The 288,358-nt window shown below is 43.7% G+C and overlaps 3 protein-coding genes and 1 long non-coding RNA gene across 8 annotated transcripts; 3 read left to right on the top strand and 1 right to left on the bottom strand.

Moving 5' to 3' along the window:
• The first annotated feature begins 18,246 nt into the window (after positions 1–18,246).
• Positions 18,247–71,012, top strand: GPR149 (G protein-coupled receptor 149). The gene is made up of 4 exons (XM_084842048.1): positions 18,247–19,711; positions 24,377–24,569; positions 30,907–31,361; positions 69,827–71,012. Exons 1-4 carry the CDS (start codon positions 18,746–18,748, stop codon positions 70,397–70,399), a joined length of 2,187 nt encoding a protein of 728 aa, XP_084698174.1. The 5' UTR covers positions 18,247–18,745; the 3' UTR covers positions 70,400–71,012.
• A 15,666-nt stretch (positions 71,013–86,678) lies between these two features.
• Positions 86,679–127,130, top strand: DHX36 (DEAH-box helicase 36). Of its 4 annotated transcripts, none has more exons than XM_084847308.1 (25): positions 86,679–87,014; positions 90,076–90,194; positions 91,116–91,332; positions 92,218–92,256; positions 93,897–94,067; positions 94,165–94,244; positions 99,804–99,878; positions 100,052–100,218; positions 101,225–101,306; positions 101,491–101,631; positions 101,884–101,986; positions 103,839–103,926; positions 105,775–105,830; positions 107,179–107,243; positions 108,213–108,356; positions 110,028–110,145; positions 113,408–113,506; positions 115,087–115,260; positions 115,489–115,575; positions 116,267–116,350; positions 116,449–116,548; positions 116,636–116,726; positions 118,673–118,793; positions 119,975–120,127; positions 121,285–127,130. In XM_084847308.1, the coding sequence occupies exons 1-25, from the start codon at positions 86,814–86,816 to the stop codon at positions 121,468–121,470; spliced, it is 2,961 nt and encodes a 986-aa protein (XP_084703434.1). In that variant the 5' UTR covers positions 86,679–86,813; the 3' UTR covers positions 121,471–127,130. The 4 variants fall into 4 exon arrangements, with proteins under 4 accessions (XP_084703434.1, XP_084703432.1, XP_084703435.1 ...); XM_084847306.1 differs by having other exon boundaries at positions 93,897–94,071; positions 94,169–94,244; XM_084847309.1 differs by lacking the exon at positions 118,673–118,793.
• An 11,747-nt stretch (positions 127,131–138,877) lies between these two features.
• On the bottom strand, positions 138,878–234,106 carry ARHGEF26 (Rho guanine nucleotide exchange factor 26). Of its 2 annotated transcripts, none has more exons than XM_084847304.1 (15): positions 233,787–234,059; positions 231,063–232,168; positions 225,020–225,059; positions 217,712–217,857; positions 207,521–207,577; positions 201,440–201,600; positions 181,723–181,875; positions 180,152–180,281; positions 177,720–177,794; positions 165,148–165,237; positions 162,388–162,542; positions 149,888–150,097; positions 142,116–142,183; positions 141,283–141,387; positions 138,878–139,263 (listed from the first exon to the last, which is right to left on the bottom strand). In XM_084847304.1, the coding sequence occupies exons 2-15, from the start codon at positions 232,122–232,124 to the stop codon at positions 139,121–139,123; spliced, it is 2,595 nt and encodes an 864-aa protein (XP_084703430.1). In that variant the 5' UTR covers positions 232,125–232,168; positions 233,787–234,059; the 3' UTR covers positions 138,878–139,120. The 2 variants fall into 2 exon arrangements, with proteins under 2 accessions (XP_084703430.1, XP_084703431.1); XM_084847305.1 differs by having other exon boundaries at positions 138,884–139,263; positions 231,063–232,173; positions 233,787–234,106.
• A 30,103-nt stretch (positions 234,107–264,209) lies between these two features.
• On the top strand, positions 264,210–274,093 carry LOC146351449 (uncharacterized). The gene is made up of 3 exons (XR_014788899.1): positions 264,210–264,444; positions 265,378–265,448; positions 272,302–274,093. It is a non-coding gene; the product is annotated as an uncharacterized LOC146351449 (long non-coding RNA).
• The last annotated feature ends 14,265 nt before the right edge of the window (positions 274,094–288,358 follow it).

Genomic DNA, 288,358 nt, shown 5'->3' with positions numbered 1-288,358 from the left:
AAATGGGGACCAACTGTTCCAACGTAGGGCATAGGTACTCTGCTGCTCATATCTAGTTGCTAACAGTAGAGTTGTTAAGTTGTAAAAGAGGAATAAAGCTTTGAAAAGAATCCCTTTGTCTGTGTCTGGACTTGGCTACTGGATTAGACTGAGAGAGGCCTCCAAGGAGCCCTTGACACATTAGCCCTCCTCCAGTCATCTGGCACTTCACCTGTCCTCCATGATTTCTCAAAGAGAATAGACAGCGGTTCTGAGAGTTCTTCTGCCAGTTCCTTTATTAATCTAGGGTGGAGTTCATCTGGCCCTGGAGATTTGAACTCATTCAAAGTAATTAGGTGTTCCCTGACCATCTGCCTATCGATCTCAAGCTGCAATCCTGCCCCTTCAGCCTGTACTTTGCCTTTGCCAGGGGGGTCATAGATCCTCTTTTGGGAGAAGACTGAGCCAAAGTAGGAATTGAGCACCTCTGCCTTTTCTTTGTCATCTGTTATTGTTTTGCCATCCTTATTTAATAGCTGAACAACCATTTCTTTCCTCTGCCTTTTACTATGCACGTAGCTGAAGAAAGCCTTTTTGTTGCTTTTAGCATCCCTCGCCAACCTCAGCCCGTTCTCAGCTTTAGCCTTCCTGATGCCATCCCTGCAATTCTGTGCTACCTGCCTATACTCTTCCTTTGTTACTTGGCCTTCTTTCCACTTCCTATATGTGTCCTTTTTTGTTTTCAGGTCATCTCTAAGCTTGTTGTGATGCCACATTGGCTTCTTCTGTTGTCTTCCACCTTTCCTTCTTGTTGGAATTGTTTGTAATTGTGCTTTGAGAATTTCCTTTTTTAAAAGCTCCCACCCATCTTGGACTTCTTTTCTCATTAGCGTCACTTGCCATGGGACCTTACTGATCATTGTTCTGAGTTTATTAAAATCAGCTTTCCTAAAATCCGGGATACGTGTTTGACTACACTCGGCTTTTGCTCCCTTAGAGCCAAGAACTCAAGTACAACATGGTCACTTTCCCCCAGAGTCCTGGATGTAGCTCATGGAAAAGCAGCCTGTCCGGGCCAGCTCACCCACACCCAATAAAATACAGCACTGCCACTAGCACCCCACCTGACCATCTTGTGCGGCAGGGTCAGCCCTACCATTAGGCAGAATGAGGCAGTGACCTCAGGTGGCAGATGCTGGGAGGTGGCAGTAAGGTATTGGAGAAGAGAGCTGTAGGCCATGTGGCCTGCTCTGTGCCCCCCGTAAGCTAGCCTGCATCCTTCAGCTGTAGTGGAGGAGGATGTCCCATTGCCAGTGTGGAAGAATGATTCAACTACCAGTCCAGTCAGCTTTTGTACATGGATGGGAGGGCACTCCATCTTGTCTTTTGCCTCAGGCAGCAAAATGTCTTAGGCCGGCCGTGCTGTGTGGGTACAACTGGTCATGCTGCTGCTGATGTTTGTACTCCTAACTTCGCCCCATCTCATGTCTCCTTGTGGCAGTGCGGCAGGTACACTGCTGCTTCTAGTAATGCCACTGCTGTCTCACTTCCTTATGACGGCATAGCTGTGTATTGGGCACTTCATGCATCCAGACGTTAAGAGTGTGTGCACATAGATACTCTTAAACTTCTTGTTCTTTTAGCATAGCCCAAATCCACTTTCATTGGGCTGGATTCAAACTGAGTCATACTTATAACAGACCCATTAAAATCAATGGCACTTCAGTTAGTCATGGCTAACTGAAGTCCCATTGATTTCAATGGGTCAGCTGTAAGTATGACTAAATCTGGACCCAACCTATTGTTCCTATGAGCCATAAAAACATAAGGGGGGGGCGGGCAGAGGAGATCATGCCTTCCCTTAAATATTAACAACTGATTTTCACTAGGATCTTGTAAGGATTAATCATAGTAAAGCACAATAATTCTGTACCCTCAAGGGAATGGTGCATCGACCCCGGCAGGCCCATTCATTCTGCCACAAGGACAAGAAGTATGTGGCAGAGCAAAAGGAGTAAGAGCTGCTTTAGCAATGGAAGAGAGCTATTGCCTCCAGGCCCTGCTTGTGGGCTTCTTGGAAGCAGCTAGTTGGCCATCATGGAAACATAGGGAGCTGCCTGATACTGAGACAGACCCTTGGTCCATCTAGCCCAGTATTGTCAACACTGACTGGCAACCACTTTCCAGGGTTTCAGGAAGGAGTTTTTCCAGCCCTACCTGGAGATGCTGGGGATTGAACCTGGGACCTTCTGTGTATAAAGCAGGCACTCTGCCACTGAGCCATGGCACCCTTTAGCAAGATGCTGGACTAGATAGACCACCAGTCTGGTCCAGCAGGGATCTTCTATGCCCTTATTGCACAAGCTACTATATTTATGGAGCAGCTCATTTGATGAGGCCAAAAATGCTTCTGATTCAAGCTATTTTCCTTTGATTCAGGCAATCTGGGAGGTGAGAACCTTTCTACATCACAGTACTGACTATCACCGCAGAGCAGATAAGAAGGAGAAATACATAAGACCTATACAAGGTAATTCGTGAAACCTGAAGGCTGAGATCTGTGCACACTTACTTGTAAGTAAACCCTATTGTTCTTAGCAAACACACACAGGAGGAATGGAAGTGATAAATCCAATTTCATTTGTTGATTGCAAATAATTAATGGCTGCTGAACATTCTGATCCTTCACATGCACACTTAAACTGAGGCAGGCTTTCTACGTGACAGATACCCTTCTGTGAAATGGCAGGAGAATGCAGCTGGCTCCCTTAAAGAGACAGTTTTCTGCAGTGCAGATGGAAATCAAGCCATAAATTATATGTCCATGTGCTGTTCATTGTTTGGCACAGATGCTGTGCTAACGACAACAGCTTGAATGGCTCTAAAGAGCACATATTAGCATCATAGGGTGAAGGCCTAGAATGTTGACTGTCTTACATACAAGTAAATTGCTGCTTTCCTACTTCTCCAAGGTGATGATGCACTGCCTATTTACTATTCTAGGCAAATGGGATACATTTTTTAAAAATGTAGCTTGCAGTGTACAGATTTTAATAAAAACAGGACTAATAAGGCTGAAAGCATTTAAAGGGATTTGCACTGTTATATATGAGTTCCTCTCTTTGTGAAACCCAGTGGTACAGTAAACAAGGCAAACAGTTACAAAAGGGAAGGAACTTCCTTCAGTAGAAATCCCCTTGCTAATTGCCAACCGTTATGCTTCTGGCATGGAGGGTGATTTTTCTATAGTACTACTGTTGTGCATGACTATGATTAATTCGCACCATCTCCTTGTGAAAATAAGTTGTTAATATTTAGGTTTAATAGGCTGGGAATAGAGGCTGGGAGGTCTCACCAAATGAAACTCTTCTTATGAGCAAGTCAACACAGGATGGGTGGCTCACACCCTCGCCCTGCCTCATATCTGCAGGCAACATATTGCTTGATGAGGGCAGGATCTTTCTGTACCCACTACACAGGTCACTGTTTGATCCAGGGATGGGATGACAGGTCAGTAGCCCAGATCATAGTCTGAAGCACTGTCAGCTCCAGGGTTTTATTTGGCGTCCTTGGGGCAAGACACCCACAATGGGCCCCCTCCTTCAGTGGGTCTACCTTCTCACTGCCATTGTCACCAGCTGCTATTGCTCCTCATCCTCTCTCTCCTTGTTGCTAGTGCTTGCTAACTTGACAGGCAGAGAGCCAGGGAGCAAGTAGGCAGGGGCATCTCCTGTTCCCCCTCCTCACCACCACCAGTGTCTGGTCCAGAGCAAGAAGCAAGTGAACAAGCAGGTTGCAATGATGAAGAGGAGGAGCAAGTTCAGGGGTATTATGTCAGTAGGCCCCTGCTAGGGTGTGGGCCCTTGGCAGCTGCCCAAGCATGTCTACCTTGACACCAGCCCTGATGTGACACAATGGAGCACCTGCAGAAGCTACGCAGGTTTGGATCTGATCACAATGGGAGACATGTGGAAGCTCTTTTTTCACTACCTTGAATTCCATGATGGAAGAAAGGTAGGCTATAAAATGGGTGAATAAATAAAGAGGTACAGCCCTGATTGAACTGATTGTAAAACCATACAGTCAGAGCAAGGAGAATTAATTGAGCACTTCCCAATCTAAGTCTCTGTGCTGTTGGGACCAGCAGAAAGTATATCAGGACTCAAGGTTGGGAGAAGAGGTAGTAAAGTTGTAACAAAGAAGGGGTTAAAATGGTTACATACTTTGTGGACTGTCCCTCATCCAGGGGACTGCAATAGTTTCCCCCTATTTGATCCATTCCCTGACCCTTTTTCTTCCTACCCTATTGTCAGCCCACCCACACTTCAGAAGAACTCTACTGCGTGCTTGCTAGAGCTGTCATCACAGAGAGTACTTTAATTTGATTAGCCCTGACAGTCTGGTCTGAAATATCTAAAAACACCACTCACTTTTCCCCCTTGAAATGTTTTTTCTTGCTCCATTTTGCATCATCGTGTTTTGAAAGGCAGCCCACCTATCTGTTTTTTGAAAATGTCTGAAAATTCATAGAATCATAGGATCATAGAACAGTAGGGTTGGAAGGGGCCTACAAGACCATCGAGTCCAACCCTCTGCTCAATGCAGGAACTCAAGTCAGAGCAGCCCCAACAGATGGCTGTCCATCTTGAATGCCTCAAGTGTGGGAGAGCCCACCACCTCCCTAGGTCATTGGTTCCATTGTCGTTGTCAGGGTGGAAACTGAGCCCAGAGAGCCTCAGAGCAGTTCGGATTCTGAGGAGGAACAGCTATCCATGGGAGAGGGACCAGCTCATCCCTCACAGGCTCAGCACCTGGCAGAGATTCCTCCTGCCAGCATTCCAGAGATAGAGAGCAACCCAGGTAGTGAGGGAAGGGGGGAGGGGGGCTTCTAAGACGCTTGACGCAGATGGAAAGAGCGACGAGAGATGGAGGGTGCGGAAAGGAGGCGTAGCGCCCATTTGGTGCGCAAGCAACGGCTGCCTCCCATGGACCCAAGGGAAAGAGGGAGGATCTCTCCCTAGCCCATAAGTTCTGGGTTTTCAAGTGACTCTCTTTCAAATGGGGATCAACTGACTACTTGAAACTTAGGCTACCCTGTTGCTTGCTTTAGTCGCTGGTGATTAGCATCTGAAAGAGTCATTAAGTTGTAAAAGGATTAAAGCTTTGAAAAGAAATCCTTTCGTCTGTGTCTTGAGTTGGCTATTGGAAATCTATTGGGAGAAGATGCCAGAGCGCTCCTGACAGTTGTATTGCTCTAATAGTCAGGAAGTTTTTCCTGATATTCAGCTGGAATCTGGCTTCCTGTAACTTGAGCCCATTATTCTGTGTCCTGCACTCTGGGATGATCGAGAAGAGATCCTGGCCTTCCTCCCTGGGACAACCTTTCAAGTACTTGAAGAGCGCTTCCATATCTCCCCTCAGTCTTCTCTTCTCAAGGCTAAACATGCCCAGTTCTTTCAGTCCCTCCTCATAGGGCTTTGTTTCCAGTCCCCTGATCATCTTTGTTGCCCTCCTCTGAACCCTCTCCAGCTTGTCTGCATCCTTCTTAAAGTGTGGTGCCCAGAACTGGACACAGTACTCCAGATGAGGCCTAACCAGTGCTGAGTAGAGGGGAACTAGTACTTCCCGGGATTTGGAAGCTATGCTTCTATTACTGCAGCCCAAAAGAGCATTTGTCTTTTTTGCAGCCACATTACATGGTTGGCTCGTATTCAGCTTGTAATCGACAACAGTTCCAAGATCCTTCTCACTTGTAGTGTTGTTGAGCCACATATCCCCCATCTTGTAACTGCATTTGGTTTCTTTTTCCTAGGTGCAGAACTTGGCATTTATCCCTATTCAATGTCATTCTGTTGTTTTCTGCCCAGCGCTCCAGTCTATCAAGATCACTTTGAATTTTGTTTCTGTCTTCCAAAGTATTAGCTATCCCACCCAATTTTGTGTCATCTGCAAATTTGATCAGCATTCCCTGCACCTCCTCATCCAAGTCTTTCATAAAAATGTTGAGGAGCACTGGGCCCAGGACTGAGCCCTGTGGTACCCCACTCGTTACCTGTCCCCAGTTTGAGAAGGTCCCACTGATAAGCACTCTTTGAGTCTGATTCTGTAGCCAACTGTGGATCCACCGGATCGTTGTTTCATCTAGCCCACTTTGAGCTAGTTTGCTCATCAGGATATCATGGGGCACTTTGTCAAAAGCTTTGCTGAAGTCAAGGTATATTATGTCCACAGCATTCCCACAGTCCACAAGGGAGGTTACCTGATCCAAAAATGAGATCAGATTCATCTGGCAGGATTTGTTCTTGACAAATCCATGTTGGCTTCGAGTAATCACTGCATTGTTTTCAAGGTGCTTCCAGATGGATTGCTTTATCATCTGCTCCAGAATTTTCCCAGGGATTGATGTCAGACTGACTGGTCTGTAGTTCCCAGGTTCCTCCTTTTTACCCTTTTTGAAAATAGGGACATTAGCCCTCCTCCAGTCATCTGGCACTTCACCCGTCCTCCATGATTTCTCAAAGATAATACAGTGGTTCTGAGATCTCTTCTGCCAGTTCCTTTATGACTCTAGGGTGGAGTTCATCTGGCCCTGGATGAACTCATTCAAAGTAATTAACTCTTCCTTGTCCATATGCCTATCGATCTCAAGCTGCAATCCTGCTCCATCAACCTGCTCCATCGCCTTTGCCAGGAGGGTCATAGACCCTCTTTTGGGAGAAGACTGAGCCAAAGTAGGAATTGAGCACCTCTGCCTTTTCATTGTCATCTGTTATCATTTTGCCATCCTTATTTAATAGCTGAACAACCATTTCTTTTCCTCTGTCTGTTACTATACACGTAGCTGAAGAAAGCTTTTTTGTTGCTTTTAGCATCTCTCACTTACCTAAGCTCATTCTTAGCTTTTATCCTTCCTGACACCATCCCTGCAATTCTGTGCTACCTTCATGTACTCTTCCTTTGTAGCTTGGCCTTCCTTCCACTTCCTATATGTGTCCTTTTTTGTTTTCAGGTCATCTCTAAGCTTTTTGTGAAGCCACATTGGCTTCTTCTGTTGTCTTCCACCTTTTTTCTTGTTGGAATTGTTTGTAATTGTGCCTCTGGTCTCCTCTCGTTTAGACTACTGTAATGTGCTCTACGTGGGGTTACCCTTGAAGATGGTTCAGAAGCTGCAGCTGGTACAGAACGCGGCGGCTCACCGGATTAAAGGCAGCCGCCGGCGAGATCACATCACTCCAGTGCTGAAGGAGTTGCACTGGTTACCAGTTGTTTTCTGGGCCAAATTCAAGGTGTTGGTTTTGACCTTTAAAACCCTATATGGTTCCAGCCCAGCCTATCTTAAGGAGCGCCTCCAGAAGCACCAGACAGGCCGCTTAACAAGATCAGCCTCGGATGGCCTTCTCTCTGTCCCATCAGCCAGGACAGCTAGACTGGTGGGGATGAAGGAGAGGGCCTTTTCTGTGGTGGCCCCCACTCTGTGGAACTCCCTCCCCAGGGAATTCCACCATGTCCCCTCTTTAATGAGCTTCCGTCGTGCATTAAAAACGTGGTTGTTCAGGCAGACATTAGAAAATGTTTTTACTGTAGAATTTTATTGTTTTAAACTGTTTTACTGTATGTTGTACATCGCCCAGAGTGGCTGGGTGACCAGCCAGATGGGCAATTAATAAATTTAATAATAATAATAATAATAGTAATAATAATAATAATTTAGAATTTCCTTTTTTAAAAACTCCCACCCATCTTGACCTCCTTTCCTCCTTAGAGTCGCTTGCCATGGGACCTTACTGATCATTGTTCTGAGTTTATTAAAATCAACTTTCCTAAAATCCAGGCTACAGGTTTGGCTACTTCTTCAGCAACTAGGTGATCTCTTAAACACATTTTCTTATTAATGCTGAATAATTCTGTTTTCTCCCATAAGAACATTCACCAAAAGAATCCCCCTTTCGGAATGAATAGCTCCTTCCTGTTTATTATCTTAAGTTATATTATTTAGTAATAAAATGCTAACATACTTCTAAATACCTTGATTTGTTCTTTTCATTATGCTTGCTAGCAAAGCCAAATGTCTGCTGCCTAACTCCCCAATATAAATGTAACAAATATCTCACCATTATCCTAGCATCAATGTTTAAAACCATGGTAAAGCACATCAGGGTTCATAAACCCAAGAATGTATGAAACAGGAGAGCTACTGTCTGCTTTCATTCCAAAAGAAAAAGACACAGTGCAGCAAATGCTGTGCCAATTCTTTCCTGAAATCTATATAGAAATACTGATACTAAATAAATAATCAAAGACTTGCTGGAAAGGTAAGATTCCCCGGGTGACACATTCTGCGTTTGTTTTCAAATTCTCTGTTTGCTCAGTGCTGAATCATGGAATACTCACATCCCCAACTTGTTTGAAATGTACTAAGCTACAAATGATTTACTGAATTCGTTGAAGGCCGTGTCCAAGTCTAGTTGGGGTGACCAGGTGTCCTACTTTATAGAGGACAGTCCTCTGTTTTAAAAGGTCAGAAGACAGCCTTCTATCTGAAGGCATCTTCTATTTGAAGGGTTCTCCAGCCAGCGCCCAATTTAAAGGTGAAGAACATAAGAAGGGAGTGTGGAGGCCTTGAAGTTGCCCATCAATAGTTAGCTCTGTCTGGACAGCAGACGGAACAGGCAGACAAGTCATCTTGTCACAGTCTTCCTGATTATGGTGAGATGTATTGTATTTCTATTGAAATGATAACAATTATTTCTAATTTGCAACTATACGTATATATCAGCACATGCAAATGTTATGAGAACTGTGCTCTCTTTTGTCCTCTTTTTGGGGAATATGTTCTTTCTATTTCTGCATTGTGTAAGTAGTCACGCTAGATATAGTTACCGTGGTTCCTTGAACAGGATCTGTGCCCTCTGAATCATCTTGCAGAAGAAATTATTAGCATTTTAATCTTTCTTGCTATGGTGTCAAATGATCAAAAAATCCATCTGTTTGATTTTGTTCTCTGTGTCAGCCAGTAACCCTGGGTTCGAGGACCCTGAAGGATACACTGTCTGCCCCAGTTCTGTACATGTAGAACGTCTCTTTCTATAAAATTATCCCAACTGGAATAAATGTTCTGACAACATTTGACAGCAAGAAAGAAGTGTTCATATTCTAGTTCATACACAGAAATGCACTGGCAGACTCTTATCACATGAAAATATATAAGCTGCAGGTTCCAAATTGTGTGAATGTCCCGCCTTGATCAAGCTCAAGACAGGTCACAGGTCTGGTCAAGTTCTAATACAAGGCAACAAAGATGAAAAGGATCAGAGGTAGAAGACATGGGCACAGGGTGGGCACAGGGCCAGCCCAATAAATTAGGCTCCCTGAGGTAAAGCAGCAAATGGTGCCTCCCCACAGTCAAGGTGCAAAGTGTCAAGGGCTCCTTGGAGGGCTCTCTCAGTCTAATCCAGTAGCCAAGTCCAGACACAGACAAAGGAGTTCCTTTCAAAGCTTTATTCTTCTTTTACAACTTAACAGCTATACCGTTTGCAACTAGATCAGAGCAGCACAGTACCTATGCCCTAAGTTTGAACAGTTGGTCCCCGTTTGAAAGGGAATTACTGGCAGACCCCTGAACTTAAGGACTAGGGAGAGTCCCTCCCCTTTTCCCTTGGATCCTCTGGGCGCAGCTGTTGTCTGCGCGCCAACCGGGCACTACGCCTCTTTTCCGCGCCCTCCATCTGGCGCCGCTCTCTGCATCTGCGTCACGCATCCACCAAGTCTGCTATCTGTGCTCGGTCATTCCCTGGACTGCTAATTAAACTAGGAATGCTGGTGGGAGGAATCTCCGTCAGCTGTTGGTCCTGGGAAAGAGGAGCGCACTCCTCTCCCAGGAGCAACTGCTCTTCCTCAGAATCAGAACTACTCTGGGATTCTATGGGCTCAGTGTCCACCCTGACACAAAGTACCCAAGGCCACCCAAGTTATTTTGGCACTGGAGCAGAAGATCCAACAAGCACTTATCTCCTTCCATGCCAGTAAAACACAATAACGATAAATCAAATAACAATTTCATGACACCCAAAATCAGTTGCCTGAGGTGGCTGCCTCACTCTGCCTGATGGCCGGCCCATGAGAATGTTATGGTGGCCAGGAGTCCTACTTTACAGAGGACAGTCCTCTGTTTGAAGAAATGTCCAGTCCAGTCTGGTTTAAAGTCAAAGAACCAGAAGGAGGGCAAACACAGGCCTTGAAATAGCCCATCAACCATTAACACCTGGACAGTAGACTGAACAGGCACACCGGTCACCTAGGCAAGATTAACATCTCATGTCATAGTGATACAATCCCATCATGGTGACGCTATATCCCTCTTGCACATGTCTACACTATAGCACATACAATGACATCTGTTGTGGTATTTTGGATAATACAGAATCAAAAGCAGGAAATAACACTAGAAAAGTGTCATATGGAACGTGTGATGTGCCCCATCAGTTATCAGTGCACTTCAATACTGATAAAAACCATGAAGAACATAAGAACATAAGGACAGCCATGCTTGATCAGACCTAGGGTCTATTTAGTCCAGCATTCTGTTCACACTAGTGTAGATCTAGCCCTGGTCAGCCTTTTCCACTATGTTGAGATGTCTTGTATTTCTATTTAAATTATTTCTCAATCTACATTTCTACATACAAATTAGAATATGTAACTTTTATGCAAATTGTCCTCTTCTGTCTCCTTTGTGGGTGATGGACTTCCTCTTTTTTGGCAATGCGTAAGTGGCCATCCTACATCAGATTCTACAAGACATGAGTGAGTTGCTCAGGCAAAGGAGTCGAGTTGTATATGGACATTATAAGGTACATCCCTACTAGATTGTGGGGTCAGTGGACAGTGTTCAGGCTAGAACTACACCCCAGAGGATATTCTGGATCTACTGTGAAGGTTTGGCCCTAGCCTTGGGCAGAGTGAGGCAACTGCCTCAGACAACAGATGGGGAGAGGGGGCAACAGTGGCAGACCTTGGCTGTTCCTTCTGTCCTCCCCCAACCATTCCCTTCTGTTGGTGGACAGAACTGTGTGCACCACATGGCCAATCCTGCACCCCTGTCCCATTGCCATTATTCAAATGCAAGTGCAGTCAGCATCCGTACATGGAATAGTACAGATGATTTCAGGCAGCAAAATATCTTGGGCCAAATATCTTGGACCTTCATCTGCCTGGTTTGCTGAGAGACAAGAGGGCTGGTGGCTCAGAAAGTAAGATGCCCCAAACTGGCTGATAGGTGCCCTGGGTTGAAATTTACCCTGCTCCACCTCCCATGTCTTACAGTGAATAGAAATGTCTACATCTACAGCTGTACTCAGGACTGGCATCAAAAGTAGGTACGGTCAGGCACCTGCCAAGGGCCCACACCCCAGCAGGGTCCCATTGACAAGAGCCCCCCTAGATATGCTCGTCTTCTTCACCACTGCAACCTGTTTGTTCACCTCCCTCTTGCTCTGGCCCAGGCAACAGTGATGGTGAGAAGGGGGAGCAGTAGATGCCAATGCCTGCTTGCTCACTGGTTCTCTGCCTGTCAAGCAAGCAAGAGGCAGCAATGCTGAGAAAGAGGAGGAGCAATAGCAGCTGGAAACAATGGCAGTGAGAAGGTAACTGTCAGGATCGCCCTAGCTGCCTCCTTAAGTCCCCTCCAACAGCCAACTCACGACACAGACGAAAGGGATTCTTTCCAAGGCTTTATTCCTTTACAACTTAATGACTCTTTCAGATGCTAATCACTAGTGACTAAACAAGGAAACACACTGGGGTAGTTAGCAGAGTAGCCTAAGCTCCAGGTAAGGCAGTTGGTCCCCATTTGAAGGAGAAGAGCGGGAAAACTGAACTTATGGGCTATGGAGAGGTCCTCCCTCTTACCTGGGGTTCCTCAGGACATGACCGTTGTTTTAGCGCTAAGCGGGCAGAGTGCCGCCTCTTGGCACCCTCCATCAGGCGCCGCTCCCTCCGTCTCCGCCGAGCATCCAGCAAGATCTCATCCCCTGCTCTCTCACTGCCAGGGTCACTATCTCTCTCAGGAATGCAGGTGGGAGGAATCTCTCCCTGCCGCTGTGCCTGTGAGAGATGAGCGAGCTCCTCTCCCATGGGTGGTTGGTCCTCCTCAGGATCAAAACTACTCTGGGGCTCTATGGGCTCAGTATCCACCCTGACATCAACTCACTGAGGGGGAGGGCCCATTGAGGGTGCCTTGCCCAAGGGCCCTCAAAAAGCTGGAGCTCACACTGACTCTACTCACTGGGCAGAGTCTCAGGGTGTCTAATGGGCTCCTTTAACTTAGGAACACAGGAAGCTGCCTTATACTGGGTCAGACCATTGGTCCATCTAGTCCAGCATTGTCAGCTCTGACTGGCAGAGGTCTCTGGGGTTTCAGGTAGGGTGCCCAGTGTGTGGTGCATGGTTCCTCTTCTTCCCGCGAGCTCCCATTTTGCACAGAAATCACGAGTAAGCTACTTTCATAAATTGTGATTTCCACAAAACGGCAGCCATAAATAGCACCATTTACGCAAAATTACACCTGTAATTACACAGGTGCAATTTTGTGTAAATGGTGTTATTTATTGCCGCCATTTTGCAGAAGTCATGATTTATGTAAGTAGCTTACTTGCGATTTCTACACAAAATGGTGCTCGTGGGTAAGCAGGGATCCCTGCACTTGCCCGACTCTGCACATGCCAAGTTGGGCAAGCACAGGGATCCATGGACTGGCAGCCAGGGTCCAAGCTGGCAAGAAATTGCTGAGCTCGAGCCCCAACCGGATATCCTCCAACATCCCTAGTTTCAGGCAGGGGTTTTTCCAGCCCTACCTGCAGATGCTGGGGATTGGACTGGGACCTTCTGCATGCAAAGCAGGGGCTCTACAAAGGACCTTCTACAAAGGACCTCCTACAAAGGACCTTCTGTATGCAAAGCAAGTGCTCTACTACAGCTTCAGGGGGAAAAGCTGGGTAGGTCAAAAGTTATCAAATATTAAGATATTAAAGAATGATATTAAAGGCAAAACTGAAGTACTTTGGCCACATAATGAGAAGACAGGACACCCTGGAGAAGATGCTGATGCTAGGGAAAGTGGAAGGCCAAAGGAAGAGGGGCCGACCAAGGGCAAGATGGATGGATGATATTCTGGAGGTGACGGACTCGACCTTGGCTTGGGGGAGCTGGGGTGGTGACAGCCGGCAAAAAGCTCTGGCATGGGCTGGTCCATGAAGTCACAAAGAGTCGGAAGCGACTGACCGAATAGACAACAACAGGTCGAAAGAACCTCTGATACCCCTGCAATTTTCCTCCAGGGCCTGCCATGCTGCAGACAGAAAAGAGAGTTAAAGTTGTGAGCTGAGCACTGCAGGAAGAAATTGGGCAGGGATGGGGACTCTGCAGTCACCTTGGGTTGGACCACTTTGCTTTCTCTTGCTCTCTACTTGCAACACACCATCGTCTGCATTCCTACAGTGTGGATCTGCAAGGGGAGTGGGGGTTCATGCAGGCAGGATGGTACTTTGAGGCAGGCACTGGACATGACACCCTTTGAATCCTTTTTAAGCTGGGGGCTTCTGTGAAGCGTTTGGCCAAACATGATGTGGATTACAATAAGCCCAAATTCCTTTTGAGGTATTGATCCACTTTGTCAGGCAGAACTATAGAAGCCTGAAAGCTGCTCACAATTGAGCAGAAGCAGCCTGCTGCCATGCACTGGAAGCCCATAACTGAGTTGCTGGTGGGGGAGAAGAAGAATGTGCCACGTTCTGCACCAGCCTGCAGCTCTGACTGCCTCCAGCCTGTGCTTTCAGCTTATCTTTTGGATCACCAAGGCATTCTTGAAAGATATCACATTTATTCTTATCAAAAGACATGCTCTGCTCCAAGATGACTGGATTTCATCAGGTGTGTCAGGAGTGTTTCTGAGTGCAGGGAATTGGATAGCAGTTCAGATTCTGAAGGAGAACCATCAGATATGGGGAAGATGTTTTCCCAGGCTAGTCCAGATATGAGTAGTCCTGCTTCTCAGGTTACAAACATCTAGATGGCTGAGCATGAGGGTCCCTCCTCACACACACACCCAATGAAAGGCAGCAAACAGGAGGAGGCGGGGTTTGGGGAAGATGACCTAATAGATGGTAGGAGCAGACGCAGAGCAAAGAGAGAAAAGGCAGGGGCGGAACTTAGACGGTCTACCCAATTGGTCTTGCATGAAAAGCTGTGCTTAGAGGCCTCATGAGAAGAGAGAGACCTTCCCCCCTTAAGTTAGGCTAGCCACACTGTCTCCATCTTCAAATGGCGGGCAACTCTCATAAATCCCATTTGAATTCCCTGAAGGCATTCCTTTGTAGATGGAGAGTCTCTGAGAATTTGCATCTGTATGACCCTGTGAAGTAATGGATTAAAAGCTATAGACTAAAGCCTCTCATCTGTGTATGTTCAGGCATTGAAGTAAAGTGGGGGCTAAGGGAATCCTGACAGTGTGACTGTAGGATGGAAGCATACATAAAGGGATCACTGCTGGATTGCTTCTCTGCTGGCTTTACTTACCAGCTTGTGTGGAGAGTCAGGATGGATGAGAATTTCATCTCAGTTCAGTTTTAGAACCATAGAATAGTAGGGTTGGAAGGGGCCTACAAGACCATCACGTCCAACCCCCTGCTCAACGCAAGAACCCAAGTCAGAGCATCCCTGACAGTTGGCTGTCCAGCCTCATCTTGAATGCCTCCAGTGTGGGACAGCCCACCACCTCCCTAGGTAATGGGTTCCATTGTCGTATTGCTCTAACAGTCAGGAGGTTTTTCCTGATGTTCAGCCAGAATCTGGCTTCCTGTAACTGGAGCCCATTATTCCGTGTCCTGCACTCTGGGATGATTGAGAAGAGATCCTGGCTTTCCTCCCTGGGACAACCTTTCAAGTACTTGAAGAGCGCTTCCATATCTCCCCTCAGTCTTCTCTTCTCAGGGCTAAACATGCCCATTTCTTTCAGTCTCTTCTCATAGGGCTTTGTTTCCAGTCCCCTGATCATCTTTGTTGCCCTCCTCTGAACCCTCTCCAGTTTGTCTGCATCCTTTTAAAGTGCGGTGCCCAGAACTGGTCACAGTACTCCAGATGAGGCCTAACCAGTGCTGCATAGAGGGGAACTAGTACAAAATGGAATGTGAGAGGATGCAAACTGAGAGGTTTGCCCATCCCTAGCTCAAAGGTGACCCTAGCGAGGCAGCCACCCCAGGAAGTGGATTTTGAATACTGTTGGAGTTGACAGGGTGAGAGACAGGGCATGCATTGGGGGTTGTCATCACTGCAGTGGTACAGCTAGGCTGGACCTCAAGGCCAAAGTCCAGGGCCTGCAGCCTGGAGTTCCCAAATGACCACCCAAAGAGTGGTAGGTGATGGGGACAGTGGCAAACTGGCCCAGCATTGCCATCTGGGCCAGCATGGGCATGCTGGGGCTGATGCTGGTTGCTGTGGCATGTTTTCTTCTTTCTACCTTTTAAAAAAACACACCATTTTTATAGTCAGGGAGCGGCCAGTCAGGCAGGTTCATGGTTACAGGTGCTCATTTAATTATTTTCACTTTAAACATAGATTATCCTTTTCTAATATACAACAGACTGATGCGTCTTCCCAATCAACATGTCGAGCATTCAGGGCAGCAGAAGCCAACTCCGTGTTATTCCTGTAGTCATGATGGTGCTATGATTTAAGTTTAAAATAGGAACCTGCATGTGCTGAGAATATTTCTTTAAAAAACAACCAAGGGCTGGCAAACAGTTTTGGGTTGTTTGCTCTAACATATCAGGAATGGAGAAATACCTCTAAATGGCCGGGGGGGGGGGGGGAGAGAGAGAGTTGTTCGTTGTGTGCTGTGCAACTGAAATAATACAAGTGGTCATCTAAAGCGCCCCCCCCCCCCAAGTCCAGGGTCCAAAGTTAACTAGCTGCAGCACTGGATGGGATGCCAGAGTCAGGGAGACACCGATGTTCAGGTAAATGTCCCAGATCATGGTCTGAGGGCACATGATGGAGAACTTGCAGAAGCTAGGCATGTTTGGATCTGGTCAGTATCTGGATGGGAGACACGTGTTCCCATTCAGGTTCACCACCTTGAGTTCCATGATGGCTGAGAGTTGTTGTTTTTTTTACAATCAAGGTTGGAAAACAGCTTTTGTTTTTTTGCTGTAACGTATCAGGAATGTAGAAACAGTTGTAAAGGTGGTGGAAGGCGGAGAAATGTCTGTTGTGAGCTTCACAGCTGAACGCGTGGCTATCTAAAGGGAAGGGCCCCATAAGAACATCTGGTCCAGGGTCCTAGCTGCACCACTGGGCCCCTGCTGAACTCCTAGCTGGACTCAAAGTCTCTGGACTCTGTTCCTTCTCCTCTTGCCTTTGTTGCCTGTTCACCTGCCCTCTCCAAGTGAACAAGCCAGTGTGGTGTAGTGGTGAGAGTGTTGGACTGGGAGCCGGGAGATCCGGGTTCTAGGTCCCACTCGGCCATAGAAGCTCACTGGGTGACTTTGGGCCAGTCACAGACTCTCAGCCCAGCCTACCTCACAGGGTTGTTGTTGTGAGGCTAAAATGGAGAGGAGGAGGAGGAGGATTATGTATGCCGCCATGGGTTCCTTAAAGAGGAAAAAAGGATGGATATAAATGTAATAGATAGATAGATAGATAGATGATAGATAGATAGATAGATAGATAGATAGATAGATAGATAGCTCCAACAGGTGTGAAGGGAAAGAGCAGCTGCCTCTGCGTGCCTTGTCCTCCTTTTCTGGGCTGTGGTGCAGGTTGAGTGCAAAGCCCAGGGTATGAACATGGGGCAGCAGCAGTAGCAGTGATGAGAAGAAGGGGGCGCTACTCAAGGTGGGGCATCTGGCCCCAAGCCAGGAGCCAACATTAAGAGAGAGGGCAGTATAGAAATATTTAAAATAAATCAATATCCTGGGACTTACTGCTGACTAAACATGCCTGGGAACGTACTGTAAGTATGCTTAGTATTACAGCCTAAGGGTAAATGGAAGCAAACAGCTCAGATGTTGAGTAACGAGCTGAAGTGGGATTGCTAATTTGCTTTCTGCCAGCAATAGGGAACATGGGGCTCTCCAGGTGTTTTTGGACTACAACTTCCATCACCCCTTGCTATTGACTATGCTGGTGGCTAGGGCTGATGGAAGCTGCAGTCCCCGCAAAAAATCTAGAGGGCCCTACGTTGCCCACCTCTGCTTTATGGGTCATAGGCATTTTAACATGTTAGTATCACTGTGTTTAGTGGGGCTTATCCCCAGATACATGGCCCTCCATATGTGGTTGGATTGCAACTCCCGTCATCCCCTGCCATTGGCTATGACCTGCACATTCCACACCCTACTTTATGGCTTGATCCAAAGCATTGTTACATGACCGTTATGCTAAATGGGGGGCTTACACATAAGGACATAGGAACATAAGAAGAACCCTGGTGGATCAGACCAAGGGTCCATCTAGTCCAGCATTCTGTTCACACCGTGGCCAGCCAGCTGCCCACGGGAAACCCACAAGCAGGACACGAGTGCAAGAGCACCCTCCCACCCATGTTCCCCAGCAACTGGTGTACACAGGCACACTGCCTCTGAAACTGGAGGTAGCATATAGCCATCAGGACCAGTAGCCATTGATAGGCTTCTCCTCCATGAATTTGTCTAACCCCCTTTTAAAGCCATCCGAATTGGTGGCCATCATCTTATGGTAGCGAAAGTCCCAAACTGACACTCCCAATTTTTTACTCCCAAATCAACATGTTACTTTATGTATTTTGCCCGAAAATGGGGGCTTCCAATGCAGCCATGGATGTACCCCAAACTAAGGACTTTGGTGTGGTAAGGGCACATCAGCAGCTGCCCTGCGGGCGGTGGCAGGAGCGCTCTCCTGTTCCCTCTGTCCTGTTTATTCAAAGGTCTGTGTGGCTTCTCTCCTCTCTGTGGTCAGAGTTACAGCGAAGGTGACAGGAATGAGCACGCTTAAGCTGGCTGTAGGCACTGGGCAGCCGCGGAGCAGCCCAGGGCTCAGAAGGGAAGACATTTGTGGCTTACAGCAGGTCTCGCTGTTTGCATTGGACTGAAGTGTCAGCATCGGAGGTGTGGCTTAGCAAGGGCACTCGTTCTTGCTTCTGATCTGAGAGCAGCTCTGTCGGGAAAAGACGCTTACTCCCCCCCTCTCTTCTACTATCCTGCTTCCATCTGACTCCTCCCTCCTGCAGCTCTGAACAGAGCACACCGAACCAAAGAGCTTCTGATTTCCTCCCCCACCCCTCTGCTAGTTCCTTTTCAGCTGCCAGCGTGAGACCAATATTCTGCTCTCTTTCCACTATGGCACACGTTTTCTGGCATCGGCTGAAAGCATTGGACTTTAAGAGCCACACTTGATCACCTCAGAGGATTATAAAGGACCAGGACAAACAAACGGAACAAGAAAAGGAGAAATTGCTTTATTTTTTCCTAGATGGGCGTCCTTTGCTCTCTGGTACTTAAGATGCATGCTTCCTTTTTAACAATGTGTTCTTTTTTCAAGTGAGAGCTTTGCTGGGCATACTCGAGTGCATCTTGAGCAGGTATCCAGGAAGGGGACACCTAATGCAGTCCGAAAATAAACTTGGTAGAGAAGAAGATCAGGAATCCGCTGTGGAGTTAACAATCTTGTCATCAGATGAGAACTCACAGAAGCAGTGAGAAGGCAAAAGAATAGCCACCCTCCCATCCCAACGACGATGTCAGTCACTCATAGCAATGCATCGTTCAATGGGACGACGAGCCACCTGAACCAGGGAATTATGGAGATACCCAAAGATCAGAAATCTTTGAACCTCTTCCTTTTTTGTTTGACTTTTATCATTATGCTCGCAGCCCTCCTGGGCAGCATTTATTCGCTGGTGTCTCTGCTGAGGATGCAGAACAAAAGTACCATTTCCATGCTCATGACTTCATTGACGGTGGACGACCTCATCAGTGTGGTGCCGGTGATGATCTTCATGCTCAAGCTCTGGTCAAATGAGATGCTTCCCCCGACCTTGTGCACGGCTTCGGCATTGCTGTACTTATTCCAGGGCTTTTCGAGCAACCTGATGGGCTCTCTTGTAGTTTCTTATAACTTCTACAGCCTCAGCAAAGTGGGTAGCAGCCACGGGGCCACTAAGAGGCCAGTGAGCATGACCTGGGCTGTTCTCACCATTTGGATGGTCAGTCTGCTGATCTGCATTTTGCCTCTGTGTGGCTGGGGTACCTATGCTTCCACCTCCTGGGGATGCCTTACAGACTGCAGCAGTTCTTACATCTTATTTCTCTTTGTAATCTATTCACTGTGTTTCTGTCTCCTTGCTGTGCTCTCCATCCCTCTCATTTATCAATTACTGTGCTCGGACGAACAGCACCATCCCTATGATGATTACCATCAAATCGCTCGAGGATATTTGTCGCCAGGGTCACCTCCCATTGGTCGTCACACACCATCCCTCTCTCCAGAAGACACTGTGAATAAAGCCTTGAAGCATTTCCATGATGCTTGTCAGAACTCTGACCCAAGAGTCAGGCAAAGTCCAGCTCACTGCAGTAGACTGGACCACTATGACACACAAAGCGAGCCGTGCAACAGCCGAAACATCACTGTGGAATTTGCTCAGAAGCGCTTCTCGCTGATTCTGGCTCTGACAAAAGTCATCCTTTGGCTCCCAATGATGGTAAAAACAAATCCAGTTTCTTTCTCTGTGTGTAAAATTCCAGTTAGGATAGGAAGTGCCTGATGAGATTTAGCATATGGGCCACGATACCCACAGCAAATGAGGCAGTATTTTCTGTGTAACTTGAGAACTTGCATGCTGCATTTAAAATTCCAGTTAGTAGTCCACACAAAAGTTACTGTCTCTTTGGCTTTGTATCTTTTTGTTCTGTTAGACCATCACCATTCTAGTAGACCATCTACTAGGAATTCATTGGATTCCCCACCAATGAATAATTGCAGACATCCTTGAAATTTCAATCAAATCTGTGTTTTCGGTACACTGGCAAATCCAGTGATCAGGAATTCCTAGTTATCCAAGTTCACTGTGTTCACAAGACCCTGTGACAGTGTATCCTTGCAGAAATGACTAGGCTTTAAATTGCACATTCTGAGAATCCAGATTTGGGTGAACAGATTTGTACTACTACATATGTTTTCATGGTCATTGACTGACATAGCCAGACATAATCAAGGCTGTGGTTAATTACTTTGTGGCTCTGGTGTTATGCTGGTATACGCATTCTACAGGTATGTACTGCCAACTGATTCAAAGAATGAAACTGGCTGAAATGGTGGGCCAAGGGCTTCTGTTCCAAGCAACTGGACAGGCACCAGGTTGACCACGTGAGATTATTTGGAGCATCTGCCAAAGATTCTTTTTCTTGGCTGCAAGGTATACCTTTGGTTGGTGAGTTGCCTGTGGCTAGCTACAAAACTAGAATGTATTGCAGAATCGAAGGAGCATGTTTGCTTATGATTTTGTCAGTCATGAGCATTACTGAGAACTGCCTTAATGCATCTGCTGGGGCAGAAGGCAGATCAGGCAAAGTTTGCACGAGACCTTTGGCCGTGCACATGTCTTGTCTCGCATTCATTGCCATCTAGCACTTGTCAGTCCCACTCTTGCCTTGGACTAAGAGTGTGCTGGCTTGAAATCTCCCTTTTCTTTTTCAGATCCCTTCCCAAAACTCACCTTTGATATGAAGTCTTTGCATTAACTCTGACCCACAGCTGTGACTATGGCTGCAATCCCGAGCACACTTTCCTGAGCATAAGCCCCATTAAACAGTAGGATTTATTTCTGAGTAGACACGCACAGGATTGCAATGTAAGCACATATAACTTTACTTGCTCACATCCTTTCCATGCTACTGTTCACTTGCCGGTCCCTCCATCTCCCAGCATTATCTCAAATGGACTTTTATTAATAACTGAGGGTCAAAGCTACTTCTCTGTTTAGAGCTGAGACATCAATGTTCGTTGTTTCACTTGAAGCAACCGGCACTCCGAGAAACACAGATGGGAGTTGTATTAGTACATTTGCTTTTCTGCATCTGTCACAATTCAAAGTCACAAAGCTCAGCTGAGACAGATTCCAGAAGAACAGGAATGTTCGCAAACACTTTAGAGAGTAAAAGGCTTTCAATATAATGTGCTTTCTTTGGCAGCAGTCTAAGCCTGTCTGTGTGTACAAATGCACACACACACATACACACATTTCCACACCATCATTTTTTGTGCCATGCATTGTTTTAAAATGTATTTAAATATCTATCTATTTCTATATCTATATCTATATCTATTTCTACATCTATATCGTATGCGTGTAGAAAGTTATTGACAATGAAATAAAGGCTATAATAATGCTCAGGCATGTTCGATATGCCCTGGTCTGAATACAGTACACAGTGAAACAAGAGATCATAAAACGAAATCATGGAATATTTATTTAATTTTTATTTTATTTAAAACATTTCTATCCCACCCTATATCATTAAGATCTCAGGGTGGCATACAGATAAAATCAATTTAAACAATATAAAAATAAATAATTTAAACACCTAAAAACATATTAAACTATTAAACAAGCTAAAACCAGTTAAAATCTAAAACAATAAAAACAATGTGCTAGGGAATGCATTTAGCCCTCAAAGGCTTTGGTAAAAAGCCGCTTTTTTACTTGGCCCTGAAACGAGACCAATGTCTGTGCCAATTGGGCCTCCAAGGGGAGGGCATTCCACAACTGGGGTGCCACCGCAGAGAAGGCCCTCTCCCACATCCCACCATGGTGTATGCCTCGTACTGGTGGGATGCAGAGGAGGACCCTCCAACAGATCTCAGTTCTCGGGCAGGCATATATAGGGAGAGGCACTCCCTCAAAGATCCAGGTCCCAAGCCGCTTACGGCTTTAAATGTCATCACCAAAACCTTGAATTCCGACTGGAAGCATATTGACAGCCAGTGAAATTCCTTTAAAACCATGGTGTTATATGGTTTTTATGAGGTGTTCTGATCAGGAGTCTAGCTGCTGCAGTTTGCTAGCTGCAACTTCTGAGTCATCTTCAAGGGCAGCCCCACATAAAGTGCATTGCAGTAGTCTAATCGGGAAGTTACCAATGCGTACTACTGTGGCTAGGTTATCCCTGTCCAGGAAAGGCCGTAGCTGGTGGATCAGCTGAAGCTGGCCCCAAGTACTCCGGGCCATGGAGTCCACCTGGGGCTCCAGTGACAGGGATGGATCTAAGAGTATTCCCAAGCTACGCACCCACTCCTTCAAGGGGAGCGCAACCCCATCCAGGACAGATCGCTTACCCAATTCCCGGACATGGGAACCACCAATTCACAGAGCTTCTGTCTTGTCAGGATTTAGCTTCAGTTTATTGGCCCACATCCAGCCCATTACAGCCTCCTGGTCCAACACCTTCACCACCTCAGCTGACTCCGACGACAAGGAGAAATAGAGCTGAGTATCATCAGCGTACTGGTGACAGCCCACCCCCAAACTCCTAATGACCTCTCCTAACAGCTTCATATAGATGTTGAATAGCATGGGGGATAGAATAGAACCCTGTGGCACCCCACAGCTTAAAAGCCATGGGGTAGAACAGGAATCCCCGATACCAATCTCTGGAATCGGCCCTGCAGGTAGGAGCCGGACCACTGTAGCACAGTGCCCCCAACTCCCATCTTGCAGAGCCGATCCAGGAAGACGCCATGATCAATGGTGTCAAAAGCTGCTGAGAGATCCAGGAAGATCAATAGGGTAGCACTCCCCCTGTCTTTCACCCGGAGTAGGTCATCAGTCGGAGCAACCAAGGCCATTACAGTGTCGTACCCTGGCCTGAAACCAGACTGAAATGGGTCCAGATAATCAGTTTCCTCCAAGAACATTTGAAGCTGCCCAACAACCACATGCTCAAGTACCTTGCCCCAAAAGGGGATGTTGGCAATGGGGCAATAGTTCTCACACACCTCTGGGTCCAGGGAGGGCCTCTTCAGGAGAGGGTGCATGACAGCCTCTTACAAGGGAGCAGGAACCACCCCGTGACAGAGCGAAGCATTTGCCACTCCCTGGACCCACCTGGCCAATTCACCGCTGCTAGATCATATAAGCCAAGATGGGCAAGGGTCAGGCTTACATGTGGTGGGCCGGACTGATTCAAGCATCTTGCATCAGGCTGCAACAACTGAAACTGATCCCAGGAAACACAACCAGATGGAACATTGGACACCTCCCCAAACTATTCCATTACATTCAAGCCCTGAACGACACAAGCAAATGTGTTGATAAATACCATTTTCAGACCTCATAGTTCATTTGCCCTATTGAAGTTTTAAAACATTTTAATACAGGGCCACTTGACATGTTACATTTTTAGGCGTACACTTGTACGGTACAAAGAGTTTACTTTAAAGAGCGCAGGCATAACGTGCTTGCAAACCCACATCAGGAAGCTGTAAACCAATTTATCTCCCTGTTGAATGTACAGTCAGGAGCAAAACTGGGTTTGTTTCTGTTTATCTTGAGCAATAACTCACAGCAGCCATGTTGTGTGAATGAATGGACACCAAAGGCCATTCAACATGGGAACATGGAGAGCCAATGGGGAGCATTTGAGATTCCCTACCGACTCTGCAAATAGAGTTGCTCTTATATAAAGGTTATGTTGTTATTGTTGTTGTTGTAGAATATACATGATTAATAATAAGAAGAACAATAATAAATGTATATCCCTCCTTTTTATCCTCCAAGGAGGCTTACGTGGTCCTCCTCGTCCTCTCCACTGTATCCTCACAACAATCCTGTGAGGTAGGTTAAGCTGTGAGTCAGTGACTGGCCCAAAGCCATGCAGTGAGCTTCATGGCCAAGCTCTCCTGAGTCCCAGTCCAACACTCTAACCACTATACCACACTGGCTGTCATGCCAGCATGTATGCACATTCTCTTTCTGCTCCAGTTATAATAACTATATAATGTGATATATGAATGTGATGAAAAACAAAAACCAAATGTCATAAGCCCTATTCAGGTGATGGCAGCCTATGCATGAGTAGACATATAAGGTTGCAGCCCTATGCCCACTTAACTGGGAGTCAGTCCTTTTGAAATCAATAGGATTTACTTCTGTGTAGACATGTATAGGATTGTGTTGCATATCTGGCTGGATCGTGCCGTTATTTGCTAAGGTGCCAAAGTTCAGAGTAAGAGAAGACTATGCAAGTAATTCCGGGGGTGGGGGGGAATAACATTTCTGGTTGCTCTTTCTCAGCAAGGTTTATTATTATTTCTATTTGCAAGGCAACTGACTACTACTGAATTCCTTTGAAATCCCTCTGTCTTTCAGATCCAAATGGTTGTTCAACACACTGTTGGGTTTCAAAGTCTCTCCTTTGAGATATTCAGCTTTCTACTGACTTTGCTCGCGGTCACTGTCACCCCGGTGTTTGTCTTGTCAGAACACTGGAGCCACCTACCTTGCGGCTGTATCATCAACTGCCGAAGGAATGTCTACACTGTGTCCTCAGAAGAAAGCAAGAGTAAGTACTGACAAATGGTGGGGAAACAGGAAAAACACCCTGTAATGAATGGCCTGGAACAACTCTCTCTTTCTCACTGGTCAGCTTGTGTAGACCAGGGGTGGGCAACTTGGGGGGGGGGTGTCTAGGGCCCATTTTCAGACCACCTAAATGCTCCAATGGGCTACACTCTGTGGGGAACTGTGGGGTACCAGCATTTTTTTTTCTTCAAAAAATGGCTGGGTTAGCACTATGGAGTGCTAAATGGACCAACTTTAGCTTGGTAGTGGCTACAGAGTGCCATAGGTCAAATACATCTTTAAAACAAGCTAAATTTGGCCCGTGTAGCACTCTGTAGTGCTAACACAGCCATTTTTTGTTGTTGTTAAAACATTTTTATTTGGGGGGCCACAATGGGGGTGGCAGAGGAAATGAGGATTGCATGTGGTCTGCCGGCCATGTGTTGCTTACCTTCCCCAACCTGATGTCCTCCAACTGTTTTGAACTTCAGTTCCCATCAGCCCCAGCCAGAATGGCCAATAGTCAGGAATACTGGGAGTTGTAGACTAAAACATCCAGGAGGCTGGGGAAGTCTAGTGTAGAATAGGCCCAAGCTTAAAATGCTGTGTGTGGTGGTGTTTTATGGTCCTTTTCAGCAAGGTCTAAAGGTGCTTTTCTTCCCTTATGCGAGAGGCATGTTCACATGAGCACCACAGTGTATAAACCAGGAATCTATGGGTTTCACTCACGCCAATGTCCTTGATCCCTCAGGTGCATTCTGGGGCTATGGCAGTTTTGCCATGGTTAATACTTGATTTCACCTTTCCTGAACTACTTCTGTGGTCAACCAAATCAAACACAGCCTGTCAGTCATGTAGGGTGGCTCACTATTAATAAATAATGGTTTTGTTACCTGGCTAGGACTGCAAGGAAGATGGGGTGGCAAGTATTTGAGAGGCTACAATACAATATATGGCATTCAGCTTGGTGAAACATGGGTTGGGCAGGCCTATTTTCTGTTCACATCAACAGAAAACTCTGCCTCCTATTTTCTGAAAACTCAGAAAATAGGAGGCAGAAAAGAGGAAAATAAACTGCAAAGCAGTGCATAAATGCCCTTTGTAAATTGATGAAGAGTAGTTCTTATTCAAATATTACCCTGCTCTTTCTCCAAGGAATTCTGGGAAGCATACATGCTCCCCTCCCATGCCTCCTCTTTTATCTTATAACAACCCTATGAGGTAAATTAGACTGAGAGATGGTGACTGTCCCAAAAGGTCACCCAGTGAGCTTCATGGCTGAATAGGGATTAAAACCTGGTCTTGCAGGTCTGAGTGAGTCTATCACTTTATACCAGCTGTCCCCAACCTCCCCGCCGATGTGTTGGACTACAACTCCCATCATTCCCAGTCAGCACCACATTGGCCAGGTAGGCTGGGGGTAATGGGAACTGTAACCCAACACATCTGGAGGGTACCAGGTTGGGCAAAGCTGCTTTATATGCTAAAGAAACGTTTAGGCACAGATGAGATGAATGACTGTGGTACATTGCGAATAATGAGCAGAGGATTCACAACTCGGTGTGTGGTCTTCCTGTCTCTCACCAAACACTGGGCTTCTCTTCCAGACATTTATGACTAGGTGCCTAGATTTATATGTGAGTTTCTGAAGCATATTTCCAGATGCATTTTTGATTTTTCCCAATTCCATATGCATTTTTCCTCAGCAGCATATCCCTCTCAGTTTAATGGGGCTAAACTCTATCTTAATATGCATCAGATCACATCCCTTGGGTTTGGTCTCAACTAGTAGGAGCTTTTCCTTTGAATTTTTTTTTTTTTTTAACTTAGGATCAGGTCTTCATTTCTAAGGCATATTAGCACTACTTTATTTTAAAGTATTTTTATTCCACCTTTCAACCTTCAATTTCCAAGGTAACATAGAACATCACAGTAAAAAAGAAATCAGACACAAGTAACAACAAAGTAATAAATGAATAGAATAAAAGCAACACTCCCAGCAGATGAAAAGCTAAAAGTAGCAGCTTTACTAAAAACCAGTAAAAATCATTAACTCTCTGACATAGTGAAATCATTTTTCCTTGGCACCTAACCACCCTTGAGTTTGGTCCGAGGCAAATAGATAAGCCAAGGAAACTCCATAGCTGAGGCACTAATGCTCAAATGGGCCAACGCTGAATAGCCACTCACCTCACTTCTGAAGAGCAGAGCTGTCAATATAGATCTTGACAGCTGGTCATATGGGAGCAAGCAGTCCTTCATTAATTCATTTTATTAAATTTATATTCCACTTTTCCACCAAAAATGGCACTCAAGGCTGTTAGCAAGAGTAAGATGTTATGAAAAACAGTCTCAATTAAAATATAAACATGGATCAGTTGAATACACAATTAAAAACACAGCGATCAAAAGAAATAGACAGTACATATATACTGGGCCAAGGTAGCTAGGGGATTTGTAGCTCAAACTAGCCATTCAGACTGGGCTCAGAAACAAGCAGCAAAATGCCCCCTTCCTCTCACAGCCTCATGTCATTTGTAGGCTTTGAAAATGGGAGGATTTTGGCTGTTGGGGGTGGGGGTTGTAGATGGGGATGCAAAAGGACATTCTGTTATTCTTAGCTCCACTGAGCTGCTGGATACCATGGGCAAAATCCAATGTAATGCATACTTAGACTAGAACTATTGAAATAAATGTAACATAAGTTAGTCGTGCCTTACTTAAATACCATTCATTTCAGTGGGTTTACTCTAAGTAGGACTTATGTTGGATTTTGCCTCATGTTTAAACCCCAGAATTCTGCTACATCATGACATTGATCAAGGGTGCAGAACCTCAGGCCTACCAAATCTGATCCTCTGGGGCTCTCCAGGAGGCCATGCCCCTTCCTGTGCCCCCCCATTCCCCACCCCCAACCACTGGTTTTTGGTGGTGTCCCAGCTTTTGAGCAACTTGTCCCTTCTAAAAGATTGAAATGTCCCTCCAAAGGCTTAGTTACTGTAAGAGCTTTAAGGCGCAACTTTATGCACATTTAGACAGCATGCTGGGAGTTCTAGGACTTTTTTCTTTCTAAACATGCATAGGATTGCACCTTTAAACTACAATTCCTGGCTTTTTTTTTTTTTTTTTTTTTTGTATTTTGGTCCCATCCTCTTTGCATTCAGCCACGATCACCACTGAAATGTGACCTCTGAGAGCTTCTCCAAAATGAAATTTGTCCCTCAGGCCGAAAGAGCTTCTGCGCCCTTAACATAGATGCGACCATTGTGATGATTCCAAAGGGCGCTGGACAATGGGCAGGGTGGGTGATGTCCACATTTGTGGTCACTAATAAAAAGAATATTGCACCTCCACCCTCAGAATTCACCAACTCACCTTCCAAAAAATGTGGAAGGAGGGATGTCATTTCACCACCACCCCTTTTACCTTGTGCCTCCCCAAAAATACAGGCCAAGCTTTCAAATATCCAGAAGTTCACCCAAGTCCTAAAACAAACTGTTAACCAGTGAAAGTCTATAAATACTGGTGAAATATGCTAATGTTAGTTAACAGCAATTCAGAAAATAGCCTGGTGGCTGTATTCTAAACAAGGTGAAGATTCCAAACAGCCTTCACAGGCAGCCCCCATGGAGAACACGTTTTAGTTGTCATGGTTGTTACGAAAAATCCTTCCACTTCCCACCAGAGCAAAATGGATCTATGCTCTATACTCAGAGAGGCTTTTCTCTCTGAACAAAGACTGCCCCTCGATCCTTTGGAACCTGTTATCCCAACCGTGGGGTTTGCTGAGTGTCAAAAAACAATTTGCTACAGACACGGTGTGGCTCTGGCTCTGATACAATATTTACGGAGTGAAATATATGACAGATGGTAAGGCAAATATGATGCAATCATTTCAACCTGAACTCTCTTTTGTTTTGTTTATGCTAAAGGCTATTCTGCTTCCCCACCTGTAAACCAGAAGACTTACTATGAGTTCAAGATTCCATACAGAATTAAGTAACTTAAAATATGGATTGTGCCTCACTATCAATCCGGCATTAGAAATTCAGTCCCACCATTGGTTTGAAACCTTCTCTTTCTTTGAGCAGACTTGTGGGAAATTATATCTCAAACTCCTTACATTTCTAGCTGGCTCTATTCCATAGATGAGGACTGGCAAACAGTGGTTTAAAGCAGGGGGCAGGACCTCACGCCTGGGGTCCCAATCTGCACCTTTGCGGTCCCAATCCAGCCCTCTGAGACTCCCCAGAAGACCATGCCCTTCCCCCAACCACTGATCATTTGCTTGTTTCCAGCTTTTGTGCAGTTTTCCCCCATTCTAAAGGGTTGAAATGCTTTTTGATAGTAAGAGCTTTAAGGTAAAATTAGCTACAATTTTTGGAATTTCTGGGCCCACCTTTTTTGCCTTTGGCCTGCTTTCTTTTGCTTCCAGCCCTGCTAACCTCTGAAATGTGGCCTCCAAGAGCATCTCTGAAATGGAATTTGGCCCTCGGGCTGAAAGGGGTTCTGCACCCCTGGTTTAAAACCTTGACTCAAAGATGGTTTGCATTCATTATAGGGCTGCTTATGCACTCCTATATACTGCCAGTACACCAACCTCTCAAAATGTGGATGGTGCCATCAGCCTTGAGAACACCACTCAGTTTGTTTGAGAGCTGGGATCTAGTCCTTTCATTTCCCTTTTCCTATAATGGGGAGGAAAGGGGGTAAATGATGAGCATTACCAATGCTGATGCTACTAAGTCATAATAGCACAGTTGCCAATCCGAGGCCAGAAATTCATGGGAGTATGCTGGATCAAGCCCTGGCAACTGAACATATATGCTGCCACTCCATTTTGGTGCATGCTGCTCTTAATTCTGCAGGGAACTTTCCACATGCTCATTGCCCTTTCTAGATCAATCCACAATGCAAAAAAAAAAAAAAGTATTTAATTAAAATTAGATGAAAACATTTCAGACAGATGCTAACCCGCAAACCATCTGCTGATTTAAGCCACACACAAAAGAACACCAGCCAAAATAAGACTCAAATCGGAAACAGTAGGCAGTATCCAATGGTACTCCTACACAGAGTAGACCCATTGCTGTGAATGGGCCTAATCTAAGTAGGACTACCATTGGATACTGTGCATTGGGTTGGATCTAGACTAAGTTAGTTGCACTAACTTAGTTAAAATCAATGGGACTGAAGTCACAGCTAAGTTACTCTGGATCCAACCTAAGGTATGTAATTTGAATGTTATTTAGAGTGTATTCACATTTCATTCTCTTTACAAGCACACTACACTAGCACTTGGATCTAAGGGTTGGATCCAAAGTATGTTAGTTGAACCTAGTGCCTATTGAAATCAATTAGATATATTAGTTGACTTAGGCCTGTGCCCACTTACTTGGGAGTAAGCCTCATTGAACCCAGTGGGACTTATTTCTGAGTAGACATGCATAGGATGGAAAAGTTAGTCCCCATTGGAATCGATGGGAGTTATGTTAAGCTGTGATTAACTTTGTCCATTTGGGAGATAGCTACATCCATGCCCTCAGAACTTATTGAAGGGTGAGGTATAAATAAAATAGAACAGAATAAAGTAAATAAAGGTATATGTACAGGGATAAGTGAGCAACACATCTATACAAGTGATTCCTATTTCAGAGCATCATTTTCCTATACCAAATCCAAGTCAACAAGTTCAAGCCACTTTCTTCTATCATGATGAGGTCAAAATGTTTACTTGCAGTGTTGAATGTTACAGAGTTTCACATGCCGTGCTCTCTAGAAAAAGGAGATCAACACTGTTCCTAATATCTGGAAGGTCACTATGTTCTCTTCCTAAGAAAATGAGAACACTAATATTGGGTGATGCCAGACATACAAAGTATGGTGGAAGTGGTGTGAAAACACATCCAATGCATTCCAAGGCACACATTTATAGTGCAGAAAACATGAGTACAAAACCACTTCCACCACATTTAGGCTGCCGTCTTAAATCCACTTATCTGGGAGTGAGCAGTATTGAACTCAGTGGGACTTACTTCTGAGTAAACATGTTTAGGATTCACTTTTAGAATTTATATCCGTTTTCACTCTTGGAGAGTGTGTCTGCTTTCACCCATTCTAGGGCATCTATTTTCATCTGCCTTCCCCTATTCTCAGCATTGATGTTTAATCTTTGGGGACATTAGTTGCTTTTTTTAAAATGTTGTGATAAAGTGCACTAAGCTAACCAATTATCCCATTTTTGATGTCTTTTAAAATATATTTTCTAGTATCTGTCATTTACACTTCCTTCCTGCTTCTAGCTATTTTTAATGCAAACACTGGTTTCCTCTCTTTAGCCAAAAGAAGTGGCTTTGAATTCAATCTGTCATTTCAACAAGGTTATGGAATCTATAAGATATCCCATGACAACCGCCACAGTGATGATGGCAACTCGATTTCATACCACAGTTTGCTCAACTACAATGGCGAGAATACAAAAGAGACTGGAAAGGACAGCAGCAAAATTGAGTTCAGCACCATTTCCCTGGAGGACAGCTCCGTGCTTAAAGATACCGCCAAATGCAAAAAAACTGTGGGCACAGACACTAAACAAGACCACACTAAGGAGAAATTCATGGACTGCCTGCTTTCTGACAAAATAGGCACATATAAAAAAGAAGAGGTCAGAAATATTGAGAAGTGCACTTATTTTGAAGGGCAGGAAAGAAGGCTTTCTCAAGAGGAGGGCCGAAAGCCAGAACTGTCGGACTGGGAATGGTGCAGAAGCAAGTCGGAAAGGACCCCTCGACAGGTAAAGTGTTACTTAGTTATGAAATCTTCTGAAATGGTTTGTTTAGATGGTATTTCATACCTTACAATCTTTCTGGTTTGTACCTTATTTCTAAGGCCTCCAAGGCAAGTCTGGGAACAATCCAATCATCTCTGTCACTAAGATTTCTGCGAAACGCGCTCATGGCCTTAACTACAACACAGTCAAGCCAGTGTATTTATTTCACATTAATGGAATGCATCTGTATTTATTTTACAATAAAACAAAGCCCAAAGACTTTGGTTTACCCACATTTCAGGTAGCCTAGAGTGGTAAATATGTGTCGCCCTGGAGCCCATCATGACAGTCGGGACGCAAGTAGAGAAAGGCTGCTGTCTGTTTGCAGATGTTATCCTTAACAGCCATGGGAGGTAGGAGAAGGTGAAAAAATCCCTTTAAAAAATCAGCATCTCTTACACAGTCACTTAGCTTCCTTTCCATTTCTTGAGCATGAGTTTTGTCCACTCTGTTTCTTGCCATGGGTCATGAAGCAGAGGGTTGCACGTGTACTAGTTCTGGTTCCTTGACAGATGGGCTGGATGGATGGCCAGAGAACAGTAAGGTGTTGCACCCACTTCTTTGCAATGCATCACAGTTCTCTTGAGAGGTTCCTGCCACACTTTGGGCTATGTAGTTGAGTGTGCCCTGGACTGCCAGAATCTCCTTACTTCCATCCACTATTAGGGAGCAATCCTACGGACCCTAATCTGAAGGGCCATGGGATGTTTTGGATTCCCAGCTCTGGGGTCAGAGCACTCTGACCTCAGAGCTGGGAACTGGAGCTCCAACCCCCCTCTCCTCCTCACAGCCGGTGTGGAAAGAACCACACCCAGCTGCTCTCCGAGGTCAGGACTATGACCTCTGAGAAGGCGGTGTGTGGGAGGGGGAGGGGAGGAGACTGGGGAGACCAGGATATGAGCTATCCTGAGGCCTCCCTAGCCTCCTCTCCCCTCCAAAACACTCCAGCTGGATGGACAAAAAAGCTTGTCTCAAGAAATACAGAGTTGGAGGACAGGGAGGCAAAGATCACCTCTGCCACATTGCTCGCTGTACACTGGATAATCATAAGCCTCTGAGTTCACCAAAATTGGAGCCACCAGCCTCCACTGCATGCTGGTCTGGTTGACTTCTGGAATGGGAAATGGGAGTGGGCACCATTTTATCCTTTGCTCCCAGGCAGCAAATCAACTTGGGTTGGCTCCGTGGCTTAGTTTCTTCCATTTGACAAGAATACCCTTGTTCAGACTAACCTTTATTTGAATTACTTGATGATGCACTTAAATGCAGTTATGTTCTGAGTGAATTATGAGGTATTTGGTTTCACCACTGCAGCAGTTCATACATTGTGGCAGTCTTTTAAAGACAGAAAGAAATCTATTAGGAGGCCATCTTTCAGCTTTCTGTCCATAGCGGTAAGACCCTGGTGATTTTCTTAAACCTTATCCCCACCCAATTAATGGGAGGTTTCTGGCAGTGACTTTCTCACTGTACAAACTAATTGCTCCTCTTTAGGTGTTTTATTGTTTCTCCTGCTGTTCTAATTTACCTTGAGTGGGGAATGGAGTCACACTGAGTCTGACTGGACATTGTATTATTTTGTGCTCTGCTTAAAAATGTGATGTCCCAACTACTATCTCTCCTGTTTCTTGGCTCTTTTGTTCCATTTTCTATAAATATTAAGGCCAAACTGAAAGTATACATCTTGGAATTATGGGAGAGAGAATGAAAAGAAGCCTGAAATTGGGGGTAATTTAGGTGGGGACAGAATCATCCCAAAGGGTTCAGGAAGTGCTAAACTGTTACCGTTTGTGGAGAAGGCATCTTAGATTCTTTAGTAGCATCAGAGCTCTTCTTTTGTTATTACCATTGTATTTATATGCTGTCTTTCCATATAAGTTATGCTCAAAATACTTTACATCCCGGAATGGCAGAAACTCCAGCAATAAAACAAATAAATCCGCAAAACTACATCATAAGCCACAACAACTAAGAACAAGCTCATAGTACCATAAAGTAATAAATAATATAGGGTCAGATCCAACCTTAATCATACTTAGAGTTGGGCCATTGCAAACAATGGGACTTGTGTTATGAGTAATGCAAGTCCCGTTGATTTCAATGGGTCTGCTTTAAGTATTACTAGGTCAGGATCCAACCCATAATCAACATACTTGGTGGCTGACGGATGCCATTTTATTTCTCCAGAATTCCCTCAGTGCAGTGTCCAAGGCATTCTGAGGGAAAATGGCAGTTGCGAAAAAAGTAGAAAATGATGTAGTGTCATTTGGGAGGGGATGGAGGACAATTCCCCTCCCAAATGACACTACATCTAGGGCATTCTGGGGGGCAGAGGATGGCAGCTGCCAGGTGTAGGTTTGACTCTCCAATCCATAATTCTCCCCCCTCAAGACTCACCAAAATGTTCCCCATTTCACCAACCACAAATGGTGTGTCAAAATGGAGGTGGCATTTTGACTCAGTCCTAATACTAACCAACTTCCGAGTTTACTTTATTTAAAGTATGAATTTGACTGTGGCTCACAAAAGCTTATGTCACCCAAAATATTTTATGGTCTTGAACTTGCTGTAGGATTCTCTGTGGATTTTCTGTGAGTCATCAGTGAGGCCCAAGAGTTATACACAAACACTGTATATACCACCACTACAAAAGAACTGCTATAGAGGCCTTAGAATCCTAGAATAGTAGGGTTGGAAGGGCCCTACAAGAACATCGAGTCCAACCCCCTGCTCAATGCAGGAATCCAAGTCAGAGCATCCCCAACAAGTGGCTGTCCAGCCTCATCTTGAATGCCTCCAGTGTGGGAAAGCCCACCACCTCCCTAGGGAATTGGTTCCATTGTTGTATTGCTCTAACAGTCAGAAAGTTTTTCCTGATGTTCAGCCGGAATCTGGCTTCCTGTCACTTGAGCCCATTATTCCATGTCCTGCATTCTGGGATGATCGAGAAGAGATGCTGGCCTTCCTCTCTATGACAACCTTTCAAGTACTTGAAGAGCGCTATCATATCTCCTGTCAGTCTTCTCTTCTCAAGGCTAAACATGCCCAGATCTTTCAGTCTCTCTTCATAGGGCTTTGTTTCCAGTCCCCTGATCATCTTTGTTGCCCTCCTCTGAACCCTCTCCAGCTTGTCTGCATCCTTCTTAAAGTGCAGTCCCAAGAACTGGATGCAGTACTCAGATGAAGCCTAACCAGTGCTGAATAGAGGGAAACTAGTACTTCACAGGATTTGGAAGCTATGCTTCTATTAATGCAGCCCAAAAGAGCATTTGCCTTTTTTGCAGCCACATCACATGGTTCGCTCATATACAACTTGTGATTGACAACAATTCCAAGATCATTCTCTCTTGTAGTGTGGTTGAGCCATGTATCCCCCATCTTGTAACTGTGCATTTGGTTTCTTTCCCCTAGGTGCAGGACTTGGCATTTATCCCTATTAAATTTCATTCTGTTGTTTTTTGCCCAGTGCTCCAGTCTATCAAGACCACTTTGAATTTTGTTTCTGTCTTCCAAGGTATTAGCTATCCCGCCCAATTTTGTGTCATCTGCAAATTTGATCAGCATTCCCTGCACCTCCTCATCCAAGTCATTCATAAAAATGTTGAAGAGCACTGGGCCCAGGACTGAACCCTGCGGTACCCTGCTCGTTACCTCTCCCCAGTTTGAGAAGGTCCCACTGATAAGCACTCTTTGAGTCTGATTCTGTAGCCAACTGTGGATCCACGGGATCGTTGTTTCATCTAGCCCACTTTGAGCTAGTTTGCTCATCAGGATATCATGCGGCACTTTGTCGAAAGCTTTGCTAAAATCCAGGTATATTATGTCCACAGCATTCCCACAGTCCACAAGGGAGGTTACCAGATCCAAAAATGAGATCAGATTCATCTGGCAGGATTTGTTCTTGACAAATCCATGTTGGCTTCGAGTAATCACGGCATTGTTTTCAAGGTGCTTCCAGATGGATTGCTTTATCATGTGCTCCAGAATTTTCCCAGGGATTGATGTCAGACTGACTGGTCTGTAGTTCCCAGGTTCCTCCTTTTTACTCTTTTTGAAGATAGGGGCAACATTAGCCCTCCTCCAGTCACCTGGCACTTCTTCACCCGTCCTCCATGATTGCTCAAAGATAATAGACAGTGGTTCTGAGAGTTCTTCTGCCAGTTCCTGTATTACTCTAGGGTGGAGTTCATCTGGCCCTGGAGATTTGAACTCATTCAAAGTAATTAGGTGTTCCTTGACCATATGCCTATCGATCTCAAGCTGCAATCCTGCCCCTTCAGCCTGTACTTCACCTTTGCCAGGGGGCTCGTAGACCCTCTTTTGGGAGAAGACCGAGCCAAAGTAGGAATTGAGCACCTCTGCCTTTTCTTTGTCATCTGTTATTGTTTTGCCATCCTTATTTAATAGCTGAACAACCATTTCTTTCCTCTGTCTTTTACTATGCACGTAGCTGAAGAAAGCCTTTTTGTTGCTTTTAGCATCCCTTGCTAACCTCAGCTCATTCTCAGCTTTAGCCTTCCTGATGCCATCCCTGCAATTCTGTGCTACCTTCATGTACTCTTCCTTTGTTGCTTGGCCTTCTTTCCACTTCCTAAATGTGTACTTTTTTTGTTTTCAGGTCATCTCTAAGCTTGTTATGAAGCCACATTGGCTTCTTCTGTTGTCTTCCTCCTTCTTTTCTTGTTGGAATTGTTTGCAATTGTGCCTTGAGAGTTTCCTTTTTAAAAAATTCCCATCCATCTTGGACCCCTTTTCTTGTTAGAGTCACTTGCCATGAGACCTTACTTATCATTGTTCTGAGTTTATTAAAATCAGCTTTCCTAAAATCCAGGATACGGGTTTGGCTACACTCGGCTTTTGCTTCCTTTAGAACCATGAACTCAAGTATAACATAGTCGCTTCCCCCAGAGTTCCTGTAACTGCTACTTTACCCAGTACTTTACTTTAAGTCATCTCTGTTGGTTAGGATCAAGTCAAGGATAGTCTACCCTCTAGTTCCTTCGTCTACTTTCTGTAGGAGGAAGTTATCCACCACACAAATCAGGAATTTCCTGGAGGGGCCATGTTTTGCAGAATTTGTCTCCCAACAAATATCGGGGAAATTGAAGTCCCCCATCACTACTACATCATGCTTCCTTGAAACATTGGCTATTTGCTTTTTAAAATTTTCATCCTCGTCTTCTCCTTGATTGGGTGGCTGGTAGTAGACTCCGACCACCATGTTCCTTTTATTCTTTGCTGCATTTATTTTAACCCAGATGCCCTCAATGGGGCTACCAAGCTCATCCTCCTGTATTTCTGTGCAGAGATAAGTATTTTTGACATATAGTGCAACCCCACCTCCCCTTCTGTTCCTCCTGGCCTTCCTAGTCCCAAAGGACAAGTATATTCTCCAAGAAACTGAATTCAAGGCAGCGATTGGGTCTGAGACCCAAAGGTAAAGCCACATATTTCCCCCGCAAAAGCACAACAAAATACCCAGGGAAAACGTGCGGCGCAAACTCTGAAAAAAGCACACAGAGAGAGAAGCAGAAATACCCCACCCCCCAAAACAAACACAGATAGGCAACAGTATCCCCCCACACCTCCCCCCACAGGCAAAACCACTTCCATCCCCCAAAACAGACAATCACACACATGGAATGAGAAGCAAAACTATTCCTGCCCCCAAAAAACACAGAGGCAAAGCTATCCCCCAAAACAAATGCAGAGTGAAAAGAAGCAGCAAAACTATTTCCCCCAAACACACATACACACACAAAACTCTCCTTCCATAACAAACATACAGCGACGATGGGTGCAAAACTACCCCCAGAACACACATACAGGCAAAACTACCTCTTCCCCTAAACAAACAACACCCCCACACAAAACGCCAGACAAAATACCCTAGTTGCTGCTTCTCCCCAAGATGCTCCCCCTTTTCCTAGTCATCCAGGCTATATATCTGCCTTCATGTGAATGAAGTCAATGAAGAAAGTATGTCATACAGGCAGAGAATTAAGGGGGGCAGATAGGACTCCAGTTGCCAGTTAGTCCAGTACCAGTCACTCTCTGCTAACTAAAAGACCAATATGGGACCCTTGACACAGCCACAGCCTTGTGGTAGCCATTTTTCTATTATATAATCGTATATATGTGGGGCCTGGGTGTGACAATGCGACCACATGGTTAGGGCAAAAAATGTACATCTTTCCTGTGTGCTTTTGTCATGCAGACAAGTTTGGGAATTTGCCAATGTTTTCGGACAACGTGCGCTCCTGCTCGCATCCGTGTTCAGGGTTGTGAACAGAACAGTTTGCATGATTTGCAAGCATAAACAAAATTCTCATACATCCCTAGATGGCATCACCAAAAAATGGCTTCCAGGTAGCTGCAGCTGTATGTGGGAAGGGCACATACGTGTGTGAAGAATCCTTTCAACTTTCACTAGGTATTATGGAGGCAATAAGGACATTCAGATACATAATATGGGAGATGTTTTTTGTTTGTTCTTAATATGGTTACATATTTAAAAGTAGTAATGCAAATTTAAAATCCTGTCTGTACCCGACAAGGAAGAGAAACTGGAGTTCACCACACTGAGCAGAAATAGCATCTGCAATGCACTCAATGAATTCATGGATATTCTGCTGCTAAAAAATTAATGATTAAGAACTAAAGACCAAACAATTTCTGAGGATACATATTGGACTCAACTCTGTAAGAAAAGCCAATGTTTTTAAATCTATCCTTCATATAAATATTGTTTGCATTCCACTTTACACATATTAAGCTGGGAAAAGACATACCAGGGCACATATTCAAATGCAGGGATTCCGCTCGTGTCTATTATTCTCAATTTATTTAAGATTCTCCATCTGTATTGTCAGGAATTCCCAGGAGTGGGAGGTTGAGTCCCCTCTTTCCTTTTCTTGGCTCCCAGACTAACTTCTCCCCTCCCCACCCTTACCCACAGCTCAACTCATTATGGGACCTTCTACAGTCAAAGTCTATGCTCTGCTACTGAGCTATGGTCCCTCCACCCAACAGCATAAACCTATGCATGTTTTCTCAGAAGTAAATCCCACTGCATTCAATGGGCTTACTCCTAGGTAACACACATAAAACTGCAGCATAAGGATGTTGGAGAAATCTGCAATGGGATCAAATGAGTTCAGATTTCTATGAATCCAACCCACAGATTCCACAGCAGACCAGCTTTTCCCAAGTTGCAGGGATTCCATGAACTTGCAGACTGGTGAGATTTTTGCTTTCCAGAACTTTAAGCAAATTTTGTTGTAAAAAAAATATATGTGGAATTAAAAAACACCAGCTGAAAATGTGCATTTCCTCCATAGGCTAAAGCATGAAAATGCGCATTTGGGGGGGATTTGTGCATTTTCGCAAGTGTGAATTTTTGCAAGTGCAAATTCACATAAATCTGCAAGATTGGAAAAATCCAATTCTGCCAATGAGCGGACAACAAAATGAAAGGCACCTGAAATGCAGATGGAATGGATTTTACCAAATCCATACATCCCTATTGCAGCCTGAGAAACTCTTTGGATCCTGACCCAAACATGGTGATCTAGCAATGTGCTCAGCACAAGCAAGTTCACTTCAAATCATCACGTGCCCAGAATCGCTATGTCCAGCATATAATGCTATTCCTCAGTGGAAGAAAGAGGAAATAGTTTGCACACTTGCTGTGCAGAGATGGCCCAAGGTTCAATACCCAGCATCTCTACTTTGTTGTTCAATCTTTCAGTCATGGGGAGTACCTCTGATCGAAAATGTTTAGAACTACCACCAGTTGCCATAGCCAATAGATCAGGGGTGAAGAATCTTAGGCCTGGGGGCCAAATCCAGCCTATCTGTAGTTCCAGTCTCGTCCTCTGGAGTGTGCCAGATACAGTGGAAGCTGGTGGCTCCAATGTCATGGGGTGGTGAATCCACTCTGGCTTTCAGTCAGAACCACTCAGAACTCTGAAGAAGCTATCGAAGATGCTGAACCCTAATCCCAAAATAGGTTCAGCACCTTGTATAGCTGCTTTAGAGTTCTGACCAGTCCTGACTAAAACCCAGAGCAGATCCACTGCCCCACTGACATTGGAGCCACCAGCCTCCACTGGCCAGATGGTCACACCTTTTCCCCTAGTTACACCCCTTCCTTCCTGCTGCCAATCATTTTCCCTATTGTAAAAGGCTGAAATGCCTCTTCTGAGGGCCAAAACAGATGTTACTTCAAGTCCGTGTGTAGCAGCTATGTTGTCTTTTCTTTGTTACTCTAGAGTAGGCATTGGGGGCACCAATCCGGATTTTAAAAATCCCTCTACCACCCATGCCAGAGCCTTGATCCAGACTGGAGGCCCCGAGCCTACTGTACAGTAAAAACGAGGCAGGTGGGGAGATGTAGCTGCTCAACACACATGCAAAGTAATGTCTGTTTTGGCCCTAAGGCTTAGTTACTGGCTGTAAGAGCTTTAGGCTAAAATATTCTGGCAACTTGTCCTCACCCCTTTTGCCTTTGCCCCTACCCAACGCTGGAATGTGGCCCCCAAGAGCTTCTCCAAAATGGAAAGAAGTTCAACACCCCTGCAATAGATGAAACAATTCTTTTCTTTACTGAAAGAACTGGGCATGTTTAGCCTTGAGAAGAGAAGACTGAGGGGAGATATGGAAGTGCTCTTCAAGTACTTGAAAGGTTGTCGCAGAGGGGAAGGCCAGCATCTCTTCTCGATCATCCCAGAGTGCAGGACACGGAAGAATGGGCTCAAGTGACAGGAAGCCAGATTCCAGTTGAACATCAGGAGAAACTTCCTGAGTGTTAGAGCAATATGACAATGGAACCAATTCCCTAGGGAGGTGGTGGGCTCTCCCACACTGGAGGCATTCAAGACGAGGCTGGACAGCCATCTGTCGGGGATGCTCTGACTTGGATTCCTGCATTGAGCAGGGGGCTGGACTCGATGGCCTTGTAGGCCCCTTCCAACCCTACTATTCTATGATTCGTTGATTCTATGGACCAGTGGCCTGGCTCAGTATAAGGCAGTTTCATATGAATCCATAGAAACCTGTTCCCTTTGTTTTAAAGGCTGGCCTCAGCTGCAATTCAGTTCATCATGTAGAATCTAGATAAAACGTCTGGGGGTTAATACTACCATGACCATATGGGTAGGAGTCTCCAGACGTTTTGCAATGAGAATTCCCACCATCACACCCTGACGTTGTCCTCTCAAAATGGTGGACACTTGGCTTCCACCAGCAGCTGGTGCCGAGCATTTTATAGGAGCTACAACCTGCTGAGCACACAGCCAGCTTCTTTTGCCCTAGAGACAGAGGCTGTCATGTCCTAGTCAAACTTTTTCCCTACCTAGCTGACAGTACTTGTGTTCCCCCCTGCCTTGCCTTCCATCATTTTATTTTGGTGCGTTGTTGTTGTTGTTTTACTTCGGCATTCTCCAAATTGTAGCTCAGGGCACTGTTGTCATACCTTCATGCTCTGCTGGATCTAAAGTTCAAGGCTTCTGTCCACAAGGTCCATTTGCTTCCTGAATCCCATAGTAGCTGCCAGCCTGCCACAAATCTGACATTTGTTCTTTTGAACAAACGGGGCCGGCAAGGGGGGGGGAGCATTTTTTTTTTAAAAAAAAAAATCTTGCAAGTGCCAAAAGCAGAACTCACTGCTGTACCCTAGGGCTATGGCAAGACAGATGAACTGAGTACTTCAGGATTATTAATCACTGTTCTACTGCTCCAGTAAATTCCAAAGCTGGTGATGCTTCCCTTATAGCCGATGCCTAACAGTTTTCTGTGTTCACTTTTTGAGTAAGTGCTTGTTAGTGACACCCATAGAGGCTTTCAGTTACATGCAACAACTGGTTTTAGAACACCACTCAGATCAAAAGCACACCAATAGCAAGCTTTAGGGGTAAACTTATATCGGGGTAAATTTATATAGCTATTTTCAACGCAACACAGAAATTAAGAATATACTATGGTGTTAAAATAATATTTGCTTTTCTAGCCTGCATGCAAAAAAAGAGCTATTCACTAATTTCAGCAGCAGCAGCATCTGCTAAGTGTTCAAAGGGCATCACACATGAGTTGATATTGTGGTAATCTTTACAACAAGCCTGTAACAGGTCAGGATCAATGGCTACTAGTTATGATGGCTATGTGCTACCTCCAGTACCAGAGGCAGTGAGTCTATGTACACCAATACATATGTACCATGTACACCTTATGTACACCATTGTGCGTGTCTCCTTCTCCTTGCTGGGGCCTGGGAGGGAGAAAGAAACATTTGTGCATAGTGACCCACTGTGGCTTGGAGTCCATCAGGGGAAACCCATCAAGCCCCAAGAGGGCTGGATTTCCCTGTACTGGACATCCCTACCCTGGATTCTCCTCCCCCCCTACACACACACACACACACCTCTACTCTTTCCCCAGCAGTCCTCATATAGATTACTCTTTCTCTGCCATTAGCAGCAACAGAAGAGCAATCTACATCAGGATTGCTGGGATGTGTGTATGTCATCTGTGCTCATGTGTATCTGTGTGTGCATGTGTGTGCATGTCTCTGTGCTCATGTGCATGTGTGTCTCCCAAGCCAATATGACATTCAGCTCTCAAGGCTGAAGAGGTTGTGCACCCCTGCCCTAGTTTCTCAATGGCCCCATTTGGGCTCTATTTCTGTTGGTACTCACCACCTGAGTTCATCATTAGAGGAAGTTATTTTGCTGTTGGCCACCTCTGGAATGCAGCCCCCAAGAGCTTCTCCAAAATGGAATTGAACCCTGAGGCTGAAAGAGGTTGAACATCCATGGTCTATTCACTTCCATGCAGACTGGTTACACTTTTAAATGTTCAAAAGGTTTTTTAAAATGTACATTAACTAAGATCCAAATTAGATCAGGGGTTCCCGTCTTTGATGCTAACTCTTGTTTTTTCAGTCCCATCATCCACGGGCTGAGATAATAAACACATGACAGGCATGCCACTACAACACAGAGTCTCCCATTAATGTTGGCTCAACATTTTTTTTACAACACATTTTTTACTACACATCATGACAAAGAAGGATGTCAGTGTTTCCTCCTCTCTTCCACTCCATGTTATCCCTGTGTGAATAGAAGTAGGCAAAATCTCTGCTCTTCTCCCTAGAGAAAGAAAGGGGAAAAAAATAACCCCAGCAGTATGGTTCTCTTTTCATGGTTGTGCATGATGTGCAGATCCTCTGCTGGACAGGGAACTACAGGATGCAGTGCACACCACTGCTGCTGCTAGAACTTGCGCTTGACCAGTTGCATAAAATAGCAAAGGCAAGCCCTTGTTGGACCTGCTACATAAGAAGAGCCATGCTGGATCAGACCAAGGGTCCAGCTAGTCCAGCATTCTGTTCACACAGTGGCCAGTCAGCTGTCGACCAAGAACCCACAAGCAGGACATGAGCGCAACAGCACCCTCCCACCCATGTTCCCCAGCAACTACTGTGTACATAGGCTTACTGCTTTTGGTACTGGAGGTAGCACATAGCCATCAAGACTAGTAGCCAATAATATCCTTTTTCCTCCAGGAACTTGTCTAATCCCCTTTTGAAATCATCCAAATTGGTGATCACCACTACATCCTGTGGTAGCGAATTCTGTAGTTTAAACTATGTGCTGTGTAAAAACCCACTTCCTTTTACCTGTCCTGAATTTCCCACCAATCAGCTTCATGGGATGACCCCAGGTTCTAGTCTTTTGAGGGAGGGAGAAAACTGTCTCCCTATCCACATTTTCCACACCGTGCATAATTTTGTACACCTCTATCATGTCTCCCCTTACCCTCCTTCTTTCCAAGCTAAACAGTTCCAGCTGTTGTAACTAGGGATGGTGGAGAATTCCACCATGGACTCCAACGAGGCCAGATTCTTAGAATCCGCCCCCTCCCCGAGTCTGTGGCGGAACAGACCACTCATCTCCGCCACCCCGTGAAGTTCACGCTGGCCGGATCCTACCTGCCACCGGTTGGGTCCAGGTCCGTCCGTTAACCATGCTGCCACCCGCTGCCAGTCTGTGGACACAAATGGCGTCCGGCGTAGCGGATACCATTTGTGTCCGCAGACTGGCAGCGGACGGAAGCCTGGCAGCAGACGGATCCAGCTGGTGGCTCCGCAGACTCGCCACAGAGCGGAGTTGGCCGGGGAGGATTCTGGAGGGAGGAACAGATTGCCTCCCCCCCCCTGCAGACCCCCCAGTGGACTCAGGTGAGTGGGGTTCATACACCCTTAGTTGTAACATTCTCTAATCAGGGAGATGCTCCAGCACCTTGATTATTTTAGCTGCCCTTTTCTGCATTTTTTCCAGCTCTACAATATATATATATTTAGGTGTGGTGACCAGCACTGTACACAGCAGTATGGCTCTATGCCATATATTTGTATAGAGGCAGTATGATAATGGCAGTTTTACTCTAATCCTTTTCTAATTATGCCTAACATGGAGTTCGCCTTTTTTTTTTTTTTTTTTTTTTACAATGGCCACACACTAGGTTGACATTTTCATCGAGCTGTCCACCACAACCCCAAGATCTCTTTCTTGGATGGTCACCACTAGCTCAAAGCTACATGGGTATGGGGCCCACTGCCTTACCACTGTTCTTAACAGAATTGCCATTTACAGGTCACCCCCCAAAATGAGGACACCAATTTCTATATGCACATTTATATAATTTAATAATATATTAATTATATATTATAATACAATTTAATTTATATAGGTAGAAATTTAGGAATAAATACTATAATTGAAATACAAGACATCTCACCATAGTGGAGAAGACTAGGGATGTCATGGAAATCTGGGAAGAGGGTGGAGTCCAGCAGACATCCTCCTGCTCAGCCCCCAGGATGCCAGTCCACAGCCCCCTGTGTTTGTCTGACTCAGTGCACTGAGTGGGACACGCTCAGGGATCTCTGCTTACCCTCAAGCTACCATTTTGCGAAAAAAAATGTAGGTAAGGCTTTTACATAAATTGCCATTTTATGCAAAATTGCAGCCGTATATAGGCTATTTAAGCAAAACTGCAGGTTTACAGCCACAATGTTGCGTAAAATGGTGATTTATGGAAAAAGCTTACCAGCTTTTTTTTTTTTCTTGAAATGGTGGCTCGCTGGTGAATGGGACACCATGAACTCTTGCAATCTGGTGGCTCATGCGGTGCACTCGCCAGAGTCGGGCAAGAGGTGAGGATCTGGTAAAAAACGCGTGGGGCGGGCACGGGTATGTTCGTCTATCCCAAGTGAAGACTAATTAGGTGACCTGTGTGCCTCATGCTCTGTCTACTGTCCAGTACTAACTGCTGATGGGCAGTTTCAAGGCTCCTCCTTCTCTCCCTCCTTATGACGTTAAACCAAACTTGGACTGAACATCCCATCAAACAGAGGACACCTTCAAATAGAGGACTGTCATCTGACAGCACTCCAAAATAAAGGACTGTCCTCTGTAAGGTAGAACACCTGGTCACCCTTGTTCTTAGTTTGATGGACCACTGAAGGTCAAAGGGGTGAGGCCATTCTCAGTTTTCTATCCCTCTTCTTCTGGTTTCCAAATCCCGGAGCCAGCTCTCTAAATCCAGCCAAGGGGCTCACTCTGAACATACAGTTCTCAACACCGGATAGGGAATTGCACGTGCGATGCCAGAGAGATGGTCTGTGCACCCAGCCCTTCTCCTCCCTCTTCCTTCAGGGTCATCTTGAGCTAGCAAAATTGGCACTGTTACATGTGACTGACTCTCATTGTGGTCATTCAGCAGCATTTTCCTCTGATGGGGGAAACTCATTTTGTGAATATGCATTAGTCTAAATGGATTTGACTGGCCCTTGTTCTCCATTCCATAAGACTAGCTTTCTTCCACTGTGATTCTCATTCTTCATTGCATTAACATTAAGGAAGTGGAGAGGCTCAATCAGAAAGAGCCGTTGCTGAGATGCAGCTACTCACTGCGGTGCGGGAGGGGCAGTTAGTCTGTCTTTCACCATCTCTGAGATGTTTCAGTCTTCCGTGCTCATTTTCATAACACTTAATCTTCCATATATTCCTATTTAATCACAGCGCACTCAGATTACTTCAGAGTTGAGAAGAACCATACACAGCTCCCTCCTTTTTTGTGTATGGGGCAGATTTATACCAGTGACATATACACATATCTTGTTGCCACACACAGTAATCATGGAGAGTAAAACTATGCACATTTCGTCTCAGCTTGTAATGTATCCCGTTTACTTCTAGCTTTAAAATGGCACACTTGCTGCCCTATGACAATTTGCTCACAGTGTCATGGGTATGGATAAGGAAATTATGATCTTATGTATATATCTGCTTATTTTACAGTACTTTGTAGCCAATATTCTCTGACCCATGGGGATTCTGAGACAGCGAATCAAAAGTTGTTAAAAACAAAAATGGCTAAAGCTAATAAGACTAGATACAGCAAATAACAACAACAGAAAAACAGGAAAAGTAGTACTGCAGCACAACAATGCTATTTAAAAAAATTAACATGGGACACAAGATGGATCCTTGAATTACCCCATGGACCACTGGCTGTGGGGTTGGAACAGCAGTGTCCCAGCACCATTTTCTGGAATCTCACTTCCAGGAACAACTGGAGGACAGGTTGTTAAGCACAGTGCCTCCAGCCCATCCTGGTGAGGTGTCCTGGAAGAATACTAAGGCCAATAGTATCAAAAGCTTCTGAGAGGTCCAGGAGAATTAGTAGGGTCAGTCTGGATAAAACAGGCTTTTCCAAGAATGCAGGAGAATCTTCTGATTCATAGCTCTGGCACTGCTGGTATAAGCTGCCCACAGCATACAGATTACAATAACAAAAATGAGGACTTAGAATTCCTTTTCACTCCAGGATGTCTTCTTACAATGACAGAGAGCTCTCTATCCTTGAATCCTGGAAAATTAATGAGACTCCCTGTCTCAGTTTTCAAAGCCTTAACGACTTCATGGTGAGAATCAGTGATTCATTCCAGTTCTTCAAAACACACACAGGTATACACTGACTGGAATGCAAAAGAAAACAGAGGGCAAACCTTGACAGGAACATACCACAAGCACATGTAAGTCACAGAACAGATCTTCTCTGAAATGAACATTCAAGTGTCTGGGCAGGATAGAAGGAAGTGGTCTCTGGTGAAAAGGGAGAGGAAATCTTCTCCACCAGGCTACAAATACAGGTCAGGTGCGGGTGAGGGTATTAAATAGGCTTCTCCATGCTGGAAATAGCTGTACCTGTTCAATTTGGCCGCAGGCGGGTTACATTTTGTTCAGTTTGTTTATTGATAAGAACTTACCATCATTCGGTAGTGTCTTCATAAACAGGATGGAAAGAACTAAAATTTGAATGTGGGACAAAGAGAAACTGACAGATTCGTCCATACCTACAAATCACATGGCTTGTTGAAGGAGGAAGCAGATTGTGCTCTGTGCAAATATTTTAATTCGTGCCTTGCTTGTTTTTGTTTTTTTAAACAGGCCTCCTGCTTTCTTTATGAATCAAATTTTACACGTGCTTCATACTTTCAAAATTGCCTACCTCCACTCCAGAGAACAATTCTGTCAGCACACCTGCATGAGGGAAGTGACAGATGAACTGGGTATTCCAGGTCACATAGAGGCCCTGCTTGCATGATACCCTCCATCTATTGCACGAGCAGGGTTTCTGTACAATTGGACATTGGTGTCGAACACCCAGTTCAGGGTAGTTCACTCACACTGGTGGTAGTGATGAAGCCACTCTGCACGGGGGAATTTTGAATGTATGATCCAAGCTGTCCAAACTTGAATGTATGAACAAGCTGGCCATTTCCATGGTGGAAATGGGTGGGCAGAAAATAGAGCTCCAGATGTTTTGGACTTCAATTCCCAGCATTCCTGACCAGTGGCCATGCTGGCAGGGGCTTCTGGGAGTTGAAGTCCCAAACATCTGGAGATCAACCTTCTGCCCATCCCTGGTTTAACTCATCCTATGAAGTTATATGAGGTGTTATGAGTTGCATGGTTATATTTGAAGGATCACCTGGACTCACAGAAACCATAGCATGGTTGGCTGGGGAATGCTCGGAGTTGTAGGCCTTTTCTCTGTCTAAACATGCATAGGATTGTGCCCTTAACCAAGGACATACTGTCCCCTACTAATCTCACTACTACAGTGCAATTCTACACATGTCTACTCAGTAGTAAATCCTCTTGAATTCAACGTGACTTGTTCTTAAGTAAGTTGTATAGGCTTGCAGCTCTAGAACCACTTCATTATCTAAGCCAGTTACAGCCAGTTATATCTAATTCCTACTCCCCAACATTCACTTGTTAGATGACAAACAGGTGCTTTAGCTGAGCAGTTTTGCAATGCCCATTATAAAATTTCCTTTGTGGTGCAATTCATAACAAAACACTTATCACCCATTTTAATTTCTTATGTCATATGATTCCAAAGGCTAAAAGAAATGGCTTATTGTCTGTGTTTGTCCTCGATACAGAATACATAAGAATTGCAAAAGCAAAACAGGGTAGGGGGTGGGGGGGAGACCACCCATGAATACTGCTTAGAAACAATAACAGAAGAACAATATGAGCTCCAGACAAAGTAGTTTTCCATTGACTCACAAGCCTAGCATGAGGAGCTGTTCTGAAGTTCACTGCAGCATGTTAAATGAAGTGGCCCTTAATGCTTCAAGCCAGTATTTCAAGGTTTAAAAACAACTTTGCGTGAACTGGTGAAAAAAATATACAAGCCATACCCTTTAATATTTTTAGAGACAACATTCCATTTTAATTTTAAAGCATCTGCAAGAAAGCATTTAGCTCAAAGATTTCACTGAGCCAAAAAACAGTAGTTAGCAATGTCCACATCTGCTCAATTTATCATGCAATCATAGGATTGCTATTGACCGAAGGCCCCTATTCCACATCTTTTCCCAGATGGAAGGTACCTCAACACAAGGGAAGTTGTGGCAACCTTACATCAATTATTTGCTCATTTGCAGTGTTCTGGTGGTGTGCTAAATCTCTTACTTTCCACCTCAGAATTCCATGATACGTTGGTGCACTTTCCTACTCCCACCAGGAAGGTAATGTTTACATTAATTTCACATGGGATGCCGCTTGGGAGAAAGTTGTTTGTTGACCAGAGCAATTTATACAGTGACTAGACTGGCCATTCTATCATAGACTATCTAGTCCTTTTTCTCTTTGGTTGTCTGTCAAAGTACTGGCATGAAGGGAGAGAGTCATTAGGCTGCCTGAGCAGAGGGGCCATATTAGTTAAGGACAGATATCATGGAAACAGAAGGCAAAATTTCCATTTCAATACTACTTATGCCTGATGGGATATGTTTCCACAATGCAGTAAACACACACACCACATTTTGCTTAGTTGGGAGTGGGGATATGCCAAAAATCATCAGAAACAGCAAGCAACATTACACTTCATTTTCCACACCAATACCTAACAATATCATACAATTTAGATGTGGCTTAAGTCTCATTGAACTGAGTGCAGACATTCCAAAAAACTTACTTAAAAGCATTCTTACATAAAATTTGCATGAACGTTAGCTTAATCAAGTATGACTATCTTATTTGTGCATCTCCTCTCTTGGAGGGAGTATCCTCCCTTAATTTGGGGAGGGGCCATGGCTCAATATCTGAGCACCAGCTTTACATGAAGAAGATGGCAGATTCTGTCCCCAGCATCTCCTGGTAGGGCTGGAAAAACTCTTTAATGAAACTCTGGAGAGCCAGTGTCAGGCATAGTAGACCTGGCTTCCCCAACCTGGTTCCCTTCAGATGTGTTGCAGTTCAACTCTCAGCTGGGGATGCTAGGAATTGTAGTCCAACACAACTGGAGAGCACCAGGTTGGGGAAGGTTGCTGTAGACAATACTGAGCTGGATGGACCAACAGTCTGAATTGATATAAGGCAGCTTCCTATGTTCCTACTTCTGTAGAGGTCCTTTTAGCTCTTTTTCTAAACATTTCATTCTACTAATGTTACTGTGCTGACCATCACAGCATTTCCTTGCCTAAAAAGGCATTTAAATTGACTATTTACATATGGCATTTACATTGACCAATCTCTTATCACTGCATTTCTCAGAGAGTTTGAACTATTGTATTCTAAAGCCATACTTCCATGCTGTTGACCGTAGCTAGTGATCTCAGGTGGACGTGGCACTCCAGTGAGCCTATGACTTGAGGGCCTCTAACCTGGACCATTTCTATATTCCGCTTGTAGCCTGGATTGTGTTGGCTATAGGGATGGCGAATTTCTCCACGAATCTTTGGGAGGCCGAGCGCCGAGGCATTCGGCCCCCTGAAAGTGTTGGGGAAATTCTCCACCAGCCCCCCGCCCCGGGATGAGACTTACCATGGCCGAATGTAGGGGTGGACGAAAGTCACTTACCTTTTCTCGCAGCTTGTTCGCGGTGGGGGGGAGCGCTTCGCTGCTCCCCCCGTGAAGTTCAGGCCGGGGGGGGAGGCTTCCCTTCTCTCCCGGCCGAAATTCAGGCCAGGGGGGAGGCTTCCCTTCTCGCCCGGCCGAAATTCAGGCCGGGGAGGAGGCTTCCCGCCTCGCCCAGCCGCGAACACGAAAGTTAAAAAACAAAAAACAAAACGTCCCCTGATAGGCTACGTGACGATTCACGTAGCCTATCATGGCTAGATCTGGAAAGTCAGCTGTGATAGGCTACATGAATCGTCACGTAGCCTATCACGGGTGACTTTAAAAAAAAAAAACGCGTACGCGAATGGCGGCCCCCATAGGGAGCCGCCATTCGCGTTCCTTATTTAGTTGCTGTAGTCTACGTAAATGTTTACGTAGACTACGGCGAAAATAAGGGCAACGCAAATAGCGTTGCCCTTATTTTCGCCGTAGTCTACGTAAACATTTACGTAGACTACAGCCACCAAATAAGGAACGGGAATGGCGGCTCCCTATGGGGGCCGCCATTATCCGTACACACTTTTTTTTTTTTTTTTTAAAGTCACCCGGGATAGGCTACGTGACGATTCACGTAGGCTATCATGGCTGACTTTGCAAATCTAGCCATGATAGGCTACGTGAATCATCACGTAGCCTATCAGGGGACGTTTTGTTTTTTTTTTCTTTCATTGTAATGGTGGGGGCGGCAGCCAGACGAAAGACCGGCTGCCGCTCCCGCCCCGCTCGAACACCGGATGAACCGCCAGCCGGACCCGCCGCCGGGAGGGACATTCAGGGAAGGTAAGTCCCATCCCGGGGGGGGGCGGGGGGCGGAGGATTTCTCACCAAAACTTGTTTGGGGGGCCGAACACGTTGGCGCTCGGCCCCCCGAAGTTTCGGGGAGAAATTCTCCGCCATCCCTAGCCGAATGTCCCTCTCGGCGGTGGGTCCCGGCGGCGGTTCGGCGGTGGTTCGGCGGGGGCGGGGGCAGCGGCCGGTCTCCTGATCGGCTGCCGCCGCCGCCATTACAAAATAAAAAAGTAAAAACACACACACACACCCGTGATAGGCTACGTGACGATTTACGTAGCCTATCACAGCTAGATTTCCAAAGTCAGCCGTGATAGGCTACATAAATCGTCATGTAGCCTATCACGGGTGTCTTTGGGGGAAAAAAAAAAGCGTACGCAAATGGCGGCGGCCCATGGGTGCCACCATTTGTGTTCCTTATTTTGGCACGTCTAGTCTACGTAAAGATTTATGTAGACCACTACGGCGAAAATAAGGGCAACGCAAATAGTGTTCCCTTATTTTCACCGTAGTCTACGTAAATCTTTACGTAGACTAGACGTGCCAAAATAAGGAACGCAAATGGCGACGCCCATGGGCCACCACCATTTGCGTACACGCTTTTTTTTTCCCCCAGAGTCACCCGTGATAGGCTACGTGACGATTAACGTAGCCTATCATGGCTGACTTTGGAAATCTAGCCGTGATAGGCTACGTTAATCGTTACGTAGCCTATCACGGGGTGTGTGTGTTTTTCCACTTTTTCTTTTGTGGCCGGGGAGACGGGGAGCTTCTCCCCAGCCTGAGTTTTGGCCGGGCGAGGTGGGGCGCCTCCCCCCCCTCACCTGAACTTTGGGGGGAGAAGCGAAGCACCTCCCCCCCCACCGTGAAGCAAGCTGCGGGACAAGGTAAGTCCCTTTCGTACATCCCTAGTTGGCTGGAGCATTGGGCTCTGCCCCAGGGGCCGACTCAGATTGCCAGGAATTTTTAAACATTTAAAATCAAAAGCAAGTAACCCAAATGGGATTCCTGCACTTAAATTATCCCCCCTTTTTTTAGTGTACATGAGTTGAATACTGAGCCAAAGGCTGAAGTGACTAATATTACTGAGTACCCCTCTTCTATCCTGCTCCCCCCTCCCTCCCACAATTTATTTATTTATTTATTTATTTATTTATTTCTATACCACCCAATAGCCGAAGCTCACAAGCTTTTTCACCTCAAGACCATACCCACTTTTGAGGTAGCTGTATCTGTGACCATGGAGGGAGGCCATATCTTCTAGTGGGAGGCCCAAATATCAACTCCAACTACCACAAATGTCCTTTGGACCTGAACATGAGAAGAGCATGCTGGATCAGACCAAAGGTCTATCTAGTCCAGTGTTCTGTTTGTGGGAAGTCCACAACAGAACATGGATGCAATAGCATCCTCCTGCACATGTACCCTAGCAACCGGTATTGAGAAGTACGCTGCCTCTGAAACTGGGGGTTATATATAGCTATCATGACTAGTAGCCATTGATAGTCATAGAATCATAGAATAGCAGGGTGGGAAGGGGCCTACAAGACCATCGAGTCCAACCCCATGCTCATCAGGGATGTACGAAAGTCACTTATCTTTTCGACGGGGTGATTTGCGGTGGGGGGGGCACTCTGCACCTCTCCCCGAAATCCTAACTTGGCCGGCTCCGCTCTGCGGCAACTCCGCAAAGCTGCTGGCCGGGTGCATTCGCAGGCGCTGTGTGGAGCCTGCGGACGCAAATGGTGGCGGCTAAGGCAGTCGCCATTTGCATTCCTGTTTTTTGGCCGTGATAGGCTACGTAAATATTTATGTAGCCTATCACGGCAAAAAAACCAGGAAAGCAAATAGCGGCCGCTACGCCATTTGCGTTCCTGTTTTTTTTTGCCGTGATAGGCTACGTAAATATTTATGTAGCCTATCACGGCAAAAAACCAGGGGCGCAAATGGCAGCCGCTATGCCATTTGCGCCCCTGTCTTTCGCTGTGATAGGCTACGTAAATATTTACATAGCCTATCATGGCAAAAAAAGGGAACGCAAATGGCGGTGGCTTCAGCGGCCGCCATTTGCGTTCCCTTTTTTTGCCATGATAGGCTACATAAATACTTACGTAGCCTATCACGGCAAAAATAGGGAAGCGAATGCAAAGCAGTGTGAACAGTACCAGGTAAGTGTCCCGTTTTGCATGCCTTTTGAGGGGTGGGGGGCTTCCTTCTGCCAAGGATTTCGGGGGGCTGAATGCACTGGCATTCAGGCTCACCAAGATCTGTGGTGGAATTCTCTGACATCCCTATGCTCAATGCAGGAATCCAAGTCACAGCACCCCTGACAGAGGATGACTGTCCAGCCTCATCTTGAATGCCTCCAGTGGAGAGCCCACTACCTCCCTAGGTAATTGGTTCTATTGTCGTATTGCTCTAACAGACAGGACGTTTTTCATGATGTTCAGCCAGAATCAGAAGGTTTTTCATGATGTTCAGCCAGAATAGCCAATCCTCTAGTTCCTTCCTCTACATTTTGTAAGAGGAAGTTATCTGCCACACAAGTCAGGAATGTCCTGGAGGGGCCATGTTTTGCAGAATTTGTCACCCAACAAATATCGGGGAAATTGAAGTCCCCCATTACTACTACATCATGCTTCCTTGAAACATTGGCAATTTGCTTTTCAAAAGTTTCATCCTTGTCTTCTCCTTGATTGGGTAGCCAGTAGTAGACTCCAACCACCATGTTCCTTTTATTCTTTGCTCCATTTATTTTAACCCAGATGCTCTCGATGGGGCTACCAAGCTCATCCTCCTGTATTTCTGTGCAGAGATATGTATTTTTCACATATAGTGGAACCCCACCTCCCTTTCTGTTCCTCCTGTTCTTTTTGAGCAAATTATATGCTTCAATTGCTGTATTCCAATCATGAGAGTCATCCCACCAAGTCTCAGTTACACCTATCAAGTCGTAATTTCCCTCCTGTATTAAGAGTTCAAGTTCGTTTTGTTTATTTCCCATACTCTGGGCATTAGTATATAGATATTGAAGACCATGTGCTTCATGGTCTGGCTTTCTTCCTACATGTTTGTGAAGACTATTATTGGGCGCTATTAGAGCTGTTCTCTCTGTTGCGGTGCATGAGCCTTTGTCCATTGTTACCCCCAACTTTGTCTCCCTTCCCCATAGGATTCAGTTTAAAGACCTCCTGAGAAAGTTCTTCATGCTATGGCCAAACACATTCTTCCCAGCCTTTGTGAGGTGCAACCCATCCCTTGCCAACAGTCCATCCTCCAGGAAGTATAGCCCGTGGTCCCAGAATCCAAATCTTTCACGTCAGCACCACCTTCGTAACCAGTCATTCACGTGGAGTATTTTTCTTTCCCTTTCTATCCCTCTTCTAACTACTGGAAGGATGGATGAGAAAACTATCTGGGCCCCAAAGTTCTTGAGTTTCCTTCCCAAAGCTTCGAAGTCTGACGTGATCTCTTCGTAGCTCCGCTTGGCGGTATCATTTGTTCCCACATGGAAGAGAAGAAAGGGATACCTGTCAGTGGGCTTTATGAGTGCAGGCAACCCTTCAGTCACGTTTCTAATCCATCCTCCCGGGAGCATACCTGGCAAGTCCACGGGTCTTCTTGACATACTTGGGTTTCAATCCCACTCAGCAAGGAGTCTCCCACTATTCCTTCTCCTCTCTTCTTGTTGCTGTAAGCCTTGGTTTCATCGCCTCTGCTTGACTGACCTTCAGCCTCTTGCTCCCTCTCTTGTGGGATCATGTGGGATCCCCTGTCATTCTTTCTCTGCAAGCTGTCCTCCATTCTCATCCTCAAGTACCTGGAAACGGTTCCAAAGCTCCACTGCTTCCACTGCTGCAGAGTGGCATCTACTTCTTCTGCTCCTGTCACGCTTTTCCAAGGAGTATCCTCTACTGCATTTTTCCTCACCTCAGCATTTCCCACTTCTGCCTCAGCTTGCTGTTGCTCTTCAAGCTTCTGTTCTTCATGTTGCTACTGTAGTTCCACCATTCTGTCCAAGAACTCTTCGTGTTCTCTTATTCCCCAGAAGGTCGACAGTCGCTGCTCCAGTCCTCTTACTTTTTCTTCCAGGAGCGTGATCAACTTGCACTTGTTGCAGGTGTAAGCCATGTTGTTCTCAGGCAAGAAAACAAACACTGCACACACCTTGCAGGTCACCACCAGTGGGGAGTCTTGTCCTTCCATAGCCTCTTTTCCCTTTTTGTGTCTAACTTTCTGATTGTTATAGAATAGCCTGTGTCTGGTCCTCTACTCACTGGAGGTTAAAAACAGTCCCACTGGTATGGAAGTGTGTGTTACAAGAAAAATAAAGGGAAAAAAGTGTTTTGTTTTTTAAAAAAATCTTAGAGGCCTCCCCATTGGCCTCCCCTTCTGAACTCCCCTGGCCAACTCCTGTTTGCTCCTCCTGTTCTCTCATTCTGATTGCTCGCTCTCTGGGGAGCTTGCTTGCTTCTATAGTCCCTAGACCAGCTGGAGCAGCTTCCTCTGCTCTGCTCAGCTGAGCTGGGAGGCGGGAAACAGACTGAAACTTCCTGCCCACACAGCTGCTGGGAGTACTCAGGCCACCCCCCCGTCCCAATTCAGTAGTCTTGTCAGAGTTTCTCCTTGCCAGCAGAACTTATCATACAGGTGGTAGACTGGGAAATAGCATTAATAATTTTCACTTGATGAACAAGAATTTGTTCCTTGCAGTGAAGGCCCAAGTCAAGAGAAAGACAGGCAGACAGATGTAAAAAGAAGAAGCATGCTCAATATGATGAAGGATTTTGAAGAATTATATTTCTCACTGAGTAGCTTTTTCAGTTTATGTGAGCGAAATGGTTCCAGGATTCAAAGAGATGATAGTTGCTTCTTAACTAGTGCTTTTGCTGAACAGAGTAGGTATTACTACAGATATTTGTGTAGATGTGTTAGACTCAATCTAAACTCCCCTAATCTGTTAGGAGTAAGTCTGATGGCAGGTCTGATCTCAGAAGCTAAGCAGGGTCAGCCCGGGTTAGTACTTGGATGGGAGACTTCCTGGGAATCAGGCTTCCTGCACTGAGCAGGGGGTTGGACTCGATGATCTTGTACGCCCCTTCCAACCCTATGATTCTACATTTATGTCTATGTTAGGACCACTGAGAATTCCACACATTGCTTTAGGGCACAATCCTATGTGTGTTTAGACAGCGAAAAGGCCTAAAACTCCCAGCATTCCCCAGCCAGCATGGCTGGCTGAGGAATGCTGGGAGTTGTAGGCCTTTTCTCTGTCTAAGCATGCATAGGATTGCACCCTTAAGAAGCTGTGCCAATTTTTCTCTTAACTTACAAGCTCATCCGCCAACTGCTGCAAGCCAACTTCTTTCAAGAGACTCTGTTATGCACATAGAAGACTCTGTTATGCACATACACCTTTAGGCCCACAACAAATGGCAGGAAACATGATGGACTGAATGTTTTATCTCCTTCAGTGAGTTTTGCTGCTGGGAAGACATTGTGGTAAATACAGGTTGGGGTAAATAAGCCACAGCACAGCTCACCAGATTGTCAATAAAGATGTCAGAAAATGACACTTGCTCAGCTGATGTATAGACCTGGAAGCTGAACCAGCTCACTTCTCACACTATATCTGTAGGCAATACTCATTTGTTCAGTCAGTGCAGCATTTGCTACGAATGTGCTTCCAGTGTGGGGCTTACCTCCTATAATAGGTTCCTTCATTTCCCAGGAGGGCAGAATCCTGAGGCAACTGCTGTACCAAACAACCGCATTGAGAGGAAAATTCCATCACCCACGGCTTCTCCCATAATAAATCATTGCATTCCATTCTAAAACTGTCTGTATTCATTTCCCAAAATGCTTATCTTCCAGGATATTTTTTCCCCAGTATTCTTAATACTCTTTTAAAATTGGACACATGATTAGAAGCATTTGAAGGATAAAATAGGATAGAAACAGTGGAGGCTGGTGGATCCTAAGTCATTGGGGCAGTGAATCTGCTCTGGGTTTCAGTCAGAACCAGTCAGAACTCTAAAGGAGTTATCCAAAGTGTGGATGCCTGGAGTAGATTCACCACCCCACTGACATCAGAGCCATGAGCCTCCACTGGCTAGAAACTCTGAAAGCAAAGAATTCATTTGTGCAGCAGACAAACCCATGCAAATGTTAACAGGAGGTAAATTTAGCTTGTATGGCTTGTCTTTTGGAATGCCCCCGCTTTTCCTTTGAATGTGAATTTGCTTTCAAATATAAATGTGGACAGCTTGCCATTGTTCTGCTTGATCCCAGCTTTCCATCCCATTTTGGATGGCCTCTGATATTCCTGTCACTCCTCAAGCAGCTCTGGATTTATTGCAGGCTCTTTAGTGAAGACAGCACTTATGCTGTGTGTGTGTGTGTTCACGTTTTAGTCATTTGGAAGACTAACTCTTTATTGCAAGGGAGGCAGGAAACAGGAAACATTTTACATGCTTTCTAAAAATAAAGTTGTACTTTACATTCCTTCGACATTACTGGGAGGTCAAAATCATGTAGCTCAGCCTTCCCCAACCTGTCACCCTCCATATGTGTTGGACTACAACTCCCATCATCCACAGCCAATGGCTATGCCAGCTGGGACTAATAGGAGTTCTAGTCCAACACACTGGGCGGCCACCAAGTTGGGGAAGGCTGATATAGCTTATTACTGGCTTTATCTTATTTCCAGTGTGCTTACATTTGTGACTGGGTTTCTTTATGTGTCCATTTTTATCCATTAATGGGCAAGCACCTCTTTATGCATAGATGTATAATGATATTCATGTTGTTAGTCCTCCTTAGTTGCTTCTCCTACTCCCATCCCCACAGTCCTACTCACATGACATCTCTGCATTCAGTGAATGCATGGAGAGAGGGGCACAGGATAGTGGCCCCTACCTCTGCCTGCACTTTCACATGTTCAGCCAAAGGTCTGAACAGAGTCTATGCACATACACTTGTATGCACAATCAGGAATTCTGCCTTTTGGAGGTTTCCTGATTGCATGGAGAGAACCTTCATTCACAGAGCTTGACACACTCAAGCTCTACTCAAAACTTCACCTGCCACATGACTGGGGCAGCAGCCCTCACTTCATTTATCACGTTGCCTTCTTCTCTTCCATATTTCCCTCCCCCCCAAGGCCCACTTTCAATTGCTTTAACTAGACATTTCTGCTCTCAAAGCAGGTTCCCAATTCTATGCCCCATTTTGTAAACCCACAAAACATTCCAAAAGATAACCTGGGAGATAAATGAACTCAACAGATGCTCTTCTAGAAGATGCTGTTAATATTGGGAGCAAGTGAAAAATGACCATGACCTTAAAGGGTACCGCTGCTGAATTTGAAGTTCTCAATGCTCATATAGGGTTTTTCTACATGAGGCTTTAAACCTACCACTTTACCAAGGCTTCTGCTTCTGGATTCTCTGTGGGATAAAGATCTGCTCCTCTACACATTTATTCCCGGGATTTTTTTCCTTCTCTGCCTTTCTATACATTTCATTAAATAGCCTCTAGGTGGTGCTGTGGTATAGTGGAATTGCACAACTACACTAGGGTTTCATTCCACCTTTCTCTGATTTTTTTTTAAACCCACTAAAATGGTTGCGAAAAATGGGAGAGGCTCTGGAGGATGACGATGTTGTCTCAGCATCCATAACTATCGTGAGTGAAGAATCACGAGTGCGCAATAAAAGCCTTGTGTAGAAAGGCTCATATACTGTTATGTAACACACATATTCTCTTTCTCCTGCTGGCTGCTGTTGTCCAGTCAACAGCATCCAGCCAGATCACATGTGTCCTATTTCTTCTCCATCACCTGAAGTTTCAGTGGCTGTATATGACAGTCTGTGTTAGGCTGCAGAAGAGGAATTAAGGGGCAAAACTTGATATGCACAAGGGCATTGGGGTGTGCATGGCCCATCTCCACTTTGAGACCTCATGTGTTTCAAATAACTTGTGAATAGGGTTTAAATCTGCTTAGGAACTGGGACAGATGCCAAGCCACCTCTATAAGTTTCCAGATTCAAGGTCATAGTAATCACTGGCCAGCTAGAGTTGCAATAATATTTTAAGAACCCCTGCTGGCTTTCAGATTCTAGACCAGCATGACTAGATACAATAACTATAACCAATTTATGCACTGCAGATTAGAATTCTAATGCTAACATTGGCAGATGAGACTGGTGTAATATATTAAACTAGGATGGTGCTAAACTACCCAGACCTTGGAGGGGGCGGGGATCAGCGAATAAAAAGAGATTTTTCATTAGAAAAGAATTTCCCATTTAGAAAATCACTTCCTTCTCCCATACGCAAAAGCATAATTTCGCTGATGCATTTCAAGGCTTGCCATATAATCTCAAGTATCTTGCTCTGATCAAGAGCTAAATAAGCAGATTCTGCATTACTTTCTTTCGTCCTCCTCCTCCTTTTTTTAAATAGAAGAATATTTCTAATTATGTTTTTAAAGAAATAAATGTGTTGCATAATGTGTGGAAGAAGAAATATGAGCAATTGGTTTATGGAGTCTTAATGCTTCTTGAACTAATATTACAAATATGTTTTGCAGTATAATGTACATAGAGTAGAACCTGCTAAAGGAAAAAAGAATTATGCCTAAGGTATTTCAAATTAAGATGTGATGGTGGTGGGTGGTATCAGTTTCTATTTTTCCCCAAAAGAAGAGTTACTTTCTCTCCTACCTTTAGGTGTTTTCTTTTCGGATTTAATCATATCGTCCTTATAAGCAATATTTTTCTTCTACATTTGTAATAAAACAGTAAAGGCTGGTGGCTGATTCCGCTGGGGCTGTAAATCCGTTCTGGGTTTCGGTCAAAACCAGCCAGAACTCTAAAGGAGCTATCCAAGGTGCTTGCCCCTATTCCCAAAATAGGTTCAGTGCTTTGGATGGCCCCTTTAGAATTCTGGTTGGTTCTGAATGAAACCCAGAATGGATTTATAGCCCCACCAAAATCAGAGCCACCAGCCTCCACTGTAGTACAATGAAACCCCGTTCAGGTGTTTGGAAGCAGGGGGAACTGAATGTGGGAAGGGGCTTCCAATAATAACCCATTTCGCCCCTTCCTTTAGATGCTGAATTGCTGATGTGCACACTGGCCATGCCCAATGCACAAACGGCATCAGTCTGAAGGGGGTTTACGCACATATGGATGCACATGGTTGATCTGCTACATGTCCTCATGGAGGAAGCCCTACATGTATATATCAGGGGTGTGCACCAACCGCAAGGTTCAGTTTGGCCCCCAATTTGGCAAGTCAGAAAAAGAGCCCCATTCCACTCAGACTGATTTGGTCCCTGCCCACTTCGACTCAGGTCCAACTCTGAATCTCAGTTCAGAATGCCATATCTGAAGGTGGTGGTTGTGGAGCATACAGTGGCGGAGACAGAAGGACTTGAACATCCAAAATTTCCCAAGCAAACACCCAAAGATTACACACTCCCCGATCCCACAAATCCCACCAAAGCTGTTCCTGGCAAAGCAGACTGAACACTGGAAACCGCTACAATATAGACTGGTGCTGTTTTAAAAATAATATCCTGCAAGTCTTCATGGCTGGAAGAACTCCTCCTTCCTCGGTCAACACACAGCCTACAATGGTGGGAATAGTGGGAGGATCCTAATCCCTCCTGGCTCGCAGATTAGCTCAATAGAAGAGGAGTACTTGTTCAGAGAGCACCTGCTTTGCTGGCTGGTCATGGCAGGGGGAGGGGGACTGAGGAGTCCAAAAATATCACAAGAACAGAGCCAGATACCCTCAAATTGTTCAGCTGGACAATGGGGCCATATACATTTTGAGCATCTTCATCAAATCAGTGTAGCTCTCCAGGCTTCAAACTGGAAAGATTTTTATGTACCAGTTGTGCCTACCATTGGAGACCCAGTTTCTGGGGGTGAGAGCAGGCTTTTCATTTCTAACTGAGATGCTGAGTTACCTTAGACCCAGAGAGCTAGATTCAGAACATGGTAAGCTTATATATATATATATATATATATATATATATATATATATATATATTCATATTCAGCAGGCAGGCAGCCTCCAGAGTACAGGGGATAGGATCGCTGGGAGGATCCCCCCACTGCTCAGCAGTGGGGGAAAGGGAGCATGGTTGAATCCTGCTGCCAAGCTGCTGACAGAGCAGAGATCACTCTCTTCCTCCATGGCCAAGTTTGTTACACTTCTGTGCTGCATGGTGAGAAAGGGCATCCATGTAAAATTGCCTTAAACTGAGAGCCGGTGTATAGTGGTTAGTGTTGGACTAGAGAGACTCGAGTTCAAATCCCCACTCATCCATGGAGTTCAGGAGGTTGTTTTGGGCCAGACTAGTCTGCATCTCTTTCTCAGACTAGTCTACTTCACAGGGTAATTGTGAGGACAAAATGGAGGGAGGCATGTATGTCGTCCTGAGCACCTAGTAGGGAGGTTGGGATATAAATGTAATACATTTTAGAATTCACATCACTGGTTCATCTAGCCCAGGGGTGTAATTCCCATCAGCCTTAGCCAGCATAGCCAATGGTGAGGGATGATGGGAGTTGAAATCCAACAACATTTGGAGAATCACATATTCCCCACCCCTGTTTTGGTCCTGCATGACTGGTCTCACATGAATGGTCTTAGCCCTTCATCAGAAACAGTAGCAATGTGCAAGAAGCAACTGGATCCATCGTGATGACAGATCTCCCTTCTGTTCAGCAAGAATTCACTCTCATTGAAGAATCCCAAGAATGTTCTCTTGGCCTGTGAAAAACAGTCCTTTCTTCCAGAAATCTAATTAAACAAGCCTGAAGCCATCATCTCACCATGGACTCCATCTGTGTTACAGCAATCCATCTTCATTTATCTCATTTTTCCATGCACTTCAGATGTACTAAGTGGATTTTCAGGCAGAAGCTGTAGGCTGTGTGTGTGTGTGTGTGTGTGTGTGTGTGTGTGTATATATATATATATATATATATATATATATATATATATATTAACAGAAATGTAGACATGCAGAGACTGAGGCTGCTTCCAGACTGAAGGGCTTCTGGCACTACCAGTCAGAAGACACTGTGCCGTTGTTCCTCCTTAATGGATTTTTGTGGAAAGAAAAAATGGCGGGAGAAACAACGGGAAAACACGGGAGTGTGTTACACATGGAAGACAATGATGTCGGGACCCCATAGAATTCTGTGAAGGAGACAGGCAAGTGCATGGAAAGAGCCTTGTCTGGAAGCACCGTCAGTGCGGAGGAACCCACAGTGTTTGCAGCAGGAGCATTGAGAGCATGAGGTGGCTGCCTAGGGTGCCACAGCTCTGCCTAGAGGCAACCTCAGCGGCTGCCTGGGGCACAGCAGTGCACCCAGATCTCATACAGGCCATCTAGAACTGCATTTCGAAACTTCTTCACCACCTGGCTTGCCAAGCTCCGTTGTGAGACGATACTCTCCTTTCTGCCTTTTACAGACAATTCATTTTTACAAGCTATTCCATTCCTATGGAAAGGAATCTTAGGGATGTCAGAGAATTTCTCCACGAATCTCCAGGAGGCCAAATGCCAACGCATTCGGCCCCCCGAAATTGGTGAAGAAACGGTCCGCCCCCCCGCCACCCCCCCGGATGTGACTTACCTTCGGTGAATGTCCCTGGCGGCAGTGGCTCCTGGAGGCAGGGCGGCGGCGGGGCGGCAGCGGCGGCTGGTCTTCCGACTGGCTGCCGCCGCCGCCATTTCCAAGTAAAAAAACAACAACAACAAACGTGATAGGCTACATAAAGATTTACGTAGCCTATCATGGCTAGATTTTCAAAAAAACACCGTGATAGGCTACGTAAATCTTTACGTAGCCTATTATGGCTGACTTTTGGGGGGGGGAAGCGCGTACGCAAATGGCGGCGCCCATGGGCGCCGCCATTTGCGTACGTGCTTTCCCCCCCCCCCCAAAGTCAGCCGTGATAGGCTACATAAAGATTTACGTAGCTTATCACGGCTGACTGCAGGCCAGGGACGCAAACGGTGGCAGCTACGGCTGCCGCCATTTGCATCCCGGCAGGAGAAGAACTTTCGTGGCCGGAGAGGCAGGGCGCTCTCCCCCCGGCCAGAATTTCGGCGGGGAGGGACGGGGCGCCTCCTCCCGCCCAGAATTTTGGGGGGAGGGACAGAGCGCCTCCCCCCCACCGCGAAGCAAGCTGCGGGGCCAGGTAAGTGACTTTCGTCCATCACTAGAAAGGATAGAAGAAAATAGGCCCCAGTCACAGGATATGGGCTAAAAACACACAGGGGGGAAAGTCCTTGATGCTCCATTTTTTGCTGAGGGACCTTTTAAAGCAACCTGCATGTTCTGTCATTTCTATTCAGCGTGGAAGACTGGCTCTTAACATGCCTACCTGGCAATCAAAGAGGGGGCTTCCAGATGGGGGGCTCTTTGCAGGAACAATTGGGAGGCATGGCACAGGTGCTCTGTCCTTTTCACCATTCTCAGTTCAGGTGAAAAGGCAGAAGAACCTGTAAGAAAACACGGGAGGGTCACAAGTAGAAGACAACAGCATCTCGACACATGCACCCCCCCCCCATATGCTTCTGTGAATGAGGCAGAGCGATGGCATCATAAGAGCTTTGTCTGGAAGTGCCCATAGTCAGGGGTGTAGCAGTAAATGTTGAAGTGCAGGCAGTCATCATGACAAGTCCCCATGGCCACACCCTCAAGGAGAGTCCAAACATATCAACAGACCAGTCCTGGCAGTTTTCATCTCCATCAGGAGATGGCCTTTGGTAAAGCTAATGGGTCTTAATTGCCCATTCAAGGCTAAGCCACCGCAAAATGCTTTGCATCACAACAAGGAACAATATATTGTTGCTGGGAAAATTCATTCCCCAACCCAAGCCCGCCCCCAGCTCCGGTGAGGATTGCAGCTACGCTCAGGGGGAATGGGGAAGTCTGAGCAGGGTGGGTGGTAATGTCAGCATCCCCGCTAGTCAAAAAGCACCAGTGCTATGTCCCTGGGAGGAGCCCTGGCTCCAGTACAACACTGCCCACAGTCCATTCATTTGTCTAAAATAGCATCTTCTTTAACCAGCAGGCTGTGAGACTTTCCTGTTCAACCATGTATACGCTGGCTGTTCACGCAAGGTTTTTTTAATGGCTTGTTATTACTTATATTGTACACTGCCTGGAATCTCTTGTGACGAAGAGCAGTTCAGAAATATTTTCATTCAATCCATCCATCCATCCATCCATCCATACATCCATCCATGGCATGCCACTGGACATAAACCCTTACGGCACCATCCTATGCATGTTTAGACCGAAAAAAGTCCTACAACTCCCAGCATTCCCCAGCTAGCATGGCTGGCTGGGGGATGCTGGGAGTTGGAAGGCTTTTTTCATTCTAAACATGCATAGGATGGCACCCTTATTGGCATTACCAGATCCCTATTTGTTGGAACAGGTTCTGCTTCACTTAAGTCATCATCTGGGTAGGGAGGAGCAGGCAAAGCCCTACCAAATAGCCTTTCTGGTGCACATAATTAAGCATGTAGAGCAGACTTCCCCAACCTGGTGCCCTCGAGATGTTTTGGACTTCGACTCTCATCAGCCCCAGCCAGCATGGCCAATGGCCAGGAATGCTGGGGGTCCATTTCATTTCATCTCTTCCATTTATGAGTCGCCCTGTAGCTGAAGCTCTCAGGGTGACACAAATCATAAAAGCGAAAATAAAACCAATGATAAAATCACATAATAAAACACATGAAAAATATTGTTTTAAAAAGTGGCAACAGAAATCCAGCATTTAAAAGAGATAAATAATGGAGCAGCTAAAAATAAGATTATTTTAAAATGCAGCATTAAACTTATTCAAAATAAAGCAAGTGGCAGTTAAAATGCCTTTAAAAGGCCCAAGAGAATAAAAAGGGCTTTGCCTGGTGCCCAAAAGCCAACAAAGTAGGTGCCAGGTGAACCTCTCTAGGGAGAGCATTCCACAGTTTGGGAGCTACCATAGAAAAGTCCCGCTCACGAGTAGCCACCCATTGAAAGTCAGTGTGTGCATGTTTAGGGGGGACACTCAGAGCAGGAATGCTGGGAGTTGTAGGACAAAGCATCAGGAGAGTAGCAGACTGGGGAAGGGTCATATACAGAGGGTCCCTCTCTTGTCTCCTCCTAGCTTATTTATTTTATTTATTTACAACGTTTATATACCGCTCCACATCTAAACAGATTCTGGAGTGGTGAACAACAAAAGATAAATAGAGAAAAGAATAAAACACCATATTAAAAATTTGTTGCTTTTAAAAACAATGTAACAGTAAAAGCCGTGGCTGGTCAGTCAAGGAAGCCTTCCTGAAATAAAGATATTTTCAGGAGGCATCATAAACAACATAATGTTGGTGCCTGCCTGACCTCCAGAGGCAGGGAGTTCCATAGAAAGGGGGCCACTGCACTGAAGGCTCTTCTGTGGGTGGACTCCGGTCGGGCCATAGGTCCATGCAGAACCACCAGGAGCATGACATCTGATGACCTCAGTGACCAGGCAGGTTGAGATTGCCATTCCTAGCTTGCCATCCCTTCCTGTATTTCAAAACACCCAAGCCCCCCGCCCCCTCATAATAGCCTTTTAGGTGTCTACAGCACTGCTTCTAAGAGCCACAATCTGCACTGGGAAGCTGCAGGTAAAACACTTAGGCATCGCCCCCTAGAAATGCTGTGGGATACTGTGCCACTTTTGGATCAACCCACTCATTCCCCAAGGCCAAAATTCCCCAAGAGATTGTTGTACAATGAATCTCTCTACACTCCATGGCCACCTCATAAGGACATTAAATTCCATGGTCACCTCATACGTAAACTAAACACAAGAATCCCAAACCCAAACCATGAGAATTTCTCTGAAATGTCTTCTCCTTTGAATTTTGCGAAAGCAATTTATTTTCTATCAAATTGAATGAGAACGGTAAAAAAAAATTGTGGGAGAAATGTTCGGCACAGCACTAGTTGTAACTCTTGCTTCAACGAACAGTCGTCATTAGAGATATGTCAATTGAATTAACAGCACAGGTATCCAGCCTAGATCTGCTCTTTACAGGAACTTGCCCAAAGACCAAACAAGGCAAGAGAGAACAGCAGCAAGGAAAGACAGAGAGCCTTAGCCATGGTGTTTAACATCTTTATGAAGCCACTGGGTGAGATTGTCAGGTGATTTGGCATAAGGTATCAACATGCTGATGAATTTAGGGATGTATGAAAGTCACTTACCTTTTCGAAGGGTGACATTCGCAGTGGGGGGGAGGCGCTCCGTCCCTCCCCCCAAAATTCTGGCTGGGGGGGAGGCGCCCCATCCCTTCCCCCTGAAATTCTGGCCCGGGGGGAGGTGCTCTGTCCCTCCCCCCCCGAAATTCTGGCCAGAGGGGAGGCGCTCCGTCCCTCCCCCCCCCCGAATCCTGGCTGGCCGGCTCCGCAAATGGCGGCGGCCGTAGCCGCCGCCGTTTGCGTCCCTGCAGTCAGCCATGATAGGCTACGTAAATGTTTATGTAGCCTATCACGGCTGATTTAAAAGAAAAAAAAACACTCGTATGCAAATGGCGGCACCCATGGGCACCGCCATTTGCATTCCTTATTTTCGCCGTCTTAGTCTACGTAAATGTTTACGTAGACTAAGACGTGCCAAAATAAGGAACGCAAATGGCAGCGCCCATGGGCGCCGCCATTTGCGTATGCGCGGGGTTTTTTTCTTTTAAATCAGCCGTGATAGGCTACATAAACATTTACGTAGCCTATCACTTTTTTTTTTTTAAAACTGGAAATGGTGGTGGTGGCGGCGGCCGGTCGGAAGACCGGCTGCTGCAGCCACTGCCGCCACCGAACCGCCGCAGCCGCCACTGCCAGGAAGATTCACCCAAGGTAAGTCCCATCCTGGGGAGGGCGGGGGGGCAGACCGTTCCGCCACCGATTTCGGGGGGCCGAATGCGCTGGCATTCGTCCTCCCCGAGATTCATGACAAAATTCTCTGACATCCCTACTGATGATACTCAATTCTATTGCTCCTTGTCATCTCAGTCAGGTGAGGCTGTGCAGGTGCAGATCCTGTGTCTGGACTTAGGAATGGGGTTGGATGAGGGCAAATAAATTGAAGCTGCATCCCAACCAGATGGAGGTCCTGTGGGTAGGTGGTTCCCATGTCCAAGAATGGGGTGTGCAGTCTGGATTGCCCACCCTCCCCCTTTGTCGCTTGAGGCCTGGAGGAGTGCCTTTTGCCAGGTTCATTGGTTCACCAGCTACAAGTGCCAACTAGAAAGATAGTCTGGCTATGGTGGTCCATGCTCTGGTAACCTTCAGGTTGGATTACTACAATGTGTGATACATGGGGCTGCCCTTGAAGGCAGCCTGGAAGATTCAACTAGTGCAGAATGTGGCTACTAGATTTTTAACAGGTGCAGCCAAATGGCCTCACATTACACCAGTGGAGGCTGGTGGCTCTGACATCAGTGGGTGAATCTGCTCTAGGTTTCAGTCAGAATGGTGGTTTTGACTTTTAAAGCCGGAAACACTTTGGGGCTCAAATAGCTGAAGGAACAGCTCTCCCTATACCAGTCTGCTCATGATTTAAAATCTGCTGGGAAGGTTCTCCTCAAAGTACCTTCCACATACCAACATCCCTTTTTAACAAGAGAGAGTTCTCTGTTGTTACCTGTTTCTGGAACTCCCTCCCCACGGAAGTGTGACTGGCACCAACTTTTAACATATTTTTGGCACCTGGTAAAAGAATTGTTTGCTGAGGCATTTTAGCCAGCTGGTTCATCCTTTTGATTTTTATTGCCTTTTAGATTGCTTTATGAATGTATTCTGTTTGGTCTGGATTGTATTTTAATATTATATGTCCATTTTCGGCTCTTGTTTTGTACGCCACACAACTTCAATTTAACTAGGAGTGCACGAAAGCCACTTACCTGGTCTCGCAGCTTGCTTTGCGGTGGGGGGGAGGCGCTTCGCTGCTCCCCCCGAAGTTCAGGCCGGGGGGGGAGGCTTCCTGCCTCGCCCAGCCAAAATTCAGGCCGGGGAGGAGGTGCCTCACCTCGCCCGGCCGCAAAATAAAAAGTTTTTTAAAAAAACGCCTCCGTGATAGGCTACGTTAATCGTCACGTAGCCTATCACGGGTGACTTTAAAAAAAAAAAAGCGCATACGCAAATGGCGGCCCCCATAGGGAGCCGCCATTCGCGTTCCTTATTTGGTCGCTGTAGTCTACGTAAATCTTTACGTAGACTACGGTGAAAATAAGGGCAACGCAAATAGCATTGCCCTTATTTTCGCCGTAGTCTACGTAATCTTTACGTAGACTACAGTGACCAAATAAGGAACGTGAATGGCGGCTCCCTATGGGGGCCGCCATTAGCCGTACGCGCTATTTTTTTTTTTTTAAGTCACCCGTGATAGGCTACGTGACGATTTACGTAGCCTATCACGGCTGACTTTGCAAATCTAGCCGTGATAGGCTACGTTAATCGTCATGTAGCCTATCACGGGGGCGTTGTGTTTTTTTTTACTTTTATTGGAATGGCGGTGGTGGCAGCCGGTCAAAAGACCGGCTGCTGCCTCTGCCCCTGTCGAAGACCTGATGAACCGCCACCGGGACCCACCGCCGGGAGGGACATTCGGGAAAGGTAAGTCCCGTCCCGGGGGGGTGGTGCTGGGGGCGGGGGGGCGGAGAATTTCTCCCCGAAACTACTTCGGGGGGCCGAACACATTGGCACTCGGCCCCCCGAAGTTTTGGGGAGAAATTCTCCCCCATCCCTAAATTTAACAGCACAACAGCACAACTTAGAGAAAAGCCTGTGAGCCAGCAACTCACTGGGGAAACCTTTCCCTGTTCTGCTCTAACACTGCTTCTGATTAGCTCCAGAAAATCTTACAAGGTCTGGACAACAGGTACATAGACACAGGGATATAAGCTACCCTAAATATCCTCAAGCATGATTAACAATTTGGTCCCATTCCCCCCCCAATCCCTCATGGTAATGGTGCTGCAGCCTCAGATTGGTCCTAGGGATACATGAGAATTTTGTTTCAGTTAAAAAACAATAGAGAACATGCCTTGTTAGCAACCCTGAATCCAAATACAAATGCATTTTTCAGGCAAAGGTTGCATGGTCTTGAGATTGTGATCACATTTGCAAAATGTACCTTTTTAAAAAATTGCACTTTAAAATGTGCATTTTTAAAAAGATGCTTTCCCACTTTCTAATCAATGGGGGAAAGTGCACATTTCAGTGCTTACTTTAAAAATATGCATTTTTTGCCATCGAAAATGCACACTTTTCCCATCTGAAAATACCCCCACAACATTTGTGTTCGGGGATGAGAATGATGCAAACTGAGCATTGAGGTGGACATTGGAGAACCTCAATGAACTCAAGTATTGCTGGTACTCCCATTCCTACTTCACCCCCTTGATCTCTGGGACATGGTAAAGTGTACTCCCCACCCACCCACCCACCCAATGCTTGGGTCCTGAAAACAAACAACCACTGTTTGTTTAAAATGGAAGCAAAAGCTGATCTCCTCATGACTGCACCAGGGGAGAGGGGAGTGTGAAACCGATGACCCCAAGGCTCATCCATCTAATACTAAACCACAGTTTGGTGTTATGGCCAAACAAGGCCAATAAATTGGTGCATGGGACCTTTGCTTACCTGGAACAGTTGTTGGAGAACATCAAGGGCTTCCCTTTTTTCTCCCCCTGCCCCTTTGCTTTTCCTCTTCTTTTGTACTCCACTCTCTTTTATTTCTTCATTAACTTTTATTAACTGTGTTGTGTATGGTCTCTGCATCCTGGAGTTGGGGTGCTATTAGTGTAGATGGTCTTATAAGGGGGTGGGCTGGGAAAGGGACAGGTTGAATGCATTACACAAGATCTCCGATAACAGTTTGCCTATTATACTGTTATCATTCAAAATGAAGAACTGTGAATAAAAAAATGTATTTTCATACTGTTGATTAAATCCAAGGCAGCTAAGAGAGTGGAGAGTGTGCTAAGTGTGCAGCAATGAAAATAATAAATGAGGCATAATTGACTTGTTGACAACGGATTCTTGACTTGTGGAAACAACATAAAGTAATAGAAATGTTCTTTCTTTCCAGCGTTCAGGTGGTGCCTTAGCTATTCCTTTGTGTGCGTTTCAAGGGACCGTATCTCTCCATGCGCCCACAGGAAAAACTCTGTCTTTATCTACATATGAGGTAAGCACGGAAGGACAGAAAATTACACCCACTTCAAAGAAAATTGAAGTGTATCGCTCCAAGAGTGTGGGTCATGAGCCAAACCCAGAGGATTCTCCAACCACATTTGCTGACACAAGTGTGAAGATTCATTTAGAGGTGCTTGAAATTTGTGACAACGAAGAAGCCATGGACACAGTGTCCATCATCAGTAATATCAGCCAATCATCTACCCAAGTCCGGTCTCCATCTTTGCGTTATTCTCGGAAAGAAAATAGATTCGTCTCATGTGATTTAGGGGAAACGGCTTCCTATTCACTCTTCATACCGTCAAACAATCCTGACAGCGATATTAACATATCAATTCCTGATACCGTGGAAGCTCACAGGCAGAATAGTAAAAAGCAACATATGGAGAAAGAAGGTTATCAAGAAGAGATTCAAATGTTAAACAAAGAATACAGAAAAAGAGAAGACGATGGTGTCGGCCACTAAAAAACAAAACAAAAAGAATTTAATTGACAAGTCAGATCTGAATAATTTGGGTCTTCTGAGTGAAGATACGTCATTTGGGCATCAATTTTGCTTGGACACTGAATCAGTATTAAGGATACTGACACAACCATGGAAGAAAACATTTATGACAGAATGTAAGATATGACATGACAAAGGTTGCAGTCCTGCACATTGTTAAACAGTTGTTCCCTGGGAAGACAGTTGAAAGGCCATACGGTGATGGAGACCTCCATTCTCCACCTATGGAGAGGGAGATTCACTGCTGGAAGTCTCCCTGGTGTGGTGGCAGAAAGCTCCACTGCCATTGTTGTACCGACAATGGTGGGGCCAGAAACGGGGCATTTCAGGGGCGTTATGGGAGGCAGCAGATCAACAGAATCCTAAACTCCACCTTTCCCCTGACATGCCCCTGAAAGGTCCCCGTATTATTCCAGCCATTGAAATGGCAAAGTAAGTTTCCTCCCATTGGAGTCAATGGGGAAGAATGGTTAAAAGAAACCATTAAAACACCCCACACCTCCCAACCTGGCTACAGTGAGTCAGCAGAGCTTTATGGTTGAGTGGAAACTTATAAAAGAGTTGGTGGTCAAGCAACTTCCCGTCTGTGTGTTTCTTATTCTTAAAAAAGGTTTTAAAATTATTATTAACATCTTTAAGCATAAGATTTTTAAAATTATTCTTAGAGATACACAAAACCTGAACCTTTATTTTGATTTTTCTGCTTTGTGCTCCAGGATCTCAGATATCCACAGATACCCTCTGGGCTCTCAGATAGCCTTGTTTTCAGGAACAAAGGATTAGGGATAGGGAAAAAATATGTTCAGTTTGCAATTTAATTCAAATGAACCTATCTAATTCACACTTCCCAAACCAGTACACAAACTGAAACACAGTTATTCTTTGGTATACACTCCTCTGAATTTGGTGATTCGAGTTCTCGAATTCAAAACTGTGCACAAAATGCATATATTAAGGGGAAATATGCACAAAAATGCATATATTAGAGGAAATGTACAAAATGCATTATATGAGGGAAAATTGCTTGTAAAAATGCATACAATGCAAAAATGCATACAAAATGCATATATTAGGAGAAATCCACATAAAAATGCATACAAATTTGTGAGCAAACTCCTTTAGAAAATGCAAACTGATGCAGAAACAGGACAGAATAGACTTAAGAGTGAAAAAGTGAGAAACTGAAAGAAACCAAAATTGACATATTCATCCATCCCTACTAAGGACATAAATTGGATGCACACAGGATTGTGTATCAAAACGCAGATAAGTGTGCATTACTTTTAATGAGATTTAGAACCAAATGTGCATTTGGTCCTTTACTTTCAATGGGATGTGAATCCCCATTCTTAAATTCTTGCCTAGCTTGTGCAAGAGTTTACACATCAAGCCTCTATTCAAGAAGAAGGTGGGTTCAGATAGAATCATAGAATAGTAGGGTTGGAAGGGGCCTGTAAGACTGTAAGACCTGTAACCCCCTTGCTCAATGCAGGAATCCAGTGCCTGGAGGAGAAGGCACTCAAATGGCTACTAGTCAAAATGGCTACCTCCAGTATCAGAGTCAGTATGCCTATGTACACCAGTTGCTGGGGAACATGGGAGGGTGCTGTTGCACTCATGCCCTGCTTGTGGGTTCCCATGGGCAGCTGCTTGGCCACTGTGTGAACAGAATGCTGGACTAGATGGACCCTTGGTCCGATCCAGCATGACTCTTCATATGTTCCTATGTTGTGTTCTTAAGAGGGCTAATTGGGAACTACCACACCCAGCCCGATGCTTATAAGTTACCACCCCTAAATGTCCTATCCTAAGTGGTCAACTAGGTGGGTGTGGAATGGCAAGACCAAAAGGAGTCAGCAGAATGTGCTTCATTACTGGTGCTACCCTAATCTGTGCTAGGTCTTCTGCTGTAGTTCTACAAAACCCAGACCATTCATCACACAGCATGGAAAGAAAGCAAATTATACGTTCAGTTTAAATAGTTCTAAAACAATAGAACGACTATGTTGAATTTCTAGTTTTAATGAGCACCACTCAGACGCAATTTGACTTCATACTGTCATTAAATCTGAGTAGCCAAAATTTAAGTATCAACACCCTGTAAATATGGCCACTTACATTTTGGCATTTTGCATTGTTTTGCATTGCATTATACAAACTATAATAAAGGTTCAGCAACTTTTAGCACTTACTGCTATCTGATCCAAATACTGCAGTTTACCTGAGTTGCAGTTTGGGCTCTCCACGTATCACAAATTCAGCGCAATGTCAGTCCAACAACAGAACTGGTTCCATGATGCGTGTTCAGCACAGAGCCAGACAACGGGATGCTGAGTTGTTAATGGAAGGATCTTTGCTGTGTGAACCAAGACTAATTCATTCAACATACCCATATGTGCTCTAGTGTGCACATGGCACCTGTTTGTTTGAACAGAGTAGCTATTCACTTCAGTGAAGAGGACGCCACCCTACGTACATCCATATGTACACATTGAGTTACACTTTTCATTGAAATGAATGGGGAAACCATTGTGTGCAGAGGAGTCTTCATGGGAATCTTGAGAAACCCACAAGAGATACTGAAAATCACACGTAACAGAATCGGGTTACAAGTTATCCAAATGTTTAAAGTTGGAAAGCAAGATACCTCCAGAACATTTTGTTGGCAGGGACAGCAATGAATTCTTACCTTACCTGGGGTCGTTTTTTTAGACTTCATATCAAGAAGTGAACTTTTCATCCTGCCTGTGCTGCCTCACCCCAATCCAGCCTTCCCAAACCCGGCACCCTCCAGATGTGTTGGGATTACAGCTCCCATAATTCCTAGCCAGCACGGCCATTTGTCTGGGAATTTGGGAGTTGCAATCCCAACACATTCGGAGGGGACCAGGCTACCTTAGTCCCAAACTGATGGGAACCTGAATTCATACCCACAATGCTTCCACAAACTAATAGTAGGTCCTGATTTACAATTTGGGAATAGCTACTATAGTAAGTCTAGAAATGTACCAAATCTAGTGGTGCATATATTTTGGGTGACTTATTGAAAGGTTGGGACTGCTTCAAGCAACCTATTTCCACAGGGAAGCCACAGTGCAGTGACTACAAGAGTGATCACCTAGTGGGAAATATTTAGCTGCCTAAATCAAATAACCCTTAATCTGGTCATCCTCTTACAATGGCAACAGAAGACCTGCAGGTGGCTGCCTGTGATCCACCGGTGCTCAATTTTTAATCTGTGTTGAAGCCATCCATCTGTTAATCATGATGATTAGTTTATCTTTCATTCTTCCCTGATTTTCATCAACACAAAAGAGGATTTTCAATTAGGACGTGTTTTTTTTAACCCTTCGTATTATTGATTCAGAACACCTGTCATCTCGGTTTTGCAGCTGTTGTCACATGTTGGAGACAATGAATGCAGAGAGCATTTGGGCTGGGTGTGTAGGACAGGGGTGAAGCTGAAAGCCCCTGTTTGAAGGGCTGGAGCCTTGTGTGCCCCCTTTTCTTAAAGGCCTCCAGACTTCTCACCCCAGGCAGTGCTGCCTCTTTTGCTCCTGCTTTCCAACTGGGCTTATATGTCCTATTAATTTCTTAATGGGCTACAATCAGTGGTCAAAAGTGGGTGGAAAGGCACCCCACAGACCTGTAACCATCCCACTTCCTTTTTTCTCCTGCTTCTGGTCCTGGCCCTTGAAAGTAAAGACTTCTAAAATACTTATTAAAATTCTACCTCCCATCTCAGCTCGCTGCCTCTGAAAGCTAAGCGACTGTCTGTGACTGTTCAGGCATGTGCAAGCAATAAAGATAAGTGCTGCAATCACCAATATCTGTTCGCAGAAACAGACTCGGAGCCCCTGCAAAGCTTGCAATGGTCGTACTCATGTTCTCTTATTACAAGTTCTCCAAGGAACGACTATGGAGCATCTACAGATGGGATAGCTTTGACCACTACAAGGTATAATGATGTGAGGTAGGAGATAGTTAATGTAAAGTAGGAGCATGTCTGTGGATGTACAAAAGAAAGAAAGAATAACATTTTTTAGTTTGAATCGATGTGGAATATGAGCTATGGCGGAGTACAGAACTCCACCAAGGAATTTTGCTAGGTTTACTAGAACTCTTTCCCCCAACCCTTAGTATTTGCCCCAAGCAGGGACCTCCAAATTTGCCACTAAATGTTGCTTTAGGTGAAACATGGTTACAAATTAAGAGGGTTGTATCCAATGGAGTCTGTCTACCAGCAAAATGGTGGAATGGATTCCCCCTTCCCCATGTAGCTCCTGCAGAACCTGCAAATGGGCTCCAAAGGGTTGGAGGTCCCTCTGGATCAGATTTAGGAGGCGTGGGGGTGCAGGGAAGAGAAAGCCCTGTTGCATAAGTGAAAGTCCACTCACATGACATTGGATGAACTGTAGCTAAGGATGTCGGAGAAATCTGCAACAGAACCAAAGGAGTTTGGATTTTCATGAATCTGACCCGCAGATTCTTGCCCCCTGTTGGGTGGATTCCACAGATTTGTGGACCACTTTTTCTAACTTTCCTGAATTTTGCACAAATTGCATCGTAGAAAAATACATACATTTTTTTAAAAAAAAACCTTGGTCAAAAATGCCCATTTCCCCCATAAACTAAAGCATGAAAATATGTATGTGGGGGGAATTTGTGCATTTTCGTGTGTGCAAATTTGCGCAAAATTGGAAACAAAAAAACAAATCCCGATTCCAGCAATGTGTGGATGACAGAACAAAAGCTGCCTGATAATCCGCAAAATATAGACAGAACAGATTTTAAACAATCCCTAGATCCCTAGTTGTAGCTCAGTGCGTGGACGCTCCCCTCGAAAACAAAATCACCAGTCTCATCAAAAGTGTTTTTTTCCCCCACTGAAATTTCTTAGACTTTTCCTTCAAACAACACCTTCCAAACTCAGGTTGCAATGTACGTTTAGGCAAGACTTAGCACACAATCCTATGCATGTTTAGACAGAGAAAAGGCCTACAACCCCAGCATTCCCCAGGCAGCCATGCTGGCTGGGGAATGCTGGGAGTTGTAAGCCTTTTCTCTGTCTAAACATGCATAGGATTGCACCCTTAGTGGCAATCAGGGTTGTACTGACTCCTCACCCCCAAGAAATTTCACTTGTTTTAGTTCTCTCACTGGTCCTAAGATGTTTCTCCCGAGCAGGAACCTCCAAATTAACCTCCAAATGTCACATCAGGCAAATTTCAGTGGCATCTCCAGTCCCCATGGACATGGCACATGGTTTGCCAATAAAGGCAATGACACGATGTAATTAAATCCCCTGTAACCTCTTGGGCAAAATAATTCCTGATTATGAAGTGGCAGTGGTGCCATGAAAGGGATATTTTGGGCCCAAGGCATCAGAAATACTTAAACCATCTCTGCTTTTTGAGTCCTGTTCAACTGCTCTGTTTTTTAGGAAGTTCAATATTTTGTGTAGGAAACAATTTTACAGATGATATTTTAACACTGTTAGCTGTGTTTATCTTGGGTTAGACTTTAGATGATGCATTACAATATAACATTAAAGTGGTCCTCAACTCAGCCTATTGTCAAGTACTGTACTACTGTTCTATGATTGAAAGTGAATAAATTTCCTTTTATGCCAATTCTGTAAACAGCCTTCTGTTCAGTGTCTAAACTGGTTTGTTTCATTTCCAAACTCTTGGTAAAAATTTCAGAGTGGGATTAACAAGATGTTATTTATTTGTCAATCAAGACCAACTGGCACTATGCTCAAAGGAGACCCTCCCCCCCTTCCTGTATTAGTGAATATTAGAAATGGTGCACTGCTTATCATTTTTTAGAAATCCAGTTAGATTTAAATTTTTAAAAGCCCTTTAAATATCTAATGAGAAATGATTTTGTCCTTTTCCCCTTCAATTTTTTTCCCTCCTCTGTGACCTTTAATGTGCATCAGAAGACCACAGGCCTGACATTTGTGGGCAGAAGGATGGTTGTCAAAATGACCTTTTTGAAGGTGACTTCAAAGAGACGAGATCCATCCAGCCCTGTGCAGGGAAGAAATCCCGAGAAAACATAAAAAGCAGATTCATCTTGCACTTGAGCTTACCGGATGGCAGTCGTTTTAACTACTGAATAATGCATTTCATATCACATTGAAAATTGGGAACCTCAATATTCAGAACATTCTCTGCTGGTTGGATTCTTCCACCACCATGAGTTAAATTCCTATTTAGCTGGACTACAGAGCTTAGTAAAACATCAGCCCTTGGTTGCCTGGTACATTTGGTACCAGCTTCCTTGGTATTTGGTTTAGCTTCCTTGGTAAAGCTAAACTCCGTTGCCAGCAGGGCTGGTGATCCTATTGCTAATGTGTTTGCTTTTGCAACCTGTTTGATCACAAAGGCTTGGGTGGTTAACCTACCCACAAATATATAAAGTATGATGCACACCTATACTGTGTTAAAATTATTCCTGCTTAGTCCTGGTAACTAGGAACATACACTGAGTCAGAACATTGGTCCATCTAGCCTAGTATTGTCAACACTGACTGGCAGCAGCTCTCAAGGGTTTCAGCCAAGAGTATTTCCAAACCCTACTTGGAGATGCCATGGATTGAACATGGGACCTTCTACATGCAAAGCGTGTGCTCTACCACTGAGCTACAACCCCCTGAGCTACAAAAGGCATGGTGGCAAATTCCACCCAACTTAGTGGGACTTACTTCCATGTGAAGATGCTCAGGATCAGGTAGTAAGTACACCAACTGGTTGCTAGATTGCAGTTTGTGGCCCAGTATTATGGAATATGGAATAAAATCTGTTTCTCATTTTGAAGAACCTTTCAAGAAGCTGTATTTTCATCAGACTTCTAAAGCAGTCATTAATTCATAATGGTAGATTCCTCCCCAAGTATCGCCTAACAGGTTTTGTTGTTGTGCTAATGGATGATTTCCATAAACACCTTGTAGGGTTGCAGCATTTAGCAGAATAATGAATAAAAGATTACTGTGGAGTGATAAGCAGTTGTGAGCTTTCTGTTTCTTTGCCGTGCTGCAGAGACAATGCTCACAGGCCAAATAATAAATACATAAATCATATTTTAAAAACCTCTTTTCCAAACCCATAAGCAATGCTCCATCAACTAATTCCCGAAGCACATAACCAGTGTAGTAATTATACAATTCCTACCTGCTTTGCAAGACAGGTAACAAGGCATATTGTTATGTATACCCCAGTTTATGACGATATCGTAGGAATGGTTCACACAGACTAAAAATCATCGAGTGGCTATTTGCACATGTTAATAAGCCATTGCAGATAGTTTTCTATCACTTGATGTCATCTCAGATGCACATATTCGGCTGCAAGCAATCTTATAAAGACTAGTCAAGTGATGCGTAAGTGTGCCTGAACCAGTCCTCAGGGCTAGCGATTTCTATGTTACTTTTCGATGTGGTAACACCGCCCCCCCCCATGAGGTAACCACTTTGCTGAAAGATGCTGAACACTACAGTATGCCCTTGAATGCCAAACACCAGCTCTTGCCACACGAGAGCGCATTCAGATGAAATATTCACCATGACCAGTCCAGCCTCTTGCCAGTCACTCGCTCAGGTCTGCAGTGCAATACTTCCCCTTTCTATACAACAGAACTAGGTCCAATTTCACCCAAGAAGCGGCATGCCGATCTCTTCCACAGCCGCTGTGCTGCTGCACACAAGAAGAAATATCTGCAAGGCAGCAAACATGGCTGTGAAGAGGAACAGCTGGGAGTGTGGGACTTTCATATAAGATTTCCTCCCTATAGCAGACTGGGGTTGGGGTGGAGAACTCAGCAAGAAGAGAGCAATGGGAGGCCAGACCAGAGAAAGAAGAAGCCGGCTAACCTTACTTCCACTGATGCTGGATCCATCAGGCATCCCTCAGTGTTGGCTGTCATCCCTAAGAACTGCAGCACAAGAGACACCAAGAGGAATTGCCATTGGGGAAGGCAGTAGGGCTTAGAGGTGCCAACATTATATTCTATTTATTTATATCCTGCCTTTTTTCCTCTTGCAAGGAACCAAAGGCGGCTTACATAATCATCTTCTCCATTTCATTCTTACAACAACCCTGCGAGGTAGGTTGGGCTGAGAGTCAGTGACTGGCCCAAAGCCACCCAGCTTCATGGCCGAGTGGGGACTAGAACCCAGATCTCCCGCGTCCCAGTCCAACACTCTAACCACTACACCACACTGGCTCTCCAGTTCAAAATGCCCAGGCATTTTGACTACTGTTTTCAGCCAGTTGAATAGTTTTATTTACAGTAAGGACAATATTCCTATTTATTTATTTAAAATACTTGTATCCTGCCCTATACCATTAAGCTCTCAGGGTGACGTACAGATAAAATCAGTTTAAACAATATAAAACAATAAGTAATTTAAACAGCTAAAAATATATTAAACCATTAAACAAGCTAATACCAATTAAAATCTAAAACAATAAAACAGTTATAACAGTGTGCTGCTTTAGGAAATGCATTTAGCCCTCAAAGGCTTTGGTAAAAAGCCATGTTTTTACTTGGCGCCAAAATGAGCCCAAAGTCTGTGCCAACTGGGCCTCCAAGAGGAGGGCATTCCACAACCAGGGTGCCACAGCAGAGAAGGCCCTCTCCCACATCCCACCGTAGTGTATGTCTCGCAGTGGTGGGATGCAGAGGAGGACCCCTCCAACAACTCTCAGTCCTTGGGCAAGGATATATAGGGAGAGGTGCTCCCTCAAATATCGAGGTCCCAAGCCATTTAGGGCTTGATACCTGACTTTGAATTTGACAAATTTCAAAGTTAAGTGCATGTTGATTGAAGATGGATGATGTGTTCATTATTTTTAGGCTGGTTTACTTAATCCCAGAACCATGGACATCACTGTAAACTGATGGGAGGTAGAGTAGAATACAGATGTTAAATTAGTAGTAGTAGTAATTTTTGTTTCACTTTCCAAATGGTCAGAGCTTTTTACAGAAGTACTGAATTCAAGTGACACGGAGAATACACAGACTCACAAAATGTTTAAAGTTCAATTACATTTCAAATTCAGTCACTAAATTTCACGGTTTGCTGCATTTACTACTTGCCAATCCTGCTAGATGTTTAATTACATCAATGGGTCCTTGTACTTTCAAAAGGAGATTTGTGAAGTGTAATACTTTCACTAACTGCCTCTTCTGAATAATCAGTGGCCACATTGCCGTTAATCAATTTAAGAGATTAAGAAAGAGCAACATTACCATGGAAATGTAATTATGTTCCTATAACCACGCACTGCGTGATCATGAATGGAATCCAGCATTTGAAACTAAAGCCAACATTCGGTGACAGATTCTAGGGGGAAAAAAAGGGAATGGGAGACATTTTGGCTTTATGAAAATTGTCTCGAGAAAAGGACACTGTAATTTTGCTAGCTACTTGTGAACGTTTCCTGAGAATATCTTCAATTTACATAAGCGGAAGGGATGACATCAAAAATGCTGAAGGCGGATAGATAAGATGTGATGGTTACCTGGACAGCAAAAGGACAACTCGGTGCTCTTCAGCAGCTTCTCATACATGGTGAACAGACTTGGAAGACACCACCGAAGAAGGGGCTAATTAAGCGGCTGGGGCGATTTCCAGCATAACAAATTATGCGCCCCGCCCCCCAAAGCCATTCCACATGGGTCTATTCTGGTGGAGACCACACTGAATATCAGGGCAGCTTTAGGCCACACGACATGTCTCCAAGGGTGGTGTTACAGTCCCAGCACACTCCTTACTGGTACTTTGGGCATTACATGGAACGGGTTGCCACCCTAACTGCCAGTGTAAGCCTTTTGGCCTTCCATTACACAACAGCAGCAGGAACCTCCTGACTCCACCCAGATACAGCTAAGCTTAGTGACACTTAGGGAGCAATCCTACCGGGATAGGCAGCCGCCTCCAAACTCAGAGGCGTCTGCCTATCCAATGCAGGGCAGGAGAAGCGCGGAGGGGATCGTCCCCTCCACACTTCAGCCTCCCGGCCTTTGCAGCTAGACTGCCGATTTCAGCTGTCTAGCCGCGGGAAGGAGGAGCAGGGGAAGCGGCTGCCGGATGACACGTTGGATGTGTCGTACCTGCATTTCTGCCTTCCCTACCCCAGGAACGCCCCGTTTTCGCCACTCTGCACTCCTCTCCCGAGTGCGGAGCCATTCTGCACTGCCTATGAGGCAGTGCAAGGGGGGGGAGGTTGGTTCGTGGAAACCGACATATCCTATGGCCGTCTAGCTGCTGACTAGCAGCCATAGGATTGCACCCTTGGCGACTAAACTATATAATGACACTCTATCCATATTATGGCCATATCACACAATGGATAATGGCGGCTTTGAGCTTAACACTGGAAGATCAGGCTGTTTGTGTCTCAACGGAAGTATCCTATACTGCTGCTGTAGTCCTGCTCTTCCTTTTGCACCAGTGGGAGCAACCACTACAGCAACAGGGATTTTGTGGTTCTAGAAATAACCCCAGAAACTTTATTTTCCGGAACAAGAGAGGTCAGCGGAACTCCCTTCTGCAAGCTCCACTGACCTGCCCCATTCTGGAAATGAGTGTTTTCGCTCATTTCAGTTTGCTTACAGAATCCCTGTTTCACAAGCCACCATTCCTGCAAATGCACAGGAGAATAGGATACAGCCCCTAGTCTTTTTCTGTCTCTATGCATGTCTCTTAAGACCTTCTGTATCCAGGAAGGATGCGTGGGTTCTGAAAGTAAGGAGAGAAATACATGGCCAATGCATTCTATAGTGTCTGCTATCCCCTGTTTTCCCCATGAGGAAAGCAAATAATTTATTCCCAGCATTCAGCACAGTTATAAGAAAAGCAGAGAAAACCCTGGAAGAACTGGGAAAAAAAATTGTGTACTTTGCAAAAGTTCACAGAAGTGGACTATTCAGTCCCCTAGTTATTATTTGCAAGGCTGATTGGCGGCTTCCTTCTTCCCAAGTAGGGCCGGTGGATAATGTGTGAAGAACGAACCTGAGGGAGCAGCACCAAGAGACCACGTCAGGGAGAGCAATCCTACGGCCCCCAAAGAGCGTCTGGGGGGGACATAAGATTGTTTGGTTTCTGGGCTCTGTGGTCAGAAACAGGGCTCTGACCTCAGAGCCCAGAAACCATGCTCCCTGCCCCCTCCTCCTCATAGCCAGTGCAGTTCTGGCAATGTCTCTGTGCTCAGAAACAGAGTGTGGAGATGGGAAAAGGGGGCATTTCCGAGGATGGGGAGGTGACTGGGGCACTGGCCATATGATGTTTCCTATGGCGGCTCCAGACTCCTCCTTCCCCCGCCCGAAGTGCTGCTGCTAGACAGGTGAAATTGCCCATCTAGCAGAAATGCAGGCTGACGACGATCTTCATAGGATTATACCCTTAGTGAGTATAACTGTGTGTTTGTGTAGACCAGGGGTGCACAACTGTTTTGACCCCAAGGCCCACATGTGATGCTGGCTTGGGCATAGCTGCATGCTCATGCATGCACACCCATGCATGCAAACACCCCCCCCCCCCGCCAGTGATCCTGACACAGATTGCTCTTTCCTTGCTGCTAGCAGCAACAGAAAAAGAGCTATCTATATGAGGATCACTGCGGGCGGGGGAGTTGAGGGAAGGCATGGTACCATCTGCAGCAGTGACAATTCCACAGCAGTGGCGGCAGGTAGAGCACCCATGGGGGGACCATGCTGTCCACAGTCCGTAGGTTGTGCACCCCTGCTGTAGACACATTGCAAAATAGTTTAGAAACTTAAAATGCACGCACAGGGATGTTCCCTATCTTCCTGCACCGATATTATTTCTCAATTATATCCACTTTTACATCTGTTTAGATGGCTTGTAGGCTAGAAATGTAACCGTATTGAAACAAATAAGTATGATTTCCTAAAATAAAACTTCCTATATTGGCTGTTTCAGTTGAAGATAAAGAAGGCGGCAGGATTCTAGACAATAGGATATTACTACAGAGACTGTCAGTTTCTTTCTAATGCCCATCACCAATTTCTTCTGGGGGCGGGGTGGGGGTGAGGAACTGTTGGTGATATAGAGGCAGGGAAGTGAGACATTAGGAAAATATAACCAATGAAATGTGACACAGGGAAAAAGTGCAGAAGAGAAAACAAGGAACCTTGTGCAGCAAACATGATTCAAGAGTCACTTATGAGCATCATAAAGCCCAGCACAACAAAAGCATCAATAGCCATCAAAGCCTACCAATTCCATTAACCATTTCAGAAAAACTAACAAGACTAATACATCACAGGAATTAAAAAAAAGCTGGATGAGGCAGCAATTCACATGGCACATCCAGAACTCATGTTTTAGTTACACAGATGTACATTTAAAAACAAAAAAGGAAAAATCTTACACAGCCAGGAAGCTTAAAAATATTTGCAATTCAACGATCAGCCGGTAATTAGATTCAATTCACTGTTCATAAACAGACTCAGATATGCAGGCTTAAGACAAAATTCATTACATGGAAATGAATAATCGTAGCCAAGCCAACTGTTATGTTGATGCATTCCTACTTGCAAGAGTTGAAAAACCTCTTGCTATTTACGATGAGCCTGATGTGATTCCTGCATACACATGGCTTGGCCATTATTTTATCTTTAAAATAGTAAAGGTACATACTTAACATCTATTAGATATCCCTGAGCACATTTTAACCATCCTGTCATAGTCAAGTTGCTTTGCACATTACACAAATCTTGTATGGAATGCCCAGCTGAAAAGTCCCTACATGCAGGTCAGGTTGTTGAGTGTACATTTACTAGGATTTAGGGATGGATGATCACCCTCTCAGTTTTGCTGTCTCCCACGTTCAAAACTGGCCATCTTGTTTTCAGTTCTTTTCCTAACAATCCATAGTACTGAATATGTCTTTTTTTTGCCACCAGTGCACATTGATTGGGGGCCAAACTAGACATTATGTGGGGGTCCAGCTGTGGCATTGGCAGAGTCTAACCCTTTCCCAATACCACAACCCTGATCCAAATAGCCCCCCACCTATGAGCTGCTATTAGCTATGGAGGGGAAAGCATAGTCACACACCCCTGTGTAGGGCCACAATCCAAACTGTGCCCCTGCACATGCTTCAAGGATACAAAATGTATGTGGGGAGATCATGGATCCCTCATTAATACCTAATTTAGCCCTTAAAGTTTTCATTGAGCTATCCATCCTGATCCCCAAGATCTCTGTCCTAGTTAGTCACTGCCAATCAAGATCCCATCAGCAAATATGTGAAGTTGAAACAATAAAGGATGTCATAGGACGCCAAAGACTAACATATTTATTATGGCATAAGCTTTTATGGATTAGAGCAGGGGTCCCCAACCCCCAGGCCGCAGACCGGTACCGGTCCGTGGCCTGTTCGGAACCGGCCACAGCAGGGGTGTGGGAACCCCCCTTACTTTGGGTCCGCGGGGGGGAGGCGATCTGCCCCCCCCCCCGAATCCTCGCCAGCCCTGGCCGGCTCCGCCGGGGGTCTTTACGTAGCCGATTACTTGAAGAACAGGGACACAAATGGCGTCCGCTACGTGGATGCCATTTGTGTCCCAGTGGATGGCAGCTCCGTGGACTTAGAGTAGAGCCGGCTAAGACCGGCAAGGATTCCAGGCAGGGAGGATGGATCGCCTCCCCCACCCCCGCGGACCCAAGGTAAGGCAGGTTTCCACACCGCTACTGCGGCCTGGTCCCATCCCCCCTCCCCCCGGTCCATGGAAAAACTGTTTTGGGACCGCTGGACTAGAGTACACTTGAAATGTTTTGTCTCAGTCTGCTTCACTTCATATTTGGTCAGGGGAGGCTGGTGGCTCCTATTTCTGTGGGGCAGTACATCTGTTCTGGGTTTCAGTCAGGACTGACAGAAGAGCTCTCAGAACCGCTGTCTATTCTCTTTGAGAAATCATGGAGGACGGGTGAAGTGACAGATGACTGGAGGAGGGCTAATGGTCTCCCTATCTGCAAAAAGGGCAAAAAGGAGGAACCTGCGAACTACAGACCAGTGCTCTTCAACATTTTTTATTAATGACTTGGATGAGGTGGTGCAGGGAATGCTTATCAGATTTGTAGATGACACAAAATTGGGTGTGATAGCCAGTACCCTGGAAGACAGGAACAAACTTCAAAGTGATCTTGATAGACTGGAGCGTTGGGCAGAAAACAACAGAATGACATTTAATAGGGATAAATGCCAAGTTCTGTACCTAGGAAAAAGAAACTAAACAGCTACAAGATGGGGGATACTTGGCTCAACAAGCGAGAAGGATTTTGGAAATGTTGTAGCTCACAAGCTGACCATGAGCCAACAAAGTGATGCGGCTGCAAAAAAAGGCAAATGCTATTTGGGGCTGCATTAATAGAAGCATAGCTTCCAAATCCTGGGAAGTACTAGTTCCCCTCTACTCAGCACTGGTTAGGACTCATCTTGAGTACTGTGTCCAGTTTTGGGCACCGCACTTTAAGAACGCAGACAAACTGGGAAGGGTTCAGAGGAGGACAACAAAGATGATCAGGGACTGGATACAAAGGTCAGGATGTCTTCTCGATCATCCCAGAGTGCAGGACACAGAATAATGGGCTCAAGTTACAGGAAGCCAGATTCCGGCTGAACATCAGGAAAAACTTCCTGACTGTTAGAGCAATACGACAATGGAACCAATTACCTGGGGAGGTGGTGGGGTCTCCCACACTGGAGGCCTTCAAGACGAGGCTGGACAGCCATCTGTCAGGGATGCTCTGACCTGGATTCCTGCATTGAGCAGGGGGGTGGACTCGATGGTCTCATAGGCCTTCCAACCCTACTATTCTATGATTCTATGATGACTGGGCTGAAAGGTTGCAATTCTAAGAACATTTTTGTGGAAGTAAATGCAGTAAAAACAATGGAACTTATTTCTGAGTAAACTTGGTTAGTATTGAGCTGAAAACAGAACTTTTTTTCCCCCTTCAAAATACCACAAAGAATTTGTTTCTGAGTGGGATTGGAGGTGCAATCCTATGTCCCTTCCTGGAATAAACTTCATTAAGTTAACATTCAAAACCTGCAAATGCAAGAGGGTCAAACTACATGAGATATTAAATGCACCGTTCCATTTAACTTACACTTTTACAAATGTAGATAGAAACAGTTGGTGAAGATGACTGATAACTAAGATGACTGATAATCCCTGCTGAAATCCTGACAAAAATCCCTCCTCCAAAGTTTCCATTTTGGGGGAAGGAAAGCTCCTAATGACACTTATACCGCTTTCTTCCCAATACAAATAGCAGCTTTAGACAAGCAACGTTTTTCAGGAGTACAGCATGGGTGGAAATAGTTAAACTTCCCCTCCTACGATCCTAATAATTATCAGCCTTCTCTCCCAGCAGCAGCTAACTGCATTTTTAAAAAAAGTTTAATGCAAAGGCAGATTGAACAGCATATCTAGTTAGTCCCATTGCACTTTAAAGGCTAACAGATTTATTATAGCAAAGCTTCCGTAGACAAGAGACAACTTCATCAGATGCATACAGTGTGTTGCCATCACACAGGCGGGCACAGAGCAGAGATGGGGAAGGTGTGGGTCTACAGATGGTGTTGGGGCTGCAGCTCCCATCATCCTTCACCACAGCCAATGGTGAAGGATGATGGGAGCTGTAGTCCAAAATCTGGAGAGCCTCACATCCCCATGAAGGCCATGTGACACTGTGGGGCTCCTCGCATTTCACGGCTTTATAGACTCCCCATCGCGCATCATCCCCTCTCCCACTTCTCATACGCGTAACTGAGAGCAACACTTCACGCAGCAAATGAATTGGGCTCCGGTTGATGAAAGCTTATTCCACAGTAAGTCTTTAACTACCAACAGACTTCTTTCCCCCCACGTGCGCCTTTGCTCTGATAGCCTAACAATGACGCCGCCTCTCTCTGGGATCTGTCCGCATGGAGAAGGCCCGGGGCGTCCGCCGCGAGCAGGACTCGAACCGTGCACGTTGCTCGCGGAAGGCGGCCTCGCTAACCACTAGCCCGCAAAGGCAAACGCGGGCATGGAACGCCGACGAGCGACGAGCTTCGCGCAACGGCCACCGCGCGCCGCGCCCCCCACTCCATAAAAGCAGCGGGCGCGTGGGCGCCGCCCCCCTTCCCCTCCCTCTTAGGGGCGAGGGGAAGGGGGGGAAGCGCGGCGTCTCGGCCCATGTTTGCGCCTGCGCGCCAGTCTCGTGCGTTTCAGAGCGGAAGCGACTGGTCTGGGCCGGCTCGAGGCCGTCGCTGGTTCTGCTTCCGGCGCGCGTTGAGTCGGGCGGCGCAGCAGGTCTCCTCAGACCTCAGTCTCTGGAGCCGGTGACAGGATGAGTTACGAGCACCGTCGGGATTGGAGTCGCGGCGGCGGGCCCCGGGGCTCCCCGTCGTCGACGTCGTCCGCCTCCTCGTCCGGGGGCGGCAGAGGCGGCGGCCGGGGCCGACCGCCGCCTCACCTGAAGGGCCGCGAAATTGGCCTGTGGTACGCGCGGAGACAGGGCGAGAAGAGCAAAGAGACCGAGAGGCAGCAGGTGGGTGAGGAGAGGCCGCCACCCAACATTCCGGGCATTCCGTGGCCTTGTCACAGGGTCGTCACAGGCCGTGACTGAGCGCATGCTTTGCAGGGAGTCGCAACCGCTCCTGATTCTCTCATGAGTGTGTTGTTGGTCAGTCGTGTCCGACCATAGCACGCCAGGCCTTCCTGGCCTGCGCTCTCTCCCGGGGTGTGCTCAAGTCCATATTCATTGCATCACTGTGATACGTTCCATGGGGTTTTCTTGGCAAGAGTACTCGCCCATGCCTGTCCATTTTAGTTCGCTGGTTCCCAAGATGTCGATGTTCAGTCAAGTCATCTCATGTTTGACCACCTCCAGCTTACCTTGATTCATTGATCTGACATTCCAGGTTCCTGAACAATATTGTTCTTTACAGCATCGGACTTTCTTTTCGCCACCAGACACATCCACAGCTGAGTGTCCTTTCGGCTTTGGCCCAGCCGCTTCACTCTTTCTGGCGCTACTTGGAAATACCCTCTGCTCTTCCCCAGTAGTAGATTGGACACCTTCCGACCTGAGGGGCTTATCTTCTGGCGTCATCTCTTTTAGCCTTGTGATACGTTCCATGGGGTTTTCTTGGCAAGAATACTGGAGTGGGTTGCCATTTCCTTCTCCAGTGGACCGCATTTTGTCAGAACTCTCCGCCATGACCTGTCCGTCTTGGGTGGCCCTGCACGGCATAGCTTATGGCTTCACTGAGTTACGCAAGCCCCTTCGCCACAACAAGGCAGTGATCCATGAAGGGGCTCATGAGTATACCTTCAATGTAATACGTGTTTGGCTTACTCGCACTTGACATCGTAAGATAGCTCTATCATCTGAGGCCTATAAAAGGCAGTTTGTTTATTAAATTCCTCATAAAATAGCTTTCTCTAGGCATTTTGCGGTAATGATAAAAATACAAGTAAAACCACAAAATCAACAATATAAAACTAATAACTCTGCCAACACGGATAAAATACAATTTCACATTCCAGGGACTAGGAAAATATACCACACTGCAGGGTCTAAGGTCATAAAACTCAAAAATGCTAAAATGTTTAAAAATACTTAGCCTGGTGTCTGGTGAGCTTCCCTTGGGAGAGCATTCTAGAGCTGGGGGAGGAGGGCACTACCAAAATAGGCTTCTCTTGGTGCTATCCTCTGGATACTGGAGGAAGGGCTTCAGTGCAGTGTGTGCGTGTGAAGTTTTTATCCCCCACTTTCTCAGTATGTTGGAAAATGGCAAGGTGTCTCCATCCCTAGTCTTATTCTCACAACAACTCTGTGAAATCGGTGGTTACGCTGAACGATAGTGACAGGGCCAAGATGATTTAAGTGAATTTAATTCACTTAAATGGGGAGATTTGGGTGTATGTCTAATTCTGTAGCCACTGTATCTCCTCACATTCTATCAACATTTTAACTGAATGTATAGGAGAGCCTTTCCCAACCTGGTGCCTTCCAGGTGTTATGGGAGGTGCAGTACGAAACATGTCAGCAATGACCATGCTTGCTGGGACTGATGGGAGCTGAAGTCCAAAACATCTAGAGGTTTGGGGAAGGCTAGTATAGGAACAAGTTCTGCACTAGCATGGCTAAGGGTCACAATTACATGTACAGACCTATGTGCATGCAGCTATATGTATGTTTCCTTGCTTTCTGCTGAATATGCAGTGTTCAGGATAAGGGGCAGTGGGTGAGAGCTGTTTTCCCTTCCTGTGTTCTGTCATCGTGTGAATGGAACGTGAGAACAGGGCATCAGTTAGTCACATTTGTTCTTATTTCACAACTTCATGTTTGAATTTGAGCTTTTCTGTAGTTTTGTCATGAAAGCACTTGCTGCTCAGGATTAAGATATCTCTTTCACTTTTAAACTTAAAGGATGTTCCACATGTCTTTTTCCTAAGATTATGCTTGTGACTGGGTGGTAGCAAATGATGTGGATCCCTCTTTTATTTGGATGAGGTTTAAGGGGTCCTACTTCAAGCATCCATAGTTACTTGTGTTTTCTGTGGCTGCCAAGGTATACAGAACTCAAATTTGGTGTCGAAGTAATGATAGCCCTCATTTATCTCACATATATCTGAAAAAGACCTCGGTGAAAAGTTAAGAGCTGTATGTTTGGTGCGTGCTGGCAGGGGGCATGTGAAAGAAATCTAATACCTGGAGGGAGAAATCCTATTGGGATTGATGGTTGCCTCTGACCGCCTATGCAGTGCAGGGTGGGAGGAGTGGTGAGGAGCAGATCTCCTCCATGCTCCCTCCACCCTGCTTTCGACGCGGGACCTTGGAGCGCGGGAAGGGGCAGATGGAAAATACGTGGGAAGTGTCGTACCAGCACTTCCGACCTTCCTGGCCCGCCCCCCAGGAATGCTCCATTCCCACTGCTCCGCGCTGCTTTTCTGAGCTCAGGGCCTATCTGTGCTGCCTTTGAGGCGGCGCGGGAGGGGTTGGAGGTCACCTGTCCAGGAACCGACCAATTCTATGGCTGTCTAGCTGCTGACCATAGGATCTAGCGGCCATAGGATTGCACACTTAATCTGAAATGTCAGCTGTCAAGCAGGAGCACCTCTATGAATTTCTTTTGGAAGACGCTGAAGACTTTTCTCAATTTTGTACTGCAGCATTACTTGGAGAATACAGTGAAGAAAACAGAATTTTGTGGCACCTTAAAGATTAACACATTTTTATGATAAGTTTTGTGGACTAGAGTCTACTTAATCGGGTGTAAGGAGTACTGTCTTCAGTTGTCAGGTGTATATATATATATATACATGTGTGTAAAAAAAAAATTGTGAAGGTTAGAGGTAAATGGCAGTGGAATACAAACTGTCCAGTATGTGAGAATTCAGTTAGAGCTGAAATGTGTGTAAAATTACCCTTTGCAGCAGTTGTAATTGGTACTTCTCTAATAATTAAAATACTTAGTATTGCCCCTTTCATACTTCTGGATAGTATCGGTAATTGAGACAATTAAAACAATAGTATAATTAGATCTTGAACATGGAACATGTTGTATTTTGATTTTTTAATGTGGTTTTCTTTGTGCACATAGAGAGCTGTCGTGCGTATGGATGAGCGCAGGGAAGAACAGATTGTACAGTTGCTGAACACTGTCCAGAACAAAAATGAAAAAGAACAAGAAGCCATGTCTTGGTGGTCTGATGAAGAAGGGTAAGAAAACTGTTACGTGTTTCTAGTCTCAGGTCAAGTTATTTTTAGTAAATTAACAAATAAGTATTTCATTATAAACTAAACAAAGGGTAGTATAGTTTGCTTTGTGAAATCTTGAACATGTTGTGCTGTTTTTTGTTTTCATGCACTAGACAATACTTTGCATAGCGTTTCATTTGCCTCTTTGATATTTTTATTGAGCACCATATCATAAATGTATTTCTTTGGAAATATTGGCCACTGGAAAGAATAATGGCTGAAGTGATTAGTGAAATGTATTGAGACTGCTTATTTTTATTTCTGGAACAAGAATGAATGAACCTGGTGGCATCTTGGGTGGTACTCTTAGGAAGCTTACATCATAAAGTTTGAAATTGGGTGGTAATTAAAAATGACTAGCCCTGTGCACACCTGGGGATGCTGAAATCCAGCTGTGTAGTTGGTAGTTTATCCTGAATTAGTAGCAGTTTTCTCCAAGTGTGCTGCTGATTACGAAACTGCACCTGCCCCACCTTTCTGTTTGTGCTGTTATTGCAGTATTATTCTAGATGTCTGTGGTGGCTGAACTGGTGGGGGTATTTCTGTATTTGAGTTTACTAGGCCAGTAGCCCATTGAGATCTGCATAACTGAGAGTTCAGCAGTCATAGTGCTATATCTGTTGCCAGTTTTAGCTTTAAAGGGGCAAGGCATACTTGAGATCAGAAGGAGAATGACAGTGTGGTGTAGGAAGGAGAAAACACATGCAAGCAGAACAGTGAGATGGCAACTGTTATCTGAGTTGGTTTCAGGATCCACTGAATTTAGTATCATCTTAATCATAGCTTGGCCTAGAGTTGTTGTGAAAACTATAAATAACAAGTGTAGCTAATAAAAATGTGTCTTAGAGTTGGAAGACGTATGTTTAATCAAATTTGTTTCAGGTATACAAAGGAGGCGCCTGTAAAACCGAAGCCTGTCGTGGAGAAGCCTGTTGTGGAAAAGGCTCCTGAAAGAACTAAACCAATTCTTGAAAAAACATTCCTAGATCAAGACTCAGAGTATCTCTTACAAGAGAATAAGCCAGATATTGATTTAGACGAGCAGCTTAAAGAAGACTTGAAAAGGAAAAAATCTGATTCCAGATATATTGAGATGCAGGTACTGAGAACTTCTGAAGTGGAGGATATAGCTTTTATAAGGCGCCCAGATTTTTTTTTTTTTAATTGAACTACTTCATAAGCCAGTTGCATTTGAGGCTGCATTTTTACTAAACGAGACTTACTTCTGAATAAATGTGTATAGGATTACACAGTAAGAGAACTTAATTGTCCTGAAAAGCCTTTCAGGATTTTTCCTTAATAATAATTGTGTATACCCCTCAAAAGATGTTCGTATAACACCATTTGGCTAGAATTTATATTCTAAAAAGCAGAGCTGAACTGAGCTTTTATTTTGTATTTTATCTATTGGCTAAAACAACTGAGTACAATGCAATAAATTGTGATTTAAATCAAATTATTTCATTCAGTGGACAGCCCAGTCTTCTCGGCTGGCTGGCAAGATCTCTCTGTACCTGCCTCACATTTGGGGTATGAGGAAGAAACAAGTATTCTTCATCAGTAGTCCTTAATCCAATGCAAGGAAAGTTCATAGTGAGGCACAGGGACATATTAATAGCCTTCTTCTGTACAAGGGGCTAGGTTGGAGGGAAATGAAACAGGCAAAGGCTGATACAGTGCTAGATCCTCTCTCCTCTATATGTCTCTCTCACTTTGGTGGAAGAGGCATTAATACTGTTGTGTTCCAGCTGATCACATTGGTTTTCAAAATGTATGGTTTTCTTTAGGTATATATTACCAGGGAGTGCTTCTCACAGGCTTAGTAATATGGTGCTAAAAACTAGATCCTTACTAGATCTGTGCTTAAGCTTATCAAAGGTGATGCCAGGAAACTGTATGTTATAATTGTATGTAACTTATTAAACTAATTCTACTTGTCATGAAATACTGTAGTTTTAACATTGATTTTGAAATTTTTTTGCAGAGATTTCGTGAGAAACTGCCTTCTTATGGGATGAGGAAGGTAAATATATAGCTTGAAATTATGTGCTTTCATATTAAACACAGTTGGGCTACATAGGTTTAACATGAACTAGTACTAACCCAGATGAGCACTAAGATATGTAGGTAGGGTAGGGGATGGACCCTCAGCAATGAAACATTAAAGCTATATGACAGAAGATAATTTCTGAGAAGGAATGGAAGCGTAGTGGTATAGCATTGGATTAAATCAGTTAACGTGTTTAAATAAGAGTTGTCACCTGGTCTTCCTGTTATGAACCTACATTTAAAATATTACCTTTTTAGTTGGCAGTTTAACTTAAAGATGAAGATTGCAACCTAAAACTCATGAACAACTTAGATAGCTGTTTAGAATGTGCATGAAAATGGCTATGTGCTGTGTAGATGCTAGGCTTAATTTACAGAGCATTTGCATGGGGTTGGCTGGGGGAGAATCTGGCAGAATCTGTGATGGGCTCACGCCAGCCAGGGCTGAAGATTGGGAGGCATTGTCCCCCCTTCATTTTCCCCCCTGCTTTCTTACCTGTTTGTTCTCTTTAGTTTTTCCTTCCTATTGCTTCCAATGGGAGGGAAAATAACTATGCCACCTCCAGGACTGGTGCATCTGTCCTCCTTCGTTGGGATGGTGGTGTCAGGGGAATGGAACATGTGGATCCAAGGCCCCTGCTGCATCCCTTCCCCTCTGCTGTTGGAGCACTGTCATTGCGACACTATTCTCTGCAGAGGTTTCCACCACCTCAACAAGGATGCCTCCGAGACTGGACCACCTCATCTCTTTGTGGATCTCCTTCTCCATACGCAATATCCTATGGCCCCTGGAATGCCCTCTGAGGAACCATAGGATTACTCCTTAACCACTAATAAAATGTTTGGTGTCTTCCATCTCCATCTACAGTATGCTCTTCTGCCTAGGTGTCATTCTATCCATGCAGAACCAGCAGGGAAACAAGGTTTTATTATGTCAAATTCATATACTTAGCTTTAGAAATAGACTTGTTTATGAAATAGTTCTTTATATATTATTGCTTAGATCAGCCTTTCCCAGCCAGACTCAGAAGTTATGAGAGTTGTAGTCCAACTTATCTGACGGGCAATAGGATGGAGAAGGCTGACTTAAATAGCGTTACAAGCATTTCAGTGTATTGTTTTTAATAGTAAGGATGGGGAATAAAATGAATGCCTCTCACAAGAACTTCACAGCCATCCATGCTGGAGAGTTTGAGGCTAATTTCTGTCATTGTGTTAGGCTAACTCCATTTCTCATCAAGGCAGAGATTTTGGGTTAAGAGATTTGTAGTGGGAAGAGGGATATGTTTGCTTCTGCTTCTATCATAGAAATGTAATTTTAAAAATCATGTGTGTTTTTCCTGGAGATAGATGGAAGGGACAGATATACATGGGTATTCCCAGGCATAGAACTCCAGTATGAGTCAGAATGTGCAAACGTCTGTTGCTTCCATATCACTAACAACATTGGGTGAAATAGTAAATTACAAACAAGATTTGAAATATAGGACTTCTGTCTTCATTTAGATGGTTTTTTAAATATACTTCTAACGTTCAGTTCATAGAAGAATGAGTGCATGAAAGCATTTCTGCACGACAATGTGATAACTATATCATTCATTTTTTTAAAAATAGGAGCTTGTAAACCTCATAAACAGAAGTCGGGTAACTGTTATAAGTGGTGAGACTGGTTGCGGAAAGACAACCCAAGTTACTCAGTTCATTTTGGACGACCATATTGAGAGAGGGAAGGGTTCTTCCTGCAGAATTGTATGTACTCAGCCTAGGAGGATCAGCGCTATATCTGTAAGTGTCATTTAAATCCAGTCTTCAGTAAAGTAGTAACTGTGTTCATAAACAAATACAAATATTTTAACAAGGTACTAATTTCTTCAATGATAAGGTAGCAGAGAGAGTTGCAGTGGAAAGGGCTGAAGTATGCGGTAATGGCAAGAGCACTGGATATCAAATTCGTCTTGAAAGGTACATCATTATTGTTTTGGTAACTTTTATACGTTGAGGGAAATTTTAAAGAATGTCGAATGTGTGGAATACTTTTTATTCTAGAGTGGAAATGTTTATATTTAACTATTGTGAACCTCCTAGAGAGCTTTGGCTTTAGGGTGGGACAAAAATGTAATAAATGTTTTAATGCCTAGATTGACTATTGCTTTCCCTTGTAGTTGGCAGTGGCTTATGCTACTGCTGTTGCTAACCTGGGTGAAGTAGTATGAACAGTTGCTCAACAGATCGTCCTGAAACCTTTTAGACAGAACACGTAGTTTCACAGCTTTCAGTGGCTCCATTGATACTTTGTAATGGAGCACATCTTCCTAGCACCCCTACAGCTGTTGGATTTGGGGCATGGTACTCATGTTGAGGGGGCTGTTGTGCTGTTCTGGCTTAGGGAAAGGTCTGCTCTTTGCAGTAGTGCAGCAATGTAACTTAGTTGTTATGCTGTCAGGGAGGAAATGGTAACTCTCCTATGAACTGTTTCAGCAGAAATGCTCATGGGATAAGCCATTCTTATGACCTATCCTCATGAACGTGTATGCATACTCCCGTGTGTACATGTGTGTCTGACGAACCTGGAAATGTAGGGGTCTTTTACAGAGCTGTGATGCAAACACAGCAGACCATGCACTGCATTTCAACAAAATGGAATAAATAGTTCCAGATGTAGGAATTAACTAACTCTCTGACAAAGATTGCAAACAAATGACACAAGTTTTTTGTGCCATTAAATGCTTGGTAAAAAAGGAGGAGGTTTGGCTGGTGTTCCAACCCTTTAGCACTAAACGGGCATGCTCACAATGCGAGAGAGAGAAACGGAAATGGGGAATTAGGGTTTGCCAAATAAAGAGCAGGGAGGGTGCCAGGGAACTGGTGAGGCAGGGCTTGGAAGGCTTTATGCAGCAGGGGACTTGGTTTTGCAGTGGCGCATGGAGGGCCCCATAAGGAGTGGAATGGGAAAATACAGAAGAATATCAGGAGAAAGAGGAAAAATAAAGTCAGAGTAGCAATTTACTTTGATTCAGAATAAAGGGAATACAGAAGCTTTCACTTTCTAGTTGGCCACAAATACTTAAGAACTCAAAGGGCCCTGGCTGTACCCTAGTCCACAAGCTTTTGGTCCTGAACTCAAAATAGGGTAATTACCCTGGTGGTCAGGAAACAGCCACATGGCTGGAGCTCAAGGCTATGATGAGGCATCCACATAGCTGGCTAAACCAGAGCCAAACAATTCAGAAGGGAGAGAATGACCCTGAATAATATGAAGAAAATAACAAACACGAAGACAGACCAGGGAATTTGGGGAAGGAGGCAAGGAAGGCTACCTAAATAAAAACTGTTAGGAGCCAACGTAAGCATGCAGGTTGTGCCTCCACTATGCTCCATTAAATACACTGGGGTTTTAGCTTGGCAATGAAATAGAAAAACCCATTGAGCCTCAATTTCACAGCCCTCACAACAACATTGCTCCACTGTAAGACATAGTCATTCCATAGGTCAAAGGTGGCACGTTGCCAAGATACGCAGCTACACACACAAGCAAAAGTCCTCTCCTGTACCCCTTATGAGAAGGAACTGCACTGCCAGTGTACGTGAGCTACCTGCTGCGGTGGATGCGATTTCAGTGCCGCAATGGGCACTTCATCGGGGAGTGGATTTCTGTCTGGGTATACAAGGTGAAGCTTCTAACTGGGCATACCGTGCAACACAGTCTATCTGGCCTTTCAGTGCAATAAGATCGCATAAGCAAAGAGGAAAGTTCTGAGCCTAGAAAGGTAAGTTTGACCTCAGTAGGGAAGGAAGGATAGTGGTAGTATTAGAGTAATCAGGAATGCGTGCCCAGCAACCCTTGGAGAATCTCAGAGAGTGGTTGCACTGAGTTCCAAAACCTTACACCAGCATGCTCAATTATAGGGTTTCTTACATAGAATACAAAAAGAATTAAAGCTTTGGGATTGCAATTAGGCTGTGATTTAACAAAGTGAACAAAAACATTGTTCCTGAAAAGAACCTACATTTGTAGGTTGTTTCCGTGATGTCTGAACCTGGGCACCTGGGTTGTTCATGGGTTAAACAATGCCAAGGTAACTCAGGAACAAACCATGGGTTAATTAACCCATGAATTGCCACCGAATGCCACCATTACATCTGTACAGGGCTTTTGTCTCACTGAATATATTTTGCATGATTTTTACCTGTCAAGGAAATGTCTTTAAAATATTCCCATGTAGGGACTTTGTTATGACCAGCACCTGTGACAGTCTGAGGCTAACTGTACAATCCTATACATATTTCCCTAGAAATAAGTTCTTTTGAGCTTAGTGGGGGTTATTCCAAGGTGTAGGATTACTGTCTTAGTATGAGAATACAGGAAGATACAGTTTTGTCTTTTTCTTCCAGTGTTGCTCCTTTCTGCTTCATCTTCGGCCAACCTTCCCCTCACAAAAAACAAAATAGCAAACAAACAAAATGCCCATGACTGTAGATCAAAGCAAGGTTTGATAGTTACTGGGCTAAAAAAACCCAGTTTTTAAAATCTATTTTTGTGGATACTTTTTTGAAGTGTTGATTTGTATCCCCCCTGCTATTTATTTATTTATTAAATTTATTAATCGCCCATCTGGCTGGTCACCCAGCCACTCTGGGCGATGTAGAACAACAAAACAGTTAAAACAATAAAATTCCACATTAAAAACATCATAAAACATACCCTAATCAACCCCAAATGCCTGCCTGAACAACCATGTTTTTAATGCGCGGCGGAAGCTCATTAAAGAGGGGGCACAGCGGAGTTCCCTAGGGAGGGAGTTCCACAGAGTGGGGGCCACCACAGAGAAGACCCTCTCCCTCATCCTCACCAGCCTAGCTGTCCTGGCTGATGGGACAGAGAGAAGGCCATCCGAGGCTGATCTTGTTGAGCGGCCTGTCTGGTGTTGCTGGAGGTGCTCCTTAAGATAGGCTGGGCCGGAACCGCATAGGGTTTTAAAGGTCAAAACCAACACCTTGAATTTGTCCTGGAAAACAACTGGTAACCAGTGCAACTCCTTCAGCACTGGAGTGATGTGATCTCGCCAGCGGCTGCCTTTAATCAGGCGAGCCACCGCGTTCTGTACCAGCTGCAGCTTCCGAACCATCTTCAAGGGTAACCCCACGTAGAGCGCATTACAGTAGTCTAAACGAGAGGAGACCAGGGCATGTCCTACCAATGGGAGCAGATGGTCAGGAAGGAAGGGGCGCAGCCGCCGTATCAGATGGAGTTGGTACAATGCTGTCCGGCTCACAGCTGACACCTGAGCCTCCATGGACAGCTGGGAGTCTAAAATGACCCCCAGGCTGCGGACCCGGTCTTTCAAGGGTAGCCGTACCCCATTCAACACCAGATCAACATCCCCCAGCCTCCTCTTGTCTCCCACCAAAAGTACCTCGGCCTTGTCAGGGTTCAGCTTCAGCCTATTCCTCCCCATCCAGCCACTCACCATCTCCAGACATTTGGACAGGGATTCTACGGCCAACCTTGGTGAAGATTTGAATGAGAGGTAGAGCTGCGTGTCATCCGCGTATTGATGACACCGCACACCAAACCTCCTGATGATAGCCCCCAGTGGCTTCACATAGATGTTAAATAGCATTGGGGAGAGGATGGAACCCTGTGGCACCCCACAAGTGAGTGGCCACGGGTCCGAAACCTCCTCTCCCAGTGCTACCCTCTGGTACCTGCCGGAGAGGAAGGACTGGAACCACTGCACCATGGTGTCTCCAATGCCCAACCCCTCCAGGCGATCCAGGAGGATACTGTGGTCAACGATATCAAAAGCTCTTGAGAGGTCGAGGAGATTGTTTATCTTATTGATTGTCTCTATCTATATTGTCTCTATCTTAACCAACTCCTCTGCCTTGCTTGGCCGAAGTCCACAACCACATAGTACAGAACAACGCTCCTATCTAGCCTGTATCTACAGTCAGAGAAAATGAAAGCTTAGTTTAAAAAAGCATGAGCTGGTAGTTAGGCTGTACAGAACCATTTTCATGAGATGAAAAATGGAAATTAATGCACATGTTTGGTTACTTCATTTTTATGAATCTGGTAGTATAGGTTTACAACATCTATGATGAGATTTAATTGTAACTGTTATTCTTTAATATCTAGTATTATTTATGATGTTTTTAAAAAATCTAACAAATCTGATTTAAATTAAAAACATCGGATTAGAATAAAACAAAATCCAAATTAGCTGTTTGAAAATTGATTTTATTTCATTTTTTAAATCACCAGGTTTTATCTACCCTGCTTCTTTTCCATATGCATTATACTCAAAGTATTACAAAAGCAATGATATGAATAAATTAACAAGTAGACCTCTATTCACATGTTACATTACAAGTGTCTTCCTGCTGGGGTGATTGCCTTGTATATAACAGTCCTAAAAATTTACACTGACCTCTTTTTTTCTTATGCTGCTCCATTTATTCCGATAATGCAGTCTAGTTAAGCCTTGGTTAAGTTCCACTGAATGTAATGTGTGCAAATAAGAGGTGAGCTACCAAGATTTAATAAGGGACTTACATGTGCTCTTTCATTCAGCAAAAACATGTAGAATGGATCAGCTAAGATGGAAGCATATCATACCATACACTGGCCCCATTCTCACATAACAGTGGAAAATCATGGTTTAATTGTTTAACCTACAGTGTCCGGGTTCACACTTTACGAAATAAGCTCCGATTGAGACGATTGGAGGTTGCATATTCAAAATGGTGGTGGCACATGCTGGGCACACTGCAACAAATTGTGGGTTACTTAACCTACAGTTAGCCTATCGTTAGTTTGTAGGTTAAGCATGGGTTGCTTAACTCAAGATTAACACATAGTGTCTTGATTGCACATCATGGAATAACCTCCAATTGGAACAATTGGAGGTTGCACACAACCCCGTCAAACTAATTAACCCATAATTTGCTGCTGTTATGTGTAAACTGGGTCACACTATCAACAATATACTGTGCTTATAACCCACCATGCAGTCCAATCTTATGTAGGTTTAGTCATCTAATTGGGTTAGATCCAGATTTGCCCCGCTGGGAAAGGGCCCCCTCCATTTGCTGAGGGGATTGGGCTCCAGCAAATTTCTGGAGGGAGGGGTGGACAGTGATTTTCTCAGATTCCCCAGGTAGCTCCCAGCCCTACTTCCCACAGCATAGGGAAGGGCTGTGGGGAGAAGGCGGAATTGGAGAATTGCTGTGTGGCTACATTCCTTCAGTGCCAGCAGAACTCATTTGAGTGCAAGTTTGCATCCAGCCCACTGACTTCAGTCGAGCTTGCTTCCAAGTAAGTGTGTTTATAGAATTGCAGCTGTTATCTTCATTTTGCACAACCACACATTGGTTTGAATCTTAATGCGTGAGTGGTGGTGCTGAAGATACACTGACTGTCATTATAGCACTTAAAAGTATGCGTCCTCCTGGCTTTTCAGTAGTTTTTCAAATGCAACAAAAAGAGGAACTGAGGTATTGTTAATGGATCTCTTTCAGCCGGTTGCCAAGGAGACAAGGTTCAATTCTGTACTGTACGACAGGAATTGTCCTGCAGTGGCTCCAGTCAGACAAGTATGTATCTTTCTGTTTCAAGAGAAAGTAATAAATGCATTTCTGCAAGGATTTACTTAGTGAATCAGTTGCTGCCGCTAGTGGTTGTGTTTGCTGTCCCCATTCATTCCCATTTGTTTCTAACCTGTTTGTTAATATTCTGGAGTTATCAGTTTTGCATTCTTTTGTTGTAGGCAATTGTCCAGTGTTAGTCATGTAATCCTTGATGAAATCCATGAAAGAAATCTTCAATCAGATGTTCTAATGACAGTCATTAAAGATCTCCTAAGTATACGACTAGATCTGAAAGTAATACTTATGAGTGCTACACTGAATGCTGAAAAGTTTTCAGAATATTTTGGTATGTGAAATTATCTACATTTTTATATGTGAAAAACCCGCCTTTGTTGTGGGTATTGTAGGCTTCGCAGTATAATACTACTAAAAATAAATAGAACAGAAGTAGATCTAAACAGAAAAATTCAAATGTGTATGAAAGCAATTTATTACATTTCTATACTGCCCAGTAGTCAGAGCTCTCTAGATATTTGGCATTTTCATGTACAAGTTAGATATTTTCTACAAAAATGAGTTATGCAGCACCTTAAAGGCTACCAAATATTGTGGCATGAGGTTTCATAGGCCAGAGTCCAGTTTCTCAGATACCTGCAATATCATGTTCTGTGTGCAGTGAACATTTTTCTGTGCGACTTCAGGTATCAATTTCTTAAGGCCAGCAGTTATGCAGTGGCAGCTCCCGTACAAGTGCTTTGGGAGCATTCTGAGCCCCTGAGCTCTGTTCATACTAAGGCACCACTGTATGAACCAACACCACCATGCTGGAGCAATGTACACAGTTGTGCTTTCTGCAATTTGCAGCAGCGCTTTTCAAAGCACTGCAGCCATAGGCCCCAGATGGAAATGTTTGCTCATTCAAACAGCACCCTTATATGAATGCATACTCCTAAAATGCTCACAGAGGGCCACTACCAGTGTGAACTGGTCTTTAATTAGCAAACTGTATATTCTAATTCCTAGGAAAGTTTGCAGTGCTCCTTTAAACTGTGCAGAAGAAGGTTATTTTTCCTATGGTATTGTGTGTATTTTCCTTGAAAGCAGTTAAATTTGCATGAACATCTATTTTAAAATGTCCCTTTAGCATTACTAGCTAAAAACAAAACAAAAACTAGCTTCCTTGATTGCTAGATCAATAAAACCTTTTAGAAGGATGCTTGATTCTGGATATGCTCCATATCCCCTTCTTTATGGTATGTTATGTTATACCTTGAATCTTGATACTGTGTTTCTGGCACACTGCAGTGTGTAACACAAGTGTTCTGATACCTTTTCTCTCTTTTTCATGACAGACCATTGTCCTATGATTCATATTCCTGGGTTCACCTATCCTGTCAAGGAGTACCTTTTAGAAGATGTAATTGAGAAGCTACGGTTAGTCTGAAGGCAATCCCTCCAATTCCATTTTGCATTCTGACACTAAAATTTATAATTTGAATGTATAGTGATTCCTGTCTTCTCCCTCTATGAAGATGGATATTGAGAGACTTTAAAACATCTTATTTCATGTTGGTCTTTGTATAATTACAAAATTATATATATTGTTTTGTTTCTGAAGGTACATTCCAGAAAATACAGATCGCAGATCACATTGGAAAAAGAGGTTTATGCAGGGGCGTATAAGCAGGCCAGAAAAGGAGGAAAAAGAAGAAATTTATCAGGAGCGATGGCCAGATTATTTAAAGCAGCTAACAGGACGGTAGGCTTATTTCTCAACACACCTCCCCCCACCCCCGCCTTTTAGGCAACTTTCAGATTTTCATTCCCTGTGTGTCTGACAGTTTAAGGCTATAATCCTAATACTTACTACAGAGTAATGCCATTATTTTTATCAGTATTTTATCATTATTTTTATTTTTTCTTTGCATAAAATAGGGACCGTATACTTGTGCTAAACTTAACTACTGTGCTTTGGCTTAATTAATGCTTTTAATTTGTACATACTTTCTAGATACTCAGAAAGTACAATTGATGCATTGGAAATGATGGATGATGATAAAATTGACCTTGATTTGATAGCTGCATTGATCAGACATATTGCTCTTGAAGAAGAGGTGAGTTTCAGCCTGGTTGGTAGGCCTTGCTTCTAAAACTATTTCCTCCCTTAATTATATTAGGGGAAATCCAGCTATAGTAATTACTTCTAAATCTGGTTGATTCCAAGATGAGAGTCTTGCACTGTGATCCTATACATGTCTGTTCAGAAGTAAGTCCCATTGAATGTAATGGGGCTTACTCAAAGGTAAGTGTGTATATGATTGCATCCTTAAGCGCTTGCTTAACTTAGGGAATTCAATGGGACTTTGACTGGATTATGTCTGTGAAAATTCAAGGCTAGACAATATTTATGAGTCAGCTCTATGCAGTGCTTGTAGATGAAAATAAGTTTGGGTTGAATCCATATTTACTGAGCTGTGGACCTCGCAGTTCCTTTGGGATTTTTCTAGCATGTCATGAGATACATGAAATAACTGGAATTAATATGTCAGGTGAATTCTTCCTGTGGTAGCTGTTAGTGTTTGTACGAACTCTTCTTCAAACTTGTTCCCATACAAGTGTTGGGTTATATGATACTACAAAATGGTTACACTATCAGGAACTCCAATGGCCATTATCCTATGTGCCTGGTTCTAGTAAAGAAATGCTTAAGTTACTAGGCAGAACCTCTTCAGCACCACACTAAAAAAAGATATAGTATAAACTAATTCCTATTTATACTCCAGCCCCACAAACATTGGATTCGAAAGGAGCTCTATTGGCATCAACAGAATACTTCAAAGGATGTGCTTTCAGGTTTTGAAAAGCATTTACATATTCTCCTCTTTAGCGACATTTTAACTTCTGCATATAGAATCATAGAATAGTAGGGTTGGAAGGGGCCTTTAAGACCATCGAGTCCAACCCTGTGCTCCATGCAGGAATCCAAGTCAAAGCATCCCTGACAGATGGCTGTCCAACCTCATCTTGAATGCCTCCAGTGTGGGAGAGCCCACCACCTCCCTAGGTAATTGGTTCCGTTGTCATGTTGCTCGAACAGTTAGGAAGTTTTTCCTGATGTTCAACCGGAATCTGGCTTCCTGTCACTTGAGCCCATTATTCCGTGTCCTGCACTCTGGGATGATCGAGACGAGATTCTTCTCTGTGACACTCTTTCAAGTATTTGGAGAGCGCTATCTTGTCTCCCCCCAGTCTTCTCAAGGCTAAACATGCCCAGTTCTTTCAGTCTCTCCTCATAGGGCTTTGTTTCCAGTCCCCTGATCATCCTTGTTGCCCTCCTCTGAACCCTATCCAGTTTGTCTGCATCCTTCTTAAAGTGTGGTGCCCAGAACTGGACACAGTACTCCAGATAAGGCCTAACTAGTGCTGAGTAGAGGGGAACTAGTACTTCACATGATTTCTTAGCTTACTTCTGTCAAAGGCAAGCAAGGATTATGTTCTTTCCCGATTATTCCTCAAGAAACAAAATCAAAAGAACTGCAAGTGACAACTCTGAATGGGCTCCAGAGCCTCTCTGCCATCCCCTGTTCCCATTACAGCCCCTAATGCCCTCTTCCTCATTTCTGTGCTCTATTACGTTTTGTGTCTTTGCCAATGGAGAGGTTGATATTACAGTCCATTCTTTAACTTCCTCTGTGGTCTAACTGGAATGGTGTAGTGATTTATGTGTCGTGAATAGTGGTGGTTGTGTGTGGGGTGGGGGTGGACAGCAACCCAGCTCTAGGCAAAACATGCTGAGATTTCTTAAATGGTCTGTACATGGGATTCTGGTTGCTTCATTAAACCATGGTTAAAACAAACTGTGGCTTAGCATTATCTCTGAATGCAGCCATAGCGTATACTGTAATTGTGTGTTTAAATATGCATTCAAGTTTTTAAAATTTTTTCTGTATATCTGTTTTAATGCAGGAAGGTGCAATACTGGTATTTCTTCCTGGATGGGACAACATTAGCACTCTACATGACCTTCTGATGTCTCAAGTTATGTTTAAGTCAGGTAAAATGTCATCATTAAAAGTTTCTTGTGGACTAGGGTTGTTCTTTAGAAACTGTTGCCTAAACCCTCCAAACACTTTCTGCCTTCAGTATCAGCACAGCATCATGGACTGTGGCATTGTGCTGGCATAGCAGTGTATATGTCTCATCCTAAGCGGGCAAAGTATATAGGACCTCACCTTAAGAACTCAGCAACCATTTTCAAATGGATGTTGGTTCACAGTAAATAAATTGGAGTAAGCAACAAAATCAACACTTCCAAACTACTGTTGTAATCTTGGAAGGCCAGGTTCCCTGTACCTATAAAAGCCTACCTAATGTCTCCAGTTGGTGCTCTGAACTTGGGCTTCACTCCCTTTTATTATCCTGCACCTTTCTTTGCTCCATTGGGTGGCTGCCAGAACCCCAGACCCTGCTATCTTTAAAAAAAAAAAAAAAGTGTTTTAAGGCAGCATGTGGTTGAACCAGGGTTTCAACAGCCACTGAAGTAGTCAGTAAGTGGGGCAAGTGATAGCATCTTGGGTGACAGGTCAGGATGTTGGCTGGCAAATCCCTCAATTTAATAGTGAGGCTCAAATCTTATAGACATATACCTGGGAGTTAGTACCATTGAACTCAGTGGGGCTGACTCCTGAATAGATTTATCTTGAATTGCACTGTAAGTTGACTACTGAAAAGCACTAAGCCTGACAGTCACCAACCTTAACATGGCTTTACATAATAACATGAAAAGAAAAACAAGCAACGGAGCCACAAAAATGCCTGTTCAATGTGTCCAACGTTTGTCCAACGTTTCAGAGAGCAAGTCTCCTTCAGGGGCTGCCTGTACTGTCTATAGCCATTTAAACAACTGAGCAACAAATGGTCGGTTTAAGTGGATATAGATAGTGAGGGCAGCCCCTGAAGTAGGAGGCGTGCTTTCCAAGACTTCAAGCGAGCACACGAACAGGCGCTTTTGTGATTCAGTCACTTTTCATTTCAGGTTTGTCTTGTTTTTATTTTTACATTATGACATCACACAAATATGAGTCAATACAGAACAAATGCCTAAAGCATGGTGACCTCTGCATTTGTCTTGTTGAGGGAATGACAGCTTGCCTCTATGTAACGTTTGGTAACTGTTTGTGAACTGTAGATTTGATTATGATGAGCACAGTAGAATCCCTGTTGGCTATTACCATCAGTAGATCAGAGTTTACTTTGCTCAAAGTTGTTTTTAGATATATGTTGTCTCCAAGTGTACTGTTTGTGTGTTTTATGTAAATGGGTTTAAACTTTGTATACTGTAGTTTAATTTTTTTATTTTTGTGAACTGCCTAGAGAGCTTCAGCTATAATTATTAATGCAATTAATAATAATACTTGTACTGACCTGCTATTTTCCTCACATACATTTACCTCCCCGCCATCTACTTATTAAAATATGGCAGTCATAAAGTTGGGAATAAATGTCTAGACATATACTGTATGTGTTTAATGTAACTATTAAGATGGAAGCTAATAATTCTAACAATACATTTAAAATTATTAAAGGATTCTATTTAAATTATACCTAGGAACTTTCAGAGTTCAAAACCCTTTTCAGTTTTAATACTACAAGGGAATATTAACAAAGATATGTAAAAGGCTATGTATTTTCTCTTCATTCTTAGCAAAAGAAAATAATTCTCTGTGGCTCTACTAAAAATAGTGCATGAATTGTGTTTCTAGCTAATGAGAAATAATCTCTTCATTAAGAACTATTCATACAGCTGTGCCTCCTTATTCTTCAGCGCTCTCTAGTTTTTTTTCAGTTCCACTGTCCAACTGAATTTTACATGGAGTACCATAATGGGTATTTTAATTTTCAGATAGGTTCGTTATCATACCTTTGCATTCGTTGATGCCTACTGTTAACCAGACCCAAGTAAGTACTATAATTGACAATGATCATAATTTTAATAATACCTTGTCTACAATAAAAATACATTTTGTGCAGCGTATGTGTATTCAGTATTTGAACTAAATTAGAACCAGTGCTAAAGCTAAGCTTTCACAGAAGTACTTATGTTTACTTTATGTTCCAGTAAATTTGGTTTTTAAAGCAACATGAAAAACAGACTTCTTCCTTACTGCTAGTAAGATGAAGGGCATATTCAGACAATATTCGTCCTGGAATTTCCACATATGATGAAATGGGAAATAGTTCATGGGCTCATATAACCTCTTCTTCATATGATCAAGAACACAGTGGGCCTTTTCATACGTGCATGGGGGGAGGGTAGTTAGGGTAACTGGGGGGGGGGGTAGTTAAAAAATTACAGGCGGGCCTGTCAGACAATGGAACCATGCAGTGCCACATGGTTCCACTAACCTCCCCCCATCCATAGATACCTGGCAATCCTACCGGAGTGGTTAGTGCGCATCCCGATGTCCTCTGTGGTATGAACGGGCTCACAGTGGCTGAAATGGCTGCGTGACCATAAAGTCCGCAGCAGCTAGAGTGTTGCCTGCAGCGGTGGACCCTCTAGCCGTCGGATTCTATGGTCGCAGTCTGGAAGTCCTCCAGAGCCTGTTTAAATGATAGGGGAGCCTACCAGAGGACATGGTAAGCCACCCCAGAGGTCCTTAATGTTTTTGCAGGGGGGTTAGTGGGGGTGGCTTACTAACCACAGGGAACATGGTTTTCTTCCCCCATATGACACATGAAGCCTTCGTGGTTAGCGGAAGTTCCCTAACCATCATAGCTTCCTGTTATATATGAACAGGGCCAATATCTGAACTGGGAGGGACCCTACTGCTTTGATCATGGGATCTCCCTGACTCTCATGCAAATGCTTTTCGACAGATTAAAGATTGTAAATTGGATTCAGACTTAATCATATTTAAAGCAGACCTATTGAAATCAATGATAATTATTGGGTTGAATCCAGCGTTGGTCATCTACTAGCAAAACAGATTTCCCTACCCCCCTGCCTTAAATCTGCTCCAGAAGGTTAGGGGGCTAAGTCTGGATCCAACTCCATATCCCTTATTCTGAATAATTTTGTTGGTAATTCTGCTTTTGTAATAAAACCTTAATAAAAATGTTTCAGGTATCCATTAATGCATTAATTGCTCTGGTATTTTAATTTAGAGGGTGTGTGTGTGTGTGTGTGTGTGTGTGTGGACTGAAGAATGTAAATCCAGTAAACAAATTTTAGGATGAGAAATGGATTCCTAAAACTTATTCTTCCTCTCTCTCTGATTTGATTTTCACACACATTTTCCTTTAGGTGTTTAAAAAGACCCCTCCTGGAGTCCGTAAAATTGTAATTGCTACCAACATTGCTGAGACCAGGTAAATCTTATTTTATGTTTCTAGCAACACTTGAACAAAAGTGTTGGCAAAAAATATAGTATCTTAATTTAAAAGTTTAAGGAGCTTAATTCCTTTGCACAGTGGAATGAATAATACAAGAAATTAAACAGTTATGCTTCTTTCTGTGTTTTGCTTCATCGGATAATTTTATTTGGAAATCTGATATAGAATGGGTGTACAAAGGGAAACCACACATTTCAGCATTTGGAAACTGGGCTGCAACTCCGAGAATAAAGTTGGGGTCAGCACCTGTGGAATAATTGCCTTTCCTCTCGTAACTCTCAGAAGGTGCCTGTGAAGCTAGAAAAAAGGCATACAGCCCATGCCATGTCAGGAGTAGTGAGTCTCCTTTGCCAGGGTGCCTCAGACTCTTCCCTCCTCAGTCTCTACACAGTGATGGGTGTGTGTGTGTGTTTGTGTGGAGGAGAGCTGTCTGACCTGGATTTGCCTGCTGGATAGCTACTTAAGTAAAACTTAACAGTGGGAACTTGATAAGTTTTACTTAATCTAACACAGACATGCTTCAGACTGTATCCTAAGACTGCAACCCTAGGCATGCTTACTTATGAATTCTATTAATTTAAAATAGAACTTTCTTCCAAAAAAGCATGCTTATTGTTTAATGTCTCTACTACAGCGTAAATGGGTCTTCTGACAATCTTAGCTTTTTGTATGTTCAGTATGAGGGTTCATGCTACAGTTTGAGCAGGTTAACCTTGACTCTGTCAGATGCCTGCTTGACAGATGTGTTGCTTGTTAAGTAGGAGGTAGCAAAACTGAAGCAAGTAATTACTGTTCCTTATGACTGATTGTATGACCACCTACTAGAGAAGGGCAATTTATACGTTTGTAAGGGGTGGGAATTGTCTTATAGACTTCTCTGTGCAAACAATCTGTCTATCTGATGGAGGAGAGCTAACCATTTCTCCCTATTTCCTAATTCTGCAGCATCACCATAGATGATGTGGTATATGTTATAGATGGAGGAAAGATAAAGGAAACTCACTTCGATACACAGAACAACATCAGCACGATGGCCGCAGAGTGGGTTAGCAAAGCAAATGGCAAGCAAAGGAAAGGTAGAGCAGGAAGGTAAGAGGTGGTGACCATTATTATAAAATTGACAGAAGCAGGGAAATCTTGGCTATCATGATGTTGAACATTTTCTAGTTTACTTTAAGCATTTAGCTTTTCATCTCACTGTGGTGACTTCCTTGATTCTGACGTTTTTCCTATTGTGACTTTATTTGCTGGTTTGGAACTGCTAGGGGTCAATTGTGTTCTACTTGACATATGGATGGTAAACACAATTAGTATAGCAGATTCCAATGTACTTTAAAGGGCAATAGATTGGGGCATGAGGTAGAACCTACTTTTTATCAGAAGCATCTTTGTCTTCAAGCATCTGCCAAAGTAGGCTCTAATCTATACAAGTTAATACCAGAATATGTTAGCCTTTAAGCTGCCACAGGACTTTGTTCATTTTTTGCTACCAACTAACATGTATCTTATTTTAAAAATTATTGATTCAGTAGCCTGATTTCCTACACTGTAAAAATGACATATAGAAAAAACAATATGTAAGCTATTTGATGGATAAAGCAGTAAAAAAAACACCCTAGTATCTAACAGATTCCCCCAAATAAAGTATCTAGACATGATCTGCTACTACTGTGAGCACAGCACCTGCACATAGAAGTGTCCTATATGTCTCAAAAGAGCCCTGTTTCCTTTCTTCCCCTGCCTGTTTGCACAGGCAGTGTGATTAGGGGGTGGGCTCAAGAGTACAAGTACTTGGTACTGAGTTGATGGTGCTGTAAGTCCTGTGTGAATGAATCATGCCCATGGATTTTCCAATTAACAAAAATTATCATTTTTTACACTTCCTGTATTACTCTGGGTATTATCCATCTACTAGAGATGTCAGCTGAAAAAGCTAAGCATCAACTTCCTGTGACTATTTGTTTCACTCCAAGGTATTAGTACCTGAAAAATGCTCACACTCTCCAATGAGTTACTTCATATCTTCCTGCACAATTTAGTTAAGACCTTCTTTTGTCTTGTTTAATCATTGGGAAATGAACTTCCCTTGAACTTTTGATATTCAAGTGCCCTGGTGAAGAGAAAAACATCTTATGTTGAATCTAATATAACATCTGGTTGCCTTAACAACCTGAAAGATGCACATAGCTGTGATATTGCACAGAATTGCTTAACTCATCCTGAGTGAGACCAGTTGGACATGGCCTGTCACTGCAGTGATGGGAGATGTAGTCCAACACATCTGGAGGGCACCAGGTTGGGGAAGGCTGCCCTAGATAATTGCATCTCTTTGTAATGGCTGCTTGAATCATACACTCGGCCAAAGGATGAGGATTTAAGCTTTTCATTCTCCCACCATAGCTGTTCTAGTTCTTTATTTTGAAGTTTTGTTACAATTATATACCACTTTTCCATAAAAGGAATTACAGCTGAACAGCTGTAATTTCATAAGGCATCCTTGGGGGTGGGGGTGGGGGCTGTAGCTTAGTGGTTGATCATATGCTTTGCATATAGAAGGCCCCAGGTTCAATCCCTGGCTTCTCCAGGTAGGGCTAGGAGAAAATCCTGCCTGAAACCCTGAAGAGACACTGTCAGTATCAGCAATACTGGGCTAGATGGAGCAATGGTCTTAGTATAAGGCAGCTTCCTGTGTTCCTATGCTGTTACTACACATGTGTTGGAGAAGAAAGTACTTGATAGGAAATATTTATTTTCTTACAGAGTACAGCCAGGTCACTGCTATCACTTGTACAATGGTCTTCGTGCCAGTCTGCTCGATGATTATCAGTTGCCAGAAATCCTGAGGACTCCTTTGGAAGAACTTTGTTTGCAAATCAAGGTAAAACATGCTATTGGATGAACCTTAAGGTCTGGCTCTGTAGGAGTAGCAAACCTTCTGTTCTGGTAAAGGGTTTAACAGAGCAGGTTTGATCCAAATTGTGTGCACATTGGGGGCTCCTATTGCCATGTATTGCAGATGGAATATTGAGTTCACAAGATAACCTTGTCTTCTATAACTAGCAGTGGGAAAGCACTGCTTGTGTATGGATTTACATTGCAATCTGAGCCCCCTTGGTGTTCAGTTTTGCAGGTTGGGCATTGGTCCACTTGCTTTTGTTGCATGAAGTGACACCGTTTGTGGCAAGGAGCAAAGCTCTTACTGTAGTTGCCTTTATGTTGTGAAATGACCTTCTTAATGAGGTGTAACATTCCTTTGTTTAGCCTTTCCGGGTGAGTCTAAAACTCACTGGTTCTTTGTGCTGTTAATATTTTTGTGAGATTTTGTTGTTCCTGTTGAGAAATTTTACTCCGTTTTAGAAACTTGTATTTGTACGTTTGTTGCTCTGTTTTTATTTATTTATTTATTATTAAATTTATTAATCGCCCATCTGGCTGGTCACCCAGCCACCCTGGGTGATGTACAACATACCATAAAACAATTTAAAACAATAAAATTCTACCATAAATTTTTTTTTAAAATACCCTAACCCACCCCAAATGCCTGCCTGAACAACCACGTTTTTAATGCACGACGGAAGCTCATTAAAGAGGGGGCATGACGGAGTTCCCTAGGGAGGGAGTTCCACAGAGTGGGGGCCACCACAGAAAAGGCCCTCTCCCTCGTCCCCACCAGTCTAGCTGTCCTGGCTGATGGGACAGAGAGAAGGCCATCCGAGGCTGATCTTGTTAAGCAGCCTGTCTGGTGTTGCTGGAGGCGCTCCTTAAGATAGGCTGGGCCAGAACCATATAGGGTTTTAAAGGTCAAAACCAACACCCGGAAAACAACTGGTAACTAGTGCAACTCCATCAGCACTGGAGTGATGTGATCTCGCCGGCGGCTGCCTTTAATCAGGCGAGCCACCGCGTTCTGTACCAGCTGCAGCTTCCGAACCGTCTTCAAGGGTAACCCCACGTAGAGCGCATTACAGTAGTCTAAACGAGAGGAGACCAGGGCATGTACTACCGATGGGAGCAGATGGTCGGGAAGGAAGGGGCGCAGCCGCCGTATCAGATGGAGTTGATACAGCGCTGTCCGGCTCACAGCTGACACCTGAGCCTCCATGGACAGCTGGGAGTCCAAAATGACCCCCAGGCTGCGGACCTGGTCTTTCAAGGGTAGCCGTACCCCATTCAACACCAGGTCAACATCCCCCAGCCTCCTCTTGTCTCCCACCAAAAGTACCTCGGTCTTGTCAGGGTTCAGCTTCAGCTTCTTCCTCCCCATCCAGCCACTCACCGTCTCCAGACATTTGGACAGGGATTCTACGGCCAACCTTGGTGAAGATTTGAATGAGAGGTAGAGCTGCGTGTCATCCGCATATTGATGACACTGCACCCCAAACCTCCTGATGATAGCCCCCAGCGGCTTCACATAGATGTTAAATAGCATTGGGGAGAGGATGGAACCCTGTGGCACCCCACAAGTGAGTGGCCACGGGTCCGAAACCTCCTTTCCCAGTGCTACCCTCTGGTACCTGCCGGAGAGGAAGGACCGGAACCACCGCAATACAGTGTCTCCAATGCCCAACCCCTCCAGGCGGTCCAGGAGGATACCGTGGTCAACGGTATCGAAAGCCGCTGAGAGGTCGAGGAGAACAAGGAAGGAGCATTCACCCCTATCCACAGCCCTCCTCATATCATGCACCAAGGCGACCAAGGCCGTTTCTGTCCCATGCCCAGGCCTGAAGCCCGATTGAAATGGGTCTCGATAATCAGTTTCTTCCAAGTGTGCCTTCAACTGCACCGCCACCACCCGCTCAATCACCTTTCCCAAAAATGGCAGATTTGAGACTGGGCGAAAGTTGTTCAGAACTTGAGGATCCAAGGAGGGCTTCTTTAAGAGCGGTCTTATCACTGCCTCCTTTAGGGCTGATGGCATCACTCCCTCCTCAAGGGAGGCGTTCACCACCGCCTTGATCTGTGCTTTATAAAGCTCTGTGCTTTATTTTAAGTTCTATTATAGGCTGCCTTGAACTTTATAGAGGAGGGATCTAAGTGTTTTTTTTTTTAAATATTTGCATCTTTTATGAGACTGTTTAAAGTGTGTAGTTCTGTGTTTCACCCTGATAATTGAGAAGGCTTATTTAAAATAAAATACAATCAAGCACACTATTCTTGTAAGATTTAAACCTTAAATAGCTATCTGAAAATAAACAATACTTATACAATAAACCATGAGCTTCTTTATGAGCTAGTCTGAGATCCAAGGAACTACTGAGGTGCACAGAAGGTGTTTGCACTGTCTCACTGGCACAAACAGCTGACCTTCATGCCATATCACCAGCTGTTCTTGCAACTCCCCTCCATTTCAAATGAATGCAGCATGAAGATGAACAAGTTCAAAGCCCTGTTGGGTTTACAGAACTAGTTTCACAGTTTTGGCTCGTGGCTAGAATGGTTTGTCCCTGACTACCAGATCACATTTATAGTTTAGAATAGTCTTCCCCAAATGGGTGCCCTCAAGATGTTTTGGACTTCAACTGTCATCAGCCCTAACCAACATGGCCAGTGGTCAGAAATTATGGGAGTTGTAGTCAAAACCATCTGGAGGGGGCCAGGTTGGGGAAGGCTGGTTTAGAAGGACTTGCCATCTAAGGGTTGCTACTTTACCTGAGCACTAAACTGTGGATTGACACTATGAGAACAAGTCCTTGAATTCTCCCTCCTCCCATCACAAATTCCACTTAAGTTACTTTCTTTAGTGGCAAAACCTAGCTTGCAGGGCAAGTGGAAGCCATAGTTTGTTAGATTGGATATAGCTTAGTATGTTTGTGTAATGGGTCTGATTCTTTGTTACCTTCTTTGTTTTCCATCTAAGAACGTTTGCTATCCTTGTAACTAGCAAATGCCTTGAAATGTCATGCCAGTTATAATAAAGTTTAAAGTTTGATCATTTGTAAGTAGGACTCTGTTGCTACCAGCTAACCATTAGGGGTTTATTTCTGAGGCATGCTGTTGGAAGTTCTGGTACTAATCTTTCAGGTTAAGTCTAAAAATGAGTCTGGAAGAATAATAGTTCCATGTCAACTCTGTAAATAATAAAGATTAATGTTATGCACCACAACTTGAATTTATAAAGTTTGAACTTCATTTTCTTCCAGATTTTAAAGCTTGGAGGAATTGCTCATTTTCTGAGCAAGTTAATGGATCCACCATCACGTGATGCTGTGTTGCTGTCCATAAAACATCTAATGCAGCTGGTAATTTTTGTTTACGTACTAATAAGCTTGTCTAGAGTCAAGAATATTCAGGCATATTATTTACAATTTAGTTAGGAAAAATGAGCAGCTACCAAATGCTTGGGATGCTTGCTACAAAAATGCCACCCAGTTATCTAAGCTCTAAAAAATTTTAGCATCTAAAGCAAAGAGTGAATCTGCTGTAACAGTTGATGCCTAATTTTTAATAAACTTCTTGTTATAGTGAGAAGTGCAGTTCTCCCAGAACAGATCCAGGAAATACCCTAGTTTTGCCTTTTGGAAATTGCACACAAGCTCTTGTTTTTGTTCTTCCAATTACAGATGTTACTAGAGAAATGAGGAAATTTAAACAAAATACGACAGTAAATTATTTACATGGTTACTTACAAAGCTCAATGGCAATGTATATTCCTTTACTGGTTTACCAGCTATGCAACTTAAATTGTGGTATTTTATTCATTGTTAAACTGCTTTGGGAGCTGCAGTGTGTGTGTGCGTGTGTGTGTGTGCGCGCGCGCGCACGCGCGTGTACACTTGTAAATTCTAGAAATTAAAAATCACCTGCTCATGGTTGTATGTATCCTGGTCATTTGCTGATATGCTTGTACACCCATTGATCTGTGATCTGAAGCATCTGGATATTATTTGACAGCAAGCATATAGTCTTCATGTTTGCTGAAGAATAGACAATGAAGGCAGTGCATATGAAGCCTCAGAATTCTGGGGATTCAAACAGTCAGTGGATGGGGCTTTGGCACACCACCGACAGCATCTTGAGCTGCTTCCATGATTATCATCTCTGTGTTTACACCATGGCATGGTAATATCCTTCCCCTCTTGTTTATTTCTTTATTACAATTTTGTCTTTGTAAGCAGACCTGGTTATTCTAGTTAACTGACACAAGTTCTAGTTCTAAAACATGAAGTGCAAAATTTGGGTTTCCGTAACATGGTTTACAACTGCATGCCTGAACTCCTTCATACAAAAATATTCCTCAAACCTAGAGACTGGCATTTCTGGGTAAAGGCTAGGGTAAAGAACCCTTATCCTGATACTCTTGTTTCGTATGTGCAAGGAACAGTTTTTGTGTAGAGGAACACTTCATTATGTGAAGTACTGAAGTGGAACAGTTGAACTGTTTACCTACCTCATTTTAGTGTTTGTGACAAATAGGTCTTAGTGTAATCAGCATGTATTCAGTTACATTTCCTTAGGTAAATGTTAAAGCTGCTAGCATTCGCAGGAAGTTTGATATGTTAACATTAATAAGAGCTTTAAAATAAAGCTGGAGGAAAGATGAAAAAAAATTGTAGGAAGAATGTGTTTTTAGGAAAACGTGGTGCAAAGAAATACAGAAAAGTAGCAGATACTCAGGTGTAACGCTATGATTCTTTAATATGCGAGTTGACATTTTAGAATCTAATATACTGCATTACAAAGGCAATTTAATAAGACAGCCATCTTCATGATCCTAATCCTTCTGTTTCACAATAAATATCAGCGATCCTGCCCTCTTTTCCATCACTTTTGGTTTTTCATTGTTCCTGTTCTTCCCCATTTTATGTCCTCTTTTTAACAGAATGCATTGGACAGACAAGAAGAATTGACACCTCTTGGAGTCCATTTGGCACGATTACCAGTGGAACCACACATAGGAAAAATGATTCTCTTTGGAGCTTTGTTCTGCTGCTTAGATCCTGTTCTCACTATTGCAGCCAGCCTCAGCTTCAAGGACCCTTTTTTCATTCCTTTGGTAAAGTATCTGAAGAGAGTTAAAAATAAAATATAAAACATCTTAATTTATGTTCTGAAAATTTTAGTAAAAAATGGCTGGCAGAAGGCCTAATTTCAGCAAGGATTTTCCTTTCAGGTATGGAAACTTATAGATGGTTTTAATTTCTTGTATCTGCAGCATATTACTCCTATTTTATTTTTTGAAAGGAAAAAAAACATAGATTAGCCTAATGGTTTTCTTTTTAAGGGCAAAGAAAAAGTAGCAGATGCAAGAAGGAAGGAACTATCAAAGAATTCTAAAAGTGACCACCTCACGGTTGTGAATGCTTTCAAGGTAGATATGCTGTAGTTTGCAATCTGTGGTTGATTCACAATGGAAGAATAGCTACCTCTATGCTTAAAATAACAGCATGAAAAGCACTCTGATATTACAGAGACCAACTTGCGTTGCACAGTGATAAAATCTTCAGGATGCTTATTGGTTGAATCTGTACTTGATTTACTTAGTGGTGACAAACTTTTTCTATATTGCAAGTAGTTTAAGCTTTGTATTCCAAGTTTCATTGTATCCATTTCTACTGTAATTCATTCTACACAATTATATAGAGATTTAATTTTTAGTCCAGTGTTGTCTCCAACTTACAGTTCATGAAGTGTCTTTTTCTTTGTTTTGGAGACCAGGAGTAGTTATTATAATTCTGGAGCTTATTCTTTTACACATGATATAAAAAGGAAATGGCTTAACTTTTGCTTTTTGCCTACCTCTGCTGCTCAGTTCATTCTGATCAGGATGTATTAGCATAAACATACAGCTTTATGAAAGAAATTATTGTACTCCAGTTTTTTTAAATAATTCACTCTAACTGCAGTACTTTTTACTTTAGTTCTTTAAGGCTTTATACAGTGCTTTCTAATTCCACCTGGTATCCGGCATCCAATTCTGTTTTTAAAAAATCACTCTACTCAGTTGCAGTTTTTCTTTGAGATATTTACAGGACCTATACTAAACGTTTTTCTGCTTTCAGGGGTGGGAAGAAGCCCAGCAGCGTGGCTTCAGGTGTGAGAAGGATTATTGTTGGGACTATTTTCTTTCTTCAAATACTCTGCAGGTAACATTTGTGTGTCTCTGGCAGGAAAATGTGTGCATTTGAAAGATTTCTTTTGGACAGATCTGTAAGAGCTGATGGGGGATTCATTTGCTCTCTAGATGCTGCGTAACATGAAAGGACAGTTTGCTGAACATCTCCTTGCAGCTGGGTTTGTGAGCAGTAGAAGCCCCAGAGATTCCAAATCCAACATTAACTCGGGTAAATGCTGACGGGGAGCAGTGTCACGGGTATATTTTCAGTTCCCCCTTTATGAATCATTGTTCACCTGACTGTCTTCTCTTTCAGATAATGAGAAGTTACTCAAAGCTGTTATCTGTGCTGGTTTATATCCAAAGGTTGCAAAAATCCGAGCAAACTTCAGCAGAAAGAGAAAAATGTAAGGCTTTTGAAGGTCTTTTGGACTCTTTTATCATGAATGTGTGCTGGTTAATATGTTAAAGACAGTGACCCAGTTCACATGTCATCAACAACACATGGCTTACAAACTGTGTATTGCTGAAAATGCAGTGGGAATGCGCATGCTGGTTCCTGCCCTCCATTCCCACTACAATAAACCATCTAGGGACATTCCCTCCCTAGGTTGGTTTATGTGACATTTGAACTTGGAACTCTGTGTTGTTGGGGGCGAACAACTCAGTGCTTGAACCCATAGTTAAACCATAATACATGACATGGGATCATGATAATTAGACGTATAATGCATAGTGTTCCCCAACTGACCACAAGCTTCTTTAAAGTAATCCTTTCTATCTGTAATGACCGGAGCACCCTCTTTATCTGCTGTTATTGTCTTCTCTTAGTCTTAGGCTTTCAGAGGTGTGTTTCATTTCTTGTTAGGATTATGCCAAACATGTTCTTCATGCTTTTCCATCTTCTAAGCTTTTTGACCACTAAATACTGAAAAATCTTAATTTAAAGATTATTAGAGGGGGGGATTATATAGTGAGCTGGGTTTGAAAACTTCTTAATCTTCATGTGAGTAACTCCCTTTATCTTTCAAGAAATCAGCTAATCTAATATTCCTGAGTAACACTGTGATTCTACCATCACCCAAAAAGAATAATGTCTTCTAGTGGGTACAAATGAAACTGCTGCCATATTTGGATTAAGCAGGGTGCAGTAGTATATTTTTGCCACCAGGGGGGGTTGCAAATTAAAAAGTCTGAAAATGTGTTTATTCAGTAGATGGCTAGCAAAAACGCATTAATAATTTTTTTTTTTGAGATGCTGGGTGAGAGTAATGGCCAGAAAGATATATGTTCAACTCCCGTGTACGTTTGTGTTCTCTTCTATTAAGAACATAAGAGCCATGCTAGATCAGACTGAGGGTCCATCTAGTCCAGCATTCTGTTCATGCAATGAGCTGCCCATGGGAAACCCACAAGCAGGACATGAGTGCAACAGCACCCTCCCACCCATGTTCTCCAGCAACTGGTATACATAGGCATATTGCCTCTGATACTGGAAGTAGCATTTAAGCATCAGGACCAGTAGCCATTGATAGTCTTGTAATTCCATAGTTTAACTAAGAAGTATTTCGTTTTATTTGTCCTGAATCTTCCACCAATCCAATGGGATGACCCTGGGTTCTAGTATTACGAGAAAGGAAGAGAAATGCCTCCCTATCCGCTTTCTCCACCTAATTTTGTACACTTTTGTGCATTCTTTGTGTTCTAAAGGAAGATACTGCATGTATAAACTATTTTCAAAAAAGAGGAAAACAAGTGCGAGACATATAACAAAAACCATTCTAGCATACATCTTCAAGACACTAAGTTGATCTTGATTTTGAAAGGGGAATTTTGGAAAACTAGATGCTTGAAATCTCTCTTCCATTTGCTTTCAGTTCTTATACAAATACCTTGTAATGTGTATTTACACATTTGTTTTTAACACCACTGATAGAAGTAATATATAATGGGTTGGATCCAGACTTGCCCCTCCATGAACAGGAGGACATTTTATATTTGTGGAGGGAACTGGGATCCAGCAGGTTTCCCCTAGAGAAAGGGAGCAGGGCATCAGCTTTCTGATTTCTCCCTGCAGCTTCCAGTGCCATCTCACACACTGTTCCAGAGCATCCCCCCCAAAACTCGGGAACAGTATGGGGGTGAAGCTGCAGGCTGCATAGGGGAGGGTTTGATGGAGAAAATCACTACCCCACCCACTTCCTCCAGCAGCAGCAGAACTCTGAGAACAAATCTGGATCCAGCCCAACGTATGCCTTTTTTCCAAGGACAGTCATCTTAAATTTATGAACATTTCTGCATCCTGTTCTCTTGCATCTGAATTATGACTGCTTTGTGTGTGTGTGTGTTTAAGGGTCAAAGTTTCCACTAAAACAGATGGAACAGTTTGCATTCATCCCAAATCTGTGAATGTTGAAGAGACAGAGTTCCATTATAACTGGCTTGTTTACCATTTGAAAATGAGGACGACCAGTGTAAGTGGACATTGTTTTAGTACCTATCATTATCTAGTAATGATAGGTGCATAAATCTAGACTGACAGGTGTTAATATCTATGGCTCACTTAATCTCTGATTACTGTTCTTCAGTGTTAAACATTCTTCCCTATTCCTCAGAGTGAAATTTCTTAGATTCTCATACCCTCCATTTTTTTCCTTGACGTGATGACTGGCATTTCACCTGCAAAATGGAAGAGAGAGGAATGAGAGGCATAGCTCAAGGAATGGGTGTAGTTTGCTTTTACAAGCCGGCCTGTATCTTTTATTTTAGCTGTAGCTTAGGTCCACTCTTGTACTCTTTTGCTTTGATTGAAAACTTCTTTGTTCACCGTTTGTTCATTTGTAATGCTGTTAAAGGAGGAAACTATTATACAGTTCTAGGGTGGCTAATCTCAGGCTCACAGACCCTTGTGTTTAAAGTAGTTTTCAACTAGAGTTTGATTGATTGTTGTGAACTGTCAAGAGAACTTCAGCTATTGGGCAGTATCAACACTTAATTAATAAGAGAAAGGAAAGACAGACGGACAGGGTTGGGTTGCTTGTATCCCTCCAGGTATTTTGGCCTACAGGTCCCATCACTCTTCAGCATTGGTTATGCAGGCTAGGGCTGACGGGAGTTGTAGGAGAAACCACGGAATATGTAGGCTGCTTTTGGACATAATGTTAAACCATGGTTTGTTGTGACAGGAGCCTCCTCCTCCCCCTTTTTTTTCCTTGCTTGCAGGTGCTTTCTTCTCCCCTCCAGTGTGGCTGTGAGGAGATGCAAAGTTATTGCTTCCCTTTTAGATTAACCAAATCTTGTTAAAACAAGCCATAACTTTCATGTTTTTAAGTTGGGTTGTTTCAGCAAAACCACTGTTAAAATGAATATGAGTTTGTGGTTCACATGATGCAACAAAAGGAAGCAAAAGCTGAGCTCCTCTTTGTGGCCACGCTACGGAAGGCCGGGGTGGGCAAGGGGAGCGGGGGAGCCTGCAGGGAGGCAAGGTCCACTCCCATCACAATAAGTTTATTGTAATGTCTGAATACAGCAACAGGCATTTAAAAACAAATAATTCTGAGGTCTAATTCTGAATGTGCAACTAAGAACATTTTAGTGTCATATGTTGAAGATATTAGCATAGTTTATATTGTGCTTAATGTTTTCCTTGTTACAGATATACCTATATGATTGCACAGAGGTCTCGCCATACTGTCTTTTGTTCTTTGGAGGAGATATTTCTATACAGAAGGACAAAGATCAGGATACAATTGCTGTGGATGAATGGATTGTCTTTCAGTCTCCAGCAAGAATAGCACAGCTAGTGAAGGTGAGTGTGCTGACTGTTTCCTTTTCAGATTGGAATCTAAAGAAATGAAGGCCAAATTCTTGAAACAGTGTATACAGTTTGATAACTACATTATAAAGACAGTCCTTTAAACAAATCCCTACTCAGCTCAGGGTATTTCCTAAAATGCATAAATGTGAAAGATAATTTCAACCATGACCCCTGTTCAGGCATCATATTCTAGGGAGGACTCCATCCAGAATTAATCTGAAGCACACTCTTAACTAAGCATTGTGAGCGAAAAGGTAACGAACATGGGTGTTTTGTATTTCTATATAGCACCTTCCTGTTTCTCCCAATCCATTTCTAGAAAGAACTGGAGTTTAAAATGGAGTAAATCAGGGATATACAGTATTCAGATAAACAGGGTAGAGCCCAATTCATTCATCTTCTCCCTGCCTCATCCATAGAGACCTGATGGAGAAGGACACACAAGCAGCAGAGAATATTATCAGGTTGTTTTTTCTGGAATGTTAACAACTGAACAGGCTGTAATTTGGATGGGTGGGGAAAGGAGTTGCAGAGGATTTAAAAGGTGTAAAACATCTCATGCAGTTAGTAGATAGTAACTACCTTATTGTGGTTAAATTTATATTATCTATATCTGATTGCTTTTCAAAAACTATCGGTTCATGTTATCTGAAATCACACACATTTGTGCATTCTTGGTCTTTTTCTTTCAGTTTTATTTATCGCTACAATTAAAGTGCTTCGTAGAATGGAGTTGTACACTTGAACAAAGATACTGACCAAAATATACTGTAGTAGACAAAAAAATAGTGTAGGAATTACCTTTTTAAGATACATGAACTAAAAATGTGAACTTCAAGGGTTAACTATTTAAGCTTAGAATAGGGTCCTTTTAAAACCATATTGACTGCTTGGAAAAAGGTTCCTTTTGATACTTGCCAGAAAGGATTTAATTTCAAAATGCGAAAGTACATTATACAATACAGCTCTTGAATAACTTAAATTAGATAATGCTGTTCCTAAAACATGTTAAATTTACTTTGATAGAAAAGGATATAGCTAGTTAAATTTTCAGAAGGTTTGAACCTATTCTTAGAATAATAAGCAGAATAACTGTCAAAACTTGGTGCTTTTAGTTTCTTTCCCAACCAACATCCTTTTATTCACAGGATTTGAAACAAGAATTGGATGACCTTCTACAAGAGAAAATAGAAAACCCACAGCCTGTAGACTGGAACAATACTAAATCAAGGGACACCGCAGTGCTGACAGCCATTATAGACTTAATCACAACGCAGGAGAATGGAACTGCCAGAAACTTTGCCCCTCGTTTCCAGAATGAACAGTACAGTTAACACTGTTCTTTTGCTGCTGAAGAGATGACACCTTTTCCAGATTTGTGGTGTTGCTAGTATCAGCAACTTGAAATTCAATTTTTAGTGTCAGTTCATAACAGCCTTGTGTATATGGCATGTGATGTATAAAGTAGATGTTTGCATAGTTGCCAGTATTGCATAGTCTATTGTATTGTTTGTGTCGTACCTATATACTAATTATTGAGGACTGTAACGTTTTGTTGGGTGAAAGCTGGGTCAAATTGAAAGTGAACTGAACTCATCTTTGCATTATGCTGTCTACACTGTTCTGCTGCTGTCTGTGGAATTGTCACTTTGGAAAGTCAGCAACATTAGTAACTAAAACATCATTTCTAGCTGTTCAAAATTTTCAGCTGTTCAAAATGAATTACAATAGAACCAAAGTGCACACTACTGGGAGCTGAAGTGGTCTGTAAAAGTCACCCAAAATGTAAAAGAGTGTTTTTTATTTTACATAAAATCATAAAAGGATGGAGATTCATCACATGGATCTATGTTCACATCCTTTGAAAAAACCCGCCGGCCAATCCAGCTGAGAGTCATATCCAGCAGAAGAGGAAATGGCATGTGCTGATCCAGCAGCAGCCGGGACTCTGCATACATTGACCCTCAATTACATACTCTAAATACCACCATCCAGCTGTTTGGGATGGGGAGAAGAAGGTGGTCTTTCCCCTTACCAAAGAGTAGTTTGGACTGGGACTGTGGAATACAAATGAAGCCCTTTAAGTCCCAGTGGGATCAAGTATGCATTAACTGTACACAGGTAAGCAGCTAGAGTTCTGTTTGTATAATGTGAGTACTATTTTTATTAGGAACTCTTTTATAGATACTTAACTAGTCTGTCCAGAATTGATGTGGGGTTTCTGGAAAAAAAATTGAACTGTAAAATTTGCCAGTGCAAATTGGATTAATTTGTGTAAGGTCATTTGCATAGGAACATTTTCAGTTTGCATACCCTAGAGAGCTAATTTAGCATGTTTATTTTACTTGTAATTAGTAAGCAACAAAGCTAAAAACAAGTACCTCATGTTAATTTTTTTGTCCCACAAGTATTTGACTTGAAATATCTGAGGCGAAAAAAGTAAAGTACACTTCAGATGCAGTCCTATGGGTTCCACCCTGGGTGCTTGTAAACCCCGAAACTCAGGCGCTTATGAGTATCCTATGCAGAGAGGGAGGCGCCTTGTGCTTCCTGCTCTGCATTTAAGCTGGATGGGTGTTTTCGCCCATCTAGTGGAGGTGTCGGGGAGGAAAGGAGGCTTGGCCAGCTATGGCATTTCTCATATGGCCGCTGCTCCAGTCTCCTCCGTTCGCATGAACACCCCCTTTCCCCCCTGTCTCTTTTCTGAGCGCAGACATGTAGCCAGATGTACAAGAGGGAGGGGCATGCGGTTTTCCTGGCTCTGAGGTCGGAGCCCTGTTTCAAACCTCATAGCTAGGAAACCAAACAGTCCTATGTCCCCCTGATGCTGTCTGAATTGAAAACCATTAATACTCAAATTAATTTTAGCAACCCAAAGAAATTGCATGATATGCTGACAACCACTAATCTATTTCAACAGAGGTCAGTTCTCTTCCACTAAGAGTTGTTGGGGCACCTTCAGTTTTGCTGTCACTACCTAGTAGTTCCATTTCACTCAGACATACATGCATTCTTTTACGTACTTGCTAGGGATAATCTCCCGAAAAACATTAATTACAACTTTGAAACTTCCAAGCTTGTCTAATATAGTATTTGCAATTAGCATGCATTAATTTTTTCTAATGAACTTATGAAATGGGAAAGTTTCTACAGAAAAATAAAACACTGGAAAATTTTCCACCCCACATCACTGCTGTCCAGTAATTTTAGCTGAATCCATATTTCTTTACCAAGCCTATATGGTAATAGTTTTCATATGCATAACATTATTACAGTATTTGTGTACTTATTTCAACTACAGAGTGCACAGGACTCCTGCCATTTTAGTAAGTTTATGTCAGTGAGACAGTTGGCAGACACATCTTTGAACACACTGGTCGTGGTGATAGAGTGTGTGTCCCTGTTGAACTTTTTGCTGCACAGCTGTTGAATATTGTAAGAATCTCCCCAAATTTCATAGAGAACATAAGCAAATACAGAGCATGTCTTAAAACTCATGCAGTCAGTCCATATGTGGCTAACTTATGGACCCTTTCCTAAATCATTTACAAAAAAATTGCCGCATCTCTCCCTCTTCCGTGGTCCTGGTGGTGGCAATTGATTAGCTTGCCATAACTACAGATTTGATGCTTGTCCCAGGTTTTGTGGCTGAACATTGGAGCTCGGATTTCCCAGAAATGGGTTGTTTCCATTTAGATATGAATAGATCAAGTGCAGTATTGAAATGATTTTTTTAAAAGCAATAACAGTCTTTAGAATCCCCCTCTTTTACTAAACAGCCTAATTGATGTGGTTAAGTCATAAGTAGCTAAGACATCTTGTTGCATCTTGTTTCACCTGTCTGGGACTATATTATGCTATATATTCTTAAATCACTGATTTTGTATTTGTGGTTTCTAGATGAATGAGTGCATAGGTACAATAGAGCAAGTGTTAAATATTTGTAAAGAGCTTGCTAATGAAAGGGATGAGCCAATTCCTGGGAAGAACACTGAGGCACTAACCTGGTACTTTCAGACGTTTTGGACTACAATCTCCAGGTTTCCTGCCCATTGGCCATGCTGGCTGGGGCTGATGAGAGTTGAAGTTCAAAATATCTGGAGGGCACCAGGTTGGTGAAGGCTGATGTGAAGCATCTGCTCAGACCAATGGTGCAAATGCTTGTGCATGCTTGTAAATAGCTGCTCACAGCAAGTAAAAATTGTCTCCAGGTGAGTTTGTATGGAAACTTTCGTAAAGTGGATGAGAATTGATGGTCTTCTCCTTCCTACCATAGCCACTGAAGTGCCATGAAAAAAATGTTTTAATTTGTTTAGGGATTTATGGCCAGTTTTTTGTGAGCAAGTAACGCTTGCAGACCCAGTTCCAGACTTGTACTACTTGAATATCTGTGTTCATAATAGTTGTTTCCTTGCTCAGGGCTGCATTCCATGATCTGACAGGGAGTACGTCAGTTAGTGTGTGCCTTCTCATGGGTGAAAAGTTGCATGAATGGGCTGTTTTCCATTAGGTGGTGTACATTTGAGAAGTCAGCATACGTATCAGTTTTCCCAATAGGGTTAATCTAAAAAAAAATGTGTAACCCCTCAAGCAGTGGAGGTGTGTATGTTTTGGACACAGAACTGTGATAGAACAAGGGCCACTTTAGGTGCTATGTCTTAAATAATGATATAATTCTGAAATGCAGTCGTCTTTATTGGGCACTGAAGTACACGACATGAATTACTTAATGATGTATCAACTGAGTTACCAGTTGGTTATCTACACATAGCTTTGCCTTAACATACCAGATGTCAACTTGAGAAGTCAAGCTACCAGATGTCACGCTTGACCATAGTCGGCAGCATTTTTTTCCTCTTTTCGCCATGCTCTATCAAACCAGCTACCAACCACAGAGATGATAGCACAGTAACATCAGGGCTCTAGATCTGATGAAATATTACCCATTTCACAAGGTCCAGTATAGTAAATTATTGTGACATAGACAATATCTCCTTCAAATATTTTTTGCAGTGCTTTCTCATGGTTCAGTTATGTTACTTAAGGAAAGTGGAATGGGTAGGCCCAAGTGTGAGCTCTTCATATGCCTGATTCTACTTACCCGTACAGTTAACGGCCACTTAGAAGGGAGATGGTTGTTCATATTCTTTCTATTAAGCTGTCTGTTGCATAGCTATTAAAAGAAACACATTAGAAGCCATAGACAGAGTTCATCAGATATTTTCCATCCTAGGGATGGGTTAGTGAAACATAAAAATTTCAGAACAGTCATGTTATCTGTTTAATATTGTACTTAAAGTGAGAAATCAAATATATGTGGGAAGTAGGTGGTTTTTATATTTCAGGTAAATGCTGTAGGGCTCCATGAGATGAACGATGAAAATACAGCTCACTGCAAGGTACTGTGTGGGGAAAAGGTTTGTCTTGTGCTATATAAACTCATATATCATTTTATATATCATATAAAAATATTTTAGCTCCTTTAGTATTTGCATGTTTTACAGCACAATCCTATACGTGTCTCCTCATAAATAAGTTCAGTGGGGCTTACTCCCAGGTAAGCAGGTATAGGATTGTAGCCTTATTGAGACTGCTCTAGAGAAGGAGTTGACGGGTTTGTTATGGATTAAGAGTGCAGTTCTTTGACAGGCTAGCAATAGTTCAGAGCAGTTCTTCTATTCAAAAGTCAGGACAAATAAATTCAAATTGGCTTTTCTAACATTTCAGAATCAGACTTGATGGTTCTAGAATTTGTCAAGCATGTCACAGCTTGCCTAAGACCATTTTAAGTAGTTCTTGAAGTTAAAACCAAGCCAGCACTTTCAGATTTGATTGGGCAGAACATGTTGTATCTCTACTTTATGTTATGAGGCCAGTCTCAAACTCCAGCTTGACTTAAGGCAGGTGCAAACCTTACAGTGGTTAGGAAGGGCATCCAAAGTAGCTCCTCTCCTAGAGCCAGTATTAAATGCTATACTGTCTAGATGCTTAAAATGCCTAGCTGATTGATCCGGTTCGCATGTAACGGTGGAAAATCGTGGGTTAATTTTTCCTAAGATTTTCCTGGTTGTGTGAGCCACTTCTGCTTTGGGTAATCAGTATCTGATTGGATTGATCATAGGTTATTCTGTGACATGTAAACCTGGATGCTATGGGTTGTTCTTGGGTTAAACATCCTGAAGTTAACATACAATTAGTTCTTAACCCACGATTTGTTGCTGTTATGTGTGAACAGGGCCATTCTGTGGAAAGTCAGTGGGCTGGTTGACATATGACAGCCCATTGTGGGTTATTTAACCCACAGTGAGCCTATGGGGTGTGTGGCCATCATTTTGTATATGCTCTGGGGTGGTCGTGTCGTGTGAACCTGGCGAGGATGGGTTATGCAAGAGTTAAACAACCTTCACATAACCCGCGCTTGCCAGGGTTCACACAACACAGCCCCCAAGCGGGGGTTGGATATGCAAGTGTATATTCCTGCAGGCACTGTGGCTTGTCATTGGTCAATAACTTGTGATGAGCCATGCTGCGTGAACCAGGTCAATATGTTTGTCAAGAAACCATCTATTTCATGAAATGAAGTTTTCAAAAAGACCTCCAGCTTGGCAATAGCAAGTACTGAAACCTGAAAATCAGATGAATGGTTGTAATGTTAGCTTTCTGCTTTCCCTGCTAGGAAACAGGTTTTGCATAGTAGAGGTGCATGCTCATCTCGCATTGCTGTGGACAAAGTAGCAATGTAGTACAGATTCCATTTGTGTACATTTGTATGCATTACCTATGAACTTCCTTAATTCTTCCCCCATTTTTTTTAAGCCACTCATGGCTGAAGGGAGATGTGCACATGTTCCTCAAACCAAACAGAATATCCATGCTGTTGACTGTGTGAACTTAATAATTTTGATTCGACTACTTTGTGTCTTGTTCATTGTACATAAATTTTGGTTGATGTAAAAAGCAGATGGGAAAAAGAGAATAAACGTGAAAGTATTTAGTGGTGGTAGTCCTGGCATGTAAAAATGTATACAATATGTAAAATGCCCTAATTTCAAATTTATCTGCTAGTATAGATTCCAAGTAGTTCCATTCATCTTTCATTAGATCCCAAAGTGTTTTCCAGAGTATGAACGTGGGAAGACAGCGCTATCCTTTTGGTAAGGAATCTGAGCTGCTGCAAGAGGAGCTTTTCAAGCATGAAAATTATTCCTGTATGCCGTATCCCAACACTGCAGATTGGAAACCAGGGGGGAGTAGGGGAGGGGATCCTTTCATCCCCTTCCCAGCCCTCAATGCGCACTGTTCTTTGACCATGCTGATCCCATCTTTTGGAAAGTGGTAAGTTTCTCAAGGTCAGCAATAGACTTTAGACATGCCAAGACTGGATTAGTCTACTGTTCATCATTTCTGCATTATTATGGAACACAACTGCACAATCTGCTGGGCATCTCTACACCTCCAGTTTATTGCACATTCATGATTGTCCACTCACTGAATTGTTACATGATGTCGTCAACGTCCAGTCATTATCCTACCATTTCCACCCACCTATCCTGTTTTTTCCTCAAATGGAAAAAAATGTATTTTTCCAAAAATGCGCACATGGAGCAGCATGACCTTGTGTATTTCTCCCCTAGCATGAATGAACCGCTGTGTGTTGGCAGCTGTGGGCAGGTGTTTGGGGTTGTTGGTGCAGTCATGATGGCGAAGGCGATGACAATGGGCTGTGGGGTATGTCGCCTTCCCCTGCCAGTACCGCTTTGAGTCCTTGCCATTTTTGGCCTGCAGCGTTCTGAACAAGGCGGCAGGGTGACAGAGCAGCCTGCCAGCCTTCCAACCAGCTGGGATGCCTCCCTGCTGTGCGTTCCCCCTGAGTAAATGGCAAAGATTGTCAAAAACACTGAACGGGGAGGTGGGGATTATCTGTGTGTCAGTCCCCATCCACCAGTAATGTGCAAGGGGACGGAAAGGGTCAGAAACCAGGGAGGAGCTGTTGCTACACGCCAAGCACGTGTAATACGTTTTTGCGGAAAGGTGGTGATGCCTCTGAGCGGCATCACCACCCCTGTGCGAAGGAAAGAAACAAAAAATAACATGACGGGGACAGCTATCTAAAGAGAATGACCCAGGCCTGCAATGATCCTGGATGGGGAAAGGACCAGAATTGATGTGGAATTCTCCACCTGTGTGATGGAGCCCACTGTGGGGGTGTGGAAGCAAGCTTGTTTATTTACACGCAAAGCAATACGAGGTATTTACAACACTGCATAGGCTGCAAAACCCCTGTGGAACAGTTTGGATTTCATGACTTCTCAAAAACTTACACTTTCTGTGCACTTAGACACAACAGTTGCCTTACGGAAGTTACTTCAGCATCCTGCACTGTGACCTACTTATGGTTCGGTAGTGATGGGCTCAACTCTATTCAAATATTAATTGGATTGGATCCAGATTTAGATCTGTGCAACTTGCCTGGTAGAAGATTTGTCCACCCATCTTCTTCATGGTAGTACCTCTAACCCTCTGAAAATGCTACACAGAGGGTTGGGGAACTCGGTTGAATGGGTTAGGCCATCCTCCAATGTGGTGCCCTCCAGAGGTTTTGGACTTCAACTCCCACCAGCCCCAGAAACATTTAATTGATTGCATTTCTATACCTCTGTGTAGCCAAAGCTTTCTGGGCAGTACACAAGAGTTGAAAGCCTAAATTACAACACAATAAAAATAGAAAACTTTTAAAAATTTAAGAGAGAAAACTGATGTTAAAAACCAGAATAATAAATAGCGGCAGAGTAAATCTAAACACACAACATGAAAACCTGAAGGACTAAAAAGCCTGGGAAAATAAGTCTACCTAGCATTGGAAAGACCACAATGTAAATGCCAGGTGGGGAGGATGAACTGGGGTGCCACCACTGAGAAAGCCCCCACCTTAATAACTACTCACTTCATTTGTTGGGGGCACCTGGTGGAGGGTAGCAACATGGCTAAAGATCAAGAATTCTGGGAGTTCATTGGAGTGCACCATGTTGGGGAAAGTTGGTTTAGGCTAGGGTGATGAGGTGAACAGGGACATCCCCCACAATTGTATGGAGGCATGTTCTGTGAGTGAAGCTCTGCTCATGGAAGGTGCCTCTGCCTGATTTTGTGGATCCTTCCTTTCCCCACACCGCAGCTTATCCCATTCAGTAAGGTCCTGTGTAGCATTTTTGGAGGGTCTCAGGGGATACCATGGGAAGGAGAGGGTTGGGAAATCTGCTTCAGCCAGTCCAGTTCTAGGTGTCTAAATCTGGATTCAACACACATGCTACATTATTTATATATACACAAACATACAGTACACAACTTTGTATCCACTTGAAAACGGTAAAAAAAAAATATGACATTTACTTTTGTATGTGATTGCTGTTAGGTGATAAAACAGTGCCAAGGAAGGGCAAAGTTGCTTATAATACACATGATGTAGAAAATGCTGTGCTTATTTACATAAAAAGGAAATGCATTGCAAATTAATTCCTATTTATAAATTAATTACATACGCAATTACAGATTAATTCCTATTTACATATTCGCTTGACAACACAAATTCCTGTCAAACTCCATAGTGGAGATTTATAATGAGACATTGAGTAGGTGCTGCAATCATAACAGGTCTCCGCTCCCGGGAAAGGGGAGGACAGTATGCTTTGGCCACAGTCCGATAGCCTCAGTTGATAGAAAGCTAGTTGTGCTGAAGACCATTAAAATCAATGGGGCAAGCTAGGACTAACAAGTCTTCTTGAGCACCAGTCAAAAGCAAACAACTTTCTCTGCACTGGGATGAATAAGCTTAGTGCAGCCTCCTCCAACCTGGTGCCCTCAAGATGTGTTGAACTGCAACTCCCAGAGTTGTAGCCCAACACATCTTGAGGGCACCAGGTTGGAGGAGGCTGGTTTAGTGTGCTTTGTATTATGGCTCCTGTTTCCGACAGCACTAGCATAGGGTCTGAAGCCTTTTAAAGTCACTTTCTGGACTCCTGCTCCACCTTCTCCATAATCTTTATATATGTGTGTGTACATACTGATTTTACAATAACACACTTCTGAGCTGTTAATTCCAGGATGGCAAATTATGTTACTCCCATAACCAACAACCATGCTGCAAGACATCCTTAAAGCCTCCCTCCAACACCCTTTGGGGGGTGGGGGGAATCTTAGCAAAATATTGAAAAGACACAGAAGAGATCCAAAATTTGACTCATTTTGGCCTCAGCAGATCTTATGTTCTCATCCTAAACAAGTAGCAATTGTATTTAAGATATCATAAATGTGCTTAACATGGTTGGTCCACTGCCGCCACCTTGTAACATCTAGTTAAACATGTTATGGCAAGCTGACATGCTGTCCATTGCCCCTTACGCTGGCCAATGTTATGAGGCAAGAGTGGTGCAGTGCATACTGCAAAAACATCACAACTCATGTTTTGTTCAACTGGGTATTATAAGGAAGATAGGAGAGGGAAAATATACATCTCTCTTGTAACGTTTACTTAAACGCTGGACTGTCAAGACAGCCAGATATTCAGCGATCAACAGTTACATGCGGACCCTACACATCCAAGCCACTCATGAAAGCTATTTAATGTAAAGTACCTAAGGATTCAGTGAATGGGCAAGAGGGGAAAGGATGAGGGGCAGTGTTACCAAGCCTCCTGCAATCTCAGATCTACTGAAACACACAATGATCTGAAAAGTACCCTTCAATGTGAGAAATCTAGGTACCTGTCTTTAAAAAGAAAAAAGCGTTAAAAAGAAATTATATTCTGCAACAAAGCAGCAAGAAACCTCTGAACAATTTTCTCCAATCAGGCTGCTTAGCGGAACCAGAGCAAGGAAGGAGTGTTTACAGGACTGGAAGGCTTACATGTGCCATCTTTGCCATGATGGTCTGCTCGGCTCCCTTTGCCAGCAGACTATGCCTTACCATCTGTCTTCTGCCTGCAGATTCTGGGGAAACCTTTTCAGAGGGTTTTTGGAACTACTTAGTCCAGGCCTATGATTGGTCAGTATGACTGACTGACTAGGGGGAGCTTAGCAAGGCCCAAGGAGAGAGAGTAGTAGTAGTAGTGCTTTCTTTGTTAGAAAGCATTACTACTCCTGCATTCCCACTGCTTCTCTCATACACAGTGGGGGGGTTTTCTTTTGAGGGTAAGAAAAAGTAAATATATGCATAAATTATAGTTTTCCTGCATATATATGCTGAAGTAAGCAAAAGAACTATTTTGTGGGTGGTTGATTAGAAATATGAAGGGGAGATACTTTGCACATTGCAAAGTGTGTGACTATTATCTGGCAACTCAACTGCAAAATGTCCACTTACTAAACTCATATCTAACAAAATTGGTTGTTTGCTTATTTGAATAACAAGTATTTTTACCTACACATGCTTTTCAAAAATAATTCTCAAATGAAAAATAAAAATAATTCTCAAATGAACAAGCCACCAACCTTGCTAAATATGAGCCCAGTAAGTGGACATAATACTGTTGAGAAACAGGCAGAACAAGGTAGAACCAGGCTACCTCCATTTGTGGAATAACATAATTTGACCATAAATGTGACAGAGGAGTTCCCCTAATTTGTTCAGAATGTTTATAAAACCCGATACAGCAAAAAGTAAAACAAGAAAAAGCGGTTTGTTGCAGAACAAAAGCTATAGGAGTTTTGAAACAAGTAACTTGGGTAACTGGTAGACCTAATTGAAAAGTGAATGCATCCATCTCAGCCAAAGTAACAATGGGCAATGCAATGTTTTGTTGGACTGTTATGTTGATATATGTTTATATATTAAAAGCTCCTGAAATCTACTGATATTTTTCTTGTAGTTCTACTGAAATTTGAGCCATGAGAACTAGAAACACTGGCTCCCAGCTGAGCAGAGCAGAGCAGAGCAAGCTGCTCCAGGGACTACAGAAGCAGGCAAGCTCCCAGGGAGCGAGCGAACAGAGCGAGTGAACAGGAGCAGCAAACAGGAGTGGGCCAGGGGAGTTCGGCAGGGGAGGTCAAGGGGGAGGCCACTAACATTTTTTTAAATTATTTTTATTTTTTATTTTAACTAACTTTTTTCCATTTATTTGTCTTGTAACACACACTTTCACACCAGTGGGACTCTTCTTTTAACCTCTACTGAGTAGAAGAGCATGCACAGGCTAGTCTAGAACAATCACAAAGCTAGACACAAAAAGGGAAAAGAGGCTATGGAAGGACAAGACTCTCCAGTGGTGGTGACCTGCAAGGTGTGTGCAATGTTTGTTTTCTTGCCTGAGAACAACATGGCCTACACCTGCAACAAGTGCAAGTTGATCACGCTGCTGGAGGAAAAAGTAAGTGGACTGGAGCGGCGACTGTCGACCCTCCGGGGAATAAGAGAACACGAAGAGTTCTTGGACAGAATGGGGGAACTACAGCAGCAAAGGGCAGACCAGAAGCTTGAAGAGCAACAGCAAGATGAGGCAGTGGGAAATGCTGAGGTGAAGAAAAATGGAATAGAGGATACTCCTTGGAAAAGGGTGACAGTTAGGAGAAGAAGAACTAGATGCCACTCTGCACCAGTGGAAGCAGTGGAGCTGTGGAACCGATTTCAGGTACTTGCGGATGAGACTGGAGGACAGCCTGCAGAGGAAGAATCACAGGGGAACCTGCATGAGAGTGAGCAAGAGGCTAAAGGTCAGTCAAACAGAGGCGATGAAACCCAGGCCTACAAGAAGAAGAAGAGTGGTAGTAGTGGGAGACTCCTTGCTGCATGGGATCGAGACCCAAGTATGTCGCGAAGACCCATGGACTCGCCAGGTATGTAGTCTCCCGGGAGGACAGATTAGAGACGTGACTGAAAGGTTGCCTGCACTCATAAAGCCCACTGACAGGTATCCCTTTCTTCTCATCCATGTGGGAACAAATGATACCGCCAAGCGGAGCGACGAAGAGATCACGTCAGACTTTGAAGCTTTGGGAAGGAAACTCAAGAACTTTGGGGCCCAGATAGTTTTCTCATCCATCCTTCCAGTAGTTAGAAGAGGGATAGAAAGGGAATGAAAAATACTCCGGGTGAATGACTGGCTACGAAGGTGGTGCCGACGAGAGAGATTTGGATTCTGGGAACACGGGCTATACTTCCTGGAAGATGAGCTGTTGGCTAGGGATGGGTTGCACCTCACAAAGGATGGGAAGAATGTGTTTGGCCACAGCATGAAGAACTTCATCAGGAGGGCTTTAAACTGAATCCTACGGGGAAGGGAGATGTAATGTTGGGGGTAACAATGGACATAGGCGCATGCACTGCAATGGAGAGAACAGCTCTGATAGCGCCCAATAATAGTCTTCAGACACATTTTGCTCTGAAAGGAAGAAAGCCAGACTATGAAGCACATGGTCTTCGATGTCTATATACTAATGCCCAGAGTATGGGAAACAAACAGAACGAACTTGAACTCTTAATACAAGAGGGAAATTATGACTTGATAGGTATAACTGAGACTTGGTGGGATGACTCTCATGACTGGAATACAGCAATTGAAGGATATAACTTGTTCAAAAAGAACAGGAGGAACAGAAAGGGAGGTGGGGTTGCACTGTATGTGAAAAATACATATCTCTGCACAGAAATACAGGAGGAGGAGCTTGGTAGCCCCATCGAGAGCATCTGGGTTGAAATAAATGGAGCAAAGAATAAAAGGAACCTGGTGGTCAGAGTCTACTACCGGCCACCCAATCAAGGAGAAGACAAGGATGAAACTTTTGAAAAGCAAATAGCCAATGTTTCAAGGAAGCATGATGTAGTAGTAATGGGGGACTTCAATTTCCCCGATATTTGTTGGGAGACAAATTCTGCAAAACATGGCCCCTCCAGGAAATTCCTGACTTGTGTGGCGGATAACTTCCTCCTACCGAAAGTAGAGGAAGGAACTAGAGGATCGGCTATCCTTGACTTGATCCTAACCAACAGAGATGACTTAGTGGATAAAGTAGCAGTTACAGGAACTCTGGGGGAAAGCGACCATGTTGTCCTTGAGTTCTTGGTTCTAAGGGAAGCAAAATCCGAGTGTAGTCAAACGCGTACCCTGGATTTTAGGAAAGCTGATTTTCATAAACTCAGAACAATGATCAGTAAGGTCCCATGGCAAGCGATGCTAGCGAGAAAATGAGTCCAAGATGGGTGGGAGCTTTTAAAAAAGGAAATTCTCAAGGCACAATCACAAGCAATTCCAACAAGAAGAAAAGGTGGAAGACAACAGAAGAAGCCAATGTGGCTTCACAAAAAGCTTAGGGATGACCTGAAAACAAAAAAGGACACATATAGGAAGTGGAAAGAAGGCCAAGTAACAAAGGAAGAGTACAGGCAGATAGCACAGAATTGTAGGGATGGCATCAGGAAGGCTAAAGCTGAGAATGAGCTGAGGTTAGCAAGGGATGTTAAAAACAACAAAAAGGCTTTCTTCAGCTACGTGCATAGTAAAAGGCAGAGGAAAGAAATGGTGGTTCAGCTATTAAATAAGGATGGCAAAACGATAACAGATGACAAAGAAAAGGCAGAGGTGCTCAATTCCTACTTTGGCTCAGTCTTCTCCCAAAAGAGGGTCTATGACCCCCCTGGCAAAGGTGAAGTACAGGCTGAAGGGGCAGGATTGCAGCTTGAGATCGACAGGCATATGGTCAAGGAACACCTCATTACTTTGAATGAGTTCAAATCTCCAGGGCCAGATGAACTGCATCCTAGAGTCATAAAGGAACTGGCAGAAGAACTCTCAGAACCACTGTCTATTCTCTTTCAGAAATCATGGAGGACAGGTGAAGTGCCAGATGACTGGAGGAGGGCTAACGTTGCCCCTATCTTCAAAAAGGGTAAAAAGCAGGAACCTGGGAACTACAGACCAGGCAGTCTGACATCAATCCCTGGGAAAATTCTGGAGCAGATCATAAAGCAATCCATCTGGAAGCACCTTGACAACAATGCCGTGATTACTCGAAGCCAACATGGATTTGTCAAAAACAAGTCCTGCCAGACAAATCTGATCTCATTTTTTGATCAAGTAACCTCCCTTGTAGACCATGAGAATGCTGTAGACATCATATACCTCGACTTCAGCAAAGCTTTCGACAAAGTGCCCCATGATCTCCTGATGAGCAAACTAGCTCAAAGTGGGCTAGATGAAACAACGATCTGGTGGATCCACAGTTGGCTACAGAATCGGACTCAAAGAGCACTTATCAATGGGACCTTCTCAAACTGGGGAGAGGTAACGAGTGGGGTACCGCAGGGCTCAGTCCTGGGCCCAGTGCTCTTCAACATTTTTATTAATGAATGGGAAGAGGAGGTGCAGGGAATGCTGATCAAATTTGCAGATGACACAAAATTGGGAGGGATAGCTAATACTTTGGAAGACAGAAACAAAATTCAAAGTGATCTGGATAGACTGGAGCACTGGGCAGAAAACAACGGAATGACATTTAATAGGGACAAATGCCAAGTTCTGCACCTAGGAAAAAGAAACCAAATGCACAGTTACAAGATGGGGGATACGTGGCTCAACCACACTACAAGCGAGAAGGATCTTGGAATTGTTGTCGATCACAAGCGGAATATGAGCCAACAATGTGATGTGGCTGCAAAAAAGGCAAATGCTATTTTGGGCTGCATTCATAGAAGCATCGCTTCCAAATCCCGGGAAGTACTAGTTCCCCTCTTCTCAGCACTGGTTAGGCCTCATCTGGAGTACTGTGTCCAGTTCTGGGCACCACACTTTAAGAAGGATGCAGACAAACTGGAGAGGGTTCAGAGGAGGGCAACAAAGATGATCAGGGGACTGGAAACAAAGCCCTATGACGAGAGACTGAAAGAACTGGGCATGTTTAGCCTTGAGAAGAGAAGACTGAGGGGAGATATGATAGCACTCTTCAAGTACTTGAAAGGTTGTCACAGAGAAGAAGGCCAGGATCTCTTCTTGATCATCCCAGAGTGCAGGACACGGAATAATGGGCTCAAGTTACAGGAAGCCAGATTCCGGCTGAACATCAGGAAAAACTTCCTGACTATAAGAGCAGTACGACAATGGTACCAATTACCTGGGGAGGTGGTGGGGTCTCCCACACTGGAGGCCTTCAAGACGAGGCTGGACAGCCATTTGTCAGGGATGCTCTGACTTGGATTCCTGCATTGAGCAGGGGGTTGGACTCGATGGCCTTGTAGGCCCCTTACAACCCTACTATTCTATGATTCTATGGCCAGGGGGTGTGATCTGCCTTCTCACATGTTTACTGAGTGGAATGGGGAAGGCTTTATTTCTGAACAGCTCTATGATGGGTGCTAGTATTAATATAACAAAACAACCTCTTCTCCTGCCAAGATCTGCACATCAGGTATCTGTTGCTTGATCAGAATTTTGTGTAAACCTGCCATACAGGAAGTTAAGTGTTGTCAATCTTGACTGTTCTGTTAGCTTCCTGCTCCACCCCTTGCATTCAATATGGGTACCTGCTTTCCCCCCCCTTGCTTTGTTCTTGGCACATCTTAAGATGAAGGCAACTGAAGCATGCAGTGGAAGGCTAGCAATAAATACTATGCAAAAGTCACAGATGCAAGTGCTGTGAGGCAGTTGTGAAAGCCACAGGTGCAACCCAGGAAAATCAACAGTTCAAGCATTTAATTGTGCACTCACTAATTTCAACAGGACTGAGTAATAATTAAAGCTCATGATATTCTGCTTTATGACCACTATACTCCAGCTCTAGTTGCTCATTGGAAGATGAAACCATCCAGCTGGTTCAATCAAGATGCAGACCCACAGCAGGTGCATGCACAGAAGCCTGATTTTGCACACTAGTGTCCCATGCTGAGTTGAGGCAATTATATACAGTCAGGGCTAGAAATATTGGAGCAAGAATAACTGTTTTGGCAGTTGGCCTCTGTACACCACCACATTGAAGTTGAAAGGAAACACAACCAGATGGGAGCTAAGTCAGGACTTTCAGCTGTAATTCAAGGGGTTTGACAAAAGTGGGGCACTAACCATTCAGGAAGGACAGCCAGTGACATACACACACACCCAACGTTGGTGGCTCATAAGCAATGGAACAAACCAACATCCTTTCAAACTTAAGGATCTCCTTGAATACCTGGATGAAAATCCTTTGCAGTCAATGACTGCCTGAAGTCTGGAACCCATGGACATGACCAAATGCTGAGTTTCCTCCCTTGAGATGCTTTGCCAGACCTTTACCGCAGCTGCCTTCAGCTACTGCTTGTTTGTAGAGCACACTCCGGAAGAGAGCGGAGGACAGGAAGGCCTGGCATGCTATGGTCCATGGGGTCACGAAGAGCAGACACGACTTAACAACTGAACAACTGCCTTCAGTCTTGTCTTCAGTAAGCGAAAAGCATGCTCTATTGGGTTGAGATCAGGTGACTGACTTGGCCATTGAAGAACATCCCACTTCTTTGCCTGGAGAAACTCTTGAGTAGCTTTTGCTGTATGTTTTGGGTCATTATCCATCTGCAATATGAAGCGGCGTCCTATCAGTTTGGCAGCATTCGGCTGAACCTGAGCAGAAAGTATAGCCCTATACACTTCAGAATTCATCCTGCTGCTTTTATCAGCTGTCAGGTCATCAATAAACACCAGTGACCCGGTTCCATTGGCATCCATACATGCCCATGCCATAACACTGCCTCCACCATGTTTGACAGATGATGTGGTATGCTTTGCATTATGAGCTTTTCCTTTCCGTCTCCGTACTTTTCCCATCATTCTGGTACAAGTTAATCTTGGTCTCATCAGTCCAAAGAATCTTATTCCAGAACTGGGCAGGATTTTTTAGGTGTTTGCTGGCAAAGGCTAATCTGGCCTTTCGGTTCTTGAGCGTTACCAGTGGTTTGCACCTTGTTGTGAAGCCTCTATATTTACATTCATAATGCCAACTCTTGACTGTGGATGCTGACAATGACATGCCTACCTCCTCAAGAGCGTTCTTGACCTGGCTAGATGTTGTGAAAGGGCTCCTCTTCACCATGAGCATCATTCTGTGGTCATCCACTTTAGTTGTCTTCCGTGGTCTTCCAGGCGTTTTCCTGTTGCTGAGCTTGCCAGTTAATTCCTTCTTTTTCAGGATGTTCCAAACTGTTGTCTTGGCCACTCCCACTGTTTTTGCTATCTCTTTGATGGGTTTTTGTTTCCTCAGCCTAATGATGGCCTCCTTCACTTGCATGGACAACTCTTTGGACCTCATGTTGGGGGTTCCAATGAACAGCTACCAAATGCAAATGTAACACTCAGAACCACCCCCAGGCCTTTTATTTGCTTGATTGGTCATGGGGTACCCAGGAAACAGGCCACACCTGGCCATGCAGCTGCTTGTCAGCCATTCATTCCATTACTTATGAGCCACCAACGATGGGGGCGGGGTATGCCACTGGCTGTCCTTCCTGAATGGTTAGTGCCCCACTTTTGTCAAACCCCTTGAATTACAGCTGGAAGTCCTGACTTCGCTCCCATCTGGGTGTGTTTCCTTTCAACTTCAATATAGTGGTGTACAGAGGCCAAGTGCCAAAACAGTTATCCTTGCTCCAATATTTCTGGCCCTGACTGTAGAAATCTAAAGTGGAAGGTGAAATTAGTGGAACCTAGAACTGGTCTCAAAGGAGGTGCATCCGAATTAGGATTTGGGAGTGGTTAGCTCACTGTGATAGTCCAAGTGATCATTCTATTAGGAATTCTATAAAAAAGATAAAATAAGTTTTTAATTAGAAGTGATTATTGATTTTGTAAAAAGAGATTCTGGTACTGACAAGCCCATATTTGCATGCAGTCTCTTTATGGTTGCTTCCGCTCCTAATGGCTGCACATATCTGTGACCATTTTTCCACATGTTACAGCTGTAAAGTGACCATCTGGAGGAGACATGATGTCACAGACCTCACTTAGTGCAAATCGTAGCATACATATATTGCAGAGAGAGTCTATACATTTGTTTCTAGGCCTAGCAAGCGTCCCATCCGTTCCATATTCTTCTCAATTGTGGCTTGACATGTGATTTCCTTGGCACATTCCATTGGAAACCAGCCTCTCTCTCCATCGCGCAATCGCTCTCCTTCATACCAACCTGTAATGAGTAATAAAGTACTAAATATTATGCATAGTAAAAACATAAGCATCCACCTAAAGAACAAAAGAAGAGCCCTGCTGGATCAATTGAGAGACTATTTAGTCAAGCATCCTGCTTCACACAATGGCCAGCCAAATGCTTCTAGGTTGCCCAAAGAAGACCATGAAGGCAATAAGGTTTTGCTGTTAAAATATAGAGCCTTAAGCAACTTGGGACCAGGTTACCTTAAGGACTGCTTTATCCCTTATGTTCCTGCCTGGTCATTGCGTTCTTCAGAAGGACCACTTCTGAGGGTGTCAGCAGAACACCAGTAAAGAAGACAATCTAAATTCTTGAGGCAGGGAGTTCCGCATACAGGGCACTGCCCCAGAAAAGGCCCTGTCATGCATTGCCACCAACTGTACTACACATAGTTAGACTATGGAATTTGCTACCACAGGATGTAATGATGGCCACCAACTTGGATGGACTTAAAAGCAGATTAGACAAAAACATGGAGGATAAGGCTATTAATGGTTACTAGTCATGATGACTATATATTACCTCCAATTCAGAGGCAGTATGCCTTTGTATACCAGTTGCCAGAGGATATGAGTGGGAGGCTGTTATTGCACTCATGTCCTACTTGTGGGCTTCCCACATGTGGCCAGTTGGCCACTGTCTGAACAGAATACTAGACTAGATAGGCCTTTGGTTTATACCTGCATGGCTCTTCTTATGTTCTTACTCCAGAAAGCCTTGGCATGCGCAATAGGGCTGTATCAGCAGATCTTAAGGGATGATCAGATTCACACAGGAGGAGAAGGTCCCTCAAGTAGCTTAGTCCAAAGACATTGTGAGATCTGTTTATTCCTACCATCTGCTTTTGGTTTAATCTGTTACTGATCCTTTGGAGAATTCATTCCTTAGCTGCTAAATTTACTCAGGAGCCTTTTGGTAAGCAACTTTATCAAAAGCTTTTTAGGAGTCAAAATATATAATATCTACTGAATCACTACTGTCTTACATGCTTGTTGATGCTTTCAATGCTACTCTCCAAAAGATTGGTGAGGTTGGTCTTTTCTTTGCCCAAGTCATGCTTATTTTTCCCCAGCAGGATTTGTTCTTCTATATGTTTGATTATTTTATCTTTAACAATGCTTTCCACTAATTTATCTAGGACGCATATTCAGCTAATGGGCATATGATTTACTGGCTCCCTTTTACGAAAAACAACAACCTGGTGTTACATTGGCTACCTTCTGAAAGATAACAGCTAATGAATCATTCAGTCTGACTTTCTTATACATACTACATCAACCATCTCATCAATAAACTTGATATGAGACAGAAAGAATATGCTATGAATGTGAACTGTGAGTAAACACCTACCCCAATGTTACCATTGGAAATACATAGTATTCCAAAACATGCCTTGAGAGCTAGAAATATTTGGGGGGGGGGAGATATCAGAAAGTACTTTTCTTTTGCAAACATCAATTGATGCAAGAATGACCTTGAGTTTGCAAGGTCCAAAAGCTCTTCAGGATATTTTTTTAAAAGAAAATTTACAGCACAATTCTACTCAGAAGTAAGTCCCATTAATTTCAATAATGCTTACTCCCAGGGAAGTATGTATAGAATTGCAGCTCTCACTGGCAACACTAAATACCTTAAAGGAGAATAGATTGATCAATAAAAACTTCAGTGACAGATACATACAATACATTGCATTCTATATTTTATAGAACGGGGGTGGGGTGGGGTGGATATTTTGCTTACATTTTCCTCCCATTTGCAATTTATCAGTTGGAGATTTGGACCCAGGTTTCTCCAGTCTAAGTCCAACACTCTAACTAGTACACCATATATTAAAACTTGGATGAAGATATACTACCTTTTAAGAACAAATGACAGAAGTAAATATGGCTTTGAATTATGGTCTTCCACGGTACATTTCTGAGGCAGATGCTAAATAGCCTTGCAATGGGTTTGAAAACATTTGCGGCAATTAAGCAATAAGAACATCCCACTCACCATCGTTCACTTTCTGATAGACAAGAACTACATCTGCAGCTTGGAGGGATAGTTCATCTGACTGCTTGGCTGTATATGATCTGATGACTTCTACCTGGGTCAGTGCTGAGAAGAAAGAGTAGTTACTGATCCACATGGCAAATCTAAGGGAAAGCTCATGTATTCAGTTTAAGTAAGGCAAACACATCACAAGTGTATTGCTTTCCAGCATACTTCCTAGTAATCTTAGTAAACTTGGCAATGGTCTATGGCTGACTACCTGCAATGGCTGTTTCACACGGTCAAGTTGCAAAAAACGTGATAGCTGCATTTCTCATATGAAAAATAAACGTTAAACTCACAGAGAAATTTTCATTGTCCCTTTGATTTCAATGGGACTTAGGTGTACCTAGCTGTCTCTGGATATAGAGCTGTACCAACAAAACTGCAGAGGGCATCCTTGAATTGTTCTTAAATCTTACATCTTAAATCTTACATGAAGTTAATAGAAGTAAAATGTCTCAATCTCTCTTTAAAAAAACACACAATTTTTCCAAGGAGTTACTGGTTCCTTTTTTGCTTATGCAAAGGTTCCGAGAAAATTAAATGATTATGTTCAGTGTCCTTCCTGTTCCCACATCTTCTGTATCTACACATATACAGGGAAAGGCAACAGATTTACTTAGGTTGCAATCTTATACTTATTTTCCCAGGGGTAAGCCACAGTGAATTCAATGGGACTTACTTGAGTTGAGTAGATATGTATAGGATTGCACATTCAACATTTGGTTTTCCACAAAAGGCCAGTGCAATTCCCGTCAAAGCCCTGAAGAACCTTCTCATTTCTCACTTACCTGTTCTGTCCATGGTCCGTCTATCATTGCTCTGCCCAAGTGCAGTAATCCAGCGAGCACGCTCATTCCTGTAGAAAGGGAAGAAAAAGACATGAATCTATGTTTCAGTGAACTGGTGTCTACGCCTTGATCCTGTGGAACAAGCTGCCATCAGAGGTCTGCCATGCTCCGTCACTGCAGACTTTTAAGAAGGCCTTCAAAACGTATTATTGTACCTTGGCCTTCTCTGGATATGACTGCTATTTTTTGCTGGTACTGCTGTTAATATTGTTGCTGGTTTTATTGTTGTTTTTTGTTTCTATCACCTTTAATATTTTAACTGCTTTTATGCATTTTATTGTTGTAAGCCACCTTGGGAGGGCTTCTGCCCTGAAAGGTGGCCAAGAAATATTTCACATACATACATACATAAATTGTGTTCCTTGAATTCAAATCCTCCCTCACTTTTAGGGGAAAATGTATTTATCTGCTTCTGAAGGGCTCATTTTATCTATCAGGATATACGGCCAATAAACAGATACCCACTGTTGGAACTGTGCAAACTACTAGTCAGGATGAGGAACTACTTAACTTCTTTCATCTCATACTTTTGACGCATTGATCAGGATGGGGAAATTAAGCACCTAGCCAGTGACTTGTCCCAGGCCACTCTGTAAATCTATGGCTGAGCAAAGATGAACACTGTTTTCTAAGCTTGAAAGGTCAGTAAATCCATTGACCCAACATTATTAGAGCTGTTTTGTTAACTGAAAACATCAGATATAAATCCATTCACTACAAGTGCAGGGAACAAGAAGAGATAGGTGTGTAGCAAATAAGGAATGCAATTGGCTGGCTTGGCTTATTTCCCACCTCTGCCCTAGCTCCACCCTCTTATCTGCACCATTTTACATTGCATTAGGGTGATGCCATTTTAGAATGCTAGCACATCAAGAACAGTGCTAGATCAGCCCGTTCCCTACTATACGGTGTTTTCTCAGTGCAGGGACGTATTTTTTAATCAAGGAAGCATTAAACTGCAGTTTCTCAATCTGCAGTCTGATGTGGTACAGTCCATTCTATCAAGCTCATGCCGGCAACTACTTGTGCGCATCAAAAAAAGTGGATAGCACTTGGCAGTCTAAGACACTGGATGCACCCAAACAGGGAGGGCATTCATCTTGGGTTGCCTCCTCTTGAAAAAAAATAAAATCTCGGTTCCTAGGTGGGTTCTAGTGTTGCAGCCTAGAGTGAACCTGCTGCTAGGGAATGGCCAAAACAGTAATCACCTCATATATTACACTTGGGAATAGGTGTCTGAACTAGAGGCTGCAAATGCTGAGAAAGACTTCCTGATGCACCTCTTAGCAGTACAGGTTAAAGGAAGCAAGAAGAATTTCCCCAATCATAGCATACAGAGTTCTATGCAAGCAGAGGTCTGTGCCAAGGAATGTTTCACGTTTGTAGAGCATTCAACATTACTGAATATGTTTAGACAGAGTTCTCTGTGTGTGTAGCTCCATGTGTGTAGCTCCACTGGGAGTTCTGCAGGGCTCCAGACACAGCCAAATTCATGGAAGGAACACATTGTTAAAAGAGCAAGAGGACTGGAAAACTCAGAGGTGAAAGAATTAATTTAATTTAATACCCTGCCAAATTAACTAAACATGCACTAATGTAGATGGCATTTTGATAACTGATGACATGGCTAAGAATAACATCCTCCCAAACCATTCATATAAATGGCTACGCTACAACCATTTTAAAATGAACAGATTTAAGTCTTGAGCATGTCATTGTGTCCTGGTACCATACAAAGCCTATTTCAGTTAAACATGATCTTCTATGTGACCTTTGTCAAAGGGATCTTCATTTATTCACATGGGTCAAGCAACGGGAGAATACATGTCAGGAAAAGTTACAGTTGCTCTTTAAAGCCTGAAATCCCTATTATATATCACAGGTGGTCAGTGATCCATGAAGGGGCATGTAAGATGGCTGAAGGTTTATTTTCCAGATCAGAAGCTGAATCCAGCTCAAAAAAGTGCATCAAGCTATAAAAAATTCCAGCAAATTAAAAAAAAATGGCTGAATTAAACCACTTTAAAAAGACTACAATGGAAATCTTCATGAATGCCTTTCAGACTATTAGGCTTTGAGAAATGTACCTTAGCACAAAGGAAACAGGTAATATTGGTTATGCTAATGGCACCTGTCACATCTTTTAGAGCCCTAGATACATACAATCACTCCTGGCTTAATAGCTCAAGCAGTATCAAATGTTAGATACTTTCAGGTAACTTTCCTTCCTCCAATGAAGTTCCATCGCAGAAGAGATAATCAGACATTAAAACAGGGATGGGAACGTCTAGTCCTTGGGCCAAATTCAGCCTGCCAGGCCAAATGCTGCCCATGGGGACCTTGGGTGAGGCTCATCCCCTCCCCAAAGCCCCACCCTTTCAGGAAGGGACAGTGGAAAGGAAGGCAACCCTCAAATGAGCCCTCAAGGGGTACTTCTTGAGGCCACAGTTCAGTTGGCTTTGCTTCCACCTTGCCTTTCCCTGATAATGTCGGGGGTGGGAGGGAAGCTGGCTCCCAACTGATTCCATGCCTCAAGGAGCTGCTTCCCAGTTGGGAAGGTGAGGTAAGGGTGAAGCCGGGTCAAGCCCTCACTCCCCTCTCTCCTTTCCTCATAGGGAAAAGAGAAGCGGGGCGAAGCTGGCTTCCAACAGAGCCCGCTCAAATAACTGCTCCTAAAGGCGCCAGCTCAGGGCGGTGCTTCCCCCTCTCCTTTAAGAACATAAGAAGAGCCATGCGGGATCAGACCAAGGGTCCATCTAGTCCAACATTCTGTTCTCACAGTGGCCAACCAGCTGTTGACCAGGAACCCCCAAGCAGGGCATGAGAACAACAGCACCCTACCACCCATGTTCCTCAGCAACTGGTGTACACAGGCTAACTGCCTCTGGTACTGGAGGTAGCACATAGCCATCAAGACTAGTAGGCTTTTCCTCCAGGAATTTGTCTAACCCCCTTTTAAAGCCATCTGAACTGGTGTCCATCACTACTTCCTGTGGTAGCGAATTCCATAGTTTAACTATGCACTGTGTGCAGAAGTACTTCCTTTTCCACTCGGGGAAGCTGAGGGCGGAGTGACGCCAGCTCCAGACTAAGCCACGTCAAACGGGCTCTCTCTGCTCCTTAGCTGACCAGCGCAGATCTGCTGAGGATCGGAGGGGGGAGATTTTCATCCCCAATGTGGTGTGCTGGGCAGGGGGTTTTAAACTTCCCCATACAGATGCCGTCATGTGGATAAAAATGCTCCCTCCTCAGTTGATCTGCTTGGATCAACTAAAGGTTTGTGTGTGTATGGGAAGGCTGTGTGTGTACGTACAGGGTGGGTATGTGTGGCTCTGACCACTTTGGGCAGTGACCCCACCCACTGCTGGCATGTGACCCCCCCACATCCTGGCCCAGGGCCAATTCTGCCCTTGGCCTAAACATGACTCTCCACTCCTGAATTAAAAGGTTGGACAGTTGCAGGAGAAGAATGCTGCACCTATTCGTCATGGATTTTGGAACTGACTTTATTTATCAGATGTTATTTATCAGATGTTAAAAGGCTATCAATGACTACTAGTCCTCATGGCTATGTGCTGCCTCCAATACCAGAGGCAGTGAGCCTGTGTACACCAGTTGCTGGGGAACATGGGCAGGAGAGTGCTGTTGCACTCATGTCTTCTTTGTGGATTCCTGGTCAACAACTGTTTTGCCACTGTGTGAACAGAATACTGAGTAGATGGACCCTTGGTCTGATCCAGCATGGCTCTTCCTATGTTCTTATTACATTTGTTAATCTAACGTTTTTCCAATATTTCACTGATTGGCTATAATACTGTTCAGTAGTAAAAACAAAAACAAAAAAAACCCACAGTTGCATAATATGATATTTCAGGCTCATTTTTAATATTGGGTAAGGGGAAAACACGGTAAAATCTCTTGGGCAAGACTACATATCAGCTATTGTGCAGATAACCCCCTTTAACCCTCCAGTTTCCACAGAGACAGAGACAAATCTTTGAGTTTTGTAGAAAGCTACTTGGATGCCAATGGCATCCCAAGGAAAGGAATTTTCTGTCTTTGGGATTTGCATCACTGAGAACAAGATGTTTCTTGTTGCTGTTGTCTAACGCTGAACTCTTCTTGAAACTGGTCCAGCAAAACAAGGCTGACCTTCTTCCTTCAGAACTTCACAGCTTTCCCCGAGGCTATACAGAAGTTTACTAGACAGTTTCCATGGGTTCATCAAGTCCAGTACTGAATACATGTACTATAATGCTTCGTTAAAAAGAAATGCATTGTGTACAACAGGCTCAGAACACCAGCAACGACAAAATCCTATACATGTTAGAAATTTTTATCAGGACAATAGTCAGTCTTACTGCTTAAACTGAGCCTATGCAGTGTAGCAAGGAATCTCTACTACAGGTTTCCCCAACCCAGTGCCCTCCAGATGTTTTGGACCTCAACTCCCTTCAGGCCCAGCCAGCATGGCCAATAGGTGGGAATTGTGGGAGCTGTAGTCCAAAACATCTGGAGGGCACTGCATGGAGAAGCAGGTGCAAGGAGCAGGAAAGAACCAGTTATTTAAACTGCTACCAAAGTAGATTTCATATGGCTATTTTCTCTCAAATGCAATGTACTAAATACAGTAAAGAAACAAGGTATGCCAAACTTTTCATTAAGCAAAACTAACTGCAAAAAGCCAAGTATGAGGGAAAGAAACACATCTTCATTCCTTGCCAAGTTCTGTATGGAGGAATCATAGAATCATAGAATAGTAGGGTTGGAAGGGACCTACAAGGCCAACCCCCTGCTCAATGCAGGAATCCAAGTCAGAGCATCCCTGACAGATGGCGGTCCAGCCTCATGGGCAGAGGCTTTGCATTGAAGGGAGACAGGTGAATACCGATGTCCAATTTCCCAAGCGGTAAACATGGATAGGCATCACCACCAGACAAAGTCCTCAACCTGCACCATATGTTAAAATGCATGGCAGGAAGAGAAAAATCATGCCATGTTTTCATTAATACACATGACTGAGCAAAACCATTGTAGAAAAACCTTGGCTTTTTGCAGGGTGCTCTAACAGCACTGTGCTGAAGCTGATACCTCCTAGAAAGGCCCAATGGGAAAGGGAGAGAAACCAGTCTTCATCCCCCCCATACCCTGAAGAGGAAAGAAGAGGTGGTTTCTTTTCTGTGAGCGTGACAAACAGCACATGTGGGGCCAGACCTTAAAACTTGCCCCTCCATCACACTTTTCATCATCTGTTCTTTGGTTTCAGCTCTCTGAACAGAGGGGCAAGCTCATCTCACCAAAGGTAGGCACCTACAGTCCTCTAGCTTGCCCTACCATTTCCATCAGCACACCCCTTGGTCATATAAGAACTGACAAATATATGTGGGGCTGGATCTAGGATCTGCCCCCTGCAGACGGAAGGTGCTTCTCCCTGGTTTTCGGGGCTCTCCCTTCCCACACCACTCCAGTCATCGGGGTTCCCTGACCCACTGTGTAGCATTTTCAGATGGCCTGGACGGGCTGCTATGGGGAGGAGGGGGCAGGGAAGTCCACTTCTGCCAGCCCTGTTGCACGTGCCTAAATCTGGATCCAACATGAAAATTAAACCGACTAAGGCATAACTCAGCTCTTTTTATCCTGAATGTAGTAGTATCGGATGCTCTGCACAATGTCATTGGGGTTTTGATAAGCTGAACAAAGCTCAGAACTCTATCAGCCCTGTAGCTTCAAGCCACAACATTCATATAGACATGTAGTGATCACCTGGCTTTGTTCTTCTATTGATGGCAATTTCAGAAGAGAGAAATCTGTGCTGAAGTAAAGTAGCACATGAGATGTTAAAAGCCTAGAATAAAAGCTCTCTCAGATTTGGGTTTAATAATATTTAAAGTGAAAGTGACGAAAGCAGAAGACTTCTCTCTTCTGCCACCTCTTTTGGGTACAACTAGAAGCCACCCACACACCACACATATGGAGAGGATGTGGAATCAGACCACAGAGCAAAATAACAAAACAAACCCCAACTACATGTATTTATCTCCAATTTCTGGGCCTCCCTAATAGTTAGGTTCTATGGTCTATCCAAATAGTTCCATAACATGGCTTCCAGATGTTCCATTTTGTCTGACCTGAAAAATGCAAACCTGCATGATTAAAAATAGGTATGAAAAATAAATTAATTGGTGCCACAAACCACTGAATAGCTTGATTGCAGATGGAAATTAAAAGCACATAAGTCAGTTGCTAGCGATCTCAAGTTTCCCGCCTGTGCTTCTGCAAGGGCCTCAACAGATTCTCCACTGCCTTCTTCTTTGCCTTGCAGTTTGTTAACTTTTAGATTATGCAATGCTGGATTCACACAACCATTCTAGAGGTGGAAGAGCCACCCTGAGGTTACATTTCTACAAATTATTCCTATGGAGAAATGTTCTTCTGTACTCTCCACATGTCAAGATAGCACACTCATTTTTCAGACTGTTGCAATTTTGTGAATGTGTCCTTTAGTGAACCTCCATGTGATGTAGTGGTAGAACGTCTGACTTAGACTGGGGAGATCTATACTAAAATCTTTGCTCAGCCACATTGATTACTGGATGATTTGGTCCCTCACCATGAGGATAATGTATGATACCCTTGAGCTATTAAGCCTATACATTCCAAGATGTATATCAGAACAAAAATATAAGACACACTGCCAATCCCACATTACAAAATACAATTCCCCACAAAAAGCCAAATTTCCTGCATTACTACTCTTCTGAAAGTGTTTCCTTCTGTCTCTTCCTTTCCCTTTTTATTATTTGATTGGAACAGGGATGCTCATTATGACAAGACGAACCCACAGGGGTAGGCAACCTGGTGCCTTCCTGGTATTTTGGACCACAAGTCTCATCAACACTAGCCAGCATAGCTAATAGGCAGGGATTATGGTCAGTTATATCTAAAACATCTGAAGGGCACCAGGTTGCCTCTCTCTGCATTACACAAACAGTGGTAGCATCATATAGGTACTGTAAGCTAATGGCATAATCCTATGGGGACATTCGGATGCCTCCAAACTCAGAGGCGGCCAACTGTCCAATGCAGGCTGGGGGGGGGAGCATGGAGGGGATCCTTTCTTCCGGCAGCCCTGCATTTGCGGCTAGACAGCCTATTTTGGCTATCTATCCAGGGCTCATCAGAGCAGGGGTGGTGGGAGGCCGGATAGCATATAGGAAGCGTCAGAGTGGCACTTCTGCAGTCTCCTCATCTCCGAACTCGGTTCCCAGAAACCGAAAAATCCTATGGCTGTCTAGATGCTGTCTGGTGGCGATAGGATTGTACCCTTAATGACCATAACTTGACCAGTTTATAATCAATACTGAATCAGCTCAGACAATCACAACTCAGTTTATTATGCTGTGATGTGCACAAGCCTTTTGCTCATGCACAGAGACCCTTCGCTCCTCTATTTGCATGAGCCCCAGTTAAACTAGGAAGCCTCTAATTAACCACAGTTCCTTGTTTCGCCAAACCAAGAAACTATATGACAATGTTGGGTAATCCTATGAGAAATAGAGAATTTGTTACCAACTATGGAATTTATTTCTTCGGTCACTGGACAGAAGTCAAAGAATCTGGGAACGATGTACTCATGTCCAATGGATAGATGAATAGTGCTTTAGAAGCCCAGATGTGGAAGGTAGATTGAGAAAAATACGTTATTTACTTACTGAGTTTCAGTTCCCAGCAGTAGTTCAATCTTCTCTCCTGCATGGTTACTTAGGACAGTTAATCTGAAGAGGTGATTTGCAGAACTCTGCCGAGAGTAAAGCATAGGTGTGCTGTTTTTTACAGGAGAGGAATTCAGCTCTTCGCTGTCACACTGTTCAACTAACAGCTGATCCCTTAAGGAATAGTCTGTGACATTGTAGCTCTCTTCACTGAAAATACAAAAGCAGAGGAGAAATAGAGAGACAATTGCTTAGAGTCAAATCACTACTAAATGTATCAGGAGTCACATTCTGCAGTAGAGCCAGTTTTCAAGAACAGTCCATTGGACATAATTATTCACACATTTTCAGCCTTTCCGCCAAAAAGGAAAAAAAAAATTACAATGTTTACAAAACATCTGCTTGTTAAGAAGACAAATGAAGTTAATCTTTGAGCCCCAAGAAATTCCATTCAGTGATAAAGTTTACATGTCTTTGACGTTGTTTTGGCAAATTATTATTATTATTATTATTATTATTATTATTATTATTATTATTTCTATACCGCCCAATAGCCGAAGATCTCTGGGCGGTTTACAAAGATTAAGAACACTAAGAATACAATATACAGAGATACAGAGATGTGAGACTACTAGGCTAATGTCAAGCAAAGGGGGGAAATAGGCAATAGGCCTAAGATATTCTTTTACTCCCTTCTCCACATACCTCTTCCACCTGAGGTGAGATGATATTCAACAAGGGAGATCGTTTTTTGGCAGTAGTGTCCCAGTTTTAGAATGGCCTCGCTAAAGGAGTTTGACTGGTGCCAACACTGCTGTCATTCAGGCATGAGGTGAAAACATTTTTATTTACTCAGACATGTTAATTGATTTCAATTGAGTAAGAGTTATTAGTCTGTCTTAAGGCTTTATCTACTGCTTTTTACCTTTTGGTTTTTATGTGTTTTATTGTTTTGTTCTTTTATGCTTATACACTGTCCAGAAATTTAATATGGTGAAGATTTTACAGATTTTAAATACTGTACAAAAATAATTATCTACCATTCCAATAGAATTCAAAATTTGGAATATAATAGAAACAGCATTCCTCTCTCATTCTGCTTTTACAGTTGGTTATATCCTCCAAGTCCTATGCTTTAAAGATGAAAAGGAAAAAAACAGACAGTGCTTTATCAGGTGGCTCTGACTGCACCTCAAAACACAGTATCTGATATATCCATCAGATTCCTAAGAAACCTAGATTTCACTTGGAAATGGGACAATTGAGTAGCTTTCATAGATTAAGTGTTAAAATGGTGAAGACAATCCTATACATATTTACTCAGAAGCCCTATTGAATTTAATGGAGCTTACTCCCTAGTAAGGCTACTTAGGATTGTAGCCTAATCCTGAAGATCGAAGGGGGTGGGGGTTGTAGTTAAGTGTTATGGAATACTGTCCATATGATTTGTTTAAATAATTTTGCCTGTTTATTTAGTTTATTTATATCATCAATCCAATAATAAATAATTTATCCTCTGCACTCGACCCAACACAGCCCACCAGGCATGTGCGTAAATACATGCAGTCTTTTGGTCTGAGATCTGTTGCTGCAGACCTCAGCAAGCAGCAAAATCAGGCAGCTTCTCAAGCCTCTGGGGAAGCCCCTTACGTGGGTCGTAGGCTGTGTTCAAATTGGTGGTCCACAAATTGTGCAGGTCTGGTCAAGATTTCAGCATTCCAAGTGGCAGAATTGAGTTGTTGTTTTACTTGGAGGACAATTAGAGGACCCTGTAAAATGCTACACTGGGGAACAGGCTGTACTTTTCCAAAACTGTGGACTTAACATGGATTTACAACAGACTGTGTAATATCATGAAGTTGCACTCAAAAAGTGAAAGAAATACTTTATGATAAAGCTACTTTTTATCCAGCATAAACAAGAGCTGAATTATAATAGTCTACTTTTATAGAAATACAGAACTTGCTAATTGCTGATGTCTAACAAGTAGTATGGATGAGAAAAAAGATGAAGAAACTTCAAAACGGGCAATAAAATGTGAGAAAATGACAAAATAATGATGTTTTATTGGATTAAAGGACACACAGCCTTGTCAAGTTCATATATGGCTTGCTTGCAGAAATCGCAATGACAATTCCCATACTGAATTATTTCAGCCATTCACATAATCTTCCATCTGTTACTTATACCATACACCCTGAAGCCACAGGAAACTAACATCAACCACACTTACAGATTCATTTCCACAGTTCCACAACACTTACCCTGTATCTGGAAGTTTGGCTGTGTGCTACTTCCTTCAAAATTATTTCTATATATTCTCTACATAAGTTCAAATTCTGACACCACATGGACTTGGGAACTACATCTACCTACCTACCTACCTACCTACCTACCTAGCTATCATATTTATAATCTACCTTTCAACCCACATAAGGCCCCCAAGGCAGTGAACAAAAAGAAAAAGCACAATAAACCAAATACAAAACAACAAACGAGATAAATAATAGTTACCATTAAAAACTCAGAGAGCAGAATCAAACCCATATTAAAAACCCATTACAAGCCAAACTGAACGAAAACATATTCACCACCCATTTAAATCAGAGGAAAGCTTTATATCCAAAGGCGGCTCTCTTATTTATTATTTATGGCATTTTTATATGCTGCCTTATAGCATAAAGTTCTCTGGATGGCTTACAACAAACAAATATAAAAACAATTTAAATACAAAAATAAACAGAAAACCATAAAATCAAAAGAAACAGAAAACACAACAAAACAAAACTCACAGGGCACCAAAATTAAACACAACGTTTTCAAATTGAGAGGTCTAGATTAGTTTAAAGATACGTATCAATCTGATGATACATATCAATCTGCTGATTAGTTTGCACTAGAAAAGATACAGTGATATCTTGTGGGAGATAAGAGGTACAAATTTGGCTAAGAAGCTTTCTATTCTAATACCTTTATAAAGGACTTCTACCACATATCAACTACATGGTAAAATGGCTTTAAGTCTGTGCCTAGAAAAGTCACATCCAGTCCAGCCCTACCCTCTTCACCTATTTCTCAGACACATAGCATCTTTTGGTGAAACCATTATACTGCATCTCCTGAAGCAGTAATGATCTGGGACAAGCTCATATTACATGTCCAACAGTTCTGACACTATGCTGGCACAATAATGATTGCGCTTCTTTCCCACTCCCCCACCAGCAAAGCAGGTCACAGGGTTGAACTGTTAAGACATTGACTAGCATCAACTGGCCACTGGATGAAAGATGTGTCAACAGACATCTTGAGGATTGCCAGAATGGAAAGACAATCACATCTCCACCTATATGCATTGCAGGATTTGGAAATGTGTGAACCCACTGCAAATCTCTATGAAATGTGCCTTTAAACCGTAAACCAAAGATTTTCAAAGACATGTTTTCCGTATAGGGAGTAATGACACCTGTATAATGGCAATGTCATGTGGCAATATTATGCCAATTTTTCAGGGAAGATACATCCATACAATACACAGACACATTAACACAAACGTTTCAAACAAGGGAGTCAATCCAATTCTGGTTAAAGAAAACTATGTCTGCTTTCCATCAGCAGATCCCCTGTAGACCCCATGGGTTAGGCAAATTCTAGACATTGCCATAGAACCTTGTTTTATTATTTATTTATTATTTTATGCTCAAATTTATATACTGCTTTCCACTGAGGTATCAGAGTGATGAACATGAATACAATGGCATCAAAACAACAATAAATATAACAAAAAACAACAACTCGATACAAAACTAATCAGCAGTAAAACTACACAATCTACTGTGTGTTACAAGCCATAGTTGGCTGGGACACAATTCAGGGAAAGCCTGTGTAAAGCGATGAGTTTTAAGAAGACGTCTATGTCAGAACTGTAGGGGCCTGGGTAAAGTCAACTGGTAAAATGTTCTAGAGGCTGGATGGCTTAGTTACTCTAAAGCTGCTGTACACTCTAAAGCAGCTGTACAAAACAACATGTATACATGACAACATAAGCCTGAACTGTGCAGGCTCAATATACCTATAGAATAGGTCTGCTTTTTAGTGTGATATAAATCTAAATAAGGCTGATATTTATCCAGCTGGCTTAGTGGTTAAGACGCTGAACTGCAGACCAGAAGGTCGGCAGGACAGCAGTTCGAGACCCGAGTGCTGCGTGACGGAGTGAGCTTCCGTCTTCAGTCCCAGCTTCTGCCAACCTAGCAGTTCGAAAGCAAGAAATTGCAAGTAGATAAATAGGTACCGCTTCAGCGGGAAAGGTAACAGGGTTCCGTGCACCTCGGTGTTCGGTCATGCTGGCCACATGACCACGGAAGCGTCTTCGGACAGCGCTGGCTCTTCAGCTTAGAAATGGAGATGAGCACCACACCTTCGAATTGGACACGACTGGTTGGGGACACCTTTTTTTACCTTTACTATAACACTATAACAATTCCAAAGAAGGGCAATGCCAAAGAGTGTTCAAACTACCATACAATTGCGCTCATTTCACATGCCAGCAAGGTCATGCTCAAAATCCTACAAGCTAGGCTTCAGCAGCATGTGAACCGAGAACTACCAGAAGTACAAGCTGAGTTTCGAAGAGGCAGAGGAACTAGAGATCAAATCGCCAACATTCACTGGATCATGGAGAAAGCAAGAGAATTCCAGAAAAGCGTCTATTTCTGCTTCATTGACTACTCTAAAGCTTTTGATTGTGTGGATCACAACAAACTGTGGCAAATCCTTAAAGAGATGGGAGTACCAAACCACCTTACCTGTCTCCTGAGAAACCTGTACGAGGGTCAAGAAGCAACAGTAAGAACCGGACATGGAACAACCGAATGGTTCAAAATTTGGAAAGGAGTACGACAAGGCTATATATTGTCGCCCTGCTTATTTAACTTATATGCAGAGTACATCATGAGAAACGCTGGGTTGGATGAATCATTGCCAGGAGAATTATCAACAACCTCAGATATGCAGACGATACCACCCTAATGGCAGAAAGCGAAGAGGATCTAAAGAGCCTCTTATTGAGGGTGAAAGTGGAGAGTGCAAAAGCTGGTTTGAAACTCAACATTAAAAAAAACTAAGATCATGGCATCTGGCCCCATCACTTCCTGGCATGCATATAGAAGGGGAAGAAATGGAAGCAGTGACAGATTGTATTTTCTTGGGCTCCAAGATCACCGCAGACAGTGACTGTAGCCATGAAATTAAAAGACGCTTGCTCCTTGGGAGGAAAGCTATGGCAAACCTAGACAGCATAGTCAGAAGCAGGGACATCACCTTGCCAACAAAGATTCGTATAATCAAAGCTATGGTTTTCCCAGTAGCAACATATGGCTGTGAGAGCTGGACTGTAAGGAAGGCTGAGCGCCAAAGAATTGATGCTTTCGAACTGTGGTGCTGGAGAAGACTCTTACGAGTCCCCTGGACTGCAAGGAGGTCAAATCAGTCAGTCCTAAAGGAAATCAACCCTGACTGCTCATTGGAAGGACAGATACTGAAGATGAAGCTCAAATATTTTGGCCACCTATTGCGAAGAGAAAACTCACTGGAAAAGACCCTGATGCTGGAAAAGATTGACGGAAAAAGGAGAAGGGGACGGCAGAGGATGGGATGGCTAGATAGCATCACTGATGTAATGAATATGAACTTGAGCACACTCTGGGAGACAGAGGAGGACAGGAAGGCCTGGCGTGCTATGGTCCGTGGGTCACGAGGAGTCGGTCACGACTTAATGACTGAACAACAACAACTATAACACTTGATTGGATTTATATACCACCCAAATCTCATATTGGCACTCAAGTAAAATTAAAGCATTACTAGAAAAAAGCTGGCTCCTCCCAAATAGAAAATGGATGATGATGAGACTTCAATTCTCTTCCACTCTTTACCTATGCTTAGCTAATAAAATACATTTGATGTGAAATTTGAAACAATACTGCATCATCTAATGAATAAGCACACATGTTCAATCAAGAATTGGCTGCAGAGATTATTTCTTGCCTTTTGCAGAATTGTGTTACTTGGGATTCTAACTCTGCCAACTGTAATCTAAGGAACATGTGATGATTACCAGCTTCTGAGATGGTGGGATAGAGGTGCTACAATCCTATTTAAAACCAAAACACATAGTAGTCATACTCTGTCTCCCCATTACCTTGTCGGAACTCTACATGGAGGACATGTAAATATGTCTTTCATGAGTCTCATGGTGTTTCCTGGAGCAAGTATTGCAGAGAACTGCCCTTCCAAGAATTTCATGGCTTACATCGAGTGTACATGTAACTTAACTGCAGTGCAGATTCAGTGTTACACAGCATTAACTGAAACATTTCTTTTCTGAAACACAAACAGCTGTTTTGTTTTCTGACAGTAACTTTTGCTGGCTCATTAGTTGGGGCATTTACTAAACTCTTAGCTTTCAGTTATGCCATTCTCGATACATAAATTTTACCTATGTTCTCTATTGTTTTGCCCAACAAAGCACCAACAGTAAGACCTCCACTACGAGATTAGGCATATTGTAGAAGACCAAGCTAATTATATGTCCTATGACTTATAGGGGTGATCAGATATTTCAGAGTATACCACCTTAACTCCCATGCACGTTTACAAGAAAGTTTTTTAAACAGGTTTAAACCTATTTGTGGTATGGGGACTGTAAATATGGATACTTTAAATGCCCAACATGCAACAATTCTACAAGATATTTTTAAAAAGAATCTAGGGGGAATCCAGGAAATTACAGGCTTGTTAGCTTATTATCTGTCCCAGGTAAATTGGTAGAAAGCTTTATTTAGAAATAAAATTACTAAGTATAAAGAAGAACAAGTCTTGCTGAAGATGAATCAGCACAGCTTCTGCAAACGTAGATCTGGGCTCACTCGTTGCACTTAGTTCCCTCTGAAATCAATGGGACTTAAGTCATAACTAACTTGTTCCATTGATTTCAGTGGGGCCTAAGTTCAACTAACTCAGTCTGGATCCAACCCAGAGAGATCTATTATCCAATGAAGCAAAAAAGCATATATACAATTCTTCTTGATTCTCACAACATATGCAAGCATTTATCATTTTCTCCATCTTAAAGCTATGACAGCTTTCAAATATTTATCATGTGGATTTCTCCTTTCCCCCTGTCCCAATCTAAGTGAACATACAGCAAATCAAGCTGCTTCAGTTCAAATACAGTCTATGAGGCTCAGCTGTTTATTCATTCCAAGAAAAATGATACAGAGAAAGTTTTTACTTAACTAGTCAATTTCCTGGAGTTTGTAAAGCAATGAATTTTGGAATGTTTTGGGAGAGCCCACATTTTGCTGGTGGTGGTAGCTATATTTGTTTACACACGGTCCACATCACCAATGCCAAGTCCCTGTCCCCACCCCCTCAATAACCACTATTGCGGGTGTATCTCTGGAGAAGATGGTTAGCAGATGCTGTATGAAAATGGATATGCAATCAGACTGGACTTGTAAAGAACAATATCCCACCTCACTCTAAGATACTTGCTTTCTGGTGCACTCCCTATATTCCAGCTTTATTTGCACATGTGCCAAAGAACACAGGCATAGTTTTTTTTCTCATGTTAATATGTATGTTTCCCTTTTATTTTATTTTCCTGTTCGTTAGGAACTTCTTTTATCATTAAAATGCAAGGATCTGCAAAGGCCGAAAGACATTTTAGCTACAGGCATTTTGTTTTAATACTCTGCATTGTGGCTCTATAAGATTTGCAGATCAACTGTTTAAAGAATTAATTAAGAAAGGCATTTAAATTATTTCCAGTCTCTTCCTGGTAAGTGTAGCACACACTCAGTTTTAGCCAGCAACTGTGGACAGGTAACATTCCAAAGAATTACTCGACCTTTGGCTGCCTTCACATTTAAGAAGTCCAGCTGCATTCCACTGCCAGGATTATCTCAGGAGTTGACAAGCCATTAGACAGAGAGAGAATTTTAGTGGTATCCTGTGGGGATTACAGACCATGAAGTAAGAATATTTAATAAACATAGCGGCAAAAAATATAGGCCTTCTTGAGATGTGCGTGAACCACTTTGACAAGTATCCATATTACTGATAATGTGGCTTCAGAGCCGTCTGAACCACTCTAAAGAGACTGTTGTTAAAAACTTAACTGTTATAAAAGGAACAACATATAATTGAATACACGAGGGGGAAACAAATATACAGTGGAACAGGTCAAAGCAAGTACATTAAATTTTAAGGCAAGAGTCTTTAGCCATATTTCTATACCTTTGAGGAGAATGATTGTGCGTTTGTATAGAAATACGCTCGCTATCAACACTGCTCCCTTCAGGAATTACATTTTTTCCTTTGGTTAGGCAAGTTGTTAAAATCCTTTTACGGATGCTTTCCTTGCTTTCCAGTTTTCTTATGATAATATACTGAGGAAAGTAGAAAGCGTGTGTGTGAAAATGGCAACATTATTTCTACCCACAACTCTATGAACAAACCACTTTGAAGAGTCTGACCTCTGTCTATATTAAATGGACTATCTGTACTTACCCATTCATTTTAACACCCATGTCCCAGGAAAGAGTATATGGGAGTTACTGTAAATGCCTCCCTGGGTCCTCCAAGGAAAAGAAAGGTGGCTGTGTTAGCTTCACAGCATGCTTTTTCTGGACCAGGAAAAGATGTCTATTATCCTTCTGACATCAGGCAAAGATCACATTATTCAAAAAAGCCTTTGGGCTGTAAGTGGGTCTGTGGGTTGGGTGCTGTTTTTATTCTGTGTTTTTTTTTTTTTTGTATTTTAATGTGTTTTATCATTTTACTCTATTTTAAATTGTTTTCAAAAGCCATCTTGAGTGCCATTTTTGGTAGAAAGGCAGGGTATAAATCAAATAAATAAATAATGTCACTACTGCAGTTGTTTGTCCTGCTGTGTAAAGGTGAGGGAAGGTTGCCACAGTAAAGCCCTGGTACTCTTTCCTAGTTGGAAATCTGCACTCTAGAGCTGGAGCCAAGACTTACAATGCAGCATTGCTTTTGAAGGACCAGATAAAGATTACTGTTGTGGCTGAGAGATGTTGTTGCTCAATTTCATGACATGGCCCAATTGCTATTCACCCAAGGTTGGTGAATTTTAGAAATATATAAATAAATTTACCCTACCCTATTACAAGGACAGAAGGGCAGGGAGCATGTGAGCTGGTGCAAGCAAGAGGCCTGTTCCCAATCAAAGGTGACCATGTGTCCTACATTACAGAGGACAATCCCCTAATTAAAGGGCTATCAGAGGACAATCCTCTGTTTGAAGGTGTCCTCCATTTGAAGGGGATGTCCAGTCTAAGTCTGGTTTAAAGTTAAAGAACCATAAGAAGAGAGAGCAGGGGCCTTGAAATTTTCCATCAACAGCTAGTACCTAGACAAACCGAGCAGGCACGTGGGTCACCTGTTCAAAACCATACACACACACACACACTCACACACACACACTTGGACAAGGATCTTAAAATCTAATTACAGAATTCAATGGAATTTAATTGTATTGTACATTTTAACAATATAGGATACACTATGTTAATTACTCAGAAAAACAAGCTTTAATGTTAGACACTAAAGCTATAGGGTAGAAAACCACCTTAAGTGGAAAACAACCCTTAATGGCAGATATTCAGACAACATTGCACTATTTATTTAAGATGCAATCCTATGAGATTGCTGCCTGTTAGAAGGAAGCTTTCGAGCTCATAGGCTTCCGAAAATCCTATCCCATGCTGGCTGTTTGCCTCCCATTCCTCCTCCTCCAATTCATTAAAAAAAAAAACAGCTAGATTGGCTTTTGAGCCCATGTAGTTCACTTACTGGTGGTAGAGAGGCCATAGGATACTGTGGAACGCAGCCTCCCTTCTCTCCTCCCTTCCCACCAACCAGAATGCCCCCTCTTTGATCTCTATGAGGTCATCCCTGTTCCTTCCGCAGCAACAGTGACGGGGAGAGGGAAGGATCTAATCTCAGATTCCTCCTCCAGAGGTCATAGGAGTGTCTATGGCTGGGGGGGGGGGGGATCTGAAATATCCTGTGGTCCCTAGGACATTCTCCCAAGACCTATAGGATTGCTGTGTTATGTACTTAACGGAGGGCAGTAGCCAACAGTTCTGTAACAAGAAGCTAGCGGTTCCTGAAGCAAACCTGGAAATGAGTGGAAACACTCATTTCTGGAACAGGATCAGTCAGCGCAGCTCCACTGACTTGCCCCCTTCTAGAAATGAGCGTTTCCACTTGTTTGCTTCAGGAACTGCTAGCTTCCTGTTGCTCTAGCAGTAGGCCCCACTAGCACATAGATACCATTGGATACTGCCCTGAATGTGTAGTCTACCCCATCCTGAAGGCTCAGGTAAGATAAAATTCAGACACATAAAATACCCCATTAAATTCAAATAAGATACAAAACACAGCTGTGAAGAACACCAATCACATATTCAAGTGATGATCATAACAGCTAAAGTAGGGCTGTTCAAACAATTTTAAGTGGGACCCACCTATTAACCTACTCACCGTTCAGAACCTACTTGTAAATTAACTCCGCCTTTCAAGCACTCTTTTCCCCCTCCACAACAGAAAACATAGGAATATCTTATCAGTTGTTAATACTGAAAAAGTGTATATATAATTTTTCATTTTTAATGTTTATTTAAAGGCAGTGTGTATGTGAACAGAATTTAAATATGGCATCGAAGGATGAAGGGAGGCTCACTCTTAAATGCATTACACAACTGTCATATTATGCTGCCAGCTCAGTGAAAGAAAAAAGCCCCTCATTGTGCAACCCACCCAGGAACACAAGACCCACCTGTGGGTCGCAACCCACAGTTTGAGAAGCACTGAGCTAATGCATAAGATTCCATGAAAGTATGCCTAATGTTAGGAGAGCTATTGTACTTCTTTTAGCCCTTTATAACTAGACCTGACTTAAAACTCACTGCTCAGATGCCTTTCAGCTTGCTTGCTTAATGTAAGAGTTACATGTAATTCTTTTAATTATATCCCTGGCATGTAAAGCATTTAAAATGTCTTCTTTAAAAGTACATACGTTAAACCACTGCAAAAAGTTATGCTTATCTACAAGACGATTTTGGCATGTACTAGCAATCCTTGACTGGATTAAAATCAGTGATCACTGATGCACAAGCTTACATCTCTATATCCAGATAAATGTTTGGTCTGATTAAACAGATTACAAAGGGGGGGGGGGCACCCAAGTTTGTATAGTCTGGAGCGTATAGCCGAATGTATTTTCTAGAAACACTGCAAACCAATCCTGTTTTTAAAAATCGAGTGAATTCTTAATTACTTCTAATTAACTTTAGCTCATTTTTGAGGGGAAGGAGAGAAAGTGGTAGAGGATATGCTTTGCACTGTAAGGTTCCAGGTTCAGTTTCCCATATCTCCACAGTTAAAAGGTCTCAGGTAGAACTGAGATGTAACTGCCTGAGGTCTTTGAGACAACTGCCAAATGGAGGCAATACTGAGTTGCTTGGATGGATGGATGGATGGATGGATGGATGGATGGTCTGACTTAGGATAAAGGCAGCCTAGTGACAATGATTCTAGCATGATCATTACATTTGTTAATATATAACAGCATAACACATATAAGACGCCCATGGCTTCAGATGTGGTAGCCAGCCTATTATTACTGAGCATACAGTGTCCAGTTTGAAAATAGGAAACTGAGATCCGTCCTCAGTGATGCACTTCACTTGCTTGAGAAACTAGCTGTCAAGTTTTGGGAGAGGGGAGTAGAGCAGGGAAATAAGACATAACCTTAATCGGAACTTACCCTTGGGCCAGGATAGAATAAGGAAGTAATCAAAATGGGTAACAATTTTATCTAGCTACCAATTCTATCTAGCTAGAAAATATAGACATATGTACCCTAGCCATAGAAACAGGCAAATGATTAAAGATGTTAAAAACTGTGTGATGAACTGCAAAAAAGCTTAAATACGACTGTTCCAAGACCATTCATTTCTGTTTCATATGCCTTATTTTGTTATGATAAAAGCTATTAAAGGCAATACTGGCCCTTCAGAAGTAAACTGGGAAGACTTCAGGAAGTAAGTACAATTTGGTATAGGACAAACAGCACTTGCGTCACTACTTCCTGTTCTCCAAAATATTTACAAGGGTATCTGCATGATTTGCCATATGTCTTCCAGGCATTACATATGACTCCACCCCTCCTTCTACAATCTCTATATAAATGTGCCCTAAATAAATATCTAGAGAGTGGGAACATGCAGCTATTTATATATTGCAGCATTCCTGAACCTGGCACCTTCCAGGTGTGTTGCACTGCAACTCCCATGATTCTCAGCCAGCCTACCCAATGTCAGTCCAACACATCTGAAGGGTCCCAGGTAGGGGAGGACTTATCTATTGTAATTCTCCAGTGAAATAGACTATATATTCATTACAGTGCTTACCTTTTCTTTTTTGTGATAATGAGGACATCATTAAAGAGGAAGAAGTATACTTGTTGCTTAGAGGTCCTTTTAGAGAACAGCCCAGTGTCTTCAACATATGCTGTCAATTCACCCCGTTTCACTAGCCACCGAGAAGAAGAAACCAATGGAAAAGGCTACAAAATAAAAAAAATTGCAATTTACCCTTCCGAAAGGTTCTGTAAGATCTTTCTGGAGAGACATGGGCAAGTTAACAATAAAGTCTGGTTCCCTTCCAAGCCTATGGTTCCAAATACAAAGAGAGAGAATAAGTGCTACTTAAGAATTCTTGAAATAATTTGCTACTTCAAGCTTTCAAAATTTCACAATTAGCTCAAGTAATCCATAAATCGTACAGTCTGGTTTATATTAAGAATGAAACACAGTAGTATAATCCAGCCAGCCCTGAGGGCTCCGTAGAGCTTTGTGGCAGGGTACCAATTGCAAAAATAAATTAAAAGTAAATTTTAGAAGTCTCATCACATACACAAAAGAGTTTTTATTTGTCTGTGATTAGCATGTGACTCCAAGTTTTCTTCCATATGAGCTATGTGTGTTTTTGATTTTGAGCACAAATTGTTATTCCGAAGACCATATTCTCTAGCTTCTGATTTCTTTAAAAAATGCCTTCCAAAATAAATTCACCCTCGATAAAGTGAGCTGAAAATTGAGCCAAGAATACTCATAATGTTCACAACCCATTTGGAAAGCACACAGCCTATAGGTAAAATCAAGTTTCCTGGCAATATGCAAAATGAGACATTGCAGAACAAAAAAGAGATACAAGCAAACAGTGTATATTACTGTAATGGCTGGAGGAAATCGCAAGCTTAAAAGTATAGGGAGTAATAGAAAATGACTGAAAAGGGCAGGCACACCTGGGACTGCTTTACATGTTATGGCAGTGAACACCTTAAAAAACAAGAACAGCAGCATGACAGCGAACTATAGCAAATCTGGTTCCTTGACATATCCACCCATATCATGCACAGAACCAGTGCAGATGTTGATGTTTCTGATAACCTAATTACAGCTAGGAAAGTCAGAACACTGTGCTAGTCACTGAGCTATGGCTCCTCCTGAAGTGTAACTAGTACTATTGTTAAGCTCACCCCACACTTTCATCCTCTTACTTCACCTCAGCGCTAAATTTCATAACTGCTATAAGCCACTTCCAGGACTCTGGCTGCACAGTAGGGTATAAGTTTAAAAAGAAATTAGAACAATAAAAATCTGACAGTTGCTTCTTTACAGAACAATCCTAACTTCACTCCATGGAAAGATCTGCCATGGAGCCATCACAGCACCCTGAGCCCTGCTGGGCAGGAAGTGGCCAGGGCAAGAGGTGAGGTCATGAAGGGCAGTTTTTCATCTCGTGGTTCTCAGTCTTTTTTATTTTATCTACAGAGATCAGTGGTAGCAAAAATATGTATGCCAGCCTTAGGGGCCCAAGTCCTGAGCTCTTACTGGGGAATAGAGGGGCTTTGGATCCAGCAGATCCGAAGCTGCCCCTGCAATGCCCCATTTCAAGGCCTACTGCCAGTGGTAGCTTTATGGCCACAGAGCTTTCCAAGGGTGTAACTGGGACTTCCCAACAGACATCCCCCTGCTGGGCCCTTCCACTACATTCTAACCACCACCACCCCCCTCCAGACTGCAGATCTTGGGGTTAGAACTGCAGTGCTGCTAATTCCCGGTAAGATTTGGTTCTTTGTATATTCCTTTGTCAGCCTGCTCACTCCTTGCAGCTATGTTGAAAGTACATCCCATGATGTGGTTTACTTTATTACAGAATCTAGCTGTATTTTTAATATCATAATCTAAACGAAGTAGGCAGGAGAGACAAGAAGATAATGGCTCAGAAAGCAATACAGCCTTTGATTTGTCTCCTATGAATGTTTCTACATTCTTATGGATGCTGGCAGTAATGAAAATGAAAATTGGGTCTAGATTTTGGATGGGCTCAGCAACTCTCTACATTTAGTGAAATGTAATCTAAAAGGTGTTTATTTTGAACTATATGAATTCAACCTGTATCTGTACTATGGGGAAGCGGGGGAGGAATACCAGCTCAACCTTTAAAAAAAGCAGGGGTGGGGGGAACGGTGGCAAACATGAGAAATGCTGGAAATGCAAGAAGTGAAGAGAGATAAATACAGACTGTTGAATCCAACGTTGAGCAAGCAGAATTCTGCTTGCACAACAGAACTTTTCCATCCTCTCTTCCTCCCTGCTGCTCCCCATGCACACCCCACATCTGCTCTGGAGAGTCTCCTAACCCACTGGAGGAGATTTAGGGGGACAGAGGGCTGCAAGAGAGGGAAAATATGTTCCACTATCCATTTCTGTTCCACTAGTGGATGTCCAGCATTGGATCCAACCCATGAATACAACAACTGAATTATTTTCCAGAATTTTGCACATTAAATCAAACTGAAGAGGAAGTACGCTATGTAACGTATGTCACCTTGGGCTTTGTTTATTCATTTAAATCAAACATTTTCCTGCTTGGTTTTAATGACTAGAGCTCCATAAGCAGTTATGTCAATTGTTCTGTATGTTTCAAGGATCACATCTGCTTTCAGGTTATGTCGTCTCCTAGAACATTTGTTTGTCGTCTCCTAGAACATCAGCCCAAGAACCCCAATTGCTCAGGTAACAAACTCTATCTGTGAAAAGTCATCATTAAAACTAAGCAAAGGTTAAAGTGTGAACAATAAATATATGAGGAAAATATCACACCTTGATTTTGAATTCCAATTGGGAGTTGATAGTGTACATCATTTCTGTCCTTTCCATTTTTCGAGCACCTTCATTGCAGAGGCGAACCAACTGGGAAAGAATACAATGTATTTATCTGCTGTATTTCTATTCAATATTGCAAACTTCCTTACTTCTCTTTACAGTGTGCTACTTTTTCAGACATCTGTGGCAATGAGAAAGGGTGTCAAAGAGACATTTATTTCACAGGTAACATTTTTTTATTTAAAATATTTCAAGGCTTCATGAAGTAGCCACGTTTTACAATATACGTGTGTGTGTGTGTGTGTGTGAGAGAGAAGACATTTTAACTCTCCTGCACATAGTCTCTCAGATTTACAGTTGGCTCCAGCAGAACAAACAAAAGACCCTAATATGCTTGACAAAAGGGAAAATTTCTGGATCTGTAGACTCACATCTCTTAGTTCAAATGGATTTAATCTGGAAGACAATTTGTAAGCATTATACCAATCATACCTCTGTTTTTTTCTCCTAAGAAACTTTCATCACCAGGCATTCCAAACTGCCACTCCTGATACCTATTTAACAGTGCAGCTACTGGTGAGGGCGGAAGCCAAAATGTTTAGCTTAAAATATATTTTTGAATACACTTTTGTTAGTCTTTCTCTCTCAAATAAACTAGAAATTGCTGTTCACATTAATTTTGGAAAATACGATGGTATACTGAGAGTCTTGTTTGTTTTCAAGTTTATGAAAATACAACATTTGAAAGATAACTCATATACATCCATAAGGAGGACCCATGACAAACTGTTTTAGTGTAGAGTACTCCTGTTCAGCCAGGATATACCATTCCTTTCCACCCCCACCTGGGTAATCTGGTCCCCTTCCACAATAGGCACTTCGCATTTTGTGCTCATTGAGCATGCTTACTCCTCATTTGGCTGTTTTGAAAGGTTCTTTGCCCTCTTAGGGTTTTTCCCCCAAAATATGTTTTAGCCTTCTGCAGACCTTGAAGTTGCCCTGCACCTGTGAATACCTCTCTCTTGTTTCTCTATAGCACCATTTTAGCTACATAACCATCACAATACCTGAGTTCATTAGAAGTATACATGATATTAAGCAGAAGCGTTACATCTGATATGGTTTCACAAATACTTCTAATATTTGCATGCCTTCCTCTCATATACATTTACAGTATAGACTTATAAATGACATTATATAACTAAATTGGATATTAGTGTGACTAAGATTTACTTGCATCTTGTAAATAAGGGATGGGGAACCTCTGGCCCACAGGCAAATTTGGCCTACCAGGCCAGCCCATTCAGACTGTGGGCGCCTCAGGTGAGGCCCTGCTCCCTACCCAAAGGCTGGTGGAAGCTTGGGGGAAGAGGCAGGAGAGGAACCCCTGCTGTCAGTAGGGATGGACAAACGAGCTAGGATTTTCCTTACATCGCCTTGCTCCTCAGCTCATTCCCATTCACAATCCCTTTACGCAAATGGGAAACTTGCACAAATTGAGCTGAGATCAAATGGGGATGTGCACAAATGTTCCAAAATTTGTGCAAATCTCCTGAAATGTGTGCAATTCCCCTAATTTGCACAAATTTCTTCCATAGACTAAAGTGGGAATGATTCAGCTTACTGAGGAAATTTACACAAATTAGGAAATTTGCACAAATTGAACTGGGAACTGGGAATGAGATGAATGTGAGCACATGTTCGACAATTTGTTAATATTCCCGGCAGTCATGTGCACACAGTCGAGGCTTAGAATGGAGCATACTAGCATGTTTTATGAGCCAAAAGCCAAAGTTCTCATACATCCCTAGCTGTAAAGCAGGAGAGGAATCCAGCACTGCAGGCTTCATTGCAAAGCTGCGCACTTGTATGGCACTTGCAGGAGTTGGTGGAGTTTCACTTTGGAAGGTGCACTTCGGAAGGAGAAGCTGAACTGAAGCCAAACCTCCTGCTTCCCCACACAGGAAAGGCGAAGGATGAGAGAAGCCAGCTTCCCAGCTGAAGAGGTGACTGGAAGAGCTTCAGCTGGTGCTTCAGTCAGGGACCAATGAAGCCAGGGGGCAGTCCCCACAATCCAGCCCCTGGGAGCATCTGGGGGGAGCCAATCCACTCCACGGACTTAATATGGTTCTTCGCCCCTACTTAAAATTTAATACAGGTGATGGACATATGAAAGTTTGTAGTTCTTCCCAACTAAAGAGTTAAGACAGCAGTTCCCTAATGGCTGTTCTCTGTCTTTCAGTCTGAAATTATGCACCACCTTGGTGCAATCCAAAACACAAATATAGGCTGGACATTTATTAGGGATGTGCAGTAACTAGAAGGAAGGGATCATTTCCTGGAAATGCCCTCCCCAGGCTGTATTTTTTCCAACCAGGCTTACTTTCATTCTCAAAACTCAACTGGGAAAAAACACAGCCTAGGGACATCTTCAAGGCAGAAATTATGGGCAGAGTAAAGCACTACCTCCCACCTACCAATTCTCCCCTATAAATGCTACCGCAAGAACCACCACATTAGCATTTCAAGACAGAGTGATTCTCTTACTAACCATGGTGGTTAGTGTGTAGTATTTAAAAACTGTAAACTGCCTTGAGTACCTTGAAAGAAAGGCAGAATATAAATGTATTTACCAATAAAAAGACAAATAACTAAATAAATAAATCTATTCTTAGTCATTTAAAGAACAGCAGGGAAATTGCAGATAAATTTCTGGATATTTAATTTGTGGGCATTTGAAAGAAAGACAGAAGCCAAATGAAAGCTGCCATTAATGTGTTCCCTACATTCTGAGCTTCATCTAATTATTCTTTATCCCATGACATGAATTGATTCTTTTATCTACTACTTAGACATTCTTGCAGTTTGAGATCTAGATCCATCAAAGAAAAAATGCCACTGTTATATGGGAATCACTAAGGGTGCTTTCCAGGCAATTTTAAGCACTTTGAATCCCCAATAATTTAACTTTGTCAGGATTGCATCCTAAATAAGGAAACATCATGGGTGCTGTAACAATAACATTGGAGAGGTTATTATACTTGTGCCATTGTATTTCAGTAATAAACCATATTAGCAAATCACTGACACACATGCTATGTTTTTAAAGTCAATAAGGAAAAACATTTTGAAAAGCAAAGCAAGCAGCCTAGTTTGAACATACTGCTAATCCATAATATAGTGCTATAGGTCCAAGCCTGAATGAGCCTCAGGCTCATGCACTCCATCTCAAGGACACTGGAAGCATCCAAATTCCTGCTTTAAACAAACCAGACTTTTGTGTTATGTCTGAACTGGGAACCCTGGTAAATGTAAACTACAGTTTGCTTAAACAAGCCAGGATCAGAAACCATGGTTTTATCCTGGCTTGTCTGAATGAACCATAATTTAGACTAACCGCAGCTTATCTCTGTCAGATGTAACAAATCATTGTTAGTTTAAAAACTGAAGCAGATGCTTCCAAGCTCCTTCCAGCCAAGCCGGAGGAGCAGAGGAAGGAGCATATGAACCCCAAACTCTCTCATTGTGGTAAACTACAGTTTAGTGTTATGTCTGAGCGACTGACATCTTTTTAAAAATACTTACCGTTGAAACCAAGTTATTTCTATATATGCCCTGTCTATATATGCCTTGGTTGAAAAAAATATATACCTTTCCTGCCTATTTTCTAGAAGAAGAAAAAACTCACCTGGAGTTACTAAGAAAGAAAGCAGTTATGTTAGCAATTTCTATTTCTAGCAATTTTGTGTGTAGGAGGCATATTAAGCTATTTTCTCCCTTCAGTAGCAATGAATTCAGTGCAAGTAATGAGTAATTTGGAGAAGATGAAGATAAAGACTTTTTAAAAAGGCCCTGGGGGTATCTTTTGCCTGGGAACTATTTGGCAAACTGTTAGCAAACCATCAGAAGCATTTTTATGAGCCAAGGATAAAAGTCTATGCTTATCAGTGATAATTTAGTGGCATCCACATAGGGTAAAACAGTACTAGTCAGGGGAAATGCCATTTATTCTTCCCTTTCCAGTCTGAATACTGTGCACATCACCCTACTATTCCCAGAGGAAACCCTGACAACATTGGCTGCATAATATAACACTGCAACATCAGCATGCAGAGCTTTCCCCTCAATAACCAAGTCTGAATTAATAGATGTAGGATTTTTCTCTTTTGTCACTCTCAGTGTTTTAAGAGAAAAAATAATGTTATCTGCATATGCATATGTATAACAAGGTGGTCAGGAACACCTACAGTACGGGTGTTGAACCTTTCCAGCCCAAGGATCAAATTCAGTTTTGGAGAAGCTCTTGGGGGCTGCATTCCACTAATTAGAAGCAATTAATTCATACAATCGCTTTCATAGCCTTGTATACCATCAACACATCTGATTCAGTTTACTAGGAAAACCTTGACAAAAGATCACCAAGTAGCCAGCTTCACTTCAGTTATTAATAAGATATCTAACTAAACATGTACATGTCTTGAACAGCCCAGATTCATCGGATTAGATCCAAACTTAGTCATGCTTACAGTAGACCCATTGAAATCAATGGGTTAATCAGTACTAATGAAGTATCTTGGATTTCAGTGGGTCAACTCCAAGTATCACTAAGTCTGGACGCAAACCAAAGTTTCTTTCTTTCTTTCTTTCTTTCTTTCTTTCTTTCTTTCTTTCTTTCTTTCAAAAAGGTTCTAATAATCAAGGAGGAAGGGACGGAGAATGGCAAGGAGCCGTGCTGGTATCTTCTGAAGACCAGTTGCAGTTAAGCTTGTATTTCCTGAGTTTGAACAACAACAACAAAAACCATCATGGGAGTACAACTAATGACAGATGCAGAGGTGCTTCTTGGACTGTCCTACTTTCACTGTAAGACAGGGGTGCTGAACCTCTTTCAGGCTGAGGGCCAAATTCCATTTCAGAGAAGCTCTTGAGGGCTGCATTCCAGTGGTGGGCAGGGCCAGAGGCAAAAGTGGCAGGGCCAGAGGCAAAAGGGGTGAGGCCAAAATACCTTCACATTTTTGCTTAAAGCTCTTACTGCCATTAACTAAGCCTTAGGAGAGGCATTTCAACCTTTTAGAATAGGAAAAAATGCACAAAAGCTGTGAAACTACCAAACAATCAGTGGTCAGGATAAAAGCATGTGGCCTTCTGGGGAACCCCAAACTGATAGATTTAGCCTCCAGGAGGGCTAGATTTGGCTCCTGAATCTGAGATTCCTCATCCCTGGCCTATGGCATTAGGCAAAGTCTAACTTTAAAAAGGTGAGATGCCCATTTCCAAAAAGAAAATTGTTCAACCAATCAAATTTACCTATATTCATTTCTTTCTTATTATTAAATATGTGTTGATTTTGCTGTTGTTCAATACAAGTAAGAACAATTAAGAGAGGAAAAATCTCAAAGTCCCCACCCATTCTCCCTACCATCCACCCCACAAACAAAAGGGGGACTGGGGGAAGCTATAAGACTGCTGATCAGGTTAACCATATATAAAAGAGAAGATAAAGGTGGATATAAAAAAGAGACAGTAACAGCAGAATAAATGAGAAGGTGGACCGGGGAAGTCATGACAACAGCATAGACAAAGGCAAGGGAATAGTTACATCACTGTTTGAATAGATATAACAAGTCAGACCACATGAAATGAAGGTCTCAAGTGTTTTCTCCCCTTAAGATCCAGCATATCTCTGACCCATTAATCCACTGAAGAAGAGATACTCAACTTCCATAATCAGGCAGAGTAATCCTGAGGTTGCCCAACGGGGACATCTCCTGCCGAGCCACTTGTGCATCCCAAGCCCTGGGTGAATACACATGGCCAGGGCCGAAGTGGGTGAGTGGGGGGATTTTTCACCAGTGTTTTTCTGGCAATTCTCAACATTATTTCCCTTCTATTGGTTACACTGGGAGCTCTAATGCAGCTTTAAAAATCCACAGTATTTGGTGTTTAGAAATGCCTATAAGGAACTATAAGGAATCCTGTTAATTCTGCTCGATCTCTCATTGGCTTTTGATACCACTGACCATGGTATCCGCCTGGATTGACTCCGTGGGATGGGTATCAGAGGCACTGTGTTACAGTGGTTCTGTTCCTACCTGCGGGGCCGATTTCAGAGAGTAACATTGGGCGACCATTCCTTGGCCCCCTAGCAGCTGAGCTATGGGGTGCCGTAGGGTACCATCTTGTCTCCAATGTTGTTTAACATGTATATGAAGCCACTGGGAGCAGTCATTAGGGGATTTGGAGCCAAGTGCCATCTGTATGCTGATGACACATAGCTCTATCTCCCTGTGACATTTGAATCAGGAGAGGCTGTGCAAGTACTGGACCAGTGCCTGAACTCAGTGATGGGCTGGATGAGGGCCATCAAACTGAAACGGAATCCTGGCAAGACGGAAGCCCTGTGGGTGAGTGGTTCCCAAGTACAGGAGACAGGCTCACTGCCTGTTCTGGATGGGGTTGCACGCCCTCTGAAAGATCAGGTCCGTAGTTTGGGAGTACTCCTAGATCCATCATTGTTGCTGGAAGCCCAAGTGGCCATGGCAGCTCGGAGTACCTTTTACCAGCTTTGTCTGGTTCGCCAACTACAGCCTCTCCTTGACAGGGGTAGTTTGGCCACAGTGGTACAGGCGCTATTAACCTCAAGACTGGATTACCACAAAGCGCTCTATGTGAGGCTGCCCTTAAGGCTGCTCCGGAAGCTGGAGCTAGTGCAGAATGCAGCAGCTCGGCTGTTGTTGGGAGCTGCCCCTTTTCATCATGTAACTCCTTTGCTAAGGGAACTGCACTGGCTGCCTATTCGCTACCGGGCCAGGTTTAAGGTTTTAGTACTAGGTGCAAAGCCCTAAACAACTTGGGACCAGGATACCCAAGAGAGCACCTTCTCCCTTACCAACTTGCCTGGTCACTGAGGTCATTGGAGGACTTGCTCCTGGTTCCACATGCTGAAGGCTTTTCTCCTGGTAGACTCCAATTGGACCTATGGCCCAATTGGAGTCTACCAGGAGAAAAGCCTTCAGCATGGCAGCTCCCTTTCTTTGGAATTCCCTGCCCCTGGAGGTCAGGCAGGCACCAACACTGCGCTGTTTACGGCACCTCCTAAAAACAGCATTGTTCCAGGAGGCATTTCTTAATTGATCAGTTACAGTTTTTATTGGCATTGTTTTTAAAACAAGTATAATTTTAATGTGGTGTTTTAATCTTTTTATTCTTTTACGGTTTTATCTTTTTTTACTGTTTTATATTTTGTGTTCACTACTCTGAAATCTGTTCTAGCTATGGAGCGGTATATCAGTATTGTAAATAATTAAATACGCCAATCTAGCTAAAATTTCATAAATTCAGTCATTCAACTTCCATTGGCAAGCACCTCTCAGCTATCTGGGGAGCGCCTCTGCACTTTCAGCAATGATCAGATTGTGGAAGAGATACCACAGCTCCTTTCCTCTAGGAAGACTTGGGGGCGGGGGGAGACAAAGGAAGAGTCGTTTCTCTCCCACATGATTGGCCTTTGCAGGAAGGGAAAGTGAGAGAAACCACCTCTTCTTTCCACCCCTAAGTTCTCAGTTAACACTGAACTTCTGCAACAGAACGGTCTGATCAGCAGCCTCACAGCTGGTGCTTCCTGTAAAGTTGAAACCAGCCCTCCTTTCCTTCAAGGAGAAACTAGGGGAGTAGAGGAGGAGAAAGGGGTTCTTTCCTTCCATATTGGCTGCAAATTAACAAGGCTGCATTTGCGTTGGTTTTGCAGAAGCACAAGTAGTGCCTTCCAAATTAACAAGGCTGCAACAGACTTGTGCCCCAATTCAAATGCAAACACGGAACACTGAGTTTCCCTTCCCTGAGTTCTTGCCACAGGGAATAGAGGAGGTCAATGGGCTAGGTAAAACTAGCCAATGTTTGTGGACCCCTAGATAGGGCCTATAATTAAAGAACTCAATGAAAATGTTAACACTGCAGATAAAGGTTAATGGTTAATCCTAAATTCTACTTCCAAGATAATACTGCACAATTTTAGGGCATCCCCAAAACATATGGCCCCTTCATGGATCACTGCCTTGTTGTGGCGAAGGGGCTTGCATAACTCAGTGAAGCCATAAGCTATGCCGTGCAGGGCCACCCAAGACGGACAGGTCATGGCAGAGAGTTCTGACAAAATGTGGTCCACTGGAGAAGGAAATGGCAACCCACTCCAGTATTCTTGCCAAGAAAACCCCATGGAACGTATCACAAGGCTAAAAGAGATGACGCCGGAAGATGAGCCCCTCAGGTCGGAAGGTGTCCAATATGCTACTGGGGAAGAGCAGAGGGTATTTCCAAGTAGCGCCAGAAAGAGTGAAGCGGCTGGGCCAAACCCGAAAGGACACTCAGCTGTGGATGTGTCTGGTGGTGAAAAGAAAATCCAATGCTGTAAAGAACAATATTGTTTAGGAACCTGGAATGTCAGATCAATGAATCAAGGTAAGCTGGAGGTGGTCAAACATGAGATGGCAAGATTGAACATCGACATCTTGGGAATCAGCAAACTAAAATGGACAGGCATGGGCGAATTTAATTCAGGTGACCATCATATCTACTATTGTGGGCAAGAATCCCTTAGAAGAAATGGAGTAGCACTCATAGTCAACAAAAGGGTGGGAAAAGCAGTACTGGGGTACAATCTTAAAAATGATAGAATGATCTCAGTACGAATCCAAGGCAAACCATTCAACATCACAGTAATTCAAGTCTATGCCCCAACCACTGAGGCTGAAGAAGCTGAGGTGGATCGGTTCTATGAAGACCTACAACACCTTCTAGAACTAACACCAAAAAAAGATGTCCTCTTCATCATAGGGGATTGGAATGCTAAAGTAGGAAGTCAAGAAATCACCGGGATGACAGGCAGGCATGGCCTTGGTGTACAAAATGAAGCAGGACAAAAGCTAATAGAGTTTTGCCAAGAGAACATGCTGATCATAGCAAACACTCTTTTCCAACAGCACAAGAGGCGACTCTACACATGGACGTCACCAGATGGTCAATATCGAAATCAGATTGATTATGTCCTTTGCAGCCAAAGATGGAGAAGCTCCATACAGTCAGTAAAACAAGACCTGGAGCTGACTGTGGCTCAGATCATGAGCTGCTTCTTGCAAAATTTCGGCTTAAATTGAAGAACGTTGGGAAAACCACTAAACCGTTCAGGTATGGCTTAAATCATATCCCTGATGAATATACAGTGGAGGTGAGGAATAGATTTCAGGGATTAGACCTGATAGACAGAGTGCCTGAGGAACTATGGACGGAGGTCCGTAACATTGTTCAGGAGGCAGCAACTCAATCCATCCCAAAGAAAAAGAAATGCAAGAAAGCAAAGTGGCTGTCTGATGAGGCTTTACAAGTAGCTCACGAAAGAAGGGAAGCGAAAAGCAAGGGAGAAAGGGGAAGATATACCCAACTGAATGCAGAGTTCCAGAGAATAGCAAGGAGAGACAAGAAGGCCTTCTTAAATGAACAATGCAAAGAAATCGAGGAAAACAACAGAATGGGAAAGACTAGAGATCTCTTCAAGAAAATTGGAGATCTCAAGGGAACGTTTTGTGCCAAGACGGGCATGATAAAGGACAAAGGCAGGGACCTAACAGAAGCAGATGAGATTAAGAAGAGGTGGCAAGAATACACAGAAGAACTATACAGGAAAGATCTGAATGTCCCTGATAGCCATGATAGTGCGGTCACTGAACTTGAGCCGGACATCCTAGAGAGTGAAGTCAAGTGGGCCTTAGGAAGCATTAGTAACAACAAAGCTAGCGGAGATGACAGTATTCCAGCCGAGCTATTTAAAATCCTAAAAGATGATGCTGTTAAAGTGCTGCATTCAATATGCCAACAAATCTGGAACACTCAACAGTGGCCACAAGACTGGAAAAGGTCAGTTTACATTCCAATTCCAAAGAAGGGCAACGCCAAAGAGTGTTCAAACTACCGCACAATTGCACTCATTTCACATGCCAGCAAGGTGATGCTCAAAATCCTACAAGCTAGGCTTCAGCAGTATGCGAACCGAGAACTACCGGAAGTACAAGCTGGGTTTCGAAGAGGCAGAGGAACTAGAGATCAAATCGCCAACATTCGCTGCATCATGGAGAAAGCAAGAGAATTCCAGAAAAACGTCTATTTCTGCTTCATTGACTATGCTAAAGCCTTTGATTGTGTGGATCACAACAAAATGTGGCAAATTCTGAAAGTGATGGGAGTACCAGACCACCTTACCTGTCTCCTGAGAAACCTGTACGAGGGTCAAGAAGCAACAGTAAGAACCAGACATGGAACAACCGATTGGTTCAAAATTGGGAAAGGAGTACGACAAGGCTGCATATTGTCACCCTGCTTATTTAACTTATATGCAGAGTACATCATGAGAAATGCCGGGTTGGATGAATCAGAGGTCGGAATTAAGATTGCTGGGAGAATTATCAACAATCTCCGATATGCAGACGATACCACCCTAATGGCAGAAAGCGAAGAGGATCTCAAGAGCCTCTTGTTGAGGGTGAAAGAGGAGAGTGCAAAAGCTGGTTTGAAACTCAACATTAAAAAAACTAAGATCATGGCATCTGGCCCCATCACTTCCTGGCATATAGAAGGGGAAGAAATGGAAGCAGTGACAGATTTTACTTTCTTGGGCTCCAAGATCACCGCAGACGGTGACTGTAGCCATGAAATTAAAAGACGCTTGCTCCTTGGGAGGAAAGCTATGGCCAACCTAGACAGCATAGTAAGAAGCAGAGACATCACCTTGCCGACAAAGGTCCGTCTAATCAAAGCTATGGTTTTCCCAGTAGTAACGTATGGCTGTGAGAGCTGGACTATAAGGAAGGCTGAGCGCCGAAGAATTGATGCCTTTGAACTGTGGTGCTGGAGAAGACTCTTACGAGTCCCCTGGACTGCAAGGAGGTCAAATCAGTCCATCCTAAAGGAAATCAACCCTGAGTGCTCATTGGAAGGACAGATACTGAAGCTGAAGCTCCAATATTTTGGCCACCTAATGCGAAGAGAAAACTCCCTGGAAAAGACCCTGATGCTGGGAAAGACTGAAGGCAAAAGGAGAAGGGGACGGCAGAGGATGAGATGGCTAGATAGCATCACCGATGCAATGAATATGAACTTGAGCACACTCCGGGAGAGAGCGCAGGACAGGAAGGCCTGGCGTGCTATGGTCCATGGGGTCACGAAGAGTCGGACACGACTGAACGACTGAACAACAACAAAACATATGGACAAGATTAGTACCATGTTTACGACAGCATTAACATTCACGAAGTCCCAGATGGTGAGATTAGTGAGATTTAGATGTGGGTTAACGTTGCAGACGTAATAGATTTGAATGCATTCTGCCACTGAATTTTGTCAGAGTGGAATGCTCAGGTCCAGATTCCATTTTTAAGGAAGCTGTAGATAATTACAGAATTCCTCAGGAGCATCTTGGTTGACTGATCTCAGATATCCTACAAACCTCAGGGTCAAAGCAGTACTTCAGTTGAATATATTGCCAGCTTGCCCCATCTGGGAGGCCAAATCCAGACTGCAGAAGGTGAAAATGTTTATAATTGCCATCATGGATAATCAATTGGAATAGAGACTTCCGAACTATACATTTGATGATATTGAACAGAACCAACTATGGAATTTCTTGAGCAGGTTCAAGGAGCCAGTGTCTGCTGCTGAAGAACAAGAAGGCTCAGCAATGAAGTCATAGGTTTTGGAGGGTAAAGATGCAATCCTATGCATGTCTGGACAGAAAGAAGTCCTACAATTCCCAGCATGCCCCAACCAGCATGGCTGGCTGCGGGGGTGCTGGGAGTTGTAGGACCTTTTTCTGTCTAAACATGCATAGGATTGTGCCCTAAATCTACTTTTATTTATTTATATCTTACCTTTCTGTTAAAAAATGGCACTCAAGGTAGCTAAAAAAAAATCCAGATTAGAGACATAATCTTAATTGAAACATAACATAAAAACACATAGATTAAAAACACAATTCAAAACACAATGGTGAAGAAATTAAGCAGCACCAACCGATTTAAAGCTCCTTTGTTGTTACCTGAGGTTTCCTATATGCAATCCTGTTTTTGCTCAAATAAATGACCTGAACAGAAAATCAAGTTTAACACAACCATTTCTGGAGGATATGCCATGGGATTTGAGTACTGTTTCTTCTCCAGACCTCAGTCTATCTTTAGACATGCAAGAGTCTCAATTACCAGGTTAAGTGCAATCCAGAAGACTCAGGCCATTTCACATTACAACAATGGTATACTGATGGTATTTCAAGCAATATGCTAACTCGAAATAAATCTATGTAATAACTCTTTACACAAACAACTCATTGTTATCAATTTTCTGCTTCATATATATAATGCCTAAAAAATCAGAATAGAATTGCCACATGCAGTTTTGGTTGATATATACGTGGAGTTCAACAAGTCCTAATTTCAAGTAAGTGTACATGATAGGGTTGCAGCCAAAGCTTCAAAAGTTATATAAAGATTTTCAACAAACCCATTCTAAACAAAGCCATCTAAACATACCTTGCTTACTTCTTTTAAAGCTCGTTTGCAAACTTCATATTTTGGTGAATCTTTAGGTGTTTTCTGGCAAATAGTCTGAAACAAAGAATCAGCCTTTTTAGAGATATTTAAAGATATTTAGGGTACAATCCTATTGAGATAGATGGTCACCTCTGACTTCCTCTGAAGTCAGAGGCAGCCGCCTATCCAATGCGGGGTGGCTGAAGCACGAAGAAAGGGATTCCTTCTGTACTCTGGCTGCCCTGCAGTTTTCCTCAGATGCCTGATTTTGGGCATCTAAGCATGGCTTTGGGGATGGGGAGGGAACGGGGCTGAAGACAGCATAGAAAGCTGTCTAAAACAGCTTCCATGGTCTCCTCCCTGCCCCTGGGAACACCCCCTTTTCGTGCTCCATGTTATGGGCACGGACAGGCATAGAGGGGCAGCCACTGCGGTTCTCTCCACCCCGGCTACAAAGGGGAGGGGGCACGGAGCATGGTTTCCCAGCCTCAAGCTCGGAGCACTGTCTATGAGCTTGGAGCTGAGAAACTGAAACATCTTATTTCCCTCAGACACTGTCTAGGGGACATAGGATTGCTCTCCTAGAAATTTTATTAGCTTGTTGAATAGAAAGATCATGAACACGGCATTTAATACCGCAGATCTGAAATACATCATGAATCTGCTACTTTCTTAAATTATGAGGAACGACCAGAGCACCAAAGAGCATATGCTGAAGTGTGATGTTATTTCCTTCAGAAAGGACTATTCATCTGAATGACAATCCCAAAATTTGGTGCCAGCTCTAGATGGGAGGAATTATCATTTTGATCCACCACATCTAATGAGGAGTCCTTGGTCAATAACCAATAGTGTCATTCTGCAAACTCAAATAGCACTACAGGAGCACCACTGAATCTTTGCATTGTGCAAGCGGTTGCCCATTACATTTGCACGAACAGCTGTGCAAGCAGTTGCATAAGTGGTTGCACAATGGGTTGCACAAGAGTAATGTACAACTGCTTGCACAACCGCACTTGTGCAAATCTAACTTTAGTTGGATTCTCCTCTTGCGCATAGTTCAGAACCTAGTTTCTGCTAGTGCAATGCCATTTATGCAAACGGAATGACACAGCTGGATACTGCTCCCTGAAACCCATTTTCAGTTATATCTAATACTTCTTTCGCCTCTTTTCTATTTCTAGACCGAAGAGCACCCAGCCCAGGTTCAGTTCTAACAAGAAACTGATCATAAAGTTTTAATTCAGGTGTGAGAGCTTCTTAGATATTTACATCAAACAGAAGATGCAATCCAACATTTTCTCTTTTTGAGAAGCACCATAAAAATAAAAGGAGTCTGATCATTACATCAACATTTTATAGACTTATAAAAACAAAGCAGCACCAAAACAAACATCCTGCACTGATATGTTTCTAATGACGAGGGAAGCGTAGTATGTTGTTTTTGGAAAAAGAAGCCAAAGCACTATAAAACGCTTCCATGGTAATATGTTGTTTTTACAGTCGGAATGTAATAAAGAGAATAATTGTTCCTGAATTGCTGGCTCAAAGACATGATCAAAATTAATTACAATAAAAACGTCTTAATGAATAACAGAGCTAGCGTAGTTCACTAAAGCTATGATGACAAAAGATACATGTCTATCTCCCAGGAAACTCACTGGGTGGCCCTGAGCAACTCAGATCCTCTCAGTTTAGATTTTACCTTTTTGTTTATTAATGTGTTATTTTGTTAAGTAATTTATGTTAACATTATTTTATTAATCAATTGTTAAACAGGAATTATAATCGGGTTTTAAAGTAAAAAGAACAAACTTTGTAAAACACTTCGATGATTTAAAACAGAAATGGGGTATCTTTTTCTCTCAAGAGACACATTCCCTTGGGGGTAATTTGTTGTGGGGGTCACATGCTAATGTTAGGTGGGGCCACACCTTTCCCCTTTTTCTACCAATCCCTTCACTCTCACTCATGCTCTTTCTCTGTCTGTGCCACCTCCTGTTCTCTCTCTCTTTGACACCCCTACTTTTCACTCTTTCTGACACCCCCTTTTGTCTCACTTCCTCCAACAATAACATGCCTGAGCAAGGAGACATAGGATACAACAGCCTTCCCCAACCTAGTACCCTCCGGGTGTGTTGGAACTAAAATTCCCATCATCCCCAGCCCCTAGGGAAGGCTGCGATACTACAATTCAGACCTTTCCAAATTATTGTGCACAGTGCAATGTACAGTACTGTCCAAAAGCCATAATATTGTAGTAGGGAAATTCTTTTTAACAATGAAGTTGTTCATATGGACCCTGGACAACCCAGAAGAAAAAGTGAGCTGAAGTGGTGATGGCAACCAAAGGATAATTTTGAAAACCAGCCCTATATATCTAAACTCTCACATGAATATGAGACAAAGAGTTAAATATATGCTGTTCTTACATCCATCAGCAGAGGAAGTCGTGTAACCCTTTGCATTGGGAGAATGAGAAAAGAAATCATAGGTAGGTTCCTGCACTCTTCTTGGGACTCAATCCTTGACAGTACTTCCTTGAAGGTTGGATTGGTAGCTCTAATAAAAACAATAATTATTTTAATAATTCTAATAATTATTTCATTTTTTAAAATAGCACTAATGCAGACATTAATTAAGAATTTAATAAAGTGCATTTTTGTGAGAAACACATTAAGTTTGTCAGGTGCTTTCCTGGAAACTATGCCTATACCTTTCAATTTAAAGTTTAAATATACAAAAACACAAAGGGAGTGTTTGGACAATCATATCTCAGATGAATACACCTTTTGCTTGTGCTCCTTCACTCACGTGAGCAAATAAACCAGGAAGTCTTCCATTCAGTTGGCTTAATATCCTGACTTATGCTGAAGCTGTTAGCCACAATTTTTTACTTCAGACAAAACTGTAGTAAATGGAAGACTTCCTAGTTTGTTTGCTCCTACCACAAAGGCTTGTTCATATCTTATCTTATTAAGACAATATAGAATTGTCCTAAAATGGCCATTGTGAAGCTACAGCCACTGCTTCATCCATCAAGCTGCTCTTACCTACTATGGGGCAAAACAGGGTTCATAGAAGCAAACTTCATTTTCCTGTAATCACAGAATCATAGGGTTGGAAGGAGCCTACAAGACCATCGAGTCCAACCCCCTGCTCAAGGCAGGAAGCCTGATTCCCAGGCAGTCTCCCATCCAAGTACTAACCAGGGCTGACCCTGCTTAGCTTCCTAGATGAGATGAGATCAGGCACATCCAGCGTTCACAGCATGCTAGGGGAGAGACAGGGTGGGCAAGGACCAGTAAAAAAATGGGGTGGGAGGTGCAGCAGCTGCAACTTCATTCAGTGCCTCAGAGCATTTAAAATACAGAGGTGTCATTTGCCAATGAGGAACTCATGACTAAATAGAACCATTCCCTCAAACATCCACTAGCAGCCCTTCTCCAAGTGCCTTCCTTATGGGAAGTACATTGTATATCTATAAAAGAGAGGGCTTTTTCAGTGGTGGCACCACAACTTTGGAACACCTTCCCAAAAGAAGTATGTCTGGCACCAAAATTACCATCATTTCAGCACCAGATTTAGACTTCTGGTATTTGCCAAGGCGTTTTAACTGGTAATGTTGCCTCTGCAAGCTTGTGGTTTTATTTGCCTTTTTTGTTTTTTAAATTGTTACTGATGTTTATTGTACTATATTTATATTGGCAGATTAATTTTATTTATGTGTCGTACCTCACCTTGAAATCCATTTAGATGAAGAGCAGTTTATAAAATGTGAAATGAATAAAAAGCACAAGACATCACTTGAGCAGAACCAAGATCTCACTGTAGTGTAGTTAGTCTCTCTTTGTTAATCTGGTTCAACTAAACATGATTTTAAGAAGCAAGCATATACAATAATTAGTTGTGCAAATAAGAACTTATCCATTTCTGTTGCTGGCAATTCCAATAGTGTTAAAATGGCTTTGTTAAAATATAAATTGTAGCTGCCATTACTTACAGTAGTTTCTGGAGTGTGCGCTGCTGGTAGACTTCATTTGTGCAATATTTCACATAAGGGTCAAAGGTTGACGCAGTATGCTTTTCTACAATATCACTGATATCGTCTATTAAGATGTTATTCTGATGCCTTGCTTCAAGCTCTCTAAAGAATCTGAAGTGGAAGAGAACAAATTTACCAAACATATTCATCATGGGTTGTTATCTGAAAGGCTAAGAGGTCTTCAATTAACTTCATAACCAAATAACTATATTATTTATTATAACACTGCACAGCAATAACTTGAAGAGTCTATGAATTTTGTGTCAAAGAAGAGCCTTGACCCGTCCCTTTGTCAGAGCTGAAACAAATTGAATCTTGAAGTATGCCTTCATTTCAGAACAAATGCAAACCTGAACTGAATAGAACCCATTTGTTCCATTTGAGGTGGGTGCTTACCTGTCTCTGGTAGCAGCAGAAGGTAAAAACAGTGTTTGCTCCTAGCAGCTGCAATGCTACCTCCACCTCCAAGAATGCCCTAGATATTGCATTGTTACTACATTCTTATGAATGGAGAGCAACTGAAGAAGCCAAAATCTCCAGTTCTCGAGTGCAGCATCTGAAGGCTACCCCTGAAAGCTTCCCCCCACCCCAATTTTGCCACGTTCCAGCAATCTGCCGCAGAGTTATTGCTCCCACCCTGTTTTTCCCCACGCGTGCATTTTTGCCTATTGCTTCAACCCCCCCCCCATTTCTCCTTCTCCTTCTCCCTCTTCGCAATGAGAAGCTCCCATGAACCCAAAAGATGAAATAAAGTGACAAAGTGGAGAGGGGATTTTACAGAACAATGGAGAAAGGACTTTACATCAGAGAAACTACAGGACATCAAAGAAGCACAATATCATAATAGTGATTTCAGAGAGCACTGGAGAAGCGAAAGAGCAAAGTAACTAGGGCGAGTTACTAAAGTCAGATTTAACCCTTTCACTGCAGAGGTGCGAGATTTATTTCTTACTTCCAAGTAAACATACACAGGAGGGGATATATTAAAGATTAAAAGCAGGCTAGCTAAGGTGAAAAAGTGTCCCCACTACTGCAGTAATGTGAGGGGTCGGTGCTGCACTCCTCGGGATTTTTTCAATGGGAAAAACTACTTCCTTTGGAGAAACAAGAGGGAAAGGGGCATTCCACCCCCTTGACTACGTCATTGCCAGGTCACAGAGACACGCCCAGGATTTAATGCAGGGGGGGGCATGGCACACTATGGTAAAACTGCCAGGGAGCCGCTTTCAGTGAAAACGTCAGAGTAAAAGGAATTTCAGAAAATGCAGCTTTTCAAGAGGGAAGCGGTTGGTTGGCGACAGATTGGTGACAACGTCATCTGTCACAAAGGAACTCAAACTGCTCTAATTTCATACTAAATTGCTCATGAAGAGAGCCCCCTGGAATGACCCACAAGCCTTGGGCTTGTGCACTCCCCCTCCTTCCCCCTCGCATCCAGGAGAAGAACTGCTACTGTATTTAGATTCACTTTCCACAAATCCTGGCTTGTAGTTGAAGCAGAAATAAGGGTTAAAATAATTTCTCTGGTTAATTCAACAAGCCCCTTGATTTCAAACTGGCTTATTTGTAAATTGACCAGAGTTTGTGTTAAACCACAATCTCTGTTTCCTACATAACAAGCCAAGATTCATGGAAAGTGAAGATGCAGAAGTACATCCCCTGTCCACAAGCATGCATATAGCACTAAACCATGGTTAGCGTTACATATGAACCAGCTCATTATGTTCAGTTCATTAGTTTCCACTATTTCTGTGAAAGGAACTGTGAATCACATTCTGGGCACACAAGGAGCTTTTTCTACATTTATTCCTATTATTTCCTTGAAAATATACTGCTATTGCAAGGAAAGGTTCGATTTGTTGCATCATCATATTCTAATATTTTAACCATTTGATTAAAAGTAATGCAGGGAGCAATCCTTTGGCCACTAGCCAGTGGCTAGATGGCCACAAGATATCAGGTTTTCTGGGAACTGACCTCAGACCCTGCGCTCTGAGGTTGGTTGCCGGAGAACTGACCTCCCCACACTTCTGCGCTGCCTCTGCCCCATCCTCCGCACTCGCAAGAGGAGTGTGGAACGGCCAAAAAGGGGCATTCCAGGGGGTGTTCTGGGGTGGGGAGGGTAGAAATGCCTGTACGCCACATCCAATGTGGCATACAGCAGCCTTCTCCCCCACTCAGTCCTCCCGCAGCTAGACAGCTGCAATTGCCTGTCTAGCCGAAAATGCAGGCAGGACGAACATGGAGGGAACGATCCCCTCCGTGCTTCTCCTGACCTGCTTTGGATAGGCGGTTGCCTCCGAGTTTGGAGGCAGATGCCTATCTGAATAGGATTGCGCCCTAAATTACTTAAATAGGGAGAAACCAGGTGTACACATCTTGTGGCACACCAAGAAAATTGTTACCTACCAGGGACTTAGTAATGATAACCTCCTGTTTCTGCCACCCAGGACTGCGAACACAAATGTGTTGTCAAGCACAAACAGGGTGGTGGGTTACATTTGTTTTATTTATTTATTTGATTTATACCCCACCTTTCTACCCCCCAAAAATGGCACTGAAGGAGGCTTTCTGCGGGGTATACATATCCAGATATTAGAAATTCCAAAAGAAGAAAATAAATTCTTTTCAGTTCTACAGTGACATGTCATTTCCACTGCCATGGTAGAATGGACTTCTCATTATGGGAAGCTGCCTGAGTAACAAAGGATCAAAGCTGTCATTTAAATGAGAGCAGTTGTTGATGCAGCATTTCTTGTTGACCCAGCTCCTGCCCTCAGTCTTGCAACCTGCCAAAAGAGTTTCCACCGCCACCCCAGAGATGAAACTGTTCTACACCCAGTTTCTGGATGTAGAATGCATTTCCTGGATCGAAGGAAACGACTGGAAGTTTTCAACAATCCTCTGCCAATTATTGTATTGGCAAAAACGTTCTAACGCTGAAAAATAAATTAGTTCTTTCCTGGAAAAGACAGAACTATTGCACTACTTCCCTTTTTACACTGTAACTATAATGTACAACTATGCTGGGTATTAAATTATGTGATGCCTTCAGGGAATTATGTGATGGCTTCCAGTCTGTACTTGCATAATTTTATGGAGCTCTATTTTAGCAAATATTTGTCTGCTGCTCTTACTTCAGTGTCAATGCTGATGTTTTATACTATTTTAATATTATTTTAATCATTTGAACTTTTGTTTTTTTATATTTCATTATTGTATATGTAAGCTATCTTGTATGGGTATATACTCTGAAAGGCGGTGGTGGTGGTAATCTATTACATAAAAAATAGTAAGTCTGTAGGATGTAGAGATTAGGAGGGAAAACACAAGGTAAGTTCCTTTGCTATTAAAACTGTTTGGTACAGACAGACATTAGCAATACGTATCAAGCCATACATTCAAAGTTTAAAACTGCGGATTCATATATTTCTTCCCAACAATATCAACTGCTTAGTTGAGGATTAGATATTGTAATAATCCCCATGGGATGCTGACTTCAAAACCGGGTCTGAAGCCCCATTAACAATATTGTAATGAATTTATAAATTAGTACCATCCCTGTTTAATGTTTAATGGGGAACTGAAAGCAAGTCCTGAATGCACTTCAGTGTTAGTAAGCTCTGAACTAATCCTGATGGGTTCCAGCAATCACTCTGACACATAGGTAGAAACAACAGGTTATTTTATGGTGTGGGTAAAACAGTGAAATGCTGGCTAGGGAATGCAGGGAGTTGTAGGACTTTTTTCTGTCTAAACATGCATAGGATTGCGACCTTAGAGGGTGTCACACACAAAAGGAATGGATCCACAGTATAAGTTTGTCAGTTGAACAGTAGGCCTACACAGCTTTAACATTATTTATTTCACGTGTACCCAGCCTTTCTACCAAGAAAAATGGCACACAAAACAGCTTATAATCACAAATAAAACTTGATTAAAACAATAAAATAAATGCATTAAAACAATTAAAAATACAACAATAACAGAATAAAAACAACATCCAAACCAACAAACCCGCTTACATGCCAAAGGCCTGCTTGAATAAAAAGGTCTTTGCCTGCAGGCGGAAGAACAGAGAGGGAGCAAACCTAGCCTCCCTTGACAGGGGGTTTCACAGCCTGGGAGCGGCCACCAAGAAGGCCCTCCTTCATGTCGCCACCAAGCGCACCTCTGAAGGCAGTGACCTCAAAAGAAGGGCCCCTCCCAAAGACATTAAGACCATATGGGAGAAGGCAGTCTTTCAGGTAGCCTTGATTCCAAGCCATATAGGGCTTAGAGATCATCACCAGCACTTGGAATTCTGCCCATTAGGAATTCTGAATTCTGTACATTAGGCCTTCCTATTTCAGGGCTTTCCCCCAACAGTCTAGAGTTCAGTTTTGTTCCAAAGTGCCAAAAAGGATCTTCGTCTTTGACTCTGACTTCCCACTGGTGCTTCAGCAGTCCACACAGACCTGCTCTTAAGCTGTAGCCTTTTCTCTCTGACCCAGTTCACACATAACAATGGCAAATTGTGGGTTAATTAAATTAATTAATTAAATTAACCCACAATTTCCTGCAGTGCATGCTAGGTGCATTCCATGGCCATTTTGCATATTCAACCTTCAATCAGGCTGATCAGAGGATGCTACATGATGTCTGAATCTGGACACTATAGGTGAATTGTGGGTTAAACAACTCACAGTTAACCTACAATTAGTTAACCCATGATCTGCTGCAATTTCGAGTGAATGGGTCCACTGTGTCAGTGTCTCTCCCTCTCTGTAACTATGTATATGTGATAATACTGATGGACTGCTAATCAATTGTTTTAAATTTTGTGTGGAATAGTGGTACTTATGTTAACATTTTGCCATTTTTTTACACACGTAATTTTCCTTAAACCTATTCTGTGTTGTTGTTTTTTAGTGGTTAAGGACAGAACCGTTTTCCTGGTGTTTGCTTTTTTGACTCAGCCAGTGTTAACATATTGGGCTAAAAATGTCCCATTGGGCTAAAAAATGCTCCATAATACAAGTAAGTCAAGTTAAGTACGCTTCTTTAGCCACACATGACTTTGCTTTGGGGATATTTCATTACCACAGATGACATCTGAATACAGCTTGGGGAAGTAAAATTCCCCCCCCCCCCTCCATTATGTGCATTCTTTGGTTTTATTCCATCTAGGTTTACTATCCACTGATATCTAGACATTACAATGATTGTCAAATATGAATGAAATCTTTATGTAATGTTATAACATCACACTTAATCTAACTGAGATTTTACTTGGTATTATGCTCAATTTATGAATGTTCAATTTATGAGACCACAGCGGTGTTATTTTTAAAAGGGAGGAAATAAAACATGAAAAAGGTACCAAGTAGCTACTAAATTTTCCACCTTGAATAAAGCAGCGCTTCAAATTCCCCCCACTCATCTATAAATATTTTACACACTAAAAACATGGAAAAAGCAAGAGATTTTCTGAACTTTGTTCCCGACAGTAGGCCACTGGAGGTAGAGCCAGTTTCCATAACAATATTTTCTTTGCCATGTGACAAAAGCTTTTATTTTGTGTCACCTGCTCATTTTCCAAACCTAATCCTCACTGAAAGAACCTTGATAAGACATAATGACCTTTTCTCAATACACCTTTGTACATTCCTTGAAACATTTTCAAGGGAGGCTTAATATTACAAGTCAGAAACATTAGTAAACAACTAAAATGACAAGTTTTAAATTCTCTGTCTTAAGGCAAGCCAGATACTTTCTTTCACATGCTGGCAATTTCACACAAATTTATTTATTTATTTCATTTCATTTCTATACCGCCCAATAGCCGAAGCTCTCTGACACACAAACACACATGCACCCCCCCACCCCAAATGTCTTACCATCGTTATGCCCTGAAATGAATAATGTATTCTAAAATGTATATTCAAAGGCTCTGCTAATACTTACCAAGTGGAGAGAAGCATGAATAGGTAACCTATTAGTCTTTAAAGAAACTGATGAAATATTTAACAGGGACGTAGTTACAAATCTGAACTGGACCTACAGGAATGCCATCAGGGAAAATATTACCTGAAGTCTGTGGCAATTTTAAACTGTCTCCACAAAGTGATTCTGTGTGTGCATTTTCTCCCAACACACTTTGACTTCAAAATATATAGTACTTCAATAAAAGCTATCGATTTAATAAAACTTCTCAGGCCAAACCTGTCATTTCTTAGAGATAAAAAAAAGATCAACTACTCTGAAAGGCACAAATACAGAATTCATGCACCAGAATTGGCTTATCTACCCACTCTGTTAAACGTGTTCCTACATGGGCCTGAAACACAAACTTCAAGATTCTCTGCACATCTTTTTTTTTTTTTACAGTGGTGTATGGCGGATTTAGGACTAGAGAAGGCATCATGAACTTTTTAAAACACAGTGCTACACTGCCACAATTTAATAAGCACTGGCAGATTGCCAGCACTGGAGACTTCCCCAAGAAACTCATATAGGCCATTTCGTGTGTTTAGAAATATAAATCTTTTTGCCACTACAAGGACTCGGAATACACACACACGTATATAAAATAATTCTGTGGGCAGAAAGGACTATTAACGAGTCAGAATTCCTTACAAAAATCTTTACTGACAAAAAAAGGATGTCTACAGTTAACACAATCAGCCAAGTTGATGTATTAAGAGAACTGAAACCTGAATATTCACAAAACAGGCTTTCGAAATGTATTATAACATAACACTGGATAGACTCTAGCCTTAGTCGGGCATTCGTCATGTATGTAAAGTAGCCACACGAGGAAGGGGAGTGAGCCAGCCCCACCTCCTCCTTGCATGCTTCTGTCATCCTCTACTCATGAAGGGCGACTTTCTGAAGAGGAGAACCTCCTGTATCCACGGAAGCTCTCAACGCAATTCAGAATGCTGGAAAATCTGCATTTAAAATCACATGGAAAGCCTCCACAGATACGGGAGGCTCTTCTCTTCAGAAAGTCGCCCTCCACAAGCAGAGGACAATAGAAACGTGTGAAGAGGGGGGCAGAGATAGCACATCCCCTCTCTTCACATGTTTATTCTACACACATAAGGAATGCCTAAATAGGGCTTCTGTGGGTTGGGAACTGGGTACGAAGTGGTAACGGTAGGTTTGCTGTTACCGGTAGGACTGTTTCCTGAAAGTAGTTTCGGGAGACTGCTATTTGGCCCCATGGCATCTCTACAGTGGGATTCCACAGGTTTCCATCTTGTCCCCATATGTTTTAATATTTTTACGAAGCAGCTCATATGTGAGGGAATTGCCTCTCAGGGATGGGAATCAACTGCACCAGCTTTCGGGCTGGCAGAGTTTCTGGCTCTGGGCGATGAGGGTCAGGATAACGAGGGAGCCTAGGATCCTGCAGAATCTTCGCCACCTCGATATACCCCTAAGCTGTCCTGTTTTTGGCCCAACTGCTGTGGAGCACCACCAGCTGAACAACCATGGTGGTAGAAAGCTCCACCACTGTGCAGGGAGGACCTCTGGCAGCAGTCCTCCCTCTCCATGAGTGGACCTGACCAGTGGAGAGGGAAATCTGCATCATCCAATGGCCCCTTGCCCAACCTGACAGGGAGCATAGCATTGTTCCCTAAAACACTAAGGCCAACCTAAACATGAAACAGGAAGATCTGTGACTGAATGTCTCATTTTTGTGTATATGTATTTTTAAAGGCAAAAATAACCACTGGAAAAGGAATGTGAAAGAGACTGAGCTGCAGTGTTGCGGGAAGAGGGCTAAGCCGTTCCTTCATGCCATTTTCCCAATTTTACACACACACACACACAGAATGAGAGAGAGAGAGAGAGAGACTGCCATTTCTTCCAGCATGAGTTTCACATTTTCTGATGAAACTAACTCATGCAGTTTATATGCTAGGCAAAAAATGAATGCAACATGGGACTCTGCATGATATTTGTATCGGTCTCATTCTTTGAATGTAGGAACTAATAAACAAAATCACATTACAGCCAAGGGAAAGGAAGTACGAAAATAGTATTTCAATACAATAAAACAAAAATTATATAGTGGAGCTTATTATTCAGATGACAGGCTTTCCCTTTCCAAGTGTAAGGATTGGGGGCAGAGGGCAGAGAGAACTTGACTTCAGAGAATGCATGTCTGAAGGTGGTCATTTGCCGAGTCAAATTACTTCCCTTTAAATTCCTCCCTTCCCTCCCCCTCCCAATTCTTTCTTCCAAAAACAAATGCATTCATGTGTATATGTACAAAAGAAACTTGTTGTTGTCTCTAAAGACAATCCTTGCAGATTCAGCACTAATTTCTTCACTCAGAATGGCAGAAGACTTGGGGGGTGTTGGGGGAAAGAAGATGAAATGAGTCCTCACCATTGCTGAAACATCATGTACATATTTCTATTCTACTGTACATCCTTTGAACTGTGAGGAGTATATTGTCTCAAAGTTTATAAAGATCTCAGTAGAGAAAGGAATTAGGCTCAGGGGGTGCCCCACTGAGCTTACCTACACTCCAACCAAATTCTGTCTTTTGGTCTTAGGCGGAATCAAAGCAAGCAGCAGGCCACTTGCATCACTTCAGTTTAACCCGCAAATCCAGTGGAAGAAGACTTGCATCTGTGCATTATTCTCTGCTGCCAAGATTATATGACAGCATTGGGACAACTTGGGAGGATGCAGAAGGTCATTTTTAAAACAACAACAGCACAATTTTCTTGCAAATCTCAGGAATCCCCCTGTAGCATAGAGTAGCCCCCTCTGACCACGTGGCATTCAGAAACTGACTCAATGCTAGCACTCTTCAAATATCTGAAATGCTGTCACAAAGAAGAGGGCAAATACTTGTCCCCTGCTGCACCAGAGGGCAGAGCTAGATCTAATGTGCCAAAGTTACAGGAGGTTACATTTCGATTAAACATTAGGAGAAATGGTCCAATTACCTAGGGGGGTGGATGGACTCTCCCTCACTAGAGGTCTTTAAGCAGAGGATGAACAGCCATCTGTTGGGGATTAGCTTTGGATTTCCTCCACTGAGCAAAGGGGTTGGACTAGATGGCAAATAAGGCGCCTTCCAATTCTAAGATTCTACCCTTCTCCCATATTGTTGCCTGGCACATCTATATGTGACATACCTTATTTGAAAATTAGGGAAGTCACTGGATAGCTTTTTAAAATTTTAAAAAATGAAGCCAGAATGTCTGTCTCAGGTGTAAAAGTTTAATTTAGGTTTGCTTGCCCCAACATCTGTATTTTTTTGTTAACAACTGATTGGCTACCTATGAAAGCATCACAATCTTAAAGACTTGAACAAATCCTTGTTCTTGCAAAGAAGGAAGTATCTTCTTTCTGTAGTTAGGTGCCAGGTTAGCACAAAAATGGACTGACAGAGCACGTGAGATAACTGTTCCACTTAGGCAAGCTTCCAAATGAAATACAATCCTGTACAACGAGTTTCCACTAAGAGAAGGTAAACAGTAACTCAACTGATTAAGAGTTCTAGCATTAGTCAATGCCCAAAGGCAAATATACCGTTGCTGCAACATGAGAACTTAATGTACTTATAAACCATGTTATTTATACCCTTCTGCAGGTCACCTAAATGGTAAGGCTAGAAGCTAGTTTCTGACAAGATAATTTTCTATGTGAGTGGGTTTTTCTCTTTCTTTTTTATGTCAAGTAATACTCAGACATTTGATTCTCCCAGATTTGGTCTGATATGGTAAAGCCAGTCTAGCAGTAACCAGGGCGGCCCTCCTATGAGGCAAAGTAAATCCTTGCTCAGGTGGCAGATTAGGAGAGGCGGCAGATCACCCCTCCTGATCTGCAGAAAATGCCATAGTGGGAGAACAGCTAGTAAGGCTCCTCGGACCCAGCTCTCGCTCTAAAGGCTACCCAGAGCAAGAGATCAGAAGGAAGGGCTCTCCAGAGAGGCCACCCGCCCAATCTCTCACTTTGGGAGAGGGCTCAGAGTGAGACATTGGGTGGGTGGGCTCTCTGGAAAGGCCACCTGATCTCCCACTTTGAGGACTCTCCCAGAACAGGAGTTTGCCTAATCTCTTGGTCTGGGAAAGTTGTAGAGGCAGTCTCCAGGGCAACCTCACAACGCCTCACTTTGAGGAAGGACCCCTCAAACCACAACATTCAGTCAGGGCTGCTCTCTGAAGAGGCTACCCATTTGATCTCTTGTTCTGGGGCAACAATGGGGAGCCTCAGAAGAAGCAACAGTAAGGGAGGGGGAGCAGCAGTGCATGCCCTCCTGCCTAAGGAGGTGGGACATCTTGTGCTGCTGCTAACAGTAACAGATAAATCATAGGAAGCTTTTGATCATAGGCTTTGCCTGTAAGCTAACATTAGAATACCCTGTATTCCTTAAATTAATGTATTCCTTACATTAACTATGCAACGCATGAAGAAATTCCTCTCTCACTCTCTCTCTTTTTTAATCTACTGATGATCAGTTTTATTAGACGGCTATGAATTCTGGTATTTTGAGAGAAAATATTTATCTCACTCTGTATAAATATAATGTACACTTCATATGTTGTTGTTTTTATAAAAAAGTAAAAAGCATCAACCTCTAATGAAATTAGATATTATCTACACTTAATAGCCCAGTCATAGGACTGCTGTCAATGAATAACTAGTTACAATGAGGGAATGGTATCAACTCCTCCCATCATGCATAATTTCATGAGTCATAAATGTGGAATCTCTAAGATCTGGCAGGCAAAAAGATCTGGGCTCATGTACAAGATCAGCCATGAATTACCAGGTGGATGGTTCTGGGAAACTCCCTTTCAGTTTCAATCCCCCACCTGTAAAATCAAAGCAACAGAGTTCTTCTGAGGATAAGCAAAATAAAAATAGTGAAGTACTTGCATACTGCAAGGTGCTATAGAAATTATAGATAAAATACCCATACTGTATCAGCATTCTAAGGACATTATAGGCCAGGGGTCACCAACCATTTGGGGCTAGTGGGCATATTTACAATTTTGAAAAAGTGTCATGGGCGCTCTCAAAATAGTCGCCATGGTAGGCATGGTCAGTCAAAAAAGACTGATTTCTCAGAGGGCAAACTGGTGAGGCCAGAGAAAGGTAACTTGCCCAAGAACCTGAATACAGAGGTAGAGTCTGAAACACAAAACCACTATTTTGAACCTATGGTTTTCAGCTCTAATACCCATTTCACAAAAGGAAAACTGATTAGCCTCAAATGCCAGTTTCCTTGCCAAGAAAGTGAGTGCAAGGTAGGGGTGGGCTCTGACCCTTAAATGCCAAATCACATATTTGCCCCCACAAAGCAAAGCAAAATACCCATTTCACAGAAGGCAAACTGGTGATGCTCAGAGAAACACACACTGGAAAAGCATCCATCCAAAAAGCAGCCAAAATGCTCACACACAGAGAGAGACAAGCAAATCAGGCACACATACAAACACACACAACCCAGGCAAAACACACAAAAACCAGTGAATGCTGGGGACTTTGGTGGGACTGTGATTCTATTCTGGATTTCAGTCAGAACTAGCCAGAACTCTAAAGGAGCTATCCAAGGTGCTGAACCTATTTTAGGGATATAGTTCAGAACCTTGGATAGCCACTTTAAAGTTCCGGCTGGTTCTGACTAAAACCCAGAATCACAGCCCACCAGAATCGAAGCAGCACCCTCCAATGACAAACACATACAAAACCCAGGCAAAACATATGCCACACAAAAACCAACCGGCCAGCTAACACCGCCCCCCCCCAAAAAGCGGGGGGGAGAGGCAACATACACTGGGCTGCAGCTGACCGCTACTCTTATTTTCTAAGAATGCCTATAGGACTCAGAGGCATTCATGGAAATGAAAATGGTGCTGGAGGCCAGCACGTCACTTTGCGGCAGGCATACAAAAATGTGTATATCAGGGAAAGTTGCGTACAACAATAAATATGAATTTTCATGCTTTAAAAAAAGATGTGCAGACTGATGCAGAAATTGGACAAAATGGACTTATGATCGAATACATGTAAAACTGATGCAGACTGGTAAAAGATTTACTTGCTCATCCCTACTGGGCACTGCAAACAATACTGCAGGGCCCGTAGGTTAATGAAGTTAAACTGCCAGCAAAATGGGAGCCCAAAGTAAGTGGATTCAGGTGAGGCAAGAGTAAGAAGATAATGCTGTAAGGCACCATGTGGCTAAATGTGGAAACCCTGGGAGGGAAAGCATAGGAATCAATCAATTAGAATGAATTGTGTTGTTTGTTATATCATCTTACTTCTCCTCTCTTGACTACATATAAAATGTTGAAACACAGATTTCATCCAGAGGGCCCAGTATTATGCTCTATGCACATGGAGATTCCAAGTAAACTGGCTTGGATCCTAAGATAACCTAATTAAGGAAGTTCATGGAAGGAAAGTTTCCTGTTCCTTCTCCCTCAGCAGCCCCACCTTGCACCCATCTCAAATTGTTCAGGAGCCCTCCCCCCGCCCCGCCTGCTCCAAGGGGGAGGAGGGGACAGGAAACATTTGTTCCATGAATTCCCTTAAGTTAACTGACCTTAGGATTCAAGCCATTGTTCCCAGAATCACCCCCAATGGTTGTCTAAGTCATCTCTGACACAAGATCAAGTGTCAAAAGAGGCATCCAACACAATAAGAGTAGGAAAAAGCCAAAAAATGTAGCTCACGCTCTTGCATGCACTCAAAGTAGTTCTGAGCTGAAGTCAACATGAAATGCTGGTTTGGAATTGTGGCAAGAGTCTTGGACTGGAACTGGGATAAGGAATCTGTAGCATACGGGCTACAGGAGGCCCTTGATCTAATTTCATGAAGCCCTCGGCATAATTACATGTGGGTAATTCTTACATGAGGGAGAGAAGGAGGGAGGAAAAGAAAAATGGGGCAGGGGTGTCGAAATGGATGGAGCGATGGAAGGCAGACTCTGCACTCTGTAAGCAAGCAAGTCAGACCTCTGACAAGGGAGAGGGAGCCAAAATGGCCATAGCAATGGATGGGTGGTGAGAAGGCTTCTGCAAGTGATCAGTTCAGACCTCTGGCAAGGAGGGAAAAATGGGGGGGTGGGGGGGAGCCAATATGGATAGAGACATGGGAGGAGCACAGAGTTGGAGAGCGAGAGAGAGCGAGATGCAAACTATGCCCACAATTGACTATGGGCCCCAACTGACTTTCCCTTCATAGGAAAAAGCTTTCCCACACCTGGACTAGAACATGGAAAACCTAGGTACAAATCCTCACCTAGCCATGGAACTCATTGCATGTTACTCTCTTTCAGCATAGCATACATTACAGGGTTGTTGTGAGGATGAACAACATGGCTTGGATCGTACGTTCCCCTGAGCAAAACTCTGCTCCCGCGATGCTCCCACTGGAAGAAGGGACAGGAGATGATTTTCACTGTTCCCCCTTCCCCATGTAACCCCAGCCCCGTGCACCACAAACATCTACTCTGGGGCATTGGGAGATCCTCAGGAACACTGTGGGAGATGGTGCAGGGGGCTGCAGAGGGAAGGTGGAATCAGCAAAAATTGCTTCCCTCCCAGCCACCCCTAATTGCAGAGTCCCTTCTGTGAACAGAAGGAACCTGTCCGTTCATGGACAGGCAACTCAGGAGTAAGCCTCCCTGAGCCCCTTGAAGAAAAGTTGGAATATATAATAAAACAGTGCTTAAAACATATGTATTCCAGAGTCTTTTGGTATTGTTTTAATAGACTGCTTTCTTTAGTTATCTGTCTAGAGCTTTCAAAGATAAAGGAAACTACAAATCCAAATAATAAACTAGGGAAGTAGTAAAACAGTGCTGGGCCAGAAGAAACACACACACACACACACACCCCTCAAAAAAACAGGGGAAATTAAGTATGCAGTTAAATAAGACAACAAAGCATGCTGAGCTCATATGGTAATCTGCCAGTGTAATATTGAGACAAATTATACCACTCTAATTTTAAAGGAAAGTCGATAGTAAGCAGCTAAGTATACAACCCCAAACCAATTGTCTATTATTTCATTAATACCATATAAGGTAATAAGGCAACTTTGAAGTAAATGGCATAAGAATTAGCCCTCATTTTTTGTTTGCTTCACAGTGCTTTAATCAAATCTGAAAAGAGGGACATTAATTTGAACTAAAGAACATCAGAAGACAAAGCAAAAAAGATCTTTCCACTGTTACTTTAAGCACTGAGAAATGTTAGGAAAAATATAGCTGCCTCTCTTTCTAATATATTAAATTAAAGTAACTACTATGACCAAGCTAGGGTACAACCTTCAGAGCTATTGACTAGATTGTTTTATATAGGTTGTTTGTACTCGTGCTAAGAATATGAAAACTAACATGTCATGTATTCTGTAGTGGGTGGCAAGGGCATCTAAGTATATAGCTATGTTTTAAAAACTGGTTGTATGAACTCCTAATCATTTTAGAGCAATCAAGTATTATCATACCTGGTATATGGAACTTTTCTTTATACCTAAAAGTTCCATATACCAGGTATGATAATACTTGATTGCTCTAAAATGATTAGGAGTTCATTCAACCAGTTTTTAAAACATAGCTATATACTTAGATGCCCTTGCCACCCAAGCATTTGACTACAGAATACATGACATATTAGTTTTCATATTCTTAGCACGAGTACAAACAACCTATATAAAACAATAAGAGAAACGTAGGAGGGAAAGACATTGCTTTATAAGTAACTATTCAAAATGCTAACAGTGTAATCCTATGCATGTTTACTCAGAAGTAAGTTCCACTGTGTTCAACAGGGCTTACTCCCCAAAAAGTGACTGCAACCTAAATAGATTATTCCAATATACCACTACCTAAAACAAGAAAGTAATAACTCTGCAGTACATCAGAAATCCCCTTCATGGATCACTGCCTTGTTGTGGCGAAGGGGCTTGCATAACTCAGTGAAGCCATAAGCTATGCCGTGCAGGGCCACCCAAGACGGACAGGTCATGGCAGAGAGTTCTGACAAAATGTGGTCCACTGGAGAAGGAAATGGCAACCCACTCCAGTATTCTTGCCAAGAAAACCCCATGGAACGTATCACAAGGCTAAAAGAGATGACGCCGGAAGATGAGCCCCTCAGGTCGGAAGGTGTCCAATATGCTACTGGGGAAGAGCAGAGGGTATTTCCAAGTAGCGCCAGAAAGAGTGAAGCGGCTGGGCCAAACCCGAAAGGACACTCAGCTGTGGATGTGTCTGGTGGTGAAAAGAAAATCCAATGCTGTAAAGAACAATATTGTTTAGGAACCTGGAATGTCAGATCAATGAATCAAGGTAAGCTGGAGGTGGTCAAACATGAGATGGCAAGATTGAACATCGACATCTTGGGAATCAGCGAACTAAAATGGACAGGCATGGGCGAATTTAATTCAGGTGACCATCATATCTACTATTGTGGGCAAGAATCCCTTAGAAGAAATGGAGTAGCACTCATAGTCAACAAAAGGGTGGGAAAAGCAGTACTGGGGTACAATCTTAAAAATGATAGAATGATCTCAGTACGAATCCAAGGCAAACCATTCAACATCACAGTAATTCAAGTCTATGCCCCAACCACTGAGGCTGAAGAAGCTGAGGTGGATCGGTTCTATGAAGACCTACAACACCTTCTAGAACTAACACCAAAAAAAGATGTCCTCTTCATCATAGGGGATTGGAATGCTAAAGTAGGAAGTCAAGAAATCACTGGGATGACAGGCAGGCATGGCCTTGGTGTACAAAATGAAGCAGGACAAAAGCTAATAGAGTTTTGCCAAGAGAACATGCTGATCATAGCAAACACTCTTTTCCAACAGCACAAGAGGCGACTCTACACATGGACGTCACCAGATGGTCAATATCGAAATCAGATTATGTCCTTTGCAGCCAAAGATGGAGAAGCTCCATACAGTCAGTAAAAACAAGACCTGGAGCTGACTGTGGCTCAGATCATGAGCTGCTTCTTGCAAAATTTCGGCTTAAATTGAAGAACGTTGGGAAAACCACTAAACCGTTCAGGTATGGCTTAAATCATATCCCTGATGAATATACAGTGGAGGTGAGGAATAGATTTCAGGGATTAGACCTGATAGACAGAGTGCCTGAGGAACTATGGACGGAGGTCCGTAACATTGTTCAGGAGGCAGCAACTCAATCCATCCCAAAGAAAAAGAAATGCAAGAAAGCAAAGTGGCTGTCTGATGAGGCTTTACAAGTAGCTCACGAAAGAAGGGAAGCGAAAAGCAAGGGAGAAAGGGGAAGATATACCCAACTGAATGCAGAGTTCCAGAGAATAGCAAGGAGAGACAAGAAGGCCTTCTTCAATGAACAATGCAAAGAAATCGAGGAAAACAACAGAATGGGAAAGACTAGAGATCTCTTCAAGAAAATTGGAGATCTCAAGGGAACGTTTTGTGCCAAGACGGGCATGATAAAGGACAAAGAAGGCAGGGACCTAACAGAAGCAGATGAGATTAAGAAGAGGTGGCAAGAATACACAGAAGAACTATACAGGAAAGATCTGAATGTCCCTGATAGCCATGATAGTGCGGTCACTGAACTTGAGCCGGACATCCTAGAGAGTGAAGTCAAGTGGGCCTTAGGAAGCATTAGTAACAACAAAGCTAGCGGAGATGACAGTATTCCAGCCGAGCTATTTAAAATCCTAAAAGATGATGCTGTTAAAGTGCTGCATTCAATATGCCAACAAATCTGGAACACTCAACAGTGGCCACAAGACTGGAAAAGGTCAGTTTACATTCCAATTCCAAAGAAGGGCAACGCCAAAGAGTGTTCAAACTACCGCACAATTGCGCTCTTTTCACATGCCAGCAAGGTGATGCTCAAAATCCTACAAGCTAGGCTTCAGCAGTATGCGAACCGAGAACTACCGGAAGTACAAGCTGGGTTTCGAAGAGGCAGAGGAACTAGAGATCAAATCGCCAACATTCGCTGCATCATGGAGAAAGCAAGAGAATTCCAGAAAAACGTCTATTTCTGCTTCATTGACTATGCTAAAGCCTTTGATTGTGTGGATCACAACAAAATGTGGCAAATTCTGAAAGTGATGGGAGTACCAGACCACCTTACCTGTCTCCTGAGAAACCTGTACGAGGGTCAAGAAGAAACAGTAAGAACCAGACATGGAACAACCGATTGGTTCAAAATTGGGAAAGGAGTACGACAAGGCTGCATATTGTCACCCTGCTTATTTAACTTATATGCAGAGTACATCATGAGAAATGCCGGGTTGGATGAATCAGAGGTCGGAATTAAGATTGCTGGGAGAATTATCAACAACCTCCGATATGCAGACGATACCACCCTAATGGCAGAAAGCGAAGAGGATCTCAAGAGCCTCTTGTTGAGGGTGAAAGAGGAGAGTGCAAAAGCTGGTTTGAAACTCAACATTAAAAAAACTAAGATCATGGCATCTGGCCCCATCACTTCCTGGCATATAGAAGGGGAAGAAATGGAAGCAGTGACAGATTTTACTTTCTTGGGCTCCAAGATCACCGCAGACGGTGACTGTAGCCATGAAATTAAAAGACGCTTGCTCCTTGGGAGGAAAGCTATGGCCAACCTAGACAGCATAGTAAGAAGCAGAGACATCACCTTGCCGACAAAGGTCCGTCTAATCAAAGCTATGGTTTTCCCAGTAGTAATGTATGGCTGTGAGAGCTGGACTATAAGGAAGGCTGAGCGCCGAAGAATTGATGCTTTCGAACTGTGGTGCTGGAGAAGACTCTTACGCGTCCCCTGGACTGCAAGGAGGTCAAATCAGTCCATCCTAAAGGAAATCAACCCTGAGTGCTCATTGGAGGGACAGATAATGAAACTGAAGCTCCAATATTTTGGCCACCTAATGCGAAGAGAAAACTCTCTGGAAAAGACCCTGATGCTGGGAAAGACTGAAGGCAAAAGGAGAAGGGGACGGCAGAGGATGAGATGGCTAGATAGCATCACGGATGCAATGAATATGAACTTGAGCACGCTCCGGGAGAGAGCGCAGGACAGGAAGGCCTGGCGTGCTATGGTCCATGGGGTCACGAAGAGTCGGACATGACTGAACGACTGAACAACAACAACATCAGAAATGCATGGCAATTATCAGACACAAGAGCATCATAAATTTCACAGTCACTAATTTTAAGTTGCTGAAATGCAATTGTATCATCGACAATATGAGTTTAACTTGGATGCATCTTGTTCCCACACATATCTAAATGTTTGGAAAAGGCTGTTTGGTTTAAAACCAGAAGAGATATGGCAATTCCAAATGAGAAATGCCTAATTAAAGAAATCTGTCAAAGCTTTTAATGCTGTTCTTATTTTGCAGTACATTATCTGCCAACAGATTATGTGCCAACATTTACAACACGTCAGTAAATCCATTGTTAATGGACCAGTATAACAACTATGCAACAATCTGTGTGAAAGCAATCTCTTAAAATATCCCTTTGGCAAAGATCCATATCCCAATATGTCTTCAAGCAGTAATAGTAAGAACAACATGTTTTTTTTAAATAATGTTTTTAGCTTTAAGTTGCAAACCTGCAGCCCATCACACATGCTTAAGTCTTATTGATTTCAATAGGACTTAAGAGCAGGCAGTTGGGCATAAGGAGGGATTGAAGAAACATGACAGGTATACATGACAGAAAGCCACAGGTTGAGCAGCTTTGCCTCTGTTGTAACTTCCAATGCAGAAGAGACAAGCAGCTTCATTTTAAAATCACTTCAGGACTGCTTCTTTATCAAACACAGGAAGCAAAGTTCCAGCTCCCTTCATAGAGCATGATGCTTTCCTATGCAGGCACACAACACACAAACTATGCAGAGTATGCAGCACACAATACAATGGCCTGCACACACAGGAATCCCCATTCGACTTACCAGAGCCCTGTTTTCAGCACATGTACAGGCGGTTGATCAGGACAGTCTGGGAAATGAGAGGTCTGTAAATGCCTCTCATAGCCCATCCACCCCTCCCCCACTCCACTCAGTCCAGTTATTCAGCCTCTGAAACACAGGTAAATTCACTGAGTAAAAGGGCTGGATGGGTATATAGGAGGTGCTTAGAGACTTTCAATTCTTCCTAATGGTCTGTACATACAGCCTTACAGACATGGAAGGAAGGATTCTGTGAAGCCCTATGGAAAATAATCTAGAATAGAAAAATACCATGCCCATGAGTTTTCCTCTGAACACACCCAACTTGCTTCTGGATCCTGACCATACAGATTACATTTTATTTATCAAGTTACTAGGACTAAAGATTATGACTCTTTAGAAATAATAGAAGTGCAAAATTACAAAATGTTTTATGAGCCGTCATCTTTTATAAGCAAAAGTACAAAACAGTAAATTTTGTCATGGATGGATCACTTAGTTTCACAGTAAATTTGTATGTTTTATATGTATTACCTTAAAGTGAGTTAAATGTGCAGGTAATGTAAATTTATTATTGACAACTTGCCAATGACACAAACATTATTAAGACTGCAATCTTATACACACTTACCTGGGAGTGAGCCCCACTGAATTCAATGGAGCTTACTTCTGAGTAGTCATGCACAGAATTGCACTGTAAAGCATATAAAAGTTCCTGGAAGAAAAAGAAAAAAAAAGTGGGGGGGATCTCTGTCTAAAACTTACTTCTTGCTTGCTTCACAAACATCAGCAATATTGGAAAAAAGGTGATGGCTTTCTGTCTTGGTCATTGTAGAAGCTAGTTCTTTAGAATTCTTAAACATCCGGATCAGAATCTCCAGGCTGAGTAAATATGAATGTTCTGAAGATATTACTTCAAATATAGCCTGCATGTTGGGCGGAAGAGAAGAAAGATACAATGAACTCAATTCTTTTGGCTTTAAGCAACAAGTTATTTCACAGTGGCATCTCTCTGGAATGGGCATTTTGAACATGCACATACCACAGTCTTAAAAGAGCTGCTCTGGGATTGTTCCAGTAAATCGCACTGCACATATCGCAAAAGTTTAATATTTGCAAAACAGATTTCAAAGGTGCACAAAATAGACTACTTAACACGTTTTAGATTTAGCATGTACCTTGGTAAAAAGCTACAGTCAGCACATATATATTTCAAAATAATACCCTGTTCAAACAAAGCCAATGGAAGTGCAGCTCTGTGGAATGTGTTTTTGCAATGAAATAAACGCATGCTTTTGTCTTATCCATTAAGGGAAAAATCTGCAACATGGCAAGCAGAACTTGGTGGGTACAGTGCCTAGAGGGTTGGGTTTGAAATATCCACCTTCAAAGGTCACTATAGCTCAGTTTAGAAGTAACTATCTCTGATGGATAAAGCATAGTTTATCGGGCTGACAAATAGCATTGTGCCTGTGCAATCAGATCCTGGTTTCATTCATTCATTACATTTCTATACGACCCAATAGCGAAAGCTCTCTGTGTCGTTTACAGAGATTAAGGGTGCAATCCTATGGCCGCTAATCTGTTTCCTATGGTTAGTGGAAAACCGAACTGCACCCCCTCCCATGCCGCCACGTAGGCAGTGTGGATTGGCACAGAGCTCTATGCTCCGAAGGGGGAAACCGGGCATTCCCGGCGGGTGGGCCTTGGCGGGGAGGTCAGAAGTGCCGGTATGACACTTCCTATATGTTGTCCAGCCTCCCCACCCCGCATTCCGAGGTCCCATGGCTAGACAGCCAAAATCAGCTGTCTAGCCACGAAAGCAGGGCGGCGGAAGCGTGGAGGAGATGTGCTCCTCACCACTCCTTCCACCATGCAGTGGATACGTGGTCACCCCCAGGTTCAGAGGCAACCGTCTATCCCCATAGGATTGCTCTCTAAAAATACAATATTGTACATAATATAAAAACCACATACATACAAACATGTAAACCACACACACACATGCACACACACACACAATTTAACAATCAACAATAAGAATTCCCAGGACCTGATTAAAAACCTTATCATATGCTGCCGAATGCCTGAGAACAAAGGAAGGTCTTACTTCACTTGGGGCTGAAAAGATAACAATATTGGTGACAGGTGGGCCTCACTGCAGAGATCGTTCCATAATGGGGGGGGGGGGGCACCACTGAGAAGGCATATCCTGGTTTGTAAGCTGTGACTAAATTTCCATGACTTCCCCCATTCGGAAAGTCACAGGAAAGTACAGTTTAACTAAACCCCTTGGCTTTAAGGAATGCTCAAGAAGGGAGGAGAGAATTAGTAGCCACAATGCTCATTCTCAGTCCAATAAAGGATGATTCAGACCAGGTTCTGAAGTGAGCCAGACTCTCAGGCTAACCAACCCCAGAGGTTTGTTGTAAGAAAAAAAGGTTAATAATTTTGTGCCTGCTATACTAACATATGCTTTAGAATCAGTAACAATAAATATACAAATTCTGTTTGCAAAAATTAAAAGGCTGTCATTTCTCAAAGATGTGTCTGTTTTTGTAGTTGAGCTAAAGGCAGTAACATTATAATAAAGAACAGGGTCTTTCAAAAAAGAGAAAAAATCCATCTGGGAAACCTTGCATATGCAACAGCCTCCTCCCCACAATTAATGAACATTCTTTAGGGCAATGAACAATTCTGGATAGTTAAAGATTCAGCTCCTTGAAAGCAGTGGAAACTGAGAAGCAGCTGTGCCAGATGCTTTTACAAAAGGTCAGCTGGCTGAAAAGGAAAAGGGTAGGTCTCCAGAACACAAATGCAGCCTCCCACACAAGCCTTCCCACCCCACTTATTTCTTCTCTTCACTCTGCCAAATCCTACACAACACTGCCTATCATTCCTTCTCCCCTGCCTTTTTCCCCTCTTCAGCAGTCTTAACAACTAGAGTACCTGATGGTGAGGTCTGATTCAAGTATTATTAATTGTATTGCATCAACAGTATGCAAGGTGCTTTACAGAGTACAAGATGACAGGTCCCTGATCCAAAGACCTTACAAGCTAAAATTCAACACAAGGAAAACAACACTGGAGTATGGCTAGGCACCCTTCGTCAGGCCCCATCCCCTTTCCTGCAACCACTAGTCATTTGGTAATTTCCCAGCTTTTGTGACTTTTTAAAAGAAGGGTTGAAATGCCTCTCCTAAGGCTTAGTTACTGGCAGTAAGAGCTTTAAGTTACCATATGCTGGTACGTTTTGTGTTTTTGCCCCCACCCCTTTGCCTTCAGCCCACCTACCACTGGAATGCAACCAAGAGCTTCTCTGAAACTGAGTTTGGCCCTTTGTACTGAAAGAAGTTCCCCACCCTTGAAGAAGGGGCAGGAGACTGTGTGATTGTTTTAGTTATTCATACTTAGATTTGGTTACAGGCCTAGTAAATATCACACTACTCTAAAAGGTGTAGCTACTTCTTATGCATGCACTGTTTTGTTTTTGTTTGTTTGCAGTGGGTTTTGACATACCAGCTGAGATCTTAGTATTTCTGTTGCCACCTTCTTTTGCTGATGCAAATCCATCAGCTTGAAATATGCTATATTGTAATAATAAACAGTCTAGGGGTTTCTTTGTTTTTCTAAGAAGTCTTCAAGCCACAACCAGGCACATGCTAGTATACATGCTGTGCTTTGTATAGAATGACTGAAGGGGACAAAAGAATCATAGAATCATAGAACTGTAGGGTTGGAAGGGGCCTATAAGACCATCGAGTCCAACCCCCTGCTCAGTGCAGGAATCCAAGTCAAAGCATCCCTGACAGATGGTTGTCCAGCCTCATCTTGAATGCCTCCAGTGTGGGAGAAGCCCTAGTGCTATGACTTTGGTTTCCTACAAATCATTGTGCCCTCAAATTTCAGCTATCCTCACAGACAATGTGGTGCCTTAACTGTAATCAGGAGGAAAGGATTTGCCTAAAGAGAGCAGCAGAGTTCCGTGACTAATTTGTTCCAATCTGTGCATTTTTGTTCAGAGAAATGACATTGGAGCCCTCATCTTCAATAATTTTTAATGATCCTTTGTTCCCAGTTCCAATGACAGCCTTCATTGATTCATTCCAAGCTGAGAAATCCAAGGCTCAGCATACCAGTTTTGAAAGGAAAAATGAGATATGGGTTGGCCACTGGTATCTGCTATGAGCCAAACACATAACAAAAACACGTTTTCAAAGGACTGCAAAATGATCAGATCAAAACAACAAAACAAGGAATGTTGGCACTCACATCTAATCTAATCTAATCTAATCTAATATACTCTAGTGACGCTAATTGGAGATGAAGAATGACAGCGGATTTGCCAATTACTATTTCTTACTCAAGACAAGTGACAGTCCCCTTGAGTGATGGTGTGAAATGTAAGGCATCAACAGCAAACAGATGCCTGAAGCTTGGTAGCTTATGAAGAATACTTGGTGGAATACTTGATCTTTAGAGATCAAATGTGTACTGAAGCTTTTCAAGCAACACTGGGAGAAGATGATGCAGTCAAGGTTAGAATCGAATAATGATGTAAAGAAGTGGGGGGAAAGCTGTATTTAAAAAGTTTGTGTTTAGGCCAAACTATTTATTTCTCCATGGCTTAATGTATTACCTAGAATGTTGAATTAACTATAACAGAAATTTCCCTAGACACACCACTATGTCAGTTTTTAAAAATCACTTAATACCTGTGCCCTCTTGTTCCTTTTAATAGCTGCCCTTAAATTGGAAATTTGTTTATTTATTTTATTTTTAATCCCCTCAATAACCAATGTTTTCAGAATTTAACCATTTTAGAGCTTAAACAACCCATTTACACAAGAGAAATGGCACTCAAGACACTCATTCCAGTGATCCCCTTGCAATTAATGGGGAATTGAACCTTGAAGGTACTTCCTGGGTACTTATTCTGGTACCTATTCTGTTCTCAAGCTAAAGGGGGCTTACAGCATTCACCCAACATCACCGACTCCAACTTCTCCTTGACAACAAAAAGGTCTCAAGCCCCACACTTCCTCAGTTTCCTTCAGCTCCCACATTGTCCCCATAACCACCACCATCCATCAGAAAGCTTTTCAAACCCTCTTCATCTCAAACTATTTTATCAGCCCATTCTATTGTATCCTACTACACATTCTACAGAAGGGCGGGCATAAGATTGATATAGATCTATAGGTACATCTCTGCAGTCGATCATCAAGGATGTCTGACTCCCAATTATTTAACAGTAGCAGAAACTAAGTGTCCCCACCCCATCCTAATTCATACTGAAATTAAGAAAGCTTGGAGTAACCAGGACTGGATTTTTACATAAAAGGACTACAAGGTCCATTCAGTTCTGGTATTCAAAACAAATTCCTGGACTCAAAATTCTTTATTTCCAAGTGTATTTCTTTTGCATATGGCTCCATTTGGTGCATCTTGGGGTTCTAGTAAAAAAACCACGTATATCCCGCAAGCCTGACATCTGCCCACCCATCTTCTACAGGGCTTGTATCTCTCCCATCCAGCAAGTCTTTCCCAAGTCTGAGTCACTACTACCAAGCCAAGCATGACCTTGAGCTCCTTTTGGCTTCAACTGAAGATAAGGACAACTGCCCTAATCTCTGGTTCTTCCCCTGACAACTACATAGGCTCCTAACAGTGCAATCATAGCATATTCATTCAGAAGTAAATTCTACTGTATTCAGTGGGGCCTAGTCCCTAGAAAGTGTATTTAGGATTGTGAATTTCTCCCTGGGCTTTCCCTTCACTGGCTTTATTCAACTTAAATATCTGACTTGACTTACACTCAAAAGACTCTTTAGGTTCTTCCTTTATGGTCTTTCACTGAATTGGCAGGACTGATCTGAGGGACAACTCTCTTCAGGTGCTGTTCAAGCCCAAAGGAGCTGGAGGAGATTATTCACATTCATCAAGAGTACAGCAGAAGCCTCTAGAGGGCTGAGGAGGAGAAAACAGGAGACTTTTAGGATCACTCCTCATGTTACATTTTAAAGACATAGGGTGGGATCCAGCAATCCCGTGAGTGGAATTCTGATCATGGAATACTCCTGCTCATGAAACATGGGAGGTGATTTTCTCCCGAAAAGCATGGGAAGTGGTGCAGGAGGCTACAGGGCAAATCAGCAAAAAATTGCCTCCCCTTCCCTTCTGTGGGCAGCAGCCTCAACTAAATGACCAGCCCTTCTACAGGGCTACTATGGAACCAAGCCTTAGGGGTTCTCTCACAATCACTTCCATATCTGAAAATATGTGACATATCACACTACGGGCTCAGAAGGAAAACCGAGTACTGTAGAAATAGAGGTGCTTATGAATAAGACTACTTCTGCATTCTGCTTTTTTCAAATATTGGGCATGTTCACAAATTTATATTGGGAAGAGTCCCAATGAAGCCAGCATATCCTTTTTATCTGGGCCTCTCATCATTAGACATCTCACTACAAAGCAGACATGCTTTACATATGCCTTTATACTTTATATATTCATCCTGGAGGTTCTGGAGGTGACGGACTCGACCTTGGGGGAGCTGGGGGTGGCGATGGCCGACAGGAAGCTCTGGCGTGGGCTGGTCCATGAAGTCACGAAGAGTCGGAAGCGACTGACCAAATAAACAATTGCCAAAAGACTTTTATTCTAGACTAGCTGCATAACTGCAGAAAGTCTGAATAAAAAGGCAGAACTCTATTATAATTTTGTTCAGCAAAAGGGAACAGAAAAGGGTAGAGCCAGAACATATTGAGGTCATCCTCCCAAAAGTAAACATATGAAAGGCACATACTAATAAATAAAATAATCATATAATCATTAAGGTACCTCCTGTCTTTTTCTTTCTTCTTGGCTGATAGACTGGGATAAGCCATTCATCTTCACCTGAAATAAATGGTTGATGATGAATATATTTTTATGATGTTCATACTTTTAAACATTTTTTTTAAAAAAATAGTACATTTCTTAAGGTTTTGTTGGGTTGGATCCCAACTAAGTTAGTTGCACTCATCTCCCACTGAAATCAATGGGATAAGTTTGTCATGATTTAGGTTTCATTGATTTAAATGGAATTACAGTTCAACTAGTCTGGATCTAACACTTTATGTGTAATAATGAAAATATATAATAGAAATGAATTCTAACTAAAATTAGAACAAAAACTTTAGAACGTTTTTCTTTAAAGTTTATTAATAAACCATTTTATCTATTCTAAAATCATTTCAACTCTTACAATTACAATGTCTCCTTTTTTACTTTTAAATTAGTCGCTAATAAAATTCTGGTAAGGTGTTCAAAGTTGGTTTCTAAATATTGTAAAGTAGGCCAGAGAAGTTCCAGAAATGATGTATCTGCTGATCTAAAAGCATACTTGTCGCTGGAATATAAAGCTACTTACAGTGCAATCCTATACATGTCTACTCAGAAGTAAATCTCATTAAGTTCAATGGCCCTTACTCTCAGGTAAATGGGTACAGGATTCAAGCCTTAATTATCTGAATTGCAGATCACAGTTTGGCCATTCTCATAAACAATTCCTCAGCTACACACTCAAGGAAGCTATGCAGATCAATCCTAATTATATTTACTCAAATGTATGCAGGTTAATATGTGAGAAGGTGGTCATTTAGCACAATCAGGGCTTTGTAGGTCAAGAACAACACTCTGAACTGTAAAAACAAAAACAAAATGGAAGCCACTGAAGTTCTTTCATTACTAAAGAAACATATCCACCATGGCAACTTCCAGCTGACAGAGTGGCTACTGAAGCAGCTAAAGTTTCTGAACACTGTTCAAGGGTGGCCCAACATAAAACACAATGCAGTAATCAAGACTGTTTGGTACCAAAGCATAAATAACTCTTTTCAGATCATGTCCCAGAATGGGCACAGGTGGAGTTCTAGCCAAAGTTGATGAAAGCTATACCATGCTATGGATGCCTTTTGTGAACCACTTAGCCAAGCTAGATCTAGGAGAACCACCATGGAAAACCTGCTCTTAAAGGGAAGTGCAACCCCACCCAGTATAGGTCAAATACCAGCTCCATGGTCCAATGGACCATCTATCAACAGCTCCTCTGGTTTGTTTAGATCAAACAGTTTATTACCCCTTTCCAGCCCATTATTGACTCCAAGTAGCTGTTTAAGACATTCACAGCTACACTGGAATTAGATAAGAGAGAGAGAGAGAGAGAGAGAAGACGGGCGTCATCTGCTTATTCATAATACCTCATCCCAAACTCCAGCTGACCTCCCCCTGCAGTTTCATGTAAATATTAAACAACATTGGGAATAAAACAGGCTCCTGAGGAACTATAGATGCAATGGTGCAGAGTAACAGTCCCCCTGCATCACCATCTGGAATCTGCCAGTCATATAGCTGTAGGACCACCGGAGTATGGTGCCTCTAACTCCCAGTCCAGGCAGGCATTCCACAAGGTTACCACACAGTTGATTGTATCAAAAATCAACAAGATGTCAGGGAGAATCAACAGGATCACACTCCCCCTGTATCTCTCCTGGTGAAGGTCATCCAACAGGGTGACCAGAGATGTTTCAGCTCCGAAACCAGGTAGGTCAGAAGCAAGACTCTAGACAATTTCAGCCAGGGTCATCTAGGAACATCTAGAACAAGGCTGCCAATTCCCATTGTACCAACACAATTTTCCAGATCATGATATTGTACCATGTATTTCAGATAGATAGCTAATGAAACATTTAGGATCAAGATTAGAGACAGACTGAAATTACTGGACAGTAAATGTCTGAGACTAGGCAGAATAATTAACATTTTAGAGGAAGAGGATTGAGATAAGTTTCTCTCTCTCACACACACAATACTAGAACCCAGGATCATCCAATGAAGATGAACAATGGGAGACTCAGGCAGATAAAAGTACTTCTTCACACAGTGCATAGTTAAGCTATGGAATTTCCTACAACAAAATGTAGTGATGGCCACAAATGCAGACAGCTTCAAAGGGGGATTAGGCAGCTTCATCCAGGATAAGGGTATCAATGGCTACTTGTCATGATGGCTATATATTACCTGCAGTATCAGAGGCAGTATACCTCTGTATGCCAGTTGTCAAAGAAAATGTGGAGGGTGCTATTGCATTCATGTCCTGTTGTGGGCTTCCAACAACGTTTGGTTGGCCACTGTGCAAACACAATACTGGTCTAGATAGGCCTTTGTTCTGATCCAGCACAGCTCTTCCTATGTTCTTAAAATCTGGGCCTGTTAAAATACTTAAGTCCACATATCTGTCCTCCATTCTCCTGCTTCTTACTCTGTTTTCCCCATTTTCACACAGGAAGCGAAACAAATTACTGCACTCATAGTGCTTGTCTGCTATGTAAATATGCTCCAGAGTATCTTTTTTTCTCTATTACATCCTGAGATAAACAGCCAGAACATTTACTCTGCTTTAGCACACTACTGAATGCCAAGTGTTCTAGAGCCTGTGCCAACAAAAGCATTCTGCCAGCAACTGCTCAAAAACGAAATAAGTACCCGTAGTTCCAAAATAATCCAAAACAAGAGTTTTGCCTGAACATACTGAACAGCACATGTTCAAATTGACAGTTAATCTAAGATTAAAGACATGAAACCATGCACATAAAATTCTAATTTTTAGGTTTACCCTCTCTTTGCCAGGTGCACACTCAGGAAGAAGAATACTTCGTTTAGATAGCCCTACACTTTGTTTGCAGCAGAGCAATACTCCCCAATGGGCTTATCCAGATTATTACTGAAACATGCCCCAACCATTTTATAGCCTTTGAAAGGAACACTATATTTCTGTAATAAAAGTGTTAGCAAAAAAAAAAGCACATTTGCCCAGCAACAAATGGGGAGGCACATGAAATCCTTGCCTTGAAGGAAAATGTTTGCGCCTCCATGATAAATGAGTAACAGCAGCTCATTTACTGTTTACGCAAGTAAACAGAAATCCAGAAAGAACTAGAATCTACCACAAAAGGAAAACTTAGGAGTAAGATTTGAACATGGAACTGCATCCTGTAAGGCCGGTATAGGTTCCCAATTTTGTGTACCCTGCAAAATACACATACACATACACACACACACAGTATCAGCTCAAGATTTGGGAGAGCTTGGGCAAGATTCCCTGAGTGGGCCCACTTCCTTGCCATTGTCATCACTGTCCATTTGCATGCCCTATAGGAAACCAATAAGCACCATAGCGCAGAGGGCAAGGTGAGTGAAGGTTGCTGCTCCATCTCCTTGATCTTGTCACAGCTTGCAAGCTTGGAGAGGACCAGTGAAGAGGCAGCAACAGGGAGAAGGAAGAATGGGGCACAATCCAACAATGCTGCCTTCTGACACTGCCCTGTACCCACACATTAGTTTTAACTTGTTTTTCATCTCAGGTAAGCTGAAAGACTGGAAAGAAGACAGAACTGGGAGAAAACCAGATAGGGAAGGGGCATGTGAAGGTGAATGTGGGATGGGCTAAGCTTTCAAGTTCATCCTACAAATGCCCTCTTGAGTTACCCTGGCATTTGCAGGTTTGGCAACATCCTTTGCAGAGGTACAGAGGTACAGTGTTGTTCTACCACCGTTAGAAAGCACAGGATAGAATAGGAAGGATGATATCAGTGAAAAATCTCATTATAAAGGGACACAGGAAGCTCACTTCCTTCTTTCCTCACCCTCTCTACATTTCTACTGCATACCAGAGGGAAGAAGACAGCTTACCTTCTACTCCTTGCTAGACAAGTCAGACCATAAAGGATCAGCTTTCCACATTTCCATAGCCACAATGTTACAACAAATCCCATTCCTGGCCATCCCTTACATATGAATGAAGAGGACTTCATCTGTCTTTCAGATCAAAGCTTGGTGCACCTCAAGCTAAAAGACAGTAATAATTGGGCCACTGAGATAGGTCATTTGCTAAGGAAATGGGAACTAAGGAAATGGGAAAGGCCATTTGTTGAGTAAATTTAAAGAAGAGGAGGGAATGCTTAACCCTTCCTATGCTTGCTTAGTCCTGCAAATGTCCCGTTCCCCAGCCTGTTTTCCTAAGAATGTAAGAAGAGCCATGCTGGATCAGACCAAGTGCCCATCCAGTCCAGCATTCCGTTCACACAGTGGCCACACAGACCAGGAAACCACTGGCAGGACACGAGTGAAACAGCACCCTTCCCAGCAATTGGTGTACATAGGCATACCGCCTCTGGTACTGGAGGTAGCACATAGCCATCAAGACTAGAAGCCACTGATAGCCTTCTCCTCCAGGAATTTGTCTAACCCCCTTTTAAAGCTATCCAAATTGGTGGCCATCACTACATCCTGTCATAGCGAATTCCACAGTTTAACTATGCGCTGTGTGAAGCAGTACTTCCTTTTATCTGTCCTGAATCTCCCACCAATCAGCTTCATGGGATGGCCCCACTGGGTTCTAGTATTATGAGAATGGAAGAAAAAAGTCTCCCTATCCATATTCTCCACACCATGCATAAACCAGTCCTCGTGTTGGGCTTGTTTTCAAGTCTCTGAGCCTGACCAGGAACATCTAAAACATACACAAAAGTATTCATGTATATATTTCAAAAGACATAGTAGATGTAAAATTAAAAGTACTTACAGATGTTCACATACATATTTTCAAACCCCAGGACTTGAAAGTCTTGCTGCTGAATACTAGTTCAACTAATGGGAAAAAGTCTGTCATCCAGGATTTGATGCTAGATGAACATGTCAACCTGGCGCATATCACGGAGACCTGGTTGGTTGAAGTAGGATGGCCTTTTTGACGGCTGCACCTAGGCTCTGGTACTCCCTTCCAAAGGAGGCCAGTCTCACTTCATCATTGGCTAGTCTCATTTCCCCACCCAACTCAAAGATTTCAAGTCCAAAGGAGCAATCCCATGTCCCCCCCAGATTGTGTTTGGGGGGACATAGGATTGTTCAGTTTGTGGACTTCAAGGTTGAAAACCACGCTCTCCTCCTCCTCCCCTCGTAGCCAGAATGGTTCTGGCTACGTCTCCACACTCAGAAACAAAGTGTGGAGAAAGGGAAGGGGGGGTGCTCCCAAGGGCAGGAAGAGGGCTGGGGCAGCGGCCATACATTTCTTATGGCTGCTCCAGCCTCCTTCCCAGCCCCTTCGAAGCACCGCTGCTAGAAAGGCGAAATCGCCCATCTAGCCAAAATGCAGAGCGCCTGGAGTGCAAAGGTGGAGATTGCCTCCACACTCCAGCTGCCCTTCACTGGATGCTCAGCAGCCTCCGAGTTCGGATTGCACCCAAAGAGTGTTTCCAGATGGTGCTCCTAGTGCTACAACCAAAAGGCACTGTGCAGCTATTCAATTTTTCCTTCCTTAATGGATTTTTAAGGAACATCATCCTTAAAAATGGACATCATCTGGAACACACACACACACACACACACACGGAATTCCGTGAATGAGGCAGGGTGACTGTTCAATAAAAGCCTCTTGTGGTAGCACCCTAGGAAAGTCCTCCAGCCTCTGGAAAAAGGAAACAGTGCCATCCCAAAATGATCACACATCAAGCTTGAGCAAGCTGTTCAATGCAATGTTCAATGCATTGGTTTTGACCTTTAAAATCCTCAACAGTCCCAAGATCTGAATACCTCAAGAAATACCTCCAACCCTATGACCCTCCCCTACCAATTAAAATGGGCGATAAGAGCCATGCTCAATGAACCCATTATCTCTAAGGAGATTAGGTTAGCAACAGGAAGGAACACATCTTTTTCAGCAATAGCCCCAGAGCTCTGGAATAGGCTTCATGTGGAGGCATGCCTCTATGCCTTCTTACTGGGATTTATTCTGGAGACTCTGTAAAGCCCAGCTTTTAAACAAGCCTTTGACTGTTACTAAATTTGATGATGATGCTTGCACTGTGGTATGTATAGCTGCTATTTAAATTTTATTGATGTTTTAATGCTGTTCAACCAGTTGTTTGTATATTTATTTTTGTAAGTTGTACATTTTTAGAGTTTTATTTCTGTTAGATTTTTCTGTAAGATGTCTTAAGCTGTGGATGAGGCACGACAAAAATGTATCAAATAAATAAAGAATCAAACTGGGTGGGAGGTAATATAGATATTGTTACTGCAATCCTATATAGGTCTACTCAGTCAGAATTAAGTTCCACTTAATTCAAGCTTACTCCTGGGAGGTAAGTGGGAACAAGAGTGTAGCCTTGATCAAATAAATATGCATTTGAATTGTTTATTATCTAGCTCTGCTGATTCATTTCAATTTAAATTATGGAGAAAATTATTTTCACTTTCATGTTTCCAATGTAATATCACAATTTACACTGCAAATATGAAAGTAAAAATACTTTATTGCTAGCCCAGCTGGTCTAATGAAGTTCTTTATGCTCAATGTAAGTCTTTACAGATCCAAGTAATCTGTCACATGCACATTATCTTCCATTCCTGCATACTGTGAATGGGGTAGCACAGCATTTAGCTCTTCAATAAAAGCCACAGAACCATGAACAAAGAGAGCTTTAAAAAAAAAACACGTAATTGTATCACACCATAGAGGTCCTAGGAATTGTTTTCAAAAGACTTTCTGTTCCCATCTAATGCTTCTTTTTTCATGGAGTCAATTAAGTAGAGATAAGCAAACAGCTAGATAAAATACCTTACATGAAAGCAGCAGCACAGAGGGGAAACATAAAAACGTATTAAGAGGCATATAACTATCCCACATACTTTGTACCAAAAATATATATATGCCCTAATATATGTTACATAAGTATATAGGATTGGATCCCAAAAGTTACTTACTTGCATGCGTGGAAGCTTCTGATTGCAGAAGGGGGTTCCTGATTTCAATGTATTCCCCCAGCTCCAGCTCCAGCCCCTCCTTCCCTTTTTCCCAACGTCCCTCCATGTCTTGGGTGGGAGTGGGGGTGCAGTAAACTACAGCAGGAGAGAATGTGGACTGGAAAGCCACATTCCACAAGCTGAAGTCTACTTGCAGTTCTTAGGATCCAATGCATTTTTTATTTTTTTTAAAAAAAAATTATATATATATATATATATATATGGCTGGATATAGCTATTTACTCATAACATTTTATCTTGGAATAAATACTTACCTGGTTGTTTTCTTATTCATTCACAATATTAACATGCCATTCAAAACAGAAGCTGCCCTACCCCAATGGGGATTCTGCTCATTAGTGGGTCATATAATCCATAGTATTTCATAGTTCGTACGGTGCACAGGGCTTTGATGGTGACAGGGCTTCCCTTTCCACCACATGAACGTTAGGCACCATACAACTAGATGGCAGCCTTCCCCAACCTGATGCTGCCCTCCACATGTTTTGGACTACAACTTCCAGCATTCCTGATCATTGGCCATGCTGGCTGGAACCGATGGGAGTTGAACTCCAAAACATTTGGAAGGCACCAAGTTGAGGAAGACTGCTCTTGGGGAAGAGGAAGAATACCATGTTGCGCATGCGCAAACACACACACATGCACCCTTGCTCCAGCCTTCAGGAATACCTAAGGATCTGGCTCCCAAGAAACTACAACTGTGGCACATCTTGTGACCTACCAAACCGAAATGTAGTTTACTGGCCATATATGGTGCCCAACTAATGTCTCAGCAAGTTTCCTGGCTTTGTTGCTTGCCTGGGACTGGAAGAACTGGAGGGATGTCAAGCACCTTTCAAGCCACAAAATAAGGCTTGTGTGCTTTGACTTGGTGTGTCACAAATTATGCAGCCTGATCTAGGGACACAATATAAATGACTCCCAGACAACCTATTCACCACTGAATAAGTTCCAAAGGATTCATGCAATCATATTCACAAACGTATATTTTTCCCTGACCAATTGCTCTTTCCAGCAACTGTGTTATTTCAGTCATTCAGATATGATGCACTACAATATAGCCACTGCCACCATTTCAAAAATTTGCCCTTTTGCATAAATAATAAACTCAAAACAATTTTGCCCAGAGGAAATGAAGTGGCTCTTTAAAAAGTTATAAACATGCAGTTTTCTTATATTTGCTGTAGGAAAAAAAAAATGCTGCTACAGAAAGATACTGCCAAGTATTAAAATCAAATATAAGCAGCCAACCACAAACCTCTTAAGTGTTTAATTAAATTGTACTTGTAACCATAGCTGACTACAGTACACAAACAACAAAGAGGACTTTGACCTATTACGGCTCAGGAGAGTTATTGTTTAACTGTTTCAGTATCTGTGAAACTGCAGGGAAGATAATATCTGTATCACATCATCGCTCTGACTCTTGTTATGTTAGTGGCACGGTCACTGCTGCCACACATTCAGTTCCAAAACTGCTCCAGTAATATTGGGACTGGTGATATTGTGTGGGCAGGGGGTTGATGATTACTTTCCATGACAGCTCTGTCAAGTCCCCATGGAATGGCACAGGAAGCAATCACCTGAAAGTGTCAATCACACTACTAAGATAAAGGCCCAGATTGGATGTTAACACTAAATAAGGCACCTTGACCTTGAGCACCTCACCTCAGCTCTCCACTCCAGCACACACCAAATCAGAAACATATCACTGTTACATATGTTTGTTGTTACATATGAATTGATCCAAACTGTGGTTAGTTTGAACTATGGTTTATTGAAATGGGCCAATATCAAACCATGGTTTCTGATCCTGGTTTATTCCAATAAGCCATACTTTAAAATAACCTCAGTTTCTGGTTTGGAGATAACAATGCACTACAATGAGTTCAAACCAAGAAATGAATTTTCCTATTTCCTCCTTTGGTGCATGCTCGAGGAGTAGAGGGGAGGGGAAGTATGCAAGCCTGAGGCTTGAGCAGGCTTTTTCATGTAGCTCTAAAATATGCCTTAGCATTGGTCCACACTGGGCCAATGTAAGATCAAGGCCTTAGAAAGTAAAAATTTAATCATGAAGATGACAAGAGTTCACTTCAAAATTGTAAAGAAGTTTGAGATGGTTATGGCATTTAGACGAAATCCCAATTATATATTATATATAATGTATTTATTTAAAACACACACGCACACGCACACCCCTCTCTTCAATTAGAATTTCCATGGCCATTTAAAACAATATCATAAAAACAAAACAATAAAACAACAGAAGCAGCAGTAAAAAACAATCACAGCAGAAATTAAAAGCCCAGAGATTAAAAGCTCTTCACCTGATGCCTAAAAGTTATCAGTATAAGCGCTGGGTGAGCCTCCCTGAGGCACTACAACCAATAAGGCCCCTTCCCCAGTCTCCACCTGACTCACCTCAGATGGTAGAGGCACGTGGAGGAGGGCCTTCAAGGTAGATCATGGTGTACAGCAAACTGACATGGGAGAAGATATTCCCTCAGGTACCCAGGTCCTAAGCCTCATTTCCTAACTGTGGATTTTGGATTCCCAACCCCCTGCCCGGATTTTGGATATTTTACTCATGGACCACCACAGCTATCCTTGTTTTTTATGCACCAGCACTCTGTGCATATACAATACAAACACAAATATTACAAACCATGGTTTGCAGAGAACCATTGTTTTGCTTGCACTGCCATACTGTGAGACCAAAATATATTTCCTGTAGAATGGCATTAACAAAAACAAACCCCGCTGCTCACCTCTCCATTTCCATTGTACTAATTTTCATTAGCACTCTCCATATGGTTATTTTACTGAACACACTCCAAAGGTTCCCCTCCACCACCACCCGCCCCAATAAAATTGCAAAGCAGATGAGTCCTGAAGTCCTAACATAGTTGACTTGTGGTTGGCTTGCATAAAATCTATGAGTCGAAACAAAGTTAGGAATGCAAGTCCAGCAGCTGTACCTCTTTGTCAATTAAAACTATTGAGAATAATCTGCATGTTCATAAGCGCACCAGTTTGGGAGGTAGTTTGAGGGCAAAGAAAAGGCTATAAAATCTCAAGTTGAAAAGGACACTGGCAGATAAGACCCTTGCTTAGAGGCACTACTGTATTCCAATTCAGCTTTGGGCTATGCAATATTATGACACTTACCGCAGACAACTGACTCCATGTTGATCTCAGAGGTTTGTATTGAATAACTATCTTTTCATCTGACTTCTGTTCTTTCAATTCTACTTCCTCATCAGAATCTATATCCAGAGCTTTTTCTTTGTAGTTCTGATACAGCACAGCATTTTCTACAATAATATGAAAAGGAAATTGATTTGAGAATAGTTTCTAAATAACATAATTATTCATATCCCTCTCAGACTTTGCAGACAAAGATCTTGTTCAGGACAGACAATGGGCTAGCATACTACGTATTACAGTAACAATAGGTCACTGTACCACTAAAAAGATGCCTTCCACCCAAATTCAATAATAGCTTGTGTTCTTTGTTAAAGAAAAACCAGAACCAGGTTTATTCTCCTCCAGCTTGCACTTGATGGAATACAAACTTTTAAGGTGAAACATGTCTGATATAACTAATTAATAAGCAAGGCTGTGTGTGGCCTCAAGCGGGCATAGAATTCAGCCTCTTGAGATGTTCAGCATTCATGTTGAATAAGGCACATTTCTAGCTGTTATGACTGCAAAGACAGGGGTGAAACATGTATGGGCAGTGCCTGGTAACTCTTGGGAAGATTCCCAAAGGACAGGCTTTAAGTACCATACATTGGTGTTCTCCTTCCCTATCCCTAATGGAAGCATAACTTGTTCAAGGTAAGCTAATGTATGTACATTTGTCTTGAGTTGCATAATGTATATAGGTTGCTATATTCAGTTTTCCTGACATTTTTTTTAAATGCAAAGTACACATTACCCTAATGAAGAAGGTTGAATGGCCCCAAAACTTGATAAACTCATAGTAACATGTTGCAAAACCACAGCACTACTATAGAATGAACACCATGTAAATGAAAACTAGCAGGCTTAAGGCCCAATCATCTAAAGTCCTCCACTAGAAATCCCAACTTTAGAGGCCACAAAACCCAAATTCTGGCACTGGAATAAATGATTCAGACAAATGGACATTTATGGTTCCATTTATTTTGACTGCAAGTTCAAAGCAGTATTTAAACTTTTTCCATTATTTTGTTAAGGAACAAGGAGCTAAGGTTGAGATTCAGAATAGGAGATGAGATTGCAAGAGCACTTTGCCTGGAAGCTGCGCCTAATAATTTTTATTTATTTATTTATTTATTTCTATACCGCCCAATAGCCGAAGCTCTCTTATAAAGAGACTAATAAAGAAGTCATTCCACAGCCCTGAACACTGGAAGCCTCTACCAAGCTCTCTCAGCTTACATACATGCACACACACACCCAATTCAATGCTACAATGTGCACAAAGAATCTCTGCCCCCAAGAATTTCCCCATTTATTTTTGTGAAGAGGCAGCTCTGTAACATGCAAAAGGATGCACATTCAGTTCTCTCTCTTCCACTGAAGTGAACAGGGAAGTCCACGTACACAGGAGTTCCATGTGCACATGACAACAAACCAAAGCTCTCTGGATCATAACAACATAGCAACTGCTCAAACATTTTCGAGCTCTTCATCACACCATAAAAGCAAGATATGAGCTCTGTTCTCACTAAAAAATAAGACTCTTGGGGTTCTACACGAATTATCGAATAATAATTAAAAAGGATACACCAATATGGTTCAGATGTATGGAACACCAATATGGTTCAGATGTATGGAAACAAGCACTGAGAAGCCTTAAGATCAGGTGTGTGCTCCTCCCCTCCTCTCCCTGTCCCCTCTCATGCACTACGATTCCTTCCTCTGATCCCTGTTTGTAACAAACTGCAGTTTTCTATTTCATTCTAACCAGTGCACTATGATTTGTGTTTGCCCTGCAAACCAGGACCACAGCCTGGTTTGCTATCCTAGCTTGCAGGGCAAGTGCAAATCAGTTTGCTGGTTTGCCACAAACCAGAATCAGAAGGAGGAAACTGCAGCACATAAGGGGTGGAGGAAACATACATGCCTGAGGATCTTCACTGCTCATTAACCATGGCTTGGCCTAATGTCTGAACTATGTTAATCTGTCAGATATGACAGAACAATGACTAAAGGTGTTTATTTTATTTCTCATCTGACTTCCCCCCAAAAAAACATCATGTGCAGGGCAATTTACAAGCCATAAGAAATCATAAACATCTAATAAAACAGTAATATACTGTTAAACAGTAATATACAGTTTCAATATAAATTAAAATTTATATTGAAAAGATCCAATATCCAGCCAGAGAAAAATTAATATTTCAGTACATGAAAATTCTGAGAGAACAAATAAGGTTTTGTCTGCTGCCTAGAATCAAGGAAGTAATGAGAGCTTCTTATGTTACAGAAGTCAGCACTGCTTGCAAGGAAATCTTACTGTAAATGCCTGCCTGTGGTTTTAGACCCTTACCACTAATGAACCGTTCTGGTCATGGAACCAACCCCTCCATCCTGTGCACCACAGAGGTTACTCACATGGCTCGCAAGAGTCAATAAAACTAAGTTAAGAGTGCTTTAAATTACTGCCAGTTTAAGCATATATATCCTTTGAGCCCATGGTTTGGTTCCAAATGCCTTGTCTACGAAATGACTGAGAATAGCGAAGGATTGTCACACTATGCCATCACGTACTAAAGCAACAAAACATATGAAGAAAGAAAGCAGAAGTGGTGGGGAGTTCTGGGGACACAATATCTCACTGAAACAGTGAGAAGTCCAGAGGAGGCCACATAGAGAGTTTTAAAGTCAGGATACAAAATACAGACAATTCCAAAATCCATATCACTGTAATACCTTTATCAGGCCAACTCAAAGGCAACAAAATATTGTGTCAGTTTTTGAGTCCTCCAGAACTCTTCATCAGATGGTAAACAAAGCAAAAAGAGGGGTGGGGAGGAAAAAAATGTAGTCCGATGTTCAAGCCATCGACTTTGCATTTGGTTACAGCCCTACGATGAAAAGTGGGAAGAGGAAGCAGACATTCAAATTAGTCTCTACTACAGGGATAGGGAACCCTTTTTGGCACAACGGCCGAATTCCCTGTTTGACTAACACAGGATGTAGTGATGGCCACCAATTCAGACAGCTGAATTAAAAGGGGATTAAACAAATTCATGGAGGTTATGAGTGCAATCCTACACATCCTTACTTCAAAGTCCCACTGAACTCAATGGGGCCTACTTCTGAGTAGACATGTGTAGGATTGCACTGCACGGCTCCCAAGGGCTACTAGTCATGGCTATATACAAGCATCTTCCTCTGAGCAACAGTTGTTGGGGAGCAACAGCATGAGAAGGCTATTGCCCTTGTGTCCTACTGATGGGCTTCCCACAGGTATCTGGCTGGCCTTGGGCTGCTCCAACAAGGGTCGTCTTATGTCCTTATAAGATCAGGATAGATTAAATGAATGAACATCACCAGCACTGTAGCAAGTGCCTATAAGTCATTGTTATGTTGCACTTTTCTCCTATGTACAATATGCAATATCTATTCAGACCAGAGCCAAGAACCATTGTGCTCCAGTAGACAGAGAACACATAGTTCTCTGTACCTACTGCACGTAGGTACAATGGATATTTGAGGCTGAAGGTTAGAGGGGTAGGGCCAAAAATACGGGGGGAAAAAATGAAAAGAAAAACCCAGCATATCATAGCTTAAAGATCTTACTGCCAGTAACTAAATCGTAGGAGAGGCATTTCAACCTTTTAGAATGGGGAAAACTGCCTCAAAGCCTGGAAATGACCGGTGGTTTGGGACCCCAGGAAGGCCATATTTGGAACCCAGGCCTAAGGATCACTATCCCTGCTCTACTAGATACAGAGATGGTTTCAAGCTGCACATGGGACATGCCCAATGGTTGCTGGAAAGAAGAAAAACAAACCAACAAACCAACAATGGTTGACTCTCAATTTATGTAAATATAAAATCCAGCTGTTATTCAAAAACTATCTCCATCCTCAGGCAAAACACACAGGTTCCTTGGCATGGACAGAGCATTACATTATTATAAAGATAACCAAGGTTTTACTATTTACTTCAGCATGACCAACTTGAGTAAAAACATGCAAGTCAGCACTAAGCAGCCAACAGAAAGCTTTGATTCAAGTCTTCCATCCAGCAATCCTATGAACATTTACTCGGGAGCAAGCACTATAGAAATTACTTCTGGGTATATATGCATAAGATCGGTCTGTATATTTTTTGAGTACGGCTGTGCATGGACCCCCCGATCCAACTCGGAAGCTGCTTCAGGGCTTCTGAGGCAGGCCCAATTCGGCTCTGGCTGATTGTGGGGGGGCGACCTGCCTTGGCCTACGAACCCGATGTGGACATCTGAATCCTGCTCCCCCCCCCCCCCACACACACACACACACTGCCCAGAGCCCAGCTCCTTACCTGGGCACTTGTTCGGGGGGGGGGGGCGCTGCCACCAGGGGAGCCGCCGCTGCCACTGATGCTGGTGCTGCCGAGGGAGCCATTGCCATGGAAAACGCTGCCCGTCACAGCCCACCAACCAATGACAGGCACGAGGGCAGGAGTCACTCTCCAGCTGCACTCTCCCCCTTCCTTGGAAGGAGTGAAGGGTGCTCGATTGGAGGCAGACTCCTGCCTCTGCTCAAGCCTTTATGGGTTCCTTGCTTGCGAGGAGCCCGCGAAGGCTTGAGTCAGGCAGCAGAGGCAGCAGTCACCCTCCAACTACACTCTCTCCCTTCCTTGGAAGGAGGGGAGGGCACCCAATTGGAGGTCGTCTCCTGCTAATGAAGGCGGGCTGCTGCTGCTGCCGCCTCCCGCTCCTAGGCCCTCTGGATGTGTGCCAGCAGCCGTCTTGTTCCAGGGAATGGGGGGGACCCATTTTTCCCTGTTTTTGTGCCATGGCTGTGCCTGGAGGTGGCAGATCCATGATTTTTCTGGTTCAGTCCATGGAGGCAGATGTGCTCTGTGATATGTTGATGGTTTGGGAGATTTGCTCTGCAAAAATCATGTGAAATCAAGAGGATCCTTGCTAAGGATCCAGGTTTTTGTGCCATGGCTGCACCCATGAGTGGTGGATCCATGATTTTTCTGGTTCAGTCCACAGAGGCAAATGTGCTCTGTGACTGGATGGTGGTTTTGTGGGTATCCCCTTTAAAAATCATATGAAATCATGAGGAACCCTCTTTAATTTTATGGATCCTCATTTTACCCAGTTCCCATACCATACGCTTTCTTCTTGGCTTCATTCTGCCAAAGGAGAGTGGGAAGGGTTAAGGCTTCCTCTGCCATGTCTGGCAGAGACTGGGGCAGTTGCTCCCAGTGGCTAGGCCTGGAGAGGAAAGAGAAATGCCATGGAGTTTCCCTCTCACCTCCTGTCCCATCCTGCTACTGCTCCTGCCGCCGCCACCACCATCATTGCGCACAATGGCAGCTTGTCAGGCAGCAGGAGGCTGCTCAATTATCACGTGTCTCGAGCACCCCAACGGATCATCTTGCACCCCCACCAGTGGTGCGTGCACCCCACTTTGGAGACCACTGCTCTAGCCAAATAATGTTCAGACAGTCCTCTCCTCTCCAGTAACACCACCTCTCTCACAATGAGCAAACAGAGGCTGACTCATAGCAAAGCTTACTCCCTCCCCCTCCTCCCTCTCCTCTCCCCTTCCCCCGGTGGCCGGATCTCTCTCAAATTGATACATTTGGCACCTCCGAGTCCTCTCACCTTCCCCCCCGCCCTCCTCCTCCTCCTCCTGCCTGTGTGATCTTTCAGAAGTTGATACACTTTGGAGACAGCCTGCCTAGGCTGCTCAGAAAGCATAAGAGCTCCGAATATATGAGGCAGATGAGGCACTTCGTGGAGGAGCCGCTTCGCTTCAGGATGCCTCAGTGCTGGTCTGATCCTCTTTGTATCATGACAAGTCACCTCCGAATCAGCCCGCTTCACCTCATTATTCAGGCTTCGTACCAAGGCTGTGCACAGCCCTAGTTCTGAGCAAATCCTGCTTTCCCCTTATTCATTTTCTTCATTGACTGGGGACAGTCCACTCATTCACCCACTGCTTTTAATTTTTCATGTCAGATTTAAACTGTTGTGCCCTTTATTGTTTGAATTGAAAGTTGAGTTTATAAAATGTAGGAAAATTTGTTTAAATTTATGTAAACATATACTACTGGTAACAGCAAATGATGTAAAGACTCTGCCAAACAAGTAAACCAATATCTGGCAATCCAAAAGGCATGAATAATTATAATATATTAAGGAAGCATCATATGTACATCATAACTAAAAGAATATGATGCAGTTTCAAACTAAGAGAGCTGAACCATTGTAAGAAAAATAAATAAATCAAAACTGGCATTAAAGGCCAAAGAAGGCAAAAGGAAGCTGGCTAAAATTGTGATGGAACTAGAGGGAGATATAGCAAAAGCAAAAAAGTAAAAAAAAAATGCTACTGAAAAAGAAAAAAATAGCCTAAAAGATGCCTGAAATCTATGAAGTCTGGCCAGCAAACAAAAGCAAAGTATTTCCTAGGAAAGCAATCAACAAATCCATATGGTGAGACTATGGTGATAAAAAGCAGATCTTCAGGGTAGACTTGAAGGAAGTTTGCAAAGGGAGTGGAGGATCAATGATAATCCACTATAACCAAGACTGATAGTTCGCTATAGAATTAGCAATCCTATATTCACTTATCTGGGAGTAAGTCCCATTGTAGTCAATAAAGCTTATTTCTGAGTAGACAAGTATAGGATTGCACAGATAAACAAGCAAATGTGTTTTTATTGGATGTGTTTTGATGTTTTAATTATAACTTTGTTATTTTATCTGTATTTTATTGTTAGCTGCCTTATTAATTTATTACATTTATATCCCACCTTTCTTCCTCCTCAAGGATCCCAAGGTCGCGTACATAATCCTCCTTCTCTCCATTTTATCTCCACAACAAGAACCCTGTGAGGTCGGCTGGGCTGAGTCTGTGACTGGCCCAAAGTCAGCCAGTGAGTTTCCATGGCCGAGTGGGGACTAGAACCCGGATCTCCCGACTCCCAGTTCAACACTGTAGCCACTACACCACACTGGCTTTGAGCACAATTTTCATTTAATTAATAAATAAGCAACTATACAATTTGACGAGATGACTGAATGGCAGAAACACAGACAGACAGACACCCCTGCCCCTATAAACTGAACTGAAAGAAGAATCTTTACACCCCTAAAGCCCTCCCCCTCCCCCCACACACAGTGAAATCAATTTAGTTGTACCCTGGTACAAAACTTTGCTTTCAGAGTACAACTTATTTGATTCTGTTCCCTTATATATCCTTTTTGAGGTGTCATATCAAATTGTCCAAAAAAAACCACAACGTTCTTACCTTCACCATCAAAGGTCCCTTGTCCTTTTGGCATTTTCTTCTAAGGTAGTTTTAAAAGAAAAAGGGGGGGGAGAGGAAAACTGTGAAAGTAAGAACATGCACCAAGTAGCATAAGACAAATTAATTTCATATTCTACAGCACTAAGGAATTTGAATAAATATTTGTTCATTAGCAGGTCATGGCAGCAATCACTACCTGTAACAAGACCTGTAACTTTTCAGAAATTCTGGCCCTGTCGTTCAGAGTACTTCATGCCCCTGCAAAAAAGACAGGAAGGGATACACATGTGGATTTGCTGCCTCTGTAAAAATTAATTAAAAGTAAAAAGTAAATGGAGGAGTCCCACATGAATATCAGATTACATCACATGATGCATTTTAGTTATGAATAATTTTACCTCTGAATATATTCTTTTTTTTTAAAGACAAATAATTTATTTTGGTAGAGTTTAATAAACATGCAAGTGATTTCATTAGTCTGGAATCATCTTTAAAGTCCACAGCATTTGACAGACACGCTTCTTTTTTATTTTTTTGTAGAACTTCCTGTTGTACAGAACAGTAGGTTCTAAATGCTTTACAGATAACATTTACTTAAATGGGTGTACACTGATGTGAAACAAATAAAAAAAGAAACAAACCATGAAAAATCACACAAGTGTCTATTTTCCTACATTGACATGTTTTTGGATGCAGCAACACTAATTATGGTTAGCCCTGGAGTGCTTCACTGTGCAATTTTAAGAGGCATCCTGTAGAAGGTTTAATCAAATATTTTATTAAAAGCATCCAGACCCTTGAGAGAAGGATGCAAAGGAAATTAATCAAAACTATGACACATAAAAACAATCAAAGTTTTCCACATCGTCTTAAACACTCCTTTGTAACATCTAAATACATCATTATCCTGACCCAGGCAATATAATTAGGCTAAAATCTTATGGAAGTAAATTCACTGTGTGATCGGGCTGTAAGTCTATTATTCAAAAATATTTAAAGTGGAAATTAAAATAAGCATTCTGTTTTTGCACAAAAAAATACTAATCCATTTTATATATCTCTGTTGTTTAAATATGTTACTCTAACTTTCCTTATTGGACTTCTCTAACCATTAGCTTAGGCGCAGAGGCAAAAGTTATGGAAATGCCTTTGCAGCATTTACTTTGTGGATTTGAAAGCTCTTGGGGAAATGCTATTTTGCTTTGTTCACATGCAAAAGGAGGAGTTAATACATTTATTAACTGTAAATAGGACTACAGTTAATAAACCTGTCAATGCAATGGTATTCAGCAACAGATAAGGAACTACAACCGGCTTTTGGCTCATATTTTTGGATGCTTGAATAAAGGGTGGATTTGAAGGTGTACATTCATCCCCCTGCACTCCCACTCCTGCAAAAAAAACAATTAGCAACTCCAAATTGTTCTTATCACCACACACTCTGGGATCAGCACTGAATATACAATCTGCCCAAAAGGTTCATGCAGAAGGAGTCTTTTTATCCACTGTAAAAAAGAAAGTACCTTCATCATGCTTTGTCACTTTCCACAAACCTCTGAATGCAAGACTGTGAGAAGCTACTTCTGGATATGTCCTTGTACTTACTGATCTGATTTAAAGCTGACAGTATCGCCACAAAAATTTAGCTTCAATTTAAAGAATAAGTGAAGTTAAATAGCTAATACTTCTATTTACATGTGAACAACTTCTATGAAGGACTATGCAAAAGTTTCCAACCACATAAAAGTTCCCAGCCAGGTAAAACTATCGCCCCATAGCTAATGACTCCTTTGGGGGCAAGGTGCTTGAGCATGTGGTGGCTGGGCAGCTTCAGACATTCCTGGAGGAAACTGATCATCTGGACCCATTTCAGTCTGGTTTCAGGTCAGGGTACGGCACTGAAACAGCCTTGGTTGCTCTGACTGACAACTTACTCCAGGTGAAGACAGGGGGAGTGCTACCCCATTGATCTTCCTGGAAGTCTCAGTGGCTTTTGATACCATTGATCATGGCATCTTACTGGATCGGCTCTGCAGGATGGGAGTTGGGTCACTGTGCTACAGTGGTTCCGCTCCAACCTGAGGGGCCGATTCCAGAGACTGGTATTGAGGGTCTCCTGTTCTACCCCAGCTTAATAGCTGTGGGTTGTCACAGATTTCTATTCTATCCCCCATGCTGTTCAACATCTATATGAAGCTGTTGGAAGAGGTCATTAGGAGTTTTTGGGTGGGGTGTTACCAGTATGCTGATGATGCTCAGCTCTACTTCTCCTTGTCATTGGAGTCAGCTGGGGCAGTGAAGGTACTGGACCAGTGCCTGGAGGCTGTAATGGGCTGGATGAGGGCCAATAAACTGCAGTTGAATCCTGACACAGAAACTCTGTGGATTAGTGGTTCCCAAGTCTGGGAATTGGGTAAGCGACCTGACCTGGAGTCACTGTGGTGTGTAGCTTGGGAGTACTCCTAAATCCATCCCTGTCACTGGAGTCCCAGGCAGACTCCGTGGCCTGGAGTACTTGGGACCAGCTTTGGCTTATCCACCAGCTATGGCCTTTCCTGGACAGGGATAATCTAGCCACAGTAGTGCACATGCTGTTAAGTTCCCAATTAGACTACTGCAATGCACTTTATGTGGGGCTGCCCTTGAAGACGACTTGGAAGTTGCAGCTAGTGAAGAATGCAGCAGATAGACTGTTGACTGGAACATCACGTAAAGATCACATAATATCAGTCTTTAAGAAATTAAAGATTAAGAATTCAAGGTGGTAGTGATGACTTTTAAAGCCCTAAGCAGCTTGGGATCTCAATATCTGAGGGAGCACCTCCCCCTATATATGTCTGTCTGTGGACGGAGATCTGTTGGAGAAGCCCTCCTCTGTGTCCCACCAGTGCAAGACATACGCTATGGTGGAATGTGGAAGAGGGCTTTTTCTGCTGTGGCACTCTCTTGGAGGCCGGATTGGAACAGACACTGGTTTAATTTCAGTGCCAAGTTAAAACATGGCTCTTTACCAAAGCCTTTGAGGGATAATTGGATTCCCTGAGTTTGCACACTGTTTTAACTGTTTTAGGTTTTAAATTGGTATTAGCCAGCTTAATGACTTAATATGTTTTTAGCTATTTAAATTATTTATTGTTTTATACTGTTTAAATTAATTTTAATCAGCACACCACCCTGAGATCCTAATGATATAGGGCAGGATACAAATGTTTTAAATAAATGAATTAAATAAATAAAGAGCCAGTACAGTGTAATGGTTACAATACTGGATGTAAGCAATCTGGGTTGAAGTCCCTAGTCAAAGCTTATTCACACTTTATGTGGCAGTCATTTTTACTGTGTCATCAGATATTTGTGATAGTGAATACATACAATAATATGAAAAGAGAAGATGTGCATGTCATTTCACTGCATGTTTCAACAAAGCGATGAACAAAGGCAGATGTGATATATAAGAAAAGGGTTGATTTTTCAACCCTTATCAAAAGGGTTGATAAGGGGACAGCCAGGCTCTGAGAGATTAAGAGCAACGCTTGAACTGGAGAGGAGGAGAAAAGAACCCCTTCCCCTAGTGGTGCAGCTAGGTCATTTTAGGCCCTGGACTTAGAGTTCAATCCCATGCATGTTTAGACAGAAAAAAGTCCTACAACTCCCAACATGCCCCAGCCAGCCATGCTAGCTGGGGAATGCTGAGAATTGTAGGACTTTTTTCTGTCTAAACATGCATAGGATTGCACCCTTAATGAACTTATAGGGCTCCCCTTTAGACAGTCATCTGTATTACTTCCATTGTGAAGCACACAACTAACATTTCTCTTCTCCCCGCCCCACCATTCCATGCTTCGCAACTGGTTCTACATTCCTAAACAAAACCCTGTTTACCAATTATGACAACAACAACAACAACAACAACAAAATACTCTGAGCATGTGCAGTTTTGCATTTTAAACTCATGTGAAGCATAGCACCATCGGGACTACAGGAATAAAATGAAGTCTGCTTCTGCTGCCCCAATCCTAAATAAATTTACTAGGGAATAAGCATCAATATCTTTTGTAGAAAAGGATGATATATTTTAAAAATAAAATAATAAATGAGCATCTCTAACCACATACATTCCTAGTTGGCTGCTCCCTCATTCTAAAATGTTTAAAAGTAAGACAGGATGTTGTGGCGAGCAGCATCGTCCACTCTGGGGCTCGGCATGCCCATGCCAGCCCAGATGCTGACACAGAACTTATTTGCCAATGTCCCCATCACCTGCTGCTCTCTGGATGGTGATTTGGGAGAGCTCAGGGCTGCGGGGGGGGCGGGGGGCTGGTCTTCAGCCCTGGGGTCCAGCCCTAGCTGCATGAGTGCCCTCCCCAATCCCAAAGTTTGGCATATAGCCGGGGTTTGTTTTGGCTCTGCACTCCAGCAAGCTGGAAGGTACAGTCACATAGGCTTGTCTGCACCTGACTGGCACTCCAGGCACAAGCTGCCAGTCAGGTGCAAAGGCAGAGCAAGCCAACAAGTCTCTGCTTCTCTTTTCTACCTCCAGGTTTGTGCTTGGGGTGCCAATCAGGTGCACGTAGCTTTCCTCTGCTCCCAATGGAAGCTCTGAGTACCTGCAAGTACTGGGCTAAAGCAAGCCTCTGCACACAGCCATAGCTTGTTTTTTGCACTGGGCAGAATCTCCCATCCCCAGCAATAAGCAAAGATGGAGAGAGGAGCTGGGGATTTTCCCCTGACTTCACGCTGCTCTTCCTGCCAGTGAGAGCAGTTAAACAAACCAGGGATGTTCCATCCCTGGCTTGGTTAACATTGCACCCAAATCAGAACTCTGGCTTGTCTCTCCCCCAACAAGCCAGAATTGTAACCTAGGGTTTGTTCTTAGCTTATAACTTTGACTTGTCCGGAGAGAGACAAGCCAGCATTCTGGGATCAGACATAACGATAACCAAGCCAGGGACAGAGCATCCCTGGCTCATTTAGCCACTTCTTCTGGCAGAAGAAGTATGAACAAGCATGCTGGCTCGTTCACCCTGGGTTACCGTTGCATATGAACTGGGCCTCTGTCACTGACCTTAAATTGGCAATTGTGGGCAAAGAAACTTCAAAGGGAGATTAGAGCGAAAGACTATTGAGTTAAAATTTGTCTTTAAGGTGCCATAAGTCTCTTGTTTTTTAAAAAAAACCATGGGTGTCTTAGTCATGTAATTTGAACCTGGCTTCCTACAATTTGAATGGCAAATGTACCTTCTTCAAACGAAGAGGACTAGCAAGCTGCCCCTTTAAGAAAGGCTTTCAAATGGACTAAGTCACATGGCAGCAAAGATCCCTTTAAGAAAGGTTTGGAAAGGGTCACATGATGGCAATGAAGATCCTTACTTTGACAGTAAAGGTACTAAGGTGGTTGCATTTAAGAAACCTGAAATTAGATCACTGCTGCAAATTTGGAGATCACAGTATTAAAGTGCAAGATGGAGAAGGCTATGTGGAAAAAGGGAGCACCCATTTGCTTCCCACCTGGTGTCAATAAACTGAAGAAAGTTGCTAAGTTTGTCTGGACAGGCAGCAGCAACACACACAACGCACAACACAGGCCTAGCCTTGCAGAAGACACTTCTCCCTCTCCTTCCCCAAAGCCTCCAGGTTTACTCCTGTATTCTTTTCCACATGCCATAAGCCCATTTATGGAATAGGCATTTCCCATTCTTCTTCCAGAACAGAGCTGAATCATTCATGCATATGTGGAAAAGAGAGATCAATGACAAATCAACTGTCCTCTTCCCATCACACTTGACAATGCTAATCACAGCAAACATAACTGCTGTGTAAAGTGTGAACTGACAACTTCATTTATGGGGTAGCTCTAGGCAAATCGCTAACTGTACCCTGTTTCACAGGGTTGTTGTAAAGCAAAAACACTACTCTAAATTCCTTGTAAGGTGGGTGGGATACAAATGTAGCACAAAAAATAAAGCACACAATCATTTTTTAAAAAAATAAATAAATAAGAATTACTGATCATAAACAAAACAAGTTTACTCAGTTTACTCACCTTTATCCTTCCTAAACTGGAAAATTTCTCCTTGTCTTCCACAACGGCCTTTAGCACCGGCTGAGACATTCTGTTTTTCATCTTAAAGTTAGCAGTACTGTCAAAGTCAATGCCACTCACGACAGCTCGCCGATATGAAGTGGACCTCAAACTACGTCTCAGCATGCCCGGGCTATCCACATCACCTTCTGTTTCTTCATTTCCAGCTACCAAGGGCACACCAAGGGTCTCCACCATGCTGCGGACCTTAAGACCCCGCCTGTTTGGTTCTGCATTTTGGCTGTTGGCTTTGTGGGTTACTTTTATTTCAGAAGCTAAACTCTTAGGGATGATCTGCTGCTTTCCCACTTTTAACGCAGCAGGACTATTAGTACTCAGAACCACGGGCAGCGTTTCTGTGAGCTCATTCTGATTCGACGGCAGTCTTTGGAGAGGCTCCTGCTGCTGCTCCAATGGAGCAGACAGGCAAACAGATGCCTTCTCTGAGTTTTTAGGAAGCTGGCTGGGTTGTAATGCTGAGGCGGTGGTTGTGTTGTTATTTGGCGAATGCACGATTTCTGTAGGCGACAATCCAAGGCTTGATGTGAAAACAATTTGTTCCCTCTCAGAACTAAGTGCTGCTCGATTGGAAATCCTCCCTGGGTGAGCCAGTTTACTGCCTGCTGAATTTATAGAACCACTAGCTGTAAAGTTTATAGAATTATTTGAAACCATTTTCAGGACATGAGGTGACTGGTCAGAGAGCCTAGAAGAGTGAGCGTTTTGCTCTGAAAATTGAGCCTTTCCATTTGGCACAGAGCCAAGGCCACAGCTGAAAAGCAAAGGGCTCCTTTGAACAGACTTGTTGTCAGGAGAAGTAATTATTGTTTCAGCAGGCTGAGTTAAAGTGAATGTATCCCTGTCCTCAACAGGGAAATCTGTAAAGAGGACCCCAGTGGAACTCTGGTAAGACTGAGGTCTGGGTTTGTTCTTTGTATGCAAATGCACCGGGTGGGCTGACCTCCTCCTCCACAATGGTGTGATATTGTTGTTGGAAAAGTCCACTTCATTTTGTCCATCCATAACCAAGAGCCAAGGTCAACCCAACATCCAGACAGGGGTGCAATCTGTCCTTTTTAACAAACAAAAAAGAGCAAGTAAAGTTTTAATCGTTTAGTAGGAACACATAATCTGATAGTTTGCTAAGTCGGGATCCAAGCGGTGGGGAGAGAACTGGTGGATCATCCACTACTTCCAAAGTCCCTCAAGCTCATGCCAACCAGGTCATGAGATTGTGGCAGCTTTACCAGGCTTTTTAGTCAAGTAGGTCTTTATTTGTTGGAATTCATCCCCACTGAAACTAATGGTGGGGGGGAGAGGGGAATTAGCTATGCCAACTCTAGGCTGGCACAGCTGAGGGGCCCGATCGCAGGGCCTCTTTGGGCTAGGGAGGGGCTTTGGATCCAAATCCACTGCTGCCCACAGAATGGCCCAAGTTATGGCCTGCTGCTGATGGGAACATTGCTGGTGGTAAATACCTGCCCACAGAGCTTTCTATGGCATAACCTGGGTCTCTGTGTGGACATGCCCCCCCTCAGCAGAGCTCCTCTTCACCACCAGATGGGCATTTCTGCCCCGGCCTAACCCCTGCAACCAGCAGATCTGAGAGTTAGGTTTGTACTGCTACACCTATTTCTACAAAGACAATATAAAGAGATCACCTGACTGGCTGTGCAATGGCAGAATGATATAGAAACGTTTAAAGGAAGTACATGGTGTTTGTTTTTAAATTTAAAAATCCTGAATAGGGAATTTCTTATCCCAAATACACACACACATTCACACGTACTAGAGGTTAAACAACAAGGCAGAGGAAATGCTGTCTTTTCTAGAGTAGGAACTACTGGATTACAGAACTCATCCTTGCCAAGAATAATTTAGCACAGACGGCTGTTGCCAGGCGGTTTCCAAAAAAGAAGCAAAGCAGGTAAAGTAGTAATTTTTACTGGACCAACTTCTGATGGCATGAAAGTATGTCACCTACAACTCTTCATCAATCAGGCAAATGCAGAATCCTTTATGTTTCCTACGAGCAATGAACTCTCTGGAAGGAATTTTTTCATGCTTTTGCTCCTTTTAACTAGATTGTGACTGGCTATTTTACATTTGTGGCTTCTTCTTTACAGATTCCCCACCCACCCCACTTCCTCCCTCCTTCCAGTGTGCTGTTATCTGTTTGAAGCCTTCAAGATTAAATAGGTCACACCTTAAAACCCGAAAAATCCCTGTCCTCCTCCTCCTCCTCCCCATCTTGGCTCTGGTTTATGGTAATTCCCACGCATTTCTTCTCATCCGCATGCAAAACCAATGGGCGCGTTCTCACGGTCCCCCCTTATTAGCATTCTGACTGCCTTTCTATGATTCCCTATTGTCTTCCCCTCAGAAGCTGGGGGGAGGGGAGGGGGGAGAGCCCCCCACTCAACGACATTTGGGATTCCTGTATGCGTGCGCGGGGGTGGGGGGAGCTGGGAAGAATCAGCGTCTTTACACACCGCCTCCTCTCTTCCTTCAGGGTTCACTTCAGCAGCAGGAGCTGCTGCTGCTGCTGCTATCAAAACTTTTTGTTGCACGGCGGAGAAAGGTAAAGAAGAGACTTCCAGGCTGGAGCCCCGCACACGCCTTTCCCGCCAATAATCACCCCGAGTCCCAGAAGTCGCCGCATTCGCCTCTCCCTTCCCCACTCACCTCATTCCCGGGCAAAGGCGGCGGCGGCGGCGGCGACTCCAGCTCGCCGTCGCGACTCTCCCACCGGGGATTTGGAGCGTCCCCACCGGTAGAGCTCCCGCCGCGCGCTTCTCCCTCCCTCCGCCCGGCCGGCCGGCCGGGGCCAAGGGGTCAGCGCCAGAACGCGGGCACCCGACTTTCCACGCGGAGCCCCAGCGCGCGCCCCTCGCGAGCCGCGGCGCGCACCGTCCACCCGCCCCCAACTTGACCCGTCGGTCCACCCCGCGCGCTACCCCGGCCTGCGCGCCCGCCCGCGCGCGCGCCTCCTCCCCCCCAACGCCAAGCCCCACCCTCGCGGTCCGGCCGACCGGCGAAAGGGGAGGCCGCCGCCGCCGCCCCGTGCGTGCTTGGCCAGCAGGGCTGTGTTGTCGGTCCCCGCAAGAACCTGCTCCGATTTGCATGCAAGTAGTGGAGGGTGGTGGCGCCGATTTCGGCGGGGCGGCGGATCCGTTCTGGGTTTCGGTCAGACCGCCAAAGGAGCTCCCCGGGGTGCTGAACCCTCTCCCCGAAATAGGTGCAGCACCTTGGATGGCTCCCTTGGAGTTCTGGCTGCTTGCGACTGAAACCCAGAAGGGAATCACAGCCTCATCGAAACTGGAGCCACCAGCCTCCGCTGCCTGCAAGGGCTGGACTGCGGTGTGGTGAGGAGAGGCGGGAAGGGCTTCTGAGAGGGCGCCCGGCAAGGTCCACGTCTGCTCCCCGCAGAGCATAACCGCGCAGAACGGAGGGGCCGGGACTTGCCCGCGATGAATTCCAGGGAGTCTAAGTGGCGCCCCTGAACCTAAACCACCCTAACGGGAGCAGGAGGACGTGATCAAGAAGTACGGCTAAGGAATTTGCCAGTACTACAAGGCTTTCGACAACTGAACCTCACTCAGATGCGCCTCTCCATTCAGTACATTCAATTCTGTGCGATAGGACCTCCTTTCGAGTAAGCCTGCATAAGACTGCAGCCTTAAAGCGGCAATCTTTTGCCCATTTACCTGAGAGTAAGCTCCATTTAACTCAAAAGGGTTCCGAGTAGACATGCATGAAATTGATTAAACCGTAAGACAGAAAAAAGTCCTACAGCTCCCAGGGAAATGCTGGGAGTTGTAGGGCTTTTTTCTGGCTGAACATGCATAAGATTGCACCCTAAAGCACCTAATTCTACCCAACCACCAAGCAATCAGAGCATATACCACTGTACTAGCTGCACTTGTTGCCAGTGTATTTCTGGGCCCAAGTAAGGTGCTGGTGATCACCTCTAAAGCCCTGAACAGCTTCCGTGGCTGCACCTGCATGAATCTTTTGGGGCCCTGAGATCAGGCATGGAAGCCCTGCTCCCGTGCCAGCCCATAAGATCTATTAGGTTGGTGGGCCTTTTATGTGGTGGCTCCGTCATTTTGCAACACCCTACAACAGGAAGTGTGCGTGGCTCCCTTCCTGTTTTCAGACGGACCTTTAAAGATATGGATATTTTAGGCTGCTTTTAAACAAATGGATGCCCATCCAGATTTTATAAATTGGAGGTTTTTACTGTTGCTGTTATTTTAAATGCTTTATGCTGCTGTTTTAGTTCATTTAATATTGTATTGTTTAAACATTTTATCTTGTAAATTGCCTTCAGGAGACTTCACCTCAGAAGGTGGTATAAAAATATTCTAAATAAATAAAATTCTAATCTGTGATTCCCATCCTTGTACAACCATGGCTTGCTCCGGCTATCATTTCTGAGCTCTGTTTTTACAGGAAATAAACAGAAGCAATACTGGCAATCTTTATAAATTATATAAGCACAAAAGATTGTGGCTTGAATGATGTTGCAACTTTTTAAAGGCTTTGGTACACAGCATAACTTTGAGGAAAAGAAAAACATATTCTAGGTAATAAACACAAGGATCAAGCCTTCTGTTTCACACATGTTCCCCAAAAGCTTTCCAAATATCTATTCTTGACTCAAAGCTTCCTGCTTGCCAACTGTAGTCATAAAAACACTCCAAGAGTTGCCAGCTTCTCTTTCATAGGACTTTTGTGCCTTTATTTGCATGCCAGCCAGCAGGTGATTGTTTCTTTCATTACTGTATTTCTACTTTGCCATCATCATCATCATCATATGCTGAATTTATGTGTGTTGTGCCACTGCTAAAGGCATCAGAATCTTGCCAAAATTGGCAACTCCAAGGTAGGGTTGGCGGGGTTATTTTAACCAGGCCCTGCTCCCATGCCTCTTAATAGCAACTTCATTTTCAGACATTATGGTGATATGGTAATGCTTATCATGCTTTCTGCAGATCAAGCTTCCATTTAGAAGCACAGGGTCAGGCTAAGTATAGTCAGGTGGCAACCCACCCCTAAGGGCTTGGCTACCATGTTAGAAACAAAACGGACAGTTTGCTGCCTGAAACTTCAAATGACATATTTCCTAGAAGATGGTGTTTGCCAGATCCAGATCCTGAGGCAGCATTTGTACCTGGACTATGTATGTTTTCCCTGTCACTGCAGACTACAATGTAAAATAATAATAAATCTGTCCATAAAAAGTTTTAACCCAAGGTGAAAGAAGTATGTTGGCTTATATACTGACCCAAAAGTAGGTATACAGTATAGTTTATTTGCATTTTATTACATTATTTATTACATTTACATTTGTTTAACACTGTTTAATCTCATAAGTGCTCGAAATGTATTCCATTAACTGATTTAACTGTCACTCCCTGTCACTCCCTCTTCCCAACTGTCATTCTGACTCCACCCACACATCTTCTACTCACACATTCTCTCCCCCTCCCATCAACATTCTAAACAACTGTATACCTACTTTTGGGCCACCCTGTATATCCATTTGCAAATAGAATGCATATCTGAACTGGTGATATGAATTGCCCATGTACATATTACATTAATGTGTGATGTGTGTTTTTCTTCACAGTTGATGGAATGAGAGTGAATGGAGCATGTGTGGTGGTGGTGGAAAGCTTTCATTTCTCTACCATCACATTTATTCATTCACTTATCTGGGTAATGTATTTTTATGCCGCCCTGCAGTAAAACCTCTTGGGCGGCTTGTTGTTTATTTGGTCAGTCGCTTCTGACTCTTTGTGACTTCATGGACCAGCCCACGCCAAAGCTTCCTGTCGGCCGTCGCCACTCCCAGCTCCCCCAAGGTCGAGTCCATCAGCTCCAGAATATCATCCATCCATCTTGCCCTTGGTCGGCCCCTCTTCCTTTTGCCTTCCACTTTCCCTAGCATCAGCATCTTCTCCAGGGTGTCCTGTCTTCTCATGATGTGGCCAAAGTACTTCAGTTTTGCCTTTAATATCATTCCCTCAAGTGAGCAGTCTGGCTTTATTTCCTGGAGTATGGGCTGGTTTGATCGTCTTGCAGTCCAAGGCACTCCCAGAATTTTCCTCCAGCACCACAGTTCAAAAGCATCTATCTTCCTTCGCTCAGCCTTTCTTATGGTCCAGCTCTCGCAGCCATAGGTTACTACAGGGAATACCATTGCTTTAACTATGCGGACCTTTGTTGTCAGTGTGATGTCTCTGCTCTTCACTATTTTATCAAGATTTGTCATTGCTCTCCTCCCAAGAAGTAAACATCTTCTGATTTCCTGGCTGCAGTCAGCGTCTGCAGTAATCTTTGCGCCTAGAAAGACAAAGTCTGTCACTGCCTCCACGTTTTCTCCCTCTATTTGCCAGTTATCAATCAAGCTGGTTGCCATAATCTTGTTTTTTTTTGCAGAAAAAATAAGACTCATTATTTTTGTCAATACAGAGAGAAGACTTGCGTAACAACAATAAATCAGAAGAACAACCATCAAACAGATAAAACAGCAAAAGGCAGCAGATAAAATCAAATTGTAAAATGCAGCAGAACAGATAAAATAAAACATATAACCAGCTTACAGATAAAGATGCCTTCTGTTTTGGACATCTTCTCTCACAGTTAGTAAATAAGTAGTGTCAAAAACATTATAATTATAGCATTTATCCCTAAGTATAGGAAAAAGGAAATGCTGTTACTATTCATTTAGATTTGAAGCCAGTCCTTTCCCTTAGGGCCAGTAGGAGTGGCATTTATCTTCTCAATTGCTGTGCCAGCAACCCTGTAAGATGTTAATTATTCTACTTTCAGAGAAGGGCAACTGAGATCAGGCATGGAAGCCCTGCTCCCGTGCCAGCCCATAAGATCTATTAGGTTGGTGGGCCTTTTATGTGGTGGCTCCGTCATTTTGCAACACCCTACAACAGGAAGTGTGCGTATGGGATATACCCACACACCTTTCCCAGCTCCCTCCCCCCCCCCCGATCCATGCAGATAAGCTGAAGGGGGCATTTTCATCCCCATCATGGTACTCTGGGTTGGGAGATTTAGGGCACAATCTTATGCATGTTTAGACAGGAAAAGGGCCTACAACTCCCAGCATCCCACAGCCACCTATGCTGGCTGGGGCATGCCTCGGGTTGTAGGCCTTTTTTCTATCTAAACATGCATAGGATTACCCCCTTAAATGATGAATGATGAAAAGCTCTTATCCCCAGTCAGTGTCAGGATGGAAACTGAGCCCAGAGAGCCTCAGAGCAGTTCGGATTCTGAGGGGGAACAGCTATCCGTGGGAGAGGGGCCAGCTCATCCCTCCCAGGCTCAGCACCTGGCAGAGATTCCTCCTGCCAGCATTCCTAAGATTGATAGTGACCCTGGCAGTGAGGGAATGTGGGAGGGGGGCTTCTTAGATGCTCGACACAGACGCAAAGAGCGACAAGCGATGGAGGGCGCGGAAAGGAGGCGTAGCGCCTATTTGGCACGCAAGCAACGGCCACCTCCCATGGACCCAAGGGAAAGAGGGAGGATCTCTCCCTAGCCCATAAGTTCTGGGTCTTCAAGTGACTCTCTTTCGAACGGGGATCAACTGCCTACTCGAAGCTTAGGCTACCCTGCTGTTCCTTGCTTTAGTCGCTGGTGATTAGGATCTGAAAGAGTCATTAAGTTGTAAAAGGATTAAAGCTTTGAAAAGAAATCCTTTCGTCTGTGTCTTGAGTTGGCTATTGGAATCTACTGGGAGAGGCCGCCAGAGCACTCCTGACAGTCAGCTGCTGATTGGAGATAAGAGCTTCTGCTTGCCTTGGGAAGAAGCTAGCGACCCAAATGTGGAATTCCTGTGGGCCAGAGCTTCCTCATTCCTGCTGTATAGGATTGCACTCTTACTCTAATTAGGGCACAATCCTATGGGGATAGGCGGCTGCCTCCGAACTCGAAGGTGACCACATATCCAATACAGAGCAGGAGTAGCGCGGAGGGGATCATCCCCTCCGTGTTTCAGCCACCCTGCATTTGCGGCTAGACAGCCGATTTTGTCTGTCTAGCTGAGGGAAGGCGGAGCGGGGGAAGTGGTTGCCGTACGTCACATAGGATGTGTCATACCAGCATTTCCGCTTCCCCCCCCCCCGGAATGCCCCATTTTCGCCACTCTGTGCTCCTCTTCCAAGCGTGGGGCCATTCCGAGCTGCCTGCAAGGCAGCGTGGGAGGGGGGGAAGGTCAGTTCTCCAGAACCGACATATCTTATGGCTGTCTAGCCACTGACTAGCAGCCATAGGATTGCTCCCTCAATGTGGTATAAAAGGTATGTCTTTATCCTCTGATGATCAGGTTCACTTTTATCTAGAGAATTTGGGAATATTCACTCAGTCAGCTGTATTCAATTATTTCAACTATGATTTAGAACTCTATAAAAAAGTCGAATCAATACAAGTAGTATAACAATAAGAAATAATTTTAAAACTGATATTAGTGATATACAAATGCCCCTTCAAGAATAATCCATCAGAGCTGAACATATGCAAGTACAAAATTTGCTGCCACCCCATAAAAGATGTCTAGAATAACTCGGGAGCTTCTAGGACCCCTGTGTAAAAACAGTATAGAGGAATTAAATGGGTATTAAATCGAAGGAAATAGTTCGGCCTTAAATTTTCCAGAGAAAACGTTCCCATCTCTTTAACACCCAACCATAATGGGGTTATGCTCATATAGCCTCCTTTCCTATTACATTCTAGCAACCACTCAGGATGTTCTTATGCTATTAGTTTCTTATTTGTTTCACCTATCTACACTGCAGTACTCAATATAGCACATAACATGTCTCCTTTTCCTTTGAGCTGTTCACAAACAATTGACATCAGTTTCACTCTTACTGGATACAGTTTCATGCAGGATTTCATTGGCTTTTCTCAATTCTCATACCTCTGCCCCACCACTAGCTTTAGGGTGATCAGTGTTTAGGTCTTTCACCAACGGTTGCACATATTATACCAGCCTTGTAAATAAGCCCACAGAAGTTACTAGCCTGCAAAAAGATTTACCAGCTTGCTGTGGGCTGGTGGGAGAGGGACAGAGAGCACCATTCCTCCTTGCAACAGCCCACTACATTTCTACATTGGGTGAGGAAGAGGTTTCCTTCCTCTCTCAGCCTGCTCGGTTTCACTGCTGGATGCAGATGGAAGATTCCATCTATCAGCCGCTCATTCACCTCCATGCAATTTCTTGCCATCTATGGCTACTAGGTTTATCACTTAAATACCAGGCTGCATTATGTAACAGCAAACTTAGGCTGGCCACTGAGGGTACACTTCGCAGGAAGCCATAGTCAATATGAACTCTTTCATGGCAGTACATACACATTTACGAGCATGTGTTTGTGTAACATTTACACTTTCCATTGTTGGGAATGCCTAAAAATATAATGTGTGAAGACGCCTAAAGATCTATTGTAAATAAAATAATAATAATAATAATACAGGTACATATGACGTTTTAACTGTGGAAGTGTTTGATTTATACCCTTCCAGAATATATATTATTCTCTGCATTTGAATCTCCATTCCGATTCTGAGTTTTCATGCACGGACATTCTTTGGAATGTGTTGCGCATACCTTCTGTTTATTGCTGTTAATCTTGGCTTGCACCTTCAAGTTTCCTCCCCCCTACATTCATTCTGAAATATTTAGGTCATTGTTTCTGAAACTGAGCTTAAAAGGAAACAGCTACAGGAGTGCATGCTAGCCAATCCTTTGGTGTACTTATTGCCAGATTCCTTGTGCCTGGGCAAAGGACACTCTGCTTCCATTACCTGTGAGAAGGAGTGAGCTTGCTGTTACGGTGAATTTGAGCCCAAAGCTTTGATACAAAGACTTGGGACCACAGCCAACTTGTCCTGCAATGTGAAAAAGTAATTCGATATCAAACGTTCTCTGGGAAGAGAAAAATGTGATGCTTAGAAAACAATAGAATGAGTTTCTTCTGAAACGTCAGAGACACTAAAGAGACATTAACATATAACAAGGATAAATTACCTCTACCTCCATCCACCCTGTCCTAGGTTTGCTCTGTGCAATATTGACAGAGGCAACTGCTGATTGAGTGTGCAGGATATTATTATCTATGAAGAAACATCAGGGCAGGAACCTGCCTTTTTTTGCTTGGAGTGCTCAGCAAAGAACCACTTCCTTACGCCTCTTGCTTGGTAGCAATATATCACAATAAAAGCCTTAAAAGTAGAATTTCAAATAACAGGTCTCGGCCAGAATTTACTAAAGGCAAATGTGTATGAGAGATTTAATTGCACACTGCTGAATCAAGTTAACTCTGAAGCTATTTCCACACTTGTGTTAAATGGGGCTTACTCCCATTAGGCAGAGTAAGATAGCAGATGCTGGGAGGCAAGGAACTGGAGCAAGGTGTTGGGAGGACAGAACTGTGGGTGCCATGCGACATGTCTTGCAACATCTAAGCTAGCCCACTGCTCTCAGGTGTGTTGGAGGACACTGTCACATCACCAGGGCGGAAGTGATATTCAGCTGCTAATCTGGTCAGCTTTTGTACCTCAGAATGGGAGGGCACAATCCTATCCTTTACCATTAGGCAGCAAAATGTCTTGGGCTGGCCGTGTCCCAGGTAAGCATGGATAAGATTGTAATCTTTGAGAATGCAAATGGAGGAGGGAGAAGCTGTTCAGTAAAACACTTTCAAATGACTCCTCATTCATCACACAAATTCTCTCAGAATTATGACACTTAACTTAGTAATAATAACCTATAAAGGTAAAGGTGTCCCCAACCAGTCGTGTCCGACTCTAGGGTGCGGTGCTCATCCCCGTTTCTAAGCCGAAGAGCCAGCGCTGTCCGAAGACGCTTCCATGGTCATGTGGCCGGCATGACTGAACACTGAGGTGCACGGAACGCTGTTACCTTTCCCGCCAAAGCGGTGCCTATTTATCTACTTGCAATTTCTTGCTTTCGAACTGCTAGGTTGGCAGGAGCTGGGACTGAAGACAGGAGCTCACTCCGTCACGCAGCACTCGGGTCTCGAACCGCTGACCTTCCAGTCTGCAGTTCAGCGTCTTAACCACTAAGCCAACGCGGTCCAATAATAACCTATAGAGAACCACAAAAAATGTACGACACACCTGGGTGCCATTGCAAAAAAGAAAAGAAAAAAGTGTTGGACATAGTAAGCCTGAAGGAATGTCCAGAACCATTGCACCTGTGTCCTATTTTTAAAAAAATCCTTCTAAGTAAGACTTACTGATTTCAATGGAACTTGCATAATTTTTAATATGGTATAGAACTTTATATGTATTTCTGCAAAGCTGTCACATACATAGTATCAAAAATAAATCTTACTTAAATTCCCTGTAAGAAATGTTGGTCCCTGAGTAGGTAATGCTCATCAATTCCTATTTTTTCCCTCCCCTTGTATCACCTCGTTGTTGTTGTTGTTCAGTCGTTAAGTCATGTCCGACTCTTCGTGACCCCATGGACCATAGCACACCAGGCCTTCCTGTCCTCCGCTCTCTCCTGGAGTGTGCTCAAATTCATATTCATTGCATCAGTAATGCTATCTAGCCATCTCATCCTCTGCCGTCCCCTTCTCCTTTTGCCATCAATCTTTCCCAGCATCAGGGTCTTTTCCAGGGAGTTTTCTCTTCGCATTAGGTGGCCAAAATATTTGAACTTCAGCTTCAGTATCTGTCCTTCCAAGGAGAACTCAGGGTTGATTTCCTTTAGGATTGACTGATTTGACCTCCTTGCAGTCCAGGGGACTCGTAAGAGTCTTCTCCAGCACCACAGTACAAAGGCATCAATTCTTCGGCGCTCAGCCTTCCTTATAGTCCAGCTCTCACAGCCATACGTTGCTACTGGGAAAACCATAGCTTTGATTATACGAATTTGTGTCGGCAAGGTGATGTCTCTGCTTCTTACTGTGCTGTCTAGGTTTGCCATAGCTTTCCTCCCAAGGAGCAAGTGTCTTTTAATTTCATGGCTACAGTCACTGTCTGCGGTGATCTTGGAGCCCAAGAAAATAAAATCTGTCACTGCTTCCATTTCTTCCCCTTCTATATGCCAGGAAGTGATGGGGCCAGATGGCATGGCTCTTTAGATCCTCTTTGCTTTCTGCCATTAGGGTGGTATCGTCTGCGTATCTAAGGTTGTTGATAATTCTCCCAGCAATCTTAATTCTGACCTGTGATTCATCCAACCCAGCATTTCTCATGATGTACTCTGCATATAAATTAAATAAGCAGGGTGACAATATACAGCCTTGTCATACTCCTTTCCCAATTTTGAACCAATCGGTTGTTCCATGTCCGGTTCTTACTGTTGCTTCCTGTCCCTTGTACAGGTTTCTCAGGAGACAGGTAAGGTGGTCTGGTACTCCCATCTCTTTAAGGATTTGCCTCAGTTTGTTGTGATCCACATAATCAAAGGCTTTAGCGTAGTCAATGAAGCAGAAATAGACATTTTTCTGGAATTCTCTTGCTTTCTCCATGATCCAGCAAATGTTGGCGATTTGATCTCTAGTTCCTCTGCCTCTTTGAAACCCCGCTTGTACTTCCGGTAGTTCTCGGTTCACATGCTGCTGAAGCCTAGCTTGTAGGATTTTGAGCATCACCTTGCTGGCATGTGAAATGAGTGCAATTGTACGGTAGTTTGAACACTCTTTGGCATTGCCCTTCTTTGGAATTGGAATGTAAAGTGACCTTTTCTAGTATTCTGGCCACTGCTGAGTGTTCCAAATTTGTTGGCATATTGAGTACAGCACTTTAACAGCATCATCTTTTAGGATTTTAAATAGCTCAGCTGGAATACTGTCATCTCTGCTAGCTTTGTTGTTAGTAATGCTTCCTAAGGCACACTTGACTTCACTCTCTAGGATGTCTGGCTCAAGTTCAGTGACCGCACTATCATGGCTATCAGGGACATTCAGATCTTTCCTGTATAGTTCTTCTGTGTATTCTTTCCACCTCTTCTTAATCTCATCTGCTTCTGTTAGGTCCCTGCCTTCTTTGTCCTTTATCATGCCTGTCTTTGCATAAAACGGTCCCTTGAGATCTCCAATTTTCTTGAAAAGATCTCTAGTCTTCCCCATTCTATTGTTTCCCTTGATTTCTTTGCATTGTTCATTTAAGAAGGCCTTCTTGTCTCTCCTTGCTATCCTCTGGAACTCTGCATTCAGTTGGATATATCTTCCCCTTTCTCCCTTGCTTTTCGCTTCCCTTCTTTCCTCAGCTACTTGTAAAGCCTCATCAGACAGCCACTTTGCTTTCTTGCATTTCTTTTTCTTTGGGATGGATTGAGTTGCTGCCTCCTGAACAATGTTACAGACCTCTGTCCATAGTTCCTCAGGCACTCTGTCTATCAGGTCTAATCCCTGAAATCTATTCCTCACCTCCACTGTATATTCATAAGGGATATGATCTAGGTCATACCGGAATGTTTTAGTGGTTTTCCCTACATTCTTGAATTTAAGCTGAAATTTTGCAAGAAGCAGCTCATGATCTGAGCCACAGTCAGCTCCAGGTCTTGTTTTTACTAGCCATCTACAATGGTGACATTGCAGCACAGGTGATAAGCGACCAGCAGTTCCTCCCTCCACATCAGCACTGAGAGTAAGAATCCTTGGTTTGAGACCCCTGATGTCTTAAAATGCTTACACACACACACACACACCTACCTATCTCCCATCTGTCTGGGACAATGTGCACAGTATCAGTGTCTAATTTCTTGTACAAAAATACCTCATTCAAGCTTTGAGCAGGTCACACATGCCTCTTCAATCCCAGTCCAACCTGTGATCTTTCTACATTTTTTGTGCCTTGAGTGAGTGAGTGTGTGTGTGTGTGTGTGTATGTATGTGTGTGTATATGTATGTATGTATGTATGTATGTATATATATATATATATATATATATATATATATATGATTGCTGGGAGAATTATCAACAACCTCAGATACGCAGACGATACCACCCTAATGGCAGAAAGCAAAGAGGATCTAAAGAGCCTCTTGTTGAGGGTGAAAGTGGAGAGTGCAAAAGCTGGTTTGAAACTGAACATTAAAAAAACTAAGATCATGGCATCTGGCCCCATCACTTCCTGGCATATGGAAGGGGAAGAAATGGAAGCAGTGACAGATTTTATTTTCTTGGGCTCCAAGATCACCGCAGACGGTGACTGTAGCCATGAAATTAAAAGATGCTTGCTCCTTGGGAGGAAAGCTATGGCAAACCTAGACAGCAAAGTAAGAAGCAGAGACATCACCTTGCCAACAAAGGTCCGTCTAATCAAAGCTATGATTTTCCCAGTAGTAATGTATGGCTGTGAGAACTGGACTATAAGGAAGGCTGAGCGCCGAAGAATTGATGCTTTCGAACTGCGGTGCTGGAGAAGACTCTTACGAGTCCCCTGGACTGCAAGGAGGTCAAATCAGTCAGTCTTACAGGAAATCAACCCTGACTGCTCATTGGAAGGACAGATACTGAAGCTGAAGCTCAAATATTTTGGCCACCAAATGCGAAGAGAAAAGTAACTGGAAAAGACCCTGATGCTGGGAAGGATTGAAGGCAAAAGGAGAAGGGGATGGCAGAGGATGAGATGGCTAGATAGCATCACCGATGCAATGAATATGAACTTGAGCACACTCCGGGAGAGAGCAGAGGACAGGAAGGCCTGACGTGCTATGGTCCATGGGGTCATGAAGAGTCGGACACGACTTAACGACTGAACAACAAATATGTGTGTGTGTGTGTGTGTGTGTGTATGTGTATATATATATATATTTTCAACAATACAAAAAACTCACAGGAAATTCGAAAGTATAGCTACATGCTTGAAAGGCTTGTGTCACTGGCTGCTAGGATGGCCACTTCTGAATTGCGAAAATAGAGGAAATGCATCACCTAAAAAGAGGGCAGTGATTTACATAAACTTAGTATATGCTAATTCATATGTATAAATGCAAATTTAGAAACAATTATCATTTAAATAGAAATATCATACATCTTACCATAGTGTGGAAGACTTTGACCAGGTAACCTGTGTGGCTGCTTGCTCAATCTGCTGTCCAGGTGCTAACTGTTGATGGATAACTGTTCTTAGACTGGGTTCAGATGATCACAATGGGGGAAGAAGCCATCGTGGCTGGTCCTTCCACCCCCATGTGTGTTTTGCGTGTGTGATAGCCATTTGCATTATTCCCCGCACTGCAGGTCAGTTTGGCATGTCATCTCAACCCAGCACGCGGCAGTAGTAGAGGTTGTAGGGAGGGTACAAGACCCATCGTGCTGGGTTCAGACGACATGCCAGCCCACACTGCAGCGCTGGGAATAATGCAAATGGCGGTCACATGCACAGCATGCATGGGGGGGGGAGCAGCCATGATGGCTTCTTTCCCCTCTGTAATCATCCGAATGCAGCCTTTGTCTTTAAAACAGAATTGAACAGGACAGTCCTTGGAATAGAAGATGATTTATGGAGCACAATCCTCTGTAGAAGAGAACACATGGCCACCCTACACTGCTCAAGATCAACAGTTTCACTTCCTTGACACATGGCATTTTCTCTCCTTCCCACCTGTATGCTACATTCTTCCTCTAGGTCAGACTGCTTCACATAATTCCAAAACTCTAGGAATATACACTAGGGTTATTCAAAGGGTTGCAGTATGCTATGGCCCAATCAGGAAGGTCTTTCGTGAGGTGCCTGTTTTGAATGAAGACTTAATAGCGTGATGGGCCTGAAAGCAATTCAAAGCTAAATGACCATTAGTACTGTATCTGGAATATTCTTATAATAGGAAGTGCTTAGCTGTGTCCTTGGAGTTAATCCAAAGCCTTTAAAAACTCTTATAAACAAGAGGGATATTTGTTTTCACTATGTACTCTGTTAAGATAATAACAGAGTATATAATATTAGCTTTAAGATAATATTGTTACTTTAAAGCAGTACTCATATATTGCTATTTTACCTTAAAAAACCACTAGCAAATAAATAACCAGTTAACTCTGTGGTTAAATTTGTAGAAGCTGGTTTTCATTTCTGTAACTGCATCCTTTTATTTACTTACATGGGATCAAAAGCTCTGCTCCACTGAAGTCAACAGCCAATTTCTGATGAGTCTTCAGTCTGACTGGGCACAATTCCACTGTGGGCAGAAACACAAATATGGATCAAGTTCTATATGAAATGGATTTCAACGGAATTTTGCATATCAACAAAGGATGCTAGTAGGTCATTCAATATAGCAGGACTGCATCTTTGTCATATACAATAGCACATTTCACTTTTTCCAAATGCTAGCCTGGATTATTTATAACATCTATTTTTTTAAAAAATATAACCCACATTTCATCATAAAATAATCCCTGAGTGGTCACAATATAAAATGTATCATCATCGTAAAATCTCACCAAGCTTGCAAGCAGTAACAAGAGTGGAGGGATGAAGCAGCATCCTTCATTGGCTTTTAAGCCACAGTGGATTGTTATCCCACCATAGCTTAGTGTGACATCCAAACCCAGAGTGAGTTTCCCATCATGGACAAGCCACCCTGACAACCCATGGCTTGTAGTAGGGTCGTTTAGGGTGGCTTATTCTCAGGGTGGCCTTTTGTTACCTGGCAGGACAATTTTTTTTGTGGGTTGTCAGGAATGGCTAGAGAGCTGACTGGAAAGAGCAGCAACCCCGCCCCCCACCCCCCACCGCTCCTCATGATCTTGCTAGTGCTACCAGCATTTTTCCTCATCCTTTCTCAGCCCCAGGATGGACTTCATTTTTTTTTGTAGGCATCTTTAAGAAAGGACACCGAAAAGTGTCTTGAATGTGTCTGTAGTTTCTTAAATGTTTTTATTTTCAGTCCTGTGCAAGTGCACAGGAGCGAATGACTGCTGTTAGGAATTTTTCAAGAATTTCCCCTCTGTTTTAATGCTCAGCCATGAAATTTGCACAATTCCCCTTAATTGTATTGCTTAGTCTTGATATTTGGACAATGTTGTCCTCCATTTTACTTCCCTGCCATAAGATTTGTGCAATTTTCCCCTCCATTTTACTGCTTTGCCATGAGATTTGCGGCTGGGGGCTGCAGGAGAGAAGGTGCTTTAGGGACGAGTGTGCGTATTTTCAGTGTAACTTGTAACATGAGGTAGCCTTTAAAAATAAAAGGTGCTCACTAGGAAGGGGAGCGCCCTTTTTGCAACTGGTCCACTGTGGTTGCCAGCTGACTAGGGAAACTCCTGCCTCAGATTCCAAAAAGGAAATAAAAGTAGTCTTTAAAAATAAAGGGAAGACAGGGAAGCACACAAGTGGAGGATGAAATTGACAAGGTCGAGTGGCTGGCGGCTGCAAGAGAGAAGGCACCTTAGGGGTGGGTGTTCTTCAGTGTAAGGTGAATCAGCCTTTAAAAAAAAGGTGTTTGTTAGCAAGGAAAGCTCCAAAATGGAAGATGAAATTAACAAGGACATTGACGAGGTGGCTAGCATATGCTTGGCTAGAGATCGAACAGGCAGTCTTTCGCTCTTGTACAAGAGCGCAAAAAAATAATAAAAAGCTTGCAGATGTGTTCCTGCATTCCTAAGGGCTCAGAAAATTATTTCCCCTTTGCAGTCTGAAGCTGTGGTGGTGGGTGGGGGGGAGTTTCCTTCATTAGCCAGCAACCTCAGCGGACCAGTTGCAGAAAGGTTGCTGACGTAGGGAATGAGGAAACAAGGATTTCTGCCACTAAGCCCCCTGCTTGCCAGCAGTGGCATCTAGGACTGAGAGAGAAACAAGCCATGGGGGCAATCATCTGTCAGGAGTAAGGGACAAGCCACCCACCCACTGTGGCTTCTTCTCAGGGTGGCTTACAAACACGCAAGGAGGAGAGGGAAATGCTAAGGGAAACTTGCCTATGGGCTCCCCAAACCTGAAGACAGCACTGTCTGGATACAAGCCAGCATGTTCTATTCTATTTGAGAGGAGTTCTTGTGTCATATATGCTCATAGTCTAACAAAACAAAAACTCTAGCAGATTTCTGTGGTGTGGAACTCTGACCCCTTCCTGTAGTCGAGGAGCAGGCTACTGTTATCTAATGTTGGTGGTCTAGGCAGACTGACATCACGTCCTGTCTCATTCTATGCCATCATCTTAGCAAATCATATTGGCATAATAAAGACTCATAGCAACACTTTGGAATAGATTATAATATACAGGATCATTCTAAAACATAAATGTCCTTTGTACAAATCCCAAATTTGTATTATGTCACAGCTAAAAACCATGTCTCCCTTTAATTTTCAAAGGAATTTGTGCAGGAAATGCCCAAGGTAGGCTGTATCCGACATCTTCGCTTATTGCTTGCTACATGTACAGGCCTGGCGTCAGGGGTCGGCATAGACGGGCAGCTGCTGAGGGCCCAGAGGCTCAAAAGGGCCCAGCCCTGCTCAGCCCTGACCCTGCAGGCACTGCTGCCAGAGCCAGACCATTGCAGTGGCGGCGGCTCCTCCTATTCCAGTCCACCTTCTCCTCGCTCAGCCAGCCCTGCTGGCAAAAGGAAGTGCGATGGCAGCCAGCCGGGCAAGCCTGCAGCATGGTCCCTCTCCTGTTTCTGCATACGATTGCCTACATGTGATTAATGTATGAATAGGGCTTGGGACTTGTAATTTGAGAAACAGGGAGCGGTGTGTCACCATATGCAGCATGGTCTCTCAAGAGCTAGAAGTCCCTGAGTTGCTTAGTTCCTGCTGGCATTTTTTATGCTTCCATCCAGGTGGAAGCCAACAGGATGTAGTACCTGACTGGCAGCAGGAAGAAGGGACAAGCGCCATAAAAACCTAGGACTTTGAGGTCCCCAGGGATAGTGGAAACCAGTGCAAGTGATATGATTTACAGGTTAACAGAGGTGCAAAATGTTCAGCCTGCAGGCTAGATCTGGCCCACCCAGCACCCTAATCCAGCCCATGGAGCTTCCGGGGTTTCCTCCAGGGGGTGGGACTTCAGCTGTCAGTCCCATCCCCTGGAGGAACACCTCAAAGGGCATCCCCTACCGAGATAGGAGGTAACTGTAGGGTAGGGGGACTTGTCTGCACCAGGGAGAACAGCCACTCTTCTTGACATGGGCCATGTTCCTGCACTCAGCACCCTTCTATCCCCGCTGACTCTGCCTTGCCTGCCCTGCCTCCTTCCATTGCGGAAAAGAGGCAGGGAGGACAAATATGAGGCTGAGCTAACTCAGTCCCCATCACTCCACTATTTGGATTTGGATCTGTGTGCCTACTCTAGGGTAGAAATGAAAGAAAAAGAAAAGCGATGTAGCTGCTAGACACAGATTTAAAATAATGTCTCTTTGACTTTGAGGCTACCAGAGGGAGCAATAGAGTTCACTCCACACTGTTATAAAGGAAGTACTGGAATGCTGAATGAAAGTTGTTGGTTGTCACAAAGACGAGATGGTGTTGCTCTGTTAGTGAGAGCCTGGAGATATAACAACAGGGACAGGGAGCGGTGTCTAATATAATTTGTCACTCGTGTATACACATACATGCCATACTGCCACGTCTGGCTATAAATACAAATTAGGCAGCCAGAAATGCAAACAAAGGGACTTAAAGAAGTTAACGGACGCCAATCAATCCTCCCATTTTTCAAAGCAGGCATGGCCTTTCATGGGGTTGAGGGGAAAGAGGCCCCAGACAAATGTTGCTTAGGCACTGCCTCTGAGTAAATATGCATAGGATCAGGCTGTAAGTGTTCTGTATACACAAGCATTCCTTTTACCCATCCATAAAATGTTGCTGTGGATGTTTAGAATAATATTTGGCTGGAAAACATTTAGAAGTAAACAACACCACAGATACTTTCACTTATGCCACTTAAGATAATTTAGCAGCTCAATATGGCAAGCATTTCAAACACTGTACACAGGACAAGCACACACACACAGAGCGGGGGAGGAAAATGTGAAACATCGCCTCACGTCGTCTGAGAGAGTTTGTAGTTGCTATTGGAAACTGAAGAAAGCTCGCAAGGGGGCCGAACAATGTGTGGACTTAAGAGTTGTCTTGCCACTGACGGATGTCATTTTCTGGGCCCGGTCTCTCCCCCTACCCCACCCCCATTCTTTGTATGCAGAGAGCACACGAAGTGACTATACAAATGACAAATGTTGTGCAAAGGAAAGGGAAAGCATATACTTCAGGGTAGCAATGCACACAAGACACAATCATTCTCTTAGCATTTCAAGATGATATATATGTTACGGCTGTGCATTGGATTCAGCCAAAGCCCGAGCTGAATCCAGTGGGCCCTTCAGACCTTTTCTGGTGCTTCCTGGGGTGAAGTGGGCTTCCCTCTGAAGTGATCAGAACCAAAGCTGGGACCTTGCATGAGGCTTCGTTTACAATTTGGCTTTGGAAAGGCAGAAGTGTGTCTCTCAAAACAGCATCTTTTGCTTTCATTTCTCTAAACGTTGATGAAGGGAGGGCATGGGGTTGAGTGACTGAGAGGTCCACCTTCTAATTATAGGGCATGCTTTACCAAGGGCTCTCCAATCACTGTGTGTTAGGGGAGGGCAAGGATGGTGAGATGACCATGTTTCCAAAGCTACAAGAATTCACTTAGAAAAAAGCCTTAAACTAGTTTTCAATCCTCAAAACTTCCTACCTCCTGTATCTATCCTTCTGAAACTTTGCTGATTTCTTACCAGTTTCTCTATGATGTGTGCATTACACAAATTGCCTAAAAAAACCCACACACACAATTTGAGGACTCCCCTGCCACATATATCACTGCTCCTATCCTTGCAATTTTCTTACTTAGGGCCACCTCTGTGCTGTCTGTCATTTTCGGAATAACGCTCCATAAAGAACATATGGAGATCAATGTGCCCTTTTTTTTGGATACTCTCAAAATGTAAAGGCTGCTCTTGCACAACATTTCCTGCATCTATTCATCTGAAACATGGCAGGTGTGATCCCCTGATAAGGAGCAACTGTAACCGACTGGTATATTTTTCTTTAAGAATTCTGAGGGAATATTCCTGCACATGAATCATAGAATCATAGAATAGTAGGGTTGGAAGGGGCCTACAAGACCATCGAGTGCAACCCCCCACTCAAGGCAGGAATACAAGTCAGAGCATCCTCAACAGATGGCTTTCCAGCCTCATCTTGAATGCCTCCAGTGTGGGAGAGCCCACCACCTCCCTAGGTCATTGGTTCCATTGTCGTATTGCTCCAACAGTCAGGAATTTTCTCCTGATGTTCAGCCGGAATCTGGCTTCCTGTCACTTGAGCCCATTATTCTGTGTCCTGCACTCTGGGATGATCGAGAAGAGATCCTGGCTTTCCTCTCTGTGATGACCTTTCAAGTCCTTGAAGAGCACTATCATATCTCCCCTCAGACTTCTCTTCTCAAGGCTAAACATGCCCATTTCTTTCAGTCTGTCTTCACAGGGCTTTGTTTCCAATCCCCCTGATCATCTTCGCTGCCCTCCTCTGAACCCTCTCCAGTTTGTCTGCATCCTTCTTAAAGTGTGGTGCCCAGAATGGGACACAGTACTCCAGATGAGGCCTAACCAGTGCTGAGTAGAGGGGGACTAGTACTTCCCGGGATTTGGAAGCTATGCTTCTATTAATGCAGCCCAAAAGAGCATTTGCCTTTTTTGCAGCCACATCATATTGTTGGCTCATATTCAGCTTGTGATCCACAACAATTCCAAGATCCTTCTCACTTGTAGTGTTGTTGAGCCACATATCCCCCATCTTGAACCTGTGCATTTGGTTTCTTTTTCCTAGGTGCAGAACTTGGCATTTATCCCTATTAAATTTCATTCTTTAGTTTTCTGCCCAGCAGTCTATCAAGATCACTTTGAATTTTGTTTATGTCTTCCAAGGTATTATTATCCTGCCCAATTTTGTGTCATCTGCAAATTTGATCAGCATTCCCTGCACCTCCTCCTTCAAGTCATTAATAAAAATGTTGAACAGCACCAGGCCCAGGACTGAGCCCTGTGGTACCCCGCTCGTTACCTCTCCCCAGTTTGAGAAGATCCCATTGATAAGCACATTGATAAGCACATGTTCCATGTTTCTGATGAAAACGTTTACACCATTGTTAAAAGTTTAAAAAAGAAGATAAAGTAATAAATTATTGAGAACATCATAAATTTCAATTTCTTGATCCTGAAAAGCATAAAAAGGGGAAAAATAGCAACCACCATTACATTTCAAAAGGTCACCTTAGAATGCCAAGCGTTTATTCTCAATATTCTTGACATTTAGCAAACACCAAAGGAGTTTCCTGCTAGGAACCCAAATCCCAAATCATACAACTGTACATGATTCACAATCAAGATTTACAAGCAAACCAGTTTGGAGAACAGGTGCTTATGAATGTGTAACTTTGTAAAACCAACAACAACACTTGATTGCAGAAAAACAGGAAGAGGGTTACTGGAAAGCTTAAAGTTACTTTAAGAGAAATTTGCTGTCTGAGATTTGAAGTGAAAATAAGCCCTTTTCCTGTTCCCTTTCCTCTCTTTGTGCGGCATTGACTCAACCTGAACACAGCTGATTTAATTAAAGCATGGCACCCCATTTCCCTGTGCCCTTTGGCTGTATACTCTGACTTTACTTCTTAATTAACAAATCCACCTAATTAAAGAAGGGATCATCTCAAGAAAGCAAAGCTGGATCTTTAAAAACACACACAATGCACAACCTTTTACCTGTGTTCTATATAGAGCTGAAAAGTTTGGTTGTATTTTGTATTATGTGTATGTTGCCATGTGTTCTTATTCACTTGCCTATGCAAACTTCCATGGGTATACTTGTAACAATGAGAATAGGACAAAAGGGCATGCACACAACAGATATTATCATTATTATTATTATTATTTAGATTTCTTAGATTCCGTTCTCAAAAAAAGACTCAAGGTGACTTACAACAAAATTTAAACATACAAAATCTAAAACAGCTAGAAACAATTATCCACTAAAGTACTACCACCCTGAAAGGCAGAGGTGCAGAACCTTAGGCCTAGGGACCAAATCCACCCCACCTCAAGTCCCAATCAGCCCTCTGGGGTTACCCAGAGGGTGATGCCCCTTTCCCCTGGCCCCACCCCTATTTCCCTAGTCCACTATTGTTTGGTAGTTTGCTGGCTTAGTTACTGGCAGTAAGCAACTGAAGCTAAAATATGGTGGTCATTTTGGACCCACCCTTTTTCCTTTGGTCTTCCTCTTTTGCCCTTAGCCCCACCCACCACTGGAATACGGCCCCTGAGAGCTTTCTGAAATGGAATTTGGCGCTGCTGAAAGAGGTTCTGCACCCCTGCCATAAAATGACTGAAAAATCAGTGACAACCATAAGCAGTGCAACTGATGCATTGAAGAGCCCATCATATGCCTGGGAATAGAGGAAAGTCTTTACCTGGCACTAAAAAGATGGGAATGTTGGCGCCAGGCTGGCCTCACTGTGGAGAGCATTACACAATCGGGGGGCACCACCGAAAAGGCCCTCTCCAATCCTGCCTTGGAGGAGGTACTCAGAGGAGGGCCTCAGATATTGTTGTAGTGTACAGGTGAGTTCTGCATACACTCCATTTCAAAAACGTGGGGAATAGAGCTACTTTTGAAGTAGGAGAAAATAGCTCAAACAACCATGTAAGTCTAAAATTACAGACTTTATTTTTACAGACTTTATCCTTCACACACACACACACACACATACACACACATGTGCACACGTTTCAAAAGAGAGAGAAAAATAACTTGGTTAGACTATCAGCCTCCTAGTACAAGTACCAATATACTTGTTCTAACAGTCCTAACATATAGATAAAGACAGAGTTTGGGAGAATTAGTGTTTGGCAAATAAGAACTGGATGGTGGGTGCTATGGAAATGGCAAAACAGGGGCTATATGTCCAAGGTAAGCTTGAATCCTGGTGAAAATGGTGGAGTGCATGGGCAGATATGGATACTTTAGAGGAGGAAAGGAAAAGAAATAGAGCATAAGTGGTTATAATTACCTGGCTTCAGAGTAAGGGGAACTTAAAGGACTTCACTTCCTGGTTTATCACAAATACTGAAAAATACTATAAGTACAGGCTACACTCAGGTTTCCTGGCATCATGGTGTGAAGGGAGAAAGGAGGGTGCCCTAACTCCTGGCAGTGTAGGCAGGGATAAAAGGTTGCTTTGACTGAACACAAGCCCAGCAAGGTAGGCTGCCACTACCCTTTACATCCAATTCAGCCTGAGCCAGGGGACTCTCAGACCTTACAGGGGACTCTCAGACCTCACAGGACACTCCTAAGGCTTATGAAACAAGGGCCCAAGCCAACACCCTCTATTTCAAAGCCTTAGACCTGAAAACCTAAACAGTAGCAATAACCAAGAGGAAAGCTCTGGATGTAGTACTAAGGTTTAATTGAAATGAAGCACACACATTCAGTTATGATAGGTGGTAAGTTTATTTACAGAAAAGGGAAAGGGGGTAACATACAACAAACAGAGCGATATTTGGAAACATCCGCCTAGAGAACATTAGTTCCAATATTTGGAAATATCTACCTAGATAAATAACATTAGTTATTGGGCAGATTAGAAATGTAATAAAAAGTAAAGAAATAAAATTTAGTTATAATTTTTTTTTAAATGGGATGAAAGCCTAAAGCTGCTTAAGCGCTATTGAGTACCAAGTTGCCCAGGGATAGCCAGTGAATGATATATCCAGCAGTGGTTCTGACACAACTGGGTACTCCCCACGATGATGGGGGAGACTGAATAGAGGTGTAGTCATTATTAGGGACCCCGGAACCACCACAATTTTAAACCCCTGACAGAATTTTAAATGGAGGCCCTCCTTAAACCCTGACGATACCAAAGAAAACAATAAACATGATCAGAAGCAAGGACACATGGGGAAAGGAGGCAAGGAAGGGGCCTAGCTAGGCAGTCGGTCCAAAAAAGGTGTCTAAAAAATGGTTTCACTTGGACTGAGACCTTTGGTAGCAGCTTCCCAATGCTCTAGGCTTGCTGCTCGACCACTAACATTGACCCCAAACTAATAACTCATCACAGACCAGTACCCTGGAAGGCACAAAAAATGGGAGTAGGGAGCTTACAGGTTGTGCTGCATTACCCATGCAACCCGGCTTTGGCCTCAACAGGCACTACACTAAGAGGTAAAGGTTTCTCTCTGGAGAACTCCACTGCAAAATTCAGAGAAGCACAGATTTTGAAGGATAACTGAGTTTAAGTTCACATGAATTAGGTAAGTGTGTGTCAGGAGTGCCCTAGCGGCCTCTTTCAGTACACTCCAATAGCCAACTCAAGACACAGACAAAAGGATTCTTTTCAAGGCTTTAATCCTTTTACAACTTAATGACTCTTTCAGATGCTAATCACCAGCGACTAAGCAAGGAACAGCAGAGTAGCCTATGCTCCGGGTAGGCAGTTGGTCCCCATTTGAATGGGAATCACTTGAAGATCCTGAACTTATGGGCTAGGGAGAGATCCTCCCTCTTTCCCTTGGGTCCACGGGATGCAGCCGTTGCTTGCGCGGCAAATGGGCGCTACGCCTCCTTTCCGCGCCCTCCATCACTCGTCACTCCCTGTGTCTGCATTGAGCATCTAGCAAGCCCCCCTCCCGCACTTTCTCACTGCCAGGGTCACTATCTATCTCAGGAATGCTGGCAGAAGGAATCTCTGCCAGCTGCTGTGCCTGTGAGGGATGAGCTGGCTCCTCTCCCACGGATTGCTGATCCTCCTCAGAATCAGAACTGCTCTGGGGTTCTATCGGCTCAGTTTCCACCCTGACATAGTGCATTAAAGGATCAAATTGCCATTAAAATGCCAACTGAACGAATTTCTCCCCCATCCCTAACACACATACATATTGGAAGTCTCATGTGGCATGGATTCTGGAGTCAGAAGGGCCCTCGCAGGGCCCCTTGTCTGATGCCCCTTGTCAGTCATCTCCATTAACTTCTATGGGAGTAATTTATGGGAATGCAATTGAGAAGATGATTGAAGGCAACACCCACATCTCTCTTCCAACAGTGGCCAGCCAGATGCCTCAAGGAAGTCCACAAGGAGGGCGTAAGAGCAACAGCACTCCAACATTATTTGTCTACCTGCAACCAGTGGGTTCCATGAATAACATCCATGAATAGAACTATCCTCCATGCATTTGTCTAAGCCCCTTTTAAAGCTACCAAAGTCAGTGGCCACGACCACTTCTTGTGGGAGCTGAATTCCATAAATTAATGATGTGTGTTGCCTTACATAACAAACACTTCCGTTTGTCAATGATTCGGGGTAGCTCTCAAACATTTTAGTTAATTTGGAGGGACTCACACTCAGCCAGGATGCTTCCCTTTGGGACTAGCTGGGTGATGGTGTATCTCTAATTCCAAACATCCCCCAAAATATTGAAACATTCTTCTCATAGCTTGGTCCATGGAGTTGCTACATGTTAATTGCATGACGTGGGTCTACACTTAGAAAGGGATAAGGGGCTTCATGCTAGCACCGCCCCAAGTGTCATGCCACTGGCCCCATCCCCAACGTCATTGTCAAGGGCTCTTTGGAGGCCTCTCTCAGTCTAATTCAGTAACCAAGTCCAGACACAGACAAAGGGATTCCTTTCAAAGCTTTATTCTTCTTTTACAACTTAACAACTCTACAGGTAGCAACTAGATCTGAGCAGCAGAGTACCTATGCCCTAAGTTGAAACAGTTGGTCCCCATTTGAAAGGGAATTACTGGCAGACCCCTGAACTTAAGGACTAGGGAGAGTCCCTCCCCTTTTCCCTTGGATCCTCGGGGCGCAGCCGTTGTTTGCGCGCCAACCGGGCACTGCGCCTCCTTTCCGCGCCCTCCATCTGGCGCCGCTCTCTGCGTCTGCATCGCGCATCCACCAAGTCTGCTATCTCTGCTCGGTCACTCCCTGGACTGCTTTCTAATCTAGGAATGCTGGTGGGAGGAATCTCCATCAGCTGTGGGCCCTGGGAAAGAGGAGCGTGCTCCTCTCCCAGGAGCGACTGCGCTTCCTTAGAATCAGAACTACTCTGGGATTCTATGGGCTCAGTGTCCACCCTGACAGTCATGTGGCTTCCTCACTCTGCTCACCAACATCCATGAATTGAGAGTGGACATCAGGGAGGAAGCCTATTCACATACAGTAGACCACTACATGTGTAGGGGTGCATAGCAGCTGGAACTTTGAACACAGGAACATAGGAAGCTGCCTTATACCACTCACACTGGCTGCCTGTATGTTTCTGAGCCCAGCTCAAGGTGCTGGTTTTGACCTCTAAAGCCTTACACAGCTCAGGACTGCAATACCTGATGGAGCACCTCTCCTGGTATGAACCTACCCATACACTCTGATTGTCATCTGAGGGCCTTCTCCAGGTGCCTCCTCCAAGGGAGGTTTGGAGGATGGCAACAAGGGAGAGGGCCTTCTCAGTGGTGGCCCTCTATTATGGACCAAGTGAGATCTGTCTGATGCCAACACGGTCATCTTCTCAGCGCCAAGTTAAGACATTCCACTATTCCCAGGCATTTGACGGCATATGACAGGGTTGTTTTTTTTTAAGGGGTCCTGGGATCTCTTATTGCTGATTGTTAAAATGATGTACATGTTTTGTATGTTTTTTATATTATGTTACTATATTGGATTTTAAGGTTTAATCTTTGTAAACTGTCCAGAGTTTACAAAGTTGAGTGATATGGAAAGGTTGGCTGTTGGGTGGCATAGAAATGTAAGGAATGAAATGAAATGAATGAGTCAGACCATTTGGCTATCTAGCCCAGTATTGTCTACACTGACTGGCACTGGCTATCCAGAGTTTCAAGCAGAATTCTTTCCTGGCCCTATCTGGAGATGCCAGTGATTGAACCAGGGACCTTCTGCATGCAAAGCAGGTGCTGTACCACTGAGCTATGGCCCTCTCCTCCCCAACTCCTCCCCCCCTGGCTGGGATCTACATGCAGTGGCTTTCCCTTGCAGCTGTCCGTGCTCAAAGCACTCACAGCTCGGGCCAAGCAAGGAAGCCACATGGTGGGGCCAGTGGCACAGCTCCTCTGCCCCTTTAATTGCATGGACCCCTTTCACCCAATTAGCATGTGAATATGAGCGGGGCTATTGCCAGTGTGACAGTCAAAACCCGTGACAATTCAGCTCAGCCCAATGACCCAAATGGTTACATTCGTCAGGGTCTTCAGAGGTGAAAGGAGAATTCATACTCTCTTTGCCTTCAGCTTTTGGCTGCTTCCTTAAGGGCGCACAAAGCGTGTCGAACATGGCCAAGGGCATAGAATTTTATATATACTCTTTTGGTAACACCTGTCTTCTCTTTCAGTTGTTTTCAGGAATGCCAAGAAGCTTTAAAGGCTATAGACCTAAGCATGAAATTAACTCAGAACACCAGTATGGATGTGGATCTTACTATAAACAGGAGATTTCTTGACTTATTAATGCTGTTGGTTTACTGAGGAGCATTTTGCACCTAACACACACATGCACACTCTTTTCAAGACTGTGGCTATTCTGTATGATTGGTAGCGGTGGATATTGTATCTGGTAGCGAAGAAAAGCAGACAAGGATCAAATAGCCTCTCAAACTGCTGTCCTTTATTACTGGAGGAGAAGGCTATCAATGGCTGCTAGTCATGATGGCAATATATTACCTCCAGTATTGGAGGCAGTATGCCTCTGTATGCCAGTTTCTGGAGAATATGAGCAGGAGAGTGCTACTGCACTCATGTCCTGCTTGTGGGCTTCCCATGGGCAGCTGGCTGGCCACTGTGTGACAGACTGCTGGACTAAATAGGCCTGTGGTCTGATCCAGCACGGCTCTTCTTATGTTCTTACTCAGTGTTCTTCACTGCAAAGTCCAAGGGCCACTGGCGACTCCCAGTCACCATACATGTGACTCTCTGCCCCCCTCCTTCATTCATTTGCTCACTCTCTCTTTTGGCAGTAGCAGGTCACCATCCACAGAGGTTCTCTGGCATTCTCTTGTTGTTTGCTTTAGCAGTGGGCCAAAGGTGGGGAGTTGGGGGACCTTCCACTCCTCAGCTGTAAGGTGGCTGGGAAGACAGGTGGAGAGGAGAATATGAGAGCAATCAGCCAATTAGCTGTGGTGCAAGAGAGCCCAAGAGGCAAAAAAGCAATGTGATGCCCCAATATTTGCATTGTTACTTTCCTTAATTAACATCACAGGGATTTCACCTCTAAGTTGGTCATTGGCTATTGTGGTTTCAGTTTATAAAAAGGGGCCTAGGAATGACCCGACAAACTATAGTCCAATTAGTTTATTAGATGTTCCAGGGAAGATTTATGCCAGGGCTGTATTTCCACCAGCGATTTACTCCAACTTGGCTGCGCAGTGAGGTCTCTGTGTTTCCTTGACATCGTGGCCATTCAGAACCAGCCCCACATTTTATTGTGGAAAAAACGCTTCTTCTGAGACTGGTTATAGTCTGACTTTTCCAGCTTACTTTGGCTCCGTTACTGACCTGTTTCCACAACTGCACTGGGTTTGGTATCATAGTCCTGCCCATGGGTGTGTAGCCCGGCCCTTGTGGGTGTATTGCTAACCTGCCTGTGACCTCACCGGAAGCAGCGTGTGAAGGAAAGGGGGAGATGATACTGGAGGGAGCAGTCAGGCAGAGATGAAAGGATGCACACATAAAGCACCCCTGACATACAAGTGCAGTGTCTTCCCATCCTGGGTATCCCTATGAAGTTCCCAGTTAAGGTGGTGGCAGGGAAATCAAGAGAGTCGCAAAGACAGCTTCATGGAGAGACATTAAGGTGCATCCCTGGTTTAGGGGAAAAAAGGGTTTAAAAGGGAGGGATGACTGTGCTTTTTTGCTCCTTGGTTAAAGCAAAAGTGTGCTTTAAAACTCACTTTAAAGGAAAAAAACAAAAGGGTTGGAGCAGAGCAGAAGGGGGCGAGGGAGGCAGAGATGAAGAGATGCACAGCTAGTATATCATCCACTGGCTCTCCTCGCCATTTCCTCCCTGTGTATTTACTTCCCCTTTAGCATTTTGTCCCGCTTTGTGTGGACATGCGCTAGGGGGTGTTACTTCTGAGTAAACTCATTGGCTGTATGGCTTTCCTTTCCTGGGATTAAGTGCCATTGAAATCTGTGTGGCTTGCTTCTGAGTAGGCATGCATAGGAGTGCATTGTAAGTCTACTTAGTGTAGCAGTCTTAAAGTCTCCCATCCCCCTCAATGCATTTACTTAGAACTTCCCCCTCCCATTGACTTCTCTGACAGCTTCTTCTCCCTTTTGCTCGCCAGTTTGATGGGCTTTTTTCCTCCCAGGTGGTGGGGAAATCTCCCTCCTCAGCCATGCAGGAGAAAGACTTGACAGTTAGGATTTCAATGCGTATAAAAAGTGCCTTCGATTGGGAAGCCAGCCAGCCAGTACCTCGTCTTCTAGCCCACCTTGCAGGATCGTTGGGAAGCTAAAATAAGGAGGAAGAGCAACAACAGTGCAGTGCGGGGGGAGCAAGCCGGGCCTAATGAAGTGGTTGCCTGGGGGGCAGGAGCTGCTAGGGATCAGGATGCTGCACACACAACTTCCCTTTTTCACTCCTTCATTAAAGTGAAATTGTGCTTTAAGTCCCATTTTTTGGGGGGGGGAGGTTTAAAAGGGGGAGATGCTGTACATACAACTTTGCATACAACTTTACAAAAACAAAAGGGCTCGGAAGGCATGGAGGAGACTGTCCAGAGCAGGAAACTGGAGCAGAGCAGAAGGGGGCAAGGGAGGGGGGAATCGGCAAGAGGAGGAGGCAAGAACACTGATGAGGTAATCAAACCCAACCCAGACTCCACTCAGACTGCACCCAGCCATTGAAAAAATAATTCGATTACAGCTCAGTGGAAACAGCACAGTGCCCCAGGCTACAGCGATGATAAGCCGGGTCTTTAAGGACTGTGGAAACAGGAAAAGGAGAAGATGCAGTTGGGGAAACATCACGACGAAGTTGCAAATAAAGTGAAGACGATAGCGTGGAAACACACCTCAGATTTCTTTGAGAAAAACTGGAGGACTGGGTGGAGGATCATGCTTTGCTTTTCCGAAAACAGGCTGGCTTTTGTTCAGGCCAGTCAACTCTAGATAACAGCTTTATGCTGAAATATATTATTGATAAATATTTGGCTGGAACTGTAAAACATGTCTATGTAGCTTTTATTGATTTGAAAACTGCTTTTGATTCTGTTTCTTGGGAACGTCTGTGGAGCAAATTACAATCTATGAGCATTGACCCACAGCTTTTAGAATGTATAACGACTTTATATTCTGGGACAACTTTGCAAGTTAGAATGGATGGAAGACATTTATCTGACTCTGTACCAGTCACAAAAGGAGTAAGACAAGGGTGTTTACTTGCCCTATTCCTTTTCAGTTCATTTATAAAAGATGTAGTAGAGCTCTTAAGGAGGTTCTGTTATTTTCCAGTTAAAGTGGGAAACCGGAAATATTCAGTCCTCCTTTATGCAGATGATGCAGTCCTGATTTCTCACACCCAGTTGGGCTTACGTAGATTGCTGAATCAGTTCATATTGTAGGAACGAGCTTCTTTATATCAATTACCAAAAAACCAAAAACTATGATATTTGGTAATCCAAGCAAATTCTTAATTGGTCACTTGATGGGAATAAATTGGAGCAAGTGTTCTCTTTTAAGTATCTTGGTGTGCTCTTCCAGTGTACAGGTGCATGGTCTTTGTAGGTTCAGTCGAGCACCTTACTAGCTGGTAGAATATTAAATGGATTATTATGGTTTTACCATACAAAAGGTTCAGCCCGCCCTAGAATTGTATAAGACTAGGGTTCTGCCAAAATTGCTATATGGAGCTCCACTATGGGCTATGGCCAATTTAGATTTATTAGAAAGAGCTCAAAATAAATTTCTGCTTAGACTTCAGGCAGTTCCCATTTCTACAAAACTAGAATTGGTTCATGCAGAACTGGGTGTAATGACTATCAAAGCTGAAGCTCTTAGATTAGCCCTGCTTTTTTGGTTAAAAATCATCTTTAAGTGGGTATTCATTCAGAATTTATTCTGATGGTATTGGAAGAGGTGGGCCCAAACTCTTGGAAGCAAATAATGCAACTTGCTGTTATGACTTTGGGATTCTCTACTGCTTTTCTCTTAATCCAAGGATATGATAGAGCTAAAGTAATATTGCCCCAAAGGCTTAAGGACAACTGAGATGCAGGAGAGCTGGAATCAGTTCCAGAGCGGTGCTAGCTTGCAGGAAAGTTGGAGCTGGTTCTGGCGGATCCTTCACAATGTACTTCTAGAATGCTCTAGCTATAATGATCTCAGAGCCAAATATATTTATCCTTTATTAAAATCGTTGAAGGGAAGGTCATCTCTTGTAAAGGTTTGCTTTCTATTGTCTAATGCTGACAAATCTGTATCCTTCAGAACATCTAAATTTCTTGTCAATGTTTTACAGATGCGTGTTATAAAGCTTAAAGGCTGTAAGGAAAATTAGTCAATTTTTGAGGCGCTATTAGTAGAGTTTTAAACTGTATAATGATCCCCCCCCCCCGTAACTGTGTATAATGGCAGATTGCTAAAATACAATAAGGATGCAAACCTATGGCTGCTAGTCAACGGCTAGAAGGCCATAGGATAGGTTGGTTCCTGGTAACTGACCCCCACCCACTCCCGCACCCCCTCGTAGGCAGCGTGGATTGGCCCCGTGCTCTGTGCTTGTAAGAGCAGCACGGAGCTGTGAAAACAGGGTGTTTGTGGTGGCGGACCAGAGCGGGGAGGTCAGAAATCCAGTACAACACATCCTGCGTGTCGTTTGGCCGCCGCTTCCCATTCTCCAAGGTCTGACAGCTAGATAGCTGAAATCGGCTGTCTAGTCAGAAAAGCAGGGCTGGGGAAGAGAGGAGGAGATCCGCTCCTCACCACTCCTCCTGCCCTGCACTAGATAGGTGGTCACCCCTGGGGTTAGAGGCGACCGTCGATCTTGATAGGATTTTTCCCTAAACCCTTTTGGTTGGTTTGGTGATTGGCTAGCTGCAATAGAGCACTCACCAGGCATTGGAGGTGGAGGGGAAACTGAATGCATGGGGAAGAGAACAATGTAGACCAGTGCTGGAAGATTTTGCAGTGGTGAGGAGAGCAGAGCACTTTCTCAGTGATGAGAAAAAATTCCATCCCGATCCAAGGACCAAGCGAGCCAGCCTGTCAGAATTTGCCTGCTGACTGACTGATGAGGCCTTGCCTGGACAACATGGAGGGGAATGGGGAGGTGAGGCCCCAAAAGGCCTCCAGGTGGGTCTGGTGCACAGTATTACCACATTTACTGGGGGGAAGGGGGAGAGGAGAGGGCCTTCATGGACTACAGAAGGCCACCAAGTGGCCTGGGTGGCAGGGCCTGGAGCCAAAATGGCTCTTGCTTGAAAAATAATAAAGATCACTATTTTTATTGCATAGCAAGTCTGGAATAAACTCTACCTGTGGCCTCTGCAGCAAAAAAAAACTACAGGAGACTAATAGGTCCAGGAAGCAGTAATGTAATGTTCAACCACAGCACCCCCTGGCATTTATAACGGTGGAGAAGCTGTCTGTCAAAGTATCATCTCTGCCATTACTGATCTTCTCACCCCTGATGTCACTAATTAAGACCTTATCTGCTATCTGAAGCGCTGAAGGCACTTTGTTATTGGTCAAAAAACAGCTTTCCTTATTTATTGGCCCCAGCTTGCCCTATTGACTAGCCTACCTAAAAGGCCGCCATGGGAAACAGTGAACTTTAACTAAATGCAGTTGCTGCTTTCTTAGCATGTTTTGAGCTCTGGTCAGTCATGCAATCTATTCTTTTCTCCACCCTTGCCAGGACTTCTGATAAAAAACTACTGATACTACCTGACTTGAGTTAGCAGTCCAGTGGACCTGTATGTGATTACATGGGCTGTATCTTTGACATGTTTATCCAAAGAGAATGGATTTTTTTTAAACAACAACAACAACAACAACCTGAAGGGTTCCAATAGCTGATTGTAAATCAATTGTCAAGCTTAAAAGAATTCAGATCCTTGATTCCACCAGGGGCTTCATCACACGGAGCTTTTATCCTGCAATTCACGGAAGTTTGCGGGCTCTTTATATGATGCCGTGACCCTCCTGCATTAAATGCCCTTTGTTCTGTTTTAAATAGATCTCAGATAATGAGCTATCTAATTACCCCGTTGTGTTCTGCTTCAGTTTCCTCCGTGAAAAGACTTAAAGCAGCAAGAAGAGAAGATCAATTAAAGATAATGGAAGACTCAGATACGGTGAGAAGGGGGGGTGGGGAGGAAGTGCATGTAAAGGGAGTCAGTGGTGATCCTGCATTTAAAACGGAAGCAGAAAGCCCTGTTTTAAATGCAGGATTGATTGATTACATTTATATCCCACCTTTTTTTCCTCTTTGAGGAACCCAAGGTGGCGTACATAATCCTCCTTCCCTCCATTTTAGCCTCACAACAAGAACCCTGTGAGGTGGGTTGGGCTGAGAGTCTGTGACTGGGCCAAAGTCACCCAGTGAGCTTCCATGGCCAAGTGGGGGCTAGAACCCGGATCTCCCAGCTCCCAGTCCAACACTCTAGCCACTACACCACACTGGCTCATTTTAGGCTAGTGTAGAAATGCCCCAGGAACTGTGTGATGGCAAAGATTCATATCCTTATCTTGCTTTGCTTTTAAAAAGAACTTCTTCTGTTTTTAAAGTACCTTTGAAGCCTAAGCAGTAAACTAGCAAGTGGATGAGAGCTGCTGAACATGCAGAATAGCCTCAATTCAAGCAAAAGAAAAACTCAGCATGGCTTTCTTTCAGTGCTGTTGTTATTTTTATTTTTTTTATGGAAATATGCTACGAAAAGCTCTTTCCCAAGCTAAGAGGCAGCAGCTACGGGGTTCATATTTCCAACCAAACAAGCCAGCCTCTTTTGGATCAACAGAATAGACTTCAAAATCTCTATTTAAATATATATACTGCTTTCCAAAAAGTGCTAGACTGTGAACTCTCATTTTACTTACATAAGCATTGCATTTTGCCCATTTGATTTCCCTTCAGTGAATCGCCTGCTTCTTAAAAGAATGGTGTGGAAGAACTGAATCACTGAAAAAGTGCTATTTAGAATGGACTGTACAAAATCCATTTTAAATTAAATTTAAATTCATTTAAAATGAGATCCATGCTGAGGAACAGAAAGGGAAACAGAATGGAATAGAGAAAGATAATAGAAAACCCATCTGCGTGCTGAAGAAATATTTTATTAAAAACAAGTAGCACATGTTTCTAAGGCTAAAATGACACACAATGATGATAATTCTAAACAGCTGTTTAGGCTCGTAGAGTGGACTTGCCACTCTACGAAGTGGAGTAGCTTCGTAGCCCAGAAGTATTTTTAGCCACAAAACCAGTAGCTACTTTAGATGCGCCCAAAGGGATTGGGCAACAACCTCCCATAGTTTTCCTTTGAATGGCAGACCTTTTCTCCCCTGCCATGACATATCACACTAACGTTTGTTGTTGTTTTTATTTCCCCTGAGTTTCAAAAGCAATTTGCAGTGGGATGCATCCTGGCGGGAGACAATTGCCCAAGGAAAATAAGTCTAAAGCCCCTTAGCGCTCATGGGACTAGTTTCAGGTGAATTGGATCCTGGCAAATACTTTGCATCTAAGGATGTTCAAAGCACTTCACATAAATTATCTTAGGAATCCTTACAACAGTCTTGTATGATAGGCTGGTCTTATTACCCCCATGTAACACATGAGGGACCGAGTGTGACTCATTTCAAATGGGCTAACCGTCTGTGGCTTTGTATGTTACAAGTGCACATACAAAAAGTCTGTCTCAGATAACATTTTTTTGAAGTTCATCAATCCACATTATAAAAAGAAACACAAAATTTTCTAGATATTTTTAGACTGCGCGCTCTCTCTCTCTCTCTCTCTCTCACACACACACACACACACACACACACACTGTTTCAAAGAGATAAGATGGCTAATATTCCATTCCCATTCCCACACATACTGACTATTCATGTCTATTAAATCATTAAACAGCAGGAAGAGAGGCGCATAAAACCATTGCCTCAGTTTATAAATGCATTGGCATAACAGGAGGTTACAACAGATTAAAGACATAGGGAAATTAAAAAAAAAGTATTTGCTGCCCTCCTAAAAGTTGAGGGTGGGGGCAACCCAACTTCTTTTGGGAGGCTGTTCCATTATCTGGGTACCACTGACTGACTAGAAGGCTCGCTCTTCATATCCCCATCAAGCACACCTCTGAATGTGGCAGTATAAAGAGCAGGACCTGAGCAAATTCATACAGGAAGAAGCAGCCTTTCAGATAACCAGGGCCCAAGTCTTTTAAGGCTTCATAGGTAATAACCATCACTTCACATTGTGCCTGGAAACAAACTGGAAGCCAGCACAAATGGGAAAGAACTGGTATAATATTTTCTGAGAAGCGAACAAGGGCAGGCACTCTGGCTGCTACATCATGTGCACCATCTGGAGTTTCCAAACACTCTCCAGAAGCAGCCCTACACAGAGCTCATTGCAGTAATCCCATCTGGCTGTGACTTGGGTGTGACAGTGACAGTGGCCAGACCTCTGTGATCCAGGAAAGGGCACAGCTGAGATACAAGCCAATGCTGAGCAAAAGCACTGCTGGCCAGATGGACATCCAGGAGCAAGCCGAGGTCCAGGAGCTTTCCCAAAGCACAGACCTAATTCTTTAAGGGGAGCATAATTCCATCTAGCACAGGTTGTAACTCCAGATCAGCTCTTCTAATGACCAAAAGCACTGCCGACTGGTCTGGATTAGGCCTCAGTTTATTAGACCACATTCAATCCATCACTATGCCCAGATCTCAGTACCTTACTTGGCATTAGAAGAAAAGGAAAGAATGTCATGAATGTAATGTCTCAGGAAACAGAGATAAAATGCAGCCAATCATACTGAATGAGCCTTAGATACTGTCATGTGGTGACAAAAAAGACCTTTTCCTGGCGGTTACTGCAGATATTGATTGGTGCCTGAGAAAACCCCACTCTTGCGATTTAACTTTCACTTCTGAAATCATTGAATATTCAGTTCTCTTAGATTTTCCCTTGACATGATGTGTGGCTTTACATTTACTACTAGGATCGACACCCTGCATAAAAACTCAGCACATAATAAATATCCATTTTCCTCTTTCTGTAAAGAGCCAGAACAGATGTTTAGTGAAAACTGTCGTGGCTAATTGCTGTTCTCAGTTACAAGCAGGCAATATTAATGAAAGTAACCAAAAGCCAAACAATAACAATCTTTCAATGAGCCCAGTGCCATATCCTTAGTCAGGGCAATTTAGCATGAACTTTAAGCAATGTGTGGATTTTTTCCAAGATAAGGAGTACGAAATTGACACCTAAAAGGGGGGAATGATGACTGTTTCATGATGATGATGATGATGATGATGATGATGAGTGAGCAGTGAAGTGGCCAAGTGCCAATCTAAATGGAAACACTTTGTGAAGCTATTTGGTCAAAATCTGCATTTTCACAGAAATGAATTAGCTCTTTCCACGGTACACGCAGTGCTGCGTCCCTCCAGAACGCAGTCCCTTCAGGAAACAGAAAAGTGCTGTTTTCTTTTGTGGAGAAAACAGGAACTGAAGCTGCATTAGTTGGGGTTCGGTGGGTGAGTAGAAATGAACATCATCGATTGCATAGGTGTGGGGCAGCCAATGGATGCAGGTTTTCTCCCCCTCCCTTCTTCCCTCGGGTAATCAGTGAAGTGCAATGGAGGACTTCCGTAGGAGTACACGTTCAGACAAACCCCACATACCCACATATTTATGAGGTAGGCAGGCAGGCAGGCAGCCTCTGCCACCTGGAGACTGGGCAGAATGAGCGGGAGCACAAGAGGCGCTGAGAGCAGAGGGTACGGAGCTGGTGAGGAGGGAGAGCGACTAGCACATTGTCTTTGGTGTATATTAACCGCCCAATCAATACACTTCCTCCACTCCCACACAGGCTCAAAGAAGTGCTTCTGAGTACACATTCATGAAAATCATCTTCCCTGGCATCCACCCTTTCTTAGCTAGGCAGCTCTTGAATCAACAAGTGTCCACTGTTTCTTAGCTCTGCTCCTTAGTAGCTGCGCAGTTTCAAAACAGCAGGGCTGGCTCTCCACTCCACTCCCACGCACAATCACTATTTAAAAGGGGCAGCAGCTGAGCCCACGTTCACAACAGCGCAGTTCGAAAGCAGCAGGGCTGCTACTGTACTCAGCAAAGTGGAACTGAAAGCAATGAGTTACTTCTGGGTAGGCATGTTTATTCCTAGGGGTGTACGAACCCCCACTTACCTGGCTCCGCTGGGTTCCGCAGGGGGGGGAGGCAAGCCGGTCCTCCCCTCGGAATCCTCAGTGGGGTGGGAGGCGATCCAGTCCTCCCGCCCGAAATCCTGCCTGGCCGGCTCTGCTCCGCGGCCAGTCCGCGGAGCCACCGGCCAGGCCGATCCGCAGCATGACCTCCATCCGCTGCTGGGCTGCTGCGGACGCAAATGGTGTCCTGCATAGGGAACACCATTTGCATCCCTACACTAGGCCGTGATAGCCTACGTAAATATATAAGTAGCCTATCACGGCTAAAGCGGGGACGTAAATGGCAGCCGCTACGCCATTTGCGTCCCTGTCTTTTGCCGTGATAGGCTACGTAAATATATACGTAGCCTATCATGGCCTAGCTTAGGATGCAAATGGCGTCCCCTATGCAGGACGCCATTTGTGGCCGCAGCAGCCCGGAAGACGACCCGGAGCTGCCACCGGAGCCAGGTAGGCTCCGTCCCAGGGGAATTCCGCGGGGTGGTGGTGGGGATTGTCCCGTTTTGCCACAGACTCCGGGGGGCTGGATTCTAAAGAAGCTGGCCTCACTGGAGTCCATGGCGGAATTCTCCAACATCCTTATCTATTCCTCTGCTCTCCCCATGCCCTCGCCCAACACAACTTTCCCTTCCACCAATCAGCACCATTTCTACCTGCCCGCATCAAAGCCAGCTGAGGTCACACGGACTCCTGAATGGCACTGAAGCCACTGTGATGGGAAAATCCAACACCAAATGAGTTTGAAAAACACACACAATGGATTTAGGGCAAGAAACGCCAGGCTAGCTATGGAAAGCATCATCCGGCATGATTGACTTGAGGGTGGAGTAGAATGGGTGTAAAAGCCCCATGTAGATGGGCCCCAAATTTGCCAATGACTCCAAATTATTGGAGGTAATTTAAAATAAAAGGGACTGTGAGAAGCTCCAGGTGGATCACTCCAAACTGGGAGAATGGGCATCCAAATGGCAAATGCGGTTCAATGTAAGCGAGTGTAAAGTGATGCACGTTGGGGCAAAAAAATCCCAACTTCAAGTATAACCTGATGGGATCTGAGCTAACAGTGATCACCCAGTAAAGAGATCTTGGGGTTGTGGTGGACAGCTCGGTGAAAATGTCAGCCTAGTGTGTGGCTGCTGTAAAAGAGGCAAACTACGTGTTAGGCATAATTAGGAAGGAATTGAGAATAAAACTGCCAATATCATACTGCCCCTATACAACTCTATGGTGTGACCACACTTGGAATACTGTGTCCAGTTCTGGTCGCCACAACTAAAAAAAGAAATTGTAGAGCTGGAAAAAGTACAGAAAAGGGCAACTAAAATGATCAAGGGGCTGGAGCATCTGCCCTATGACAGAATATTACAACAGCTGGGATTGTTTAGCTTGGAAAAAAGGAGGGAAAGGGGAAACATGACAGAGGTGTACAATGCATGGTGTGGAGAATGTGGATAGGGAGCCATTTTTCTTCCTCTCTCAATACTAGAACCCAATGGGGGCATCCCATGAAGCTGATTGGTGGGAGATTCAGGACAGATAAAAGGAAGGACTTCTTCACATAGCACATAGCTAAAGTATGGAACTCATTACCATAGGATGTAGTGATGGCCACCAACTTGGATGGCTTTAAAAGGGGATTGGAGAAATTCCTGGAGTAAAAGGCTATCAATGGCTACTAGTCCTGATGGCTATGTGCTACCTCCAGTACCTGAGGCAGTGAGCCTATGTAACCCAGTTGCTGGGGAACATGGGCAGGAGGATGCTGTTGCGCTCATGTCCTGCTTGTGGGTTCCTGGTCAACAGATGGTTGGCCACTGTGTGAACAGAATGCTGGACTAGATGGACCCTTGGTCTGATCCAGCATGGCTCTTATGTTGTGGTTGTTGTTTTTTCCTCCTCCTCCTCCTCCTCTTCCTCCTCCTCATTATTATTATTATTTGGTACAGAGAATTATGCTCGTTTAAGTGAATGAGACTCAAATTCCATAGCCCTGTGTCCATTTTTGTTTTACTCCAAAGCAAACATGCTGAACCTCAGATCCACGAGACAAATCCAGCCCATGTGAGATCCCAGTACAGCCCTCTGGCATTCCCCAGATGGCCCCACCCCTTCCTCTGCCCCTCCACCTTTCCCTGGTCCCTCCCTCTTTCCCCCAACTAACCACCGTTTGGTGGTTTCCAGGCTTTTGTGCACATTCTTCCCCATTCTAAAAGGTTGAAATGCCTCTCCTAAGGCTTCCTTACTGGCAGGAAGAGCTGCAAGCTAAAATACATGAGGGTGGGCATTATTATTTTAATAATTGGCCCTTCCCCTTTTACATGTGGCCCCAACCACCACTGGAATGTGGGCCCCAAGAGCTTTTCTGAAATTGAATTTGGCCCTTGGGCTGAAATTGATACTCTTGCTCTAAAGTAAGCATGCAGAACCCCAGTCTCAACTGGGACCACCACACATGGGGAAGGGAGGTTGAATCCTTCCCTCCTCAACCACTTCCCCCCGCCAAATGCCCCCCCCACACACACACACACATACACACATGGCATTTAAGGCAGGGGGGTTCAACTGATGGGTGGGTGAATTTCAGGAGGGAAGCCATTTACTTTAAAATAAGACAAAAACAGGCACAGAGCTGTATACCACGTCTTTAACATAACATGTAGTTGACTCTGAGAGACACTAATTCAGTATGTGGTTACCTCCTCATCCATCATTTTGTAGGGGGAAAGAACAGCAAGATTTAAGATTTATTTTGTATTTCAGATGGAACCATTATGGTCTTCCTACAATAAGAACTGCATGCAACTGAAATCAAACAGGCTCCTGCACAATCAATGGCAACTCATCTTTTAAACTGTGAACTTCCACAATGCTTCTCAATGACTCAAATTCAAACTTGTTCTATATTATCCTCACAACCTCCTCATGTATTCTTTGGCTGCATGGTGGGGGTTTGTCTGAACTGCTCTACTATGGTCAATGACAATGGGATTTACTCCCAGGTAAATGTGCATAGGATTGCAGCCTTAGATGACTAACAGCAGAATCCTATGCATGCCTGATTAGAAGTAGGCCCTACTGAGTTCAATGGGACTTACTGCCACAGAAATGGAAGCCTCTTGCATGAGGGGAAAAAAACTTGGGAAATTGGAGGACAGATTTTGGCACAGAACTAGGTCCACCTCTTCCCTGGAATTGGACACAACTCTCCCACCCCACCCTTCACACCTGCTACAGAGCTTGCAGAGAAGGAGCGGTATTATCAGCACCTCCATTAGAGACAAGATGTATCCACAATCACTCCTCAGAAATCTAACGTTTGGAAGATCCCGGGGAAGGTTCTGTACCCTGAAGAATGAGAACTAGAGTGGAGGCAAAATTTCTCCACATTTTCTTCATCATTATTTTTTGTGGTTGCTGCATTCCCTCCGCACCCACCCCCACCCCCAATGCCCTAGAACGATGCTAGGTATGAGGTATTGTGGAGAATTCAAAATAGGGGCCAGGCTGCCAACACAGTTGATACTTGCAATGGCTGTGCAAAAAAACCAAGAAACCCTTACAAGGAAGGAAGGAAGGAAGGAAGGAAAGAAAGAAAAAGAAAGAAAGAAAGAAAGAAAGAAAGAGAAGCTGTGCTACAACCCGTGCTAATGGTGATCCCTACTTGTGAGTGATTATTGGAGAATTTCTCCTTCCACCTGTGGAAATTCAGTGAAATTATCCCCCACCCCAATTTCTTTGCCCCCAAACAGGGTGGAGAATTTCAAGAGGGTATTTGCGCACAGCTCTAATTATTATATTATTGTTCCATGCCTTGAAAATATTTGCTGAAAAATGGGCTAAATTTTTACTAAATAAAAACAATGTTTTAAAAGTGCATACCACAGGCGTTCATTTGGATAAGAAATATGTATGTAAGTATGTAAGTACATATTTACATAATATGTAAATCTAGGATGAAATTTTCCAGCAAGAACTACAGCAAGAACAGCAGCCAACAGACCTTAGTTGGTTATCTATAAGTTTTAAAGTCAATATCTTTAAGGTATTGGCAGGAATGAAGAAATGTTTGAGAAGCTGTTGTTTTAAGAAGACCTTAACTTTTAGGCAACTGGCTTTACTTTTTGGGAAAGAACTGAAAAACATCTGTATATGGATCAAGAACCTTGGCTATTCAATGGTAGCACGTGACAAAGTTCAATTAAATGGGATATTACCGAATGCCCATAGCTTTAGGTTGGTGTTGGTGTTGTTTTGTCAAAGTGTTATTTCTTTGAAGATATATATGTACCTATTCAGGAATTGAGAACTTAGTTCCTTTCAGCATTGTTTGCTTTTTCAGTATGCTATTTAAATATATCTATGCAGAAATTAGAACCTAGTGCCTTTCATTTCAACATCACATGTGTGCTTTGCAATGTTTTTTTGGGGGGAGGGGGTGTTTGGTGAGGTTTATTGTTCATTAGCCTTCAGGCACTGTAAATTTAGATTTTATTTCATGTAGGATACACATATACACACTTTGTAATAAAATGTACATAAAACTTTTGCATGCATATTAGAGTTCAGTGGTTTAATTAGAGTAGGTGTGTGCTCCTTACCACCTTAGGCTTGTTTGTATTTGCAACTGTTATCATCATTTTTGTTTTGCTTGTTCTGGTGTGAACGATCAAGTATATTATAGGCTTTCCCCCAAACCTCATCACCCTATAGCACCTCATGGCTATAGCTTATCACAAACAGATTCTACAAAGCTTTGGGTCCTGGAGGTTGGGAAACCAAAAATGTCATCTCTCCTATTGCCATCAATCTCAACTCGGACAGCAGGGAACACTCAGAGGAGGACATCAGCAGATGATGAATGGGTATGTTGATGTGGGACCAGGCAACACATCAGGTACCTGGATCCCAAATCATTTAGGGCTTTGCATGTAAGCACCAGCACCTTGAACTGAGCTCAGAAATGAACTGGGACCCAGTAGAATTCTTTCAGCTCCCACTGATTGTCCCCTAACATAAGAATGAAAGAAGAGCTGAGTGGCCTATCTAGTCCAGTATCCTGGTTTTCCACAGCGGAATGATCATGGAGGTAGTGTATAGCCATCATGACCAGTAGCCATTGATAACTGTATCCTCCTTAAATTGACCTAATCCCTATTTAAAGCCCTTCTTCAAAAGCAGTCTCATATATAATATAGTACTGCAGTCTAAATGGGAGGTTACCAGAGCACAGATGACAAGCACTATTATTGCAATTGGCTCCAGTCTACACAACAGATCCAACTCCTTGAGTCTACGTCTAAAGTAAAATTATGGTGCCATCCTGCTACCCTAAACCCTCCCCTCTCCCTTGTTAAGTTTGTTTTACAATCAACCTTTCACCTGGAGCTGCAAATGAAACAGATAGAATCTATCATTTTTCACTGATAGCAGTGGAAACTTCAAAGCACACAAAATTTCTCCCCATTCCACCTACTATACATTCTTAACCAATTTTTGTTACTCTGCCATGAGCCTTCATAGCTGTCACTGAGGTTATCAAGGGCAAAGGCTGCAGATAAAATGCAGTGGAAATCTCCAGTCTCAGAGATGCCTTTGGGAACACACACACGTCTCTTTACAACTTCTTCTAAATGGAGTCAGAGTAAAAAAAAGAAAGAGAGAGTGAGAGACTGTTCTATATTATTGCTAGAGGGAACACACAGGTGCTGTTCAGAGAGGAAAGGCATTGCCCCATTTCAGTTCACATGGAATTATTCCTCAGTAACGACTATATTCCTGGCCAGTTCACTGATTCTGCACCATGAATGACTATTGTTATTTTGTTAAATTTAATTTTTGAATGAACCACAGAATACAATTTTATGTGAAACATGTACATTACAAAATTTCAGGCACATGATTAGACAAGTCTAATTTCTGTTGAATAATATTGTCATCCAGTGGTGGCTTTGAGCTAGCAGAAATCACTCCTTCTAGTGCAAATCAAGCTGAGCGGTTTTTGCCGATCCCCTGTACCTGCAGAGGCCCTCTGCAGTATGGCCCATGCTGTTCTGGAGAGGGTCTCTCTAATCCAGTGGAGGCTGGTGGCTTCAATGTCAGTGGGGCGGTGAATCCACTGTGGGTTTCAGTCAGAACTGCTTTGCACCTTGGATAGCTCCTTTGGGGTTCTGACTGTTTCTCTCTCAAAATCGGAGTGGATTTACCACCCTACTGACATTGGAGCTACCAGCCTCCAGTTTTCTAATCTTAGGAGGAGTTTTGGGGGGATGCTGGGACAGCTGTAGGTAAGGGGGGATCAAAGAAAATGGAGTGCCCTGTCTTGCATGAGTAGAAATGCTTTACAATAATGCAAAGCAATTATTGGATAAAGTCCAAACTAAGTATCTGTTCCTCTATTGATAGCACTTTAGCCAAAGCACTGAAAAACAATGTACTTTGGAGTGTAAGCAGTTAATTCTACAAAAATTGACAAATGGCTACACATTTACAATGAATTTATCCCACCATTGTCTTTTCTCTTTAATTTTTATGAATGACTATTGTTATAAATCATTAAATGGGTCTCTGTATTACACATGCATGCCAAAGACATAAATTCTTCTGCTTACAGGGAAAAGAGAGAGACAGGAGTGTCTTTGATCTGTGTTGATAACATTGCTATAATTATTATGCAGCATTAAAAATAAAAGTAAGCAAAATGAATGTTTTTAGAACACATGCATGTGTTTTTGTTTGTTTTGCAATTTAAATCTGAATGAATCTAAGAGTGGATCTTTCAAACTTGCAGAGAATCTTAGCTTTTGCTGAAACTGCTTTCCCTCTCCCCAGCTGACATCTGAAATGGTGTCCCTGGGAGATGTTCTGTATAAAGCCAAGAGAAAGCAATTACTAATAATTTGGATAGAAAATGGAGATGAAGTGGGATCTGAAGCACACTTTCTCGAAAGGAAGTTCTACTGAAATCGACGGAGCAACTTCCACGTCATGTGTTAAGAATCAGGGTGTAAGAAAGAAAGAAACCCTTATGAAGAAGAGAGACTGGAGAACGTTAAAAGCTGAGAATTGACTGGCGGCCAAAAAGCATACCGAGTGGAAAAACAGACATGGGGATTTGCAAGGAGTTGGCAGCCGGTTGCTCGAGGAGATGCCAAGACAGAACACACAGAGCGACTGAAATGAGACAGGGCTTATAAAACAGAGATAGAAGAAAGAAAAGCCAGTGCAAGGGTGGACAGAGAAAAGCAGAAAAGCTCCAAGATTTAAGTTTTTTTAAAAATGCAAGATAAAAATAGATGGAAAGCCCAGCATACCCAATTCCATTTGACCCACCAAAGGCAGAGAATATAACTTAAAAATTAAAGGGGCATGCATTTACATGAAGCTGACTGCTGTGGAAATCTGTCTGCAGAGGAACAGACTGAGAATTCTGACTTGTTTTCAGCTCTTCTGACCAGTCAGTCCTCAGGCACTGAAGGATGTGTTCCTTATTGAAGACATTTTCCAGAGATGAAAATGTTCCAGAGCTCTTGCATTTCTTTGGAACACTGACACATTGATGTGAATCAGTGTCAGTGGGGATCCTGGGTGCAAATAAGGAATTCAGGACTATTCAAAAGCTCTGTTGGATCATATAACTACTTTCCAACAGGAAGCCAAAGTTTTACTTCTTTGTCTCCACCTGCTGGCAACATATTTAATGTACAGCTGTCTAAAAGTTGCTTAAGCATTTTCGATAAAGTTGCTTAAGCATTTTCAGGGGGACCTTGGGAAAAATAAACCTCATGCAACCCCTCCCCCCCTACAACAACCCTGCCAGTTGAAATCCTTTATGGGCTGGGAGAACCCTGTTAGTTATAAATTGACAAAACTGAGAAAATTATTTTCTTTCTTTCGTTTCTAATCCACCCAATAACTGATGTTCTCTGGGCAGATTGCAAACAGTTAAAAAAACTAAATGCCATAGAACAGTTAAAATATCAAATACAATACAGATATTTAAAAGACTAAAACAGAATATAATACAAAACAATAAACAGCACGAGAATAGATGAAACAGCCATAAAAATCTAGAACTATGGCTCTACAATTCCTGGGAGAAAAGAAAAGTCTTTGCCTGGTGCTAAAAGGTACCAATGTAGCTGCAAGGCAAACTTTTGGAGGGAGTTTATTCCATAAGTGGGGTGCCACCACTGAGAAGGCCCTCTCTCTTGTAGCAAACCGTCTACCTTCCTTTGGCAGGGGCACCTGGAGGAGGGCCTCTATAGATGACCTAAGGGTCTGAGCAAGTACATATGGGAGGAGACATTTCTTTAGATACCTTGGTCAATATGTGGCAGCATAGCCCATCTTCATGTCACTTCTTTACTTGTTAAATTTATACCCCTTCCTATGGCCACCTCGGTCATCATGGTAACTGACAAACAATGATGTCAATACAATATCAAATAAAATGATCCAGCCATCAAAGAATTAGAAGTATAATCAATGAAAAAAATGGCCATATAAAGGAAACTATGGCCAATATCCAACACTGTCATCATGCTAACATGACCCACCGCTAGCACAATGGGAAGCTAGTGGATCCTGCAGCGATCAGAAATGAACTGAAGTGCTCATTTGCGGAACAGGACAGGTCGGGGAGCTCGCAGAAAGGAGCTCAGATGAGCCGTCCCATTCAAGGGCTGCTGCTGGAAGTGCTAGTCCTGTTGCACTGTAGTCCCACTAGTGCAACAGAAACAGCAGGAGCACAGCGGCACTATCGGGCACGGCCCCAAGAGCCCGGATCGCCCCCTGAAGGCCTGCTCTTGATGCAAGGCATGTGCTCAGCCCAAGAAGATCTCCTGAAGAAACAAAGACTTAAACAAGGAACTATATTAGCTTGGTTATCATTTCTCCAAGTATAGGGTAGGATCTTAAAACCAAACATGGGTTATTCCATCATTAATCATTGCAGGGTCCCCCTCAGCACTTCTTCCCGTGTATAATTTAAGAAGTTATACTGAGTCAGAACATTGGTCCGTGTAGTCCCGTATTGTCCATTTTGGAGAGTGTCCCTCCAAGCAGGGGCCTTCGGAAGCCCAATTCAAGATCTTTTGTCATTGGATACACTAGAAATTGAACCTGGGAACCTTCTGTATGGATACCATATGTTGTCCCATTGAGCTATGGGCTACTAAAGTGGGAGGGCATTCTCAGAGATTTTCCTTGGGGGGAGAGACAATAAGGTTTCGCCGGGGGGCACGGGCTTACCAGGAAAAGCTGTGATATTTTGTCTCCTTCCTTTTCTCGCTTTACTCCCACTGGCCAGTGGGGGGGAGCAGCGGCACCATACTCCCCCCCTCCCCGAGCAATGCCTCTGGAATAATGCTAATGTTAAATCATGTTATACTGTCATTTCAACTAAGGATTACGGAGAAACATGGCAGCCTGCCTATTGCTGCTCAGCACCACTTGAAGCAATGGGAGAACTTGTTTAAAGCAAGAAGAGGGAGGAAGGCAACAACAGCTACTACAGTTTTTCCCTGTAAGGGCTTCTCCACACCGGGCTTTTATCCTGCAATTAAGATTGGTTACTCATGGAAGTTTGCAGGTCCTTTACATGACGTCATCAACTGCTAGGGCACCTCCCACGCTAAATGATCTTTATCCCATTTTTTAAAAGAACGGAGATAATAAGCTATCAAATTACAGCGCATTGAGTTCACTCATGAAAAGAGGAAATCCTGCAATAAGAGAAGCTAGACCACAGCACCATCTAGTGGCTGTATAATGAAAGATACAGGACACACAGATAAGGGGGAAAGCGGGGCGGGGGAGGGAAGCACAGGTAAAGGGAGCCTGTCATGATCCTGCATTTAAAATGGAAGCAGAAAGCCCCGGTAAAGTTGCAGGATTTAGGCTGGTATAGAAATGCTCTAAGTGTCCCCAAAGCTTCTCCTGCTCTCTGAAAATTACTGGAATTTTCTCCTTCCTTTGGCCAACCCCAACCCCACCAAGTTCTCCAGAAAAGCTTCTGGTGAAAACTTCAGACCTGTTCTAATCTTATTTGGCCAGAAGAGTCCTTAGCTTACATGCCTGAAAGAAAGATTCTTTTTCCTTCTTATTTCAAGATGGAGGCAGCCACATGGTGGCTCAGAAAAAGGGACAAAATAAGGAGGAAACACCTCCATGGTGGAACACACTAGGGGTGTGTTCCCCCCCTACACACACACACATCCAGTGAACATGTGGAGAGGTTTCCGGGCTGTGTGTGCTAGCCACACCTACTGCTGGAACCACATGCCACCTCCCTCTTCTCCTACTGAGTCCTCTGTGCATACAGATGTATGTATTGCAAGTGCCTACACTCAAGGAGGCACCTGATTGGAGAGGATAAAAATCTCAAGAATGTCCGACATTCATTAGGGGAGCTTGGCTTCCATTGGTAGAAACCCAAGCTTTGCCTGCAAAAGATCCCAGGTATGATTCTTAGAATATCTAGATAGACCTGGAACTCCCTGTAGAACTTCTGCCATTTAGTGTAGACCAGGGGTCCCTAACCCCCGGGCCGTGGACTGGCACCAGTCCGTGGCCTGTTAGGGACCGGGCCGCAGTAGGAATGTGGGACCCCCCACTTACCTTGCGTCCACGGGGGGGGGGAGGTGATCCATCCCTCCCCCTGCCCCAGAATCCTTGCCGGCCCTGGCCGGCTCCGCTCCGCGGCGAGTCAATGGAACTGCCGGCCAGCTCTGGCCCTGTTCTTTGCAGTAATAGCCTATTACTGCAAAGAACCGGGATGCAAATGGCATCCGCTACGCAGACGCCATTTGCGTCCCAGCAGCCGGAAGTCCTCCCCCGGCCGGAGCTGGCCGGCAGCTCCCTGGCTCACCGCAGAGTGGAGCCGGCCAGGGCCAGCGAGGATTCCGGGGGGGGGGGGGATGGATCGCCCCCCCGCAGACCCAAGGTAAGGGGGGTTCCCACACCCCTACTGTGGCCTGGTCCGATCCCCCCCCCGGTCCGTGGAAAAATGGTCTTCCCCAAAAAGGTTGGGGACCGCTGGTGTAGACAATACTGAGCAAGGTGTGCCAGTTGCCTGACTTGGTCTAAGTCTGCTGTCTATGTTCCTAACCCACAAGAACTCCGACCTCTAGGCATAGGCAAAGAAATCCTTCCTCAGCTAAGATAATCTATTTGAATTCACCATAGGACTGAAAACTCCTTCAGTCATTGGTTGATATAAAGGGTTGTGTGGTGTTTTGTGTGTGTGTGTTTTGGCAATGAAAGAAAACATTTTAATTAGCCAAGCCATGGACCGTATCCAAATGAGTTTTCTAAATCTTATGCTACTGTGTGGAGCAGATGACAGCAACTGGCTACATGACCTGCAATACACGTCTGATTAGGGATGTCAGAGAATTCCGCCACGGATCTCAGTGAGGCCGAATGCCAGTGCATTCGGTCCCCCGAAATCCATGGTGGAACGAAGCCCCCCTGCCCCCCCACCCCGCGAAATGGGCCCGGAATAGAGCACCTACCTGCTGTTGTCCGTGCTGACTTGTGAATGGCGGCCGCCATTCACTTCTTCCATATAGCCGTGATAGGCTACGTAAATACTTACGTAGCCTATCACGGCTTAACTAAGGGCGACCACCATTTGCGTCCCCTTTTTTTGGCCGTTTTAGTCTACATAAATATTTACGTGGGCTATTATGGCAAAAAAGAGAGGGGGAAACGCAAATGGCGGCCATTACGCCATTTGCGTTCCCTTTTTCTTTTTTGGCGTAATAGCCTACATAAATATTTATATAGGCTAAAACGGCAAAAAAAAAGGGGACGCAAATGGTGGCCGCCATAGCTGCTGCCATTTGTGTCCACTGTTTTGTTTTGTTTCTTGCCATGATAGGCTACGTAAACATTTACATAGCTTATCACAGCAAAATACAGGGACGCAAATGGCGGTGGCTATGGCTGCCACCATTTACGTCCCTGCAGGCTGCCCAGGGGCCGGATGTCTGGCTGCGGGTGGCCCCGGCCGGCAGCTCCACAGAAACTCCGCAGAGCGGAGCCGGCCGGAGAGAATTTTGGGGGGAGGGACGGAGCGCCTCCCCCTCACTGCAAATGTCACCCTTTGAAAAGGTAAGTGACTTTTGTACATCCCTAGTCTGGATGTGTGCACATACTCACTCAAAACAGCTATTTTGAGCCTGGGAGGGGGGACTGACTGTCAGGGCTGCAAGGCAGTGGTGTAGTGGTGGCGGGTCATGCTGGGGTGTCGCTCTGGCACTTTTTTTGAAGCCAGCCCCCAGCTGGGTTGCAGTCTGCTAGGGAAGGAGGAGGGAGCAGAGGGAGTGTGGGCAGCTGCCTCTTGGCTGCTGGCCAGACAAAGGGAGCAAGCGAGAGAGGGAGCCTGAGGGAGCTCTGCAGCTTCCTCTCAGCCCCCCCCCCCCAGCTCTTGGCTTCTCCGCCTGTCCCTGCTCCATGCCTGCACGCCCAGTGCTGCCCTTGTCTCCTGCAACACCGGCCACCCATTCAGGGCTGCTGCTGCTGGCCACGGCAGCAGCGGGGGGGGGGGCGCTGCCACCATTATTTACTCATGGGGCAGGACAAGTGGCTGGTTTGTGCCAGTTTTTAGGATATATCACACAGTCCAATGCATGTTTACTCAGAAGCCGGTCCCACTATGTTCCATTGCCAATTGGACTTTCTCCCAGGTAAGTGTGCGTAGGACTGCAGCCTTAGCTGCCTTCCCAAGATCTCTGTAAATTTAATTCGAAATAAAGACCCATTGGATTGCACTGTTAATTCTTGAACATTAATTTCTACATTCAGCAGAATTGCCAAATGCAACCTGCTCGGTCAGCTACACTTTTTGGCACAAAGTTGGCATGTATCTGGGCAAACAAAAACCCTGATGAAGGGAAGGGAAACGGGGGCGGGGGGGAACAGTTGGGGGGAGAGGAGAAAGAAGGTAGGTGTGTGTGTGTGTGTGCGGTTCAATCCTGCTGGGTGTGTGGATGTTTCTGTTGTGGGATGGGAGACATATAATGAAGGAGCTTAGCAAAGGCTAATGGGTAATGTTGGGGTGCTAAGGGAGAGTGCAAGGGGAGTGTTTAACTGAGAAGGGATCTGTCCATGAGGGCTGAGTTGAGAGGGGGAAGCTTCCACAGAGTATCATATTTTGAGAAAACTAAAATGTTTGTGTGTGAGCAAGTGAGTGAGTGAGTGAGTGGGTGAAAAAGATTTTAACACCCCTGCATTTTTTCTCAGATGTCCAATTGAAATACCCCTGCCTTACTCTCAGCTGCACTGCTTTTGGGTCCCAGCTGAAGGCTATATATCTGACTAGGCTGTACAATCTTAGAAGGGGCGTGGCTGTGAGGGGGCGTGGCTGTGACTGTCACTAAGGGATCCTGCACTTCTAAATTTGCCACTGCACTACTGCTGCAAGACGATCTAGAAATATTTTTATAAATAAATACATAAATAAGTAAACACATGCTGTAAATAAAGCTAAATTAACGGCTGTAGGCGATCTGCACTGCTTCACCCATTTTCCAGCACACAATAGCATCCAGCTTACTGATGTACGGACTGTGAAAAATCTGCTCCGTCTGTGTTTCGCAGATTGTCAGGTGCCTTTTGTTCTGTTGTCCGCCCACAGAAAAATGTGAATATTTTTTCTTCAAGGTGTGAAAAATGCGCAAATAATTACATAAGTATATACATAAGTATTTACATAATTGACTTCAGTATGTAACATTTAGTGTATTGTCCCCCATTCCATTCAATGGTTCCTCAGCAGAAACTTATGCATTTTCCTACGAATTTATATGCGTAAATTTTGGGAAAGTAAAAAAATCATCCGAAAGTCCATGGACTCCATGAGGCCTGAGGGGCTCGCTCTGCAGCGGATTCCTCAAGTCAGATTCTTAGAAAACCGAGCTCAGTTTAGTTCATCATGAATTTCTCCAGCATCCCTAATCTAGCTCACTTAGCTCTTTCCTACTGATTAGGGGTGGACGAAAGTCACTTACCTGTCCTCGAAGCTTGTTCGGGGTGGGGGGGAGGCGCTTCGCTGCTCCCCCCGCAAAGTTCAGGCTGGGGGGGGAGGCTTCCTGCCTCGCCCAGCCGAAATTCAGGCCGGGGGGGAGGCTTCCCGCCTCGCCCGGCCGAAATTCAGGCCGGGGAGGAGGCGCCTCGCCTTGCCCGGCCACAAACTCTAAAGATTTTTGTTTTTTTTTAAAAACGCCCCCGTGATAGGCTACGTGACGATTAACGTAGCCTATCACGGCTAGATCTGCAAAGTCAGCCATGATAGGCTACGTTAATCGTAACGTAGCCTATCACGGGTAACTTAAAAAAAAAAAAAAAGCACATACGCAAATGGCGGCCCCCATAGGGAGCCGCCATTCACGTTCCTTATTTGGTCCCTGTAGTCTACGTAAAGATTTACGTAGACTACGGCGAAAATAAGGGCAACGCAAATAGCGTTGCCCTTATTTTCGCCATAGTCTATGTAAATCTTTACGTAGACTACAGTGACCAAATAAGGAACGGGAATGGCGGCTCCCTATGGGGGCCGCCATTATCCGTACACGCTTTTTTTTTTAAAGTCACCCGTGATAGGCTACGTGACGATTTACGTAGCCTATCATGGCTGACTTTGCAAATCTAGCCGTGATAGGCTACGTTAATCGTCATGTAGCCTATCACGGGGGCATTTTTTTTTTCTTTTATTGGAATGGCGGGGGCGGCAGCCGGTTGAAAGACCGGCTGCCACTCCCGCCCCGGACGAACACCCACCGAACCGCCGGCTGGACCTGCTGCCGGGAGGGACATTCGGCAAAGGTAAGTCCCATCCCGGGGGGGGGGTGCGGGGTGCGGGGGGGTGCAGAGAATTTCTCCCCGAAACTTGTTCAGGGGGCCGAACATGTTGGCGCTCGGCCCCCCGAAGTTTCGGGGAGAAATTCTCCACCATCCCTACTACTGATTAGCTAAAGTGCAAGTTGGGGCACCCGAGTTTTGTTAATTACCCTACATACTGCGGCCCTCCACACCATATCCCGATTGTTCTAGAGGGTCCCCAACCTTCAGGAGAAGGGGGGTTGGGGGGAGGGGTATCAGGAGAGCCAGGAGAGACAGGGCCTGCAGGAGAGGCCACCACCACCACCGGGGAAGAGGCGGGCCTGCTGCTGCTGGGCCTGCTGCTGCTGCCGCCGCCGCCGCTGCCGCTGCCACCACCACCAGGTCTTCCCTGGAGACTTCTGCCTGGCAGACCGCCAGTCCCTGCTGGACCAGGCCCCCAGGTACCGAGCCAGCTGTGCTGCTCCACCTGCCCTCCCTGGAGGGGCTACATAAGCTGGCTGGCTGAGGTGGCCTGGGAGAGCCAGGGCCTGCAGGAGAGGCCACCACCATCACCGGGGAAGATGCGGACCTGCTGCTGCTGGGCCTGCAGCGGCGGCGGCAGCGGCTGCTGCTGCTGCCGCTGCCACCACCACCGCCACCACCACCACCACCTGGCCTTCCCTGTGGACTCCGGCCTGGCATTATTTTTAAGGGGATTTTTAATTGTTTTGTTTGTGTGTGTGTGTGTGTGTGTGTTCTTTTTCCTGGGGGATTTTGTTGTGGTTTTAGGGGTGGGTAGCCTGCCTGATAGGCGGGAGCAAGGGGGCATGTGTCCACCTGATGGAGGCAGTGGGGGGAGTGTTGGGGGCCAGAACATACCGAGGCTGGGCGGCAGGCGCTGGCGGAGCGCTAGGGGCAGGCCATGCCAGGTAAGGGGAGCAAGGGAGAGATGTGTAGTATCTGTTCCCTGCTCCGGGCCTGTCCACAGCCAAAGGATGGCTGGGGGAGGCATGACCCCATCTTCTGGCCTTCGTTTGCTGCTCTGCAATGCCAGGTCTGTTACCCAGAAAACCTCCCTCACCCATGACATGATCCTGGATGAGGGTGCAGACCTGGCATGTATTACGGAGACCTGGCTGGCCGAGGCTGCTGCTCCAACCCTTGCAGCCATGTGTCCAGCTGGATTTTCATATGCACAGCAGCCGAGGGCTGGGGATCGGGGAGGGGGAGTGGCTGTTATCTACCGAGAGTCCTTGGTCTTCACCAGACCCCCTCTCTGGGAGACCAAGGTTGCTGAGTGCATGTCCTGGAGGTTGGGCCCGAAGGGCAGTCTGGGGATTCTGCTCGTGTACCGTCCACCCCGCTGCACGACTGACTCCCTGGCCAAGGTGCTTGAGGTGGTCTCTGATGTGCGTGTACAGTCCCCTAACTTATTGGTGTTGGGGGACTTCAACGTACATTCGGAGGCCATCCTCACAGGAGCACCTCAGGACTTCATGGAGACCATGGCCTCCTGGGAGCTGCACCATATTCTAACTGGGCCCACCCATGTAGCCGGTCATGCACTAGACCTTGTGTTTGTTTCTGGAGAAGCGGGGAGTGTTCTGGAAGTTGGGGGTATATCCACCACCCCCTTGTCATGGTCAGATCCCTATCTGGTGATGTTGGCCTTCTCGGTTCCACAACCCCTCCACAGGGGTGGAGGACCCATTAAAATGGTCTGCCCCAGGCATCTTATGGATCCAAATGGATTCCTGAACGCGCTTGGGGATTCTCTGGGGCATGCCAACGGCCACTCGGTCGAGACCCTGGTGGGTGGCTGGAATGCCGCAATCACTGGGGCATTAGATCAGGTGGCTCCGAAATGCCCTCTCCCCCTGAACAGGGCTCGGACTGCACCATGGTTCAATCTGCGGTTACGAGCTCTGGAACAGGAGGTGAGACGGCTAGAGCGCCGGTGGTGGAACTCTCGCTCCAAAGACGATCAGACACGGGCTAGAGCTGTATCTTCAGCCTATTATGTGGTGGTGAAGGCAGCAAAAAAGGAATATTATGCTGCCTCCATCGCATCTGCAGAGTGCTGTCCCAGGAGGCTGTTCCAAGTGGTCCGGAGCCTGGTCGGTCCTGTGGCTCCGGAACCACTGGAGCATTCTAAGGCCTCCTGTGAGGCCTTGGCAAGGCACTTTGCAGATAAAATTGATCAGATTAGGTGTGTTACTCTGCACACTGTGGATACAGTTAGTGAGCAAGAGGTGGCCTGTGGCAAACCGGTTTTGTGGGATCAGTTCCAGCTTCTTCCTTCTGATGAAGTGGACAAGGTGCTTTCATCTGTACGGCCGACCACCTGCTTACTTGATCCTTGCCCATCTTGGCTCATTATGAGCTGCAGAGAGAGACTGGGTGAGGGGATCAAGGTGGTGGTGAACGCCTCCCTTGAGGAGGGAGTGATGCCATCAGCCCTCAAGGAGGCAGTGATAAGACCGCTCTTAAAGAAGCCCTCCTTGGATCCTCAAGTTTTGAACAACTTTCGCCCAGTCTCAAATCTGCCATTTTTGGGCAAGGTGATTGAGCAGGTGGTGGCGGTGCAGTTGAAGGCACACTTGGAAGAAACTGATTATCTAGACCCATTTCAGTTGGGCTTCAGGCCTGGGCATGGGACAGAAACGGCCTTGGTCGCCTTGGTAGATGATATGAGGAGGGGTCTGGATAGGGGTGAATGCTCCTTCCTTGTTCTCCTCGACCTCTCAGAGGCTTTCGATACCGTTGACCACGGTATCCTCCTGGACTGCCTGGAGGGGTTGGGCATTGGGGACACTGTATTGCGGTGGTTCCGGTCCTTCCTCTCGGGCAAGTACCAGAGGGTAGCACTGGGAGAGGAGGTTTCGGACTCGTGGCCACTTACTTGTGGGGTGCCACAGGGTTCCATCCTCTCCCCGATGCTATTTAACATCTATGTGAAGCTGCTGGGGTCTATCATCAGGAGGTTTGGGGTGCAGTGTCATCAATATGCGGATGACACGCAGCTCTACCTCTCGTTTAAATCTTCACCAAGGTTGGCCGTAGAATCCCTGTCCAAATGTCTGGAGACGGTGAGTGGCTGGATGGGGAGGAATAGGCTGAAGCTGAACCCTGACAAGACCGAGGTACTTTTGGTGGGAGACAAGAGGAGGCTGGGAGATGTTGACCTGGTGTTGAATGGGGTATGGCTACCCTTGAAAGACCAGGTCCGCAGCCTGGGGGTCATTTTGGACTCCCAGCTGTCCATGGAGGCTCAGGTGTCAGCTGTGAGCCGGACAGCGCTGTATCAACTCCATCTGATACGGCGGCTGCGCCCCTTCCTTCCCGACCATCTGCTCCCATTGGTAGTACATGCCCTGGTCTCCTCTCGTTTAGACTACTGTAATGCGCTCTACGTGGGGTTACCCTTGAAGACGGTTCGGAAGCTGCAGCTGGTACAGAAAGCGGTGGCTCGCCTGATTAAAGGCAGCCGCCGGAGAGATCACATCACTCCAGTGCTGAAGGAGTTGCACTGGTTACCAGTTGTTTTCCGGGCCAAATTCAAGGTGTTGGTTTTGACCTTTAAAACCCTATATGGTTCCGGCCCAGCCTATCTTAAGGAGCGCCTCCAGCAGCACCAGACAGGCCGCTTAACAAGATCAGCCTCGGATGGCCTTCTCTCTGTCCCATCAGCCAGGACAGCTAGACTGGTGGGGACGAGGGAGAGGGCCTTTTCTGTGGTGGCCCCCACTCTGTGGAACTCCCTCCCTAGGGAACTCCGTCATGCCCCCTCTTTAATGAGCTTCCGTCGTGCATTAAAAACGTTGTTGTTCAGGCAGGCATTTGGGGTGGGTTGGGGTATTTTAGAAAATGTTTTTATTGTAGAATTTTATTGTTTTAAACTGCTCTTACTGTATGTTGTACATCGCCCAGAGTGACTGGGTGACCAGCCAGATGGGCGATTAATAAATTTAATTATAAATAAATAAATAAAAAT

Source organism: Heloderma suspectum, chromosome 3 (assembly GCF_057233095.1).
Source record: "Heloderma suspectum isolate Gila_16-S chromosome 3, 16-S_ref, whole genome shotgun sequence".
In the NCBI taxonomy this organism is placed as follows: Eukaryota; Metazoa; Chordata; class Lepidosauria; order Squamata; family Helodermatidae; genus Heloderma; species Heloderma suspectum.
This window is presented reverse-complemented; position numbering and strand designations above follow the sequence as displayed.

Bases quoted from the DNA above. Each gene is read 5' to 3' on its own strand.
- GPR149 (XM_084842048.1), top strand. From the start codon at position 18,746: ATGTCAGTCACTCATAGCAATGCATCGTTCAATGGGACGACGAGCCAC. The intron at 19,712-24,376 runs GTAAAAACAAAT...TCTGTCTTTCAG, and splicing joins TCCTTTGGCTCCCAATGATG to ATCCAAATGGTTGTTCAACA. The intron at 24,570-30,906 runs GTAAGTACTGAC...TCCTCTCTTTAG, and splicing joins GTCCTCAGAAGAAAGCAAGA to CCAAAAGAAGTGGCTTTGAA.
- DHX36 (XM_084847308.1), top strand. From the start codon at position 86,814: ATGAGTTACGAGCACCGTCGGGATTGGAGTCGCGGCGGCGGGCCCCGG. The intron at 110,146-113,407 runs GTAAAACATGCT...ATTTTCTTCCAG, and splicing joins AACTTTGTTTGCAAATCAAG to ATTTTAAAGCTTGGAGGAAT. The intron at 113,507-115,086 runs GTAATTTTTGTT...TCTTTTTAACAG, and splicing joins TAAAACATCTAATGCAGCTG to AATGCATTGGACAGACAAGA.
- ARHGEF26 (XM_084847305.1), bottom strand. From the start codon at position 232,124: ATGGATGGACAAAATGAAGTGGACTTTTCCAACAACAATATCACACCA. The intron at 180,282-181,722 runs GTAAGTAATGGC...TGTTTTTATTAG, and splicing joins CGCACACTCCAGAAACTACT to AGCTACCAATCCAACCTTCA. The intron at 162,543-165,147 runs GTGTGATATTTT...TTTATTTTGTAG, and splicing joins AATTGGAATTCAAAATCAAG to CCTTTTCCATTGGTTTCTTC.